The sequence below is a fragment of the Camelus ferus genome, chromosome 19, assembly GCF_009834535.1.
Source record: "Camelus ferus isolate YT-003-E chromosome 19, BCGSAC_Cfer_1.0, whole genome shotgun sequence".
Lineage (NCBI taxonomy): Eukaryota > Metazoa > Chordata > Mammalia > Artiodactyla > Camelidae > Camelus > Camelus ferus.
This window is the reverse complement of record NC_045714.1, coordinates 25,868,072-26,156,429: the sequence shown is the minus strand read 5'-3', so window position 1 is coordinate 26,156,429 and position 288,358 is coordinate 25,868,072. Positions and strand designations below refer to the sequence as shown.

At 39.6% G+C, this 288,358-nt stretch overlaps 1 protein-coding gene and 2 long non-coding RNA genes across 3 annotated transcripts; 1 reads left to right on the top strand and 2 right to left on the bottom strand.

The window, feature by feature from the left end:
• Window positions 1-96,818: 96,818 nt before the first annotated feature.
• SPTLC3 (serine palmitoyltransferase long chain base subunit 3) lies at window positions 96,819-233,115 on the bottom strand. The gene is made up of 12 exons (XM_032461815.1): window positions 232,679-233,115; window positions 204,338-204,520; window positions 190,627-190,781; window positions 189,836-189,984; window positions 166,292-166,416; window positions 164,204-164,297; window positions 145,786-145,891; window positions 136,403-136,622; window positions 127,488-127,614; window positions 107,894-108,029; window positions 103,204-103,333; window positions 96,819-100,311 (listed from the first exon to the last, which is right to left on the bottom strand). The coding sequence occupies exons 1-12, from the start codon at window positions 232,784-232,786 to the stop codon at window positions 100,198-100,200; spliced, it is 1,647 nt and encodes a 548-aa protein (XP_032317706.1). The 5' UTR covers window positions 232,787-233,115; the 3' UTR covers window positions 96,819-100,197.
• On the top strand, window positions 148,789-171,889 carry LOC116657947. Its single transcript, XR_004313126.1, has 3 exons — window positions 148,789-148,799; window positions 154,125-154,127; window positions 171,817-171,889. It is a non-coding gene; the product is annotated as an uncharacterized LOC116657947 (long non-coding RNA).
• A 1,102-nt stretch (window positions 233,116-234,217) lies between the features above and the next one.
• Window positions 234,218-256,549, bottom strand: LOC116657940. Its single transcript, XR_004313119.1, has 4 exons — window positions 256,457-256,549; window positions 236,480-236,553; window positions 234,358-234,431; window positions 234,218-234,253 (listed from the first exon to the last, which is right to left on the bottom strand). It is a non-coding gene; the product is annotated as an uncharacterized LOC116657940 (long non-coding RNA).
• Between the last annotated feature and the right edge of the window lie 31,809 nt (window positions 256,550-288,358).

Genomic DNA, 288,358 nt, shown 5'->3' with positions numbered 1-288,358 from the left:
GTGTTTTTTTCAAGTCATGGGACATTGAATCCGAAACTCCTAAAATCTGAAATCACATTTACTTTTTACAAAACACAGATAACAAGCTCCCATCCTTATTGTCCCCCCTTCACTCAAGATCTAAAGATGGGGTTCAAATGGAGACACTCAAGGAAGCTCGCATTTACCTCTGCTGATAAGAAACACTCTTGGGGCAAAGTAGTGTTACCTCTGCTTAACTAACTTCTGATGAGCAGAAAGAAAATTGGAGAGATCCAGAGAGGATGTGCTAGAAAATGGGAGACGTGCCCAGACTCAACATGAAAAGTGATTTTGATGAGAGGAGTTTATGAATATGTGGGGGTAGAATCTGGATTTAAAAGTGACATGTTTACCGGGAGATGAGATGTTCATGCCTGCTTAAATACTTCTGTGGGGTTATTAATAATCCTCAAACATAACAAACTCACAAGGCATATGTTTCAGTTACAGTGAAACCAAGTCACTGCCTCAGGAGGGGGGAGAACATGCAGAGCTTCTCCTGAGCCCCATGGCACTGTCAGGAAGCAGCCAACTTTGGATCTGGGTGAGCAATGGTGCTGCTTCAATTCCTGGCACCAGGACCCAGGAATCTGGCATGGAGGGAAGGAAATGAATTAGATCACAGGCCAGGTGGGATAGTCATTCTGTTGGACAGCAGGATGAGCTCCGCAAGAAAGCATACACCATAACTCTGCCGAGTCCCAGCAGAGACGGACTTTGTTGCACTAAATACTTCCAGTAGGACAAATATGTGACTTGAGAGTGGAGGAAGGGAGGATTTCAAGATGTTCATTGTGTGTCTGTTGCATTTGAAGCTAGTTATTTTACCTGTCTCTGCACTGGCTGCACACATTACACACTCATCTCCCCATCAGTGACCCTGCTTTTGGCTTAGCTTCTTTTTCTTCAGAAAGATAGTTTAAAAGTAAGGAGGTTATCTGAAAAAGAGTGGCATATTCAACCATCACTGCTTTAAGCAAAACTGGCATGCTGGAAGATCATTTCTTTTGGGTGGGAGCATCTGGGCACTAATCATGACCCTCGACCCTAGGTCCCTGCTACACAAAATGTGATTCATCAACCAGCATCATCACAATCCCCTTGGAACTTATTGGAAATGCAGGATCTCAGGTTCACCCCAGACCTGCTCAGTCAGAATCTGGATTTTAACAAGACCCCTGGGGGATTCATGTGTCTATTGAAGACTAAGAAATAGGGTTGTGGGTTACCTGGGATCATCGGGTCTTCAGAATCATGATGTTGGAAGTTACAGAAGACAATATATTCCTATTTGATCATTTGACCTTAGGGGACAAACATCTGCTTGTTTGTATTATGCCACTAAATGGCTGTATCTCTCAGGAATCTTTTGGATGCAAAGGAAAAGAAAAAAAAAAAGGAGAATAATGAAAGAACACAGGGAAGAGAAAAATAGTAACAATAAGAGAAAAATTAAACTGGTTAAAGCAAAAGTAGAAATGTAGTAGAGCATATGATAAAATGTCCATGGGCATGTCATCAGGCCTCACTAAACCAGAATTTGTCACTGAGAGTTTGTCTCTTCCTTCTTCTTGGAACTTTCTTCTATGTGAACATTAAATGAAAGCAGACTCTTTCAAGAGGTAGTAGTAAATGTGGCCAGTAGCAAGTTCAGGCTTGCATCCTGGCAGTTCTGCTACAGTAGCAAAGGAACAAAGTTCTCTCCCAATTATTTAGTCAAAATCCCCCACAAAAATCTGAGATTCACTTTAGTAAATCCAACTGGGTCATGGACCTGTGGCTGGAGCAATCACTATGAATCTGATTGGCCAGGTCAGGTCATATGCATGGCCCTTGGCCAACAGGGCAAGGTCAGTCTCTGTGCCCTTTGAGTTAGGAAGATGTGATTTCCAAAGAAAAATTTGAATTCTCTTACTTGAAGGAGAGAGAACTGCTAGATAGGCAACAACAGCAGATACCCAGTACTTTGGTGTCTTACAAATTAATATTTCTGTCATCATTCACTGAAGCGCTACTTTGTGTCAGGCAAATTGCTAGGAACTATGGTTTACATCAAGATGAATAATGCCAGTCCTCAAAAGAGGGGGATAGTAGCCTCCTAAGTATTGTGCAAATAATTATTGTGCAAAGCTCAATAGAAACACAAGCCCTGTGCTACAGCTTACAAAGAAAGGAGTGATTGATTCTGCCACAGACACATGGAAAGGTTCAGTGGGCTTCAAGAATGAGGGGCTTCCAATGGGGGCTTCCAATACACAGAGCCCCCAAAAAGCAAACACTAAGGATTGGAGACATGTGAACAAAGCTTAGAGTTTAGGAAGTGAATTAGTGGGGAGCTAGAACAAGATTACAAAGGGCATCTTTGAATGTGAACTTGCTAAAGAGTTTAGACTTTATTTACTAGAGGAGAGGAATCTGATTTGAAGAGGGGAATAACACCCAGAGAGTTTTGAGAAGGAAGTAAGTTTGGCAACAATTGTGGGAGGATTGAAATAGTGGATGGGGGATAAATTTAATGTGTTTAATGACTCCTGGAATGAAAAAAGAAATCAAGATTCTCTAGCCTACATGCTCACATCTGAACTAGCTTCAGGTAGCTATCAGTGGCCCCAAACAGTAATACACTGGTTAATAGTTAAAGGCAGTTATCTACTGGGGAAGAACTGGGCGAGTTAGTTAAAAGTCAATCCTCAATGCCTGCTAGTTGAGTAAATTTTATAACAAATTTGAAACACAATCCTGCTCTAAACAACTAGACATCCAGCTGGTATGGATTATATTTTAGTAGAGGGCTGCCCTATACTCCTTCTCTTGAAATACACTACAACAGCTTTTTCTGATCCTAACTTTAAAAGACTAAAGACTGTAGACAGAAGAAAGGAGAAAAGAGCAATGAAGGAAGTGAGGAAGGAAGGAAGGAAGGGAGGAAGGAAGGGAAGAAGGAAGGAAGCGAGGAACAGAGGGAGGGAGGGAGGAAGGGAGGGAGAGGAGGAGGGGGAGAAGGAGGAAGGTGGAAAAAAGAGCAAGTAAAAATGGAAGAAAAATCAAAGGCAGACAGACAAAGATGAGCAGAAAAGTTTTTTTAACTAGTCTACTAGGGTTCTCAGTATTTTCTATGAATTGATTTTCCAACTTTGGATAGCCCTTAAACTTGTGAAGTCAGATGACACTCCAAGTTCAAGTCTCCTCTGCACTTGACCTTCACAGTCAGTTCTGACAACAGTCTGCAGTGCATTTAGAACATTCTCTGAAGGTGATGCTGGGGAAAAGCTATTTCATTACAGTACACCCTGTGGTTTCTCAGGGGATGCCTGGCCTCTTATTGAGAGGAGTCTCCCTGAGAGTGTGTTGACACTTCTTGGAGCTTTCAAAGGCACTGAGCTGAACCCTGGACTCCCCAGGGACCCACTGGCCACCCCCAGGGGTGCAGGCTCCTGGTCTCCAGTGAGCAGCATTCCTGGCCATTCTTGTCTGTCCAAGTAATCGGTTGTTGGGAAGTTAGAGGTCAAGCACAGCCCAGAAATGCCATAGAGCAAAGGGGAGCCCTGGAGTGACAGGAGCATCCATTCTAGAGGGCAGTCCAGGGCAGGACTGTCTCATCCGCCCCAGCAATGAACAGCCACATCCTCAGGAGAGATCTCTTTCTTCTCATAACACGTGGAATATCCTAAGTACATTCTAGAATCAATACTGCCCTGTGCCATTACTCCATGGATATTGGTGTGTGTGTGTGCGTGTGCACATGCATGCACCTGTAATTTGGTCAGATACCCCTGTTTCATTCTTGAACTTTTGGCCTTGACCTTTCATTTCATTTGAGAAGGAAAGGGTCTGAGGTGAACACAGCTAGGACATGACCAACAAAACCTGATTTTCTGTAAAGTTAATAAAATTTCTGCAGTAATGTTAATTTCCATTCCAAAATGTTTCTCAATATATATTTCAATATATATTTCCTAGTATATATGTTTCTAATATATACTTTTACTTGTGTTAATTTACAAATTTTTTTTGCTACTGTTTTTGCTGGGTTAATAGTTTCATCCATTTTCACACCACAGGTTAATCAGGTACATTTGTGGTTTGTGTATCAGTGGATCGTAGGTGTACGTGAATGTGTGAAATGGATGTGTATGTATATGTATATGTGTCTATGCTGTGTTTGGGGAGGAGTAAAATGGATGAGATTATAGTGTGTGTATGTCTGTGCATTTGAGGTTGTGTGTATCTGTCTGGTGGTACAGATGTGCACTGAAGTATGTGTATTCATGCATGGTAAGTGTGTGGTTTATGCTAGAAGGACTATATGTGTAGATGGAGTGTGGAAGGGGGTACATGTTGGTGTAGGGTATGACGTATGTGGAATTCACGTGTGTTTACGGGTATCCATGTATATTGACTTTGGGGGAGTGTAGGGTGTGTATGTGAAAATTGTGTGTATCTGCACTTTTGGGTGCACACACTGAGTTTCTTGACCATGTCTTTATCTAATAGTGTAAGAATGTAAGAGGACAAATCTGTACTCCTTTTCAGAAATCTGTGTTTGGAGTAGACTTTGAATATTTGTTTTCATACATGAGACAGTTATTCTAGTTCATAGCCAAAGGCAGCCATCTTGGACTTTGGGGAAAATGCCCAGATTAATACTTCCTAAAAGCAATTTAAAATTGGAATGGACATGCCATTTTTAGATGTCCAAAGGGATGACAGAAGATAGCTGATGGTGTAGTATTTGAGTGAGATAAGAACTATTAAAATGTTTCTGACTGTAGCAACAATAAAATACTAATGAACAGAAGGAACAGATGGAAACTGAAAAGCATGTGCAATGTCAAAACCCAAAATACAGTGATTTGTTAAATTACAGGGTTTATTCTCCAGAGAGAGGAGCTGCAGTTTGCTGATAACTCAATGACAACCAGGATTCTCACTGTAACACAGCAATGCTATTTTCCTCCTGAAGCCTGCAAAAACTAGTTAATTGCTTAGCTTTGGTTACTAGGTTAGAACCAAAATTTGCTGCCCAGTTTTCTGAAGACTGAACTTTCTAAATTGTCAGAAGAACAGCATTTTCCTAATTGTCTACTGACTATTGTAGATAGTTACAAAGACACTATAAACTGTCGTTAAGGAAAATGCCTCTTGATAAATTCTGTTTGTTTTTTGACCATTTGGAAAGACTCTTTTCCTAACAGCTTTTAAAATTCTTGAGTCACCCAGACTTCTTTAGTGAACAGAAATTTGCTGTGTTGAGCTGCACCTCTAAAGATAATGTGTGAGTCGGGAGGGTGAGTGGTTCCTGGGAAGGGTTTTACATTAGTGCCAGCTGGGCAAACTAGGCCAGGTAGGCGATGGGGAAAAACACTGTTCTCTCTGCAATAAACAAAAGATTCCAGTCTACTTCTTAATCAAGTTTAGAAACTTCCTGATCACAGACAAGTGGGAAATAATGTTCTGTCCATTATAAAAAGGAAAAAAAAAAAAAGGAGTCTTCTTTGAATTATTTTCACCCAGGAATAGCTGGAAATTGGAAACTAAAATAAATGCAGGCAGTCCAGTGGAAGCAGAACACTTGTCTTGAGTCTCCTGTGGTTCTGGGGGCCCTTGCTCACCCCAGCCCACTTCCCTCAGCACTCGGTTGCATTCCTGATGCCAGGAAAGTGAGCCTTCTCCTGCCAGTGGGAATGTGAAGGGATAGAGCCACGCTGGAGGGCAGCTTGCTGGAACTTACTGAAATGGTGATTGTACGCACTCTATGCCCAGCAAGCGTACTTCTCAGTGTCTTGCCTAGAGAAACGTTCATCCATGATGATACCAGGAGGATGGAACTAGGATAGCCAATGTGGCATCGTTCATAATAGCATGGAATTGGAAGAGAACTTAATGCTTACCAATAGTGGAAGGGCTGGATAATAGTGTATTAGGGTTATTGAATTATGGGCAATCCTTTACATTAAGATGGATTTATATTAGTGGCACCACAAAACTTCCAACATGTAACACTGAGTTAAATAAAAGCAAGTCTCAGAACAAATCAAAAAAAGAGCAGATCCTCATTACTCATGGATTCCATATTTGCAAATTCACCTACTCAAAAATGCATTTGTAACTCTACACTCAATCTTCACAGGCATGCACAGATAGTGAAAAATTTAAGCTGCCTGACACATATGTTTCCAACTGAGGTTGTACAAGACAACCCTGCTTTCTTGTCTCAGATCTCATACCATGAACAAATGTCCTTTCTACAGTCTATTTAGTGTCATTTATTTTTTCACTCTGTGCTTTTGGTTGATAATTTTGCTGTTTAAAATGCACCCACCTCAACAGCATGCTGAAGTGCTGTTCTGTGTTCCTAAGTGCAAATGGCTGTGATGTGCCTTTCAGAGAAAATACTTATGTTGGATAAACTTCATCCAGGTATGAGCTACAGTGCTGTCAACAGTGAGTTCAGTGTTAATCAACAGCATGGTGCATCCAGAAAAAAGGAGAGGAAATTCACCGAACTGCCCATGAGGCCACGACAGAAAGTTCTCAAGTTAACACCCACAGTGCTATGGGAAAGATAAAAAAGTAGCTAACTTTGTGGATTCACGAGCTGATGACCCATAAAAGATGTGGAATGGACAGCATGGTTGTGAGGCTGAAAGCCACAGGAAATGATGGTCCTGTCACCTAGGGTCAGGAAAATGTCAGACCCTTCTCAGCTAACTGGGGCTTGAGCATTTCAAAAGCCACATGATATGCATGAAAAGTGTTAAATTTGCAAAGCCTGTGAAAGAACTGTTTGTTTTTTTTTTAAGTGTTATACAGGAAAAGGAATAAGCGGAAAAATAGATTTTCAGTGATGATGACACTGACTCGTTTTAGAAGAATGTTAGTAAACTGAACCCATATAACAGTAATGGTCCTTTGGTTGACCAAAATGTTGTGACCAGAGGCATACAAGGATATAACACCTGTCTTTCCTGTTGGAACAAATAGTTCAATATCTGCTAATTCAGTTCCATGACACGTTACAGAATATACCTACTGCAAAAATGAGAATATACTGTGAATATCTGTCTGTATGTGTGTTTAAGTATCTAGTGCCAACCAACAATGATTCCCCAATAAGTGAGGTTCGGTTTGATTTTCTGCAATTTCTCTAGTCACAAATGTAATACTAGAGACGGAGAAGATGGCGGAGTAGAAGGACGCTCGCAGGTCACCCTCTCCCAAAAATACACCAAGACCCACATCTACAGACCCACTCAGCCAACCAGAGCACCTGCGGAACTCTGAGAAAACATCGCCCTCTTCAAAAGATAAAGAGGCCAAAAATCTGGTAGGAGAAAAGGAAAAAAGAAAGAACAAAAGGCAAAGCAGCGCAGGACAGGTCCCGCGGGGAGGGAGCGGCAAAGGAGGACTGGCGCTCGCTAGCTGGGTCTCCCCTCTCCAACTGAGAGGCCAGCGGGACGGAGGGGGAGCCTCCGAGGCTCGGATCTGTACAGAGCAGCCCTTGACTAACAGAACTAAGTTAAACGGGCACAGAGCGTCCCCCCGACACCCAGCCTGAGACGCGGCCGGCAGCGGCGGGCAGGGCCAGGCTGCACAAGCCGGGCGGAGGACGGGGGCGGCTGAACGGAGGCGGCTGAACGGAGGCAGCCCCGGGGAAACGCAAGGGGCTGCGCGCCGTGGCTGTGGGTGCACAGGGCAGAACAACCTGGGCCCTCCATAAAACAGCAAGGTTGATGTGCTCTCGGGGGAAGGGTGCACACCCCCATCTCTGAAAACCCGTGGAAAGTTTTCAGGGGGAAGAGAGGCGGGGCTCAGGCACAGCCGCCATATCCTCCAGGCGCTTAGTACCCAGGCGTGGGCGGGGGCGAAACCTGCATCCGCACCAAAGGGCTTAGCAGCCTCAAAAGCCAGACTGAGACTGGCCTGAAGCCCGGGGCAGATAGGATCCTTCCATCCTCGTCCCTCAGAGAACTTGCTCCACAAAGACAACCAAGGAGCTGGGTTCTGGCTCTGAGCACGGACAAGGCTGTCTCTCAGTCTTCCCCGAGCCCACCTGCGGAGCGTCAACGAGGGCGGAGCGAGCAGCCGCACAGAGCAGCGGAGCTACCGGCAGCCGCGCAGGTAGAGCGAGAGCGGCCCCCGGCCTTTCGGGCAGGAACACAGCCCCTGACCGAGGTGCTGGGAGGGGGCACCACCCGCCCTCCTACCCGGCCAGTCTGCAACATCTGACTGTGGCATCCGGAGGGGCAGCGACCCGCCCGCCCACAGCAGAGAGCTACACCTGACCCAGTGTTAGGAGGAGGCGCGATCTGCTTGCCGACAGGTGCTGGGAGCAGCACAGAAGAGGGCGCCAACGGAGGGCCTCTGAAAACGGCAAGCTGAGCTTCCAAAACAGGACGAAGACAGAAAGACTTCACATTAAAAGCACACAGACTCCAGGAGAACACCGACAACCCACCCCCCCCCTTTTTTTTTTAATCTGTTTTTACCTGTTCTATTTTCTATTACTCTCTTAATTTTTACTTCTTAATTCATTTCTATTTCTCTTGGGGTTTGATGTCCTGTTATTGATTAGACACAGGTTTCAAATACATCTATTCATCTCCCCCCCCCTTTTTTTGGTAAAGGTCTTAAAAGGACGTCTCAACCCGATTAATACTCTGCTTCAACTCGCTCTTCTATTATTCATTATACACTGTTTTCAAACCCTCTTTCTCCCTTCTTTTAAAATTCTTTCTCTCTCTCTTATTATTTTTTCTTTTTTTCCTAAGTTTTATTCCTAAATAGGTATTAGATAGATAAAATCCTTAAGGACCAAAAGAAACAACTGATACTCCATAAACCACAGTGCCAGAGAGGTATGAGCAAGATGAAGAAGCAGAAAAACCTTTCCCAATTAAAAGAACAAGAGAAATCCCCTGAAAGAAAGATCAACGAGATAGACATCGAAAGCCTACTAGATCAAGATTTCAAAAAAGGAGTGATCGAATTGCTGAAGGAATTAAAAGAGATAGTGTTTAGAGATATAAAATGTGTTAAAAATGAAATTGAAGCTATAAAGAAGAGCCAAGTAGAATGGGTAAACTCATTGACAGAGATGAGGAATGATCTAATAGCTGTGCAAAGCCGACTAGATAATGCAGAGGAACGAATTAGTGATCTAGAAGACAGGGAAATAGAAAGCACCCATTCAGAAGAACTACAAGAGAAGCAAACAAAAAATAATGAAAATAGCATAAGGGACCTATGGGATGACATAAAGCGTCCCAATCTTCGCATAATAGGGGTCCCAGAAGGAGAACAAAGATCTAAGGGGATTGAAAAGGTTTTTGAAGAAATCATGACTGAAAACTTCCCAAACTTAAAGAAGGAATCAGATATCCAAGTACAGGAAGCTCAGAGGGTCCCAAACAGGAAGAACCCAAATAGACCCACACCAAGACATATAATCAAGATGGCCAGAGTCAAGGATAAAGAAAGGATTCTAAAGGCAGCAAAAGAAAAGCAAAGAGTAAGTTACAAGGGAACCCCCAAAAGGCTATCAGCTGATTTCTCTACACAAACACTACAGGCCAGAAGGGAGTGGGAAGACATATTCAAAGCCCTGAATGAAAAAAAGATGCAGCCTAGGATCCTTTATCCAGCAAGGCTATCCTTTAGGATAGAAGGAGAAATAAAGAGTTTCACAGACAAAAAAAAGCTGCAGGAGTTTAGCAACACTAAACCCATGCTAAAAGAAATATTGAAAGGGCTATTCTAAATAGAAAAGCAGCAGGATGCTACAGAAATGAGAAACTCACGACGGGAAAGGTGATAACTCATGAATTACAAATAAAGTAAACATGAAATTATGAAAGAAGACACACAAATCACTGAGAGTGGGAGAGGGAGGCAGGGAAGTATAGAATATTTTTTTCTTTCTTTTTTAAATCTTTTTAACAGTAGGATGGGTTTGAGATCATGTTACTATCAGTTTAATAAAAACAGTTATAGTAATGGGTTGATAGATTTACAAAAAAGGGTAACCACAAGCCAAAAATTTACAAAGGAGTCACAAAAATTAAATAAAATCCATGAAAATACAAAGGAAAATTACCAAACCACAAAAGGAATAAGAAAGGAACAAAGAGGATATACCAACTCAACTGCAAAGATAAGTTCAAAATGGCAATAAACACACATCTATCATTAATTACTGTAAATGTTAATGGACTAAATGCTCCAGTCAAAAGACATAGAGTGGCAGACTGGATAATAAAGCAAGAACCTTCAATATGCTGCATACAAGAGACCTACTTTAGGGAGAAGGACACATATACATTGAGAGTGAAACGATGGAAAAGGATATTCCATGCAAATGGAAAAGCCAAAAAAGCAGGTGTTGCAGTACTGATTTCAGACAAAATAGACTTTAAAACAAAGGCCATAAAGGAAGATAAAGAAGGACATTTTATAATGATTAAAGGAGTGATACAAGATGAGGATATTACACTCGTTAATATATATGCACCCAATATAGGAGCACCTAAGTACATACAAGAATTACTAACAGAGATAAAGGGGGATATTGATGGGAATACAATCATAGTTGGAGATTTTAACACCACATTAACATCACTAGACAGATCTTGCAGACAGAAAATAAACAAGGCAACAGAGAAATTAAATACTGCAATAGAAAAACTAGATTTGGTGGATATTTTCAGAGCATTACACCCCCAAAAAATAGGATATACATTCTTTTCAAGTGCACATGGAACATTTTCCAGGATCGATCATGTACTTGGGCACAAAAGAAACCTCAACAATTTTAAGAAGATAGAAATTATCTCAAGCATCTTTACTGACCACAATGCCATGAAACTGGAAATCAACAACAGAGAAACAAAGGAGAAAAAAAGGAAAGCATGGAGATTAAACAATATGTTATTGAAAAAAAAATGGATCAATGAGGAAATCAAAGCTGAAATTAAAAAATACCTTGAGACAAATGATAATGAAAGCACAACCACTCAAAACCTATGGGACACAGCAAAGGCAGTGCTAAGAGGGAAGTTTATAGCGATACAGGCCTTCCTCAAAAAAGAAGAACAATCTCAAATAAACAATTTAACCCACCACCCGAATGAATTAGAAAAAGAAGAACAAAAAGCCCCAAAAAGCAGCTGAAGGAAGGAAATAATAAAGATCAGAGAGGAATTAAATACAATAGAGATTAACAAGACCATAGAAAAAATCAACCAAACCAAAAGCTGGTTTTTTGAAAAAGTAAATAAAATCGACAAACCTCTGGCCAAACTCACAAAGAAGAAAAAAGAGAGAGCACAAATTAGCAAAATAAGAAAGGAAAATGGAGAAATTACAACAAACAAACTAGAAATACAGAATATCATACGAGAATATTATGAAAAACTATATGGAACCAAACTGGATAACCTAGAGGAGATGGACAAGTTTCTGGAAACATACTGTCCACCAAAACTGAATCAAGAAGAATCTGAACACTTGAAAATCCGATCACTAGAAAGGAAATAGAAATAGCAATTAAAAACCTCCCTACAAATAAAAGTCCAGGACCGGATGGCTTCACCGGGGAATTCTACCAAACATACAATGAAGAACTCATACCAGTCCTTCTCAAATTCTTCCAGACAATTGAAAAGGAGGGAGTACTCCCAAACTCATTCTATGAAGCCACCATCACCCTGATACCAAAACCAGGCAAAGACACTACAAAAAAAGAGAATTATAGGCCAATATCACTGATGAACATAGACGCCAAAATCCTCACCAAAATTTTAGCAAATAGAATCCAACAACACATAAAAAAGATTATACATCATGACCAAGTGGGGTTCATCCCAGGGACACAAGGCTGGTTCAACATACGCAAATCAATCAATGTAATACATCACATCAACAAGAGAAAGGACAAAAAACACATGATCATCTCAATCAATGCAGAAAAAGCATTTGATAAAATTCAACACACATTTATGATAAAAACTCTCACCAAAGTTGGTATAGAGGGAACATATCTCAACATAATAAAAGCTATATATGACAAACCTACAGCCAGCATAGTACTCAACAGTGAAAAACTCAAAAGCTTCCCACTAAAATCTGGGACAAGACAAGGATGCCCACTATCACCACTCCTATTCAACATAGTCCTGGAAGTCCTAGCCACAGCAGTCAGGCAAGAGAAAGAAATAAAAGGGATCCAAATTGGAAAAGAAGAGGTAAAAGTGTCATTATATGCTGATGACATGTTACTATATATAGAAAACCCTAAAAGGTCCACACAAAAGCTACTAGAGCTGATTGAAGAATTCAGCAAGGTAGCAGGTTACATGATTAACGTTCAGAAATCAATTGCATTTCTTTACACTAACGATAAATCAACAGAAGAAGAAAGTAAAGAAACAATCCCCTTTAAAATAGCACCCAAAGTAATAAAATATCTGGGAATAAATCTAACCAAGGACGTGAAACAATTATACACAGAAAACTATAAACCATTGATGAAGGAAATTAAAGAAGACTTTAAAAAATGGAAAGATATTCCATGCTCTTGGATTGGAAGAATCAATATTGTTAAAATGGTCACACTGCCCAAGGCAATCTACAGATTTAATGCAATCCCTATCCAATTACCCAGGACATATTTCACAGAACTAGAAAAAATCATAATAAAATTCATATGGAACCATCAAAGACCTAGAATTGCCAAAGCATTACTGAAGAGAAAGAAAGAGGCTGGAGGAATAACTCTCCCAGACTTCAGACAATACTATAGAGCTACAGTCATCAAGACAGCATGGTATTGGTACAAAGACAGACATATAGACCAATGGAACAGAATAGAGAGCCCAGAAATGAACCCACAAACTTTTGGTCAACTCATCTTCGACAAAGGAGGCAAGAATATACATTGGAATAAAGACAGTCTCTTCAGCAAATGGTGTTGGGAAAACTGGACAGCAGCATGTAAAGCAATGAAGCTAGAACACTCCCTTACACCATATACATAAATCAACTCAAAATGGATTAAAGACTTAAACATAAGACAAGATACAATAAACCTCCTAGAGGAAAACATAGGCAAAACATTATCTGACATACATCTCAAAAATTTTCTCCTAGAAGAAATAAAAGCAAGAATAAACAAATGGGACCTAATGAAACTTACAAGCTTCTGCACAGCAAAGGAAACCAGAAGTAAATCAAGAAGAAAACCTACGGAATGGGAGAAAAGTTTTGCAAGTGGAACCGACAAAGGCTTGATCTCCAGAATATATAAGCAGCTCATACGACTCAATAAGAAAAAAATAAACAACCCAATCCAAAAATGGGCAGAAGACCTAAACAAGCAATTCTCCAAGGAAGCATACAAATGATCAAAAAGCACATGAAAAAATGCTCAATATCACTAATAATCAGAGAAATGCAAATCAAAACTACAATGAGGTATCACGTCACACCAGTCAGAATGGCCGTCATTCAAAAATCCACAAATGACAAATGCTGGAGAGGCTGTGGAGAAAGGGGACCCTCCTACACTGCTGGTGGGAATGCAGTTTGGTGCAGCCACTATGGAAAACAGTGTGGAGATTCCTCAAAAGACTAGGAATAGACTTACCATATGACCCAGGAATCCCACTCCTGGGCTTGTATCCAGAAGGAACCCTACTTCAGGATGACACCTGCACCCCAGTGTTCATAGCAGCACTATTTACAATAGCCAAAACATGGAAACAGCCTAAATGTCCATCAACAGGTGACTGGATAAAGAAGAGGTGGTATATTTATACAATGGAATACTACTCAGCCATAAAATCCGACAACATAATGCCATTTGCAGCAACATGGATGCTCCTGGAGAATGTCATTCTAAGTGAAGTAAGCCAGAAAGAGAAAGAAAAATGCCATATGAGATCGCTCATATGTGGGATCTAAAAAACATAAACAAAAACAAACAACAAAAACAAAGCATAAATACAGGACAGAAATAGACTCCCGGACAGAGAATACAGACTTGTGGTTACCGGGGGGTGGAGGGTGGGAAGGGATAGCCTGGGATTTCAAAATTGTAGAATAGATAAACAAGATTACACTGTATTGCACAGGGAAATATACACAATTGTTATGGTAACTCACAGAGAAAAAAATGTGACAATGAGTGTGTATATGTCCATGATGACTGAAAAATTGTGCTGAACACTGGAATTTGACACATTGTAAAATGATTATAAATCAATAAAAAATGTTAAAAAAAAAACAAGTGTAATACTTCCAGGTCAGTTAATATTTCCATTGCACATGTTAGCCAGGTGGTATTTTCACAAGTTTTTGCTTGTTTATTTTTGTTTGTTTTTAAATCTTTTAATTCTCTGCCATTTTCCAATGAGTTTTTAACATCAGCTGACGTGGGGATTGTGACCAATACTCTTTTCATCTTATTGCTTTAGCTATTTTTTGAGATGTTGGAGGGCTTGTTTTTAGACATTGGCTTTTTTTGATAAAAATGACAAGTAAGTTGTCACTGACTGTATTCTTCTACAAATTATCGTAATTGGGGAACATACACTCAAGTCTCAAAGGATGGCTAAGATTTTGTTATTTCCTAAATGAGAAATTGGATTTTTTCTTCCTGCTGCAAAAATCCCACAAGGCTCTGTGTCAAAGGGACCATTTGCAGCCATTTTGGGCATTGCAGTGTATGTGTGTAATTAAGGCAAAATCTGATAAATAAATTTAAGTCTCCTTTTATCCACACAGATCTTATTTCCTTCTAAGAATCTAATAATTACTTTTTAAAATCACCGTGGAATATAAATTGAAAATTGAAGAGCGATAAAATGTAATTCCTACTTCACCTCTTCAGAGATTTCCCATCTCCAGGAAACTCTGACTGTGGTTTAGAGGACAACAACCTAACTGTTCTACTTGGCTGGAAGTCACGAGACACGCAAGGAGATGAATCTGCCCTGGCAAATGTATTATTCAGATCCTTCTAAATATGCTTGCACGGAGTGATGGAACTATTACTGCACCTGGATGGGAAGGAAATGAGAGAAAGCCTCTCTGGATTGTAGCACAAATAGGACTATCATACATGTGCAGTTATCTTGACATGCTGGGTGAGCAGGTGGTGCAGAAGGACAGTGGATGGACCATCTAAAATGAGAGCAGAGATTTCATGTGCACTGATGAAAAGCAGCACACTGGTAGCTCTATGTATTGAAACTTTAGGAACCAGAATTCTAGGCTATAGGATTCTAAGGAGTAAATGTGGACTAGATCGATGTGGCAGACTCAAGTGTATGCCCTCGTCTTGTCCTGCCATTCTTCTGCCTGCTTTCCCAACTGCGAGCATCTGAGACAGCCTCAGATCTCCAAGGCCCACTTTGCTTGCAAATACAGCAGGCCAGAAGTCCTGGGAAGTGAACACCACCCTCCCCCGACAGTCCTCAAGCAATGAAGGAGTCCTGCCCACCTCCACTCAAGTGGTAAAGCTCTGGGGTGTGTTCCACCCTGGCTCCCAGAGCGCTCCACTGGACTGGGGCTCTGGACACCCATACTTGATATCACTCTCATTGGCCTCTTTTCCTTCTGGTCTCCCTTCTCCACTCCCAGCCTTGTTTCCTGGGGTCACCCCTAAATAAACCACATGCACACACATTCTTATCTCAGTCTGTTTCCAGGGAAACCCAAACAAAGAATGGAGGTTTTCCAGGTTCCAGAATTCTCTAAATGAGTAGTTGCAGGGCCCTTATATTCACCTCTAGTGTCATAAATGAAAAGGAAGGAAGAAAAAAAAAAAAGAAGCAGAGGTTGAGAAATTACTGTCAGTGAGTGAAGCAGCCGGTTAGGCACCCTGTGTGAGCTTGATTTCATTTGGTGATACAACCTTTGGTTTTCCAGATCCTCTTATAGGAAACCTGATTTTCAAGTATTGAAAACTCATTGCAAACATTTTACCAATGCAGAGCACAATACAACAAGTTTGGAAAACCGTTAGGTGGTGTCTGTGTAAGCAGAGCATGTGCATACCCTATGACAAAGCAATTCCACCCCAGGGCAGGTACCCAAGACAATGGCAAACTTGTAAGCATGAAAAGACGCGTCCTGGAACGTTCATGGAAGCTTCACTGCCTGATGCAATGAGACCACCCTCAGACCAGCAGCCTGCCTCTCTTCTTTCCCTCCATCAAAATGCCCTTTTCTGGGGCTTAGCCTCTAGACCCTCTGACCTGCCCACCAAAGGGCACTGGGTTTTCCCAATGAAACAATAAGTAAGGACTCACATGATAAACAGCTGGACTTACCCTCAGGGGATGATGCCTTACTGCAGAGAGGCAGCTGGGGTGGGGTGTTCTGTCATTGAGTAGGCAAAGGAGAATTGGGGTTCCTTTGGGGATTTGTGGTGAAACCCAATCACATCATATAAACACATGCCTATCTACTCAGCATGTGGCTAGGCTCAGCCTAGGTTCCTACCTACAGGGATAGTGATTTGCACTAAAGAACCAAAACTGCTGGCCCATAGTGAAGACAAGGGTGCCCTCAGACACATCAGAGGCCCCCTGCCATGTCGTTTGGGAATCACTGTGCCCCTCCACCCTTTAGTATCAATACAGTCACAGCTTTGCCTTGTGAATTCTGCAGACAGACATGCTAACCAGACACTACCAGCCAGTTGTTCCCCTAGAGAATTTTCATCCTTCCTGGAAAGAAATGTAGCGTCGGGGAATCAGAGCTATTATCGTAAGAGGGTGCTTGTGCTCAGAGCAAGAGCAAAGAGTTCTAATCAGATTGCTGAGAACTCAAAACTAGGCTCTGTCTTAAACTGATGGGACAATGGGCTAGCATCTCAAACTCTTGGAGCTTCAAGCCTCATACATATGTGAGAATGACCCTCACCACTTCACAGGCTGCTCTGAGGATTAATTGTGATGGTACCTGTGGATGTTCCTTGCAGACTGTGTATGCTTAGTCAAAGTCTTTTTTCTTTTCTTGCTGTCGAAGCAAGTCCCCACTATCATTCTAGTACAGAAAAAAACATATTTGAAATCAGGATTTTCTCTTTCTCAATCTATCTTTTTGGCTTACTTATTTCTTAAAAGTATTGCATGAGACAGCAATACAAACCTTCCTGGCAGAGTCAGCTAGTAACAGAAGTGTGTTTTGTCAAGGACAGAGAACTCCCCAGTTCCCCTCCTCGTCCCCCACATTGGTCTTAACCATTGCTCATTTTTGTGCTGTATCTACCCATTCATGATCTGCCAGATTCCACTGCAAAATCTGCCTTTGCTCCTGCCCAAAAAGATCATTTCCTCTTTCCTTGCTTCTTTCCAGACTCTCCCATTCTCTCCCAATGCCAATTGAAAACTTATCTTTCCCTCTCCAATCTATTCATCTTAAATTCATTCTCCCACTGCTATGATTTTCCTTCAGCATCTAGGTTGTTTAACTTCCTGCCTGCCATGAGGGACACAGATGTGTGGCAGATGCCAGGCTAAGTGGAAGGAGCATTGTGTCAAATGGAAAATACACTCAGATTGTCATGAGGATGGGAGTATTATTTCCCTTAAGACCTCTGGCCCTGAAATTCGGTTGAAAGTTAAGATTTTTTCAACCTCTTATTGAAGCATAACTCTCAAGAAGGAAAAAAAAGTACACACCAGAAATACAAGTCTGGATGAATTTCACAAACTGAACATACCTGGGTAACCAGTACCCAGGTCAATAAAAGAACATTGCCAGAACTCCGCTTACCTACCCATCATTTCCCTACCAAGGTAACCACTATCCTGACTTCTAGGAGCATCTATTAGTTTTTGAATTTCATGTGAATGAAACCACATGTGATCTATTCTGTTCTGTCTGCTTACATTTCTTAAATATTGTTTATGAACTTTATTCGTATCTACTTTATAGCTTAGTAGTTCATATTTTCTCATTGGTGGGCAGTGTTCTATTGTATACACTTGACATAATTACTCTCTCTTTTGTTGAGCATTTGGGAAGTCTCCAAAGTGAAGCTCTTATGAGAAGCTATGTTCTGAAGATTGCTGTACATGTCTTTTTGTGCACATATGTTTTCTCTTGGGTATACATTTAGCAGTGGAATGACTGGCTCCCAGGGTATTAATATATTCAACTTCAGCAGAATACCAGTTTTCCAAAGCAGTCGGATCATTTTACATTCCCACCATCACAGTATAAGGGTTCCGGTTGCTCCATATCCTCACAAACACTAGGTATTGTCTGTGATGTTTTTGTTTTCTTTTAGTTAGGTTTTTTTTTTTTTTTTTTTTTTTGCATTTTGTTGGATGTGTAATTATATCTCACCGGTTCTAATTTGCATTTTCTAAGTGGCAAATACAGTTGAGCACCTTTTTACATATTTATTGGCCACTTGGATATTCCCTTTTGTAAAATATCTGTTCAAATCTTTTGTATATATGTTTTTTTAATTGTAATTATCTTTCTCTTACTGATTCAAAGATTTAAGGACTTAATGTAAGGCTAAAGCTGGAGAACGGGCCTCACTTAGATGGGCTTTTCTCACTCATCCTGACTTTCCAATAACCATAGATGTCTTCAGTCATCACTAATAGTGTCTCAAATTGTCAGAAGTCTCCCCAAGAAACCTAATTTTATTCAAAAAGGTTCTAAAAATCTATAAATACCAGTAGGGTCTATAGTTTGGAGGGATGAGGAATGAAAGAAAAGGAGACTATAAACTTAAACAATTTCCACAAAATTAGTAATTGTAATTCCTGCTTTTAAATTAAAAGAGCAACAAATGCTCTAACCTTAATTTCACAATTTCTTTTATGCTCTTGCATGTCTTAAATTTTACCTGAATTGTGAGTTTTCCATGTTAAGGAAAGAGACATTTTATATCAACAGGCTCTATTTGTCCTTCTCTTTTCTTTTAAGGAAAACAGTACTTAGTTTAGAATTGACTAAAATAAACAAATGAAAGAACAAAATAATGAATCTTCTTCATGTTGTTTTGAGTGTGTGTATGTTTAAAATGATGCTAAGAGGAAACACTAGTTATCTCCCATGACCCAACCGTAGGCCTCTCCTAAGACCAACTTCTTACATCTATCCTCCTTTCTCTACACTTTTACTTCCATGAACAGACTCTCATAAGCCATCTAAGGCAAAGTGGGTACCACAAGCCTGAAACCTACATGTCCTTTCTCTCCTTTCTCACTAGCAGCTTAGCTCCAGCTGCCTGATGATGAGCTCTGTTTCGGCATCACTTTAACTGCCAGCTTATGGAAAATAATTTAACAGAATGCCTGCACAACCTCAGAGAAAAGAAAGGTTTCATACACTAAGATATAAGAGGCCCTAAGCATAGAGGAAATTGTTAATAAATTAGAGGTTAAAATTAAGAACTTATATTCATTCAAGGACACAATTAAGAGAATGAAAAGGCAAGGGACAGCATGGAAAAATATACCTGGTAAAGATGCAACAAACAAAGAACTTGTATCCAGATTATATAAGAAAAAAGTCTTAGAAATCAATGTCTTTTGATAACCCATGAAAATGGGCAACAGCTTTAAACAAACAGCTTTAAAAAGAGGGTAAATAAATTTATATACAGATACAATCTCATTAGTGATCAGAAAAATGCATATTAACACTTCAAAGAGATACCACTATATGCACACCAGACTAGTTAGTATTTAAACATATCACAATATTGAAAGGGTATAGAACAATGTAAAATCTCATACTTTGCTAGTGGGAATGTAAATCAGAATATCCACTGATAAAATAACATCTTAGCAGTATCTACTATGGTTAAAGATACATACAACCCATGATGCAGTAATTCTACTCTTTAAATAGCCAAACTACAGAACTGCATGCATATGTGCATCAAAATGCATGTACCTGTTTACAGATGCATTATCTTCTGGAGGAAAGGTTAGGAAAAACTTAAATGCCTGCCAATAGAACAAGATAAACTATTATGTGGTCATACAGTAGAGTACTAGATAGTAATGAAGAATGAATGGCTAAAGTTATATGGAACAAGATGGATGAATCTTTAAAATATGATACTGGCAAAAGAAACCAAATGTGAAAGAACACATGTTATTTAATTACACTGGCATAAAATTCAAAAACAAGCAAAACTGGATGATATTATTTAGGGATTATTAAAAAATAAAAGCATAGAAGTAATTGCCTAAACACTAAAATAGTGGGGACCTCTAGCGGGAGGCAGAGGGAGCACCAAACATGTGTGCAGTTTCTGGGTTCCTGGCAGTGTTACGATTCCTGACTTGGTGGTGGCTCACAGCTGTAAATTTCACAATGAATTCTTACACTGCATAACAATGTTTTAAAAAGTTTTCTATACATATTTTATTCCACAATATAAAAATTAAAATAATGTGTGTCATGTTTGGCACTTAGTAAGTGCTCAATAAATATCAATTATTATCATAAATATATAATAACACTAACTTTATTTTTATCGTACTTTATATTCTACAAAATGTTTTTCATGAAAATCACCTAATTTTAATCCAGGCATTGTTATTATTGGCATTTCACAGATGAGAAAACTAAGGTTTAGTCTTCACACACACACACTCACAAACACACACACACACCAGTCTTCACACACACATACACATACACACCAGTCTTCATACATGCATACACATACACACACACCCCCGGTGGGTGCACAGCTGGAACCATAGCTCTGGTCTCTGGTTTCAAATCCTTTCCCTGTTTTCTAGACTCCTGTCATGTTGGTGAATGGGAAGAAAATGAGCAGAGAGGCTGACAATCCAAAACTCCATACATAGCTCGTACTGTTTGACTGAGTGACCTGAGTCAAACTCCCTGATGTTTGTCTGCCTTGGTTCTCCCATCTGTCAGAGTGACATGAAGTCTTCCTACTCTGCGCAGAACTGCAGAAGGAGAAGCTGAGATGACAGGAATGCACATGCGCTGAAATGTGTGTGAAAGTGTTACACATATTGAATGAGTGCTATTTAGATGTACTTTGACCTATACTTTGAGCCTAAGCTGATTTTAACTGTCAATGCTAAGTCAGCATTGATGCTAGGGGTCTCCCTCACCTCCTTTCAAAGCTCCCATCCGTCCATCCACCAAGATAAATAAATAATAGAGAGAGTAATCTAATTGGAAGGCTTGGACATTGGGACCAATTGTAACCAAGCTGCCTCTGCCCAACACAGCCAAGTGCAACCGGAAGCAGCAGAAAGCACACATCTTTACTTCACTGGAAGTTGATACAAAACATTTTCTCAATGTATCAGCCTGAGAGAGGTTAGAGTGCACAGACTGGGTAATTAAGCTTATTCTCAGCCTGCTTCCACAGAAAGCAGTCTCTAGGACTATCTCGCATGTCTGGTGACAGAAGGACATCAACTGGGATGATTATGTCTGTTATCAGGAAAGCAATGAACTTCCCATTTACCCTGGGCTTTTATAATCTGATGAGAGAAAAGGTGCATTTATCTAGTCTTTTAAAAAGGAAAAGGAAACCCTACAAATTCGTCCATTATACCTGCCGAGAATCTAAAGTGAGGTCAAGACAAAAGCAGATTACATTTGATAGTGTTAATAAGAGTTTATTGCAAGGCCTGCAAGCCAGATCGCCCTCCGTGGATTTCTGAATGGCTTTGGGAGCTGGGCTATTCTTAGAGTAATGAGAAAGAGCCTTATCTCACAGCATAGGAAATTCAAAGATTCCTGTGGCTTCAAAAGTCTTATTGATGCACTTTAGTAGAACTAAAAGCCAGCGTGGTTATTCTTCACAAATACTTGTCCAATGTGGGGGATTAGGAGGAAGCTTAATAGGCACAGATATGCAGTTTTCAGTATGGCATTATCAATAACAACACCCAAAGGACCCTCATAAGACTGGCTGTTTCCATGACTCAATCATTTTCTGAGGCAGTATTAGCAGTATAAGTATTAGTGAGAGTTACTGGTTGCAGGTATCAGACACCAACTCTGCCTTATTTAAGTAATGGGAAATGTATCAGAAAAATATTGGGAGGTTCAAAGAATGAGGGAGTGGTTAGGTTTGGGAGAACATAGGAACCCAGAACAGAAAGCAGGAAGCAAGAGGCACAGCAGCAGTCTTCTGTTTGGAAAACCCTAGTCAAGATAGCACCTTTATCATGTATGTTCTTGGGTCACTGCCTGAGGTTTAAAGTCCCAGAAGAGACCATCTGATTGTCTAAGTTTGGGTCATAGAGAATCTCCCTCCCCTTTAAATAAACTTATATGGAAGACAAAAGAGATGGAATATGGCCTTAAGCAGCTTAAAAAGTTGGCACTGTGTACCTGAAGTTCCTCTCCCACCAGGACTATACATGGTCTCTTAGGGAAAGAAATGAATGCTGTATTGGTTAGTTCTTTATTTCAATTATTCTGAATAGGTATCACCTATTGACACCTGCACCCCAGTGTTCATAGCAGCACTATTTACAATAGCCAAAACATGGAAACAGCCTAAATGTCCATCAACAGATGACTGGATAAAGAAGATGTGGTATATTTATACAATGGAATACTACTCAGCCATAAAAACTGACAACATAATGCCATTTGCAGCAACATAGATGCTCCTGGAGAATGTCATTCTAAGTGAAGTAAGCCAGAAAGAGAAAGAAAAATACCATATGAGGTCGCTTATATGTGGAATCTAAAAAAAACAAAAAACAAAAAACAAAAATACAAAACAGAAACAGACTCATAGATATAGAATACAAACTTGTGGTTGCCAGGAGGACAGGGGGTGGAAAGGGACCGGAATTTCAAGATTGTAGAATAGATAAACAAGATTGTACTGTGTAGCACAGGGAAATATATACAGGATCTTGTGGTGGCTCACAGTGAAAGAAAATGTGACAATGAATGTATGTATGTTCATGTATAACTGAAAAATTGTGCTCTACACTGGAATTTGACACAACATTGTAAAATGACTGTAACTCGGTAAAAAAAAATGTTAAAAAATAAAAAAAAAAAAGCTGAATAACAAGCATTCCAAACTCCATTGGCTTGGAACAACAAACACTTATTTTTCTTGCTCATGAGTCTATGAGTAAATTAGGATGGCTTTGCTTCAAGTGACAGATCGGCTGAGGCTGCCTGCAAACCACAGAGCAGGTCCATATCTGCTCCACACTTCTCCACATCCTCCTTAGAACAGTGGCTATCCAGAGCATGTTATTTTCTTATGGAAAATCACAAGAGCACAAAAGGGCAAGTTGCTGCTTGCTTGATGTCTGCTCACATTCCTTTGGCCAAAGCCCATCATATGCTCAAACCCAAATTGAGTAGGGCAGTCAAGTCCACTCTACCCCAGAAGGGAGCAGAAAGAAAGTGAATAACATTAACAATAATGTAATCTCCTACAGCTGCTAGGTAAGCATCTTCTACACACAGGTCTTAGTCACCTCGCTGACATCTTCCCCAAACCTCCATTTTGTGTCTGATCCAAATCCTCAGATAAAAATTCTTGAAAAAGATCCTGGTCGCTGTTGCTAGAGGAGATACATTAATTGTCCCTTTGTGTGGCCTTAGGATCTCTGTCCCACATTCTTGGCTAATTATAAATGTACTTTGTTTTCATTCTTAGATAATGAATGCCTTTAGGGCAAAGCACATATCTTTGTGACAATCCTTGCAGATGCTTGGCTTGTAGTTGTTTTCCCTGAATTGCTGATGAATGGAACAGTGGGTTTATTGGACTTCTGCTCCCATAGGGCTCACCAACCTAAGAAGAGAATGGGCATCTATGGTCCAGGGCAGAGACAGTGGTTGGGATCAAAGTTTGTTTAGACTTAATACCCAGTTTTCATGAACCCCAGTGTGAAGGAAAGACAACTCATTTATCCCTTCAAACCTCATGTCTGTCTCCTTATCCCTCCAACTCCTGACTCCACCACTACCAGTTAAGGTCTAAGGCTCTACATAAATGAAAGGAATGCCTAAATCCCTGTTTAAGGAGTTGCTCCAGGTTTTGTTTTCTTTGTAATTCTGTCTCAACATCATTGTTGTTGTCATTAAATGGCTTTCTCCTTCTTGAAGGCACACATCATGCTCTCAGTTAATGTTTACCATAAATAATATTCAGTGCCAAGTACTAATTTTAACATGAATTACTGTATTTAGTTCTCACAACTTCTACATTAGGCAAGAACAATTACCATTTGGCTTGGCAGCTCAGCCTGGATGTTACTTGTTCTGCACTATTTATCTTGTTGGAGAGGTATAAAAGTGTGAGTGTGGAAAATGCAAATTCAGGAACCAGACAGCTTGGGTTCAAACCCTGCTCTCAACCTTTACTATCTGTGTGACGTTGCACAAGTCACTTAACTTCTGTGTGCCTCAGTTTCCTTTTCTACATTCAAGTTGTAATAGCACTTAATTAAAACAGTGTTGTTGGTATTGGATGGGAATAAACATCCAGAACAGTGCCTGAAACATGACAAGCATTTAATAAATATTTGGAAGGGCCATTGACCCCCCCCCCCATCTACCTGCTTGGCTCCTTGTCTTGTGACTCAGTCTCCCCCATTAAGGACAGACTCCTACAGCTGGAACTGAAACATAATTCTGGCCAGAGAAGACTGGAATGGGTCCATACGGGAGTCCGTCTCATCAAGAAGGTCCATACTCACTCTCATCTTGACAAAAAGAACAAAATGCCTTAGGCTCTTCTGTACCTTTTTCTCTCACATTGGAGCACTTTTATTCATTCTCCTTTATCAACACCTGTCAAGAGAATAGCAGTTTTTGATTATGAATTTGATGCTTTAAGCCAGTTTTATTTATTTTTTTATTATGAATTTGATAGCTTAGAGTTTTTGTTCTTAATTTTGGACATTTTAATATCTCATTTTCTTTATGAGAAAATCTAGGAATTATAGTTTTAATGTCATAGTAAGTAATATTAAAATAAATGGCAAGCCACGAATTGGGGTATTAAAACACATAATAATTGGATTGGAGAAATACAAAAATGCTGGATTCAGTGAACCAGCACCAGTCTAATTCAAAGCTATTTGAAGGCACAGCATACACAAACTGCTTTACAGACTTCTATGGCTCGGAAGGAAGCTTGGTAACCGGAAGAAAAAACAAAATTGCATGTAGAAATTGGAATGGACTGTAATCTTTAGGCAGAGATCTCTGTTTTAATCAAGACATGTCCAACTCTACATCCCATTACCACTGTGTCAAAATACACTGTCCCCAGTGCTGAAGCTGCCGTTAGTTGTTTAACAGCAGAACAACCATGCTTCATGCCCAGGAAGGAGGTCGCAATATGCAGCCGCAGACAGGAGCTTTTGTTAGCTGAAGCACAGTTTATCCAAAGTTGCCTGAGAGTTAGGGAGGAAGAAAAAGAAGAAGGTTTGTGATTAGGGAAGTCTAAATTAGAAATGATTTGACAAGAACTTGCCTGCCAGTAGGCAAGCTGATTCATACAGAGGGCTATTCCTAGCAGAAGGCTATTTAGCACATTGTCAAATATGACATTCTGAAAGTGCAGCATGATCATTGGTACAAATAACTAATGAACAGTGACATATTTAGATCGCCTGTGTAAAGGTGAATGAATGTGTGCAGCTAGGCAAAAAGAACTCCACCAACATAAGAGAGGTTGGGGTCGGGGAAGAAAGAAAAAAAAAAAAAAAGACAGAAACTGCTCAAATCAAAATTCTAAAGTTGGATCTGTTTTCAGAGGTTACCAATTCTAGCCCTATCCATTTGTCACTGTCACCTTTGTCTCTCAGTTTTCTCATCTGCAATATGGGATAATAATTGCACCTAATTTGCAGCCTTGTGAAAATTAAATTGAGATTAAATGGGTTAAACTATGTAATGCAACTAAGATAGTAACCAGGAAAGAAGTAAGCTCTCAATAAATATTAGTTGTTATCTATCTATCTATCTATCTATCTATAGATAATGTAAGTGTAAGTATCACTAAACTACATCTACATGCTAAGTTGAACCCCATCTATAGTGGTAGTTAAGTGGTGCTTCTGCTTCTGAAGAAGATAATTTTTTTCTCTAAAGATTTTTCCTATGTTTAAGAGGTCAAAAATAGTCTGCATTCTTTCAAACACATCTCATTTTTTCCTTTCCTCCCACTTTCTTAATGTCATCAGTTTAGTTCATTCATTCATTTATTCTTGCATGCATTTTAAAGGTCTTTTAATGTATCAAGTTCCCTTGATGAACCAAGCATTGTGCTAGACCAAGTTGCTAAGAGATGCCAATCAAGGAGATTAAAGATCTGTCATGAATTAAAAGAGGTACCATAAACACAACAATCAAAAGGATATTATACGTTAACAAACACATGCACGTTAAATAGATTTTGCTATTGTCTCCACGTTACAGATGAGGAAGCTGAGGCTTAGAGGAGGGAGGATCTGCCTCAAGCACTCTGCCTTATGGACTCAAGGCAGATACCGCAATGTCCCATCTATACTCACACCTCATTCAAAGGGTTGTTGATCTTGCCTCCCCTTTCTCAGGACTCTATGAAGGAAATAGTTTAGGGAAATGGGGTGACTTTGGGACTAAGAATTCCCAGCAAAGAACAAAGTCTTAGCTCTTCTCCCTTCCCCATGAGACACTCAGTCAACAGAAAGAAAAATCTCTGAAGTCAAAATGGGGTGTACATAGCAGATGAATTATCCCTTATCTTTAATTCCCCTTCCTTTCCTTATGAATAAATGAGTAAATCAATAGATTCCTAGGCCTTATGTGCCCCATCTTATTCCAAGAAAGTGTTGTTTTGGGTTTTTTTTTTTTTTTTTTTGGTTTTTTTAGACTAAGAAACCTAAATAACTGGGGGCCATTTTCACAGTTTACCATCTAACAAAATACAGCAGTGGTAATTAAAACAATCTGTGGCTAGGGAAAGATGGAAGGGAAATCTGTCACCACTGAGACTATCAAGTAGAGAAAAAAGGGTTCTGAGGAATGAAGCAGAAACACTGACAATTTGTCAGATCTAACCCGAGACTGACACACAGTGAAAGGATGAGGCAGAGTTTGTTGCTGGAAAATGCCAGCCTTATGTGAAAAGCCCATGGAAAAACTGAAAAGACGCCCATAGTTTTCATCTTTGCCAAAGCCAGGAAGAACTGATTTCCCTTTGCACAAATGGGAATTAGTTATTCTGTAGTTATTTGCATAGATTAGCCCTGGAAAGGAACAACCATGACCTCATGTCAGTTTAAAGTCAAGGGTTGAAAAAAAAAGTCAACCCACATCCTGACTTTAAAGTATTGCAAGTTTTACGTTAACTAGATTTCAAGAATACTGCAAAATTTTCAGGTTCATGGCTAGTCTCCTACTCCATGTTCTAACATATTTCACCAAGTCCCCATATCAGTGGCTAAATCCTTTCAGTCCTCTGACTGGGGTGAATGACTGAGTAGCTTCCCACCTCCAACCAGAACCCCATAAGGTGAAACCAGCAAGAACTACCCTGCAAGACCTCCCACCGCTCTCAACCCACTTTTCAGGAAAGGTTCTCCCAGTCAGGTATAAACCATGAAATCCAGTCGGGAATTTCTGGTGCTCTGTATCTCACATAGCTGCAGTCTTACAGGAAAAATATTGCCAGAAATGTGAGAATCCTCACACAAAAGGAAAAATAATCATTGAATCTGGAGTAATTCAATTTAATAGAATTTGAATGCTAAATTCATTTCTCTTGTCATGCTGGTTGGTTAAAGGACACAGATTGGATAAATAACAACAATAGCAACAACAATAATAATAGCTAACCCCTGTGAGAAAGGCTCTGTTCTTTATATAAATGTTGTCATCATTTTACCTTAAAGCAATCCTGTGAAGTAGGGACATTTATTACCTTCACTTCACAAACTGGGAAATACCCACATTGGTTTAAAAGGATAGGTGGCATTCAATGTTCAAAAAAACTAACAGTAAAACTTCAGGATTACTGTCTTCTCAAAATTTGAATCATTTGTTTTACCATAACAAAAATATAAGCATAACACGGAATGTAGCCTACTTGCATATCCAGTAAGGGCTTCCCAGTATTTAGAAATTCAATGGGTTTTAGCCTGATTAAAAAAATGGAACAAACCTTTTAGTTTCATTTTGAATTGTCTTTGAAGAACAATAATTCTGGCCACAAGAAAACCTTCTCATCAGCATCATCAGTTGCAGAAGTGGGAGAACAGAAAATAGTAGGGATGGGGCTAGAAGGACATGCATCCAAGAGGGAAAAACGGCAACCCTGGTGGGGTAGGAGGTGGAATTAAATATGCTTCTTTTCCCACACATTTCCTAATTTTTGGTTAAAAAAAGACTAAGAAAAAAGACTACTAACTTTTCCAAAGAATTGTATCTACTTCTGAATAAGCAGTGTATACTTTTAAATTCTAGAGTACAGAGTAAGTGCCTACCAAGATGCACTTCTTACATCTCTGCTTTCTCTCCTCAACTATTCTTGCTGATTTAGAAAGGATCTGTTGCTATTATTGGCACTACCCAAACTCCAGCCGTCTAATCCAGAGTCAAGGGGGAATGATATCTCAAGAGAATGCAGGCAGTTCTGGGGACGACAACCCTGGATGTACATTTCAGAGAGAAGCGCTGTAGCCTGAGAGAGTGAGAACAATCCAAGGAGGAAGAAACTAGTCACGACAAAGAGAAAATGCAAGCCAAGACAAAGAGAGATGAGGTACAAAAGAGAGCAGAGGCAAGGAGGCACAAAGCTGTGGAACAAAAGTAATTCAGAAGCACATCTTGCAATTACAAGAGCCTAATGATTAAGTCTGGTGTATACCCAGTTGGCCTTGGGTCTACTTGAACGTATCATAGTCCTTGACCAGAGGTGCAAGAGTCTCTTACATGTTTGCCATCACCCTCATTTCCCAATGGGAATCATTTTGACCTCTCTATTCATTGCTATTTCAGTAAACCATGTTCTGTGCTGGAAGTCACTGAAGACTGTTTTGTGCTCATAGAGAGAATGACAAGGACAATGTTTGTAAGTAGTAACAGTGGTGGTAAATAATAATAACAATAGTAATAGTTGCTAAAATAACAGTAAAAGTAGTCTTAGTAGTTGTAATAATCATATTTAATGAGAGCTTACTGTGTGCTTTCACTTTTTGCATGCTTATCCTAGAATAACTCATTTAATCTCCACAATTCTACTTCACCCATTTTGCAGAAGAGGAAATTGAGTCACAGAGGTAAGTTTCTTGTCTAAAGAGCTGTCATTAGCAAGATTAGAATCAGTCTGTCTGAATATGAGGCCTTTAAAACATAAATATGAGGACTTCCACTTGCAAGAAGACTTAGACATACTGTGCTTATTTCGTCTGCTAGTTACAACTGAAAAACTAACTAAATAAAAGGAATCTGAAATGCAGAGAGAGTAAGATGGATAATCAAAGAACCTCAGGATCCATGGAACAACAGAAGGTGGCAACCAAGAAATGTCAATGGACACAGACCAATAAAAGTCCCCAACAAAAGCCTGTTTTTTCTAGCCAAAACCAGGAAAAGAGAAGCCTAGCAAGACAGATAATTTTTAGACAGCAACCACATTTCTGCAGCCAAATAACCCAGGAAAAAAAACAAACTATAAACCCACATCAATTAAAAGACATAGATTAACAGAGTGGATTAAAACTATCACCCAAATATATGCTGTCTACCAGAAAACAAACAAACAAAAAAAACGTTCAAATACAGCACTATAGATAAGTAGAAAGTAAAAGGGTGGAAAAACATATAAAAGCATGTATCATGCAAATATTAATTAAAAGAGGGCACAAATTACCAGTATCAAGAATGAGACAGGGGATTTGAATACAACCTAATTCTTTGAAAAACATGGACTATCACAAATTACCAAGTATTAAATAATTTGAGTAGTCTTATAATATTGCTATTTGAATTTATAATTTAAAATTTGTTTAAAAAAGATATTTCTATGTCCAGATGATTTCACCAGAGAAATCTACCAAATGATTAAAGAATTAACATCAAATTATGTAATCTCTTTGAGAAAAAACTTAAGAGTTTAGCAAGGTCACAGAATAAAAGATAAATCTACAGAAATATAATTATATTTCTGTAGACTTCCAAAAGTCATATGTACACTGAAATGATATATGCAATACCATTTTCAAGTGCTCAAAAATGAAAAATATAGACAGAAGTCTAATAAAACATGTATAGAACTCATTCACTGAAAAATGCAAAACACTGATGAAATAAATGAAAGATGAGATTAAAAAATGGAGGTACATACCATGCTCAGGGTTTGGAAGACTCAGCATAGTAAAAATGCCAGTCAGTTCTACCCAGACTGACATACAGCTTTAACAAAATTACTATCAAAATATAAACAACAGTGTTGTAGCTATAAAGAAATTACATGTGTGGGTGAGTGTGTATATATATATATATACACACATACATATACATACAATATAAAGGTACTGTAAGTGACCTTTAAAATTGTATAAAAATTCTAAAAATTAAAAAAATTGAAAATAAGCAAACAAAAAGTTGCTAAGAGAGTATATCTTTAAAATTCTCACCCCTCCACACACAAACAGTTAAATATGTGAGGTGATGGATGTATTAATTAACCTTATTGCAGCACTCACTTTGCTATATGTACATATATCAAATTATCATATTGTTCATTTTAAATATGCACAATGTTATGTCAATTGTACCTCAAAGCTGTAAAAGAGAGTCAATCTTTAAAAAAAAAATAGGTATTGTAGCTATAAAGATATATAAAGCATATATTCATATGGAAAGTCAAAAGAAGCAGAAATAGTTTAATATTAATAATAATAATAATGCAGTTTGAGGAATCAGTTTTCCTGATTTCAACACTTATTATACACCCACAGTGATTAATCAAGACTGTATAGTATTGGAAAAGGGATAAACACATAGAGCAGTGGAAGAGAACAGAGAACACAGAAATAGAACCACACAAATACATGCAACTGATTTTTGACAAAGGCACAACAACAATTTAAAGGATAAAAAGTAGCCTTTCAACAAATGGTAGTGGAAAAAAAAATGGACATTCATAGACAAGCAACAACAAGAAAAAACCCTCAACATATGCCTCACACTTGGTACAAAAATTAACTCAAAGTGTGTCTGTCAGTGGACTTCTGTATAAAACATGAAATTATAAAACTTTTGAGATAATAATAAGAAGATAGACTGGGATTTCAAAATGTAGAATAGATAAACAAGATTATACGGTATAGCACAGGGAAATATATACAAGATCTTATGGTAGCTCACAGTGAAAAAAATGTGACAATGAATACATATATGTTCATGTATAACTGAAAAATTGTGCTCTACACTGGAATTTGACACAACACTGTAAAATGACTATAACTCAATAAAAAAATGTTAAAAAAAATAATAAGAATAAGAAGATAGAATCTTCCAAATCTAGAGCTAGGCAAAGAGTTCTTAAAATTGATAACGAAAGCATAATAAATAAAAGGAAAAACTGATAAATTAAGCCACATCAAAAGCAAAAATTGTCACTCTGTAAATGACTGTTAAGAAGCTAAAATGACAAGCTATGGATTGAGAAAATATTTGCAATTCACATTTCTGACATAGGACTTTAAATAGAATATATAAAGAACTCATAAAAATCAACAGAAAAATAATTCAATTAGAAAATGGAAAAAATATGAAAATTAATATATATGTGTTTATGGAAGACTGAGACACTGTGCTGTACATCAGAAATTAATACATTGTAATTGACTGTACTTCAATAAAGGAAAGAAAATGGAAAAAAAGACATAAAAAGACATTTCACCAAAGAAGATGTGTAGATGGTAAATAAGCACATGTAAAGATGCTCAATATCACTAGTTCTTAGGGAAATGCAAACTAAAACCTCTAGCCACTTCTCAGGATGGCTAAAAAAAAGTGACAACACATGCTGGTAAGAATGTAGAGATTTTGGTTTGAGATTTGCAAATCCTAACTACTATATATAAAATAGATAAATAACAAGTTTCTATTGTATAGCACAAGGAACTATATTCAATATCTTGTAGTAATCTATAATGAAAAAGAATATGATAAAGTAATATATGCATGCATATGTATGACCAAAACATTATGCTGTACACCAGAAATTGACACAACATTGTAAACTGACTATATTTCAATTGAAAAAAAAAAAGAATGTACAGATTTTGGATTGCTCATACACTGTTGGTAGGAATATAAAATGGCATGGCCACACTGAAAAACAATTTGTCAATTTCTTTAAAACCTAAACATGCAACTACCATACAATCCAGAAATTGCACTCCTGGGCATTTATCACACAGAAATGCAAACATGTTCACACAAACACTTTGCAAATGAATGTTTATAGGAGTTTTATTCATAGTAGTTGAAGAGTGAAAACTCAGGTGTCCTTCAATGGCAAATGGTTAAACAAACTGTGGTACATCTATACAATGATTACTACTCACTAATAAAAGGGAACAACTACTATTACACTAGACAGTTTAAATTTATTCCCAGAGAATTATACTTATTGAAAAACAAAAGCTGATTCCCCATAAGTTACATACTGTATGATTCCATTGTTTTGACATCCTTGAAATGAAAAAAATTATAGAAATGGAGCACAAAGTAATGATGGTCAAGGGTTAAGGAGTAGTTGGAGACTGGAGGGAAGTGGGTGTGTCTATAAAAGGGCAAAATGAGGGATCTTTTGGTTTTGGAAGTATTCTGTATCTTGAGTGTATCAAAATCAACATCTTGGTTGTAATATTTTGTTATAGGTTTTTAAGATATTGCCATTGGGGAAAACTGGATAAGGGATATATTGGATCCCTGTGCACTATTATTATATGTACATGTACACATGCATCTTATCTCAAAATTGAAAGTTTAATTAAAAAAAAAAACACGACATAGGTTTGTTAATCATATTTCTGCAGCTGGTCTTCAGAATGTCTGTGCTCAGTTCTACCATAAGCTGTCAGGGGATGCTACTCCTCTGTAAGCTCACTTGGCAAGTGAAGCAGATCTGCCATCTGTACAGATACCATCCTCTAGGCTGCCCACACTCTGGTCTTCCTTCCAGACCCAGAAGATTCTGACTCATCGCTTTATTTTGATCTTTCACTTATCCCAAAAATACATACAAATGCTAAATCATGTATACATACATATAAATACTAAGTCATCCCAATTCCTACTTTCCATAAAGGTTTAAATCAGAATTATGACACTGACAAATGCTGAGAAGCTACAGCGGCACGTATGCCACAACAGATGGCTCACAAGTCATGGTTTTTGTCCCTGAAGTTCTGCCTAATAAACCTAGCAGTAGACATGTTACAAACAAGTATTGTATGGAGTAGTGATGAAAAGACAGCAGGTTTGGTTGGGTAATGAGATCTCAGAAAATGGGGAAATTCTGAAAAGTTCCAGCTCAGAGCCAATTTTATGGCATCCATTATATGGATCAAGAATCCTCAGTTTGTGTTTGGGGTTTTTGGTTTCTTTGTTGTTGTTGTTTGTGTGAAGGGAGTGAAAAAAAATATATATATATATATATATCTCAAGCACTATTGAGACTAGAAGGAAAGTTTTGGACCCTGTAACCCCCAAAATACACACAGACATGTTTGTTAGTTGGTCAAAAAATTAACCACTGCTGAAGTAGTTTTCTCCAAGCTGTTTAAGAGAATGCTCTTACATTTAAGATATGATATTGTCCATTTGCATATGTCAGACAAATCTCTGAAGTCCTTGAGCCTATGATTACCAGATTTCATGTCAGGATCTTTAGAGACATTTGTCAACTATAAATATCTCCACTTTATTGAATCGTTTTATTCCCATATTCAGATTGCTAATCTTTCTTACTATTTAGGTACATTTAAATGCAGCAGACTTAGTAAATGATGTCTTTTCAGTGCATCATGTGTAAGCCAGCTATTGCAATTGCCACAATAACACTATGTAACCAGCTGTCTCAAAACTGAATGGCTTATAACAACTAGCATGTATTCTCATGCTCAGAGGTCTACAGATCTGCATCTGGGCTAATCTTGGCTGAGCTCAGCCAGGGAGGTATGCTTTAGGCTGCACATCAGCTGGGCTTGGCTTGGTTTGGCTTGACTTTGGGTCTGATCCAAGGGGCTCTTACATCCTTGGACCAAAGGACTTTTAGGAATGGGTCTAATGGCAAGTGGCAGAAGAGTAAAGGGTAAGCCAAGCCACCCAAACCCAGTTAAAACCCTTACTTACATCACACTTGCTAACATTCCATTGGCCAAACAAATCACATGACTGATTCCAGCATCAGTGAGGTGGCCACAAGAGCCCACAGTAGGAAGAGAGGGAGAGTATTTTCTGAGCACTAATCCACTATTTCACAAACTTCCTTCTCATATTTCCATAAGGCAACAAAAATCCTCTAGAGATATTTTATCATACTCAAATACCTAAACCAGCAAATCAAAAACTTTACAACTGAAGCCAATTTTTCTAACCTGGCTATGTCTTAGAGCGTGATTCCTCAACCTTGGCACTACTGATATTTTATAAGGGACAATTCTTTTTGGGAGGGGTCTGTTTTGTGCATTGTAGGATGATTAAGCCACATTCCTGGCCTCTACTCACTAGATGCTAATAGCGCCTCCATGTCATGAAAATCAAAAATACTTCCAAATATTGCCAAATGTTCCCTTTGGGTCAAACTTGCCAGCATTTAGAACCACTGTTTAAGAAAAATAGTCAAGCATTCAGGATATGGTAAACATTATAATATGGCCAGATAGAAATTATTAGTAATACAATATATCATTATTTCATGCAAACTGATGTTGAAATTGAGCTGCAGTTAAGTGAATTGTTCAAAGCCTCAAAGATAAAAAGACACAAAATTGATTTTTTTTCAGTTAGCTGAATCTGTATCATGAGAATACTACTGAATTCTGCTTTGAAATTAGCAGGTGAAAATCTCATTGTATTGTGTTTTATTTTGTTTTGCTTTTGATATACTCTTGAAACTATCAAAACAATCTATGCCATAACCATACTCGTCTACCTCCAAAAGTTTCTTACTGCCTTTTTAATTTATCACTATTTATTTATTGTGATAAATATTTATTGTTATTCCTTGTGATAAGAACACTTAGCATATACCACTTATATGAGGAATCTAAATTAGTCACTCTCACAGAAACAGTAACATGGTGATTGCCAGTGGCTGAAGGGAGAGGGAAACAGGGCAGTATTTGTCAAAGGGTACAAAGTTTGTTATACAAAGCAAATCCCTTCTAGTGATCTCCTGTACAACGCAGCACCTGTAGTGAACAATGCTGTATACCAAACTTAAAATTTTTGCTAATAAGGTGTATCTTATGTTAAAACCAAGATTTGAACCTATATTCTCCAACTTAAAATGAGCTTTGAATAATACATATTCTTACAGCCTCTGTAAGGATTCCCAGTTCATGTAATCATTCCCATTCTGCTTTATTAGGTATTTATTTTAAATAGAAATTCATGAAAACCAGACCTGATAGAAAACAAACCAACATTTATGTAATATTTTAGCTGAGGACCCTTTATTATTCTCATCACAAACACTAAACATAATAATAATAAAGAGTTTGCTCCACTAGAATGTCCTCTCTACACAGGCAGGGACTGTGATTTGTTCATTACTCTGTCTCCAGGATCTAGAAGAGTCTATTGCAGGTCATTAAATATTTGGTGAGTAAATGAATGAATGAAACGTAAATACTAACAGGGGACTCACAGTCTTTTGAGATTTAGGTAAGTTTTCCTTAAGTGCTCCTACTGCCCACCCCACTATCACCACACATACCCATAGATTGCAGAACTCTCCCCAAGACTTCTGAGACTTCCCAAAGTGTGACTGCTTGCTTTCTCATTTTGTGAGTCATCTTGCCATCCTGTGGATGCCATCTTTGCCCCACAAAAAGCCTCATATGAATCAGCTTGTGTGTTTGGTAAACTTTTCTGAAGATTTATGGATAGTAAAAGGAAAGTTTCTTGCAGAGACATTGTACAGAGAAACTGTGAAGTACACATTAAACATTCTTCCTAAAAAGCCTTCAGTCACCACCCCACAGGGGGTTTTCATAAACATACTACCCTTTAAGATTTTCTAACCGCACACCAACCTCCCCATTCATTCCATCTCTCCCTCACATCACGCTCTCCAGAGTAAAAACAAACTCCTCCCTTCACTTCACACAGAACAATTCAGTCCTCTTCTTTCTTGCCTTTGATCTTTCTGACTTTATGCTTTAGAAGTCTCTCCTTCCATCAAAAAAGCTCTTAAAGGCATTTTCCTAAACAAAGATTCTTCTTTCTGAAAGAATCTCTGATGCCAGCTGTTAAGATGATACATCTATTGCTTCTTTAGCTAGAAGAGGCTCTAAAATTCCACATGGACACCAAATATTGTCACCTGAATAAGGATTATATCTCATTCTTATATATGCTAACGTTTTGTTCATATATGTATATACACATAAGCATACATATACATACACATTTGTGTACATACACTATATTATATATACATAGTACTGTGATTCTTAAAAGAAAAAATATCAAAAGTATTACTAAGTTCAATTTCTTGGAATGACATAATGGAAAAGAATATGAAAATAATGTATATATATGTGTGTGTGTGTGTGTGTGTATATATATGAATCACTTTGCTGTACACCTGAAACTAACATGATAAATCAACTACACATCAATACATTTTTTTTAAAAAGTATTACTGAATTCACATGAATTCGTAGTAAGTCTTGGTCACTGTGTATTTTGTTAATCCATGAATTCCAAAAGATCAACTTTAATCAGGTAGATATCTGTAAGCCTTTCTGATATTAAAGACAGTTTGCACTTACCTGAAAAGCCTGCAAGTTTATCACCTACCCAATAGCTATTTTTCAAGTGGAATTTGAAAATTAAGAGTGGAAAGTGACCAAGGCAGCCATCCTTGTAGATTCACTTCATGCTTGTCAAGTATTTTCATTGTAGAAATTGCCATAGGGATGGAGAAAATATAAAGGCTGTTCATTTATGTAAATGACATGGACATATTGTTAAATGAAAAAAGTTATCTGCAAAGCAATATTTGGTGTGTCATCCAAAAATAAGAATATGTTTGTGTCATCATTGGATTGTGAGGCATAAGGTCTCACTTACCTGAAAGAAACAGCCCATCGCTGTGTAGGATGAGAGTACCTGAAACCTTAGGTAGTTGTAGTGATGATGGTGGTGGAAGGACTGATGCCTATCACTTCAATTGTTGTCCCTGAATCCGTGCAGTAGGACTGTCATCCAGGCCATCTGCATTCTTTTTCTTTTTAAACTGGACTTTTTTTTTGAGTTATAGTCAATTTACAATGCTGTGTCAATTTCTGGTGTACAGCACAAATCTTCAGTCATATATAAATATACATATATTCATTTTCATATTATTTTTCGCCATGAGCTACTACAAAATATTGAATATATTTCCCTGTGCTATACAGTATAAATTTGTTTATCACTTCTATATATACCTGTCAGTATCTAAAAATCTCGAACTCCCAGTTTATCCCTTCGAACCCCCAGGGAACGACAAGTCTGTATTCTATGTCTGTGAGTCTGTTTCTATCTTATATATAAATTCATTTATCATTTTCTTTTTTTTTTTTTTTAGATTCCACATATGAGTGATATCATATGGTATTTTTATTTCTCTTTTTGGCTTACTTCACTTAGAATGATATTGTCTAGGGATGCCCATGTTGTTGCAAATGGCACTTATGTTGTTTTTTTTCATGAATGAGTAGCATTCTACTGTATAAATATAACACAACTTCTTTATACAGTCTTCTGTTGATGGATATTTAGGTTGTTTCCACATCTAGACTATTGTAAATAGTGCTGCTATGAACATTGGGTTGCGGGTGTCTTTTTGAAGTAGGGTTCCTTCTGGATATATGCCCAGGAGTGGGATTCCTGGGTCATATATTTAAGTCTATCTTTAGTCTTTTGAGGAATCTCCTTACTATTTTCCACAATGGCTGCACCAAACTGCATTCCCACTAGCAGTGTAGGAGGATTCCCTTTTCTCCACAGCTTCTCCAGCATTTCTAGTTTGTGGACTTTTGAAGGATGACCATTCTGCCTGGTATGAGGTGATAACTCATTGTAGTTTTGATTTGCATTTCTCTGATAATTAGTGATATTGAGCTTTTTTTCATGTGCCTATTGGTCATTTGTATGTCTACATTGGAGAATTGCTTGTTTAGGTCTTCTGCCCATATTTGGATTGGGTTGTTTGTTTTTTCCCTATTAAGTCATATGAGCTGTTTATATATTCTGGAGATCAAGCCTTTGTCGGTTTCATCTTTTGCAAATATCTTCTCCCATTTCATAGGTTGTTGTTTTCTTTTACTTATGGTTTCCTTTGCTGTGCAGGAGCTTGTAAGTTTAATTAGGTCCCGTTTGTTTATTTTTGCTTTTATTTCTATTGCTTGGGTAAACTGCCCTAGGAGACCATTGCTGAGATGTATGTGAGATAGTGTTTTCCTATTTTTTCTTCTAGGAAGCTTATTGTGTCTTGTCTTATTTTTAAGTCTTTGATCCATTTTGAGTATATTTTTGTGTATGGTGTGAGGAAATATTCTTACTTTAGTGATTTACATGCTGCTGTCCAGTTTTCACAATACCATTTGCTGAAGAGACTGTCTTTGTCCCATTGCATGTTCTTGCCTTCTTTGTCAAAGATTAATTGACCAAAACTTTGTGGGTTCATTTCTAGGCTCTCTAATCTGTTCCATTGATCCATATGTCTGTTTTTGTACCAGTACCATACTGTTTTGATTACTGTAGCTCTATAGTATTGTCAGAAATCTGGGAGGGTTATTCCTCCAGCCTCATTCTTTTTCTTCAGTAATGCTTTGGCAATTCTGGGTCTTTTGTGGTCCCATATAAATTTTAATGTACTTTGTTTTAGTTCTGTGAAATATGTCCTGGGTAATTTGATAGGGATTGCATTAAATCTGTAGATTGCCTTGGGCAGTATGGCCATTTTAACAATATTGATTCTTCCAATCCAGGAGCATGGGATATCTTTCCATTTTTTTAAGTCTTCTTTAATTTCCTTAATCAATGTTTTGTAGTTCTCCAAGTATAAGACTTTCACCTCCTTGGTTAGATTTTTTCCCTAGGCATTTTATTACTTTGGGTGTTATTTTAAAAGGGATTGTTTCTTTACTTTCTTTTCGTGTTGATTCATCATTAGTGTAAAGAATGAAACTGATTTTTGTACATTAATCTTGTAAGCTGCTAACTTGCTAAATTCTTTTATTAGTTATAGTAGTTTTGTGTGGAAATTTCTTGGTTTTCTATATAGTATCATGTCGTCTGCATATAGTGACAAATTGACCTCCTCTTTTCCATCTTGGATCCCTTTTATTTCTTTTTCATGCCTAATTGCTGTGGGTAGGACTTCCAAGACTATGGATTGTTCAGCATAAACACATCAATCAATGTGATACACCATATCAACAAGAGAAAGGACAAAAACCACATGATCATTCCAATAGATGCAGAAAAAGCATTTGATAAAATTCAACACCCATTTAGGATAAAAACCCTCACCAAAGTGGGTATAGAGGGAACATATCTCAACATAATAAAATCTATTTATGACAAACCTACAGCCAGCATAGTACCCAATGGTGAAAAACCCCAAGCCTTCCCTCTAAAAGCTGGGACAAGACAAGGTTGCCCATTCTCACCATCCCTATTCAACATCCCACATTCTTGATTGCATTTCCAGCAGTCAGAGTCCTCTGATCTGTCATGCTGCTGTTTCGGCCATACTGTGCTGGATCTTGGGAAGAGCTTGTAGTCATTACCATGTTCTCTGAAATATTGCTTCTACTACCCCCAGTATTCTGGCATGTTCTGGTGAATTGCATCACCTAGTACTTACCAGTGAAGCTAATTATCTAATATGAATTGTAGGTCCCGTGGCCACGTTAGTAGAAACTTCCCTTATTCTAAAATGACATTGTCTCCATAGTTAGTAGGAGAGGCTTGAGATCCATTCTGCAGGCCTAGATTAAATAATCTTGGCTATGACCATCAGCCACAGATGCCAGATTTAGCCAACTCCACACACTGTTTACATCCACTGATGGGAAGAAGGGCTACTGACTGGTTGATCCCAATGACTATGTGTGACGCTTTCCTGACTTGGTAGTGTTACTTGTCTGGGCTGTTATTCCCAAGTGGATCAAAGGGCTTCCCCCTAGTACTTCAGCTGAACATAATCTGAGTCCAAGATGCAGGTGCTCATCTAGCCAGTCGGGTTTTTCTGAACCTCTTTCAGGATCCCACCTGTTCCTTCTGGCCCAAGTGTGAAGGAACAATATTCCCATAGTATGTTTGTCATTCAGGACCACCAGGAAGCAGACACCAAGACAGAGTTAGACTTACAAGAGATTTATTGAGGGTAACACCTGTAAAATGGGAAAAGATGAAGAAAAGTCTTCAGACCATGATGCAGGTCTGACACAAGTGAATGGAGAAGAGAAAGAAAGCTTATATAAGAAGTTGCAAAGATTGTGGTGTAGCTCTGAAAATCAAAAACAAAAACAAAAGCAAAAACAAAATGAAACAAAAAAACCTCAGCCATCTAATGGGGAGTTCCAGTGCAAAGAATGGCCACTGAGGAGTCCAACGTTGAGCAGAAGAGCTCAGGCCTTAGTACCCCCAAGAGCTCAAGCATTGGCTGGGAGCAGCCCAGGAATAGTGTGGCTCAGCTCAGATGCCACAGCAGATCTTGGAAGCACCACAGTGGTTCATAGAAGTGCTACAGCTAGGCACTGGCTGCAGATGGTCTGAATTTCTTAAGAAGAGAAGAGAGATATGAGCATGTGTATCCATGTCTACCCCAGGGGGATACATAGCACACTACAAACTTGATCGTTCCTGGGTAGGGGATAGCTGTTGGTGACAAAATACAGACTTCCTCAAACATCTAGGCTAAGTAAACAACAAGGTTCCCCATGATTCAAAGACCAAGCAAATTAGCCTAAATTTTAAGGTCATCTTAGACCACTGAATCATTGAATTATTTGTTGGTTAGTTAGGGAGCATCTCAGCCTGGACCAACCCACCACCCATATACACACCAACACTAATGGGGAATCTGAATATTCAGCACTCCCCATATGGAACAGAAAGAAATGCTGTCTAGAGCTCTCAGAACCCTGAAAATTATCCTCTGGACAAGACCTGGGCTCCCTAAGTGTCTGTATTAGGGGAGAGCTTCAAATATTATTTACGGATTTCATTTTTCTGTTCAAGTCATAGTCATTCTCCACTATCTCCTACAACAATACCACAGACTGATCTCTTGAGTTTACAGTTAAAATGGTGTGAGTTCCTGACTCAGTGTGTAATGATACACAATATCCATCCTTCAGGATAATGGAATGGGTGAGCAGAAAAGTAAAGTTTAGCTTTTTTGATTCCCTGTAGGCTAGCCCCTCAGGAAAGGTGATGATTTCTTTAGGGCAGCACAAAAACTGTTAGCTTAAGGCAATTGATTCTGAAAAGGATGAGGTAGAGCATTTGGTCCTGAGGCCACTGAATGGATGTCACATGGCTGCAGCCACAAGTTTTATACTCCAGCCCTCTAATCATGCCAGGGAAGGGAGTCATGCAGCCTTCACCAATGTCTGGAGACGTCTCCTCAAGACTGACCACCAGCCTTTCTAGACCCCTGTCTGCCATCTCAGAGAGTGATGGGTATCAGGGGACCAAGCAGCTGCTAACTGCTATGAGTTTCTGTCCCAATAAATGCTTTCCCAGATGGCCTGTTGTGCATGCTCTTTGGTCATGAGCCCTTGTTTGCTAAGTAGCTTCCCTCTGTTTATAAATAAACCATGGAAATGTGCACAAGAAATCAATAAAAGTGCTTAAAACAAAAGGGATTAGGGATAGTGGCTAGATGTGGAGACAGGTAGAGGAGAGACTTCTCAATGTTCATACTTGATGTTTGAACAAAATAAACATATTACCTATTAAAAATACAATCAAAAGGAGAAAAGGTTAAATCAATAATTGCTAGAAATTAAATAAACATAGAAATAAATGCATTAAATTAATGCCACACAGTTTCCCTCTCAGCTTCAAATTTTTTTACATGGACTTGAAAGTGACATCATCAGCCACAAAAATAAAGTCACACCATGTACAGCAGAGAAAATACCCCAAAAGAAAAACAACATCACAATGGCAAAAGAGTGGTGCACAGATTTCCTCAAATAACATGTTAGGATTCAATTTTAGTTAAATCTAAAGAAACGTTTAAAATCACAATAGACACAAAATTGCCAAAGCATTACTGAAGAAAAAGAATGAGGCTGGAGGAATAACCCTCCCAGATTTCTAACAATGCTACAGAGCTACAGTAATCAAGACAGCATGGTACTGGTACAAAAACAGACATATGGACCAATGGAACAGAATAGAGAGCACAGAAACGAACCCACAAGCTTTTGGTCAATTAATCTTCGACAAAGGAGGCAAGAACATACAATGGAACAAAGACAGTCTCTTCAGCAAATGGTATTGTGAAAACTGGACAGCAGCATGTAAATCACTAAAGTAAGAATATTTCCTCACACCATATACAAAAATATACTCAAAATGGATCAAAGACTTAAAAATAAGACAAGACACAATAAACCTCCTAGAAGAAAATATAGGCAAAACATTATCTTACATACATCTCAAAAATGTTCTCCTCAGGCAGTCTACCCAAGCAATAGAAATAAAATCAAAAATAAACAAATGGGACCTAAGGAAACTTACAACCGTCTGCACAGAAAAGGAAACCATAAGCAAAACAAAATGACAACCCACAGAATAGGAGAAAATTTTTGCTAAAGATGAAATTGACAAAGTCTTGATCTGCAGAACATATAAGCCACACATACAACTTAATAAGAAAAAAAGCAACCCAATCCAAATATGGGCAGAAGACCTAAATAAGCAATTCTCCAATGTAAACATACAAATAATCAATAGGCACATGAAAAATTGCTCAATGTCACTAATTATCAGAGAAATGCAAATCAAAACTACAATGAGGTATCACCTCACACTAGTCAGAACGGCCATCCTTCAAAAGTCCACAAACTAGAAATACTGGAGAGGCTGTGGAGTAAGTAAAGGGAACACTCCTACACTGCTAGTGGGAATGCAGTTTGGTGCAGCCATTGTGGAAAACAATATGGAGATTCCTCAAAAGAGTAGGAATAGACTTATCATATGACCCAGCAATCCCACTCCTGGGAATATATCCAGAAGGAACCCTACTTCAAAAAGACATCTGCACCCCAGTGTTCATAGGAGCACTACTTACAATAGCCAAGACATGGAAAAAACCTAAATGCCCATCAACAGATGACTGGATAAAGAAGATGTGGTATATTTACACAATGGAATACTATTCAGCCATAAAAATGACAACATAATGCCATTTGCAACAACATGGATGTCCCTGGAGAATATCATTCTAAGTAAAGTAAGCCTAAATGAAGTAAGAAAGAGAAAGAAAAATACCATATGATATCGCTCATATGTGGAAAGAAGAAGAAGGAGAAGAAGAAAAAGACAAATGAACTTACACATAAAACAGAAACAGACTCATAGAATACAAACCTGTGGTTGCCAGCAGGGAGGTGGGTAGGAAGGGACAGACTGGGAGTTTGAAATTTGTAAATACTGACAGGTATATACAGATTAGATAAACAAGTTTATACTGGATAGCACAGGGAAATATATACAAATCTTGTGGTAGCTCACAGTGAAAAAGAATGCGACAATGAATACACGTATGTTCATATCTGACTGAAAAGTTGTGCTCTACACTGGAAATTGACCCAGCATTGTAAACTGACTATGACTCAATAAAATAAAATTTAAAAAAACATTTTTAAAAAATCCAGAGAGGAAAATGAGCTAAAAATAAAAAAAAAAAAATTCTACTGTTTCAGAGTGATAGCAACTAAACATCATGCAGATGGTTTCCCTGTTGGGGGTTAGGAAAGAACAGTTGACATCCTTCCTCTTGTCTCTTCACAGCCTAGCTGGGGAGACAGACAACTAAATGGATAATTAAAATAAAAACAATTCCATGTAGATCATTGATCTAAATATTAAAGGGAAAGCAAGAAAACTTCTAGGAGAAAACAACCAAGAGCATCTTCTCTACTTCAGGGCAGAGAAAATTTTCTTAAACTGAGCAAAAAAGCAATGATCATAGGGAAAAACAACTAATAATTTGGATCACATTAAAGTAACTTCTAGGGGGAAGGTATAGCTCAGAGGTACAGTTTATGTTTAGCATGCATGAGGTCCTGGGTTCAATCCCCAGTACCTCCATTAAAATTTATTCATATATACATATATACATATATACATGTGTGTGTGTGTGTGTGTGTATATATATGATTACCTCCCTCCAAAAAATAAAATTAAAATGTAGCAAAAAATTCACAAATGAAAAAACTTTAAAAAAAACTTCTGTTCATCAGAAGACACAATTAAAAGATGTGAAGATGGGTCACATGGTGGAAAAATATATTTTCACCACATGAAACTGATGAGCCACTCCTACAAATCAGTAAGAAAAAGGAAAACACTCAAATAAACTGAACAATAGACTTTGCAGCTGATGTTCACAAAAGAGGAGGCCTACATGACAAACATCTGTGAAGTACCAAAAGAAGGCTATGACCACTTTAAGATACCACCATCCAACCACCAGAATGGCTGACTATGGATGAGATCCTTTTTTGGAAATGATGGGGAACATACATATACTGCTAGAGAGAGAAAATGTGTTAAGATCATTCTGGAAATTTTTTGAAAGTATCTATTAAGGCCAAACACACACCTGCTCTATAACTCCCAGACTGGGTACCCAAGAGAAGTAAGTGTTTATTTGCCCAAAAGATACGGACAGAAATGTCTGTAGCACTATTATTTGCAATAACCAAAAACTGGAAATAACACAAATGCTAGTTAACAGTAAAATCAATATATGTATAAATAGTGGTCTATTCATACAATGGCATTCTACACTGTAATCATGATAAAATAACTACAGCTAATCACAATAGCACAGAAAAATCTCAAACACATATTACTGAGAAGAATACTAGACATAAGAAATCAAACACAAAATTATAGGTACTGTCTGATTCTATTTATATAAGTTCTAGAATAGGCAAACCTAGAGAATTAAAAGCCAAATGATGATTTGCTCTGGGAAGGAGGAAGTATACTGATTAGAAGCGAGCATTAAGAGGGCTTCTTGCATGCTGGTTATTTATGTTCAGTTTATTGGCCTCAGTGGTGGTTTCATGAGTATATTCACTTCAGGATAATAAGCTTATTGTATTTAAATTAAAAAGTATTTTTTTTAAGAAATAAAGTGTGTTAGAACCCATTGAGGGGGCACATGGGAGGAAATGCCAATACTGGTTTAAGTAATTATGAAATACTTCCTGGAAGGCTACACTGAACCCTGGAAGATGCACTGGAGTGAGCTAGGTCAATGGCAATGATGGAACATTCCAGAACAAAATCTGGAGGTGAGAGAGACTGTAGTGTCTTCTAGAAACTGTATCTATTTCTTATGGCTGGAGCACAGCATTTGGGGTTGTGAGGGAGGAGAGAGAGGAGTCGGGAGAGCTTTAAGGAGTTTCAAGATTTGTTAAGGAATTTGGACATTGTTCTTTGAGCTGGTTTTAAATAAGGAGTGATGTGATTAGATTTGCATTTCAAACCATGACTGGCTGAAACAGAATATTGAGAATAGAACATGGAGGTTACCGGAAAAATCTAGACTAGAGGACATAGAGTCAGGAAGACAGAAAAGTGAAGTATATTAACATGGTATTTTGACAACAGCACTTGGCAAAGGCTCAGTTTTGTAAGAGACACAGAAGAGTCTAGGATAACTCCCAGGTTTTAGCCTGGCCATTTTCTGAGAAGGGAACACAGAAGGTGAACAGTTTGGGTGGGAGAAATGGAATTCTTGGACCAGCTAGAACTGATACTTCTGTAAGGCAACACAACAGTGAGATTGTAAACATCCCAAGTGGGAATCTTATGTCTTATGACACTTTTCTAATTTTCTTAGGAGATTTATATAAGTGATCTCATTTCAGTCCCTCCATAGCCACTAGCATGGTCAACACATAGCAAAGGTTGCCCCTCTCTCAGATCAATGCAGCCATTCCAACACTCCCTGCAGCTGACACAGGACAGGGACGTATATACAATCTCTACCCTTATCTTTTAGGACAACGTACATCTCACTCTGTGACCCTTACCTGGACAGTTGGGATGGTAAACCAAGGCAATGCATTCCAAAATACTCTCAAAGATGAGAGAAGTACAAAAAAAAAATAAAACTTTCTTCTTATGACTATATCTGAAAAGTATCTCTAATCTAAAGAAAACCCCAAATGAGCCCTCAGCCATCTTCCCACCTTCCCATAGCCCTTGCTCTGTCTCCTCACATAATCGTCTAAGCCAATCTAAGACTGTCCTTGGCCCTGGCTTGTACTAATTTGCATGACTTCTGAGGTCCAGTGATTGATTTTCTGTAGATTGCCTTGGGCAATGTGACCATTTTAACGATATTGATTCTTCCAATCCAAGAGCATGGGATATCTTTCCATTTTTTAAAGTCTTCTTTAATTTCCTTCATCAATGGTTTATAGTTTTCTGTGTATAATTCTTTCACCTCCTTGGTTAGATTTATTCCCAGATATTTTATTACTTTGGGTGCTATTTTAAAGGGGATTGTTTCTTTACTTTCATTTTCTGTTGATTCATCATTAGTGTAAAGAAATGCAACTGATTTTTGTACATTAATCTTGTAACCTGCTACCTTGCTGAATTCTTCGATCAGCTCTAGTAGTTTTTGTGTGGACATTTTATGGTTTTCTATATATAGTAACATGTCATCAGCATATAGGGACACTTTTACTTCTTCTTTTCCAATTTGGATCCCTTTGATTTCTCTCTCTTGCCTGAATCCTGTGGCTAGGATTTCCAGGACTATGTTGAATAGGAGTGGTGATAGTGGGCATCCTTGTCTCGTCCCAGATTTTAGTGGGAAGCTTTTGAGTTTTTCACCATTGAGTACTATGCTGGCTGTAGGTTTGTCATATACAGCTTTTATTATGTTGAGATATGTCCCCTCTATACCCACTTTGGTGAGAGTTTTTAATCATAAATGTGTGTTGAATTTTATCAAATGCTTTTTCTGCATCGATTGAGATGATCATGTGGTTTTTGTGGTTTTTGTCCTTCCTCATGTTGAAGTGATGTATTACATTGATTGATTTGCATATGTTGAACCGTCCTGTGTCCCTGGGATGAACCCCACTTGGTCATGATGTATAATCTTTTTTATGTGTTGTTGGATTCTATTTGCTAATATTTTGGTGAGGATTTTGGCATCTATGTTAATCAGTGATATTGGCCTATGATTCTCTTTTTTGGTAGTGTCTTTGCCTGGTTTTGGTATCAGGGTGATGGTGGCTTCATAGAATGAGTTTGGGAGTATTCCCTCCTTTTCAGTCTTCTGGAAGAGTTTGAGAAGGACTGGTATGAGTTCTTCTTTGTATGTTTGGTAGAATTCCCCACTGAAGCCATCTGGTTCTGGACTTTTATTTGTAGGGAGGTTTTTATTGCTATTTCAATTTCATTTCTAGTGATGGGTTTGTTCAAGTGGTCAGTTCCTTCCTGATTCAGTCTTGGTGGACTACATGTTTCCAGAAACTTGTCCATCTCCTCTAGGTTACCCAGTTTGGTTCCACATAGTATTTCATAATATTCTCATAGAATATTCTGTATTTCTACTTTATTTGTTGTAATTTCTCCACAATGATTGATTTTCTGTAAGGGGCAGCTGTATTCAGACAGGTAGGTGGGCTGGCTGTTTATCCAACAGCATTAAGACTAACTCCTGACAGTTTTATCTCTTTTCTATGAACACCCACGCACAGAGTCTCATCAAACATTGGAGATGCTCTGGCTGATGCCTCCTGTTACCCCCACAGATACACGGGAAAGTGATGAATTCCATGTCAACTTATATTATTTATCACCTCTGAGATGGGCTGTTAAAAATCACAATTGTCAAATTTCTCATATATCTGTCACAAGCCAAATAGTCAGAAAATGTCCACAAATAGCTGACATTGGAATATTTCCTTTTTGGAGAAGAAATAAATGAAATTGGCCATTTCTCTAAGTTTAATATGAAATCAAATTTAAGACTATTTTTTTTCTGCTAATAAGCAGAAAAGAGTGTATTAAGTAGGAAATGTTAGTATCATTGGGGTATTTGATTATAGTCTGATGAAATGGGAGGAGAGATACAGTTTATAAATCACTTTCTCTAAAATAAATTTAAAATAAATAAGATTCAAAGAACTAAAATTGAGGATGAAAAAGTCTAAGCACAACTGTCAAAATCTCAAGAACCTTAGTATTTGTGGACAGGTCCTCTAGAAAAAATCTGATACTTGACATCAAAATGCATGTTATTTCTACGTTTCCATGTGTTGTTTGGATCCACATAGACATATGGTACGTGAGAGGGCTTAAAGGAATTAATTTCATCATTTGTCATCTATAAACCAATAGCAGAAGCAAATTAGAAGCACAGACTCAAGAATTTATAAGTTTCAGGTTTGGTGGATTGTTGCAGGAGACTCGGGACAGGACAGGGAAAAAGACTGTCACCAGGTAACCATTGATTAGAAGGTGGATGTACTTACTGGAAAAGCATGACTTTCCAAAGAGTAACTATAAACTTTCATCTGAAGATTCCCAAGCACAGAATGCACTCTTATGTCACTATCTAGCTGAAAAAAGACCTTAAATATTACTGAGCTTTGGCCCTTCATTTACAGAGGGAGCATCTGAGGATTGAGAGACTAAGAAGCTGAGCCAGCACCCCACAGCTGTTAAGACCGAATAGACCTTGGGGGTCTCGTGAGTCTCTGTGTATCCATCTTTCTATGACCTTCACCTCATGCATTATATTCACTGACCTCACATTTATATATCTCTATTGAACATTATGTGTGATTAAGGTATGATAACAACTTCCATGGGAATGATTTAGTACCATTCATCCTCATTTTGATTGAACAAATGCATTAGTCTTTACCAAACACTGGGTTATCCACAGAGAATCTGACATCACAGAGAATCATTTATTTATTCATGTCATTCATCTCCCAAAATGACACTTCTGAGCGTCCTTTCCATAACACACACCTGCATTTTCTGGTATAACGGCTCTTGTCAACCATCTCCACTGGCACCTCTTACTCTCAAAAACACAACAGGCCAGCACCCTTTTCCTCTGTCAAAACAGAGCTACATCCCAGCAGGTTTTATGAGGCCATGACTTTTGGATTGTATATCACAAAAATAATTTTTTATCATCAGTACTCCTGGTGAACCCATTGATGCAGGCATGTTTCAGTCCTTGGGCCATACAGCTGTGTCCTACCTATAAGGCAGACAAGAAGGAGGACACGTAGAGGAAGGATGTGGTCACAGGAAAGACCCAAGGGGCCATGGTAACACTGAGCATCCCAATATATCCCAGCTACTGAATCCTGCTCTCCCAATGATAAATATCCTATGGGATACTGTGAATCGATCACTAAATACACCTTTATTTTCTTTAAGCACTACCGTCTCCTTTTAAATGCAAATATTTTTGAAATGGTTAGTACAACAAGTTCAATATTTAGAAGAGCAGGTTGTTTCTCCTCTATAGAAGGGAGAGGTGAAGAAGGAAGGGGCACCCAAGGCGGTGGTGAGGTGATCACTGTGCTGACTTCAGATAAGTCTAGTCCTATGAAGGGGACAAGGATTTGGGGAGCATCCATTCTGTGCAGGCAAATTGGCTCTGGGCAGCCTTTGCTGGGGTGATGGTAACCATAATTGTCATCATAATCATTAAAGCAGCTGATAGTTATTGGAACTTATTATGTTCCAGACGCTGAGCTGAAAGCATGATACTGTTGAGGCCACCGACAGGTTCCTCTGAGCATCTTAAACCTTCGCTCCTGACTGCTGCCCAGCTGTTGAAGTATTATAAGCAGATCTTAGTATACATCCTTTGCTTTCGCCTCCAGATGAAGTGACATCCTCTCCTTGTGGAGTTGCCAAGATAAAATATATTACCGGTGATCCTTGAACAATGCTGGTTTTGAACTGCATGGGACCACTTATACAGAGATATTTTCAATAGTAAATACAACAGAATTACCCGGTCTGCAGAGGAACCATGGAAACAGAGGCTTGACAATAAATTATATGCAGACTAACCCTTGAGTTGTTCAAGGCTCAACTGTAATTGCAAACATGGTTACTTATTTAGTAGGTATAAATTTATGTCTACAAAGTAATCTATACATATAGGAAACATCACTTTCTTTTACAACCACAACTCAAGCATGGATCCCAGAGCTAAAGTGTCTAGGTTGTAATCTTGGCTGTGTGGCCTCAGTTTCTTCCCCTGCAAAATGGGTTGTAAAATGTCACCTGATAAGGTTTTTGTGACAATTAAATGAGTTAATATTTGCAAATTAATTAGAACTGTGGCTAGCACATAGTGTCTGCCATCTAAGAGCCACCTTTATTTGAGAGATATATAGGATATATCATTTATCATATTATCATACTATTATATATATATATATATATATATATATATATATATATATATGATAAAGTTACAATTATTCCCAAAATATTAGCCGACTACATCTATACTGAGTCCTGACCAAGGGTGGGAAGAGATGGGGTATCTGAGCTCAGGTTAATGCAAAGAAGGTCTTCCTTTTTTCAGTGAGCATCTTCAAGTCAACAGCCTACTGATTACGAGCCACACCAGGGACCCGGGAACCCTGGATCTGTCTCCTAAATGTACATGAGGTCACTTTCTCTCCAGTGCTTTACCAATTTCCAAAAATGTTCTTGGATGGCTACTGCAGAGCTGCCTACTGTTTTTTCCTCTCTCTCAGTCCTAGACCAAGGAAAACACTTTTCTAGTCTGAAGATGGGAACAAAGCTCAAGTCCTCTTTCTTTATCTTACCTACAAATCTTCAATTTCCCCTAAGAGTATATTCTTTCTCATTATAGGCTATACAAGGTACTGAATAGAGGATGTTTGCTAACATGTGATGGAGAATATCAGTGACTCAGCAGAAGGCCAGTGTTTGTTCCTGAGGACCCAAAAGGTGCCCTCCTGCCTTTGCTGTGATTTCATCCTGCCCCCAGCACTGGCCCCTGGAGGGTGTAGAGACTGGTGAGCTGCAGGTGCCAAGGGGAGGGAGGCAGCTGGTTTCCATCCCTGGAAGATGCCGATGCTGGGTTTCTGCAGAACTGAGATCTAACTTCTCAAAGTGGCCCCTGACCACACAGCCATAGTATGTCCCTCTTCTCCCCACCAGAATACAAGGAGAGTCAGAGACACCAGCTGCCGACTGGACTTCAGGTAGGTCAGGGTGCCTCCAACTTTGGTAGAAATACTACAAATCAAGAGGCCATTTCTTGCTTCAGCCAAGGAGTAGAGTTCAAATGAACCGAAGGCCTTGTACTTCATTTCCCACTGAGATGCCTCCCCTCTCAGGTGTGTGTATATCTTTTACAGGCTGGAGTCTGGTGCTGGAGGTTGAAGTCCACAGGACATCATGCAGCTGGAAGGAAGACAGTTGTAAGGTGGGAAGACCAACAACAAGTTGGAACCCACAAGCGGGAGCTGGAGGAGCTGGAGGCCATGAGGACCGATGGAGATCTCTCCCACTCCGTGTTCCTCTAACCTTGGAAGCCTGGTGTCCCACAGAAGCTGAAGCCCTTTGTCATGTTGCTAAACACACACACTTGGCCCCCGAGTTGGAAGAGATGCAGGATGACACAGGACAGTGGAGTAGTTGCAGGCCTGGCTGTTGGCCTCCACCAGTGAAGTGAGTGAGCACTTCCGAGACGATGGGGGTAGACCACAACACGGCTGCCACCTCACTCCACACCCCACTTCTACCCAAGTCTCTTGTGTGGCTCATCTTCACCCCTTCACAGGAACTATACAGAAAAAGGGAGTCTGGGATGTAGTTCAGCCTGGTCTGGTCGACGCATTGCTAAACCACTGAGGTATCTACCCCCTCAGGCTTCATTCTGGGTTATAAGAATTCTCTCGCTGAGGTTAAAGCCAAGGTGGATTTGGAAAGAAAATGCTAAGCGTGTGTGTGTGCACGTGTGTTTGTGTGTGTGCATGTGTGTGTACATAGATAGGGCTATGGCAGGGACGTGTTTCTTGAAATGGTGCATTTTACAAGAATCCTATAAGAGTGGGTAGGATGATACTCATTCATCTATAAAGTAACAGTAACAGACGGCATCTATAATAACCAACAAAACTACACACCTCTCTAATCTCATGTTAGATTGCAACTATAGTGCCACCTGCTCTTTGACATTTTCTTCCTGCCTAAATCCCAGTGAGATTCACTAATGAATTATTTAAAAAAAAAAAAAAGACTGTAAATCCAGACATGGGGGCTTCAGAGTCTGGGCCTCTGGACTCTCAGTGCAAGGCCAGGACCTCCTCCTGTTTTACAAGCCTTCAGCCCTTCTGAAATTTGTTGCCACTTGGAAGCCACAATTTAGCCAATTTCCTATTGGCTATGATGGCTGTATCACTTGGGGTCCTGGCTGGACAAAGAGGATGTTTAATCCAAGGACTGCTTACAGAGGGGATGGCAGGTTTCAGGAAGCCAGTTGTGATTGGAGAAGCCCCCAAGGGTTAGCAGCAGTAGGGAGCTGAGACCTTGGTGAGAAAGGAGTGTGACCAGAACCCTGGGGAGAGCTGCTGCTGGGGGGAAAGCCACCCTCTCCTGGCTGAAGTTGTGGCCCAATCTCTCCTTCCCCACCTGATGATCTCTGGCCAGTTCTGCTCTCTAGCAGACCAAGCGGGAAACCAGAGATTAAGTTTGTTTAGAGGGAGTGATCTATTAAGGTCAGCTTTCTGGAGCAAAGAGTAAGTTAGAGAATGGATCTGGGGGAGCAGAGGGAACTCACTGGCTTCTCAGTTGTTAATTCTCTTTAAGAATCATCAGACTGAGAGTACACGGTGGTCCAGGCAGCAGAAGTGCAGAAATACCACGGTAGGGTCACAGCAGCAAAGAACAGAGTATCATGGCAAGGTGTCATGTGAGGTAATCCCCCCTCCAGCAGCTATGAAAGATACCTTACAATGCTGAAAACAGAGGCGGGGCCTTCTCTAAAGTTTAAATAGCAATTTGGGATGGATGTTTCCTAAACACTGATATAAACGTGATTTCTCTTTTGCTCTAAGGCTGTAGATGCCCTCTTGGAACTTGCAAAATAAGAAAAGTTTTAGGCTCTTGCTTCTCCTGCCTGTCTTCTGGCAGATACCTTTACATCTCCAGGTTGCCAAAAAGCAGTAGCATTATTTTTTATGAGCACATGGATAGAGAGGCATAAAAATACACAAACATAAAAATAGTGCTGCAGTCTATTAGCAGCGCAGTGAATCTGTGGGGTCATACCACCTGCACCATCCACCTGCATTGGCAGCCCTCAGCCAGAACATCCCGGAACAAGCTAGGCAGAGCAGCCTGAGGTCATTAGCCATGACACAATGACTGGGACCTACTCATAGAATAAGACACTTCCTCCGGGTAAATCGTGTGCTGTGGGAGAGAAAATGATGCTTCCAGACCTATGAAGTCAAATCGGGATCTAAGAGAAGAAAATACAGAAAAGCACACCAGGTGCAAATATAAGTATTGTGTGTATATACAACTATAACTATATATCTCCTTATTTATACAATATATTATATTTTCCTTATTTCCTTTTTATATGTATCTATGTATATATACAGAGAGAGAGAGAAAATTAAAGTACAGCATAAAAAATGCTAAGAAGTGGGGGAGTACAGAGTCTTAGGGACTAAGGGTCCCTTAGGGGATTAACTCCACCTTGGAGGCATTCGTATATACATAGTAGGTGGAACGCAACCGACTTTTTATAAACTGATTTCTGATTTGTCTATTGTTGTTGCATACACTGAGTATAGCATAAAGTACCAAACTGAAAATTCTCAGGTGTCCATCACTGAGTAGGATGAGCTCACTGCCTGCGGTCACTGGAGAGGGATCCAGACGCAGGTAGCCTGGTCTGTGTGCCCAGCACTTCCCCAGAGACAACTACAGAAACCAATGGGTGACACGTCCCTGACCACATCGCCAGGTGAGAGGGGATGTGTGTGTGGCCCATGCCAAAAGATCAAGGATCATCCAGCCCAGAGCTCTGTCCTGCTACAACGTCCCTTCTTCGTTCCCAGAAGACTATGAGAAGAGCCCCCACTTCAAATGCATTTTATGACATGGATCACTCTGAACTCTAGATGCTCAGTGTTTTCTCAGAGCTACATGTCACTTTCTGTTTTTATTTAATGATTTCTGTCTGTTGTGCAAACTCCTTTTCTTCTGTGAAAATCAAGCCTGGACTGAGAGAATAAAGAAAGACTGACTTTTCACTCTATACTTACTGCCCCTTTTTTAAAAAAGTTTTTCCCCCATTTTTTCATGTGTGGTTGATGACCTTTTCAATTAAAAATTAAGTTAAAAAGACCATAAATCTGCATGCTGCCTGCCACCCTTCTTCCTGCCGTTATTGGCAGGCGCTTGCTTTGCAGGAGCGAGACTGGCAGCATGCGAAGGAGATCTGCTTTGATCCCAGCCTCTGACTCAATCCCCTTTTCTGCTACAAGTAGGGCAGTGAGATACAGCGCATGAATGGTCTCCTTTGCTCCATTTGTCCCAGTGCTGCAAGCCCCTGAGCTCCTTGAAGTGCAAGGGGACTGGTGTGCAGGACACAGCGCAGTGTGGCCTCCCTGCTGAGTGATTCTCTGGCCCTCTGTCAGAGGTTGGTAAAGAGGGACAGATGTGAAAAGCTCAAGTTCACTTTGGCCCATTCCACCAGCACCTGTGTCATAAACCTCTCTCCCGATGTGTGAGTAGAAAGAAGCAAAATGACATCAGGTAGTAAATCACATAATGACGACCCATTCTTTCACCTGATCCAGAAGTTTCATATCTGCCAACACTCACAGGACTTCAAATTCTTCCCAAATTCCTTCCCATATGTTTGCTCACGGACTTGGCATCCTGTTCACTAAGTGTGTCTTCCCTGCCTCTAGCTCATCTCCTCTGCTTGTGTGATCCCTTTCCTCTCCGAAGTCAGACAGGAATCCAACTCTTTTCTCTCCCCGGGTGTTCAGTTGTAACTCCTGCGTTAAGAACAATTGTGGAGAAGAAGGAAGAGGGTGGGTGGTTTAGAATCAGCCACAAGGAACCACAGGAGAAAGTGGAGGAAAAGGAACACAGAGGAAAGTGAGGCAAACTCTCCAGCTGGCAAAAGTATTTTAGGAAAATGGGCTCTAATTTAGAGGGGGTGAAGTCAGGGCTTGCCTTTTTCTATAAAATCAAGGCCATCTTCTGAGAGTCACATCAACTGAAGTTGGTCCCTCTTGAAATTAAGACCTTGTGCAAGCTCGTTTTCATATAAATATTTTAATTAATAGATGCCTTCATCAAACATGAGAAGAATTAAGCATTAACACTTACCAGAGACCCTGAAATTAGATTGATTATCTGCATCTTAATTTGCTTTTGCGACAACACTAATTTATTTTAAATAGGTCTGTAATTTAGCTTTATCTATTTCTTACTCTGCTTGGCAGACTAAAATGCCTGCAGCTCACCAGTCGGCCTCCACAACCTTTAGGCACTGCTGTCTGCACCCTATATTAATTTTTAAATTGTCAGTCCATTGCAAAGAAGAACGTCAATTAATTTCCATATGGAAGCCAGACTAACACTTCATCCTCCCCCAGTTCATCCTCCCCCAGAAATAGTGAAATTTAAATGAAGGAGAAGGCCAGTTACAGGGAGAATCTAAATTAAAAAAGTAAATTCTTACTCACATTATGGAATCTTCCGCCCTTGAAATATTTTCCATTTGAATTAGTGGCATTGGTATTGTTACTGCAGTGAAAATAAATTCTCCTCTGTTGGCACCTGTTATTGGCAGATTCACTCATGTAATATTGGTGAACAGAAGGCAGGGACCTTTCAAAGGACCTTTGCAATTTCTTCCCATTTTTGATTATATGTAAACTTTATCATTCTGAAAAATTCAACAGAATTTCTCTCAAGCAGGAAATTGTCTTCATTTTGGAAAAGCCCTTGGCAACCTCAGGGGATCAGGAGCAAGATTAAAAAAAAAAAAAAGTAGAATCCCAAACAACAAAGAAAAGCAGTTGTGTCTCTGCATGGGAAGAAAAAAAAATAGATTAAACAACATAGTTTTTTTTTTTTTCTTTTTTGCCTGATAGGGAGGGGTGGATGTAAGAAAAAGAGTGCCATTGGAGGGACTTATGTAGGGTGAAAAAAATAACAATGTGATGTTTGCATCCCAAGATCGCTGCTGTAGTGTGAGCAGGGAGGACAGTTGCATTAATCCAGAAGGTGCTCATGATGGTAACAACCAAAGGAGATTGGCAAGAGATGGTTAGATTCAAGACATTTATTAAAGGGATCCACTAGGGTCACTGATGATTGTATGTGGGAAAGGGACAATTCGTGGATGAACTCCTAGACTTCTGGCTTGAACAACTGGGTGGCTGGTCATTAGAGCCAATACTGAGAATGGCCACAATACGGATGAGTTGGAGTATAAATCCATTCCACTTTAGATGAGCATGTCTCAGCTGTCTGTGAGATATCCAAGTGGAAATAGCACATACACATTTGGAAAAGTAAGACTAAATCCCAAAGGAAAGATCTGGCTTAAAGAGATATTAACTGGCACTATCTTTATAAGATGGCATTTACATTATGAAAATGGATTAGATTGTCTAGAGAAAAGGGGAGAAGAGAGACAAAAAATGCCTAGTTCTTAATCTCTAGGAATCCCAAAATTGGATTGAGTGAAAGAAAGGGATCCTCCAAAGGGGAGGAAGGAAAGGCAGCCCTCAGGGGAAGGAGCTTTCGGGGAGGGGTAATGTCCCTGCAGCTAAGAGTATGGGAGCCTGTCACTCCCAGGAGGAGTGCTAACTGTGTCGAGTATTACTGAAGAACCAAATCACACAGGAACAAAAGGTCAACTTTACCTTAATTGATCTGTTAAATATTTTTAATCCTTTTGAAGGCACGAGGAGATGGAATGCTGAGCTTTCAGGGCAGGACTGGGCCTCTGACAGTGCAGCAATGAGAGGATATATATACACCACATAGAGATTCCTGAGTGTCCATAGAGAATATTGTCCCCACAGGCAGCTTTCTGAACCAGGAAGCAGCTAATGGTCTTACATGAACACACCTCAAACACTTGCGGTCCCCTTAACTCTGAACCCCCCAGCGACAATACATCACCTGCTTCTCACAGCAGCAATCTGTGGATTTGTTTAAAAGAATGTAAATTCCTTGAGGGGATAAGCATGCCTTACTTTGCATTCTGTGCAGCGTCCAACAGAGTCTAGCTCAGAATATGTCTTCAATTAGAGCATTTCAATTGTGGTCATAGATATTTTTTCAAACATTTCTGAAAAGTCCTTAGCCCTATCAGTATATTCTAACAGATGGAAGAACCTGGCCCAGAAATCAGTAAAATCACAAGTAAATTAATCTGTAAAAATGTTACTTTTCTAATTTAATGGAAGATCTTCACACAGGCTTAAAAAATAATAATAATAAAAGGGACACTAGGGACAGGGCTGTCTGATAATGTACTAGTGGTTGGGTAAGAGAAAAGCTCAAAGTCGAGCTCAGTATTTCTTCCAAACTGAAAAGTATTAAGTGGAGCAGACCAGAAACCAGAACCCACAGTGTTTACAGAAAATGCACTTTAAAAAATTTTACTCCAGGCTCTGAATGGTATTGCTTCCTCACAACACAGGGATCTGGAAATTGGGCAGGGGCTGTCTCAGATGATGTCATGTTTATGTCTCACACAGAGTAACTGACCATGGCCTTCCATTCTGAGCATATCACCCAGTTTTATCATCTTAAGAGTCGCAGAGAAATCATAGGATTTATAGGAGAGGTTTATGCAAAATAAATGAGGCCAGAAGTAAGAAGAAGATTTAGAGAGAAGATTGGAAAGTACTAAAAGAAAATGTGGTGATCAGGCAAGCAAGACAAAGCTCCTTTAACAGTCTCAAATAAAGCAGAAGGACATTAACACCCCTGTCTAACTAGGAAGGGGAGTCAGGGACCCCTGAGAAGTAACCAGGAGGCAACTTCAGTTGCTGACCACATATCTTACACCTCGTGTTTTCTGATCAAAGTTACGTGCAGTCCCTTAACCCACCACTTTTCAAAAGCCTAGAACCCGAGTCCTCGCTTTCTTCAACCAAAGCAAGACAATCTTCCTTGACTGTGGTTCCCGCAGGTCCTAACAGTGGAGGTTCCAGATGGTGCTTCAGGTTCTCCCATGTGCTAAGGACCACGTGTACCTGTTCCACCAGATGGTTCCACAGGCTCTGTGGAACTCTGAGAGTCCTCTAACCTGTTCTTCCCAGAAGAGACCACAGAATCTACAGAAAATATGTTTAATATTAGAGTCCAGAATCTGCCTTCCAGAATCCATAAGAACCCTAGTCCAGCTCACGCATCTGACAAAGGAGAAAAACGAGTCAGAGCTACCCTGTGAGTTGGAACAGATCACACAGATAGTTAGTTGCAGAACCAAGACAAAAACTGCTAACCCAGCATGCTCCCATGGATTAAGTTTCTCACCTTTCATCTCTGTGTGAGTATCTGTCAGTAGGGATGACTGTGATCACCTTGATGAGTAGTGAGGCACATAATAATGAGTGTGTATAAAATACTGAAACAGTGATTGGCATGTCTGGCACACAGCACACGTTCAGTAAAATATTCTCTCCCCTTTACCCCTTTCTCCACACCCACAATGTGATACTTTACCTAATGCTACCAGAAACAACAGACTAAAGAAAACTCAAAACTTGGTCCGCTTTTAAGGACACCTAGGGAAAGGAATTTTCAGATACTCTCGTTCAGATTTCAAATGAAACATGTTTCTCTACGTTCCATCCACTGAGTGTTGAATACTTGGAAAATCTTTATGTTGCTTCTTAAATCCTGCTTTTAAAATCCACTTTTCCCTTCTTTCGTTGGTCAGGAGGCTCTGGGTAAGAGCTTGTGGCTCTCAGGCTCTCAGCAGCACCCCCAATACAACCACTCTTCACAGACTAAGAGGGGCGAGATTACTTCTCCACAGATAAGAACTGAATTCACTTCTTTCTGCAGCTCTTAGGGTCCAGAAAAAATGAATTTCAGTGATGCTTAGTAGCCATATTTTAATATTTCTATGTGGCCAATTGGGACAGCAACAAAATGAGAAATATGTTTTATGTGTATAAATTTTGGCAGAAAAAAATAAGGAAAAAAGATGCAGTATGCCGGAACTGGGGAAAATACAGATCTTGGAATCCACAGAAGTGCAGACAGTTGAGTTTTGTTTCTCTTAACCTAATTACTCCTCTTGTATCTTGAATATACAGTCCCCCAAATCTTGATCATCACATTGGCTTCTCTCTAAATCCTGCTCATCATCTTCCTCTTTTTTTTAATCCTGAAAAATATAAAGGCTAATCAATATGCTAAAGAATAAAATATTAATAAATTCTTGTAGAGCTTAATTCAACTTCAGCATGCTTCCTATGAGGAATCCCAAAAGTTGCAGGGATCCAAGCACAGAAAATCCCCCAAAGACCAAAGTTAAAATAACTTGCTCTCAGCTTAGCTGCAAATCAAAAGATGAAAAAGAAGAAGGTTTTATCAAGGTTATTTAAGTTTCACGGAAGGCATGTTGACTTCAGGTATGTCTGGTTTTCATCTAACTTGAAAAAAGGCTTAGATTTCAAAATTGAAACTATGCAAATGATTATCCAGTCATTTTGTGTAAATGCTTTAGACTTTAGATGTTACTGTGGAAAATAAAGTAAAATAAAACAGCTTTAGCACAGCCCTAGTAAGCTTAGTCCATGGACAGCACATTAAATCCTGAATTACATACTCAACCAAATACTTCCTAATAAGCCATCCAAGTCTCTGATGTATATAATATGCCTTTTTAAAAATTCATGAATACATATTCCACCTACAGGGTTGGATGGCTCCTTTGGGTTATTTAAGTTTCAAAGGAGTCCATCAGTCTCCTAGGTGTAATGTTCAATGAATGCCTGAAAAATGAAAAATCAGAAATTAGAAGCTCAGAATACTTTGAAGGGGAACAATACACCAGCCCCCAAACCAGGCTATTCAAAGGCAAAGCTGATGAGGCATCTGCCTCCCTGAGTTTCCTACCTTTTGTCAGTTTGGGTCACAACCCTTAAAACAGCTGTATGTTCCTTCCAACCTAATTATACAACTCCAGCTTGTTTTATTTATAATTAGACTCCAGTAACCCCCTCTGACTCTTGTCTGTGCTGCTATGACATGGCTGTTCTTGGATGCTGGGATGTGATCGTTTTGAGACCACAAGGACAGAATGTTCAAAGCCCCAGGATGGGTTCCCTGTGGGTTGTTCTGCAAAGAATGTGAAGGCAGGAGCTTCCCAGCCTTAGGAAGCTGGCGAATCCAAAAGGAAGTACTTGTGGGTAGAAAAGAGAGAACGAATAGCAAGAGGGCCTTACAGAGAAAAAGTGAATATAAGCTTTCTTCTGTAGCAACATGAGAAATAAAGAATGCCAGACTTAGCAGGCCAAGGGAATCAGGGTGGAGGAGGGAAGAAGGAACGTTAGAGAGGTAAGGTGCAAGGCAGAGAAGAAAGTAGCTTTACTCAGGAAACTTCATTGTGCCAGACACTCTTATTATCCTTTAGCCCCCACTGCCATTTGACATATAAATGGAACTGCCTTCATTCTACAGAGAAGGGAACTGAAGTTCAGAGAGGCTCAGAAACATACCAAGAATCACACAGCTAAGAGTAGGGCCAGAACTTACACCCAGGACTAGGTGACTCCAAGGCCTGTAGCCTTGGTTCCTCCCCTTGGCTAAAGAAGGATGCAGTGCAACTGAATTCCAGGCATTGTGAAGATGGGACAGTGTGTCTGGAGGAACCCAGATGCACTAACCAACTCAACCTGAACACCCGTGTGTAGTGTGCTCTCTCAACTGTAAAACATAAACCTCAATCCATTGGGTTCTTATAAGAATTTAAAAAGGTAATATACATTTAGCACATGACACATATGCCCGGCATATTGAAAGCATTACATGCCTGGAAGCTAATTGCTTCTACGTTGCTCATTTAAGGATTCATTTCCCCAGTCTACTTGTGGGCATTTCCATTATGGGTCCATAAGTAGTGAGAGCCAGTGTTTGATGGCTTCAAGTTTCTGTAGACACCACTCCTATTTTTTTCCAACAGTGTAGAAAACATAAATTAAGATGAGCTGGGTATGATTTGAGCAGGACAAGCTGGTTAGAAAATTTCAGATCATGACCCAAGTTTGATAAAGTAAGACCCAAAAATCTGGTCAATTTCAAAGGTTGAAGTCTAACATAAAAATGCATTTATTCTCCCCACAAAATTTAGATCTATAAAGAACCAATGTGAAGTATCTCTCAACACTGATGGAAGAGCAGGGGAGAATGAGCCTATCTAATCTGATGCCCTCATTTGGCATGAGTGGACCTGGTGGCTCAGAAGAGTCCATTGTGTCATAGCCAAGTCTGGACATCCCTTTCTGGGGTGTGGACAGTTCTAATCCACTATGCCAGTGTCCCAGTGGTGTTGACAGTCACTCTAGAACACATTTAGGAATGACACGCTGTCCCTGCAGTCAGAAGATAGACATCACAAGTTTTCATGGCATTAGTTGGTCAACAAGATGACATCAGTGAAAATAGAAGTCCCTGGCATGCAGGATCATCTTTTCCAAGATTACTCAGATACAGACTGACAAAGGAGCAAGGCACTTTACTACAGCCTCACAGGACTTAGGCATGGCCCCGACAAGTACAGGAGGAAACCGGAGAGGGGGCAGTTCTGTCTCCACATACTGAGAGGTGACTTCCCACTGCAACACAACCCCTGCTTGGATGGGATGGTAGAGAGAGTGTCCATGGGTCCTCTGCCAGCTGCGAAGCTGCTTCTCATGAGGATGCAAATCTCTTCAGAGTGCACATCAGTCTGTGAATTCCCCCTCTTTACCTTCTTCTCAATTCTTCCTCACTCTTTTCCATGACTCTTCTCCTTTCTCTAAAGAAGATTTTACACTGATATATAAAGATAAGAAGGAAAGTATAATGGAAGAGCCTTCTTTTCATTTGTTTTGTTGTTGTTGTTGTTAGTTTGTTTCCCAAGTCCTATATCCTAGACACAGGCTAGGTACCATTTCTTCAAGTTTCTGTTACCATCTTGAATTTCACCTTGTCCAAGCTGAAGCCATGGTCCACTCCATGCATCTCAGCACTGTGCTCTCATCAAAGTGCTGCATTCCTTGCCTGCACTGTCCTGACACTGCAGTCGGTGTCACAGGTAATCAGAGAAGCCCAAGACATAGTCACATCCAAGTTGGGAGACAAGGAAATGCAGCTCTGATGATTTTCCTCATAAGGATGATCTGATGTAACAGCAAAATTCTGACATGAAGAAGCCTAGGCTTTAAGTGTTATGTTTAAAAATGGGGAAAGGAGAAATACTTTCCTTAAACTGAATCCACTAATGGCTGTGGGAATAACTAAAATTCATACAAACTGCGAATGTCAGTCTGCCTTTCTAGAGGCTGTATTCTTCATTTGGTCTCACTCAGCAGCTGGCCCCGCCTTGCACTTCTGGGCTGTCAGGCCCCTTAGGATGTTCTTGGTAACAGCCTACCGCTAGATAATTTCCTGGGTTCTAAGAAGTTCATCGACATCCAGACAAAAATCTGCCCCAACTGTTCCCTGGTGCTTGAAATCCCTCTGTCAAGAGGATGGAGGAAATTTATGCTCAAAGGCCCCCAGGAGCAACAGTCCAATGACTATGATTCTTAATGTAGGAATGACAGCCAGCAAAGATCCCTGCAGACACAGAACTTCTAGGGGGGTCAAAGAAGGTGGTGGAGATGGGAAGCGATGCAGAATGAGAGGCAGGACCATCCAGAGAAACTTCATCGAGCGGCTAATGTGACCTGAACCATCGACTGGCCTCAGGGCATTGACTAGCTCTCCCCTCTGCTTTGCTACCCAGAGTGCTGTCTTGGGAGAGGCTGGCTTAACCATTTCCTCAGATCCCATTATCTCAGCAGCACTCCCTGCCTCAAGCCCACTTCAGGAGTGAGAAGGCCTTAAGTAAAAAGAAAAGAAAGTTGAGCTGTCATTCAGCCTTCTTGGCATTGTTTGTTTGTTTGTTTGTTCTCAGCTTTGTTTGGATTGAGTTTTCTCTTTCCTTTTTGGGCATAAGGCTCTGTCACCCAAAATGAAGTGTTTTGAAGCTCAGCCCAGCCAGTTCTGAACTATAAAAGACTGAGTTAATTAACCTTTCATCAGCCAATTACTTTCAACCTTTTTGTTGGCACATTGGGGAAATGTATTAGTGGTTACTAATTAAAGGTATTAAATATACCTTTATATTTCTTCAAATTCTTAGACTCCTGGAAATAAGTTGATTAAGAAGAAAGGGGGAAGTTTCTGTTGAATTTATCCTTGAAAACGGTTAAAAGAGACTATAAATAAATTACAGAAAAAGGGAAGCTTTGACCTTATTCTATAACCTATATTTGTAATTGAGTTTGGGCATTTGGGAACATTTTGTAAGTATAAGAACAGTTAAGATTTACTGTATGTTTATCATGTGCAAGAAATACAATAATACCTTTTAAATATACAATTTTATTTAACTTTCTCAATTCTATGAGATAGATTTGAATTATAATCCCTTATTAAAGGATGAGAAAATTAAAGCTTAGAAGTCAAGCAAATTGCTCCAGGTCACAAAGTTAGTACACACCAGAGGAGGGACTTAATGTGGGTGACCTGTAGCCAGAGACAATGCATTTAATCTCAACAATGCCAACCTAACTGTATGACATTATTTTCAGAGTTGAAAGAACTTAAAAAACGCACTTGCAATTTCAAAATGCATCATGTTTTCTCACAACTCCTTCCTGCACTGGTTGTTTATTGCTGCATAACAAATTCTCCCAGATATTTATTACTTCTATCCAGGAGCAGCTAAGCTGGGTGGTCTGGCTCTGGGTTCTTCACAAGGTTGAAGTCAAGCTGGTGGCTGAGGCTGCAGTCATCTGAAGGTTTGACCAGGGCTAGGGCACTTGCTTCCAAGCTTACTCATGTGGTTGTTCATAGCTCCTTGCTGACTAATGGCCAGAGTCCTCAGTTCTTTATCACGAGCCTGTCCATGAATAGCCTGAGTGTTATCAAGACATGGCAACTGCGCATGACCCAAGAGAGACAGAGCCCATGATGGAAGCTCAAGTCTTTTATAGCCTAATCTCATAAGAAACATATTAATTCTGTCATATCCTATGGGTCACACAGATCAGTCCTGGGACAGTGTGGGAGGAGGAGACTACATACGGGTGTGAGTACCAAGAGGTGGGGATCACTGGGGGCTGTCATAGAAGCTGTCTACCATCCTTGCCTGTCTACACTGTTCTCTTGGTATTGAATTCCCTTATCCATCTTGTCTGCCTGCCTTACTTCTACTCATCCTTAAAGACTGATTGAAATGTAATTTTTCTGTAAAGACTTCCCTGGTTTTCATGATCCGGAAAAGTATTAACACACTGATCACATTATACAATGAATACCTGTTTACAAGTTATCTTTGGGATCTCCCACAAAACAGAGATAAAATTTGCCCTTAAGTTTCCTCATTTCCTTTGGAAAGTGATCCCAAGGAAGAAAATTGGGCACTGGGAAGAATGAGAGGAAGCAAGGCAACCCAGGAGGTAACTGTTGAGCTGATAAACACTGTAAGCATCTGGGTTCCAACCACTGGGACCCTCTGAGGGACTGTGTAAAGTGTGCCTAGAATAGTCTGCTCAAGAGGAAATAAGAGTATTTATTCTCTAAGTCCTCTCCCCATAATGATCAAGGGTGCATTGAGTATTGATAATGATGCAAAAAGCAAAAAATATGAAATGGGGGTAGCAAGTGCACTCAGGACACAGTGATATGCAGCAGGTGTCCACAGCAGTGGCCAAAATAAAATGATGGGATGGGGGTATGTAGATGTAAGGATCCCAATTAAGTCAAGGGACAGTGCATCATTTATCCTTGTGTCCTAAAGCATAGAACAGGACCTAAAAGCTGGAAAACCTGTACCAAACCATGCAACTATCTTTGAGACCCTTAATTTATTTAACAAATATGCATTGAGTACCTACTGAGAGGTAAGTGCCATGCAAAAGTCTGATCATCCTGTTGGAGTGATTGACAACTAGGCATGCACAGATATTGACCAATCAAAATGTGTGCAGGTATTTTTCTTTGGTGGGGGGCAGTAATTGGGTTTATTTATTGATTTACTTTTAGAGGAGATACTGGGGATTGAACCCAGAACCTCATGCATGCTAAATATGTACTCTACTACTTGAGATACACTCTCCCCTCTTGACCAATCAAAATGAACAGCAATGCTTCACAAGCAGTAAGATTAGCCAGGAATTTACTTTCTTAATTCAGACTTGGAAATAGGTGAATAATAAGGCCTAAACCAAAAATACTTATATGCATGTCCAAATGATGGGCCTTTTTGGATTTGGGGATGGATTACAGAGGAAAGAGATGTCTTAGGGTGCCTTCAAGTGAGTGAAAGGAGAATGGTCATTGAAGACACATAGAAGGAAACAGCATTTCCAGACTGAGGAGTGGGTGGGGAGAAATAACTCATATAAAAGCACAGATCAGCTGTTTCAAAATGAATGGAGCATTCTTTTATGCAGCTGAAAATGAATCAAGAAACAAAGAGTCTCAAGAATTATCAAGCGCCAAGGTAGAGAAGGCCGAAGCACAAGTAGCATGTAAAAATGGGTTGTTCAAGGTCATATTAAAGATGTAAAACCTTATCCTAGGAAGTCACTAAAAGGGCAGTTTTGTGCTTCTCTATAACTTCTCTGTAACTGGGATGCTGAGCTTCTGGAAGATCTGCTCAGAAATATTTATTGGTCAAATAAATGAATGGAGTTTAAACGTCTCATTTTAAAATGAGCAAATGAAATCCTGGACTTCTGTTTCAGATTAAGAAAGTTGCAAGACACTGTCATTCCCAGTGTAACTGAGAATGCAAAAAGACCAGCTCTAACATCATTTTATCAAACCAACTGGAGAGCTAAGGACACCAAGAGACATAAATAAGCTAAAATGTAGAAAGTAATCATCTTCCTGGGAGAGAAGAGAGTCCAGGCTGTCTCAGCCCCAGCAGAGGGTGGAGGAGGAGGCTCCTCTTTATTACAGGGACCTGCACCACGAGAAACGCTCAAAGGCATCTTATAGACAAAGGAAACTCAGATCACTGATAAGGGAGACTGCCAGAGAGGATAGACATGGGAGTAAACACAAAACACTTTCGAAATTATCATATTATATTAAATTTCTTTAAAAGTTTATTGATTAAAACAAAATAGTTATTCTGTAGAGTTTATAGCATATCATAGTAAAGAAAAATGACAAGCGCCTAGAAGACAGGAGGGGGGTAATTTAATGCTAATGTCACACATTTTTACAGCATGTATGAAAGAATATAGTAGCATGTTAAAGTAGACAGATTTTTTTCTTCTTTTTTTGTATATATGTTTTTATTGAACTATAGTCAGTTTACAATGTTGTATCAATTTCTGGTGTACAGCATAATGTTTCAGTCATACATGAAAATACATATATTCATTTTAATATTCCTTTTCACCAAAAGTTATTACAAGATATTGAATATAATTCCCTGTACTATACAGTATGAACTTATTGTTTATCTATTTTATATATATTAGTAGGTATTTGCAAATCTCAAACTCCCAGTTTATCCCTTTCCACCTCCTTCCTCCTTGGTAACCATAAGTTTGTTTTCTATGTCTGTGAGTCTGTTTCTGTTCTGTAAATAAGTTCCTTTGCCTTTTTATTTTTTTAGATTCCACATATGAGTGATGTCATATGGTATTTTTCTTCTTGTGGCTTATTTCATTTAGAATGACAATCTCCAACTTCATCCATGTTGCTGCAAATGGCATTATTTTATTCTTTTTTATGGCTGAGTTGTAGTCCATTGTCTATACCACAACTTCTTTATCCAGTCATCTGTCGATGGATATTTAGGTTGTTTCCATGTCTTGACTATTGCAAATAGTGCTGCTATGAACATTGGGGTGCATATATCTTTTTGAATTAGGGTTCCCTCTGGATATATGACCAGGAGTGGGATTGCAGGGTCATATGGTAAGTCTATTTTCAGTCTTTTGAGAAATCTCCATACTGTTTTCCACAACAGGCTGCACGAAACTACATTCCCATCAACAGTGTAGGAGGGTTCCCTTTTCTCCACACCCTCTCCAGCATTTATTGTTTGTGGACTTTTGAATGATGGCTATTCTGCCTGGTGTGAGGTGATACCTCATTGTGGCTTTGACTTGCATTTCTCTGATAATTAGCAATATTGAGCATTTTTTCATGTGACTATTGGCCATTTGTATGTCTTCATTGGAGAATTGCTTGTTTAGGTCTTCTGCCTATTTTTGGATTGGGTTGTTGGTTGTTGTTGTTGCTGTTAAGTTGTATGAGCTATTATATACTCTGGAAATTAAGCCTTTGTTAATCTCATTTTTTGCAAATGTTTTCTCCATTCTGTAGGTTGTCTTTTTGTTTTGCTTATGATTTCCTTTGCTGTGCAAAAGCTTATAAGTTAATTAGGTCCCATTTGTTTATCTTTGCTTTTATTTCTGTTGCCTGGGTAGATTGTCTTAGGAGAACATTGCTGAGATTTATGTTAGAAGATGTTTTGCCTATGTTTTCTTCTAAGAGGTTTATAATGTCTTGTCTTATACTTAAGTCTTTAATCCCATTTTGAGTTCATTTTTTGTGTATGATGTGAGGAAATATTCTAACTTCATTGATCTCATGAACAGAATTTATGAACAAGATAGCATCTAAAGAAATGATCACGAAAAGTCCACAAGCCTGCTGCATGCAGTGAGGGATGGCGATGACTCTGACCCCCTATCTCAATGATTAACTTAGAGTACTTCCCCTTTCCTCTTTAAAAACTTTCATGCCTGAGCAGGATCTTTGCAGATGATTTTGGGGGAGTACTGAGTCCACCATCTCCCCAGATTGCCGGCATTCTGATTAAAAGCAACTTTCCTCTCTACCAGCATTTGCCTCTCGAGTACTGATTTTTGAGCAGCGAGCAGCCAAACCTGAGTTCAGTGACACCATCATGTCCACTTTCCATTCCAAAGCCAGTTGCCTGACCAAGCCCAAAGCCAGTAAGACAAGAAAGATGCTCCATGCACATGAACCATGACAAAGTTGGAGAGAAGAGGAGGAAGTGTGGATATTCCATGCAATCTCACCATCTCCAGGTAGCATAAGAAGTGGGACAAAACCAGGTGCTCTGACAACTAGCCCAGCACTTCTGCCTCAGCCCTCACTGTCTCCTTGTGGTCTGGAAGCCAAAAAACTCAGCCCCAGCTGAGTTCCAGAGGAAAGTTCCAGCACATCTTTGCACTCCTTGTCAGAGAAGTGTGATGGAATCCAAACTACACTACACAATGCTCCATGCAGATCTGATAGAAAGCCTCACTTTGGTTTCCCTGCTGTTTGGGAAGCTGCCTCCTTCCTGGGAGCCCGAGAGCCCTCCAGCTCTCTGTCTGCACTGGGAGAAGAACTATCTGTTAAGGGAAAGCAATGCAATACAGCCATCTAATGGATCCTGGCTGTCATAGACCGGCTGCTGCTTCCTTGGAACATCAGGAGTGGATGACAAGACAAAGTCCTGGCAAAGGTGTCTGCAGGCAGATGGACACCTGCAGAGGTGGGGGCAGGGGATGGAGGGACTCTTACTGGCATGCTGGTATTTGCATCAGCTACCCTTGAACTCTTTGGAGAACAGTGTTACATGACTTGAGCCCACCCCAACGTAAACACCCAAGAAGGAGATTACGCATAACTCTGTTCCAGGAAAAGGAAACAAAATAAGTCAATTTTTATCCCCCACCCCACATCTGGTGGAGACGAGACCTGAAGACAGAAGGCAGCCACTTCTACCACATGTACTTACATAAACCAACCACAAAGAAACTTCAGTCTCCTTGTTCCTTCCAGGCATGTTAAACTATATTCTCCCTGACTGACTATGGACATGGAGTCAGCACAGCAAGGGCTTCTGAGTTCAGTTTCTTTCCACAAAATTGTGGTCTGACTTCCCCACATCCTCCTGAATCCAGGTATTTGTCTACCACTCCAGTCAGCTGGAGAAGTACATTTAATCCCATCCACTCATCCAACAAACAATGACTGCTCACCTGCTATGTGTCAGGAGCTCTGCTCAGCCCTGAGGATAAAGCTCTGAATGAGAAAAATATGGTCCCTTCCTGCCCAGAGCTTATAAACAATAGACAAGATAGACATTGGCAAGGCAAGCTAAATGTGATGGGAGGTGAGAAGCAGAATAGCAAGGGGGTCATCAGAGATTCAAGAGCTGCAGGAAGTTACTCCCACATTACCCCAGGCTTGGTCAGATCCATTAAAAGGTTAGTGCTGCAGGGCCGTGTGCTTTGGCTGCAGTGTTTTTCCTGAAATTTGCCAACTAACAGGGCTTCAAAATCCACATCCTCCATGAGCTTCATCCTGCTCTATAGGATTTCAAGCTGAAAAGCATCAAAATGCACTTAAATTTTTATAGACACAATAGGTCAGTAGGTGGGAAAGTTAAGGGTGGAGACATGATTCTGACCACACCCCATGGAGAATGGAATTAGCTTTGGGGACCTCAAGGGCACCTGGCTAAGGCAACAGTGACCCCAGAGACCAGACACAAGCCCCTGTTACACAAGCCTCTGCTCCCACTTCATTCAAGACTGAGGGAGGAGAAAAAGTCCTTGCACTGTGATAAAGTGCCTCTTCTGTCCAGCCACTCCTTAGCCGAGCATCGCCAAGGTGGTTTTCAGAAAAACCACCAGGGGAAGCGGCATGGGGAGTCCTGAATGACGTACAGGACCCTACACTTGTGTGGAAAGGACCCATCTCCTTTTTAGTTTTCCATTAGTCGAATGAGTTGGGCAAACCTGAAAGCCTGGGTCTAGCTGACATTCATGAGGTATCATGGGAGCCCTAACAATGAGAATAATAAAATTCAAGTATAATTCCCACAGAGAATGTAACTGGAAAAATATCTTCCAGTTTCAATCATTTATTCCTGGGAAGGTCCTTAGAGCCAGGATCACTAAAAAAAAGGTCTGCAAAAGTGTTATTTGGTTGTTTTTTGGGGGGAAGGAGATGGGGGAAGTGTTTGTTTTGGAGTTTTTTTCCCCTACCCAGAATGTTATATTTAGAAGAAACTGTCATTAGCAAAAGTTTGGTAAGTATAACTGGTATCCTACTTTACCTTTTCTGAATGTTTTGAAAAAAAAAAAATCAATGAGATTGTTGTGGCAAAGGACAGGCCACCCCAAAACGTGCCTCAATGGCATTGTGATTACTTTGAGTTAAAGTTGGTTAAGAAATGGCCAATACAAAAGGGACACATTGACCCTCCTGTTTCCCTGAAAACAGGAGGGAATAAATCTTCCATGTGAAAGATGCCCTTTCTGTACCAGGAGGCAGCAAGACATCCTTATCACCAGAGATAGAAAATTCAGGGCCGAGAAGCCTATATAAATAAGCCTTGTTATTTCTTTAATAATTTACTACCTAAACCCAAAGTTTGCTTGAATTCCTTACTAATTAACCATTCAAACCTAAGTTTTTTTTCTGTCCTGTCAGTTCCTCTCAAATTTACTGTTCCTTTGTCTAAAACCTATAAAAGCTGCCTGCTTTGGCCACTTCTTGGGTCCTATTTCTATGAGATCTCTGTGTGCAGGAATTAAATGTGTTTCTTTTTATTCTGTTTGTTTTGTGTCAATTTTATCATCAGTCCAGTCACAAGAAACCAAGAAGGCTAGTAGAAGGGGAACTCTCCCCTCTCTGACAATGTTTGTATTTTGGTTTTTTTTTGAGATTCATCCCTGTTGATACCTATATAATATTCCATTATATGAATATACTACAACTGATTTATCCATTATTTTTATGATGAATAACTTGTTTCAAAAACAGTGGCAGTATAGGTCTCTTTGGGGATATGGACATGTTTTCTATGATGCAGAGCTAACAAGAATAATGAAGATACTCTTACCATTATGATAATGGCTACTACTACTAATGATATGAGGGGCTAACTTTTATTAGTCTGTTTTATAGTTACTAACTCATTAAGTGCTAATAATTCTGTGAAGTAGACACATTATCAACTTCATTTACCAATTAAGAAAACTTCGGAGGGAAATTCAAGAGTTATAGAATGCAAATTTTCTACCTTATAAAATATCACCAAACTATAAAAGTCTATATTCCTGACAGGCGTATATAAAAGTTCCTGTTGCTCCACATTCTCATCAAACCTGGTGCTGTCAGATTTAAAAATTATCTTCAAATATGTATATAAAGATTGAGAATGTAAAAACTATAGTCATTGACTAAAATATAGATCAAGAAAGATTGAGAGACAGAGATGGAGAAAGAATCAGAGCAAAGATGAATCCTATTTTAGGAATAAAGAAAGGCAGTCAAATAAATTAGTTGAAAACTCAGTTAAAACACCCTAATTGAAATTACACCTAATTGGTAGTCTTGCACATGCCCATCCAGGCAATAGAGTTGTACACATGCTAATTCTATTACTTAGCCCTCACTTTGCTGTCAAAGAATGCAGGGGGAGAGCTGAATTAAAGATCGCAGAATGGAACATTCCTTTATCTCAAACTCTCATTCTTCTTTACTTTTAATGTTATGACTTTTCAATAAATTTTGTGTCCCCAAGCACCTCTGCTTTCTTTTTCTTGTTATGAATAATGCATACAGCACAGAGCAAATCAATAGCATTCTTTTTAACTTCAAGTTATCACTTGTCACCAGCATTCATTCATTTTTTGGTGTCTCCTCTAGCAGGAAGAAGTTTTATCATGGATGCTTGATCAATGGGAAAATCCACCCAAACTATGAACACAAACACAAGAAGCTTAAAAGTGCAAATCAGACCATCCCTCCTCCTCCACCACCCAAAAGACAAAAAACAAAAACAAGAACAAAAACAAAAGCAAAAAACAAACAAACAAGAAAAACACCTAACAACTTTACAACTTCCTAGACCATAGGAGACACCAATTTTTCACTAGTTCATTTAAGTTAACCCTGTAAGCATACAGGGACTTTAAAGTGGCACCAGCTGGAAAATTCCCATAGTGTGGGAAGTGGGCTTCTCACTATGGCTGTTACAAAATTCTTCCTCATAAAAGGGCCTTTTGTGTTGTGCATATTGCAGGAACTTGAGCATTTTTGCAAGATATCCATGAAAGCATGCTTGACTGGATAAAAGGATATGCTTTGTTTTACTAAAAAAAAAAAAAAAAAAAAAGGCCATAAAAAGTTAAGATAGGCTCTAACAACAAAATAAATTATGTTTTAGTTACGCATTCTGTGTTTTTATGGCAGACTCCTTTCTCCACAGAAAACTTCAAGGTATTATCACTGCTATAAAATACTACACCTTACTTCTCTAAAGGAGAATTACAGAACTCTGAAAATTCAAGAACCTTATTGAATTTAATTTAGGGATTTTTACTGGCTATAAGCCATCTCCTCAGATCTTGCAGCTCCAGTAAACATGACAATAGTAATCAAAATATCTCCCCTTTTATGATGTCTCTCAGTCCCAACCATTTTGAAACAACCTGAGTTTTTAAAATACCAATCCAATTTATTAATGGGAAATACTGAGAGAAACCAATATCCCTCATTTCAGTGTCAAAGAGAATCCCAGGTTTTGTGTCACTGACAAAATCACTTAGACTTAGGGATGAAAAGATTGAATTGTCCCTCTCTCCTTCTTTAAGGAAAATGATCAGATTTCTTATCATCTTTACTTCTTAGGGAGGACTGTGATTTTGTAAAGGATGACATACAGCAAATGTTTGCCCTGCTGTCTCCATTGCACCTTCTCCTCCTTGTCCCTCTCTCCTCCTTTGGTGTCTCTTTATTCCTTCCCTAAACTTGGTCTTTTCTGTACCTCTCCCACCCCATGCAGACACCTGAAAAAGAAGACAAGCTATAGATGACATCTCCAGATATCTGGCTCAGGGCTAACAGATTTATGCACAAAGACACACCTCCTATATCTTTACCTCTTGCTAAATTATTAAAAAAAAAAAAAAAAGAAAACTCTTCTGGGGTTAGAGTTCAGGTATCACTAGTTGGAATATTATAAGTCATTGAGTGTTCTTAGAATCATGAATTATAGCTGCAAGTCTTATGTAACTTAAGAGCTTCAGACATAAATTTCCTAATGGAGAAAAAAAGGGCCTTGATAAAAAATTGGCTGCCAGAGTGAGAAGATGCTGATGGGCACCAGCATCACCTCCTAAGAGTCAGGCTGGAATTCCACTCCACAGAGCACATCACTGAGACACTGCAGAAATGCTCTCCTTCAAAGCAAGGCTATTGAGGGGCTGCTGTCAGGGGGCAATTCCATTGTGGGTGGTCAAATTGACTTCCTCTGACACTCTAGCAAGATGCCTGAACAGAACAAGATGGAGCGCCACTCAGGTTCCAGAGCTGCCTTTTCATTTCTCCAGATAGATCTAGAGTCAGGAACATGTGCTCTCTGTTCTGCAGTTCCTCATCTCATAGACATCCTCACATCAACACCACATGGGCAAACAGCCTGTTATCTGATCAAGAATTTGTCTGGTCTTTGCCTCTGATTTCTGGGAAGGAACCACCAAATCCTTGGTGTTTCCCAGGCAATAGGAGTATCTTTGTTGTTTGGGCTCCCTTGGGCCACACCTGAGTTTATGCTAATGAGATGACTCAGGGTAGAACCCTAGATAGTTTCAGAATGGGGGCTGTCCATACTGGAAAGACCAACCATGTTACTTGAGGGTCACATGATATCAGCACAACCTCTTGGGAGGGGAGGGGAGCTAGACAGAATTCAATCATGTGGCCAATGATTCCATCAATTAGGCCTACATCATGAAATCCCAAGAAAAAAAATCTAGACATTTGAATCTCAAGCAAGCTTTCCTAGATAAGGAGCATATGTCAATGTGCCAGGAGGGTGACATGTCCTGAGGACATGTACTTTTCACATTGAGAACTCTGGCCAACATCGCCTTGTGCATCTCTTCATTTTGTTGCTCCTAATTTGCATCCTTTTTAATAAAGTTGTAATTAATCATAAGTATAGTCCTTTCCTGAATCTTGTGAGACATCCTGGTGTCTGGTAGACATAGCTGGTATCTGAAGTGAAGGCAGTCTTGCAGGGGATTTTTGCCCTTAACCTGCAAAATCTGACCTAATTTCAGGGAGTTAGACTCAAAATTACACAGCACAGCACAGCCCAAGAAGTTATGCAATCTATTTAAGGTCCTTTGATCCCAAGTACAAGCCCTCCTTATTCTAGTTACAGGGCTGTCCACTACACCCTGCTGAATTTTAACCTATGTTGGGGAAGGTTCAGTTTCGGATCAGGGAAGATTCTAGTTAAATCTAAGTTATGACCTCTAAGAATATTATAAAGTAGACCATGTCTGCAAAGACATACAAAAATAACTAAAAATATATATGAAATTTGTTTCAACAAATAATTCATCTATAAATGCATCTGGATGCAACAATGCCTCAATCTATTCTTAAACTGCTACAGCCTGAAATTTAATCTAGAGAATTTTGGCTATAACTGCTTGAAAATTAAATATCCAGGCAGTTTGAGTTTTTCCTTATGGTATTACTGCCATTGTATTTGGGGAGTTTTCCAAGTTCATTGATTTGTGTTCCTTTTTCTTTAGTGAAAAACACACTTTTGCTCACACTAATCTTAAGAGTGCAGGAAAAAAATAATGTATTTTTAAACTTCTCTATTATTGACTTTAAGTTTCTTACAAACTCTGTGTGTGTGTGTGTGCATGTGTGTGTGTGTGATATTTCATTCTGTGGAATAGAGTGTAAATGATTTGTCTAGATTTTTTATATCATATTCTGAAGTATTATATACACACAAAAATGTGTACAAATCATAAGTGCACACTGGGTGAATTTTCTCAAAGTGAACATAACTCTCCAACCTGAACCCAGATCCAGAAATAGAACACTTCCAGCACCCCAAGAAGCTCTCCTGGTAAACGCCAGTGACTGTCATGTGATTCTGAGTCATGTGGTCACTTTGCAGCCCTCCAGGATGGAACTTCATAGTGACATCCCCTAGCATCCCATCTATTATCCTGCCAACTATTTCTCTTACACCTCTTTGGGGAGGAGAGCAAGGGAGGTAGGAAAATTCAGGTTCCATCCATGGTACACACAGCTCAAACTTTCTCTCCTTCTGCCTAAAAGGATGCACCATGAATCTGCCTTAGATGGGACTTGCCCCAGGCTGGAGTGAGGGCATTCTGAGAAGCAGCTGCTGGTCGATGGAGGGAGATCAGGTACATATGTCTAGCCCCCCTTTGCTCTTCTGCTTTGTTTTCTTATGTCGTGTAGGCAGTAGCCATATGCAGAAATAGGGGCTTGCAAACTCCATCTAGTGTGCCCTCAGAGGCCTGCCCAGCCCTAGTGTTCTTGGGAGGCTGCATACTCAGCTGAATGAGTTTAAGAAAAGCTGGCCCCACCAGTAGATCCAACTTCGGTTGAGGAAGAAATCTCCAGCACCTAACTTAGTACTTCCGCTCCATCTCCCTTCAAAGTTTCCTTTAATCCATATCATATCCTTCCACTCTAGGGCAGTAATTCTTCTAGCTGAGCTTTTCTTTCATCACTGTGGATTATCTCTGTCTTATCCCACTGGTCATAACAAAAGGGGTATCTTCTCTGTTGTGGAAGAAAATCAGAGTCCTTCAAAGTTAGAAAATACTTTCTGGTCCTCAAAATCCTGATTTTCAAGATTCTTGCCTTGTGGTGAGAATGAGGGGGACCCTGTATTTCAGGTCAAGAGCTGAATATCTTTAAAATCTCTTTAAATATTTTCTATAATAATCCTAATACTTATCTGTTTCCCCTCCCCACCCCCAGCACTCTATTTGTTTCCCTGCTTTGAAGCAAAAGCAAAAGCAAAAGACAAAAAGCAAAACTCCCTCAGGAAGAGGAGGGAGAAGTCATACAAACAGAAACAGAATCAAGAAGCATATTCATATCTTTCAAAATATTAATCAGGAGATACAAAATGCATTAATATAAAATACACAAAAAAGTGGTTCTGGTCAAGATGGCGGAGTGGTGGACCACGAGCTTGCCTCTCCTTGTGACTACAAGGAAACCACAACTGAATGATAAGCAACCATTGAAAAAAGACTGGAACCTAGCAAAAAAAATCTGCAACTGGAAATATAAAGAGGGAACCACAGCAGGACGGCAGGAGGGGTATGCTCGTGATATAATTGGGCCCTGCACCCCTCAGGTGGGCGACCCACAAGCTAAACATTTGTTAAGTCACAGAGGCCCTCCCACAGGAGTGAGAGCTCTAAGCCCCATGTCAGGCTCCCCAGCTAGGTCCTGGCATTGGAAAGAGAAGGAGACCCCAGGACATCTGGTTTTGAAGGCCAGGAGGCTTGGCTCTGGGAACCTCAAGGGACTGGGGGAAACAGAGACTCCATTCACTTGAGAAGCATGCACGGAAACACATGTGCACCAGGTCCAAGGACAGAGGTAATGATTTCATAGGAACCTAGGCCAGACCTGCCTGCTGGATTTGGAGGGTCTCCTGGGGACGTGGGGGACAGGCAGCTCACTCAGGGGACATAAAAGCTGGTGGTGGACATTCCAGGAGTGTTAATCTACATGAGCTTTCCTGGAGGCTGACATCTTGATTGAATTATTAGCACCAAGACCTAGCCCCACCCAACAGCTTGTAGGGAAGCCTCAGGCCTAACAACATACAGGGTGGGAGCACAGCCCCACCCATCAGCAGACTTCCTGAGCCACAAAGGCCTCTAGACACAGCCCTGCCAAGAGGTTGAGGACCAAGCTTCACCCAGCAGTGGGCAGGCACTGGCTTCTCCTGCCAGGAAACCTGCATAAGCCTCTAGTCCAGCCTCATCCACCAGGGGCAGATACTAGAAATAAGAAAGTAATAATCCCAAAGCCTGTGGAAGGAATCCCACACACAGAAAGATAGACAATATGAGGTGACAAAGGAATATCTCTCAGGCCAAGGCACAAGATAAAATCCCAGGAGAAGAAATAAGAGATGAGGAGATCAATAATTTATCTGAGAAAGAGTTTAAAGTACTGATGGTAAAGATGTTCAGAGAACTCAAGAGGAGTATATTTTCACAGAGTGAAATTTTTAGCAAAGAGTTGGAAAATATAAAGAATACCCAGAGTTGAAGAATAAAATCACTGAAATGAACAATAAAATAGAAGGAATCAAGAACAGACTAAATGAGGCAGAAGAACGGATCAGTGAGCTAGAAGATAGATTAGTGGAAATCACTACTTCAGAACAGAAAAAAGAAGAAAGAATAAAAAGGAAAGAAGATAGTTTAAGAGAACTCTGGGACAACATGAAGCACTCTAATATTCACATTATAGGGATCCCAGAATGAGAAGAGAGAGAGAAAGGACCTGAGAAGATTTTTGGAGAGATAATAACTGAAAATTTCCCCAACTTGGAAAAGGAAACAGTCACCCAGGTCCAGGAAGTGCAGAGAGTTCCACACAGAATCAACCCAAAGAGGAACATACCAAGGCACATAGTCATCAAATTGACAACAATTAAGGACAAGGAGAAAATATTAAAATTAGCAAGAGAAAAGCAACAAATAACATACAAGGGAATTCCCATGAGGTTATCAGCTGATTTTTCAGCAGAAACTCTACAGGCCAAAAGGGAGTGGCACAATATATTTAAAGTGATGCAAGAGAGAAACTTACAACCAGGAATACTCTGTCCAGTAAGACTCTCGTTCAGACTTGATGGAGAAATCAAAAGCTTCACAGATAAACAAAAGCTAAAAGATTTCAGCACCACCAAACCAGCTTTGTAACAAATATTAAAGGACTTTCTCTAGTCATCAAACCATAAGAAAAGAGAACAAAAAGAAGAAAGACAAAACAAAAGAGACCTACAAAAGATTGCTTTGGCTGTTCGGGGTCTTTTGTGGCTCCTTATAAATTTTGGAATTGTTTATTCTAGTTCTGTGAGGAATGTTGTGAGTATTTTGATCGGGGTTGCGTTGGATCTGTGGATTTGTTTGGGTAGTGTGGCCATTTTGATAGTGTTGATTCTTCCAATCCGAGAGCACAAGAAATCTTTCCATTTCTTTGTGTCATTTCAGTTTTCAAAGTACAGGGAGTATAGATAACCTCCTTGGTTAAGTTTATTTCTAGGTATTTTGTTGTTTTTGATGTAATGGAAATGTCTCTGCCAGTTATAAAATTCTATTTTTTGAAGTGAAAAAAAAAAGTGAATGAAGGGCTGCAAATGGCAAAAAATCCTTCTTTTTTATGGGTGAGTTGTATTCCATTATATATACATACATACTGCATCTCCATTATCTATTCAACTATTGATGTGCACTTAGGATGCTTCCATATCTTGGCAATTATAAATAATGTTGCTGTTAATAGCAGGGTGTATGTATTTTTTAATTTAATTCTTATTTTGTGGTTGGCTTTATTCCTTTGATAACTATGTAAGTTTAAAAAGCGAAAGCTTTAAACGTTCTTATAAACAATGAACAGTGCATATATGTAAATTTAAAAAATGTATGCAGTAAAAAAAATAATATACCAAGCCATGAAAGACAGAAGAAACTTAAAAGACGTATTACTAAATGAAAGAAGCCAGTCTGAAAAGGCTACAAACTGTATGATTCCAATTAAACGACATTCTGGAAAAGGCACAGCTACAGAAACAATAAAAAGATTGTGGTTTCCAAGGATTTGGGGAGAGGGAGGGAGGGAGGAATGAAAAGATGGAGCACAAGGGGTTCTTAGGGCAATGAAATTATTCTGTGTAATATTATAGTGGTGGCTACATGTCATTATGCATTTGTCAAAACCCATAGAATGTACATCAAGAGTGATCCTAATGTAAACTGTGGACTTTAGTTGATAATAATGTGCCCATGTTGGTTCATCAATTGTACCAAATATGACACACTGATGAGGGATGTTGAGGGTAGGAGAGTATATATGTGTGGGTGGGGAGGGTTATGTGCAAACTCTGTATTTTCTGCTCAATTCTTTTGTGAATCTGAAACTGTTCTAAAAGAATAAAGTCTATTAAAAATAAATAAATACATTTTTAAAAATACAGCAAAAGTAATTTCAGTATATTTCCCAATATGCCTGCATGTAACAAAACCACATTTGGTAACTAATGAAGTCTAATTCATCACCTTCAGAAGCACTGGGTCAATAGTTTCTGAAAACAAAAGAGGGACATTAGTAGCTTGCATTTATATAGTGTTTTATAGTTTGCAGGATGATTTTGAATATTTACTGTATTTAAACTTACAACACCCTTATGAGATATGTTCTGCTATCTTCACTTGGGCCTAGAGCAGTTCTTCTATTTGCCAAAAACATAGAACTAGAATTTGAAAAAAAACAAAAACAAAACACATTTAAAGCATGTTTTTCTTATGGTTTTAAAGGTAGAAACAAAATGTGTACTAGGGCAAACATCCTTACCTTTTGGAGGAGATATTTTGGACAAGTCCTTTCAGTCATTCAAATGCTAACCCAACACTCCAGTGCCCTGGAGAAACGCTCAAAAGGTGAAGGACCCTAACAGATCTGCTGCTGGGGAAGAAGTGTCCTGCTTAGAAGGGAGATGCCGCCATCTTCCCAGAACAGCCCCCCCCCCCTCGGAGGTTATTATGATGTGAAATGATGCTTCATTTCCTGGGCAGGGATCAGAGGCAGGGTTGGAAGCTTGCACTCTGGAGGATTCTGAAAAATTGGAATCTTGAAATGGGAGGCAGGGAGGTTCCCAGTAAAGAAGTAAGTTGCTAAATTCTAGGAAAAAGGTATCTAGTATTTTAAGTTTCCTTTTTCTGCACTGTGATTTCCTTAGATTACCTTCAAGCATCAGTAAGGTCTGTTGAACTCAAAAGGCACATGCTAATCATTCTCTGAGGAATCATCCTTGTCCATATTCTTTGGCAAAACAGACCAGAGAGAGGTCAACCAAAAATAACAACAATTATAATTATGCAGGAGGCTGAAGATAAGAAAAAAATTGGGGGTGTTCTTAAGAACTGCAATTTGGGAGACACAGCTTCAGGTAAAACCAAGAGTATTGTGGGAATCTACTGACCAGAAGCACAGGTAACAACCTGAACTTCCAGCTGGCATCTAAAGTGGGGGCATTCTTGTGGGGCTGAACCCTTAACTTGTGGAATCTGATACCATCTCCAGGTAGATAGTGTCAGGAGTGAGTTGCATGGTAAGATACCCAGCTAGTGTCAGAGAATTGCTTAGTTTGGGGGATGAATCACCATGTTAGAACTGGATGCAGAATCTTTCTGACCTTTAACAAGTGTATCATGAATGTTATTCTATGCTGAAGACAAATGGCTAACTGGTCATTGTTTTTCAAATTTATCTTAAGGAAAATGAAACTACAAGTTAATTGGAATTAAAATGTCCTGGGCCCCTGTATGTGGGAATTATAAAGACATTGTTTTTCAAAATGATAAGGGGAAAAAATCCCTCTGTTTATTTTAGGAGTGGCTTCCAGCTATTCACAGGTGGCATTTGCATTGGTCTGGTGGTAAATCTGTCCAGGATGCTGAGTAAACAAGAGTCTGCCTCTAGTTGGATTTTCAATTATACCAGATATATAATCTGATGTCTGGAAGCCCTAGGCTGCTGAGGACAGGACTGTCTTTGCAAGGTTATTTAAAGGAGATCTTTGTTGACGTGCCCTCAAATGTCCTTATCTCATGTATTTCCTGTAGTCTGACAGGCTCCGTTGAAATCCCAAAGGCTTTCTACGTTCAAAAACTTCTTATCTATTATATATAATGCAAATGTCTCTGGGAAAAATAATAATTCTTTATCAACCAATATTTCAAGGAGGACCATAGCGTCAAAGGCTAAAAATTTCTCACAACCTGAGGATATAGGAGAGGTGTATATACATTAGGGAGGAAGGCATGGGGAGACAGGCAGCTGAAGGCAAATTGTCTTTAAAGTGGAGGCAGATGAGAAGAACAGGCTTTGGAAATCGGACAAGGTTGAGATCCCACAGAGCCAACGTCCACGGCCCTCAGTTTCCACTTCATTTGGGGAAAAAATAGCATAGTAATACAATCCGTAAATTATAGGGTGGAAAACATTAAATGAGACAAGTAGAGGCCTTTCTTGTCTTCCTCCACATTAGAAGGAAGAATGATCATATGCTCCACTCCTGGCTCTGGGGTCTGAGGGACCTGCCCTGAAGGCCTCTTGGGTCACCTGCTGCCTGTGTGACCTCAGGCATTCCTTGACCTCCATCAAGGTAGAATGGGACATGTCTGCTGCCCTACCCATAAAGAAGGTTATGTGTGATGCCTGTTTATTTTTTGGTTTTTAACTTTTAGTTAGAAAACAACACGACTCACTCAAGTCTATTGAATTATGTTGACCATTTAAAGAAAGGAGTCATCAGTTGATATTCAGTGAATGGCTTATTCATCTGAAACAGAATTAGTCATAATAATAATTTATTATTATCCAGAAATGTTTGTCTGTAGTCATTACAGTTAAAATAATTATCTTTCTTATAGCTATACTGAAAAGACTATTGAAGTACGACATCTAATTAAAAAGTGAAATGGAGAAAAGTGAAGGTGAAATTTAAAAGGTTCAAATTTCTTATTCTCAGACCTCACGCCTTCCCCCACCCAGAGATGCCCCAGCCGCTCCATTCATTTCTTAGTGAAACGCCTTTTTCCCGGTCAGCCACCAGATGTCAGCCTAAGCTTAGCCATGTCTATTTTTTTGGCGCTTGACCTGATTTCTTCCTTCTGGTCTCTTCCTCTTACTTGTCCCTAAGCAGATAGACTGGGATTTCAAAATGTAGAATAGATAAACAAGATTATATTGTATAGCACAGGGAAATATATACAAGATCTTATGGTATCTCATAGAAAAAAAATGTGACAATGATATATATATATTCATGTATAACTGAAAAATTGTGCTCTACACTGGAATCTGACACAACATTGTAAAATTATTATAAATCAATAAAAAATGTTAAAAAAAAAAAACAAAAAAAGACTCTGGATGGCAGGCACTGAGTCAACCGTCATCAGATACCTTGAACTCTGGGCATTTCAAAGGGCATTGGCTCACTCAGCGCAGTTTGCAGTTTCGGAAGGAGCCCCCCTTTCTTCCCACCACCTCCCTCCTCCTCCAGCGCATCCATCGTGCTTCCTGCACAGGGTCCAGACTGCTGTCCAGCCCACGTAGAGGACGCCGCATACCCGCCTCCCAGCAGGTGCACCTGGTGACTCTGGCGTGGGCTCAGCCTCTCCCCGGTGTGTTCACTGGTGAAAACTGCTTTCTTTCATATAGCCTGTCCTCCTCCTCTTCCCACCCATCTCGTGGGTGGGAGACGTCTGCAGAAGCTCCCGGAATCATGTTCTTGCCATACAACACAGAAGATGAAAACAAACAGAAATGCAATTTTTCTTTGCACTGGGTCTGAGAAGGGTCTACCTTCCTTGAATATATTGCTCATGGCAAAGATTCACAATCTTGGGCTGAAATTCTAGGGCCTGTGGTGAAGAAACTGAACTTAGGACACTGGCTTGTCTGCCACGGGTTGGGGGAAAATGTACAGTTGTGGCTGCCCAGGGATGGCTGAAGAGCATCTGTGAAGGAAAGCAAGGAAACCACCAACTTAACTACTGCCTTTTGCTGGAGGAAAAGGAAACCTAAATAGACATTTACCCAAAGAAGACATATAGATGGCCAACAGACTGCTGAAGAGGGCGTGGAGAAAAAGGAACCCTCCTACACAGTTGGTGGGAATGTAAATTGGTGCAGCCACTATGGAGGACAGTACAAAAGTTCCTTAAAAAACAAAAACTCCACTCCTGGGCATATATTTGAAAAGGATGAAAACTCATTACAAAAGATAAATGCACCCCAATGTTTATAGCAGCATTATTTGCAATAGCCAAGACGTGGAAGCTATCTAGATGCCCACTGGCAGATGATTGGATAAAGAAGTTGTGGTATATATACACAATGGAATACTACTCAGCCATAAAAAATCATGAAATAATGCCATTTATAGCAACATGGATGGACTAAGAGATTATCCTACTAAGTGAAGTAATCAGACAGAGAAAGACAAATATCTTACGATATTACTTATATGTGGAATCTAAAAATATGATACAGATGAATTTATTTACAAACCAGAAACAGACCCATAAAAAACAAATTTATAGTTACCAAAGGGGAAAAGGGTATGGAAGGATAAATTAGGAGCTTGGGATTAACAGATACACACTACTATATAAAAAATAGATTTAAAAAGCAAGGTCCTAACATACAGCACAGGAAACTATAGTCAATATTTTGTAACAACCTATAATGGAAAAGAATATTATATATATATATACTGAATCACTTTGCTGTACACCTGAACTAGCACAACACTGCAAATCAATTATATTTCAATTAAAAAGAAAAGAAAAGAAACAAGTGCCACTGTCACCTGCCTGGGCCCCGACGTCGAGAGTGGCAGTACAGGGCCAGGTGTCAGGGGCCAGGAGCTCTGAGACTGTCCTGCCGAGGCTGTGCGGGAACTTAAGAAAGTGTCTCTACTGTCTGCGCCTGTTTCCTTTTGAGAAACACAGCCTGTGGCAGGATGCCAAGCTGTGCACAGAACCGCCCCTCTATGGGAACAGGTGGGCTCAGGCCCCTACACATCTGCCTCTCACTATGACCCTGGGCCACCAGAGTCATGGCAACCAGTAGTTTCCAAGCAAATGAACTTCTGTGCTTGTGTAAATACTGGGGGCATAATCCAGAAGACACATTCTCTACTCTTTTCTGGAGCTGATCTGTGGGGATAAACTACCCAGACACAAAAGCAAGGTGTCCTGAGGAAGTGGACCTGAGCAGGACAGGGACTGTGAGGTCCTAGATGTGCACACCTGTAAAATAGGAGACACGTTGACATACTTTTCACTGGACAGAGTTGTGTAAAAAAAGTATTCAAATACCGTGCCCTAGGACACACCACCTTCAAGATAATGGTCACTGCGGGGAAAGGGAAGAGGGAATAGCAATGAGGATTCGAGGATTGGGTTTTGGCTATATGTGTGCTGCCTCTTCTCTTACAAAGCATTTTTTTTTTTAACAGAAAAAAACCTGCTGTCAGTCGAGATGCTGATGACACAGGAATAGTCACCGCACCTTTGGGTGCGCCTCCCACTGGAGGCTCAGGGCCTCAGGAACTCTAAAAACCACAGAGCATCAGGGTTCTCCTGACACAGTCCAGGAATCAACCCCAGGGTAACTTTCATTGGGGCAGAAAGAAAGTATATAAGGCAAGTTCAACTTCTCTGAAGAGCAGATAAATAAATGGGTGAGAGATTCAGTTACATTCAGAGCAATTTCAGGCCCCACCAGGAACAAATCGGGCCTGGGAGCCACCCTTGACTTCAGCCTTGCTTTTCTTCCCTGACTGTATGAAAGAGAATCTGGCATCACAGAGAAGTGCCACATTTTGAAGGAGTCTCTAACAAGGCTGGACAGTACAATTGTGCATGCTACTCCCTGCTCTCATCTTGTCCTGCTTTTTCCCAAGAAAAGAACGCAAGAGAGGAGGGGTGTGGGAGTGAGGCTGAAAGCTCTGTATGTGGAAAGAGAGTAGAGGGCCAGGTTCTTGCTGGGATCCAGACTGCGGTGTGTAAGACTGCAGACCCTGGACATGAATGCCCCTGTCCAGTGCCCCATGCCCCCTCCTAGCTTAGTGCCCTGGGGCAAGTTTCCCATGTATCTCTGTAGCCCACTCTTCCCCTTGGTGAATCGCACCAATAATAGTACCTACCTCTGGGTTGTTGTGAAGTGAAAATCGCCAAGATTCAGAGCAGTAAACAGCACCGGAAATGCTCAGTGTATGTTAGTTCTTATCATTTTTGCTGTGATTTACCAAGTGCTCTGATTTTGAGCAGATGATTTCTCTGAGCCTTAGGGAGTCCCACCTAAGCACTATCCTGGGACCCAAGGAGACAATGGGTGAGGTGATTTTATGAGAACCATCTACTGCAAAGTTGCCATGAAATCGAGACCCTCCTCATCTCAGTCCATTGATGTGGACAAGGGATTCCCAACCTGAGCTCTGCATCAGAATCACATGGGGCTTTTGTAAATAAAAATATTTTTAAAAGAATGACACCATCATGACATTCTAAATTGTCAACTATTTTCATAAGTAAATACAGTCATTCTTTGGTATCCTAGGGTGATTGATTCCAGGACCCCCCATGAATGCCAAAATCCATGAATGCTCAAGTTCTTTATGTAAAATGGTATATTATTTGCATATAATGTATATACATCCTCCCATATATTTTAAATCAACCCTAGTTTTCTTATAATACCTAATGCAATTAAATGCTTGTGTAGTTGATCCTTGAACAACAGAGAGGTTGGGGCGCCATCCGCCACAGAGTCAAAAATCTGAGTATAACTTTATAGTTGGCCCTCTGAGAATCATGTAGTACTATAGTAGCTATTTATCAAGCCTGTGTTGTCTAAGGATATCTAAATACAACGTGAATGCTATGTAAATTATTGCCAGCATGCAGCAAATTCAAGTTTTGCTTTTTAAAACTTTTTGGAATATTTTTAAAATATCTTTAATCCATGGATGGTTGAATCCATGAATGTGAAACCCACAAATACGGAAAGCTGACTGTAAACTAAAACAAGCAATTCAATCACTGGGAGCTCACAACTTGACTTTGTGCCTTGAGGTCATCTTCTTTGGTAGTAATTTCAATTTTTGTTTAAACCACAGTCCTTGAAAGTGTGTCTCTAACCAGGTATACAGGGATGTACCCCTGGAAGTTTTATTTACTCCTTGTTGTCAATGGTCTCCAGTCAATGGCCACCAGTAGCACACAAGTTGATTTATTGCTCATTAAAACTAGGGAAACACCATGGAATCTGTGAGATCTCTCAGTAAGAGCCAAATAGATGTTGCAAGTTACTAGATTATAAGATTTGGGCTTGAGTTAGTCACTTTAGGGGAACGTTCAAGGAATACAATCTTTGCTTTGCAGTGGATGCTGTCAGGAAGTGGAGTCAATTCTATGATTGGGTGCCTTAAAAAATCTTACCTAAAAATTAGAATGGACTAGGGTTGGCTGCATAAAGATCCCTGAGGGGCTGGAATATGGGACATGCCAGGTACAGGCTGAAACTGGAAGTGTGTGTAGTGGAGACTGGGTCTGCCATAAAAGCCCCATTGTTAATGTGCACTCACAAAGGGAGGGGAATTCTTCCACAGGCTTTGCTGTTGAGTCAGAGCCAGGCTGGGAGGAGCCAGGCCAGCCTAGGCATGGAGCAGACTCCCCTGGACCAGGCAAGGGAGCCAACTCCCTCTTCCTCATGGGGCCCAGTGTAGGTGGTGGCTTGGAGGTCTGCATCTCCAGGACTGCAGCATAAACTTTGTGGACTTTCCAGGCACCTGTAAATGAGTCTCGTACCACATGGAGAAGAGGAGCCACAGCACTGACAGATTTTCTTCTGGGAGTTATCAGACATGCCAAGTATTGGAGAAATATTTTCTTCCCCTTGGATAGTGTGAAGTGAGAACATACAACCCAGCAGGAGGCTACTGAAGAGAGCAATCACAGGCTGCAAGAAAGAACTCGATGAAATTTGTTGTGATTCACTGCTTAACACTTTGAGCTATTGCTAGTCAATGCCAGGAAGGCATTGAATCTTGTACAGTGAGAAAATAGAATAAAAACCATGCAACTCAAAATAGAAGCTTAAGGAGTTACCAAGATAGTAGAGTAAGAAGACCCTGAGCTCACCTCCTCCCATAAGCACACCGAAATTACAACTATTTACAGGACAACTATTGAACAACCTGTAGACTAGCAGAAAAGACCTTCTACAGCAAAAGATATAAAGAAGGAACCACATGAGATGGGTAAGAGGGATGGAGATACAGTGTACTCAAAACCCAGCCCCGGGGTAGATGACCCACAAATGAGAGAACCATTACAATCACAGAGATTCTCCCCAAAGAGTGAGGGGGCCCCCCAGCCTGGGGGTCCTGCCTTGGGAAGGCAAAGCCCTAGAATGTTTGGCTTTGAAGGCCATCAGAGCTTATTTTTGGAGACGCAGAGGGCTGAAGGCAATAGGGACTTCACTCTTAAAGGGAAAAGAAAATAGCTCACATGCTCCAGTTGCCAGGGCAGACAGTAATTTGAAAGGATCCTAGATCAGACCCACTTGGAGATCCTGGAGAGCCTCCTGAACAGGCAGAAGGCAACTTGGACACACTGTGGGGACATAGATGCTGGCAGCAGACACTTTCACTTGTTCATTCTACCGAGGATCCCTGCTGCTGGCAAACACCATTTAGGAATCCTTGTTCTAGCTTATTAGCACAGAAACCCAGCCCCACCCACCAGCAGGGCAGCTGCCATAGGATCCCCTGAAACTCCAGCCACCCCAGAACCCATCTCTGCCCACCAGAGGGCCCACACTAGCCCAGGGAAACTCTGGGACCATGCAGCCAACTGTCAGGACCCAGCTCCACCCACTAGCAGATGGATACCAGCTCTGAGACCCTGGGCTCCTCAGTCCCAGCTCTGCCCATCAGTGGGCCATAACTAGCCCCAGGACCTGGCTCTACACATCAGTGGATGGACACCAGCCCCAGGACCACTGTTGGCCTGCAGCCAAATCGGTTAGGAAGCAGCCCACCCACTACCAGGCTGGTACCAGCCTCAGGACCCTACAACCAGCCACAGCAGGGTCCAGCCCTACCCACCAGTGAGTCACCACCAGTCTTGAGATCCCTGGCACCACAACCAGCCACCCCAGGAGTTGGCTCTGCCCATCAGTGGGCCAGCAATAGCACCAGGACACTCAGGGCTCTGCTGTCAACCACCTCATGACCCGACAGGCCAGCACCAGGAACAGGACTCCCCAGGCTGTGCAACCAGCTGTGCCAGGATCTGGCACCACCCGCAAGCAGCCAGAACTCTCAGCCTAGGCACAGCACAGCCACCAACCAGACCAGGTGCCAGCCATGCCTACCCGCATGTCCACAATAGTTAGCCCACCATGACAGAAGGGCCCATGCAGCCCATAGAGAGGGCACTCCTAGAGGATACAGCTCTGATGACCAGAGGGGAGTTTGCTGCTGGGCCTCATGGGATGTTCCCTAAATAAAGTCATTTTGCCAAGATTGGGAAATGTGACCAACCTATTGATACATAGAAATAAAAACAAAAGCAGGCAAAGTGAGGTGACAGAGGAATATGTTCCAAACAAAGGAACAAGATAAAACCCCAGAAGACCTAAGTGATGTGGAGATAAGCAATCTACCAAATTAGGACTTCAGTGTAGTCACCACAGAACTTGGGAGCAGAACGGATGAACACAGTGATAAGTTTAACACCCAAACCACATGGCAAGACCACTTGCAGGTGTCCTAGCGGATGGTCCCAGATGAGCGTCAGCTGCCAGCCAGGTGAGAATGCATGCAGTACACACAGCAAGACAGTGTGCTTACTGGGGAGGTTTCAGGGTAACTTTTTTACACAATTGAATAAAGGCAGTAATGGGACAAAGTGATTCACCGATTAGGATCAGTCCTGAAAGCAACTGATCTGTTTAATGTGTCTTTCCACTTATTTAGCCAGGTTGTATATCTTCCCCTTAATGCTCTGTTTTTTGTGTATGTCTCCCCATATATATTAATTGATACGTATGCAAGAGATGCTTTTACTCTAAAAGGAAAAGGTCTTGCTGCTTGGGCTGATACTTACCCAAGGTACACTATAGTGAGTTTGGGCAGAGGAAAGCCCACTTAGCCCTTCACATTCATGGAGAGTTTTAAATGTAGGACTGATGTTTTCTCAAATGAAGTCATGCTTATGCTCAGAAAGATACCCTGGCACCAGTGAAAAAGATAGTCATCATACAGCTTTAAACCTGAATTCTTGATCTGATTACTCCAAAAACTTGTAGTACATGACAATTTTTAAAACTAAAACAAAATCCTATGAATAGCATCATTGTGTGGTGACGCATGTGTGTGGATATGTGTGTGTATGTTAAAGCTGTTGAGTTCTTTTAAATACAGACACATTCTATTGACCACAATTTTTGAACTCTGTTTTGATCTTTCCTTATTTTGCTTCATATCTGGGGCATCTCAAGAGATAACACAGGCTTTTGTTATCTTCAAGAAGCCAACATTTTCTGGCAGTCAGAAGACAGTATAAATGGCACTCTGCTTACCCAATTCAGAAAGTTCTCCTTAACTTTACACAAGTAACATAGGAGAAATATTTATCTTCTTAGCAGCTGATGCAAGAAATTCACTTGTGGGAAAAGTCTAGCTCTTTTGTAAAAATCCTTTAATACATGGCTATAGTATGAAAGTCAGCTTCAGACTAGCTTCCATATTTACACAATAGACAGAGGAGGACTTTAATAATTGTGTGGGAGGAAGGGGGAACAGCCAGTTGAGCAGTGATATGTGGAGGGAGTTCATGGAGGGAGAGGACTATAAAAATTTCATTGTGTCATTCTTTTTAGATTTCACATAGAAGGACATCATATGATACTTACCTTTCGATGTCTGACTTACTTCACTTAATATGATAATCTCTAGGTTCATCCACCTTGCTACAAATGGCATGACTTCATTATTTTTATGGCTGAGTAATATTCCATTGTACATATATACCACTAATTTTTTTTAATCCAATCGTCTGTCAATGGACATTTAGGTTATTTCCTGGTCTTGGCTATTGTAAATAGTGATGCTATGACCGCTGGGGTGTATTATCTTTTTGAAGTAGAGTTTCCTCTGGATATATGCCCAGGAGTGGGATTGCTGGATCATATGGTAACTATATTTTTAGTCTTTAAAGGAATTTCCTTACTGTTTCCCATAGTGGCTGCACCAATTTATATTCCCACCAAGAATGTAAGAGGGTTCCCTTTTCTCCACATCCTCTCCAGCATTTATCGTTTGTGGACTGTTGAACAATGGCCGTTCTGACTGGTGTGAGGTGATACCTCATTGTGGTTTTGATTTGCGTTTCTCTGATAAGTAGCAATAGTGAGTAGTCTCTTCACGTGCCCATTGACCATTTGTATATCTTCTTTGGAGAAATGTCTGTTTAGGTCTTCTGCCCATTTTTTGATTGGGTTGTTTGTTTTTGTTATTGAATTGTATAAGCTGTTTGTATATTCTGTAAATTAAGCCCCTATCAGTCGCATCATTTGCAAATATTTTCTCCCATCCCATAAGCTGTCTTTTTGTTTTGTTTATGCTTTCCTTTGCTGTGCAAAAGTTTATAAGTTTAATTAGGTCCCATTTGTTTATTTCTGCTTTTATTTCTATTACCTTGGGAATACTGCTACAATTTATGTCAGAGAATGTTTTGCCTATGCTCTCTTCTAGATGATTTATGGTGTCCTGCCTTACATTTAAGTCTTTAAGCCACGTTGAAGGTACTTTTGTGTATAGTGTGAGGGAGTGTTCTAACTTCATCCATTTACATGCAGCTGTCCCAGCACAGCTTGCTTAAAAGGCTACCTTTTCTCCGTTGTGTATTCTTGCCTTCTTTGTCAAAGATTAATTGACCATAAGTGTGTGGGTTTTTTTCTGGGCCCTCTGTTCTGTTCCAGTGATCCACATATCTGTTTTTGTGCCAATACTACACTGTATTGATTACTGTAGCTCTGTAGTATTGTCTGAAGTCTGAGAGGGTTATTCCTTCAGCTTTTTTTTTTTTTTTCTTCAGTATTACTTTGACAAGCCTGGATCTTTTGTGATTCCATATAGATTTTAAGATTATTTGTTTCAGTTCTATGAAAAATGTCCTGGATAATTTAATAGAGATCACATTATATCTGTAGAGTGCTCTGGGTAGTAAGTCTTCCAATTCAAGAGCATGGGATATCTTTGCTTTTCTTTAAATCATCTTTGATTTCCTTTATCAGTGTTTTATAGTTTTCAACATATAAGTTTGTCACCTCCTTGGTCAGTTTTATTCATAAGTATTTTATTTTTATAGATGTGATTTTAAAAGGAATTTTTAATTTTTTTCTGTTATTTTGTTGTTAGTTTAAAAATGTTATTCTTGCACCCTGCTACCTTGCCAAATTATTTTATAAGTTCTTGTAGTTTTTGTTTGGGGTCTTTAGGGTTTTCTATGTATAAAAATGTCATGTATAGAAATGTCATCTGCATATAGTGACCATTTTACCTCTTGCCTTCCAACTTTGATCTCTTTTCTTTTCTTTCTTTTTAATTGAAGTACAGTTACAATGTGTCAATTTCTAATGTATGGCACAATGTCCCAGTCATGCATATACATACATATATTCAGTTTTCTTTTTCTTTTCTGATTGCTGTGGAGAGGACTTCCAATACTATCTTGAATAGCAATGGTGAGAGTGGACATCCTTGTCTGTTCCAGATTTTAATGGGGAGTCTTTCAGCTTTTTGCTCTTGAGTATTATGTTGGCTGTGGGTTTGTCATAAATAACTTTTATTATGCTGAGATATGTTCCCTCTATATTCACTTTGGTAAAAGTCTGTATCATGAATAGATGTTGAATTTTACCAGATGATTTTTCTGCATCTATAGAGATGATCATGTGTTTTTCTGTCCTTTCTTTTGTTGATGTGGTGTAACATATTGATTGATTTTCATATGTTGGACCATCCTTGTGACTGTGGGATGAATCCAACTTGATTGTAGTGTATGATCATTTTTATGTGTGGTTGAATTTGGTTGCTATATTTTGCTGAAAATTTTTGCATCTATGTTCATCAAAGATATAGACTTACAACTTTATTTTTTGTTAGTATCTTTGGTTTTGGTATCAGGGTGATGGTGGCTTCATAGAATGAGTTTGAGAATTTTCCCTTCTCTTCAATCTTTTGGAAGAGTCTGGAAAGGATTGATATGGGCACTTCTTTGTATGTTTGTTAGTGTTCCACAGTGAAATCATCAGTTCCTGGACTTTGGCTTGCAGGGCGTTTTTTAAATTACAGATTCTATTTCACGTCTAGTGATCAGTCTGTTCAAATTTTCTATTTCTTCTTGATTCAGTTTTCATGGTCTGTATGTTTCTAGAAACTTGTCCATTTCTTCTAGGGTTTTTCGGTTTGTTGGCATATAATTGTTCATAGTATTAAGTTTTTTTTCTTTTTAATTTCTTTGGTATCAATTGTTTTCTCTCCTCTTTCATTTTTATTTAATTTATTTGGGTCTTCTCTCTTATTCTTGGTGAGCCTGGCCAGAGGTTTGTCCATTTTTTTTACTCTTTCAGAAAAATAGCTCTTGGTTCTGTTGGTTTTTTCCTATTGTTTTTTATTCTCTATTTTATTTATTTCCTCCCTGATCTTTATTATTTCTTTCCTTCTGCTGACTTTAGGTTTCATTTGTTCTACTTTTTCTAAATTTTTTAGGTGATAGGTTAGGTTGTTTATTTGAGATGTTTCTTATTTTTTGAGGAAGGCTTATATCACTATGAACTTCCCTCTTAGGACTGTTTTTGTTGTATCCCATAGATTTTATGTGGTTTTCTTTTCATTTTCATTTGTCTCAAGGTATTTTTTTTTAATTTATTCTTTGATTTCATTGTTGACCCATTGGATTTTTAGGTACATTGTTCAGTCTCCATGCAATCATTTTTTTCTTGTTACTCCTTCTGTGGTTGATTTTTTTGTGGTTTCGTGACATTGTAATCAGAAATGCTGTTTTAAATAATTTCTATATTCTTAAATTAGTTGAGGCTTCTTTTGTGCCCCAGTATGTGGTTTATCCTAGAGAGTGTTCCATGTGCACTTGAAAAGAATGTATATTCTAGGGTTCTTTGGATGTAATATCTTAAAAATATCAGTTAAGTCTAACTGTTCTATTGTGTCATTTAGAGTTTCTGTTGCTTTATTGATTTTTCTGTCTGTAAGATCTTTCTATTGATGTTAGTGGGGTGTTGAAGTCTCCTACTGTTAACATATTCCCATCAACTTCTCCCTTTATATCTGTTAGTATTTGTTTTATGTATTTAGGTGACCCTATATTGGTTGCATATATGTTAACTAGTGTACTATCCTCTTCTTCTATTGATACTTTAATCTTTATATATTGCCCTTCTTTATCTTTCTTATGACTTTTGTTTAAAAGTCTATTTTATCTGATATGAGTATTGCTACACCTGCTTTCTTGTCCTTTCCACTTGCATGAAATATCTTTTCTGTCCCTTCACTTTCAGTCTAGGTACGTCCTTCACCCTATAGTGTGTCCCTTATAGGCACCATATTGTAGACTCTTATTTTATCATCCAATCTACCACTCTGTGTCTTTTGATTGGAGTATTTAATCCTCTAACATTTAAGGTATTTTGATAAATATGTATTTATTACCATTTTAAAACTTGTTTTACTGTTGATTTTGTTTCTTTTCTTTGTTCCTTTCTTTTTGTTTTTCCTTTTGTGGTTTGATGATTTTCTTTTGTATTATGCTTAAATTCTCTTCTTTTTTTTTTTTGTTTTTGTTTTTGTTTTTGTTTTTTGTCACTCTACTGTATGCTTTTGATTTGTGGTTAAACTGTTTTTCAAGTAGCTTAACCCATTACTATACTTAATGGCTTTAGACTGGTAGTCATATAGGCTCAAACACATTCTTTAAAAAAAGAAAAAAATAGCATTTTCTTACTCCACTCCCCCACATTTTGATTTTGATAACCTCTTTTACATTCTCATGGTTATTTTTCTGCTGTTTGTTGTAGTTATCACACTTCCAGTTGTGATTTTTCTCTTTTCTGTAGATTCTTGTTTCTTTTCTATTTAGAGAAGATCTTTTAATACTTCTTTTAGGATAGATTTAGTATTACTGTAGTCTGTCAGTTTTTGTTTGTCTCAGAATTTCTCTCTCTCCTTTTACTCTAAATGATGATCTTTCTAGGTAGAGTATTCTTGGTTGCATGTTTTTCTCTTTCAGGACTTTGATTAAATCTTGCCACTCCCTTCTGGCCTGCGATGTTTCTATAGAAACATTAGCTGATAGCCTTCTGGAGGTTCCTTTGTAATTAACTCTTTGTTTTTCTCTTGCTGCCTTTAGAATTGTGTCTTTACCTTTAACTTTTGCTATTTTTATTATAATATGTCTTGGTGTAGATTTGTTTGGGTTCATCTTGTTTGGTGCCCTGTACTTGGATATCTGTTTCCTTCTTTAGGTTCAGGAAGTTTCCAGCCATAATTTCTTCAAATACATTTTTTATCCCATTTTCTCTTTCTTCTTCTTCTGGGACCCCTATTATGCATAGATTGGCACACTTCTTATTATCCCATAAGTCACTTATATTGCTTTCTTTTTTAAAAAAAAAAATTTGTTTTTCTGCCTGCTGCTATGATTGGGTGATTTGCATTATTCTGCTTGCAGATCACTCATTTGTTCTTCTGCATTATTCAGTCTGCTATTTATTGCCTTTAACTTGTCTTTCATCTCAGCAAGTGAGTTTTCTGATTTTAATTGGCTCCTCTTTATAGTTTTGAGGTCCTTTTTATAGAAATCTGCATTTCTATCAATAGTCTTTCTTAATTCATTTAGCATTTTCATTTTCTCCTTTTTGAACTGTTGATCTGGTAGACTGGAGCAGTCTATTTTATTGTTTGTTCTTTCAGGTAATTTCTCTTGTGATTTTTAATTGAGGGTAGTTCTGCTTTTTCATTTTACTTATATTTTTCTGTCCCTATGAATTTAGGAGTAACAGTTGTCTACTGTGGTCTTGAAGGGATGATTTTATATGGGAGTGTCACTGGAGCTATCTACCAGGAAGTGCACTCTGTGGTGTTACCTGTCACCAATTGTGTGAACTCCCAAAGTACACTGTTGTTGGCACCATCCTTGGTCCTGGCTCAACCATGGGAATGCAGGAAGTCTGCCCAAGTGTCCCTCAGATGTTATTCTCACCTAAGCAGATCCCTTGAAGTCAGGCACCAGGATCCACCATAGTCATGTGTAGTAACACACCTGGATCTTCTCTGGGCTACAAGATCAGTACAAACCCTAGCCCTGAATTCTGCATTTGAGTACTGCTATTAACACCAGGCCTTCTCCAGCCACATATCAGTATTCTGCTTAGATATCCCACATGCATTGAGCTTACAAGGGTACCAGTGGCCTAAATTTGACAAAGCTGCCTGGTACAGGCTTCAGATTTCAGCCCCCTCCCTTTGTGAGTGCACATTAAAAATGGGGCTTTTATGGCAGACCCCATCTCCACTGTACATACTTCCAGTTTCAGCCTGTAACCAGCCTGTACCATACTCCAGACCCTCAGGGATCTTCATGCAGCCAACCCCAGTCTTCTTCCCTGATCTGTCCTCTGAAGCTCAAGTTTCAGCACTCAGCCCCCACATGCACTAGCAAGCTTGTGTCTTGGGCCAAGGACTGCATCTAGGTAGCAGCGGTCCTCTGCATCCGTCTCTCTCTCTGTTATGCCTGCTAGAAAGTGGCTGCCACACTGTCCTCTGAGCTCCTGAATCTCCCTTTCTGTCCAAGCTGATATCCCTGATGGTAAAGGGCTTCCTGTGGTGAGGGAATGTTTCTTCCTTCACTGCTCCCTCCTAGAGGTGCAGGTCCCATCCTAATTCTTTTTTTTCCTTCCTACCTGATTTTTCTTATAGCTTTGTGTGTATAAAATCTTTTGCCAGAGTTCAGTAGGCATTCTGTGAGAACTGTTCATAAGTAGATATATTTTTGATGTAATTGTTGGAGGAGGTGAACTTCTCATCACTCTGTTCTGCCATCTTGAAACCCTTCCCAGGTATTTTTTTTTTTAATTGCCAGTTTTGGTGATTAATTTATTAAAAAATTAAAACATCATAAGCAGATTGAAATGAAACTGGTCACCTCAAATGTTTCAATGACACACACATACATACACACACACACACACACACACAAAACACACCACAACACCATAAGACAATGTCCCACAATAATTTCTTAGAAACATTTAAAATTCAAACTCCTTTTAATTTCTTAAACATTACACAGCTGTGTATGGCATTCTGAGAATATAGACTTCAAATATGTTATACTTCCTGAGACCAGGAATAAATTGCCAAGAAATCATCAAATAAGTTCAAGTCACAATTGTTATTATTGCTGTAAATCAAAGCATATATTTAAGAGGGTTAAGTTTTCCTCATCAGAACTTTTAAGTCAGAGTAATTAATTTATAATATTTGTTATCTCTGAAGAGAAATACAGAGGAACATTGCATGTTTGAAGAACTGTTAAGACTTTCACCCTGTTCAAGAGCTGTTTTTGGAATTAATAAATAATCAGAGATTGAAGACTTTTTAAAGGAGTAAGAAGGGAAAAAAGGAAAAAGATACCACATTCAATGGGACAAAGTGATGAAAAGGAAAAGGGACATCTTGCAAGAAATGATACAGAGGAGAACTAGAAAAGAGACAATTTTGTTCAAATGAATGGCAGATGATTCTTTAACATTGGATCCATTTTTGTGGAAAGAGAAGGCACCTAGAAAATGGGAACAAAATGTCCCATTGAGGAGAAAATTTTGGAATAATTAGTTTTAGTATTATAAACACCTTAAACTATCAACAGAAAATCAGAACAAAGTTCCTGGTATGTTATTAGACCCAACTGATCTACCAAAACAAAAGTTCCAATAGTAGTTCTCAAACTATGACATGGATTAGAATCTCCTGGGAAGTCTGGCTAAAACACAGATTCCTGGGCATGAAAGCTAGTCTGATTCAGTGGAGGTCTGCTGTGGGATCCAGGGATCTGCATTTTTAACAAGCTTCCTAGTAAACTCCATATGTTCTCTGGCAGGACAAAACATGCTGAAAGGCAATAGGGCCAAACATCCAGGGCACTGCAGTTCCATGACAAGACTAGGATGGTGTCTCCCTAATGTGCAAATGTATCCTCCTCACGAATATTCATCTGGGTCCTTTATCTTTTGCTTCCTTGAAGGTCATTTTTAGAACAGCATCTTCTATCTGTCTATCAACCAACCAGATTCTCATCTCTGTGTTGTTAAACTCTTGTTTGCTCTGTAAAGGAAAAGAAGGGGTGTGTGTGTTTGTGTGTGTGTGTGTAATTGGCAGAGTAAAGACTGAATAACATAATAGTTCTGCTGGAAAATTTCCTTTCCAAACAGAACCAACCAAAGGGAAATTTTTGGCTCTGGCATTGTTACTAGGACCCAGTAATCCCTATTGAATTGAAATCATGGTTTTACTAACCTTGCAGTAGTTTTTTTTTTTTCTTATAAAAAGTTAAAAATTCTCACAATAAACCTCTTAACCAACCTTATTGTGTATGACATATATTTTTATATACTACCAGCCCTTTGGGACCTGGGCCCCTCTAAATGTGCTCAGGAAACATTCTACTTTGATTCCAGTTATTCTTCTAAGTGTATTCTCAACACAGATTCTCTGGCACAGATAGATTCTTTATCTTGTATCAGAGTATGTAGTGAATTGCCCAGGACTCTGGGATCTTGATGAAGATGCATTTTGGACAATTAACTAGGATCAACTTCATTTAAATGCACGTTTTCAAGAGAAAAGATCTACAAGGCTTCCTTTTCATTGTACATTTATACAACATAGATTTTCTTTGCAAAAGGAATGCTGCACCAGTTCATTGAGAAGAGTTGGAATTTAGTCTGGAATTGAGGTATTAAAATCAGTCCTTAGACAGGACAACTGGATTTTCAGATCCCATTTCCTCTCCTGTTCTGCTTGTAGGACTCCTTGCAGACAAGTCATGAGGAAATTTATCATTGTGATCCACTTTTAACCTGATGTTCCTACTGAGGGTTATCATTTCCCCATTCCCCTTTATCCTTTAATAAGCTGTGAGCATCAGGGCCTGCTGCTCCACCGGACGCCATGCTGTGGGCGGAGTTTCTATCTCAGCTCCCAGCATGAAAGTCTGGGCCCATCTATGTCATGCGAATTCGAACCTCTCTTGAAGTGATTTCTTTATAGTGTCATTTGATGGATTGGAATGTTCTGTAACTCATTTGAACTATTACAGAATCTTTGCTGAAAGGTCGCCACTGCTTTCTACAGTTTCCCAATCTGAATACAATCTTGGAGCTCATTAAAGATAAGGTTTTCCACTGGCTTTTTCCATACCAACCAGTTCCAATTAGCAAAGGGCTTCTTTTGCAGAGAAGTTTGTGTTTACTTTTAGAGAGAGAGAGAGGCAGGCGGGCAGACACCCAGAGACAGAGAGAGAGACAGAGAGAACACAAGTAAATTACAGTTGGTTGCCCAATAGTGTACAAGCCCACCCAGTACTCAACTGGGGCGCTGGTGCCAGATACAGTGCCATTTAATAGGCCTGAATGGGGGTGTCAGAATTGAAAAAGTTGAATAGAATTTACTTTTAAATGCCTTTTTTGAATTAATATGTTCTTCCAGTGTAGTCTTGGGAGTCAACTCTAAAGGACCTTGAATTTCACCATGTATTCCAAATTCAATAGGAAAATGACAACTCATTCCTTAAAGAAGTGAAGGCCATGCACACTGAACGTTCAGTCCACGTGGCACCAACAACATTCAAGTTGTTACCGCTTCAGAGTTTTAAGTTCAGGCCTAAAACTGGCTGACTTGCTTTCTGCTCCCTTCCTGATGAAACAAGAGTCCTGAATTTTCCAAACTTCAAAAGCTCAGCTGTAAACCTGTAGGAGACCAACAAGAGGAAAAGGAAAGTTTCCTTTAAAGACACCTTTGGTTGCTGCTGGTCAGGTCTTCTCTCTCACTCGAAACATTGACTATGGCTTTTGATACTTGTTCTTGGGAAAAGTCCAAATGCAGCAAATGGTAGAAGCCACATTTCTTCACCCTCTTGCCTGAGATGTCCTCTGATGTGGATGCGTTCTGGCTGGTGTTGCCGTGGGTAACAAGGAGTTCAGCACCTGCCCCCACCCGACCCTGCCCTGTCTGCAGATGAAGTAAGTAAGTACACAGTGAGCTCTACTGAGTTAAGAATCGAAACCCTCTCATTTGGCTGGAACTCCTGAAAGGGTCTGGACCAAAGAGGCTGCACAGGAGCAGCTAAAACACAGGCTCATTGACATTAAAAATATTCTAAGAAGAGCAGGTGTGTATTTGTGACAAGACACTTGGAAGAGGAGAAAGGTAAACTCTGGAACCGAAGCTTTGTCTCCTGCAGAGACATTAAAAACACAACAAAAATCATATCTCTCTTGGGTCAATAAAGCTGGCTTGGAAACCAAAACCGTCCTTAGAAAGGAGGAGAAACACATTTGTATTTCTTTTGACGAAAGGAGGGAGGTCTTTCTGGCGAAGTCTTTAGGTTCCATCCGGGACCAGGAAACTCAATCCTCAAGTTCAAAGCTGGTCTCGTCATAGAGTTCGGGGCGAGCTGACTTCCTGTGCCGGGAATATTTAGCATGCAGCAGGTCACCCATCTTATCCAGGGCTTCCAAAACCTGCAAAGAGATTGACTCTTATCAGTTCTCCTTAAACCCCCAAGTGGCCCTGCTCTCTGGAGCCTCACACAGGACCACAGTCTCCTTTTGCCAGTTTATTTGATTTTAAAGAAAAGAAGAAAAATTCAAATCATTAAGCTGTGGTTTGTAAGCCAGCCCTGGAGGAATGTCAGAGGCTAATGCATTTTACTTCTTATTCTTTAGTAGTGTATTTCCACATTACAAATGTTTAGTTTATTTTTGGGGTGTGAAGAGAGGAATAAAAGCATCCAATCCATGCTTACCCTTGAAGTCTTTATTTTAAAGTTCAATGACATATATAAACTTGTGGGAGAAAAAGATAAGTTTCAGATTACCTTTGAGTTGTGTCTTCATGACACAGCATAGACTTCTTGCCCGGGAGACAGCAAGAGTAAAGTGAAGCTAGAGCTGTCCTCGGTAAAGGAGCAGCTGTCACCCATGTTAGAAGAGGGACATTTCAAGTCATTTAGTGTTTGCAAAGTGGCTTCATTTCTGCCTTGTTCCAAACAAGATCACTGAGTGGACTTATCTAACGAGCAGTGTTTCTAATTGTACATGATCAGTTGCTACCTTAATGCCTGGACTGTATGGGGTCATTTTTCACATTCTCTTATACTTAACAGTAAGAAACCTGCTTAAATGTTTGCATTGATAATTGTTTGCATGATCCCAAAAGTTTGGAAGTGCCTAGATGACATCTCTCTGCTCCTTCCAAATCAGGTATTCCATAGGAATTAACTCGTGAAGAGAATCACAGGTCTGATCTCTACAGAACTATGTACTCATGAGCACATCAGTGCTGTTTGGATCAGAAAAATAATACAAATCCATCCATGCTGCACATCCCCTCCTGGCATCTCTGGGAGTTTGCTCCTGGCTGTGTCCTTTTCTCCCCTTGCCCATAGTACCCCTCTCTTCACTCCCTCCCTTGATGTTTATACATGCTCATCTTTCCCCACTTGCAAGGGCTTCTTCAAAATCTATTTTTCCTGCCTTTACAAACTTATTGAATGACTTGCCTATGATTTCTTATCACCAACTCATTACATTTAAAAGAAACAATTTGTTAAAAGAGGTGCACTAGAAATATATATTCATTTTAGAGAATCTGGACACTAGAGAAAAGCGCAAAGTACAAAAGCAGCAAAGTTCGCCCATCATCTCAAAACCTAGAGTTAGCTCAGTTGTTGACATGCGATCCAATCAACTGTCACTGTGTATAACACTGGTTTAATTCCTAAGAATATAATGGTTAAGCAGAAAGATATGGACGTGTGTGTGCATGTCTGTGTGTGTGTCTGTGTGTGTAATTCAAGCTAAAAGTATCCTCGATCCTCTTCATTTCTTTTCTTCTTTGAATTCTTACTTCTGTCCCCACACTCCTCTAACACTGTCTTCTCTGAGGAACATCAAGTTCCTACTAATTGCTAATCCAATAGTTTCATCTTCTCTCTTACCCGACACGAACAAACGTTCTGCTGTTACGTAGGGACATTTGCTCCTCCCCTTCCTTGGAGCTTTTCCCTTTTTACTGTATGTAGCACTACACTAGCTACACAACTCTCCCGATTGCTCTGGCTCCATCTAAGTCTAGTTCCTCGTCTGTGGTCCTACATCCACCCTGGGATGGAGGCCCTCCACTGGAGTCTGACCTTGGCCCGATCAGTTATATTTGGACAACTACATCTTCTACCATTGTCTTTAATGGTCCCTCAGTTCCTCAAATTACAGCAGCTCCAGCCATACACAGTCTCCTAAGCTCTAGAATTGGATTTTCTTTTTCCCAGGTGGCCCATAGACAGGTAATCCCAGCATGCCTACAACTGAGCCTCTTTTATTCCCCTAGTCTTGTTGATAATTTGCTCTTTCTTACCATAGACCTTATCTCATCTACACACTTAGCTTTGCTGTTCTTCCATTCACTGTAGGGCCACAGACCTTGGATTATCCTTGATTCCCTTGTCCCACAGGTGCCCCACATCCAAATATTTGCCACGTCTTGGCAGCTCTATGCATTTATAACGTCTGTTCCTAGATCCATTTCTTTTGTTTATATTGCCTTGACCTTGTCAGATTTTGTTTTGTTCAAATAACTCTATATAGATAGTAACTCATGATACCCTCCTATTCCTGAAGCTGTCTGTATTTATTTTTCAAGACCAATTTATTCTGTCCACTATTGTCATCTCATGCTTGTTACAATATCTTCTCTTGGACTTTTTACCCCCAGGGTTTTGCATGTAGTGGACACCCAATAGTGTTTGCTAAACTGCACTGATGTTACGAGACAGTTTCAACAATACCAAACTGACTGACCTGGCTTGGTTCTCTGATATTACTCATTCACACACAGATTGAAATCAAAGGACAATGAAATGTGGTTTAAAAATCAATTACACCTCATGTAGGACTAGCTTATACGACAGATATGCCTTTGTTGCTGGTTTTCCAATATGTGGCTTATTTGGGTCATATTTTCTTATGATGGATGTGGTGGCCGTGAGCAACGTCAGGATGCAGGCAGTTAATGCTGAAATAGCACATGAGATCAGCATCTGCATTTAAGAACAAGTGAAGAGCAGGACATTTGGCTACTCGCTCAGTCTTTACTATGAAACCAAAACAACAACTTGACTCAAATCTTCACTGAGCTGATTTTTTTTTTTCTATCTGCTGAGTTGACCATGTTGTTGGGCATTGCTGGGATACCTTTGTTTTTTAGCAATGAGTTTTATTATTTATTATTTTAAAATGACAGTTTTCTTAAACCATGCAGGAGAAACCCAGGGGAACCCAAGTGAGATCAATAAATGAAAGAGCCCAGAACTGGAGACCAGTCCCACAGGTTCTGGTGGGCTGTGGTGTACTCACTGTGTCTAACATCTCCTGGGTGTGTGCTGCTGAAACACAAAACCGAGCCCGGCCTTCTGCGAGGGGAGTAGCTGGAAATCCAACGACCACCACACCAATTTTTCTCTTTAATAGATGCCTTGCAAAAGCCCTAAGGGGAAGGTTAAAAAGAGTGTTAACTGAGGGATGATAAAATTAGCCTACAAATAAAGGAATATGGCTAATTGACTTCTACTATTTTTATAACAATAAGTAGATGATTGAATTAATGAAATTCTGTCAAACACGCCTGACAAGTGCAGGCTATCACTTGATTACGCTCATAACTGAACATGTATATTAGGGGGCCTGGCACACTCAGTAGACAGTTATGTGCACAAACTTTGACACTGAGCAGAAAATGTTGATGCATGTGACCCTGATTTTAAAAGTCTGTGTATGTGTAAACTCTCATCTGCAGGATCCCTAGAAATAAAACCATAACACAATGCAAATGCCAAAAGAAAGAATATCTATTAGGTGTAAACTTCTATGTTCTAAAAACTTAGTACCAATAATATAGTGTGGAAATTTCAAGAAGCCTCTACTTTGTGACTATAATTTCAGGACCAGGATCAGAGTGTCTGCAGGAGCCAACCCCAAGCCATATTCTCACTCCAGAGACAAGGATTTTATTTTCCATCAAGCCAAAACTAGGAAATAGCAAAGGCCTCCTCATTTGTCACGTGTATGTTCAGGGATGGATGGATTAAGGGGGAAAGGGGCAGGACGGAGGCAGAGAAAGAAACATGGATACACAGGTCTGCCGGTAGATGCAGACTGTGACACAGGTCATTTAACTCTAAAGCTTTTGACTCAGAGCAAAACCTTTTTAAGCTATGATTCCTTCCCCTTAACTGCTTCCAGCCTCTTTTTATTCCCAAGTTAATTTCAATAACGATTCTGGAATATCAAGCTCTCAAACTCTCTAAATTTCTGGTGCCAAGATCTAATGTCAGATCCAGGCATGTTCCCCAAGTGAGCTTTTACCCCTTTGTGCTCTGTCACTCTCCACAGGGACCCTGAATCCCAGAGATGCTCTACCTGCAGGTGTGCTAAACGTCTTGGGTCTGTTCTTAGCATTCAAAGGTTGCTGGTGTCTTATTTTAGGCTGGCAGTTGACAGAAGCACAGACACCTTCCAGTGGTAACTCAGAAGGAATCCTTGATGCAGATGTTGAGAGAAAGGCCACTGGGTCTTCCATTCCTCTCCCATTTAGCTGTCTGCCTTTGGGTTGCCTTGGGCAAAACACAGGCTGTCAAATGAAGCTATGGAGATTCCAAGACCTACCAGACACAGAGCCTCCCTAGCTCCTGCCTCAGACAAGGCAAGACTCACCCTCTGATTTGGACTGGGGAGGTTACAAGAGATGGCACTTTCTGACTGAGAAAGCTTGACAACAGGCCATTCCTCCTCTTTCTTGATCACCCTACACAAGACTGCACAGAATGAGAGCTCGTAATTCTCTGGGAAGCAAGTCAAGTGCTTTCATTGCTAGAGTAAAAATCACCTGGCCCATGATCTTGGACCAGATTTTGGGACTCCCGAGAGACCATTCTCACCATCTGCACTTTTCCCTTTGTAGCAGAGGAAGCGAGTTTTGCCAAAGAATGTAGAGCAAAATACATGACTGTTGGTTCATTAGGTTAATCTGAGGCCTCCCTGGAGCACTTCTGAGTTAAAACTTACACTACCAAACCTAGATTTCTTCAGTTAAAGAATATGACTGTCCTGAACATTCTAGAGCCTCTGGGTTGGTACTCCCCAAAGCAAATTAGAGCCAGCCTAGGTGGAAATAAACTAAACTATGTGAATAATAATAATAAAATAATAATAATAATAATAATAACAACAACAACAACAACGATAATAATAATAAAAAACATAAGCACTGCACTGCACACAGCATTACTGCATTGCATGCATCGCCATCCTCCAAGTGTATGATGAGGCTCGTGGATAGAAAATGTAAACCCTGTACCGAATAGTAAATCCAATACATTCTTGATTATTTAAGTGAATGTTTTATGGGTGAAATCATGTTATACTAAACTCCATAAAAGATTCCAGTGGTAGAGTTGCAACTGGACTTTGTTCAAAAGGGTAACTGGTGAGAGATGATATTTTCATTTTGTGGTAGGTGGAGATAGGGAGAAATCACAGTTCTTTAATAAAATCCAAGGTTTTTAAATGAGCAAATGAAAAACGTGCTCACACACTGTCATACAATTAACTCCTGTTTCTGAAGCTTCTCTGCAGATAAACTTTCCACTGAAGAAGCATCATAGAAAAAAACAGGACCAGGCAGCAGGCCAGCTCTAGCCAGCAACTCCTGCCAACAACAGATGATGTTACCTGATGTAACTCACCTGTTCTGTTTCCTGATGACCCAAACAATTTGATTTTTCCCCATTGTAGTAAGTGATGCCTTTTGATTCACCAATAGTGACATCAAAGAGAGTTAAGCTCATACTCTGCACTGCTTTAATGAGATGTGTATTTTCCCCTGGGGACTAAAGCTTGAGAGATTGTGTTCAGTGCATTGAAAAGAACTCTGGTTCAGGAAGCAAATGGAACTGGCTTGAATTCTGGGTTCTAGTACCTACAGGGTGAGGGACCCTGAGAAAGTAGTTTGACTTTTGTGTGCCGTGAAGTCTTCATTTGTAAACTAAGACTAAGCATCCAGTTTTTGGTGCGTGATCACTGGGTTTAAGAGGCTTCCTTACCATATGATTAACTTTCAGCAATGTTAGCTCCTCCTTAAAAACTACCTTAAATTGGAAGGCACTAGATGGTTTGTCACATCACCCAGGGTCTAAAATAGCATAATTGGGGCATAACATAGCAGAATCTTTTCCTACTATTTTCTCTGATGTTCTGTTTTTATTAATGTAACCAAATATTGCAATAGTTGTTTTGAAAAGCCATGCAAGTATGATGACTCAACCTTGCGCTCAGTTGAAACTAATAGTCATCATCATTGTAGCAGCAGTAGGAGTAGAAATAGTGACAATAACAATGGGTACCACTGATTGAGTCCTCACAGTATGACAAGCACTATATTAAATGCTTTATATAATTATTAATATTATTAATAATAACAGCCAACACTGAGTAGCTCCTATATAAGAGGTGGCATGTCAAATGCTGATAGACCTCATCTAGTTTAATCTTTGAATGATCTTATGAGATAGGTGCTATTATATCTCATTTTCAATACAAGAAAAGTAAGGCTTCAGAGGGTTGGATAATTTATCCTAGACTGCCCAGAGGTCAAAATTCTTTTTCATTTCAAACAACTCATTATGCCCTGGAACATAACTTTTCCAGGAAACTCCCTCCCAGTCTCATTCTCATTTTTCACAGTAGCTTTGTCTAGTCAGGACCCATGGCATAGAGAGGAGGAAGGGAATTCCCTCCCTTGTTCTGTTATCTTGCAGTTGAACTTTTGCTTTTCAATGCATTTGTTTTTATTCTTCACGGACTCTTCTCATTGGATCGGCTCATTGTCCCAGCCTATTGAGATTCCATTCCCAGCTTCCATTATCAAAGTCAGAACTATTCAGCACACTCCCATCCAGTGTTGTGTACTTTACGCTCTCAAAAATAAAACAGGTTTACTTTTGGCTTCTTCATTTGAGCTAATCATATAACATTAGGGACACATGGGCTAAATGTGACGTCAGAATCCACCACTTCCCGAACCACTCTGAGTAAATGTGGGTTTCCTTTCCTGTCTTCCAAGATCGGATGGTAAAAGGTCTGGGTTATCCACCACTTTGAATCACCACTGTCACCCTTCCCTGTCATTAGCACAGAGCAGTGTCCTGTGACATGTCTGTAGCACACTGTCTTCTTGGCCACTCCAGGCACTGAATTGTCAACCCGAGATCCAGGAACAAGGGCTGAGTGGTGGGAACACTGTGCTGCACTAGATAACTCATGCTTGTGTTTTAACTGCTTGTTATTCTGCTGGGCTGAAGTGGCACAAGAGTATGCTCTGAAGAGTCTTTTGGGAACAGTCCTACCCATCATGAGCTCTCAACTAATACCTCCAGAACTTCTTTCCTCTACTACTTCTAATACTCTGCCGATCCATTTAGGCTATTAGAGAATCAAAAAGAAAGTTCCAACAATGGGGTTGTGTCAAAGGAGAGTCAGGACATCTAGAATCTGATAAACATACAATGAAAGTTACTTTCCACCATGCACTTTGTCAGACACATATTTTACACTGAGAAGGGGTTTTAATTAACTTCCTTTCAATAACAGAGTTAATTAGTCTCTAGCAGGTTGGAGAATGGCTCATGTATAAAATTATCTATGCCACACTGAGGAAAAGTCATTTTTTCTCTTTACACAGTTGTTATTGATGCTCAACTACAGAACTGCAATTTACAAATGAGGCCTCAGGTGGTAAGTGACTCCCCTCAGTTCACAGGGCTTGAAAATGATGGGCATCCGCACCTGGTTCCCTTCCCATAAGACCCATGCAGAGGCCTTGCTGATGGCAGATGGCTTCTGAGAAGCTGGACAAGTGAATCCTGAACTTGGCATCCTGATCAATGTGCATAAGCAATACCTATGCTGAAGGAGCCTCCTGGTGTCAAAAGCACCATCAGTCAGATGTCCTGGGGCTCAGGTGTTCTCCTGAGGGCCCTTGGATACTCACGCTAATTTAGCAGGCATGTAAAGGAGCAGGGGGACCACTGGAGATTCCTCATGGCCGTAGATAATGAATCCCATTTCTTTCAGTCTCTGTCTGAAGTATCTTGTGTTTTTGGCAAGTTGCTGTACTCTCTGCAACCCTGAAACGAGATAGGCATGAAAGCCATCAATTCCCACTTGGAAGAGGAAAGCAAAAGTCAGACTGTCTTGGCAAGTGTTCCCAATTCTTTGTGCAGGCTGCATTATTAGCTGGGAGGGGGGTCACAGCACGGTGGGAAGTACCTCCTGGGGAGTAGGTATGGGTGCTGATGGCCAGGACCCACCCTGAGCCTGAAAGACAGGATCCAGAGGAGATGGTGCTGCTAGGTACTGCTAACAACTAAAACCAGAGTAGGCTGCAGGGCAGTAGGGGAGCAGGAAGGGTGTCTAACAAGAAGGAAGGAGATGAACTATCATTTACCAGATACCTATTGTGTATGGATTCTGTGCTAAGTATTTTAGGAGAAGAAGGAAGTGTGACAAGAAGTAACAGAAACACACACACAGGCACACACACACAGACACACTCCACCTCACACCAGTTGTTGGGTCAGGCTTTTCAGCTAAGCTGAGCCAGCCTATTAATTTGCCCCTCATTTAGGTCTCTAATCAAAGAACACTTCATCCAATCTGAATTTGAAAGGGTAGCACATCCCGGGGATGAAGATGGATCCAGCAGAGACCAGGACTGCTTTGTGAGGCATTTGGCAGTGGTAAAGTAATAGAGAGAGGAAAGAAGGGGACCTCTGCTTTCCTCAGCCAGAAAAAATGACAGTGTTGGCCTCAGATAGAGATCAAGCAAGTACATGTGTCCGTTTCAAGGTGCTTCAGCTCAAAAGCTTATATTCTGTCCTAAGGGTGTCTCCCAGTGGGGAGGTCACACACATGATGAGATGACAAAGGGAACTGAAGAGTAGAAAGAGTTCAGGAGACGCCTGTCCACTCAGTTCTACCTCTAATAGGGAAGTGAGTAAACTAGAGAAAGCTAAGGGGTGTTTGCTCAATAAGGAAGATTGACTAGGATTGGATATTTAAGTCCCCTAGAAATTAGTCCAAGGTTCGCATTTGATGCAGGGTTGCTATGCAGCAGGAGTCTGCTAATACAACTGACCTTTATTCTAATTGGTTGGGCATCCATTCAAAATGACCAGCCCTTTCTCTACAAGTTATTCAATGTTTTGAACATCACTCCTGGGTGTTTGAAACTCTTTAGATGAAAAATGGATAAAATTTTCAGTAAACATGTCAATCATGGTCTTCTAGTTTCTTCTTAGAGACATAGCCTCAGATTGTGCCTAGATTAAATGTTGAGCAGTGGGTATCTCCTGCTCAGCATCCTTCCTCCAGGGCATCATGATGTTCAGGTAGAGTTGGCCCCATTTTTCCTTTCTGATACAGGGGTAGGGTGTGACCCAGGCCTGGCCTATCCATCCCCCTGCTAATTGGTTCAGTGAACCACAGGAACCCAGGAATACAACCTGGGCCTACCAGACACTTTCAGATCCACTGAAGAAGAGTAAAATCAATGTCATCTCCAAGCTACATCTTTGTCACCATATGGAGAAAACTTGCTTGACAATAATGTTGACTCAGAAGAAAGGCAAGACTCAAGACAGAGAGAGTCCAGGTGGCATCATTGGAACTCTTGGGCCTAGCAGCTGGTTTATTGTACTTTTTCCGGAAAGCTGACCTGTCAACCATGCTGGCCACAGCCAGTGGATGGAGGACAAGCTTGACCCAAGGAAAGTATATCTGAGGGTTGGCCTGGGAACCATGAGTTGGTCTATCATAAGAAGTTTGCCAAAGATATATTAAGTATGAATTAAACCAGTAAGATTATCTTGCTGTTAGAGTGTCAATGTAAAAGAGTTAGAGAGAATCAACAATTGGAGGAAGACTAGAAATTGAGGATCATCAAGAGAAAAGCTAATTATCAGAATCTATGAGACAGAGGAAGCCACAGGTCAGTAGAAAATGTGGTAGCACATGAGGAAGAAAAGTGAGCAGTGCAAGGTTAGTCAGAAGCAACAGGAAGAGAAGAAATAGAAACAGGAAAGAGTTTATACTCTAGTAACAGACAGATATTAATCAAATAATCATATAGGTGAATGTAAAGTTGCAATTTAAATGAGTGCTGTAAGAATGTTATGTAGTGTTAGGAGAGACCATAGAGTTATGTGGTGTTAGATTGGACCAAGTCTGAGGAAGTCAGTAAATGATGACTGAGCTGAGATGTAAAGGATGGATGAATGTTAACAAGACAGAGAACCAGAGAAGAGAACTCCTGGCACAGGAAAGAGATGCAATAGTCCTGTGGCTTATAGAAAAATAGAATGGCTGAGAACCAGCAAGATGTGGTTGAGTATAGGGCAAGGCAAGACTGGAACAATGAGTAGACTGTCTAAAAATATCAGGAGTACAGGGATTGAGGGATCCAACACTGAATGATTGGTAAGAGGAGGATAAGCTTAAAAGGGAGACAGACAGGAGCAATCAGGGTGGGAGAAAAGTCAGGAGATGAAATTGGAGTTATCAACATGGCAGTCATTGATAACCATTTCTCTGGGGTCCCAGAGTGGGACTTTGGTTTTAAAGAAACAGGTAGTTGCAACTATGGTTTACTTTAATTCATATGGGCTTTTAGATTCCTACCCACCTCATTAAAAAAGATAAGCCCATTCCCCTAAAATTTCAGATTTGCAACATGAATACAAGTAAGGGATATGGAAAAGTGTAGTACCATTTTCATAAATTTTGTTGCACAGACATATCCTCCTTTGTGTTTAAAAAAAAGAACTGTTTTGTAACATGCTGACATTTCCCTTGGAAACTGTATGCATACAGAGAACAACCTATTTGAAAAACAGAACCAAGAATGAGAAAGGGAAATATTTGTCATAACTTTCAAAACAATTTTACCCATACATTGAGACTGTGTTTTTAGGAAGATGAGAACATAAGGGGTAGTGGGACATTGTGGACCAGAGAAGGACAAAGAAGAAAGGCTGGAGTAAGACTTATTTTAAAGAAGGTGATTCAAATGAACGCACAGTCTACATCCCATTCACCAAAATGTATTCCATCTGGTTTGTCCCCTTGTGTGTTCAGCTCTTTTTACTGATTGTTGTTTGCACAATGAATAAATGACTTAATCAAACTGGGTCTGATGATTGCTACACGATCCTCCTCAAAGACTAGAAGGATTTCCTGGCCTGGAAGTGCATGAATGACTTAAATTGCTTTTCCCAGTGGCATTATCTTTGCCCTTACCCATAATAACTTGTCCATCACTGGGTTGCCCAGCTCCTTAATTGGCCCTGTCTGTAAATCTATGCTAAAAGAAATACTGAAAGGTCTATTCTAAATAGAAAAGAAGCAGGATGCTACAGAAAGGAGAAAACCATAATTGGAAAGGTGATAACTCTAATGAATAACAACAAAATAAACATGAAGCTGTAAAAGAAGATATCTGCATCATTAAAGGTGGGAGAGGAGAGCAAAAAAATACAAAGTTTTTTTTGTTTTGTTTTTTGTTTGTTTTTGTTGTTGTTGTTTTAGGTAAGATGGGTTTGGGCTCATATTATTATCTATTGAAAAGAAACAGATATAGTAAGGGGTTCATATATGTACAAAACAGGGTAACCACAAGCCAAAAACTTGCAATAGAGTCACAAAAACTAAAAAGAAACCAAGATAATACAAAGGAAAATTATCAAACCACAAAAAGAAAATAAAGAAACAAAGAGAAAATACCAAATCAGCTGCAAATCTGAGTTAAAAATCACAATAAAACACATCTATCAATAATTACTGTGTCAATTTACTAAATGTTCCAATCAAAAGACACAGAGTGGCAGACTAGATAATATAACAAGAACCTACAATATACTGCATACAAGTGACCCACTTTAGGGAGAAGGACACATATAGATTGGGAGTGAGAGGATGGAAAAACATATTCCATGCAAATGGAAATGACAAGAAAGCAGGAGTAGCAATACTGATTTCAGACAAAATAGACTTTAGAACAAAGGCCATAAAGGAAGATAAATAAATACATTTACACTCGTTAACATATATGCACCCAATATAGGAGCACTTAAATACATACAGCAAATACTAACAGATATAAAGAGAGAAATTGATGGGAATACAATCATTGTAGGAGACTTTAACATCCCATTAACATCACCGGACAGATCTTCCAGGCAGAAAATTAATAAAGCCACAGAGAAATTAAATGATATGATAGAACAATTAGACTGGTTGATATTTTTAGATCATTACATCCCCCCAAAATAGAATATACATTCTTTTCAAGTGCATGTGGAACATTTTCTAGGATAGATCATGTATTCAGGCACAAAAGAAGCCTCGATAATTTTAAGAAGATAGGAATTATTTCAAGCATATTTTCTGAGTTGTGTCATGAAACTAGAAATCAACTACAGTGAAACAAAGGAGAAAAAAATGACAGCATGGAAATTAAACAACGTGCTACTAAAAAACCAATGGGTCAATGATGAAATCAAAGAAAAAATTTAAAAAATACTTTGAGACAAACAAAAATGAAAATGCAACCACAGAATCTATGGGATGCAGCAAAGGCAGTGATAAGAGGGAATACAGGCCTTCCCAAAAAAAGAAGAACAATCTCAAATAAACAATCTAATCTACCAGGCAAAAGGATTAGAAAAAGAAGAGAAAAAAAAAAAAAGAAGTCAGCAGACAGAAGAAAACAAGAAAAAAATCAATCAAACCAACAGCTGGTTTTTTGAAAGAGTAAACAAAATTGACAAATTTCTGCCCAAGCTCACAAAGTAGAGAAAAGAGAGAACACAAATAAACAAAATAAGAAAGGTAAATGGAGAAATTATAACCAATACCACAGAAATACAAAATATCACACAAGAATATTATGAAGAACTATATGGAAACAAAATGGGTAACCTTGAAGAAATGAACAAGTTTCTGGAAACATAAAGCCCACCAAGACTGAATCAAGAAGAAATGGACCACTTGAACAAACCAATCACTAGGAATGAAATCAAATTAATAATAAGAAACTTTCCTTAGAAACAGAAGTCCAGGACCGGATGGCTTCACTGGGGAATTCTACCAAATATAAAATGAAGAACTCATACCAGTCCTTCTCAAATTCTTCCAGAAAATTGAAAAGGAGAGAGTACTCCCAAACTCATTCTATGAAGCCACCATCACCCTGATACCAAAACCAAAGACACTAGCAAAAAAGAGAATTACAGACCAATATCACTTATGAACATAGATGGAAAAATTCTTAAAATATTAGCAAACAGAATCCAACAGCACATAAAGAAGATTATACACCATGATCAAGTTGGGTTCAACCCAGGTGCACAAGGATGCTTCAACATAAACAAACCAATCAATGTAATACACCACATCAACAAGAGAAAGGACAAAAACCACATAATCATCCCAATAGATGCAGAAAAAGCATCTGATAAAATTCAACACCCATTTATGATAAAAACTCTCAACAAAGTGGATATAGAGGGAACATATCTCAGCATAATAAAAGCTATTTATGACAAGCCTACAGCCAGCATAGTACTTAAAGGTGAAAAACTGAGTACATTCTCACTAAAATCTGGGACAAGACAAGTTTGCCCACCCTCAACACTTCTATTCAACATAGTCTTGGAAGATCTAGCCACAGCAATCAGGCAAGAAAAAGAAATAAAGAAGACCCAAATTAGAAAAGAAGAGGTAAAATTGTCACTATAAGCAGATGACATAACACTATAAATAGAAAACCCTAATTGCTCCATACAAAAACTACTAGAACTCATAAGAGAATTTGACAAGGTAGCAGGATACAAGATTAATATACAAAAATCAGTTGCATTTCTTTACACTAATGATGAATCAACAGGAAAAGAAAGTAAAGAAACAATCCCTTTTAAAATAGCACCCAAAGTAGTAAAATACTTAGGGATAAATCTAACCAAGGAGGTGAAAGTCTTACACATGGAGAACTACAAAACACTGATGAAGGAAATTAAAGAAGACTTAAAAAAATGGAAAGATATCCCATGCTCCTGGACTGGAAGAATCAATATTGTTAAAATGGTCATACTGCCCAAGGCAATCTACAGATTTAATGCAATCCCTAAATTACCCAGGACGTATTTCACAGAACTAGAACAAAGTATATTAAAATTCATATGGAATCACAAAAGACCCAGAATTGCCAAAGCATTACTGAAGAAAAAGAATGAGGCTGGAGGAATAACCCTCCCAGTCTTCAGATAACACTACAGAGCCACAATAATCAAAATATGATATTGGTACAAAAACAGACATATGGACCAATGGAACAGAACAGAGAGCCCAGAAATGAACCCACAAACTTTGGTCAATTAGTCTTTGACAAAGGAGGCAAGAATATACAATGGAATAAAGACAGTCTCTTCAGCAAATGGTGTTGGGAAAACTGGACAGCAGCATGTAAATCAGTGAAGCTAGAATACTCCCTTACACCATACACAAAAATCAACTCAAAATGGATCAAAGACTTAAAAATAAGACAAGATACAATAAACCTCCTAGAAGAAAATATAGGCAAAACGTTATCTGACATACATCTGAAAAATGTTGTCCTAGAGCAGTGTACCAAGCATTAGAAATAAAAGCAAAAATAAACAAATGAGACCTAATTAAACTTACAAGCCTCTGCACAGCAAAGGAAACCTTAAGCAAAACAAAACGACAACTTTCAGAATGGGAGAATATTTTTGCAGAAGATGAAACTGACAAGGGTGTGATCTCCAGCATATATAAACAGCTCATATGACTTAATAAGAAAAAAACAAACAACCCAATCCAAAAATGGGTGGAAGTCCTAAGCAAGCAATTCTCCAAGGAAGAAATACAAATGACCAATAGGCACATGAAAAACTGCTCAGCATCACTAATTATCAGAGAAGTACAAATCAAAACTACAATGAGGTATCACCTTACACAGAATGGCCATGATTCAAAAGTCCACAAATGATAAATGCTGGAGAGGCTGTGGAGAAAAGGGAACCCTCCTACACTGCTGGTGGGAATGCAGTTTGGTGCAGCCAGTGTGGAAAACTGTATGGAGGTTCCTCAAAAGACTAGGAATGGACTTACCATATGACCCAGGAATCCCACTCCTGGGCATATATCCAGAAGGAACCCTACTCCAAAATGACACCTACACCCCAATGTTCACAGCAGCACTATTTACGATAACCAAGACATGGAAACAGCCTAAATGTCCATCGACAGATGACTGGATAAAGAAGAAGTGGTATATTTATACAATGGAATACTATTCGACCATAAAAAATGACAACATAATGCTATTTGCAGCAACATGGATGTCCCTGGAGAATGTCATTCTAAGTGAAATAAGCCAGGAAAAGAAAGAAAAATACTGTATGAGATCACTTATATGTGGAATATAAAAAAAAAGACAAATAAACTTAAATTTAAAACAGAAACAGATTCACAGACATAGAATATAGATTTGTGCTTTTCGGGGGGCAGAGAGGAGGGAAGGGATAAACTGGGAGTTTGACATTTGCTGATAATGACTGGTACATAAAAAATAGATTAACAAGTTTATACTGTATATAGCACAGGGAAATATATTCAATATATTGTTGTAGCTCATGGTGATAAAGAATATGAAAATGAATACATGTATATTCATGTATGACTGAAGAATTGTGCAATTAACAGAACATTGTAAACTGACTATAACTCAGTTAAAAAAAAGAAGGTTCAGATCAATGAGAAGCACAAGAATCTTATTAGCAGTGACGAGCTCCCCAGTGGAATGGAGAAAACTGTTTGCAGGGGTTGCTGAAGGTGCAAATATGTTTACTGAGCACTGAAGCTCTCCCTTTTGATGTCCAGATTCCAAGGTTACAGCATGTTTTATTGTCACAGACACATGTTCTGAGGACTGTCCAGGCCACTCAGTCAGGCCCCTGTGGGATGCACACAGGGGCAGGAGCCATAGGGCCTGACATTGGGGGTGGACAACTGTCTGCATGGCTGGATTTCACACCCCTGCCTCCACCTCCCCACCCACCACTCAGATATACCATGGGGGCTAATCCACAAGGGAGGTGAGAATGGACACCACTTGTGAACCTACTATGAGCCAGGAGCTGTGCTTTGGGCCCTTTTCACAGTTGAGGAAACCAAGGCTGGGAGATCATGACTGCATCTCCCAGCTGACCTGGACATTGCCCCCAGGTCTATCAAAGTCTGCTCTGCAAAAGAAGCTGGAAATTCCTTCCTGATGAGGTGTGAGTCCCGTGATTCGTGGATTCATACACTTCACAGGTGAAAAGCACTCACTATGTACCAGAGCCCACTGCCAAGGTGGAACAGAGGGTGAAAAACTTCTGGGGCTGTTTGAAAAGAGATAATCTAATAGAAGACAGTGCAGATATCTGATAACATTCACATGAGAAGAGCCAGAGGACAGCTCTAGACAGAGTTAGCAGGCCTGTCTCTTAGCAGTACTTCTCAAATACTTACAGAATGAGTGATAAGATTTGATGTGAATTTGCATTTACATAGAGAGCAGTATCTTAGGAAGTCACTTATTGAGGAATTTTACACATTGGATGGGGTACTTTGGGAGACCAGAAGGGAAACTTGCAAATTGGTAGTTCTTCCTCAGGGGAACACACAAAAGGCTTCTGGGAGTGTTACTTTATTTTTTTCCGGAATACTCACAGGAAGGCCCCCTGTAAAGAGGTTCTGTCCAGAAGGTCTGGAGTGTGGACCTTCTAAAAAAAGAAACCCCTGTGTAACTGGGGCTCTAAACCCCACTTTAGAACCACGACTTGAAGTCATAAATTATATTGTGGTGGGTTGATTCTATGAAGAAAATTAGGCTGATTCTAATAAAATATGCCAAGAAAATTTTGTCTAATTATCATTTATCCTTCATCACAGATCCATGTATCAGTTTCCACCTGCACTTTTCTCTTTTCTATGGAGGTGAGCAAGTCACTAATCTCTGAGCCTTAATTTATTGATCTGTTCAATGAGGATGATAACAGTTGCTCTTCCTATTTCCCAGGACTTGGGGGAGGATGAAAAGATGAATAAATCTACTATTTCCAAGGAGCTAACAGACCAGAAATATTATTACCCATAATAATGACAGAAAGTAGAAAATTGAATTCCCTATGGAAGAAATGCTCTGGAGCTTTGGAGCAAAGACCTAGAGGTGGTAAGTTAACCCCTTGTGCACTTGGGGAGTTGGGAGCCCACTTGCCTAGAACATTTGGTTTACAGTAGTGAGAAAGATCAGTGGAACCAGACCCTGAGAGCTGCAGATGCTGACTGGAGAGTTGGTGGGGACCAGGGAGCCATGGCAGCATCACCAGCAGGACATGCCTTGTTCTGAGGGGGTTTAGGAAGAGGTTACACTGTGTAGTGCATGGACTGGGACAAGGAAGAAACTGGAGGTGGTGAGACAGGTAAGGGGGCCAGAGCAGCAGCATAAGCGTGTAAGGAAATGGGAGCCAGCATCTGCCGTGGGAACAAGGTAAAGCACAAGTCTTGGCTGAGTAATCTGGTCACCGGGTCCCCTGGAAGGGCTCTGAAAACAGCACAAATGAAAGTGGCCACTAGGAAGCCCCAGCAAGGCAGCACCTACAGGTCAACCCTCTGATCTTCAAAGTATTTGCTGGGGACGGTGCCCTGATGAAGCCTCGGTGAGGGCGTGCAGGAAAGGACTGAGGGAGAGTCTCAGCAGACGGAAGATGTGACTGACACCCCCAACCTGTTTCTACTACAACAGCATCATGGCCAAGCCCACAAGGACTGTGAGCTACTTTTCTGGGTTCAAAATCAGCTCTGCCATCTTGAGCAAGGTATTTCATCCTTCTAAAACTCAGGTTCTTCAACTGTGAGGTGCGAATAATAACAATGACAACAATCATAAGAATGCACATTTTATACTGTTAAGAGGACTCAATATTAAGCACTCGGGAGAGTGTCTGGCCACAGTAAGTCCTTTATGAGTGTTGTAAAATTTAAAAAAATTATAAAATGGACTTTTATATACAATTTCATTTGAAAAAAAATTTGGTGTTTCAAAAATTTGGAAACCATTCATTTGAATTGGTTTTGCCCTCTGAGGCTTGGAGTTTCTCTCTAAGGCTGGGTCTCTGTGATCAGTGGAAGTGACCTGGGACACCTGCAGCCAATCTGGCTGTTCCTGTACCTTCCTCAGTTTGCTGGTTTGTTTTGGTGTGTAGGACATATCCTTTGATGTTTTCTTATCTCCCAGAATTAAGTGTTCACCAGAATAATTCTCATTCTGTTTTCAAGTTGAAGCATATTGTCCCTAGACATTTGACTATATAACGCCTCCTCTTTTGTGAAAGTGCAATAAATTTTAGGGACATTAGCCAGCACCGAAGACCTAATCAGGTGAGCCCTGAGAAAGGACTAAGCTCTTCCTGCAGAAAAAAGTTCCAGTAGAGAGAAAGGGATGTGACATGGGGAGTCTCCACTGCTGGGTTTGAGGATGGAGGGGCTTCAGGTTAAGAAATTCAAGTCTCTATAAGCTGGGATGGGCCCCAGTTGACAGCTAACAAGGAGCAGGGACCTCAATTCTGCAGCCCTGGGACCTGAGTCCTCCCACAATCACATGAGCTTGGGAGAGAAGTTTGAGCTTCAGAATAGAGGGTAGTTTCTGACAGAGTGATTCACCCTGAATGACTCCAGACCCCAGGAGACTCAGAGATAGTAAATGGGTGTTGTGTTAAGCTGCTAAGTTTGTGGCAGTCTGTTCTGCAGAAACAGAGACCTAATACATTCTTTCTAGCCCAGAGCACACACAGAGCTTCTCCAGGCACAAATCCACCTGCTTAATCCTCCCCAGCTGTGGATGGTGGGGGAGATGGTTTCCTCTACAAACCTCTGTAGACAAGAGTGGGGCTGGGGCATGGCTGCTGCTGCATTTGGGGTTTTGCTGCTTAGCTGACAATGAACCTGTGGTGGGGAAACAGAGATCCAGCAACAGCAGCTCCCTTTAACCCTCAAAGATCCTACAGCTGGAATCATGTCCTTTCCTTGTCCATTGTACAGAACCAGCAGGGAATTCCATGTGGGTCAGGTCACAATGCCCTGACTCAGAGTCCGTCTACACAGAGGAAACACAATAGAAGAGAACACTTCTGTAGGACACGTATCCCTTTGCAGTGCCATCTAAAAGACAAACTGATTCTCTTTACACTCTTGCTGGGGAACTTTTTTAACGCCTCAAAATGAGTGCAGAATTCACTGATCTACCATAAAATTCTACCCTTGGCTAAACTTTTTAGATGAAGTAAATGAAGGGAGAGAATGTTACGGAATGTTTTTCGAGCCATTTCTGCACAACCAGACAAAATTCCCCTCCTAGTTGGGGTCCCGATGGTTGGTCATTCTGTGTTTCTGGGATTCACTCCAGTTGTCCCACAAGCTCATAAGCAGCAATAGAGCAGAGAGGCAATGCCTGTCTCTTTGCTTGCTAACCCCCACCGTAGGCCCCCCACACACACACACAAAGACCAGGTAGAAGTCTTTACCCCCCAGCACAGGTGGTTAATCATGGACGGAGGAGCCCCTCAGTTGAAAGCCAGCAGAGTGTAGCACCTCAATCTGTTTAGCATTAGCTGTTGCTGAAATGCCAGTGGCCTGAAACCATGTAGAAAAGGGCCCTCTCCATGCCTTGTCTCCTTCTCTGCCTCCCTCTGCATCTACAACTGGTAACCAAGAGACAAAGCTATTTAGGGAGGAGCAACTCTGTCCTCCCTCAACGATGCTGTGAGCCTTGGATGCTGGGAGCCTCAGACAGCCCATTTGAGGTGGTAATTCTATTTGGACTCCTCTGCTTCACTGAGGGACTTCAGAGGGATAGAACTAACAACATGGCTGAGTTTGGGGGGTGAGAGGTGGAAAGTGCTTGTAGGAAGTCAGGTTTGTGTCCTCTGAACTCTCCTCCAAGGTAGATGCTGAGAAGACCTTTAAAAGCTCCATGTCTAACAATCATAGTTTCATCTCCCTGATCAGTCCTCACTGTCTCTTCCCCACAGAGGTCCTGGGTGAAGAGTAATTCAGCAACAACATCTGTGAGATAAGCTTGATGGTTCAGATGGAAAAATGTAGTTTGCAGCCCCAAACAGCTTGCTCTGCAGACAGAGCATCATCTTAAGAGAGAAGTTTGCGAATAGATCTCATGTCAAATATAAACAGTAGGAAAGTAAGAAAATTCCACTCGGCAGAGTGAACTGCTGTCACCCAGTGTACTCCTTTCTTTCTCCTTTCAAAGCTCCAAATCTTCCCAGTTAGTCACTCCCATTTTTTTTTTAAAGCTATTAAACTCAACTGTAGAAATATGTGTGTCCTGTTCCAGGGATCAGAGCAAAGATCCAAGGTCACAGCTGGAAGGCACGGGGGCCACTTCTCCAAGTCCACGTTGGGTTAGAAGCAGGGTCAATACCTCACCTGCAAATCTCATGATAAAATTTCACAAATGATCAAGTTGAAAGAAATAATCCAGACAAAATAATGCAACGAGGTGGCCTGCTTGTATTTTACAGTGAGAATGCATTATATTTTAGGTCTCACTCTTTTTTTTTTCTTTTATCTTAATTTCCTCTCCAGAGGGTAAAGAAAGAAAAATGATTGAGGTTCATAAACTAATGAAGTTACTCAAAAGACCTTGTCATTTCATTCAACTCCTTCTCCTAATAGCTGGTTAAATAACAGAAATTTAAGCATTTGGGGAAAAAACTTTAATAAAATCCCAGAAATGGAACAGAATGAGTTATCTGGAGTGAACTCGCTCAAGTGGAGGTAACAACAGAGACACACCGCTTTTAGTGCTTCCCCAAGTAGATGAGATGCTTAAAGTGATGTTTAAACGGAATGATATTATCATGTAAATTCAGTCTCAATACGAAGTTGCTAGCTTTATTTTTCCACCTGGGCTCAGTTTTCTCTTGTGACTTTATTACTTTGATTAGTCACGTGCTGGGTGCTGACGAGATGAATATCAGAGGTTTGATATTTGTTAAGCCTCCTGGCCATCCTGCTAAAGTTCATGCAAGCTTGGGTCTCCATACTCCGACAGGCCAATCAAGCTTGTCCTTCACATTGAAAGTGGAGAATTGAGGCAGTTGTCTGGACAATATTGAGTTTGATTGATAAATTCTAAGGTGATGGAGAAAGGATGCCAGAAATACTACTTGTCTCATCTTATTGCAGCAATAAACCCAGAATACTATACTCAGAAAACAAATTAAATTAAAAAGATAAAACATCTCATTGTGTTCCATCCTGTCAAATTCCTGTATTTTTGAGGATACTGATAGCTAATTGCTTTATTTCCAGGAAGAATACAATTCATTATTCTGTCTTAATCTGACCTTATTTTTCCTCTACCTATACAATGTGCAGACACATCCCCCACCCTGCCACCCAGAAACTCCTTCCATTTAAGGGCAAAGAGGGACAAGCATGACTTTGAAGAAAAATAGAAAATTCTATTTTTTTTTTAACTTCATTGTTTAAGCACAGGAAGCTTTTATAAGCAGTAATGAAGTTATAATCTACTGAAATTGGATACTATACATTAGGAATTGGAACTCTGTATTTATTTTCACTTGTAAGTGTATTTCCACCTCTCCAGGGAAACACTATTGGCCACTCAATTGTAAACAAATCAAGCACTCAGGCATATGATCACAAAGGGCGGTTTTGCAATTCACAAAGTTGATGATTATCCCATCAGACTCGCCCTGAAGTAACAGCAGGAAAAGTTGATTGAATCACAGGGATTATTATCCTACAGCAAGTTTTCATGAGATAAGGAATGTATTAGCCACGGAGCGATCCTCTGTTTTTAGGTGGAGAGATGTTCATCACCTTTTCAGTGACTCTGATACAGGCTCAAGTTTCAGAAGCACGTTTCTACATGACGTAAAGGAAAAAGAGGGGCACGCTTTTGCAAGGGGAAATGTAAAGAGAGTAGAGGACAGAATTATGGCAAATGAAGACAGAGAAAAGGACCTAGCAGGAAAGGGGAGGAAGAACAGACAGAAATAAAAAACCAGAAAAGAGGAGCATCTTCCACAACTAAGGGAAGACTGTTCTCAAGGAGAGAGGAGGAGGTGGAGAGCTCAGTCAAGTCTGGCTGGAGGAGGACCAGCAGGGTAGGGTGTCAGCTTGGACCTCTGAGGGAGCAGACACATGGAGATGGGCAGAGGATGAGGGCTAATGGCTGAGTGGGGAGGATGAGGGAGAGTGGGCAGAATGGGCCACTCTTTTGAGAAGATTTGCAGCAACAGAACGGGTATGATTTGGTGGCCACTGAAACAGAAGAAGGGATAAGGGGAAGCTTTTTAGGATGAAGGAAATGAACAAGTTCATGGCTGAGCAAAAGGGTGGGTGCCTTTTGAAGGTGGGAAGGGAGAGAATCAAGAACAGATAAGTGCAGGGGATAAAGGTGGTTTATCTGCTGAGCTAAGAGGGAAAGAGGGGAGTCAACGAATATCTGGTGAGAACTTGTAAATTGTCAGGCTCTGTTCTCAGTGTAACGAACAAAATAGACAAAATGCTTGCTCTCCTGGAGTTTACAAACTAGTGAGGGAAACCATAAACTAAGCAGATGCATATATTATCTGTCAGCTGCTCATAAATGAAAGACTGAAGCAAGGGAAAGAGTATTAGCGGGACAAGGAGGTGTGTACCATTAAGGATACAGCTGCCCCTCTCCTAAGGCTGATTCTGAGCAAAGAGGGGAGGACATTGAGGGAGTGGGCCACATGGGTGTTGGACAGACATGCTTTTCCAGAGTGGCCAGCAAGTGCAAAGGCCCTCTGTGGGAGCTGTTTCCCGAGTTCTAGGAAAAGTCAGGATGCCAGTTGCAGGGAGTGGACCAAGCAAGGGCAGGAGTGGTGGGAAACATGGAAACCACATCCCGAGAAGCCCTGAAGGGCTCAGTCTGGACTTTACACTGAGTAAGATGGGAAGTTCTGAGTGAAGAGGTTATATTGTCAGAGCTACATTTTTTAAAATATAACTTTGGCTTCTGTGTAGAGAACAAGTCAAGGGCAGGAGTGAGGAGACTGTTCAGGGGCTGCTTTAGGAATCCAGGGGAGAGCAGATGGAGGCCATGGTGGAGAAGGGGAGAGGTGGCCAGATTCCAGGAATATGCCAAAGGAAGTGCTGTAGGATTTGCTGGCGGAGTAGGTTTAAGACCTGAGAGACAGGAAGATTCCAGGATCTGTAAAAACTATTGGAAAAATTGGAGAAAGAAGGGGAGAAAGCAGATGAGCTAAAAGTAACAATAATTGTTCACCTTCATCAAGTGTTTACTTATGCATCAAGCATCAAGCTAAGTTCACCATATATATTACATCCCTTAATCTTCTCCCCACAACCCCAATTTATAAGCACCAAACTGAGGCTAGAAAGGGTAGGCAACTTGCCATTCATGGAACCAGTGTTGGGTAGGGGACTGGGCCCCAAGGTATGCACCTTAAACTCTTCTTAAGGTCCAAACTCTCTGAAAAGTGAATGTTTACCCCGAGTTGGGGAAAGGGAAAATAGGAACAGAGAGCCAAAATTGGGGATTCAAAAAGAATGTGGACTGATTAATTGAAAACCATGCATCAAAGATTTAAATATATAAAAGACAAATGCTGACAGTGCTTTCTTTAGGGGAGATGTTAGCATGGTTTGGTGCTCACCCTCTTGTGATTATTTGTGCCACATCTAGATGAAGAAAATGACTGAACTGCCACTTTCCTGGGTCTTTTCAAAAGTGACATCCATCCTTGAGGGGTCCCCGTGACCGAGGGATCCCTGCAGCTGCCACAACTGGTGTGGGCCTGACTCCCAGCTCCCTGCCCTATGAGATAAACGCCCCTCCATCTTTTTAGCATAAACACTGACCTGAAGTCGAGTGTATCTGCAAGATGGAAGTTGAGTTATGATGTATTTATTAAGCTTGGAAGTGGGTTTGACACTCAGAGGAATCCCAAATTAATTCAAGGCACAGTTCTTGCCATTGAGGATTTTCTCGTGTTGGTCTGGCTGGTGGACCCCCCAACATCCATTGGTTTGGAAGGACCAGGTCTCCACTTTGGGCTCAGTGTGCTGCATGGAGTGACGGCCATGAGACTCCTCAGGGCCTGTGTAAGGCACAGGCAGGTCGCTGCCCCTCGCTTATGTGCATTAACTCTGCCAGCAGCCTGGCTGCAGAGTGAGGGTGGCTGTTTGTGCATAAACACTGTAATTTCACTGGAACTGCTATTTCATCTTTGAACCTTGGCTTCAAAGGAACACTGACCTTATTCCTGTCGCTTGTCTTTCTTTGAAGCATACAGCTTTGCCTTGCAGATTAAAGTTAAGACATTCATCACGGAACAGATCTAGCCAACAGCTCCCCAAACTCAGCCCAAAACAAAGCCTCAAAAGGCTCCAATCACAGCTGCAGGGGAGAGGGTGGAAGCTGAAGGCTGGGGCTGGGCTCTGTCTCAGGTCCTGTAAGGCAGCTCTGGCTTGATATAGTGTGTCCATTTGTGCTCTGGGCAACCTTGCCCTAAGAGTTGATGTCTCTGCAGAAACGGGTGAGTTAATGCAAAGCTCCCCGCCAATCCTATTTATCTTATTTAAAGCAGGCATCATAGTTAATGAGGCCAGCATAGTCACTCACTGTCTGCCTTTGAACTCTTCAAAAGCCAAGTCAGGCTGAGCATCTGAAACTTGGCTGATGATTCTTGTCAGTTTCTTTCCTAACACTTTCTTTTGCTCATTCCTTTGAAAAGAAACTGTCCCATCTTTCCCCCGATTCTCCTCTCTTGACTCTAAGAGCACAGTCTGTGCACATAACCTTCTCTGTTGTTGATTTCTTTCCTCTCTTAAGATGGCAAGAAGAGTGAAGGGAAAAAATTAAAATGGGAAATTAAAAACAATAACCAAGCAATTCTTAATTATAAGGCTAAGAGAGAGAACCAAGGGAAGTATCTCCCACCAGAGAGGAAGAAAAATTGCTGATAGACAGCTATCAATGGACCTATGATCACATCTTTAAATGCAATTTTTCTGCAGTTCTTTTTTGATCAGATAAACAGAGCTGAGTTCTGTCTGTGATGAAGTGGTAAAGCAGTGCAGAGCCTTGAAGGAAATGATTGTCTAATTAGGGTAAATTTTAATCAACTGATTCTGATAACATATACCCTGCAGGGCTTAAGAAAAATGATATTTATTAAGACTTAGACAATTTTCAGAGTTACTTTTTTCTAGTTATTCATCTTTAAAATAAGACCAATGGATAATTCTGGTCAGTATAAGACAATTCACCTAACTTGCATTTTAGTTAAAGTCTCACATCGTTGTTTTCCATTAAGAAATGTATGAGGTCAAGATCATTAAGATGACCTTGTGAGAAGCCAGTGGTTACAGACCTGTTTTATCACACAAACTGACAGCTCCTTGGGAATGGAGACAGCTCTATTTCCAGCTTCAGTTTTAAAAGGTTGAAAGATATCTGCTTATTCTTATCTATACATATCCCTTACTTTACCACCACCAATCCTGGAAATTCAGGTGGGCCCTACAGCTGGTTTTGGCCAAGGAACTGTAATCAAGGAGGTAAGTGTCACTTCCAGGCCGATGTTCTTTCTCTCTACCATGGAGACTTGGGGGCCATGTGGTGAGATGGCCAAGCCTCAAGCTAGCAGCAGCCTCAGTCACTTCCCATGGAGGGGCAGTGTGCAGAGAGGGGTCGACTTTGTATTAGATCTGGTGAGAGCAAGAAGTAAACCTTGGTTCAGTTAAGCCACTGAGATTGTCAGGGCTTATTTGTTACACTGGCCCACTATGACTCATACTCACTAATCCAGGCCTTTGAAGGAAATCTAGTCTTACTCCACTTCCAACAAAGGAATCCTTCCTGCAGCATTCTTGAGACCCCTTGAGAATAATACCAAGCAATGTAGCAAGCAATTATATAATGCTTACCATATATAAAATTTTCAGTCATAATGCATTTTATATGTCTTAATTTACCTAATCCTTACAAAAATCTTAACTCATGAATGATATTTTCCTCATTTTACAGCTGGAGGAACTGAAGCACAGAGAAGTAACTTGCTCAGGGTTGAACAGATAAGTTAAGTCATTTGCCTAAGGACCACACAGCAAATCAAGTAGTCTCCCAGGGATCCAGTCCAGGCAGCTGCCATTAGTTTATGCCCATAACCACTGTAACATGCAGTCTTCCTAGACTGGATTATCATTTCTTTTTCATGGGGACTATTCAATAAGACACAGAATCATAAAACCCAAAACAAGCCTTGGAAAAGGAAATTAGAGATCAATCCATCAATGCATTTTACCTGGAAGAACAAAATCGCCCTGTAAGCCATTTTCTTGCTTCAGTGAAAATGAAAGTTCTCACCTTTCTGTCCAACCCAGTGACCTAGGAAGCACTGGGGCTCAATAGAAAGGCTTTAAGGACTGTCAGGTTGGAGGCAGGTAGAGACATGACTTCATCCAGACCAGCCCTGTTCTAATCGGTTTTATATAGTAGGCTTCTGGGTAAAATTCAGATGTGAACAAAGTATTCTGCTGCTTTAATGAGTTTGAAAAATGGTGGATCTCTCCATACTTCTGAAATAGCAGACTTGGACAGTTGTGCTAAACAAGGCAGAGCTTCATGTCATTTGGAGTTGGAGGGGTATGGATTTTACAGCCTAGTGGGCAGGTCTGGGGCCAGGGGGACTTGATTCCATAAATGCACTCACTAGATTGCCTATTCCTCACTGTCCCCCATGGTGATATGAAATACAAGCTCCATAAACTACCTGAAGGAAAGAAGGAGAGTTCCAAGAGCCTTTGATGAAATGATTTCTCAGAAAGAAGATAAAGCCCATTTGAGTTGAACAAACTAGACACCTTGGCTGTGGGGACCCAACATCAGAGAAATGGCTGGAAAATTATTATTGTGAGTTTTCTGTCCATGTGTCCTTCAATGGGCAGTGGGAGTTTCTTCTCCCCAATCCCTGGTTGGTAATGAATAAGTGAATGAATAGATGGATGGTGGGTAGATGAAAAATAATGAATAATGAATTGACTGATTTGTTCTTGGGGGAACACAAGCAACAGCCTCAACCAAGCACAGGCAAACACACACCAAGATTTGCTTCATTTTAACACAACTAATTAAACAAAATTATCCACATTTGCTGATCACGTTAAGAGGTGAATTAGAAAGCTTTCCCTGCTTTAAAAATCATCCCCCCACTTTTTTGTGCTGACAGCAGTTCTAGTACATTTCTGCTCCCTGTACTATTATATACCATGTACTGTTGATGCACACATGGCGTGTCTTACAAATTGGTTATGTCAAGACAAAAGTGTATATTTGAGAAAGGCAGAGTTTGATGGGGCAGAAGAGAGACAGAGCAAGGCCTAGGGAAAGAGTTCAGGGGAGGTGTGCTCACTGCAGACCTTCTTACCTTGTGTGGTCCCATCCAGTCCCATGATGAACTTGATTGACCTGATGATCTGCTCAGCTACTGGGGGGCTCATGGATGTAGCATATGCAGCACTGTGCGAGTGAACCCGTAAATAATCCACAAGGTCCTTTAATAAAGGAGAGCAATCCAAAAAGAAGGCAAATGAATCTCCATGTTGGTGGTGAGAATCACATCTAGTCCTGTCTCCATCCATCATAGCACAAGGCATTTGAGTCTTGAATGTGGTCTGCTTTTCAATGGGCATCACCAAACTGTTTATATTTCTATCCCTTCTTCTTGGTCTCACCCTTAAAAACCTAAAAGGTCTACAAAAATGGGATGCTGCAAAATTGGAGTTGAGGTCTGTAAGGCAAACCCAGATGTGTAAAGGGAAAATGGTTTCCTTAACATGTGTTTGGGTAGCTGGCCTATAGGAACACTGGGTTAGTATTCAGGAGTGTCCAGAGAATATGGGATGCGATTTTTGCCCTGAGCAGTCGATTGTGCCGATGGAGGGGTAATGGCAGGAAAAGTAGCAAGACATGTAAACTCATATATGCAGCGGGGCTAAGAGACTGCAGAGAATAGAGATGGGGTATGGCCATGGGAGTAGATAAGGGAGGCTCCAGTGAGAACCTGGAGTGAAGTCTCAAGGAAAGAAGGCAGATAAAGATAAAAAGAAAACTTCCAGGGGAGGGGAGTGGCAGAACTAAGAGATGAGAAATTAAAACCAGATTGGAAGTGAGGACCAGATGAGCTCTAGTTGTGCCCGGGCAGGAGAGAACTACTGGAATTTTCTTGCAACACCATTTGGAGTGCTGACCCCCTGCAGGATTCTGCTCTGTGCTGTGGTGGGCATGATTCTCCACCCACAGGCTTGGGCCCTGAGGCCAAACATAAGGTCCCAGGTAAGCCTGCTGAGAGCCCAAAGAAGCTCCAATAACCTAATTCTACCTAGTGGGGTGGGGCAAGGTGTCTCAGACCTGGCAACTGGAAGCCCTCAGCCCTAAGTGGGCAGACCATTTATCAGCCCACCTGCACTGGCCCATAGCCTGGGACCCTCAGGGTGTTCTGCATGAAAGCTAGTGGCCCATGACAGCTTTAAGTTAGCAGTAGGGTCTGCAAGGGATCAACCACCTTCTCTTCCAGGAAAATGAGGCAGCTAAGAATCCCACTTAAGTGTCTTCTCTGATCATCCCCTTGAAGATGAACTCGGGGGAGCTCTGCTATGGGAATGTTCACAGGCCACGTCCACTCCCACCTTTGTGCCTGGGACCATGCTGGCCTTTCACCTTTCTCTCTCTGGGGGTGTGCGTGTTGTAGTTGTTACCCAGGAATTTTATTCTTTTTACTTAAAAAAATTTAACTGAAGTAAAGTCAGTTTAAAATGCTGTGTTTATTTCTGGTGCACAGCATAGTGATTCAGTTACATATATATATTCTTTTTCATTATAGGCTATTACAAGGTATTGCATATAGTTCCCTGTGCTTTATTCTAGGACCTTGCTATTTGTCTATTTTATATATAGTATTTAGTATCTGCAAATCCCAAACTCCCAATTAATCCCTCCACCTACTCCTTCCCCACCCTGGTTACCCAAACATTTTAAATGTTCATCGTTCATCTTCGTATGAACTAATAACTAAAGTTATTAGCTCATTAAGTAGAGAGTACCTAAGGTTAGTAGGAATTTTAGTAAACATTCAAGTAACATGAGTGGCCTGCCTCACGGGCAGTTGCTGACATGATTCCCCTACCTGGCCCTGGGGGGATCTGGTAGCTTCACTCTGGCTGCCACCACCTCCCCCGCAGCCGCCTCCTACAGGTCCATCATCCTAAAACCTCTCTTCCACACTCTTTCCCCGACTTTCATTCTCCTTCATTTCACACTCTTCATGCCTTGTTTTGTTTCTTCTTTTCCTTCCCCATCCCATCTACTCTGATCCCCTCTTCACTTCCTTTCATTTTAAATTCTCCATTTAAATCTTTGTTCTTTCCTTTTATAAGTATTTCCTCCCTCCCTCCCTTCCTTCCTTTCTTCCCTCCTTCTCTTCTCTCCCTTCCCCCCACCTCTTCCTTCCTTCCATCTTTCTTTCCAGAAGTTGGTACAAGGACTTGCTCTGGGCTCTGTTCTGGATGCAGGGGTCCCAGAAGAGGAGGGCAGAAAGCCTGGTCCCTGGCTGCCCTCCTCTTGATTAAATCAAGGTGAAATTTCTGCCCATTCTTTTGTTTAGTGAATTTCATAAAAACGGTTGGGTGTGTTATCACCATATCTAACGAGGATGTGAATGACGTTGGCCTGACCTGATGCCCAGGCCACATGGTACCCAGGAAGCCCACTTTGGAGGATGGGGGAGGTGGGAAGGGGCTCAGGGAGAAAGAGGTGGTCATTTTCCAAAGTAGCTACGGCCAGGCTGCCCTTCAGACTCCTCCGTGAGCAGCAGCAGGATTTTCTTTCTCTGTTGAGAGCAGGTGCCTGCCCACAGGATGATGGGAATGTCAATGAGGAGGGAGTGGGTGGGACACAGAAAACAGGATGATAGAAGCTCATGTGGACCCAAGTCAGGAAAGGGCTATTTTGAGGTGATCTGACCTTGAAGAATGGGGAGATTGTTGCAGAGGAGGACAGAGGCAGGGACACATGCTAAAATTAGAAATGAAGATGATGTCTTAATCAGCAAAGGATGTAGAAGTCAAATGGGAGCAGAAGGAGAATCTAGTGCCTCCAAGGAAAGGTGCTGAGGGCTTGTTCCCTCAAGGGCAGGTCTGACAGTGGAGTTATGAGACAGGCTCTGGAGCCTGGTTCACGTGGGTTCAAATCTTGGCTCTGCCACTTGCTGATATGTGATCATGGGCAAGTTACTCTCTGTGCCTTAGTTTTCTTCCCTAAAAAGTGAGATAATGGCAATATTTATCTCAGGATCATTTTGCGGATTAAATGAGTTTATATAAATGTGGTGCTTAGAAAAGCATCAAGTACATAGTGAAGACCTGATGCTGCTGGCAATGATTGGTAATGGACTGCCAGCTCAGAGCTTCTTAAAACTGGAGCATGGAGTGGGAGGAGGGGACCAAAAAAAAATAAAACTTGTTGGAGTGTCTTTATTCCAGCTCCCTCATTTTGCAGAGGGTGATGCTGTAGGTTATGTAACTGCACATTGGGAGACTTAGACATCAAACCAAAGATTTTTAGCCCAGAACTTTTTCCATCCTTATTGGGCAGTAATGGTAGGAGTGAAAGATAGGAAAACAGAAGCATTTTAAAGAAAGGAGATCACAGAGCTGATGACAGATTGCATGACTCTGCAGAGATAGGAGAGATGATACATCCACTGATAGACCGAGAGCTGATAATCATTGGCTGCTTGAAGCCCCATTTGAAGAACTTTACAAACATTAACTCATTTTAGATTCACAATAATGCTATGAGGTAGGTACTATTTTTGCTTCCATTTTATAGATGGGATCAATGAGTCACCGAACAGATCAGAAAATTATCCAACCAAAACATTGTTAGATAACAAGGATTTTGATCCAGAGAGTCTGACTCTAGATTAACCACTGCTTCCCCACTTCCCTGTTTTAGCACCACAGTATATGATTTCTTCAGACCAGAGGAGCTGGCTTGTCTTGGACAGGGACCACCTTCACTGCTTCTTACCCCTGTGGTGCTTTCCTAATCCACAGAAACTGTCCTCTGGAGGAGGAGGGGAAGGGGAGCATTCCTAATATACTAAAATGTTCATAGTGATAAACCACAGAATGAACTGCATCAGTCTCAAAAAGTTTCACACGTATTAACTGTATTTCTGCAAAGAGACAGGAACCCTCTCGAGAGCAGGGAGCAGAGATAGACACTTTATTATACCCTCGCTTAAAACCCATAGAGGTGGGTCTGTCAATACTGATGGTCTAATGGAAAGCAGAGGGGTTTAGAGACTGAGGAAGGATGGTGAGGGTCCCTGGATTATAGAGGGGGCAGAAAGCTCCATTCTTAGGAACAGGTGTAGCAATATTCTCTTAACACTGGGGCATCACTGACAAAGATCAAAGAAACAAAACAAATCTGCCTCTTATCCCTAAATGGCTCCTTATGACCCCAACCCCCAATTTTCCTTCCCAGTTCGAGGAATTTCACACAGCCAAAGTCATTTGCATCCTTCGTTTGAATTAGTACCTCATCAGCTCAGTATCACTTCCTTTAAAAACTGAGACTGTCTTGCCCATAATCTTATTTCCTTCAGACAGAGTCCACCTTCTCTCAGAGTCTGAGTGTGTGGATGGGAGCTGATTTGCTTGTGTGATTCAGAAAGTAGGTCTGTTGGAGTAACTTCTGCAGAGCATCAAGGGAGACTCAATTCCTGGTTTCTGATTCCCTCCTGTCACTCACCCACTGGGCGCCATGAGCAATGAATTAAGAATTGGCTTTGGTCTCTGGCAAGGCGGGTCTGGGTTGTGTTTTCCTTTGGGAGTTGGGTGGGGTGGGGGTGTTACAGGTCTCCTCAGACTGAGTTTCCAAGACCATTAGTAAGTGCAAAACCAGAGCCTGCAAAGTTCAAGGACAAGGGTGGCTTTTCTGAGGAAATCAGACAGGAGGCTCCAGAATAAACATCTTGGCGTTCATGGCATGACATCCATTTACTTCAAAGCACTGTTGAAAACAGCCAGGCCTGAGCATGCAGGACAGAACTGGTTTCTGCCTTGGTTTGGTGCCAGGCTCCTGGGGTAACACTCACTCCAAACCTGGCTGCCCTGCCCCACCTTCCTCCTGCAGAATCCCAGCCCTGCAACCTAGCAGTCAGGAGGGTTGCCTTGTCCCCATTCATTTGCCAGTGTCTGGCCTTGTGGAGGCTGTGAAAGCCAGTGGTCAGCCCCAGGTAGGCAAGAGGACTCAGGATCCTGCCTGAGAAAAATCTGGACCCAGAACCTGGGGTCCACAGTGTCATCCACATCTCAGAGACTGGATCAACACAAATTAAAAAATAAAATAAGGAAACTAGCCCTGTCAACTCAGGCTTCCTTCAAAGAAGCCGTTTATGGTGGGGAGCTCTGAGAGGTGGAGAGAAGTAGGGACCTGGCATTTCACTGAAGGTCTGGGAAGGATGGAATTGAACTTCAAGTTGGGTTGTTCACAGGTCATCTCCAGAAGCTCCAAACTCACAGGGAGCAAAACAGCAAAACCTTGCTGGCTCTTGAGAGACTATTTTCAGGTTCCCTGAGGCGGGGAGAGTCGGTCTGGCCAGGGCAGTAAACTCCAAGAGCAAAGATGAACTTGCAGGACGTTTTGTTACAGGAAGGCTAAAACCAAGACAAAATTTCTCCTCTCTGTAGTCATATCTTAGCACCAAACCATTTCTTTTTCCTCTTGTGTGTTTCCAAATACATTTTCTTACATGACACAACTGGTTGCTAATGGGTGCAGTTCTGACCTTGATCTGCTCCATAAAGATTTCTAGAGCCTCGTTGAAACTGTTACTAGGAATATTGTCCCTCTACCCCTAACACGGATGTTGACAGTTAAAAAGAGAGTGAAGAGCTAGGCAGTTTTATAGTTTTCTAGAATTTTAGAGCCAAGTGATTACTTTCAAATCTCAAGATTTACTAGGAGCCCTATGAGCATAGTGAACTTGAAATTATTAAGATTTCAGGAAAACATAAAGTCCTAGTGTGTGCACTTTAACATTTTTTATGGATAATTTTGTTGCTTTTATACTCATTGGTTTGGAATCTAGAATGCTGGATATTTTGCAATACTCCCCACATCGAGATATATACTTCAAAATATCCAGAAAAAAATATGTATGATGATATTCAGAAAACTAAACTCCAGTTATTTAACTAGATAGTAGGAAGATATCTTTTCAAAGATCTTTAGCATTTTCCCATCCTACGTCCTAGCAATTAAAAAGCGTAGTTTAAAACAAACTGTGATAATTCTTCACAACATTCTTCAAAGTCCAGGGGAATAAAAACTATGATTTAAATTGAAACTACACATAATTTAAAATTAACATAATTTCACAAATTAAAGGCACAGAGGAGCAGATGCATAAGTCCCATTGACTTATGGTCTCACTAGGCTGGAAGGAAACCAGTTTACCTGGGTTTGTCACAGTCTCACCAAACGACTCCGGACAGGTATTTTATCTGACTGATTTTCAAATCATCAGGGAATGACATATGCAGACACTTTCTCAAGTGGTCTCCTATCTCCTGCTCACCCTCCACGTCTTGAAGACTGCCCTGCATTCTAGGTTTTTCGTCCTGTATGTCAGGGCGGTAGGTCTCTGTTCAAGCCAATGGGTCTCTGCCTAAGACGCTCTAATTCCTGCTGCCACCTAGTGGTAAATTCGGAGGCTGCAGTGTAACACCAAGGGGGACATCAGAGGAGATGGGGTGGAGAGGGGAGGAGTGGGAGAGAGGGCACAGGTAGGAGGGAGAATGATGACTTTGGGCCCAAGTATGCATAGAATGAAGTGTTTAAACAGAAAAAAAAAATCTATAAACGGTTTCTTCATCCTGATTAATGTAAACAATAAATAAGTTACAGTTGCTCAGTATCTACCCCAAATCAATAAAAGTTACATAGACAAGATCAATTACACTTTTGAAGTAAATCCACCAGACTTCAGGATGGAGAGTATGAGATAACCACAATGAACTGGTCGGAACTTCAGACCGTCAGGAGACTTTGTTTAAAGTGGGTTTCAGAGGGAGGGTATAGCTGAAGTGGTAGAGCACATGCTTAGCATGCATGAAGTCCTGGGTTCAATCCAAAGCACCTCTATTGAAAATAAATAAATCTAATTACCTCCCCTCGCCAAAAATAATTAAAGAATACAATCATAAATATAAATAAATAAAATATTTAAAAAAATAAATGAAATGAGTTTCAATGATAGAACTCTAAGGGGAAAATTGTGACAGCTACCAAATTTGACATTTCAAGCATCCACTCACTTCAGTTTATTCAGGTGTTGTTGGTTCAGGAAGCAGAGTTATGCTTGGTGAGAAAAATCTGTAGCTCAGAACTGCTGCTAAAGTCATCACAAAGCACAAGTTCACAGAACAGAATAGCCAGGGTGAGGGCACTCCTAAGTTTGAGACCCTCTGATCCCACGGCTTTGACAGTCGAGGAGAGGAACATTTAACCTCTCACCAGATTCAGCGAGTTCTGTAGCATCCTGGGCATTCCCTATGTTTTTAGCATCTCCCAGCTAACTCCCTCAGGCCAGAGGAGGAAGGATGAACAATGTGCCGAGCTCGGAAGATAGTGATGCTTATGGAAGGGTTAAGATCACTGAAAGCTCTGGACATTTTAAGCATTTGTGCACCTCGTGGCAGTGTGAGTGGCCACAATAAAATCTGTTGTTCTAAATCCTGGGCTTTCAAAACCAGACTGTTTTCCACTGTAATTCCTGGTCTGTTGAACCGGTTTCCAAGAGTCTAATCTCCTGTTCCTGCTGGTAACGATGAGTAAGGATTTGGGAATTTCAGATGAGCTGTTAGCCACCACCTGCCTGCACTGCTTTTGGGCCTGCTGTGCCCTCCTAGGTGGAGCCAACACCACCCTGACAGTGTCTTGGGACAGGCGTAGACCTGTAGGAGGAGCTACTAGGATTTGGACAAAACTGTCATATGAGGGAGCAGATGGCTGAGTCTTATCCCTCAAACCCAGGTTTTAATATTTCATTTTCTTCCTCTCCTTCTCCTCCCTCTTCTTTTACAATTTTTTTGAACCTTTGTTTTGTGTTGGCAACCCCCCTGGTGATATTAGCACTAGAATGAAAGGTGTGAATAAAAAATGTTGCAAGCTATATTAGTAAACAAGGATGCTGTGGCCATCAAGTCATCAGCTGCTGCTGCCACCCCCTGACAGTGAGCGAAGGGAAGTCAGGATGGAGATAAACAGGCAGCACAGCCTCTGCTGCCATCCCCAAAAGTGTCCCCAAAGTACTCAGGATGGGAAAGGACAGGATACTGACCCTAAATAGCACTAAATTCCTTAACTTGAGATGTCTGGTTTTCCTTAATTAACAGTAATCTTTTGATGTTCCGACCACCTGATCTTTTCTGGAAAAATTCATGTATCCTGGCTTCTGCCTTTCCACTTTGGAACAATCTCTTAGAGTGATCTGAGAGGCTGCCTCCTGGGTTTGAGTCCTCAGAAAATCCACCAAAAAACCCCATAACTCTCAGCTTTTAGGTTGTGGATTTTGTTTCGTTTGACAGAGGGATAACACTCACTTAAGAGTCTAATCCCGTCAGATCAGAATCTGAAGTCATGTAGATATTGGAGGATGACAAATCTTGACCCATAGCTCATCCAAAATTGTAGGAGAGAATTATTTTGCAGAGGAAAAATCTCAGAAAAAGACATTTCTGATCTTGCTGCTATTTTGATTAAAACTCTTAAAACCCACATCTTGTAACACAGGGTTAGACTCCTTAACATCTGACCTTTGTCCACTGTTTCTACCACCCACCTTTTGTTTTTCATGCCACACGAACCAAACTACTTGCAGTTCTGTAACATCCCATTATCACTTCTGTGGCTTGATACTCATGAGTCCCTCTTTCTGAAATATACTCTCCCCCATCATTTGTCTACAAGACTGACATTCATTCTAAGGCTTCTTAGATTCTGCCCAGCAGAGGTCATCATCCCTCTCCTTTGTACTAAGTCTGTGCCTGTGAACACAGTGCTGTCTTTTTATGCTCACGTGATCACTCATCAGGCTCATCTGCTCTATCAGAGGGTGAGCTCCTTGACCTTCTGGGTCTGACCTGGCTGTTATCACACTGCAGCTACCTGTGCTGATGGATCAAAGTGTGCTGAGCTGAACTGGAGCACTCATGGGAATCAGAGAACCCCAAAGAATGCCTTCCCAGGCACAAGGGACATCTCTCTTACCTTTCTTCCAGCTATGTAACCTCCTGAGGCTCCAAAGCTTTTGGTGAATGTGCCCATGCACACATCAACATCTCTGGGGTCCATTCCAAAGAACTCCACCACACCACGACCGCTGGGGCCCACAGATCCGATACTGTGAGCTTCATCTATGTAGAGGTAAGCCTTGTATTTCTTCTTTAGGGCCACGATCTGGGGCAGACGCACGATGGAACCTTCCATGCTGGAGCATAAGAAGAAATGCTGGTCACCAGGCAGCACCCTCCTGGGAAGCTCTGTGTCACCTGCCTTTCAGTACTTCTCAGACAGCCTGCCCGATGCCAGACAGGGATGACAGCAACAGGCCTTTCCTTTTCTCTTAAGGCAAATTTTATTTGGTTGAGAAAACCTTCCCAATCTTGTAAGGCTACTCTGGCAGTATTTTACTTGGGGAAAAATAATTTACATTCAATGGATTTACATGCCTTGAGTTGTTATTGCTAATTCCCAAGCAAACAACTAGCGACTGCCTTGATGATGAGTTTATTTGTAAAGCCACCTAGGGTAGCTAGACTGATCATGTTGGATTCTAGGGATTTTGCTAGTTTTAATTAAATTGCTCTGTGGTGATCCATCTTTATCAGTCTGCTACTATCTTTTTGGCCAGTTCTGTGTGGCCTAAACTCAGTGCTTGAATTACCGAAGATGAAAAGAAGGAATTAAAAACACACAAAAGAACTTTAAGACATCATAATATTAATTGATGCATAGGAGAAAGTCCTTGGGCTCTCCTGTCCAGTCCTCATGAACTCAGTCTTATTCGAGGCACCTGGTGCTGTCCCTTCTTTCTCTTCCTTCAGGGCAGTGGTTCTCAGTCCTGAGTGAGCATCAGAATCCCTTGAATGATTTGTTATAACACAGATTGCTGGGCTCCACCTCCAGAGTTTCTGACTGAGTAGGTCTGAGGTGGGCTGAGAATTTACATTTGTACTAAGCTCCAGATTACAGCACTGCTGGTTGGAGACAGTACTCTGAGAACCACTGCTCTAGATAAATTTTGTTTTAGTCCCAACTGCTAAATTTTTCATGGTATTATTGTAATTTGGTAAATTTACATGGTATTATAAATTGCAAAAACACTTCAAGTTCTCCAGCAAAGGTAAACAAGGCAGTAAATAAGCAAGAAAAATCAGCATTCATATTTACATGGTGCCTCTGGAACACAATGAATTTAAAAGAACTTTTGTCTTTAATCAGTTCTCAGAACACTTTGTCAGCTGTGTCTACACTGTGTACCGTTTTGACTGATCTGACAGGCAAGTTCTGTGAAAACTCACAGACTTGCACCCTTACCCCACAAAGGGGCTTGTCAAGCAATTCAAGCAACCCATCATCTTAGTTCAAGAATGAGTCAGTTGACCGTAAGAGAGAGATAACTTCTCCCTTCTTCTTACTTAATTTATTTAATAAATTTGATGTATTAAAAATAACAAAATTTAAGGCATTCAGTCAAAACAGTTTGGCTGTTACATAGTTACCTAGACCAATGGGTGCTGGATGTAGCATTTGTGCTTTATTTATTTTTTTTTTTAAGGACTTTATTTTTCAGAGCAGTTTTAGGTTCACAGCAAAATTAAGTGGCGGGTAAAGAGATTTCCCACATACCCCTGGCCCCCTATATGCCTAACTTCCCCTGTTATCAGCATCACCCACCAGAGTGGTACCAATGTTACAACAGATAAACCCACACTGATACATCATCATTCAAATCTCATGGTTTGTATTGGGGTTCACTCTTCCTCATATACGTTCTGTGGGTTTGGACAAATGTATAATGCCATGTATCCATCATTATAATATCCTACAGACAATTTTCACTGCGCCACAAATTCACTGTGCTACACCTCTTCATCTCTTTCCCCACCCAACCTCTGGCAACCGAGGATCCTTTTACTGTGTCCATAGTTCTGCCTTTCCCAGAGCATTATGAGGTTGGAATTGTACACTATGTTACCTTTTCAGATTGGCTTCTTTCACTTAGTAATATGCATTCAGGTTTCCTCCATGGATTTTCATGGTTCAATAGCTCATTTGTTTTTAGTGCTGAATGATATCCCATTGTCTGGATGTTCCACAGTTTATTTATCCAAGCACCGACATTGAAGGGCATTTTGGTTGCTTCCAAGTTTTGACAATTATGAATAAGGATGCTATAAATACCTGTGTGCAGGGTTTTGAAAACACAAGTTTTCAGCTCCTTTGAGTAAATACCAAGGAGCAGGATTGCTGGATTGTAAGGTAAGAGTATATTTGTAAGAAACCACCAAACTGCCTTCCAAAGTGGCTGTACCATTTGCATTCCCACCAGCAGTGAACGAGAGCTCCAGGTTGCTGCATATCCTCACCAGCATTTACTATAGTCAGTGTTCCTGAGCTTCTAATCAGTGTACAGTGGTATCTCATCGTGTTAATTTTAATTTCCCTGTTCGCATATGGTATGGCGCACCTTTTCATGTGCCTATTTCCATTTGTAAATCTTTTTTGGTCTGATATCTGCTAAGGTCATTAGCCCATTTTTCTAACCTGGTGGTTTGTTTTCTTATTGTTGAGTTCCAAGAGTTCTTTGTATCTTTTCCATAACATTCCTACATCAGATGTATCTTTTGCAAATATTTTCTCTTGTCTGTGGCTTGTTTTCTAATGCTCTTGACATTGACTGGCAGAGCAATGGTTCTTAATTTTAATCAAGACCAGCTTTTTGCATTTGTTTTCTCAAAAGATCATTCTGAATGGCTGTTTTCAGATTTTAATGAAACAAAGATCAGAGTCATTTCTCTTATGTAAGTTTGTGAGTTTGTTCTACCATTTTCTTAGAGGAATTGCTTGTTAAAGTTGTTTCCACTAAGAGGGAGGAGGTTCAGCTCTCTGACAGCCCACGCTGAGATGGTAGCCACACCACTTACTAACTGAGGACCTGAGCAACTTACACGATGTTCTCTGTCTCAGCTTCCTCAGATGTAAGATAAGCACAATGGAGTCACGCTGCTCCCAAGGTCTTTATAAGGACGACTAGAAACAATGCTTGTAAAGTGTCTGACATACAATGAGCTCACATTGAGTTGTCTCTGTTCTCAGAAGGAGTTCAGGTGGAACTGGTTGCAACGATGAGCCCTAATGTGAGAAATTGGGAGCCCTTGCCAATGCTCTGTGTTGGATCTTCTAGGAAAAAGGGTGTAAATAGCTGTATGCCCTGAAAAATTCTAGAATCTTCTTCTTACCTTTTAAAATGTTATAAGTTGGTAACACAAACAGGCTAAAAAATTGAACATGTCACAAATAGCCAATCTTGTTCAGGAACTGAGTTTGGCAGGAGCCAGAATTGAACTTAAATAGTTTGCAGACACTCAGGGCAGCTAATTAGCCATCTTTGCTGGGGCTGGACTAGCTGATATTAGGAGTCTGTCCACCTGGTTTATAGTTCTTCCTCTAAGATCAATGACTCTATGATATTTCCCATATCTGAAGTTAATACAGGGCACATATACATCCACAGAGAACTCAGTTTTTATAAAAAGTTATATTCACCTGCACTAAGTTTTCATTTACTCAGTGTGACCAGATTTGAATTGAACCTTTTCCTTTTGTGGGATATTGAGTTTGTGTACATAAGAAGGCTGTGTTATTCCTGTGAGTTGCTATCAAATAACACTGTGCCAAAAATGATAAAAGAAAACAAGAACAGCATTTGACATTTTCTTCCTGAGTGGAAGTTTGTTCTCTTTTGACTTCAATAGAAAAAAAAAAAAAAAAACTAAAATACACCTGCAGGTAAATATAATTCCACCAATTAATCTGAAGCCCTGTGCAGGGACCTGAATTATTCTTATACCAGCAAGCCAGTGAGTAATTTCTTTATATATTTTCTATTACATAATGTATTAGCTAAGTGACAAGACTCCTTTTAGAAATCTCCCTCTCACCACCTTCTCCTCCACATAAAAACCATATTACCCACTGGCAGGTTTGGGAATGAAACCACTGGTGTGCCAACTTACATGGTGAAAAAATCTCCTTGGTGGCCCGAAGTATAATCCAGGAGAAGAAAGGGAGGTAGAGAGAGAGGAGGGAAAAGAGCTAAGATTAATTAAAACTAGAGTAACTACTGTTTTCTTTTTCTTTGTCTTTATTTGCTTGAACATACAGATACAGGTTAGAGTTTACCACCAAGGTTCTCAGTCTTTCAGCTTACATTATTTTGGGCAGAAGAGTGGCTTACATTCTTAGAGAAAATGGAATTCTGAGATTTCAATGTTTGTTTATATGTATTTTTTGGAAAGGCTGGATAGTATTTCTTGATTAGTTTTATCTTGAAAGTTCAGGCTCCAGTATGCTAGTTTATATGCCAGGATATTTGAGATCCCTCTTCCCATCTCTAGTGTATTTTTGAATAATACTGAGATTTCTCAACCACAGGGAATCGACAACTAGACTTCTCAGAGACACAAAACTAGAAGAGAGTGACTTTATAACAACACTTAAAGGAAAATGAAGATGAAAACAATTTTTAAACCTCAAATCATGGAATCATAGAACGCTAGATGTCAAGTTTCAATGTCCCTATTTTACAGATGCAGAAACTAAGCCCTAGAGAGGTTAATGGAGAAAGTCAAATGGATGACCTTGCATTGTCCATGTCTACTTCATTGGATGTGGACATGTGGGCTGACTGTCTGTTTACCCTGGGCCTCTGTCCCAGCAGGGCCACCTGGTTTGAATCCCAGCTCTGTTTTATCGCAATTATCTGCCCTGGGGCAAGATCTCTAGGCCTTGGAACCTCAGTGTCTTCATCCTCACAATAACTCAAGAGTCCTGGGGAAGCTGACCCAGGTTGGCCCACATGAAATGTTTAATAAGGAGTAGACATATGATAAATGTGAGTCCTGTCTCTGAGTCCCATCCTCCAGGTGTCAAATAGCTTCACTATGCAGATGGATTATTGTCTTCCAAGTTGCAGCTTCCTCAACTGGACATAAATTTAATGATGCAGACAGCTGTCCCTGGTTGTGGGTTCACTGTGGTCTGGGCTTCTGCCAAGCACTAGCTTCTATGATCTCATTTAATTCTTACAATAGAGCCCTATGAAGGGGACATACCTGTAGGCAGCAACACAGGATTGAACCCATGACCTAGGCCCCCCACAAATCCTGACTCCCCTGTTTATATATAAATAATAATATCTACATAATCTATTGATTATGACATTATTATTGTTACTATAATTATTATCATAACTGCTTTTGTGGAGTTTGCTGACTTCTCAGATTTGGTGTGTAGCCTTTCTATCTTGATACCTACCTGAAAATGTCTGATTTTGTTGGATGCTCTTTTCTGGAGTTTTGAAAATTGATTTATGTGAGTTGCCCGTGGTGGGGGAAGTTTGCCCGTGGGGGCAAACCACAAGTCAGAGATAAAAAAGATCTGGGAGGGAAAACTCTAAGGAGGCTTTGTGTAGACAGCAACAAGTATGTGTCTATAATATATCTCTAAAGAGTAGAAGTGCATATGTGAAGCATTGATTTCACATTCCTAACCCTGGCCCTTTGGAAAATTTTACGCAGAATAGTTTCATTTTCTGGGTATAGCAGCAAGTAAGAACATCCATATGTTCTAAAACTCTAGTCTAGGCTAGCCTTATGTTACAGATGAAGAAATTGAGTCCCCAGGAGGCACTGAGACCTGTCTAAGATGCCTTGTTTCCAGCCTTTTAGGTCACAGTCTCATCTAAAGACAGTATTTCTGTGCAGATAAGATAAAAGAAACCACTCTGTGAACCACGTCCATAGACAGTGGAGACATCCCTCTGTATATGGATCAGGTTGCTTGAGCTGCTGTGGTAGACTGCCTTCAAAGGTGGCTATCTGCAAGTCTTCCCAGCCCAGTACACACAAGCCAACCCTCCCACATAGTGGTGGGGTCTATTTCCCCTCCCCTTGAATCTGGGCTGCCCTTGTGACCAATAAGTTACAGCATAGTGATGCTGTACCAGTGCGGGGCCTAGCCCTTAAGTGCTGGCAACTTCTGTTTTCATCCTCTTGGAAGCCGGCTGCCATGTTGTAAGGAAGCTCTGGCTAGGCTGCTGAATGACAAAAGCCTTCATACAGAGAAAGCACCCCAGGAAGAGGAGAGAATAAGGCACCTCAGTTTACTGCCAGTACCTAGAGCTCAAATGTGGGAGTGAGGTCATTTTTGGATGTTCCAGCCCCAACTGAATACTTCATTGCATGCAGCCTGATGAATGACCCCAAGCAATGCCACATGAAGCAGAACTGCCCAGTTAGCCCAGACACCCCACAAAGTGTGGGAATCATCACTCAGTGCTGTGTAAGCCATGGTACTTTGGGGTGGCTTGTTTCACTGGGCTGTCACCATTGCTAATGAACCCAAAGCTGTGGTTTGGTGACAAAGTCCAGACCTGGCTCCCCTATTCTCCTGAGATCACAGTAGGACCCAGGCCCAGCACAGCCATTAACAAGCGCTGCCACTGGAGTGGTTTCTCTGGGTAACTGGTGGGGATATTTGACAGTGAACCCCTGGTAGTCCACTTAATGTCAGCCATGATCAAAGGGCTGAGAACACAAGTTCCCATTAGTGGAGCCAAGTTCTGTTTATGTGCAGTTGGGTTCTGTTTACTCTGGTTAAAGGAGACGCCCAGCCTGCCCTCCCTCAGCAGATCCAGGCCTGGCTGACAGGAGTTTAGATAATGGCTCTCCTTCCAGGCTGGTATCTGGCACACATCATACAGGGAGAAAGACCCATGCTTGAGGTTACAGCAGCCAAAAATCAAGATGAGATTATTTCCTAAAAGGAGCACGTTCAGGGTCAGTGAGTGGTTAAACTCTTCTATAGCAGACTTTCTCAACCTCCACGCTATTTGTGGGAGCCCATGATTGGGTTAATAAATTGTAACAGACACCAGCCACTTGTGACCTTTAAGAAGAACAAATGTGCTTTGCTAGCAGGAGCCTGTGCATCTGCACTGCTGTCTCCTTGCTGTAAAAAGCAGAGATAATGCCTTGCTTGCATAGTTGAGGTTCTAGCTTAGGGTTCCTTCTGCAATGGCAGAGCCATTGTGTGTCCCTTGCTATAAGCACAGGACATGGCTTGTTTATCATAAGCATAAGTTCAGGGTTTACTCTGCTTGTTGCAAAGCGAGGACCCATGCCCTCAGCTATAAATGCTGGGCATGTTTTCTGCTGTTTAAATAGTCTATAATACCCAAGTCAAGAAGATGGTGGTCTAGTGGTCTGTTCTGTAATCAGCTTCTTACATCTGAAGAATGTACCTTGTTTCCCTCCGTCCATGACTGCCCTAAGGATAAATTAACCCTTTGTACCCATGTGGAATTCATGATCTCTACCCTATCCTGTTTTTCCTTAAGCTCCTGCATTCCATGACACAATTGTTTGTGATCTTTTTTTGATTGTGCACAATAAATATGGGAGTATTTGAGAGGCTCGGGGAGTTGGTCTCCAACTCCCTCTCACTCTCTTGAGTTTCCACCCAGTCTTGAGTAATTCATTCCATCGCAGTGAGAATTCTGCCAGACAGAACCTACAACTGTTGACATTTTGAGCTGGATAATTCTCTGTTGTGGGGGACTGTCCTGTGCATTGTGGGAGGTTTAGCGGCATCCCTGGCCTCTGTCCACCAGATACCAGCAGACCTCTACTCCAGTTGTGTCAACTGAAAATTGCCCAACATGCCTGGGTGGTGCACTTGGTGGGGGAGTGATTATGTTAGAGCAGGCAGATAGCTAGATAAGAACAGAGAAAGGGGGGCATGGACCAAATGGCAGGAATTGGGCAGGAAGGAGGGACTGGCCAAATACAGAAACCATACATCATGTAAGCACCAGAGGTCCCTGGGCAGAGAAGGAAAAGCAGGACCTTCTGAGCTTATAAGTGGTCACATCTTTTGGGGTGGTGAGTGGCCTGGAGGCCAACAAAGAAAGGTGAGAAAAGGCAAGAATCTATAGGGTTCAAAAAGAATCTTTTGCTCTCATGAGCAAATACCCTCATTTCAATAAAATTAGCCTTGCATATTAGAAGTATCCATCATGCATGAAGCCATGACACTTCCAATCAGACTTAATAAGGACAAAAATCCCTTCTCCCTTTGGAAAGGTGGAGTTAGAATGAAAATCAGGGAATATGACTCCAAATCTTTCCCTTCCCAATAAGTATTTTTCCCATTCATTTTTACACTGTATGTAACCAATCTGACAAAAAAACAAAACAAAACAAAACAAAACAAAAAACCTCAGGGCAGCTGCTTGCCTGAGCCTGCCCGCTCTCGCCTTGAGAGTGTACTATCCATCCCTTAATAAATCCTCACTTTGCTTTCTTAATGTCTGAGTCTTGTCTCTGAATTCATTCTGGGACACGACAAGAACCTGGACACCGGCTACATCTACCAGCAGCAATTAGATCAGCTGCTTGAAAGAAATGCTGCTTCTGATCTCCAGCCTCCTTTGCAGCCACACTCCTCCTTTTTGGGAAATTAAGCCCTCATTCCCTTCCTTTAGTATTGTTCATTTTTCTAGAATCATTTCATAGGAAAGATCACCCTTGATTCCTCTAACATGAGGACTGAGAATTGTTTTAGGAGGGAGCAGCTCCAAGATACTGTTTCCTTGACCTATGGACTTGGGCATCCACCAGAAGAGAAGATTAGAGGTAATTCCCATCCCAGTATCTATAACAGATTTAGAAAGAGAATGAAGCAAATTCAATCACAACCTGCAGTATCAAAGTGCAGCTCTGAATGGCTTAGTGGATGTTTTGTCTGCTCAGCCTAAAAGCTGTGGGAAAACTGAGCATTCCATCAGATGCAAAGACCATCTCCCCCTCTTCCCAGCTCTGGATAAAGAATTGCAATCCAGGTTAGTCTTACCTTGAGAAAAATGTGCAGGCCATCTACATTCTAATGCCAACAATTGGCCAAGTTCCCCCAAGGAACTGGAATTTGGGTGCCATGTTGAATTAGGGGCTGCCATGCACCCATCAGCAACATTAACTATTGCCGTGAAGACAAAGAGTGTGATGTTGAGTAACCCAGCCCCTATAGGCCTTTGAAACTGTGGGGCAGTCAGACGTAGTGGAAAGAATCAACGCAAGTTTGCAATGCCCTGTGGGGACTTTTCTGAGGACACCTTCTCAAGTACACCAGCTTCCAAGGTGCTCCGCCATATGTGTGGTCACTGAAGAGGCAGGTGACCCAACACCTGACATCCCTCCATAACACGTACATCTAGCTCCTTCTTCCATTTAGCGAGAAGAGGCCAGCTTGCCCCAGTTGTCAGCTTGCTGTGGGCCTCAGTGTTAAAATATACCTGGTTATTTACATACCTGTAGATGCCCTCCACTAGGATGAGAATCTTCTTCCAAGCTCTGCGGGTTCGGGGCTGGCCATAGATTACAGCATCTCTCAGGAGCTTCTCTAGGCTTTGCATGTCTTTAAATAATATAAAAATTCAAGTTAGGAGAGAATTTTTCTATTCCTCCTTCATCTTCCTTTTTCAGGAGTCATCAGATTTTTTAGACTTAACCTCAGCTTCGAATATTCATAGGGCAAAATTGGAACCAGATAACACCTAGGGGAAAAGAGGCCTATTTTTAAAATTAATTTATTTTTATTTATTTTTATCAAAGTACAGTTGATTTATAGAGAGACGTCTATTTTTTAGTAAAATTTAACTCTGACCAGATGACCAGTCTGGTTTGTCAAGCAGGCAGAATGAACCTTTAGGGGAGAAACATGGTTTCACACAGGCTCCTACACGGCTCTCCTCTCCTGTCTCAGCAAGATGGAAGCTTTACATTAAATGTGTTTCTTAAGCTTTGTTGCCAGGTTAAACTTGATCCTGAGAGGTGTCCTTAACTAACACCAATCTGTTAGCCCCCAGTGCTTCAGAGTTCAGCAGGGTTTGCCTTAACAGTAGCATTTTTGGCCAGCAGGGGTCTCACTGCCTAAGCATTTGTACCTAACTTTTGCAATCCTCCATCTCTGGAGGTTTCAAAACCTTATGGCAGGGGAACAATTAGCATCTTTTGCAAGTTATTTTGAGGCTTCTGGAAACATTAACAAGAGTTCACAATTATTGGGCTTTCTCTGCATCCCAGGCATCCATCTAAGCATGTTCTTTGTAATAACTCTTGCAATCCTCACAAGACCCTGAGGAGTGGGAGCCTCCATTTTACATTTCAAAAAACCGAGGCAGAGAGAGGTCTGGTAAATTGCCTGAGGTCTATGATCAGATCCAGCAGAGCCAGGATTTGAAACCATGCAGCCTTGTACCCTGAGCCACGTTTGCAACCACTACCTTTTACTGCCTGATATGACAGCCATGGTCCTCTCTTCCCAAACTCCATGGTGATGTACAGCAAGGAAAGATGAAGGTCTGGTCAATTATTCTTGTTAACTTTCAAAATCAAATATAATTAATGGTAACTTTTCACTTATCTGCAATCAAGTGTGGATGGCTTGGGCAAGATTTGCTTACCAACCCAGCTTTGTGTGTGTGTGTGTGTGGTGTGTATGTGTGTGGTGTGTGTGTAGGGGTGTGTGTGTGTGTGTGTGTAGGTGTGTGTGGGTTTAATCTGCAAAGCCCAGAGGAGAGAGAACAAAAGTAGAGGTTTATAGGCATGTTTTTCAGACTCATCATATTTCTGCTCAGGAAACTTTCCCTTTTTGAGAGTCTGAAACTGAATTACTTTAGTTATACAATAGAATTTTAACCAATAGAATTTGACGGAGATGCTGTAGAGCTGCTGATTTGCCTGCTACGTAATGTTCACCAGGCATTTGAGATCCCACTTAAATGCTCAGAGGAAAGACCCAGAAGAGATAAATCTGAACCAGCACAGTCAGTACTGGTTTTGGCCGTTGCTTCAAGCAGCAGACACTCATTGGTTTATCACTGGTCCAGGCTTAAGTTCACTGAGGTTCTTGGTCTCAATGGAGAGCCCCTCAGCTTTGTCTTCTGCCCCTACTCTGTGTTTGGATCTGGTTTAGGGTTTCCTTCAGTGTTCAGGGTGGGCACTGGTGGATGCTTTCACATTTCCACATTGCAACCCTCTACCCCCAATGATGCTACAAGGTATTTCTTTGAAATAGAACTTGGATGTAATATTTTTAAAATGATATAGTACATTTGAACAAATTACATTTAAATCAAGGTGCTGGCAGAAGAAGCAGAGAGGGATAGGATCAATTACCTTGATAACCCAATATGAAAGCCTCTTAATCTGAGGCTTTCCTGGTTAATAGAGTGCCTCCCAAGCTGTCCCCAGCATCCACTCTCTAGTGACTGAATCTTGAGTTCTGGCATTCAGAAAAAGTGTATGACAAGTGATTAGGGGTGCTGTGTTTTAGAATCTCTTGGAAACCCAAGCATTAGATATACTCTTTGACATCCTTTGACAAGAAGACTAACAGTACAAATAATGAAGAAGACAAATAGTTATTGGAAATAGCCTTTTTGTAGTATGCTATCAATAATATTACAATAGAAAAGAACAAATCTGACTCCATATTAGATCTGTTCCTTTGACTTCAATCCTGTGTCCTGTTTTCTGGGCTTAGTCTTGTTAGTTCTGCACATACCTAAAGATAACAAGTTGCAGAATAGAGAATAACATTTGTTTTGTTGGAGATTTTGCAGGAGCACCATGAACAGGCTCACGTCAACAGCTGCAAGAACAAAGAATTCCTACACCAAGAAGTTTGCAACAACCAAGCACACCCCCTCCCGAGAGTCTTTCTATATAAAAGGAGCCTGTATTCTGACTGGGGGAGGATGGTTCTCCAACACATTAGTCTGCCATCTTCTCGGTCTGCTGCCTTTCCAAATAAAGTCGCTATTCCTTGCCCCAACATCTCGCTCCCAATTTATCGGCCTGTTATGCAGCGAGCAGAATGAGTTTGGACTCAGTAGCAATATCTGGCATGATATGGGAACCAACGAACATAAAAAAATGCCATTTTTCTTTTTTTAACAATAAGCCAGAGACTGACTTTTTAGTTGACCTATCAAGGTTAAAACTGGAATTAATCCATTTCATCAGGATAATACAAAGCCCATGAAAGAAGAGATGGAAGAGATGGAGTGCCTTCATTTTATTTTATATCCTGTTTTTTCATCTGCAGAACAGATATAATGATACCCCTGGGGTCAGTATTGTGTCCTGGTCATACAATATTTCCTCATTACAAAATGTACAGGACTTTTTTCATCCTCATCCTACTTGACTTGTGGGCAGCCAGTGACACAATTACACACACTTGAGTTTGCAGCTTCTCCTTATTAGTGTCTGAGAAACTCTTTCTTGGTTTTCTCTTATTCCTCTTCTCGCTCTTCCCAGTATCCTTTGTGGGAGCCATTTCTCCTTTTCACGCTTTTCCTTTTGGGACTTCCTTCAGGGTCCTTTTCTTTGTTTTGTCATTTACTTGCCAGTGGGTCTCACACTTCCGTGAACATGAGTCATCATCTGGGGAACGAGTTACAACGTGGATTCCCCAGCTCACTCCAGAGATTCTGAACAAGTTGGTGTGGGGTGGTGTCTGCAGTGTGCATGTTTGGGGTCTTGGGACTTCTGGGTCCATCATTCAAAGTCACCTCTATTTCAGTTGAAATAATGATTTTTCTCACCATATTTTAGACAAACCCATGGGTACCTGAAACCCAGCATTTCTGAGAGAGAACTTGCAGCAGACTGCACCCCAGCCCCAATTCCTACACCCCCCATTCCAGTCCTCTGGCATGTGACTTCACAGTCCTTCCCACCAAAGGGTGGAGGTTGTATCCTTGCCTGAGACGTAGGTTCAGCCAAATGACTTGCTTTGGTGAATAGAAGCCAGGGAAGGGAGAGCAGGCTAGTTCCAAGCTTGGCTTTAAGAGGTCTTCCATGCTCCTGCTTTCCTCCTGAATTTCTACCAGTAATATGAAGAGAACACTCCCAGACTAGGCCACTGGTCCTGGGAGGGTCCTAGAAAGGCTGAGAGACAAGAAGGGCACAGTCAGCCCAGTCCCTCTGCAGTCATGAGTGAGAAACGTGTGCTATTTGTTGGATGCCACTGAGGTTTCAGGTCATTGGTTATGGTAAGAGCTACTTAACACCGTATCAAAAGCCCTTCCTGATCTGGCCCCTGGCCACCTTCCTGATGTAGTTTCACAGTGTTCCCTGGCACACAGCCTCCCAGCACTTGCTCCTATGTGCTTCCCCTCTCGTCTGTCTGGAGAACCTCCACACACCACTCAAGCCTCCACTCACACTCTTCTGGCCAATAAAACAGATTTTCTTCCTTCTTGGTGTCCTTGATGACTCATCGATTCTGTTTTTAAGCACTCATCATGCTGTTCATTATTTGAACTCATTTCCCTCCATGGAAGGTAGGGACCTTATGTTAGTCATCCTTTTAGCCTTAGTCCTAATGTCCAGTATTAGCACTAAATTGATATTTGATAAGTGAATCCCTTGTCTTTTCATGGAAAATATTATAGACCAGGAAACAGGAAAGGGGATGGCACTTTTGTATCTAAATAGGAATTATGACAAAGAATAACTGTGTCATGCCTAAAACTATATGTATAAACACACACACACACACACATAATAATTAACTGTGTTAGTGGCTTTAGTTTTAAGGGCAGGCAGATATATCTTCTGAGTCTTCATCTAAGATGCTGTGTCTTAGTGACACTACACCATTGACCACTAGATGGCAGCCAGGGAAATAGCATTCTCATTTTGAGAACTTCAGAGAAAATAAACCTTCATCTTTACTGAAGATTTGCTTTGGACTGGGTTCCTAAAATGTTAAAGAAACCCATTTGATTGGGGGAACCAGCTCCCTTCTGTATAATCCACTGCAGGCTTGTTAGTCTCTGAACAGAATAAAGAGATGATGAATGTAAATATTCCTGTTTAAAGAGTTTTCCTTCTGAGACTTGGAACTTACAAGATTTTGTACAGAAATAACACGAGTGTGGTTCCAGGGCCAAAGTAATAAAAGCAAACCCACTGAACTAAATTAGTTGTCATTTAATAATGAATATACTAAGGTTTTGAAAAATCTGTTCATGTAGAGATTATTGTGTTGTTTGTGCAATCAAAACAGTCACATACATATTAGAGGTTGAGTTTGGGAGTTTAAATAAAGCTTACTAACTAAAATGAAAGCAGGACAGAAAACAAGCCTTCAAATAACCTTGATGTGTTTTACATATTTTGCAAATGGAAATGAGAGGAATCCCCAGTCCCTCTGACAGGGGACTCATTGTTTTCAGTGTGAAAGGAGAGTTCCTTGGGGAAAAGCTTTCAGTGGAACTTCAGAAACCCCTGGTGTCCACATACTGGGATCTCTGAGCAGAGGGAAAATCAATCAGCTGTTTTTCCCATGGGGGACAAACTCACTAACCTCTTCACAGAGACTGGACAGAGAAAGGTATCACTTCACCCACTGTGGGATCTCCACCCATGTTAATATCTGGTAGTTTCTCTCTGGTTCTGAGGGCCTTGCTCTATAATTCTACAGTGTGTGGGTTACAGACCCATAGGATTCCAGGGATTGTGGTTTATGTTCTGCAGGCCTTAGGAGAGTCTGCTGCTTCAGCAAAGCACATGCTGACATCTGAAACTGATTTTTACATAATGATGCTTATTAAAGCACTTATCCTTGCACGTTGTTAATCCTCATGATACCACTGAGAAGTGGGAAGAATGATTAGGTGATTTTTTTTCTGATAAGCAAACTAATGCCAGAAGGTTTGTAAAACAAACAACAAGAACAAACAAAATAAAGAAAACACAAAATAAAAAGCAAACAAATAAGTCCTTTAAATCCAAACAAACCAGTTTCTCCTTGGGTTATAAAGACAATTCTGAGCTATGGAAATTAAAAGAATAAATTTGATGCCATCAAGGTTCACCTACACAGTGCTACTGTACAAGGTTGTTATGAAGTTATAATGACACCCTGTGGACTTGTAATCACCACAAATGTGAGTATCACCAACGCCTTAAACATTATTCACCACCAAGTCTGCCTCACCAAGGCGTGTCCCTTTGGCTTGTGAATGCGGGGAGGACTGAACTGGCACAGTGGGTGATGGAACTTGGTGTGGAGGCCACATTCTGGTGCAGAGTAGTCCTGTTTTGTCACAGGCACGGCTAACTGGATTATGGATTTCTAAATACCAGGGGAGGCTGGTTTGTGCCTAAAGCAACTATCAGGCTTAGGTGACAATTACACATTGCCAACCTGTCCCTAATTTGCAAGCTCTGATAATATCAGCAAGCCTCCAGGATCTGGGATAACTACAGGAACTGTCCTGTGAAAAAAGGACACAGGTGAACAACAAAGCATAGTCTTCTCTGAAGGAGGGTTCGGTGTAATTCAGTGTCTGCCTAAAGAGAAGAACTAGGGCTATGGCTTCTTTCCTGCTTTCCTGTACAGACCCACCCTGAAAACCTGCACCAACGTAACGACAAAGAAACAACACTGTCTATTCAGCCCTGGTGGCCTATTTCCTCATCTCTTGTGCAAATGAGCTTTGCTGAGACTTGAGAACCCCTCTCCTGGCCACCCCTCAGTACCCTTCCCCCGTTCCAGAACTGGGGCCCCTGGTCAGGGCTGAACTCCCCGTCTTTTCCCAGTTCCTCCTGTTCCCTCTGAGATACTCAATTCATCCTTCAATATTGAGCCCACATGTGATACATTAAGCAATCGGTACTCAAATACCTGTGAATGATGGTAAATTATTCTTCCTTTTAAGATGGTTTTGCAGGGAGACTTCCCCCTTGTTTAGCCTTTGGGGGAAAACATAATCATAATGGCTAACTCTGGCAAGCAAAGCAAATATTTTTCTCGAAGTCACAAATAGAGAGTCTCTTCTCCATGAGATCAATGAGGGCATTTCTGATGCATTGAAAATTTGATGCCTTAAGTCTTACAAGACAGTTTGGGTAATACTCTGGTTCAGGTTTTCTGGATGGGTCTGTAAATATGTGGACAGCTATCACATGGGCCTTGGTAGGTAAAAGAAGCAAGGTGACCTTCCTGGAAGAACCAAAAGTCAGCTGGCGGCAGAGGAACTGGGCTGGGCAGGGAGTAGGGGGTGCTGGGGGCAGGGCCTGCTTCCCCAGTGGAGAGGGTCATACCAGAAAGTTCTGGCCTTGAGGACACGAGATGAAGAACAGGCAGAGCCTAATGCATGGGGACAAAGTGTCCTGTGTGCTCAGGCTCTGGGCCCAATGTCACATGGAGGGCTCTGATCCTCAGAGTAGGGCCTGTGAAACTAGACAGAGTACTGAGCTGGGACCCGGAGTGAGCAGGGTCAGAGTAGGAGGTGAGCCAGGATTCAGGGGTGCTATGGGAGCCCAGGGCTCAGGGGCTCATGTCCAGGTGCAGCAAGGACAACCACTGAACCTGGCTGTGCCCACCTAACCTGACTGCCTGACCCAGGAGAGCTGCCTGGGAGATGGAGGGTACCACACCCTGCATGCATCATGCTACCATCTGGGGACAGCAGTGGGTGGAAAGGAGGTAAAAGTTCATTGCACTTAGAAATGGGAACTCTAGGGTCAGACCTCCTTGATTTAAACCCCAGCTCTGCCTCTTTCCAGCTCTGTGACTCTAAGCAAGTCACCTCTCCGTGTGTGCCTCCTGTTTCTTCATCTGTAAAAAGGGAATAATCTGTAGGTGCCTTGTTGTGGTTGTGAGGCTAAACTGAGTGAATACCTATGAAAATTCATTCCAGCAAAGGTTCAAGACTGTTATTGTTAAAAGAGATAGAGGCAGTTGCTGTATTTATTAAAGGAAACAACATGATTCAGAACTCCAAGTCATACCTTGAGATCTAAAAGGTCATGGTTTGAAAAGTGGTCTAAGGGATGTTTACAGGTTTGACCTTTCACTCAAATGACACCCATGCCCTCATTCCACAGAGAGGTAGGGCTCAGAGTGATCCCACCAACACTGCATGCTTTGTTCCTCCTCCTCCCTGCCTTCAAATGCTTCAGATTCTATCATTGTTCTTTCTACTTTTTTTTCCCAAATCACCCAAAATTCTTGGCCTGCCCAGTCCTCTGACCTCATGACAACTCTCCTAGCTGAAAAAACTTCTCCTTTTTGAAGCCAGCTCAAGAAGCCCTTTGTGACTCACCTGAGTGAGGGCATTATCTACAGCCCCCTAGTGCACGTGTGGTCCTGCCTGCACAAGCAGCTGCAGCATCACCTGGGAGCTCCTCAGAAATGCAGAAGCTCAGACCCCACCCAGATCTACTGAATCAGAGTCTGCATTTTAACAAGACTCCTCCCCACCCCAACCACAGTGATGCCCGTGTACTTTAAAGTCTGGAAACATTGGTCTAGATTCTATATCATATGCAATTACCAGGAGAGTGAACAGATTCAGGGAAAAGAGTAAGTCAATTCTAATTTTCCCAACTCTCTGAAAGAAGAGGTTGACTTTTCCAGAGAGTTAAAACTCAGTCAGGGTTTGAGGTCCTAGGATGGCAGTGTGCTAATATACTCAGTCCCAAGGATGTGTTTATCAAAGGCTTCCAGTTACCCCTTGGGGTTCATATCCATTTCCTCAAATGCACCAGAATCATTGAGGAAAATGAACTTGTGGGTCCCTGGTTGAAGCTGATTTCTTAGCTTGTGCTTTGAAATGGCTGGAGAGTCTGTTTTGTGGCACTGATGAGTCATAAGGGTAAACTGAGGATTGGCTATTTCACTGAAGTTGCCAACTGTAGAAAGTGCAAGGAGAACTTAGCACATAGCCAGAAAAATTCAGAAGCCAAACTTCAGCTTGTGGGTGGAAATTTAGGTTACTAACAGGATAAGCAATCCCACTAGATTGGTTTTCACACAAGAACCCACAGCTCTCGGGGTCCTGCATGTGGCCAGGCAGTGGCTGGATTCAGCCAGTGGATAAAAACATCAGCCCCAGCTGTGCATGTCCTACTTGTACCTCCCAGCCCAGCTCCTTACTGCTAAGACAGGTCATTCTTTGTCCAAAAGGCTTTATTTCTAGCTGTGGTAGCATACTCCATCTGTGTAGGGACAGCCCTCAACCAACCACAAGTGGTAACTGGTGGATAAATACCCCAGCTCCCACCCCTCAGGTGGGATAACACTGAGGCACGTTTATACTGGTGCCCAGCATTTCCTAGTAGGCTGTATCTCCAGTTGTCTATTATGGTAACTTGCTTCACAGAACACCCTTTATTTGCTGCCTCCCCTTCCCTGTCTTCATCCCCTACTTGTCTACTGGCGTGTCCTGGGATCCGTTCCTAAATAAATGACTTGCCCTCACATCTAGGTCTTAGATCTGCTCCTGGGGGAAATGAACAAAGACCAGAGTTACCGACTTGAGTTTGAAAATTGAATCTCACCATATTTCATCTGTGTGTCCCTTAAGGGAGGTCATTTAATCACTTTGAGGAGGGGTTTTATCTCAATAAGTGGGAACAATGAAGAGAAATATGAACCTGGATTTTTGTTAAATTTAGATGAATTAATTATATAAAGGGCTTGATGTAGTGCTTGGCAGCAGAGAATGCTGATCTCTGATATGATATGATCTCAGTAGAGTTGTCCCTCAGTATCCATGAGGGATACTAGGAACCCCTGTGGACACCAAATCTGCAGATGCTCCAGTCCCTTGTACAAAATGGCTAAGTGTTTGCATGTAACCTATACATATCCTCCCACATGCTTTACTTTGATTTACTTTAAGTCATCGCTAGATTACTTATAATGCCTCATGCAATGTGAATGTATCAGCGTTTGTCAACACATGATGAATTAAGGTTTTGCTTTTTGTAACTTTCTAGAATTTTTTTCTGAGTATTTTTATGTGTGGATGGTTGAATCTGGTGCACATGGAACCTGCAGAAATGGAGAGCTGATTGTAACTGTCCACATTCACTATCCAGGAAGGATTAATCCATGGTGATAAGTTCTGCTAAAAATGTGCTTCAGAGTCCTCTGCTTTTCTTTAGAGAGTACAGCCTTAGGGTGTTCTGATTTAATTTCCTTTCAGAATTTTCCTCCTTTTATTCTTCTCAGTTCCTCATTCTGATTTGGTGGGAAATAGAGAAATGATGTATAGCTTGAAAGTATTGGGCAAGCCTGTTTACACTGGATTCAAAGTTTATTATACAGTCTGAATAGTTTTAACAACACTTCAGGTATATTTTTCCCATACAGAATGCAAAAATGCAAGGGCCCAGAATTGTGACTTATTTACAGTTGCTCTAAATATCAAACTGCTATCCACTGGTACTGATCTACATGAAAATAGGACCTTTTCTACCCCAATGTGAGGAATGTATCCTTAATGTGTGAGCAGAGGACACAGAAGGAGCAAAGTTCAGGAAAAAAAGAACAAGTGTAGTTGTGTGAAATCCCATAATCCTGATGTTTATGAACATTCCAGTTTAGGTGGACATCCTTCAGAACTCATCTCACAAGTTATTAGCTCCTGCATGGGCTGGTTGTATGCCTCACACACACACAGGAGGGCAACATCTTCGGCAGAGCCTTGAAAAAATCTCCACATTATCATTCCAATGTGCATGGATATACATTAAGGACTAACGTATCGTTGTCTATGGAGGTATTTAGTATGATCCTGGGAATAGCAAAGCACGAAAGGGAGCCAGCAGTAACTGATGCCTTACGTGTTGTGACTCCAGTTCCAGGAGTCATATGCTCAGTCACAAGCTCAGTTCCAGGCTGCTCCAGTGAGCAGTTATGATCTTGGACAGGTACTAAACAATATTTTTAAGCCTGAACCTCCTCATCTATAAACTAGTACCTATCTATGGGGCTGTCCACAGGGTTAAATAGATACATGAGAGAAGGTCAGTAGCTCAGTATCTGGCACAGGGTAAATTCTCAGTAAGTGCTAGTTGCTGGTATAAAATAATCACAGCTAACATTTATTATAAAGATATAGATAAGAGCTATTATTGATTAGTTGGGGGTACCAAGAAAGAGCATGAGGCATAAGTTACTGAATGCTTTCAGAGCTTTGTAAAACTGGAGGAGAAAATGAAATTCCTGATTGTAATTTCAGCAAAGGATTAAGGAATTAAAATTTTATTTTAAAATAATTTTAAATCCATCACAAAATTTGCAAGAATAAGAACACTACAGAGAACACCCAGTTACTTTTTACCCCAATTTGTCTATGAACACATCATCCCATTTGATTTATCATTGTATCTATTGACCTATCATTGATCTATTTATCTATCTATCTATCATCCATCTAGCTAACTATCTACCTATCTATCATCATCATCTCTATAGAGCCTCCAAAGGAAGACTAGTGAATGGTATAATTTGGGCTGAATTATAGATAATAATAAGTGCAGGATAGAGAAGGTGTGATATTGTGATTTATAATAAGAAATATATGTATTTGGTTTTCCTCCAATCTTCCTGGCACATAGCTGCTAAAGGGATGATAGCTTTATTGGTGTCTTTTATTATGTTAATGACATGACTTTTGGAAAGCACCTGAGGATGGAGACTGATTGCCAGGGATATCAGCTCTGTGATTGGATGGTTGGAATTTTCAGTCCTATCTCTTAACCTCTGCAGAGGGGTAAGGAGTTAGAGATTGAATTCAATTACCAATGGACAATGATTTAATCAACTGTGAGCATGTGATGGGACTTTCATAAAGCCCCAAGAGAATGGGGTTCACAGAGCTTCTGGTCTGGGAAACATCAGCCTGGAGATTCAGGGAGAGAGCTTGGCAACTCCTGCATAATTTCCCACCTCCCTTGCCCTTGGCATCTCTTCCATCTGGCTGTTGTTGAGTTACATCCTTTTATAATTAGCTGGTAATTCAGTAAGTCAGTTGGTTTCCTGAGTTCTATGAGCTGTTCTGGCATATTAGTTAAACCCAAAGAGGGAGTTATGGGAACCTCTGATTTTTAGCTGGTCAGTCTGAAGCACAGGTGACAACCTGGACTTGCAATTGGCATCTGAAGTGGGGACAGTCTTGTGGGACTGAGCCCTTAACCTGTGGAGTCTGATGCTATCACCAGGTAGGTAGTGTCAGAAGTGAGCTGAATTGTAGGATATCCAGCTGGTGTTGTGGAAGTGCTTTGTGATGTGAGAAAACCCTCAACATATTGGAATTCATTCCTGAACTATTAGAGGGTGTAAAGAACTGCTTTGAGGTGAACCAGTGTTTACAAACCATAAAGAAAAGTATTTTCTATCCAATACTGTTCAAAGTTTTAACTTAACTCAAAACTGCTTGTATTTCTGTTTTCATCTCCACTGGACAGATGGGAGGGCTTCTAAATGCTTTGTGCAAAGGGGATTCCTCCAAGGAACAGCATGGCACAAAGCGAGCTGCCCAGGCTCCTTTCACTGCTTCTTGAAGTACATACATCTTAGCTTGTATGCACGTTTTTGTGGTCTTACTTTAACTGGCCAAGGCCTCAAGGTTCTTCTCCAGTAGTTCAGCCCCACACTCAGGATACACTGGGGGTCTTGCTGTCTTTGCACTCTCCAGATTAGTCTTCTGTTTGAAATGTCCTTTCCTTCGTCCCTAATTAGAATTCTCTTAATCTTTCAAAGTCTTAGGCAGATGCTGTCCGTTTTATAAAATCTTCAAAATTACATGACCTCTGCATCCTTCTGGATCACCATAATGTTTTCTACTTTTTTAGTGGCACTGGTGATGAGAATGATGAGGGGAATAATAATCATAGTAACAGAGCAGGTACAAACAATATAGTAGTTTCCATAACTAGGTATATGCTAAGTGCCTCCTCCAACATACCATGACTAAGTCATCATAATTATCCTCATTTTTTGGAATTAGTTAACAGAGATGCATGAAGGTTAAGTAATTTGCCTAGGACCATGTACTTGGGTTAAAGTGTATAACTCTTTAAAATACCAAACAACTGTTTTAAAATTTATATATGCTATATGATAATCAACGTTTAAAGAAAATTTATTTACAAGGAACTGTGCAGATCTTAAGTATAGAATTCAGTGAATTTTAATAAGAAAGTAAGCATCAATCCAGGCAAAATATCAAATTCTTTTCATTCCAGAAAGTTTTTCATGCCTCTTCTGACCAATTTCCTCCCCTACAAGAAGTGTGTATTGTTTTGATTTATATCACCATAGAATAGTCTTATCTGTTTCTGAGTTTTCCATAAACAAACTCATACACTCTTTTGTATGTGGTTTATTTCATTTAAAATGTTGAGTGTCATCCATGTTGTGTGTATCAGTAGTTCATTCCTTTTTTCTTTATAATTGTATTCTATTATATGAATAATGCATAATTTTTTTCTATTCTCCTGTTAATATTTAGGTTATTTCCAGATTTGACCTATTATGAATAAAGCTGCTATGAACATTCTTGTACAAGCCTTTTGTGTGTGTGTGTGGACATATGCTTTCATTTCTCTTAGAAATTCTGATCAGTTAGATTTCTGGGTCATTGTATAGGGGTATGTTTAGCTTTGTAAGAGTTTGCCAAAGAGTTTTCCAAAGAAGTTGTGGCATTTACACTCCAGGAATGGGTGAGAGTTCTAGTTGTTCTATATCTTTGCCAATATTTGATTTTGTCATCTTTTGCATTTTAGCTATTACAGTGGGTGTGAAAAGGTATGGTGGTCAAAGCCTTTACTCTTAACTACTGCCTAATGTCATCATGGCCCTTTTCAACTTCAATCCATGATAATTACCTTTGTATATATCTGCTTCTCCAAATAGACTCTCAGTTATCTAAGGTATTATCCTATCATTTTTATAGTTCTCCAAAGGTCTAACAAAGTGCCTAAATGAGAAGAAGTGTTCAATATATGCTCAACAAGTTTTGGCTCAAAATACTTTCTGCATTTTGTGATTCCCTTTGCCAACTTTAGGCCAAGAGTGTAAGAGTGCTCCTCAAGGTCAGAGGAAGAGGGAGGATAGTTAATATGACAATGTGTGTCTGCTGATATATCTCAGGGCATTCTGGCAAGTTCCAGGGTCAGGCTAGAAAAAATAAGATTAGAAGATAAGTTTCTAGGGCTTATATCCCTCATTATGTGTCAGAATCACATGGGAAGCTTTGAAGAAATACAGCTGCCTTGGTCCCAACCAGATATTTGGATTCAGTTGGTCTGGAGGGGAGTCAAGTCATTGATCATTCATAGATATTCCCTAGATGTTTCTATGGTGCATCTAGAGTAATGGCATTCCACTGCTTTCAGTAGAATGGGGTGAATAAATGAGAGGTTGACACTGATAGATGTCTCCCTCCAAAAGAGAGATTATCACATTTAACCATATCTATGGATGGAACTACAGTTGAATAATTATCAACTATTCCATTTATCCTTCCTCAAGTAGACAGAATCTTTGATCACCAATTGTATGCGCCAAAGAATCAAAAAGGCATAGCACATTATACTAATATCAAAAGCATTTTCCTTCATCTCCTAACAAATTCACTTCCTGAACCCCTAAAAGATGTCTACTCCCAACACCATAAAAGTAATTTGAACCTGGTTGTGACAACTGGTGATAAATGAAACAGAATTGGAGGAACTGAACTTGACTTAACAAAGACTAAAGCCAAGACTGAGTGTTTGATGCAAAATTATGAAATGGAACCAACTAATAGAGAAGCAAGATGGTGGAGTAGAAGGATGCTCGTAGCTCACCCTCTCCCACAAATACACCAAAACTTATATCTATGGACCCATTCAGCCAACCAGAGCACCTGTCGAACTCCGACAGAACATCGCCCTCTTCGAAAGACAAAGACACCAAAAATCTGGTAGGAGAAAAGGAAAAAAGAAAGAAGAAAAAACAAAACAGTGCAGAACTGGTCCCACGGGAAGGAAGTTGCAAAAGAGGAATAGCGCTTATTCACTGGGTCTCCCCCCTCCAACGGAGAGGCCAACTGGATGGAGAGGGAGCATCCAAGGCTCAGATCTGCCCCCAGCACCCCTTGACTGACAGAGTTAAGATAAATGGGCACAAAGATGCAAGCCAGCAGCTGGGGGCCAGGACAGGCTGCCTGAGCCAGGCAGAGGACTGGGGCAGGTGCAATGAGGCAGCCCCAGGGGACTGCAGGGTGCTGTGCACCATGGCTAGGAGAGGATATGGAGCAGAACAACCTTGGTCCCCCATAAATTGCGAAAAAAGCAAAGCAACAGGGCTGGTGTGCCCTGGGGGGAGGGGCACCATAGCCTTTGTCTCCTCAGACCCACAGCGCCATTACTAGTGCTTCTCATGAGAAGAGAGGTGGGGCGCAGCCACAGCCACCATCTCCTCCTGTGTGCAGTGCCCGGGCTGGGGTGGGGCTGAGACCTGAATCGGCACCTGGGGGCTCCACAACCTCCTAGGCAGGACTGAGACTTGTTTACAGCCCAAGGTAGATAGGATCTTTCTGCCCTGCTCCCACAAAGAACTCATGCCACCAAGACAAACAAGGAGCTGAGATTTGGCACAGAGCAGGGGCAGGGCTGTTCTGTGGTCTTCCCTGAGCCCGCTTATGGAGTGCCAACCCAAGGCAGAGCGGGCAGCTGCACAGAGCAGCAGAGTGACCAGTTCTGGGAGAGAGCAGGCGGCCACCCACCTTCCTGGCAGGAATGCAGCACCTGACCATGGTGCTGGGAGGGGGTGTGCCCGCCCACCTGCCTCACCCAAGTGCAGCATCTGACTGCAGCATCAGGAGGGGGAGTGACCCACATGCCCACCAGCCCCAGAGCCAGAGAGATATAAGCAATATGAAGAAGCAGAGGAACCACTCCCAATTAAAGGATCAAGAGATATCCCCTCAAAGCATGATCAAGGAAATAGACATTGATGGCCTACTAGATCAAAATTTCAAAAGAGGAGTGATCAAAGTACTGAAAGGACTAAATAAAATAGTGTTTAGAGATATAAAATATGTCAATAATGAAATAGAAGCTAAAAAGAAGAACCAACTAGAATTAGTAAACTCATTTGCTGAGATGAGAGCTGATCTAAAGGCTGTACAAAGCAGACTAGACAATGCAGAGGAACGAATAAGTGACCTAGAAGACAGGACAGCAGAAAGCACCCAATCAGAACAGCTGAGAGAAAAACAAATAAAAAAGAAACAATGAAAACAACACAAGGGACCTATGGGATAATATAAAGTGTGCTAATCTTCACATAATAGGGGTTCCAGAAGGGGAAGAAAGAACAAAGGGGATTGAAAAGGTATTGGAAGAAATCATGACTGAAAACTTCCCAAACCTAAAGAAGGAATCAGATATCCAAGTACAGGAAGCTCAGAGGGTCCCAAAGAGGAAGAACCCAAGCAGACCCACACCAAGACATATCATAATCAAGATGGCCAGAGTCAAGGATAAAGAAATGATCCTAAAGGCAGCAAGAGAAAAACGAAGAGTGAGTTACAAGGGAACCCCCAGAAGGCTCTCAGCTGATTTCTCTACACAAACACTACAGGCCAGAAGGGAGTGGCAAGATATATCAAAGTCCTGAATGAAAACAAGATGCAGCCTCAGATACTCTATCCAGTAAGGCTATCCTTTAGAATAGAAGGAGAGATAAAGAACTTCACAGACAAGCAAAAACTAAAAGAGTTCAGCAACACTAAACCCATGCTAAAAGAAATATTTACAGATCTACTCTAAATAGAAAAGAAGCAAGATGCTACAAAATGAGAAACTCATAACTGGAAAGGTGATAACTACCCTGAATTCCAAATAGAATAAACACAAAATTGTAAAAGAAGACATCTAAATCATTAAGAGTGGGAGAGGGAAGCAAGGAAAGCCACTGTTGAAAACAGTATGGAGATTCCTCAAGGGATTAGTAATAGACTTGCCATATGACACAGGGATCCTGGTCCTGGGCATATATCCAGAAGGAACCCTACTTCACAATGACACCTGCACCGCAGTGTTCATAGCAGCACTATTTACAATAGCCAAGACATGGAAACAGCCTAGATGTCCAACAACAGATGACTGGATAAAGAAGAGGTGGTATATTTATACAATGGAATACTATCCAGCCACATAAACCAACAACATAATGCCACTGGCAGCAACATGGATGTTCCTGGAGAATGTCATTCTGGGTGAGGTAAGCCAGAAAGAGGAAGAAAAATACCATACGAGATCACTCATATGTGGAATCTAAAAATAAATAAATAAATAAATAAATAAATAAATAAATAAATAAATAAATAAATACAAAACAGAGGCAGACTTATGGACATAAAGTGCAAACTTGTGGTTGCCAATGGGGTGGGGGGTGGGAAGGGACAGACTGGGATTTTAAAATGTAGAATAGATGGACAAGATTATACTGTACAGCACAGGGAAGTGTATACAGGATCTTGTGGTAGCTCACAGCAAAAAAAAAAAGTGACAATGAGTATATGTATGTTCTTGTATAGTTGAAAAATTGTGCTCTACACTGGAATTTGACATAACATTGAAAAATGACTATTACTCAATAAAAAAATGTTAAAAAAAAAAAAAGAAAGAAATGGAGCCAACATATTCTGAATTAACATTGAGCTAAATGTCATAGTTGAGCTGTAGGTCTGAGGGGCCTCAAGTGTGGTTCTTGCAGAGGGCCTGGCCCCGACCTTCACTCCAGGGAGTTCATCTTTGCACAGCCGCTGAAAGCGATTCAGTAAACACATAGCCAGTCCTCACCTCACTCAGTGAGAGAGGAGATTTTTCATTAGAATAAGTCTACAAGCTGGAAAAGGTAGTTCACTTTATAACGTTCCTGTGCATTTGCTTTCCTCTCCCAAAGGACAGCTGTTCTTGCCCTGAGATTTCTGTGAGGTGATATGACAGAACTGGAACAATCCTTCTCCCTCACTTCTTTGTTTTCTTCTCTTTACTTCAATCTTTGTTACCTCCTTGGAGAACAAGGAGAACCGATGAAGAGGAACAAGGAAAAGCAGAGGGAAAGGGAAAGCAGGAGAGAAAGTGGTGAGAAGGAAGAGAGAGGAAACGTGTGTGTGTGCATGTGTGTGCATGTGTACACGTGCATGTACACAGAGTGAAGGGGGAGTTCTGATGACAGAAATAAAGAGTTAGAATCAGGAACTTTGAACTAGATGGATCCTTACACATCATATAGTTCAACCCTCTCATTTCACAGATGGAAAACTAAGTACAAGAAAGATGAAAGGATCTACACAAGGTGATGCAACAAATCAGGCACAGAGCTGGACGGGAGATCTCAGGTGTCCACCAGCACCTCCTTCTAAGTATTTCCTAGTACTTCCCATGCCACCCTGACCTCAGCACCGAGCCTCACAACCTGGAGCCTGAAAGGGCACATCAACGAAGTTGACTTGATAGTGTGTGTGGTGGGGGGATAGTAAAAGGAAGTGTTTATGCTGAGGAATAAATTACTTTTTCCCTGACTAGTACATAAAATGTAAGTCTTCAAACTTTCTCAAGACAGGGTTACAAAACAGGAAGCACATTACACTGCTGATAATTACACACAGCCTAAGATCAGTCATGTCCTCCGAGGTCATGTCACAAGATCCCTAATAACAGCAACACTAATGCTTTTGGGTTACCCTTAGCAATCTGAGTGTTGAATGCATTTCAACTATTTGTCCCCGGTCACCAGAGGTTAACAAGCCCGTAGTGAATGTAAACAATTTGAAGAGCAAGGACAGAGCTCCATCAACCATCTTTACTTTCATCTAAGAGTAAGCGGTACATGTTGGATAAAGACATTGATACTCACTGTTGTGTTTGAAGATCCTTATGGTTGCACCTGAGAGGCGGGCCCCAAGCACAAGAGATGCGTGGTTTAACTCATCACTTAAAATGAGGCACCCCTGTGTAGAGAAAAGAAGCACACAAAATAGGCCGATAAATAAAGTGAAGGGAAAATATATGGGAGCAGGAAGACACTTCAAGATGCCTAACACAGATTCCCCAAACCCTCTTTAATTTTAAAAGGCCAAGAGTTCAACTGGTGTCTATGTGGATAAAACCTCTAGAGCAATCAGTTGATGGAGATGGGGATTCTCTTAAAGGACAGCATCCTTTTGAAATATATACATAAAATTTTCAGCAGAGAAGGTCATTCAAGGTCTTGGTTAAGCACGGAGCAGCATCTAAAGAATTGACAGCTTGCTGGAGAACTAACATATTTTTTGGTATGTTGATTTGCTGTGGATTTTCATTCCCACGTTGGATTATTTGGGATGATTTTGGGATATTCTTACTAGGACACAGGGATCTTTTCTGTAAAAAATTTCAAGCTCTTGTTTTCTGATTCTCATTCTCCACTGTATTAACATCTACTTAGAAGCATCATTGCTTTACAGTTAAAAACTTTGCATTTGCACAAGTATGGATGGCAGTTCAGTCTGAGGCAAGGAGAAAAGGTCAATCTAATTTACTGCTTATAAATTCCTATTTGTAAAATTATTTTTCTTTATTAATTTAAAGATTTCTATATTATGAGGTTGCCCAAGCACACTAAAAATGCTGATATATGTAAAAAAAAAAAAAAAAAGACATTTGTCTTTTGTGGCCAGCCAGAATCTTGAGTTCTCCCTTATATTAGAAATTTCACACGTGACAAGTTTGAAGTTTTTGAGACAAGGGCCAGCAAAATCCTAAATCTCGTTACTCCAAACATTGTGTGTGCATTTATATATTATATATATGTAAACATTTGAGTTACTTATAAACATCGTGATACCTCACCCTGAAACTCTTTAGCACGAATCTACTAGGAACAGGGATATCCTCCTACATCACAATGCAATTATCACACCCTGGAAATTAAACATTCATAAAATATTATCATCAAATATACAACTCAAATTCATATTTTTCCAACTGTCATAAAAACATCTTAATGCATTTTATAGATGTATTCTTTACTTCCATTTTTTAGTGCAGAATCTGACCAAAGATCACATATTGTACTTGGTTGTCATGAATCTGATTTTTTAAAACATAAACTTGATTATGATACTTGCTCATTTAAAATGAACCAACCGACTCTCCATTTATCTCTAGAAGAATCTCAAACACTCTAGCATGATTTACACTACAAGGCTGTTTACAATTTAGTACCAGCTCTTGTTTCTGGTCTCTTCATCCACTCTCCCATGTTCTGATTCTCCCAAACTTCAGGGCTTTACACACACTACTCCCTCTTCTTTGTCTTGAGTAAATAACTTACTTTTTGAAACAGATGAGTAATACATTCTGTTCTCATGTCTTACTTTGCACAGGCATCTCAGCCTTTCTCAAGAAGAGTTAGCAGTCAACTCTTTTGTCCTTCCTCATTTATGTGCATACCTTTATCGTGGTATTCATCCTATGTTATTTGGTGTGTTGCTTCTCCCATGAGACAGTAAACTGAATGAATTTACAGGGCAAAGGTCTCGTTCATCTTTGTATGCCCTGTATCTTGCCTCATATGAGGACATAATAGGTTTTCAATAAGTGATATATTGAATGAATAAGTTAATGAACAACAGAGCAAAGTGTTTTGTCAAAATAAATGCTTAATAAGCATTTACTACATTGCAAGTGGTGACTCAGGAGCCTACAAATTTAATTAGTTTTGCTTAAACTGTCACTAAAGATGAATTCTGACTCACTTTTAGGGCTGCAATTCTGTAACCAGAACATCACAATGAATAAATTTGCTGTATTAAGCTGGTATATGTAGTCAAAAAGCTGAACATCGAATCAGGTTTTCCTAGAAAAAGAAACTTCTCAGTCATTCTTCTAACAAAGGACCTGCTCAGAGTTATACCTCTTAGGAATAGCACAGCTGAAGACAATTATATTAACAAAGTCTCACCTTTCCAACTAATGCAGGGATATTCATTGAGTTAGTTGCAAATCCCATCCCGAAGACCATAGCAGCTTCTACATTCAGGAACTTTGCCACGAGGTCCTCTAACTCCTTATGCTTATCCAAGGTTCCTGCATATGAAATAATAGGATAGGTGAGTCTCCTGTTTTCAACATATCCAAGATTGAAAACCAAAATTCTGGTACTAACCTATCACCAAAGTACACAAACAAGAGTGCACATAGCAAGTCTGTTTGCTATAGCCCCAATCCAAAACCAACCCAAATATATATTTATTATATAATGGATAAATACATTGTGGGGGTCTTTACATAGTTCAATTCAACACAGAAATGAGAAAGAACACACTAATATCCCATACAACATGGAAAATCTCACAAATACATGGTTGAGTGAAAAAAGTATTTACTACTCTACTACATTTATGTGTCTACTCTCTGACCCCTTCTTACACATAATGCCTCATGTGTACTGAGAGTAAATATTAATGCTCCCCATAGTTTTATATTCATAATTACTCACACTTCTAGATCTACTGTCCAATATGGTAGCCACCAACTACATATGGTTAGGGCAATGGAAGAACTGAGTTTTAAATTTGATTTAATTTTAGTTAATTTAAATGTTAAAACTGAAGCACTGTAAATATTATCCACTTTACTATTTTGGGAGGATTATTTTCCATTTATTTCACTTTAATGAAAATTTTGTGTCTAAATTGACATGTGCATAAAGTTAAAATAAACACCATTTTTGAAGACAGTGCAAAAACAGTAAACATAATATAATATTAATATTTTATATATTGATTACATATTTATTGATAACACTTTGGGTACATTGGTCAAATAAAGAGTATTATGAAATTAAGTTTACCTAATTTTTTATCTTTTTAAAATGTGGCTACAAAAAAAAAATAAATTACACATGTGTCTTGCACCATATATTGATTGCTCTAGATTTTACACTTAACAGAATTCTTGGTGCCCAATGTGCAGTTTAAACCACCCTCTTGTCTAAGAGAGATTTTAGGTTCCACCTTGCTGCCAGTCCAACAAGGCTTGAATGATTGCTCCTCTTTTCAGACAAGAGGGACAACAGGGAATAGGGCCCAGCAGCTGCCAGAGAATATTTTGCTCTGGGGATCCTTTCATCTCTTCCCTTCCACCCATCAATGGACTGCAGTCACCCAAACTAACTCCTTGGAGGAAGATGGCTCTATTTCTCCTGAACCATCACATCTGATCGGCAGGCCTAGGGTAAATTTCCCAGTGATGGTTGAGGCCCCCTGATCTCACACTGGGGAACTCCTGTTTGAATTTTATTTTTTTTTCTTCTTTTTAAAAATATTTTTTTATCTTTTTTTTTTTTTTTTTTTGGTGGAGGGGAGGTAATTAAGTTTGCTTGTTTGTTTTTTTGTTTATTAATTTATCTTTAATGGAGATAATGGGGATTGAACCCAGGACCTCATGCATGCTAAGCATGCACTCTACCACTTGAGCTATACCCTCCCCACTGAATTTGAACTTGGATTTGAAATGGGTAGCCATCTGTAATGGAGATCTCTGTCTAAGAGAACTTGGAAGCAAAAGTAGAATTTGATTTGTAAGTTTGGAATTTGAATTTGTTTTAGCTTGTCATTTGTAAGTTTGTGCTTTCATCTACCGACAAAAGCCTGATATTATAATCTGAAATCTGTATTTGTATTTTGTATTTGAAATAAGTTACTAAGGGGGGTGTGTAACATCTATTTCATCCAATAGCCCATTGGGTAAGATCTTGAATGACTGGTCTAACAAGTAACTGAAAAAATTAATGGTTTTAGAGGCCACTCAGAAGGAGGCCCAATGTCTAAATCAATGGAACATGCAAATGCCCACCATAGACAATGTGTCCTAGCTGGCCTCAGAAAAGGCTTCCCAAAATAGGCTAGCTTTAACAAGATACAAGCCCTAAACCAAGAACCAACAGAAAACTCATCTGCCTTTTTGGAATGGATCTGTCAGTCCTATCAAAAGTACACTACCCTAAATCCTGATGATCCTGAAAATGTACACATGGTAAATATGACTTTCACAAACCAAAGCTCAGGTGATATAAGGTGCAAATTAAATAAGGTTAAAGAAGTGGTAGCCAGGAATCCTGGGGAACTGCTGGAAATTGCCTTCAAGATTTATAATGCAGGAGAAGAAAGAAGCAGGAAGCTAGTTATTGTTGTGATAACAACTCACCTGGGGGCCTTTAGTAAACAAAAGCCCAAACAGTAAATGGGAGATAAGAAAAAGACATCCATGACTATTAATCAGTCTGTCTATTTTATTTTTATGGTTTTATATTTGTAGTTTATTTTTTGTATTTATTAAATTAAAAATATTTATTTATTCATTCTTTCATTTATTTATTTAAACATTTTTTATTGAGTTTTGCCTATTGCAAAGAGAAGGGACACTGGAGAAAGAATTGCCCAAAATTAAAATAAAAGAAAGAAAAGAGAAAGAATAAGCACCTTCCAAACTAATGGCCACCCAAGGAACCATAGATGAGGAAGGTAATGATTGAGGGGGCCCTGGACTCTTATCCATGTTAAAGACCCTTATAACAATTGCCACCCAAGAGCCTCAGGTACAACTGACAGTGAGGTCTTAATTATAGTGGCCTTTCTAGTGGATACTGGAGTGACATACTCAGTTCTGAACTGTAAATTGGGAACACTATCAGAAACTTCTGTCCCAGCAGTGGGAATTAAGGGGGTACTAATGACTCAACCACTGTTAAACCTCTGGAATGCAAATTTTGAAAAAGGGGGAAAATAATTTGGAACTTGGCTTGTCAAGGATAAACAGAAATCTTAACTGCCTTTCATAGAATTTAGTAAAAATGTTTAGCTATCTAGACAGGCAACTTTGATTTGTTCCATCTGCCAGAAACCCAATTTGAATTCAACCTCTTTTAACTGATGAGTCTTATATTGTTGTATCTGATTCATGGCTAGAATTTTGGGATAGGAACTATAAGGTCTCTGTGTTTATGTGTTTGTACGTACCTATATGTGTATTGTAGATATGTGGCATTGCCAAAATTAATTTGTAAAAGAGCTCTATTTGATTAGCTTAAAGAAAATTAATTGCTTATATAAATACTCAGGAATATAAAAGAAATTAGCTAGAATGAAAATCTGGTTCATGTGATCTAGAAAATATTCAGTACTTAATAGAAATTTGGTAGTTGAAGTTAGCATAAGCTTATTGGTTTGACTAATATAGACATATCTTTAGATTCATTAATGTTAAGAATAAAACTTTCATTGTACTTAGGTTTAATAGAAGTCCAACAAGACCTTGTCATATCTGTTACAAATTTGTCACCAAGAAAAATAATATGGTATAATATTCTTATAAGTAACAAATACAAATGAGAAAAGAGTTTTATATGTGGTCAGGATTGGCTAAATTCAGAATAAAATTAATCAAGTAAATTAATTTTAGAAGTAAGCTGGTACAAGACTAGATTTAGTTTTCTCTCTCTCTGTTAAGAGGACAAAGTTTTCTTAAAATATTAATCTGCCTTTAGTAACAGATTGTAAAGTTTCTTTTACCCCTTAAGTGATCTGTTCTGTATTTATCTTTTAAATATTTTATTGTTATTGAATAAGTTTTGTTTCACGGTGACCTATGCTTTTATTTGACCAGGTGTTTTGAAACTTTTTAACAAGCTTCCTACATATCAAATTTTAATCAGCATTCTTTTGACCTCCAGATAACCTTGGGATGCTTCAGAGGGCCCCTGAAATATCCCAAAGAGAGATTTCAAACTAGTAAATTTCATTTGACATGTTAAATTACATGGGAAGTATTGTCAAATGAATAATAAATCTTCTTAGGTTATATTGTATGAAAAATGTTAGTAATGTAGATATTCTAGAAATTATATGAAATCTCTATAATCTGGTATCTCTGAAATGTTATTAGCCATAATTCTGGTTATTGTATCCAGGTTTCTTTATCAATTACAGTGTAACTAGGTGTTTATCCATGTTTTTAAGCCTTTTGTCACTTATAGACAGTTATTGTTTTGTTCTGATGCCTTTGCAAAATGTTTTCTCTTTAGGGGTATTTTCTAATAAGTTTCAGATTATAGCACTGAACTGAACCGGGTAAGAAATTTGAAAATCTGATGGAAACTCTGATTTCATAAAACTATTAACAACAACAAAAAAAAAAGGATTAGTTACTTGGGACTCAGTAAGCTGATGGATACGGTTTTAATTTTTGGTTTTGCCTGAAATATTACTGGCTTTTAATCTGTATTTTCCAGATATAAAGAAACCCTTTTCCTTAAGCTAATTATGACTCATAGCAATTTGGCAAATTATACCTATGTAAGCAGACTTGGAACAGTTATCTTTTCTCTCTATCTGATCCCTCCAGAGGCTGGAAGGTTTTAGGTTATCAGTAGCTTTATCAGATAAGTTAAGATCACCTCCTGGCCACCCCTCTCTCTCTCTTTCTTCAGAGACGACCCACATTCTGTCTGTGGATTGTGTACCTACTTTTTATCTGAGCACCTAACTCCCACACCTCGTGGCCTTTCTCTTGCCTTTCAATGTATCTCTCTGAATAAATCTACCTTCACTCAAAAGAAAGAAAGAAAGAAAGAAAGAAAGAAAGAAAGAAAGAAAGAAAGAAAGAAAGAAAGAAAGAAAGGAAGAAAGGAAGAAAGGAAGAAAGGAAGAAAGAAAGAAAAGAAAGAAAAGAAAGAAAGAAAAGAAAGAAAAGAAAGAAAGAAAGTAAGATAGATAGGTCACCTCCTAACAGGCATAGGAATCTCAAGGTATTTTAAGTTCCTTGAAAAGAAAGCAATTCACCTAAACCTGTAAGGCAAAACCTGTGACAAGCCCTTAATGTGGCTTTCTTGGCCCTAGGAGACCTTATTAACATTTTAGCCAAAGACTCCTTATGAAAAGTTCCAGCACAGCCAATTTAAAAGAGTCTATATGATCAAATAATTAGACTTAACTTGAGGACAAATTAATCTTGATTTGGTTATATTTGATAAAAATGAAGGAGGAAGGTAACCTTAGAGAGAAAAGGATTATATTTCAGTGGATATTAAATTCTAGTTTTGTTAATTGAGGTCTGTGTTTACTAAGACTCAATTCCCAGATCATTCCTTGCTGTTATGTTATATTGTTGCAAAGTTTAATTGAACTATTAAAAGGACATTCTAGGTTTGTTTCTAAAGCTCAGTAATCTATCCTTGGATGAAGATCAGATGTCCCATGACCTGCAAGTAGGGATTATACATACTGGAACAGACATGACTTAAAAAACTATCTCCAACCTGGATGGAAGGGCCCTTTATCAGGTACTCTTAACTAGACCATGCCCAGTAAAAGCTAAAGGAAATTGACTTTTGCATTAATTACCAGTCAGAAAGAGCCCCTGCACTGGGCTGGCCTGTAGAGGACTGCTCACCTTAAAACAATACTCAGATGGAGAAGAAATTACCAGACCAGGATGAGAAGAAGAAGATATCTGAGGTAGACAGATGACCCAAGACACTGGACCAGGCCTGTATACCAATTACTGTGATAATTGCTCACACATTGGCTTATGAAATAATCCAATTGTTAGGTTTATGGTCAATTACCTATATCTAGTATTGTGTGTTACCTTGGTGGGTTTCCCCATCATTCCAAGGCTCTAACTAGATAGCCCTTAGAAAATTTATTCTAGAAAAAATAAATTATAGTTCTCTTTAGGTCACTATTGATATTGTGAGGTGGGAGCCCTCACCTGGCCAATTAATAGTGCTTGCTCTGAGCCTGGCCATAAAGATGAATTTTCTTATAAAATCATTCAAGCTCAACCAAGGCAACAAGCAAAATTTCAGCCAAAGAATATAACCTCCCTCAATTATGAAAAGTACTTATATGGTTAACACCAGGGTATGGAGATTTAAGTTTAAAGGCTTCCTTACACTGGGGGGAAAAAAAAGAAAAACAACTATACTCAGGATAACCAACCTAATAACACTCGATAACTTGGCTGGGTGCCTTATAAATTATGCCTGTATAACACCTTCCTTGAAGATAGGGATGGGTACAGGACAAAGTCAGATGACCTGGGGATATACTGGGCTGCATCTAGTGGAAGTTCTTGACTTAAATTCTTACTTATGATCTTACTAATACTGCTAACTATATTATTTGCAATTTGCTTGTTTTACAACATTGTTGTTTCTTGCATTATCAAATGTGTAACTAAGCCTCAGATAAAATAATAACTAGGAGATTTGAAGCAGTAGATCAGATATATACTTCTGTATGAGACCAATTATTGCAATATTGTAACTCTTGATATGGGAAAACACAACAAGAGGGGCTCTTTTTCTGGACCATAACAGACTAGTAAAACAGGTGGCCCAGAGATGTTGCTACTGTTAATAAGGCCTAGTCCCATAATAGCACATTAAGTGGCCTATCAAAGAAATCCTCACCTGACCTAGGGATAAACATTCCTAGCACCACGAGATGAAATGGTTGTGCCAAGCCATGGTCAAATTTATGATCATGAGGGCACTTGCCATCTGCCTTTACCAGGATTGGATCATGTTAACACTTGCCATTTAACTCTGCTTAGGTTAAATCACAAGCTGCTGTAGTCACTGACCTCCAACACACCCTAAAAGGAATTCAGGATGGAAATCAGGAATGAGATCCTCTGTGCTCTGGGAAAACTAGCAGAACAGGCCTTCAGATGGTTAGATATTTTCAGGAGGATATTTTATGAGCCCAAATTCTTGCATCTCCTCATATCTAGAAAAGCATTAAAATCATTAATGGTGACATTTTCTTTGGTCATTAAGGAAAGAAATGCACTTGAAAATCAAAATAGAATAACTGTAGTTCAGACACCCAAGGTGAAACTAGGTAATTTTGTGGATGTGATTTCAGGCAAGTTTCTATACTGCTGAGATCTTGAGTTTTCTGAGAGGTGTCAAAATTGAGACACAACCAGCCATTCTCAAATCAGTGTCTTCTGGTAATTTGTAGCTGTAAACTTATGGGTTTAGGTTCTTCTTTTGTAATTACTGAGTTTCTAGTTTCACACTGACTGTTGTTCTTTCATACCAGATGAATCCAGGAACATCATAACTACCCTGGATAACATAAAGAAACAAACACATAATATAGCAGATTCAGATGCATATGTGTGAGAAGTCACATCTCAAGTTAACACCTTTTTTCATGGATACCCCAGGGTCTCAAATCCATCCTTATAGGAATTCTACAGTTTTGTCATCACTTCTGTTAATAGGAGTAAGCATATATGTGATATTTATATTGGACTTTTTTGTCTAATGTGCAGAAGATGAGCATCCGAGATTCCTTTTGAACTCCCAGTCACATGGCAAGATCAGGCTCACTTGTTCCATTTCAGAAACCCACAAATAACACCCCCATTCAGCAGGAAACAGACAAACACGACACCCATCTCCCTGTTTCCATAGAAATGGAATGAAACTTGACAGTGGGGATTTTGAAAGAGGAATAGTAAAATGGCCACACTTAGGCCAACAGATTCTTACCTTTATGCTTGCCTTTAGAACGGTCAATAATCCTGACTGACCAGTTACTATCCACAGCTCTCAGCCCATTGTTAAATCTAAAGCTGTTGATCTTACTGTATCTACTTTAGTCTGGTAATCAAAAGTTATATTCATGTTTGGCTTCTGAGTTGTTCTCCAAGAAGAAGGTCACAAAACTGTAACCCTACAAAAAATGCTAAGTTGTCAAAAAGAAGCATGCCACAGGCATTTGTGAGATGAAAGGATTGAAGAAGTGATAATTATTAGCCTCTATAGAACTGGTTGCCTGAAGAACCATGACACCATTCTAAACCTTATGACAAGAAAATAATTGTACTGATTGTTACCTATGTTTTATTGTTTGAGCTGTGGTTGTATAACCAACCCACCCCATCCCCAAGGCAGGTTCACAATTTTGAAGGCACTAGCCTGCAGTGGGTCCCCTTTGCCTGGCAACGTAATAAAGCTGTCTCTTTCCGTCTAAGCTCCAAGACCCTGTCTCTGAGTTATTTGGCTCATCAGGGAGGATGGCCAATCTTTTGGCAACAAAAGGAAAAATGTACAAGTGAAGAGATGCTGTAATTTTATCCACAGACTGTAGGAGAAGATTTAACTCTGATTTAGAGGGATAGTCTTAGCATATTCAGGACTATTATAAACATGCTTCTTTTAAGCTAAAGATCAACATATTTTACTATACAGAGTGTGATATCAAAATTTTATTGAAATTGGTAAATTTGCTTGCTTATTGAGCTAAAATGGTGAGAGATTAGTTTCAAAGTTTTATTTTGCATTTACATAATGGAGGACATTTGATGTCCACTTTCCCCTTCCTGAGAGGTCACAACTGATGGCTGGTGTCCTTTCTTCTCAAACCAGAATTCATGTATCCTCCAAACTGTTAGAAAACATAACAAAACCAACATTCTAGTTGAGGCAATTTAACTCAAGATTTTGGGATGGGGTAAGTTACAAACTTAAACTGTAATCTAAAACTTTATTATCAAAGATACAGAGTAAAAAGAGAAACTGAAATTTAAAGATAAAAATGTGGGCGCATGATCACTTGTCAGGTTTGTTTTTATCTACAGACACTGCAACCCAAAGGGAATGGCTCCAACAACGAGTGGTGAAAAGACAATTATCTTGGGCATGAGCAGAGTTGGTTCTGACTCCAGCTCTTCCACTGAACAGCTGGGTGGCCCCTGGCTGCCTCTCCTCGCAGTTTCTGGAGAGGGTGGGAGAGGTGCTGTTTTAGGGCTCCCTGACGTTGGGAGGGCTCTTTCGCCCACTTAGAACGGTCTTCTTGTATCTCCCACTCTTTGCGATCCACCTAACATGACATCCATTCTCGGATGCTGTCTTCAGCTTCCTCAGCTCAATTTTGTCATCTTCTCTTCTGAGGCCACATGAGCTTCATAACATAATGATCACAGCACTTACTAAGTTGAATTGGGTACATTCATGAGGCCATCTTCTTTATTAGAGAAACAGCCCTCAGGGAGCAGATACTGTGTGTGAGATATTTGTCTTGGCAACCGTGGTGCCCACTGCAGTACTGACACATAGTAGGATCTTGTTGAGTTTCCTGATGTCTTTTGACGGAGAATAAAGACAAAACTGAGACTAGAGTAGGGGATGGCATAGGGAAGAAGGTCAAGAAGCCATGTGATGCCAGGGCAACAAGGTGACCAGGTAGCGAACACCAGCTTGAAAACACCAATACCTGAAGAAGGCTTCCAGCAAGGATGGAGGGTGCTCAAACTTTGTCAACATGGCAACTTTCCCCATGAGACTTTCCTGTCCATAGCTTAAGGGATAACTGTGCCCTGGCCCAGTCACACAGAAGTGCATGAGTAAAAGTTCACAATGAATCTTCATAATGTCTTCCTTCACCTCCATTTTCCCCAAATCTGCCATTCCAGGGTTTTGTTTATTGCAGTCGTATCACTTAAAAGTCCTTAGGATAGTATGGGATGTGTTGTAAATAATTAAACAGCCAACCAACTGATAAGGAGTGGGTGTGTCTATGAACAGCCTGGGAAATTGCCCTCTACAAGTTCTCTTTCACTAGGCCAGACTTAGAAGAAGGGAAGAAATGAAGGTGACTGTATTAGGTCTCCAGAAACCAGCCTTCTTCTGAGTTTTTGGTTACCATTGGTTAGTAAAGTAATTTTTAATATGCCAGTTTCTATGACCTGACGTCTCAAGATGAGTTACAAGTTATGAGGGGTTTTGCACCGAGGGGATTACCTTCAATTTATAGAAAACAATAGACTCCATTCCCAACCCCCATTATCATAAAATTTACGTTTAATATTCATAGCTCAAATTCCATCAACAGATTTGAGAAATCCTCAGGATGGCTGGACATTTTCTACTCCAGGAAACCATGTCTTTAACAGTTAGACTGGGCTGGTCTGGGGTTGGGTGAGGTTTGTTTGTTAAGGAAAATTTTTAAAATATGGCTTATTCATATTAACTGCTGCTTTCCTCCTCCCATTCCTTGAATTCAATAAATAAAAATATAGGGAGTCCCTGAGGCAACAGAAAGATCCCTACATACTTAACTAGCTTGTTTCCACCAACATTTGGGCTGTACCCTGATTGAACTAAGATGCCTGAGTTGTGTCAATTTGCAGTTTTGGTCTGAGTTCTTGAATGGTTCTAGAAATTATACTCAACCTTTCATTGTTGACATATAAATCTGGGCATTTTTTTAATCCTAAGAAGGCGTAGCTGTAGTCCACACTGAAGGTACAAATAAATTCACAATAATCTTTATTTCTCTTTCTTTCTGTGACTTTAGTCTTTTCTTTAGTCTCTAAAGGTCAACAGTAGCCATGTATAGGCTACTGCAGTGGATCTCCAAATTGTGATGTTGTGCATATATTGACACTTGTTCCTGTCCTGAAGGTTTATTTACCCAGTCAGATACTGAAATCTGCTTTGTGAATAAAAGAATAAATACAAGCTGGATGTATCCTCTTGCCAGCTCTCAGCAGTATTTTAATATGCCAAGTACATGGTATGCTACCATTAGTTAAATCAATAAAAATCAAATTTAGGAAAAAGTACCAATATTATGTTTATGATGAATACATTTCAGCTGATCTTTTATTGATCTCACCTGGCTCATACTTTTTAGTCAGGAAGAGGATTGCTGGCCTTCATATTGACACTGATTAATAGTAAAGAGTGTGGGTGTTATTAGCAAGCTCATTTCACAACCACCAATTCTTCCTGTGCAGCACAAGTGAAGACTATTTTCCAAACTGTGATTGTCATACTTTTCATCCAGGATATCGTGTTTGTTGATTGTTCCTTCACCTTGACCTAGAAGTATGCTGTCATTTATCATGGTAACATGCCAGCTATCTCATCCAGCTGTTCCTACTATGCCATGGCTCTCAGCCCACTTCTGAGCCACTTTGCTTAAACTGGTAATTACTGCATGAAAACCAGCATCAGCCCTTCTGCCTAAAAGATTCCACCTTCCAGCTCTTCACTCCAAAGCTCTTAGAATACCCTGCTCTCCTTCTTATTCCACTTGTGTCCAGTGTGGTAGGGGTGATGGAGCTATTAAGCCTCTTGAGGGGCTTTGTTTTGCTGTGAAACCTTCAAAGAGTCTTGGTGAAGCCAGTTTTGGTGTCTGAAATGTTTTTAGAACATACTGTTACTTTGAATGTAGGTCACAGCTGTTGAGTCAAGAAATCTTCCATCCTGGCTAAGTCCAGTAAAATAGCAGGAATAATTTTTATCTGCCCATCTTCCCGGGCCTTTATTTTTAGCAAACCACTTGCCACCTCTTGGCAGGTTATAACATTAATGGATAATAAGAATCTGATACAAACAAAAGCCTTAAGTCAGGTGTGGACCTAGAATTATGATGAGCTTTCCTGTCACAAATAGTCTTGATAAAAGAAGAATTTTTAAGTGGATTTTTAAGTGGAATTTTAAGTGAAATCATGCTCTCTGCCTCACCTCTGACCACGGGCTCAGTAGAGTCATGCTTCTTCCTTCTTATTATTTTTTAACATTTTATTTTGATGTAATTGTAGATCTATAGAAAAGTTGCAAGAATAATACCAAAAATCCTCAAACAGTATTTACCCAGATTCCCCAGATGTTATCATTTTAATATGTTTCATTAAACATCATTCTCTCTCTTCCTCTCTGTCTCTCTCTCTTCTCTGAGAGATTGTATGTAATTATATATTTTTTTCTGAAATACTTAATATGTTACAATCATTATGTCCCTTTTACCCAAGTATTTCACTGTGTTTTTCCTAAAATCATGGAACTCTTTTATGTAACTATAGTACTATTATCATTGATACAATAATATTTTCTACTATACAGAAATAATTCATATTTTATTCTCTCACTTTAAAAATCCACCTCTAAAAACAAAGGCAAAAGAAGGATGTTGAATGAAGTAACTTATAATGAGGGTCCACTTATATAATATGATTATTTAATTATTACAACTTCACACACACTATATAACAAGCACTCTTAGTCCTTATTTTAACAATGAGGAAACAGACAAAGAAGTGATACCACTCATGAGTTAATACGTTCAGGTCACCTATTTAACAAGGTGATAACTTAGAATGCTGAAACATTTCAAGCTTTATCTCAATTAATTGTCATACTTTTTTTTTTTTTTTTTTTTTTTTTTTTTAGTTTGGTACTGCTGCTATCCAGTTTTACAGAGAACAACACCAAAGCCTGAGTTTGGATCACTTGCCCAAGTTTGTGCAGTAAGTCCAGAGCCAACATTCAGATTCAGCATGTGTGACTCTAGAGATGGAACTCTTCATCACTATTCCATGGCATTTTTCCAATGCAGAAATGTTTGTCAGCTACTAGCCCAGAGAGTACTATGCATTTCTGTATTTTTTTAAGATATTACAATTTTTATTGTGTACATCATAGGACAATTTTAAATAATAACTTATGTATATTCTCCTTAAACTTTTTGCTTATTTTTTCTTCCATGTTTATAGGTAGACAGTCACTATTTAGCCCTTTGTGTCTGAATAAATTCATGATATAGGATGGAAAGTGGAAATTGCTTTCTTCCTGTCTTTCAAAAAAGCTTACACAAGTTGAAGGGATTACACTAGGTGTACTCAATGGACAGAAATCAGGGTATCTGGGAAGCAGAGAGGGCAAGGGGAATTTGATTAAAACTGGGGTAAACTGATCCAGGTACTTCTTTTTTATTGAATTCAAGATTCTTTAAATTCTATAGTGCTTTAAAATGTTCAAAAGTTTCACACATATGATTTCAAAATCCCACATATGGGTTTAATCCCATAATAACTATTTTTTCCTTCTATTCCTGTATTAGCCCTTGCTCTTCCCTCTTCCCACTGGTAACCACTGGTTTGTTCTCTGTATCTGTGAGCCTGCCATTTTCTTTTGTTTGTTTTATTCCCTAGCTTGAATTTTTTAGATTTTTTTTTAGATTCCATGTGCTTCTCTTGGTGGTAGCTGCCTGGGGACAGTTGCAAGTTGCATGAGGGTAGACTGAGTGCTAGACACTGGGCTTTGTATCCTTGTTAGATGCTCCTCAGCCCCCAGCATGAGACAGAAATACTTGGGCTGGCTGGACCACTGGGACTGTGTTCACTGAAGCTGTGTGCTTCTTAACAGGGGACTAAAGACTAGGGAGACATTCCTAATGTTTGGGAGATGCATCATTCTCTAGAATTGTTGCTCTATCTTGATGAATGGTAGCCCTAAAATGGACTACAATAAAATAGCTAGATTGGGGATTGGAGTCAAATTTAACTTGTTAAAAAAACAAAAAATACTTGAACACTTCTTGCACTCCTGAGTTTGTGATCCACATGACCTTTTCATTCATTATATCTGTGACCTTAGGAAAGTTATTGAAATTTTCTACACTTTATTATGCTCTTTCATAAAAGGAAGTTAGGCAAACACTAGAGGCCTTGTCAAAACTCAGTTCTGTGATTCCATTACTCATTCTCTGTTTTATTTCTATTAAATGGCACATAATTAAGTCTGGAAATGGTGTATAATAAAATGGGTAGGTTCTACCCTGTAGGATGGCTGGAGATTAATATTTGGGCTTCTGTATAGTCTTTCAGTTTCAGCTTTTTACTTGTAGAGTTTATACAATTCTGTCTTGGCTCACTAACAGACATAGTACAGAGGGTGTCCAGGTTGGTGTAGAGTTCAAAGGAATATGTTTGCCCTGAAGGAATAGGAAAGACACATGAACTAGGTAGAAGAAAAATAAAATCTGGATAAATTCCTTGATTATGCAACCTTTCTCACACCTGCTCGTCAACTCCAAATGAAATTCAGGTCACACATTTAAGTTAAGCCCAGTGTATTAAAAGAAACACAGGTGTCAAGATGAACAGGAGTGACTTCAACTATACCTCCATCTTACTCTTTTGTGTTAAAAGGAGGGTACAGAATAAATGGGTAAGTATTATGTTTCTGTCAAGTAGCACATTTGCTATCTCAGATGCTCCCATACCCACAGATAATGGCCTGAATGTGGGAGGTTAGGGGTAGATGTTGATGTCCTTGGTCTTTTTCAAGTTGATATTGAGGGAAGGAGGATTAAAATGGAGCCAGTATTGCTAAAGAGAACTCTCTAAAATGGAGCTGGGAGACCACTGAGGACACATAATTATGCATGTTTCAGCCTGGATTAAATCTGACTTTTTGATCACTTACTGTCCTAATGAAGACATCCAGAACATGTGCCAGAACCTTAAGATACCTACTGGATCATTATCCTAAAATAACTTGTGATAGCCTACCTACAATAACTTGTGACAGCCTACCTGCTTATCAGACCTCTACCGTAAAATAATTTGTGATTGCTATAGGACAAATATTTTCTGACTTGTATCAGAACCAATCACAGTTCTTGTCAGGCATCTTTTAATAAATAATCCTGTGGGCTTTTTTTGTCTATAAACCTGTGACTCTCTCTTCTCCAAAGCACTCTTGGTTTTACCCAAATCTGTGTCTCCTGAATTGCCATTCTTAAGACCCCTAAATAAAACTCTTAGTACTTTGTAGCCTTGATACTAATTATTGACATTACCAGTGGCTTTAAATGATAAGTACAGGTACTGATATCATTGAAAGTTAATCTGTATTCTTAATATATTTGGATGTAACAGGAATTTTAGTCTAAATGGAGTAAAGGAGACTATGGTTTGATGTACATTGATGTGCACTGGATTTGGAAATCTGCACAATTGCTAGTAAATCTAGGGGACTCTTCTCCCCAAGTCATCATGATGGCAGGTACTTAACTATATCTGTCCATTTTTATAGAGATCCAGAGAGAAAATATTGTGGCTTTGTGGGCCATATGGTCTCTTTTGAAACTAGTCAACTCTGCCATTATAAAATGAAAGCATCCCTAGACAGCATACAAAAGAATGGGTGTAGCTGTGTACCAATAAAATTTTATGGGTACTCGAATTGGAATTCAATAAAATTTTACATGTCATAAATTCTTATTCTTATTTTTATTTTTTTTTTCAGCTACTTAAAACTGTAAAAACTATTTTTAACTTGCAGGCAGTACAAAAACAGGAGCAACTCTAGGCTTCATGTATCTTACCTTATGATATTTTTGTAGGCGAAGGGAGGTGGTAGGTGATCTACATATTCTGAAATTCTATGAGTTTCAAAGTTACTCACCCATCTTAGGTATTACTTTACTGGCAACTATTATCCTTATGTAAAACTATCGGCCTACCTTGTTAAATTGTTTTTTGTTTGTTTGTTTGTTTGTTTGTTTGTTTGTTTGTTTTTTGGCTTTGTTGAAACTTCAGGGCCAAATTCTTTATTTGCAGAAACATGTCTGCAAGTTGAAGTTTGGTTCTGCTATAATTTCTATCACTCTCAAGAGAAGGCAATTGCCTCATCAGAATTATAGCAGGTATCAGGAAATTGCCAAAAAGCTTTCAGAAACCAAGATATACGTTCATTTTCCTCCTCCTAAATAAGTCCTCTGAGAGTCCACCTTCCTTTACAAATACTCTTAAGGGAAAATAAAGAGGCTTTGAAAGCAGCTCTTTTACCTCTTTCCTGTTTGTGCATTTCTGTTCCCTTCTAATCTTGAAAGAATCTAATGATAGAAATGAGATCACTAGTCAATTTAAACTAACTCTTGCCTTATGCTCTCCTGAATGTACATCATACTTTCCTAACCTGTTGATTCTTTCCTAAAAGAAGTAGGAATAAAGAATTAAGCAGTTAAAGAATGACTAGTTCTCCACCCCAAATAGCCCCCTTATCAATCCTGCAGGCAGATTATGCAGGCAAGATAACATCTGAAGAGTCAGCCAGCCTGCACATAATGGATAATGATGAAGAATCCAACCTCCTGCCTCAGGTATGATTTGGGTAAGGGGTACTCTTTCAAGCCAGGTGGTTCTGATGTGCATATGCTGTTGAGAGCCATTCGAATTTAAGGGAGAGTCTGATTGGGGCTTGTACTGCTCAATCTATGATGGCTATGCCTGTGAGTATTTTGTACTCTGTGGTCTGTGTTATGTTTTATAATTGTCATTCTGCCTTGTAAAATGGGAAATACTGGTTCTTTTCCATGATGAAGCCCTCTTGGGCAAATTCCATCTGACTGGAAATACTAAAATCTATGATTAAAAGTCTATGAGCCTATGACTAAGAAAAAATTGATATTTTATAATAACACCATGTGGCCACAATATTCTTTAGATTCGAGAGAAAATTGGTTTAGGTGAACTCTTTTGAAAATTCCCAAAAAAAATTTTTTTAATTTTTTGAATATACAGTTAGTAAAAAAAGCTAGCTTGATAAAATATATTTTCAGAATTCTGGCCCTGAGGGAACAAGTCCTTCCAAGAGAACTTGCTTTTCTCTCTTCTACCTTGAGACCAGGGCTCTCAGGAACACTTATCTAGACCATATCTAATTCTTGAGAGTGAGGAAAAAGGATGGGGAAAGAGGTTGTTTTTTCAGTTTAACTTATTCCAAGTGTTGTTAAGAACTAGTGAGTTTTACATGATATCTCATTCATAACTAAGTTTAGAAAATAAAGCTATGGGATATTTGGCTGTGTCTGTCTATATGTCTATGTGTGCATTATATATGTCTTTACCTTTGGGTGGTATAATCAAAATTAACTTGTAAATGAGCTCCACTTAATTGACTTAAAGGAAATTAAGCACTTATATAAATTCTCAGAAGTACAAAAGAAAAGCTAACCAGCATGAATTTCACATGAACTGGGAAATATTCAATATTAAGTTAATATTTGGTATTAAAGTTAAAGTTTATTAATCTAATTAATATAGACATGTCATTAAAGTCATCAATATTAAGTATAACACTTTTATTTACCTAGGTTAAATTGAAGGCAAATAAAATCTTGTTATATCTGTTGCAAATCTCAGCAAGAAAAATAACTTGGTATGATGAAAGTTTTGTAAGTAAATTAAATGCAAGTGAGATAAAAGCTTTTGCACAAATTCTTTAGGAATAATTATATTTTAGGAATGTCTACTTAAGAATAATCTCTCCAGATATTTGGAAACTTGAAATTTAGAGTTGTGCTAAATTAAGCTAAATGATGGAAGCTTATTTAATAACTAGGTCATTTTCAAACAAAATAATTATTGAACATTGGCTTTTCTTTGCAGAGAAACTAAAGGTATTTGGACTATTGATGGACGTGTTTGGTACAACCCTGATATGTTCTCTACAACCATATGCCTTTAGAAAGTATGGGTATTTACATTTATCAATCTACAGAATGCTAATATAAGATGGTTCATAATTGCTTACTTCTTAGTTTTTAATAGAAATTAGTTTTTAAGAGTTGAGGATTCTGATTTAAATATATAACTAAATCTACTAGGAAAAATAAAGGAAACATTTTAGTATACAGTAGGAAAGTAGGATGTATGTTTTCAGTAAAGAAGTCATGAGGAATGTAATTGCAGTTCATTAAGGGAAAAGAAAGTAATGTTGTTCTAGGGCTGGTTGTTTCTAGATGGAAAAAAAAATAAGAGATAAAATAATATGAACACAAAGTGATGGAAGATCTGTGGAAAAGGAGCCCTAAGAAAACAGCTTTGTCCATGGTCAAGATTGGTTAAGTTTAGATTGAATTTAATTGAATAGATTAATTATGTTATTAAAAGTAACCTAGTGCAAGACTAGATTTGTTTTTCCCTCTCTGCTAAGAAAACAAAGTTTTCCTGGAATGCTATCTTTGATAATAGTTTGTATGAGTTTCTGTGCTTTTAAGTGATCTATATTTGCTTTTGAGATCTCTTCTCATTTTGGTTAAGAAATAAGTTACTTTCTCACAGAGACCTATGATCTTATTTAACCAAGGGTTTTGAAACTTTTTGACAAACTTTCCAAATATAAAAATTTAATTAAATTTTTTTGACCTCCAGCTAACTTTGGGATGCCTCAGAGGGCCTCTGAGGCACCTCAGAGAGAAATACTTCACTAATATTATTTTGTATGTTAAATTACATGGAGAGTATTATCACAGGAGTGATAAACTTACTTAGAATATACTATATGGATAAATGTTATTAATATAGACATTCTAAAATTATATTTTTTTCCTGAAATTTGGGTATGTCCTAGTATAATATAATTCTAGCTTGTTATTGTAAAATGTTATGTGTCCCAGCAATTTGGTTAAACTTCTTTGTCAAAAACATTGTCATTAGATCTTTAACCTCGTCTTTTTAAGTCTTTTGCCATTCATAGACAGGTAAAATTTCGCTTTACAAAATAGCTTCATTTTCAAGGAGACTCACAGAAAAGACTTTTTGATAAGTACAGGTTTTTAATAACTTGTAAATCATACCACTGAACTGGGTAAGATATTTTAAAAATCTAATGGAAACTAATTTCATAAAACTGTTAACAAAAAGATTTAATTACATAGGACTGAGTGAACTGGTGAACATGGTTATATTTTTTTATGGTTTCTGTTTGAAACATTACTTGCTTTTAACCTGTGTTTATCAGATATAGAGAAACCCTTTGCCTTAAGTTAATTGTGACTTTGAGCAATTTGGTAAATTATACCTTTGTAAGCAAATTTGAAACATTTATCTTTACTCTCTATCTGATCTCTCCAGAGATTGGAAACTCTTAGTTTCCCAGTAGCTATATCAGATAAATTAGGAAGGTCACCTTCTACCAGGAGCAGGCATCTCAAGGTATTTTGGGGACCTCAAAAAGGGAGCAATTCATGTAAACCTGTATGGCAAAATCTGTGACAAATCCATGGCAAGGCTTTCCTGGCCCTTAGAGGCCTTTTGGGAACCCAGTCTGAGACTCCTGGGAAATTCCACCATGGCCAATTTGGAGGAGGCCATATAGTCAATTGACTAGACTTGTTTTGCAAACAAATTGTCTTCCTTTGGCTGTGTTTTGTGGAGATGAGGGTAATTTTAGAGAGAAAAATATGTTTTATCAAATATTAAATTCTAGTTCTGATAATTGAGGTCTGTACTTACTGCCCAAGAATCACTTCCCAGATAACTCCTTGCTGTTATATTATATTATTATAAAGTTTAATTGAATTATTAAAATGGTACCCTAAGTTTGTTTCTGAAGCTTATTTCAGTAATCTATCTTTGTATGAAGTTCTAATGCCCCATGACCTGCAACCAGGAGATTGTGCATACTGGAAAAGACACAATTTAAAGGACCATCACAAACCTAAATTTGTCAGGTCCTATAACTAGCTCATGCACAGTGCAACTGAAAGGAATTGACTCTTGGATTAATATTTTCACTTACAAAAGGCCTTTGCACTGGGCTGGCCTGTAGAAAGGACTGCTGACCTCAAAATCACTTTAAAACAATGATCAAACAGAGAACCTACCAGACCAGAATGAGAAGACAATATCTGAAGTAGACAGCTGACCCAAGAACCAGACCAGGACTGTATACTAATTACTTTGATAATTGCTCACACAGTTGCTTATGAACCAGATGTATTTCATAACTTTATGCATAAAGTTAATCAAATTGTTAGGTCTATGGTCAATTACTTATATCCAGTATTTCTAGATTACATTGGTTGATTTCTCCACTCCAAGGCTCTTATTGGTTGGCCCTTAGGAAATTTATTCTTGAAGAAAGAAATTATATTCTGTTCAGGACACTGTTGATATTACTAGGTGAGATCCCTTCACATGGCCAATTAATAATACCTGCTCTGGCCTTGGCCATAAATATGAATATTCTTCTAAAATTACTCAAGCTCCATCAGAGCAACAACCAAAACTTCAGCCAAAGAATATTACCTCCCATAATTATGGGATTGATTTATGTGGTTAACACCAGGCTATGGATATTTAAGTTTAAAGGCCCCTTATGTTGGGAACAATTAAATCATACTAAGGACAACCAGTCTAGTAACACTAGGAAATTGGGCTGGGTGCTTTATGGACAATGTCAATATATAATTTTCCTGAAAGATAAGGATTGGTACAGAACAGACTAAGTCAGACAGCTTGGGGATATACTGGGCTGCACCTAATGGAGGTTCTTGACTTAAATTCTTACTAATGACCTTACCAATACTGCTAGCTACATTATTTGCAAAACTGACTAGGCAACTTGAAGCAGTTGATCAGATAATAGTTTTATATGAGATCAATGATTGTAATAATGTAACTCTAGACATGGGAAGAAGCAATAAAAGAGATTTTTTTTTCCCCTGGACCATAACAGACCAGTAAGACAGGCAGTCTAGAGACTTTTGGCTACTGTTAATAAGGCCTAGTCCAGTGGTAGCACATTGAGTGGTCTATCAATAAAATCCTCACCTGACCTAAATGAGAATTCCTATCACCACGGGATGAAATGGCCATGAAATGCTTCCCAGATCATGGTCAAATTTATGACCATTAAGTGACCCTGCCAAATAAAAATTGTCACTTGACATCTGTCTATATAAGAATTAAGTTACAAATCACTGCAGTCACTGACCTTCAACACACTGAAAGAAAGAAGTTCAGGGTGGAGATCAGGAATGAGGCAATCAGTACTCTGAGAAAAAAACTGGCAGAACAGGCCTTTAGATAATTTTAGGAAAAGATTTTATGAGCCCAAATTCTTCCATCTACTAATATCTAGAAAAGCAATTAAATCATTTATGGTGTCATCTGCTTTGGCCATTAAGGAGAGAAATGTATTTGAAAGTCAAAATGGAGTAGCTGTGTTTCAGATTTATAAAGTAAAACTAGGTAGCCATTGTGGGCATGATTTCAGATACATTCCTGTGTTGCTGAGAACTTGAATTTTCTGAAGTGTGTCAGACTAAAATGCCACCATGTATCAAAATAATCATATGTTTTCTTTCTTGGATCTTTCAATGTTACAAATTGCCTTCTTGAACTATCTTTATAATCCCTGAATATAACTACTTGATCATGGAATTCTGTTATTTAAATATACTGTTAAGTTTGCAATACCGATTTCTTACATTACTTTCTCCAAGCAACATTGCTTTATAATTTTCCTTTTTTAAAAATGCTTCCTAGTCAAATTTTGGGATCAGGGTTATGCTAGCTTAGTGGTTGTCAACTCTGGCTGGCCATCAGAATCTCCTCTAATGTCTTATTAAGATATAGGTGTCTCAGCCCAATAGAAATTACTGTTTTCTAATTCATAATCTTCTGTTTTTATCTTTAATAATTAAGTACATTTGCTTTCCTTTTATTCCATACTACACTGGTTGTGTAATTTACTAGCTTCAAACTTTGTTCTTTAGTAAACTAAGAATATACATATTTTCCACTAAGTATACAACTAATTGAATCCTATGGTGCTCTCAAATTGTTAGTTTCTAAGTATGATGTAATTGTAACTTCATTTCCCTATTGATTCAAGATTTACTTAGGAGAGGGCTTTAAAACTTTCAAGTGATTTTTAAAAATGGTCCATTTATAATTTTATTATTAATCTTTAGCTTTATTTCACTGTGACCCAACAATGTGACTTATAGATGTCACTATCTGAAATTTAATGAGATTTACTTTGTGGCATAGTATGTAGTACATTTTTATGAAAATTCAGTAAGTGCTTAAAAAGATAAAGTCATTTTTATGTTTTAAGTTTCAATATTCAATATACAAATATCAAAATAAACTCAACAGCTGCATTGCTAATGTCCTCTTTGTCTTTTTTTTTTTTTTCATTTTTCAAGGACTGGGGCATACTTTATGGTTGGTCTTCCATCACTATTTCATATTTTTATTTTTTTCACTTTTGTTTCTAATCAGGAATGTTAAGTTGACCTATGTGATTTTCAAAGCCTCCCATAATTCATTACTCTATTATTCCAGTTTGTACAGAAGATAAACAGCCATATATACATTTGCTGTTACTTGATGCACAAAGGCTATAGGAGTTTTATCTTATTATTTTGTTCAATTTGAAGTTACTTTGTTCAATTTGAATTGTTATTTGTTGCACAGGTCTGCATAATTACAGGTTTTTAAAGCCCTCTGACCAACTGGTTATCTAAGAGGGGCATGTGACTTATTTTTCATTAAAGGTAAATCCATTTTCCGCAGATTTACTTCTGATCCGTAGACGGGCCTGAAACTGACCTGGTGAGCCCTGCATGGATTAACTTAGATGGGTAACTGCTTAGTAGAGAAGCTGAGCTAGACTGGGAGTTAGGACAGGGAATCCAGCCCTGTGGGCAAGTCACTTAGTCACTGTGATCCTCAGTTTCCTCCTTGAGAAGACCTGTGCTGCCCCTTTAACAAAGGGTTTTGTGAGGAATGAATGAGATGCTATATGAGAGACAAGGTGCCAGGAAGAGCCAAGCTCTCTACCAGAGTAGACTTGTCCGCTCATACTCCCTGAAGTGGGGAGAGCAGAAGTTTGCATCTCAGAGATTTTACTGCTTTGAATAAGAGAAAAATGTTTCAGCCAAAAGAGAATTAAATAGGCAGTCTGCTCCCTCTTTCATGTTCATTCATTCATCATTTATTATTCATTCATTCAGTGCAACAGTCAACAAGACCCTTCCTCCCTTCATGAACCTTACGTGTTAGTAGCAGAGATGGGTAATACACAAGCACAAAAGCAAGATCAGTGATGGGCATCGTTAAGAAAAGTGGGAGAAAGAGCCAAGTGCAAATGGGAAGTTGTTCAATGGGCACAAAGTTTCAGTCATGCAGGATAAATAAGTTCTGGTAGCTCATAGAGCCTACAGTTAACAGTACTGTGCTGTGCACTTGACAACTGTGTTAAAGGGTAGATCTCTAAATATAGGATCACTAGGTGTACACCTGAAACTAATATAATTTATAAATCAACTAGACTTCAACAAATAAAAATAAAATAAAATAAAATTTTATTTAGGAAAAAAAAAAAAAAGAGTAGATCTCATATGTAGTGTTCTTACCACAAAAGAGAGAAGCAAACTTCCTGAGTTGATGGATATTTTTATTTCCTTAATTGTGGTGATGGTTTCAAAAGTGTATGCATATGTCCAAACTCATCAAATTATGTAAAATAACTAAGTACAGGGTTTGATATTTTTTTTTTGAATATCGATTATACCTCTATAAAGCTGTGGAAAAAAAGAAAAGTGGGAGAAAAAACCCAGAAAAGGACCAGATGGAGGAGGTATAACAGCTGCTCTTTTAGAGAATGTGGTCAGGAAAGAACTATTTTTATTTTGGAGAATTAAAATCTTAACTATTAAGCTGCCTGGTAAGAGCACAATGTTTGAAACTTTCAAAAAGACCTTCAAATTCCTTTTTCTTTTGCATTTTTATAACAGCTTTTTGAGGCACACAGTCTAACATGATCTGGATTTGAGAAGTCGCCACAAGGAATCTGAGACCCGACTGGACAAAATTTCAAACTAGTGACCGCACATACCCATTTCTTGTCTGGTGCTGCTCACACCTAGGCCGTACGTCTCTAACACATCCTTTACTGTCCTCATGGATTCATCATACTTGGCTGCCAGGCCAAGGAAGTTATAGGAACCCATGTTGATGACATCTTTGATGATTCTTCCAGTAAACCTGCAGAGAGAAGGGCCAGTGAACATAAGGGGCTTGCTCACATAATGTCATCCCAGTGCCCATAAAAGACTCTCACAAAGAGATCTTAGCTTTGGCCCAAGTCATATATTTTCTTTTTTAATTTTGATTTGCACCGTTGTTACCACACATTATTTTGCCCTTAGGGGAGAGTAAGCCCATCATGAAGCTGGGCAGAGCATCAGGAAAAAAGTATCCGGGTCACGGAGTATTACTTAGCCCTGGTTTTCCCTGGGTGCTTGCGTTTGTGACCCCTGTGCTCTGGTGTAAATTTAAGCGAGAACTTTCCAATGAGAAAGAGCCATGGTCATCACTGTCTCCTGCAGCAACAAGTAGGAGGGTATAATTTGTCAATAAAGCTGAAAAGGACTCTTCCCAGCTGGCTCTATGTACCTTGCACCTTCTGATACACATGTCTCTTTCACTACAATGCAAGCAAGCCACCCTTGGTCACTTAAATATTGTGACTTCCCCCAATGGGCTCAGGAAGGCTTGCAAAGGGCTGAATAACAGAAGATCAGCTGTTCCATGCCTTGGTTTTTCAAATCTGTAATCTGGTGCCCATGCTAGAATTTCCTTGAAAGGGTTTTCTTTCAACCAAGCCCCTCCAGGTGGCTGCCTCACCTAAATGTCCAGTTGTAGTCATCTGAAACCCTCTCCATCACATCGAACAGAGCCCCCGGGGCACTGCAGATGGGCCGGTTCCAGTTGTCTCTGATTCTCATGTAAATGTTCCGTGTATAAAAATTCTCAAAGTTTTGATACAGCGGCACAAAATCCTGTTATAACAGAGGCAGAAGTTTACCTTTGGTTCCTCACTTTTTGTATAGTTCATTGGCAACTGAAGGCTAAGAGACCTGGAGGAGCCATGAAAATATTTCATCTCAAATATTCTGAGCAAGGGTACCTGGGGAAAGGGACAGGCAGTGTCAACAAATATCTCTGTGAGGTTTCCACCCCCAAAGGACTTACATTTTAGTGGGGAAGTGAAAAATGTTACAAATAAGGATCACAAATATGACAGCACCATACCAGACCTAAATGAATGCAGGAGACAAGGAACTCCTGTCAGTTCCATCCAAAGGGTAACAGATTTTATGTCTAAAGCAATTTACTTGGAAAAAAATTGTTGGATGATAATTTGGTCTTAACCCTGTTGAACATGAGTCTCCCCATTTGTTATGTTTTTAGACATGGGGATGAACTTGAGCTGTTGGCTCTGTTGGTATAACTGCTGGTAGGTGACTGAGGGCCCAGAATCTGAGTTGAAGAGCTTGTGAAGACACCTGGCTTATCTCAAAGGCACAGCCCTGTTTTGCTGTATAAAGTCTCATCCATGCCCAAGGCATTGCTGTTCAACTGAGGCTCAGAGCAAGACACATCTTACTGTGGCATCTAACTGCAAATAGTAAGTACAAGGCAAAAAATGTAAGACCTTGGCCAAAGCCATGTACTAAAGGTGATTGTAAGATTTGATCCATAGGAAGAGGCACATTTTGCTGGAGGAATCAAGTGGCTTTCTGTAGGAGGGGCCTTGGAGATGGGCACTGAAGGTGGAATGAGGTTGCCACAGGCAGGAATGCTTGGCGAGGGTCCTTGGGGTGAACAGGTCTCTTTGCTGGAAATTTGGGGTGTATTTGAGAAGAATGAGTAGAATAAAACACAAGGTGAAGACTGTCCCTCTATGTTCAGAGCCTATAATGGCTCCCATCTCACTTGGAGCTAAAGCCAAGTTCTGACTGGTCTGGTCCCTGCTTCCTCTCTGATTCCCTTATTTGCCCTGCAATGTCAGCTGGGCACAGAGAATGGGAGCCGTACGTGTCCATAGGAAGAACTTGGAAATTATCCTGGAGGCAGCAGGGAGCCACTCAATAATAGGGAGTGAGCTTCCCATCCTCCCTCCCATCTTCTCTGATTTATTTGCTCTCCTTCCCCTTAGGGAATGGAGCTGATTTCCTGAAGGAACAAGGAAGACCCTGGGGAAAGTCTTTGTGGAAGACCTTCTTATGCTACTCCTCTGGCCCGCTTATCTTCTGAGCTGGTCCAGTCTGGAGGGAAAATATAGAATCTGCATCTTTTGTGGCTTGGTGGCTGCATCCTAGCCACAGTGTTTTCTATCACTTCACCTTTTGGTTTTTAGTGACAACAATATCATATCTGGGGGGAAATTGTAATTATCTACAAGAAAGAATGTTCACAACAACACACTGGGGGTCATCTACTGCATGTGAATTTGAAGGATGGTTGAGCAATTCTCCTGGCTACTTGCTCAGAGATCCAGAATTTCTACCTATGAGGAAATGAGCAGGTAGCTCTTGATTGAGATACATGCTCTGAGGGCAAGACAAAGGGATTCTAACCAATTCTGCAGGGTCAGTAAAGACTTTCTGCCAGGGAATGATCTCCACACTCAATAGAAACTTTTATCAATTAGGTACTTGAAACATCTCTGTCAAAGGGATGGGCCAGTTTTTTTTTACCACATGGAGCAGCCATTGCTTGGTGGGTGGTGTGAACACTAACTCAGATCTGAATTTCACACTCAGCAGTCTACATGTTCCTGAATGGGACGGTGGAGTTTGAAACCTGCTTAGAATTCAAGATCTGGCCCAGGGAGGAGGGGTTGCTTCTGGGGCACTGTCCTATTTCTCTGTAACTGTGAGGCTCCATGCCTCTGTGTGGGTGTATTTTGACCCCACCTCATTCCTCTGTGCACTAGCAAGGTTTCTTCAGGAGCAGTCAACACCTTCAAAAAGTCACTGAACTCTAGTCTCAGGTAAGCCTCCCACAGCATTTTAACTATACTATAAAATGAATCTGGACTAGATATTGCAAAAGCAGAATCATTAAAATAGGATATATCTTTATCTGTCTGTAGATTACTTATCACTTGGCCTACTTACCATCTTTATTTTTCTTCCTTACACAAAAGGCTAAATATGACTGAACCCCAGCCACAAGGATAAAATCACTTTGGGGAGTATGGTGTACATGTGTTGAGCAAAGTCTAACAATTCAGCCACAAAAGTGGCTTTGTTTCTTCTACAATATGACAAACTTTTTCATCCCAGTTAGAAGTTTATAAGGTACTTTATAAATTTCCAAGTGTTACAGACATTTTTTTAATCCTACATTTGTAGACAAATCAATAGAAAGTCAGAAAATTCAAGTGGACAAATTGAGAATTGTACCATGCTTCAGGGCTAGGTGTTTAAAAGGAAGTGAGGAGAACATATCCATGGCCCAATGTAAGAAATACTACCAAATTTGGAAGCATATCCCTTCTCATTTGATTTAACACATGCTCATTCAGCAGCAGACAGATTTGTAGGGAGATTTGTCGGGAGAGAAAGAATCATCATAAAACACAGTTTGTCATTTGTGACTACACTGACACTTCTCATTTTATGTCATTATTTCCTTTTGAGAAACAGCTGTTTCTCTTACCACAGGTGAGTACAAAATAATAATAAAATATGTTTTGGGTTTTTTTTGTTGGAAACAGTAATTATTTTATTATATCATAAACAATTCTTTGAAGTATGATTAATACTAAGTAAAGATAGCTAAATTTAATTTTTCTTATAATTAGAGGGAGGTTGAATAAAGATGGCAGACTCCATGCTTGTATGTAATCCACCACTCACCTAAAAGTCCTGTGAAATGACAAAATGTAGATATTTAAAAACAAAATAAATTTATAAGTGCCTAGAAAGACAATGAAGAGTATCATCAATGAATCAGAAATATTGAAGTAATACAAAAGATAGAGTTTAAATGAGATCTGATTAATGTAGAAATAAGATCATAGAAAATCATAGCCCTGTAACATCTATGGAGAAGACTGATGTGGACAGACACTAACTGCAGGAATCTAAAGCCAAGAGTGAGTAACAACAAGAAGTTGATACCCCAGGTGATCAGTTGGGAACCAAGACCTCTTCGTCCTCCTTTCATTGGGTTAATAAGTAAGAAGCAGGTGCACTGCCCACAGCACAGAGCACCGTGCTGGGTGGCAAGACCTGAGTGAAAGAGCACTGCCCTTGTGTAGAGAGGTGGGACACCCACACAGCAAGAACGCAAGCCGCTGGCCCCAGCAACTCATTCCACTTCCCTTCTACAGTCACTCAAGACAGCTGAATATGTAAGCAAATAAGAACCCTTAAATACAAAAATGAGCATCAAACAAAATGTCATCGCTATTTGAGGAAAATAGCACAATATGAGGCACCAAATTCAATAAACAGAACTAACATTTAATAAACGATTAATAGAGCAAACAGGAAAAGAATTAAAACTACATAAGTAACATGTTTAGAAAGACACAACAAAACAGTGCATCCTTTAAAACAGTTAAAAGTCCAAAAGTATAATGGAGACATCAGAGAATGAAATTAATTAACCAGCATAATCAGCTGACTATCTTTCCAGGTCATAATAACAAAGAACAGAGGAAAGAAAATATAAAAGAAGACACAAAAGATATGAAGGGCAGATCCAGGTCCAATGTCTCAAATTGGACTTGCAAGACTGAAGGAAGGAGGAGACGGAGAAGGTAAGGTGGAAGAGGAGGGAGAGAAGGTAAAGAAAGAGGAGGAGGAGGGGAAGGTTTCACAGAGGAAGAAAGGTTTGACTCCCAAGACATATGTGTTCTCTCAACTCCTGAACATGAGCAAATAGGAGAAAACCCACACCAAGCTACATCCTGGTTAAATTTCAGAAGGATAAAGGGAGAATCTTAAGTCTTCAGAGAAGGTGAAAAGTCAGTTTATATACAAAGGAATCAGAATTAGATTGCTTCAGAATTTTCTTAGGTGGCAGTGGTGGGAAAGATTATGAGGGAAAATTGTTTTGAACTTAAAATCCTATACTCAGCCAAGCCAGCAACCAAATGAGAAATTCAAATACAGACATTCTAATATATGTAAGGAGTCATGAGTTGCACTCCCACAGGCCTTTTCTGTGATAATTGAGCATGTACCTCAGTAAAACAATGAAATAACTATGGAGGAAGACAGATGCCAGAAAAAAATAGTGAATGAAGAAACTGATAAAATATGGGTTAGCCCAAGCAGTTCTGTATATGTACTATAAAGAAACAGAAACTAAAATTTATAAATAAATGACAACCTGGAGAATGAGTATGTGGGAGGAAGAAAGTGAAACTTTATGAACTTCTTCTGGTCAGGGGAAGACTCTAATTGCTAAATAATGGTACATAAATCCTAAATACATGTGTTAAGTATTCAAAGAGAACCATTAAAAAAATAGTAGGGGATATACTATATATAACTTCTTAACAGTGACAAGGAGGAAAAAATGCAGAACAAAGAAAACTCAATCAAATGTACCAAAAATATAAAAGGGAAAATATTTAAAATTTAATAATTAAAAATAAGCAATAAAAAATGTGAATGTAAAATATAAAGATGGCAGAAATAATTTAAACAAATGAGTAATTAAATATTAAGTTTAACCATGTGGAATTATCAATGTTTGACTATTTTTGACCAATAAAAATAGGAAATTCATATATTTCAAGTAAGTAATTGTTCATAGACTATATTATTAAAATACAGAAGCTTTCACATTTGTTTTAAAAATAAATCTGTATGCTTCTCATAACAGACATACATGTCTGCAAATGATGAAAATGGAAAATAAAGAGATGTCTATTGAAGCAAAAGTAGATATGTAAATATTAATATCAAGAAAAATAGAGTACAGGTAAAAGCATGATAAAAGGAAAAAAATTCACCAAAAACTATAGGAGCCATGGTCTTTCGTGCATCTGACAGTTATACTGAATTATAGAAGGGGAAAAAAAAAAAAAAAACAAGAAATCCACAATCAAGGTGGAAAGCATTAGCACACAGACATTAAGACACATTTCTTAGAAATTATAAGTTTTAGTAGACCAAAAAGATAAATCTACAGGAGTCAAGTAACATAATTAACAAGTTTGATGTAGTAGACATAAAATACAATATACATGGCACATACGGAAATTTAAAGAAATTCCAATACAACATCTAAGAAGCTGTGACAACTGAGGAGATAATTTACTAAGGTGGTAGTATGTGAAATTAAAATGTGAAAATATTAACAGCTTTCCCATACACCATCAAAAACTAATTAGTATATGGGATAAAGAAAAAATATGGTATTCAAATAGCACTGCTGTCAAAAAATTATACCCAAATAATAATCATAAGAAGAAAGGATAAGGCTTTAGATTATGAAAAAATATAGTTTATTGAAGGACATGAAAAATATTTCAATAAATAAAGAAACATACCACCTTTCTGAGTGGAAAGACTATTAAGATGTCTAAAGTTAACCTATATGTATAGATATCATATATTACCAACTAAAATGGCAACAGTTTCTTTTTTAAAAAATAAATACCTGACAAGTTAATTCTAAAGTCTATATAGAGATAAAATCTCTAAGAATTACCTAAAAACTTGTAGATTCTCCTTAAAAATGTGACAAAGTAACCAGTTATTCAAATTAGTGAGTAAATAAATGAACTAATCAATTAATGATATTGAGACAATTTGAAAATCTCTTTTAAAAAATAGTTCTTCTATCTCACACAGCAAATAGAAATAAATCCTAGGAGATTAAATGTATAAACACCATAAATCATAAAAGTATTAAATAAAATTATAGGAAAACTTGTTATAAGATGAAAAAAAGCCTTCCTGAACATGACTAACTCCCCATCCCCAAGTTGAAAAAACAGCAAAAGTAGTAACAACAACAAAGAAAACGTAAAAGGAAGTGTTTGATACGTATGACCTAAAGATAAAAAAAAAAAAAAATGTATATATGGCTAAATATAACATAGAAAAAGTTAAAAACCTTGAAACAGAATTGGAAAATATTTAAAACATTTAATAGATGAATTATTGATATAAGGATATATAGAAAGAGCTCCTGTGAATCAGTACAAAAAAAAAAACCAATTAAATAAAAATATGAGCAAAGGATATGAATAGGCAGCTCAAGAGGGATAAGTACAAATAAGTAATGCTCATAACACAAGAATCCCAGTTTTACTATTTATCAGGGAAAAAGACAAGAACATAAAAACGTTTACTTATCAGATTGACGAAAATGAAAAATATGCTGATAGTATCAATGCATAGCAAGCCCTCTCATGCACTGCTGACTGGAGTCTAGCTAGGCAAGTTTTTTCAAACACAACTTGATAATATTTCAGAAGTTGAAATATACGTTTCTTAGACCCAGAAAGCCACTTCTAAGAAATGTCCTTGAATAAATGCATATGCTGTTCATTGAAGGGTTGTTTTCAATAATAAAAAGGGAATAAAAATAAACACTCATATAACTATATTTTGGAATACTGTCATGCAGCTGTTAAAAGAAAGGAGGTAATCTTGTCTGGAATGAAAAGATCTTCAGCATATGGTTAAATGAAAAAAGACAGTCACATAGCATATGATATGAACCCATTTATATTAAGGGAAAGACAGAGCAAATGAGCATAAGTGTAATTAAGTGAATGAAAAAGAAAGGAAAGATACACAAAGAGATGGCTTTGGCTCTCTATTTCCATAATAAAAAGGAAAAAAGACACAGGAAGGGCTCCTCATTAGAGCTTATCATAACCCTCTGGCTTCACACATTGGCTTAGAATTAGTCTACAGATATTAATAAAGCTCTATCTTATCAAAATCAGTCAAGACTTCCTACTATTGCAGCTTCCTTCTTTCTAAGGGAAGCAGAGAGGTCTACATTGCAAAAGAACTAAGGAAAAAAATGATTTAACTAACATTTCAGTGACACATCAGAAATTGTGTGTATGTGTGTATGTCTGCTTGTATACTTATATGATTTGGATATAAATACCCAAAGTGAGAAACTTGGCTGTGCTTGACATTTTTAAAATATAAATATCCAAACAAATATTGACTTGGGCATCCAATGTGGGAGGCTGTAATCTGATTTTACTGATGGTCTTATTTTACAAAATATTTCTAGAACTTTGATTTTGGAGTTTTATTTCTTAATCACACGCTCCAATGCCAGATGCAATCATGGAAAATATTCATTCCTTGTCAGGGTGCATTTGCTTTTTACAAGCAACCAGAAAGTATTTGAAACCAAACCTGGTTGGGGTTTTGGGGAAGGTCAAGTCTACTGATTCCTGTTGCATTTAAAGCTATTGACTTCTTGAAATATTTAAGCCAAGGAAGTGAGAGAGTCATGCTTGAGGGAGGACCATTCCAGACAGAGAGAAGGGCAAGTACGAAATCCCTGAGGTAGGTGCACGTGGGCTGTACTGAAGGAAGAGCCAGGAGTTCCCCATGTCTGAAGTAGTGACAGGGCTCAGGAGGAGGAGGAGATAAAGTTAGAGACATAGAGGGGCTTCAAGCTGAGGCACCTTGGCTAGTTCTGGCTCTGACTCTGAGTGAGAAGGGAAGGTATTAAAGGCCAGAGATACCCTGTGAACTGACTTAGGTTTAAAAAAATGTCATGTTGGTTGTTAGTTGGAAAGAGACTGGAGGTATTGAAGGTGGAAGCACATAGTATGACCACCCATAAGCTGCTGGCTAGCATGGATAGTTCTTAGAGAAACCCCAGTGAAACTCTCATTGTGGACCCACCTAGATCCAAACAGGAAGGCCAGTGCTTGGGCCATCTGTTTGATTTGGACAAAACTATACCTCACACTCAATTATAGACACCATCCTTCAAATCACGCAGAAGAAACTCCCTCTGGGCTTTCCTGCTATTGCTTCAGATACCACGTGTGAATGAGAAAGAGCAAGTTTTAATTCATGCAAATATTCAGACGTTTATCTTAAAATGATCTACAGTTACAACTCGCTAAACCGCTTTTGTTTCACGTGGGAGTAATAATCTCTGGAGATGGGCCAGAGATGTCTGGAGTTTACTTGTAGGGACACTGGGACTATCTGGATGTAATGTGAACATGGAAATGCAACTGAAATATTTTATACCAGGCTGGTGCCACATGGCCTGCCTCATGCTGAACCTGCTATCAAACCACGGGGACTGAGAAATGTGACTGCGTTTGAAGTTTTTAAAATCTCTGATGATGCTTGACATTCCTTTGACTACATTTGCTGACCTCCTCTTCTGGATTAAGCAAAGTTGGGCCATTACATCATTGAGAAAGTAACTTATCTAGAAATCTTTAATAAAGTGCAATTCAACTCTAGAGTTGCCTTTGAAGGGTTAAAGGAAAAATTTAAGCAAAATATTTAACGTTGTATCTGTCTGTGTTGTCCTTTCCCTTGTTAGTGTCTTCTGGTTACCTCTGAAGTCCATGGAGGCAGCAGGGGCTCTTGGATGTGTGTTCTCTATGCTCTCTTTAGTGTTCTCCTGGAGGGAGGTTTTGCTTTGTCTGTTCTTTTTACTTAGCATTACTGGTTGACTCAGTAAAAACTGAGTGAATCAGTAATCAAGTGATTCAGATAAAAAGGATTATCAGGGCTTCATGGTTTGGAATCAATTTCTGGGTGTTTGGGCTAGAAATCAAAGAAGATAAAGCAAAAAAGAATACTGCATTTGGGGCAACACTTCAGTTGAATGGCTGGTTTGGTATGAGAGGAGTCATGAGAGTGAGAAAGACAAGAGAGAAAGTGGATTCATAAATTCTTCTATTCGATTAAGAAAAAGAAGTGAGGAGACGGACATGTCAATGAGCTTGACCACAGTAACCACTTCGCTGCATAAGCGTACTTTGAAACATCCTGTTGTGCACACTAAATCTATACAACTTCATGAAAAACAAAATAAAAATGGAAAGGATGAGTGCATAGTAAACGAGTGTCACAGGACATGAGAGCATCCAGTGATGATCTTTGTAAAACACCCGTGAGCTCCTCTCCACCAGCCCTTCCTGGATGCGCTCGCTATCCTGGTGTCACGTTGCTCAGGGCTGGTTTGTCTGATGGGACAATCTATTCTGCATACACAATAACAGGATTTTAGATTAGAATAACACTCATTTTTGCTACAAAGAACCAGGGGTCATTTGAAAGCAGCACAGTCCACATTTCAAGCAAGAGCCTTCAGGATGTGCCTAAGACAGCTTGTTAACACAGCAAGAAGTCCAGGACTGGGGGCAGTATTAAAAGGAGAAGGCCAGTCTGAAGGCCAGGGTTTCTGGTGGCCAAGTCCCACCAAAAGTACACATGACTGGAGCCATTGCAGATTGTTAGACCCTGTTACTCTGAAAGGCCTCAATCTCTAAAAAGCAGCTCAAAAGGGAAGAACACAAAATAACAAGTGTGTCGTACAAAAGGTGTGTCTATCAGTCAGTGGACTGATGCCCTCTACCTCACAGAGATCAAACAGATGGAAATCGCTTATTTTGTTTAAAAAAATGAGACACAGATCTATTTAATGCAATGCCTTCTTCCTGGGAGGTAGTTCTACAGCTCTTGGGGCAATACTGAGAGGTGCTGCGGTACAGACAGCTGTGCACTATGTACATGCTGTTATTCAGAACTCAAGCACCCTGCCCCCAGATGAGGGGAGCATGGAGCCTCACAGCTGACTGCAGGGGACTGCCGGGCTCAAGATCACATCCCGCTCTGATGGCAGCCCCATCTAGCATCATGGAAGGCTTCACCTCTTCCTTTAACTAAGAATGCTTCTGAAGGACACTCCCATCACCAGAGAGCCCTGTGGGATCCCCAGAGGCCTCTGCTGGGACTGTCTCATAATTCACCTGCCACATCTTGCCTCTTCACTTCCTCACAGGTGTCCAAGTGTTGATCCCAGGAGCACACCCACTCACTTCTCAGCCCTCAGCCTTCCATCTCAGAGCCTGTTTCCCTGACAAGCTTGCCACATGTATGTGTATATGTACGCACACACACACATGCATTCTACTTGAAATGTAAGAAGTGTTTTAGAAAAACCAAAGTGACAAGCCCTGCTGGGTTGATAGAGCAAAAATATTGCAATCGGTTGGAAAATAGATGGCAGATTTGAAGCCTATTCCTGCCAAGCATGTTACACCTGAGTAATGTACACTTGACTTACGCTGTGCTCCAGTAAGTATTCTAGAATATGCTGATTTACTGTGCACCAGTTAATTGTGCCTGGGGAGCAGACAGACTGGTGATGAGAGCTTCTAGAACAGACCAGCTGGTGGCAGGGAGGGGCTGTGGAGATCCTTGTGAGAATGGCCAAAAGGAACTTGCCTTCTCATTCCAATTTTCCAGTTTCACCATCAGCTCTGCTAGGATCTGGGAAAACTGCATTCTTCTCTGGAAGTGCGCTGGGTTGTCTCCAGCTTGATTTAGCCATTTCAATCCTTTACCATTAAAGGACCTTTATATCCTCAAAACTGTCTGTGGCTATCTGTTTGCCAAGTACAGGACCATTCTGTCATGACTGGTGTGCTGCAAACATTCTTATGTCTGACCCTACTAGAAATTTGGGGTTATCCTGATTTCCTCCCTCTGCTTATTTTCCATACATTCCAGCATCAAAACTTGTTGATCCTACCTCCTGTATCTCTAATTAGTTCCCTTTTCTTCATTCCTTCTTCCCCAGATGAAGTACAAATTATCTCTTCCCTAGATGATTATAAGGCTTTTTATTGTCACTTTGCTTCCAGTCTTGATTTGAAATTCCATCTCTAACATCTATTAAATTCTCTAAAGTTGTTTGTTCTCTTCTCATCCTTTCTCTTCTTCCTTGTACAGACTTTCCCTGGGAAATCTCATCTGCTTCAGTGGCTTTGACGACTGTTAACATGCGCCAGATATGTGTAAGGTGCCATGATGTCCATCTGAGAATTTTCTCTGTGAGGTCTAGACCTCTATCTCCAGCTGCCAATTCGTTAAACTCAATTTGTGAAAATGTGATTTGACCACTTTCCCCCTCCAACCAACCCTTCCTTCTCTATTCCCCATCTCAATGAATGATAACACCTTCTTTCTACCCAGCTGTCCAAGTCATAAACCTAGTGGGGTCTTCGATTTGTACATTTCCCTAATTCGTCAAGTCAAATCAATCATCCCTAAACAAACTCTTAAACATCTTTTGGCCTTGTATATTATCATCATCCCTATGATCACTACCCTGGGCACAGCCCAAGCCCTTAGCTAGAATTTTCCCTACAACCTGGATTTCTGCATCAGCCTCTTAGCTTCTTTTTTGGTCCTTTTGTTATCTCCCTGAAATACATCTTTCAGAGGGCAGGGAACACAAACTTTCTAATCTGCAAATCTGCATTCCTTTGCCTGAAATCCTTCAATGCCTTCTCATTGTTCTTATAATAAATGCCCATGGCTTATAAAAACCCATTGTAGTGTGGTTCCTGCTTCCCTCTCAAACAATCTTTCTCCCCACATACTCCCACTCTCACTCGCAACATTCTGGTCATTAGAATTCCTTGGTTCCTTAAGTGGACAAAGCTTTCTCTTACTTCTTAGCTATTTTGCACCATATTTCCTATCCCTAAAGACTCCTTCCCTCACATCTTGCCACACCCTTTACCTTACTACTTACTCTTCAGTATTTAGAAATTAATTTGACTTCCTCTTCCTCCCAGAAACCTTCACTGAACACCAAGTTCAGATTAAATGTTTCTCTTCTTTGCTTCCTTGATGTCATATTGTTACCTCTATGGTACTTCTTATCAAAATCTGATGCAATTGCTTTTTTTTATGGTTAACTCTCTGAAGCCAAGAACCAAATCTGGCTTATTTATTCTTATATCCCCAAATTTAGCACAGTGCCTGGCACAAAATACATGCTCAAAACAAATCTGACTTAACTCTTCTGAAAGTGTCTACTTTCCACCCTTGCTTACTAGATAGACTCCTGCTCACATTCAAGCCCCAGCATCATGCCTTTCTGACTTCCCGAGTGAATCACAGGTCACAGATCCCTGTTTCTTATATCACCTTCCTCCCCATCGTCACTTTTTCTCATTCATTTTGCTCCCGAGTCTGTTCTTACACACCCAGCTTCAGATTCTCTGATGAAGGACCTATTGTTTCTTCTCTATTAGCCTTCATTACTTGGTGTAGAGCATGGGCTCGAATACCAGCTAAGGGTAGGAGAGAGTCAAATGATAAAACCAGACCTGATTTCCTTCTGAAGGCTATACACTTGAACTAAGGTAATTCTAAAATAAGTGTTCTACATGATTTGTTAATGATTGTGTTACTTTATCCAAGAGTTTATCTTACTCCAGGTATTGGTCACTAAGTTACAGTTTTCAAGGTTCTCTCATTACATGGAAGTTCATGCCTCACCTATGTTCTTTGCTTAGGTATGTTCAAGGCTCCATCATGTGGATATTCCATACCCACAATCATACATTCCAAAGCAATTTTTTTAGGAAAAAGAGATTCATGGCATCATAAATCATTTGAACCAATTTTGGAAAACATGTTAATAGGACACAGGCTCTTCCCAGATCTCTGAATGTTTTCCAGGTTGTCCTGTTAGCTGTGTGAAAAGGGGATGATGTAGACTTTTATAGGTTAACTACTGAAAGTATCTAAATCAGTGGTTCCAAACTGAGGGTGATTTTGCACTCCATGAGACATTTGGCAATGTCTGGAGGCGTTTTGATTGTCACACGTAAGTGGGAGAGTGTTAATTGCATCTAGTGGGTGGAGGTTAGGGATGCTATTGAAAGTCCTACAATGCACAGAGCAGCCTCCCACTTCAATTAGCTAGCCTACAATGTGAACAGTGCCAAAGTTGAGAAACTCAGGCCTAGATGAAATTATAATCTCACATTTCATTCAAGCATACTTTTCTATTCCAGAATAGAATATAAAGGGGGAGGGAATAGAGTGGTAGAGTGCATGCCTAGCATTCAGGAGGTCTTGGGTTTAATCCCTAGTACCTCCATTAAAAAAAAGAGAGAGAGAGAATTACCTTCCTCCAAAAAACAAACAAACAAACAAACAGAATGAAACATAAATAATACTCAACCTACAACTAGAAGCCCAGAATACAGTCCCACTCCAGTGCCCTCACACTTGTATTTTGATTTTTCATCTTTAAAATGGTATTTAAAATATATCTCATGAGGTTATTATAAAAGTTAAATATGATAATATATGAGAAAATCTTTAGTTCAATATGGCAAGTAGTAGTTGCTCAATAAATATTTGTAATAAAAAATCCATGAATACACAGGGGATGATTAGGGTGTCCAGGGGTGCAGAGTAATAGGATTTACCCTGAATAGTTCCTGAGTGTGTCACTCTTTTTAGGACCTGAACATGCATCACCACAGTGAGAACACTTCAGAGAACAATAGGCATTGACAGAGATCCAAGAAGATGCCCATACGTACCTTTTGTTCTTCTCGTTCTACAGCTGCATTGCATTTTTCTATTCCCCTGTTTCTCAAAAAATCTCTGAGATAGCCAAACAGCGTCCCAATTCCATATCCCATATAAGTAAAAATCACAGCATAAAGAGGTGCTTCCTCAAAGGATTCAACAATTGGCTTATAGAAATTGGAATTTCCATTTTGCTGCAAAGACAAAAGAAAATTGAAGGTTAGCACTCTCCCATTACAATAAACTCTGATACTTGAAATTTTGGACTTTCAACCTTTTACATTTCAAAGAACATATTTAAGATTGTAAAAGCTCCCTGGAGAAAAGTAGAAACTGATCATTGAAGAGGATAATCAAAAATGTCATTTTATTTTACAATTCCTATTGAAATAATTGATTCATGCAAAAGTGATCAACAGGCTCTGAATCCATTAAGTGAAAAGTTAATGAGGAATAGGGCTTTCGCAAGATGCCAAAGTATCACCCTACAGGTTACTGCCCAGTCACAAACCTGGGTTTACATCCTTAACCAGGCGGTCAAATTACAACACAGATATTAGAACAACTCACCACTCTGTGGTCTTATCATGATCTAATATTCAATATGCTGATGAAATATTTCACCTGAATTTAGTCAAGTTCTAATATGTAACTTTCATTTCAAAAGAAATATCAGATAAATTAATTCCTGAAGAAACAATCAGATAATCCATGACATGGGACATTCTATATGACAACTGGTCTGTTCTTTAAAGGCAAAACATAAACAAATGGGACTACATCAAACTAAAAAGCTTTTTCATAGCAGAACAAATGATTAACATATGGGGGGAAAACAACGAGAATGCATGGGACTTGCTGAGTTGGAGTGGTGATTGCTCACATAAGTGCACATGTTTTCTGGGCAGTTAGAGATGCAGGAGGTAAGAGAGGCCTGACTAAAGGAGAAGATCTGGGCCTCAATGAATCTGAGGCTCAACGTGCACCACAGTTGAAGGTGAATGTGATAAAGGACAAGATAAAAAGAATAGCAGGAAGCTTAGGACTGAATTTCAGGACTCACTGCTTCTAAGGGCGCCATAGACGAAGGGTGAGTGAAGGGTGCCCAGTGTGGGTGACTTCAGAACCCTGACTTAGTGGCTCACAAATTAACTCCTCTGGCTATCTTAGAGGATGGCAAAGTCACATCAGCACATATAACAGAGAAACTTCCAGGATATTCAAGGCCATCCTGGGAGTCTCAAGGTGTTTTCCCTTTTTCCTAACCTGGCCCTGTATCTATTTCTGAGCTCCATATGTTGCCAAATCAAGCAGAGCATTTCCTCTGAAATCCATGGGAACTTTCTGCTTACATTGGCTCTGAGGCAAACCTGCACTGTATGTAACAGACTGTCTACAGAAGCAAATAAAACCCTCATTTGGGTGCACAGTCCAGAACTGTGTAATTTTTCGTTTCTTTTCTTTTCCTTTTTTTTTTTTTTTTGGCCCCTGTGACCTTGTTCTGGAAAATAGTTATATAACAAAGGAGATGTTTCCAACAATGTCCATCAGCCCAAACCAAAATTGATTTTACCCTCTCTCCCATAACTTTACATATTTTTAATTTAATGTAATGTAATTTTATTTATCAGAGAGAAAATGGCATATCTTCTTGGAGGCAGACAGGTCAGGGAACAGACAGGCCAGGAAGGTTTTGCTAAAACCACAGTCATCCCAGCACATGGGCCAAGGCTGTACCTCTGAGGAGCAGTGTCAGAGGCTTCACATTGGGAGGTAAAGACACTTTATGAAAATAGCCGAGCCAAGCTACTAAACAAGTAAATAAGCAAGGACAACAACAAAAATTCCCAGGGGAGGTGTGGAGGAAGGGATTAGTATCCGGAGTTGCTACAATATATAATCTAAAATGTCCGATCTTCAACTGAAACTATGAGCCATACAAGAAGTAGGAAAATGTGACCTAAAAAAGAGAAAAACATCAGGCAACAGAAACTGCCTATGAGACGAATGAAGATGTCGGGCTTTACAAAGACTTCAAAGCAGCTGTTATAAATAGATTCAAGGAACCAAAGGAAACCAAGCTATAAGAAGTAAAAGAAAACGTGATAACAATGTCTCATCAAGTAGAAAATATCAATAAAGAGAAGAAATTATAAAAAAGAAGAAAAATGGAATTTATGGAATTAAAAAATGTAATAATAAACAAAAATTACTAGTGGTGTTCAACAGTAGAATTATATTCAAAGATGAAAGCAGCACTAAATTTGAAGACACATAAATAGTGTTTATACAAGCCCTCTCCTTCAAAATGAGAAAAAAATCAAGAAAAGTGAATAGGATCTGAGAAAAATTTGGGATATCATTGAGTACACCAATGTACACAAGTCTTTTTTTATATATAAACTTTATTAATTTTTTAGGTTTTTTTCCTTTGGGAAGAGGTAATTAGGTATTTTTAATTTGTTTACTTTTAGTGGAGGTACTGGAGATTGAACCCAGGACATTGTGCATGCTAAGCATGCACTCTACCACCTGAGCTATACACTCCCCACAACATACACATGCCTTAATACAAGTGTCATCAAAGATGTGAAGAAACTGTGATTCTCATACATAACCGTTTTTCTAAAGGTTAAACATAGAGTTGCCATGTAACCCAGAAATTCTCTTTAGGTGTTCCCAAAAGAAATGCAAAAACATGTCCACACAAAAACTTTTACTCAGAAATTGACACATTGTAACTGACTATACCTCAATTAAAAACAAAAAACTTGTACTCAAATGTTCATAGTAGTTTTATTCAAAACAGGTAATGTGGAAACAACCCAGATGTCCATTAACTGATGAATGTATAAATTAGTGTAGGACAATCATACAATGGATTATTGTTTGACAATAAATACAGAAAATATACTGACAAATGCTCCAACATAAACGACCCATGAAAAAATTATGCTAAATGAAAGAAGCTATTCACAAAAGACCACATCTTGTATGATTCAATTTAGATGAAATATCCAGAATAGGCAAATCCACAGAGAGAGAGGCAGATTAGCGGCTGATTCAGTATGAGGGGTGGAGTTTGGGAAGAAATGGCTACTGACTGCTACTGAGTACAAGTGTTTTGGGGGGATGATGAAAACTGACTGTAGTGATGGCTGCGTAACTCTGTGATTAAACTAAAAGCTGCTGAACTATACACTTCTAATGGGTGAATTGTAGAGTGTGTAAGTTGTATCTCAATAAAGTGTGTGTGTGTGTATATATATATATATATATATATACACACACACACACACACATACATCTAGTCTATGGAAGGCTGCTGCTTCTGCATCTGGTTGTTGAACTGGAGTTTTTGTAGGTCAGTAGCAGGGCCAGCAATTGGGAAGAATTGGGCCTAAAACATAGGAAAGTGAAGACAAGTGGGGACCCATTAGGACAAACTGGATTTCAAAAAACAAAACAAAACAAACAAAACAAAGCGTAAATACAAAACAGAAATAGACTCATAGACATAGAATACAAACTTGTGGTTGCCAAGGGGGTGGAGGGTGGAAAGGGATAGAAGGGATTTCAAAATTGTAGAATAGATAAACAAGATTATACTCTATAGCACAGGGAAATATACACAAAATCTTATGGTAGCTCACAGAGAAAAAAATGTGACAATGAATATATATATGTTCATGTATAACTGAAAAATTGTGCTGAACACTGGAATTTGACATAACATTGTAAAATGATTATAAATCAATAAAAAAAGTTAAAAAAAAAAAAAAGGACAAACCAGAATCTATGTCAGTCTGGCACCTTATTCAACTTTGATGATGAATGTGTCCTTCACAAAGTATTGGAGCCCTTTGCCATGAATATGCAAACTCACCAGTCTCAGAACTCAGAGAAGCTGAAGGAACCTAGCAGGACCTGGAGAAGCCACAAGCTCAGTCGCTGCCCTTGTCAACAAAAGGAGCCCACAGATCAGCAACAAGGTTTACATATTGCAACTGTATCTCATGCCTTTCAGTGGCCTTTATATTATAATGAGTTCTCCCCCTTTCCAATATCACACAGTTTATCTTGGGTTCAACCCCAACCAGGAAATTTTTAGAGATGAGGTTCCAGTTTGACTAAATTGACACAGTGCAAAACCTGCTCAAATGTTTTGGCAAAAATGATGTTTTCTATGTTTCCCAGCTTTCTTTGCAATTATGAAGGGCCATATGACTCGTTCTGGCTAATGGACTATGAGTAGAAATGGCTTGTGTCACTTCTGGGTTGAGGCAATCAAGAGCTCGTGTGCCTTCTCCATCTATCTCTTCCTCTACCATGGGAAACTTGTAGGTCACTGGATCCAGGTGGTGAAGCTACAAGATTGGGGGGGGGGTGTCTGATCTCAATAAGTTTTCCATATGTGATTAATAAAACTCACTGTGTTGATCTAGTGAAATTTATGATTTTTCTATTTCAGCAATTAATATTATTCATCCTGATTAATCCACCTATCTCTACAGATAAAATATAAAGATGCTTTCAAGGATAAAGACCATCTGAGTGTCTAAAGTTGATTTCATTTCTGATAACCCCATGTGAGTACTATTGTACGGGATGGACTTTTAGAGATAGTAAGAAGTCCAATCTTCACTCTGGGTTAGATACTAGCACTTCTCCCTCAGAATCCTGAACCAGCCCTCTGGTCCAGTTGCCATTACTCCAGAAGAAATGAAACTTGGGGATGGAATATAATTTTAGGTTTCATGAGCTTAAACACTGAAACTTGAGTACAAGTGTGTGCAAGGACTATAAACTTTCCTTTCAAATCTCATCTAGTGGGGTTTGTTACACAGACACTGTTGGTTGCCTACCTTACAAACACACACTCCTTATTTATTACTGGAAGAGCCTTAGTAACCCTGACCCTGCTTCAGAAGGTAAAGCATGATTAGTCCAAGCTAGCCATAGTGGTTCTTGCCAGTGACTGGTTTAGACATGTGGACCAGTGCTAGCCAATGGGAACTGAGAGAAAGTCCTTTGGGTGAATTTTGAGACAGGCTTTACTTAAGAAAAAAACTGGATGCAAAAAAATGCTCTGTTCTTCTCTAGACTTACATTGTTGTGTCTGCTTGGGACATTTGGAATTGAAGCAACTATTTTTGGCCACAAAGGGAAGATATTTATTTATGCATAAAAGATGGTAGAAAAAAGAGGTGGAAAGCCCTGAGGACCTTAAAGACACTGTTAAGTCAGTGAATCAACCAATCCAGAGACCACCCAAATCTAGACCCTTCCCAACTCTAGGCTCTTATTATGTGAGAATAACAAAATCTTTTTAATCTACCTATATTTGAATCTTCCACTACTATTTGTAGCCTAAAGTATCCCTTCAGACCAGCTCTCATCCCCAGTCAAGGGGGTAACAAGAACTGTAGACTAGATGAGACTGTGGGGGGGGGGGAGACTGATATTCATCTCATACACATCAATATATTCATCTCAGTTGTTCGTTCTTAGCATCCATTCTTATTGGCTAATGAGCACCCTGTTCTGACTGATAAGTATGCATTCCTTATTGTGTGTGTGTGTATAAACTATATATATAAACACACACATGTATATAATTTTCATTCCCAATGGCAGATAAAATTCAAAATGCTTTTTTCCTCAGTAGAATCCTCTACTTTTACTCTAAAACATTTGAGAGTCTTATTGATTTCAAAGTTACCATTTATTTCTCTTCTAAAATACTTTGGAATGTCAATCAGATCTGGCTAAAGTTACATAAATGATGTAGCACCCAGTCTCATGCAAGTAGAATGACACAAGAATGATGAGAGGACGTGGTTCTACCTTAGTTGGAACAGTACTTAATGTCTTAAAGTTGTTGGTGATTTTAACAAATGCGTACTTTAATCTCAGCCTTGTGTCATCGTATCTTTTATAAATATGTGTTTAAAAATGCTTTGTACCATTCCATAGGTTGTCATTTTGTTTTGTTCATGGTTTCCTTTGCTGTCCAGAAGCTTGTAAGTTTAATTAGGTATAAGTGAAAAATTGTTATCCATGCTGGAAATTGACACAACATTGTAAACTGACTATAACTCAATAAAAAAAAGTTTAAAAAAAGCTTTGTGAAACTCATATGTCTCAGGCTACTCTAACTTATACCATCTTATCACAAATAGTTGAGTTGTTTTAATTTCACACCATGATTTTTATCCCCTCCAAGCCTCTCATGTTGCCACTTTCCTACAACTTCCTCAGTTTCTACTCCTTTTTCCAAGTGTTCTCTGCTGCCCCCTCCCCCTCATCTCTACACAACACTTGGACACCCTTCGTCTGCCTAATAGCTCCTGTTTAAGACTCAGCTCTGGCTTCATTTCCTAAAAAGATCTCAGCTATATATTCTCACTGCATAACACCATTATAACACTCAACACATTTTACTACAATAGTATTTTTAAAAGACAAGTTATTTAACAAAAGGGTGGAAAATAAAGAATCATTTGCAAAAAAAAAAATCTCTTATTATATCTCAGGCATTTCATATATCTCAAATATTTTAACAACATTGTCCAGTGTGGCAAAGGCTGGCTGTGCATCAAACCATTTCCCTCCCCTCTTTCTCACAAGCTGGACTACACTCCCCACATCCCTTGCAGACAAGTGTGACCACTTGATTGAGTTTGGACCAACGTGAAGTTGGTAAAACTGAAATGTGCCATTTCCATGCCTGGCCCACAAAAGCCTCTCTCCTGATCCATCTGTTTCTCTCTTTCCCCTGTTGCCATCTGAATTCTGATGGCCAAGGTGACCTTGGAAGCCACACAGTATAGTGTCCAGAGATTTCACCAACCTTGTTCCCTGAATTACCATGTGGAACAGAGTCCTCATCATCTCCCCCTCCAACTTCCTATCACTGCCAATTAGACTGAATATGAGTGAGGAATAAACTTCAATTGGATTACACCATTGTGATTTGGTGGCTCATTTATTATGACATCTGGTATTACCTTAATGAATTTGTACTACAGGAATTGCATTCAAATTCTTTCATATCTAACCCTTGTTTAGAAGCATTTGGAAGAAGTCTGAGAACTGAGTTACCTCCCCAAGGAACAGTTTGTATCAGGACCAGTCTGGGTGGGCCAAAATTCAAATTTAAATGTGGGAATGTAAATTGGTGCAGCCATTATGGAAAACAGTATGGAGGTTCCTCAAAATATTAAAAATAGAACAATCACATGATCCAGCAGTTCCACTCCTGGGTAAATATCCAAAGAAAATGAAAACACTAATTTGAAAACATATGCACCCCAATGTTCATAGCAATAGACAATAAACAAGACATGGAGGCAACCTAGGTGTCCATCGACAAATGACTGGATAAAGATATATATGTAGGGACGAGGCCAAGATGGCGGAGTAATAGAATGCTTGTGGCTCACCCTCTCCCATAGATACACTGAGACTCACATCCACGGACCCACTCAGCCAACCAGAGTACCTGCAGAACTCCTACAGAACATTGTCTTCTTCAAAAGACAAAGACGCCAAAAATCTGGTAGGAGAAAGGAAAAAAAGAAAGACGAAAAGGCAAAACAGTTTGGGACCAGTCCCGTGGGGAGGGAGCGGCAAAGGAGGACTGACGCTAGTTCGCTCGCTGGGTCTCCCCTTCTCCAAAGGAGAGGCCAGCAGGACGGAGGGGGAGCCTCTGAGGCTCAGATCTGTACGGAGCAGCCCTTGACCTACAGAACTAAGTTAAGTGGGCACAGAGGGTCCCTGCGACACCCAGCCCGATACCCGAACCGGGAGCTGGGGGCCAGGACAAGCTGCCCGAGCCAGGCAAAGGACCAGGAGGGCTGCAATGAGGCAGCCCTGGGGGACTGCAGGGGGCTGCGCAACATGGATGAGTGTGTGCACAGGGCAGAACAACCTGGGCCCTCCATAAAACAGCACGGCTGATGTGCCCTGGGGGAAAAGGTGCATACCCATCTCTGAAAGCCCAAGGAAGGTTTTCAGCGAGGAGAGGCGGGGCTCAGGTTCGGCAGCCATATCCTCCAGCGCTTGGCACCCTGGTGGGGACGGGGGCGAAACCTGAATCCATGCCTAGGGGCTCAGCAGCCTCAAAGGACAGACAGCAACTTGTTTGCAGCCTGAGTCAGTTAGGATCCTTCCACCCTGGTGCCTCGCAAAGTTCGCGCGGCCAGGACAAACAAGGAGCTGAGTTTGGACACAGAGCGTGGGCGGGGCTCTTCCGAGGTCTTCCCAGGGCCCGCCTGCGGAGCGCCGACCCCGGGCAGAGTGCAGGGCGGCCGTGGAGCTGCTGAGTGACCTGTTCCAGGAGACGGTGGGTGGCCTCCTGCCCCGAGGCAGAGCACGCAGCAGCACAGAGCCATGGAGCGACTGGCGCCAGGAGACAGCGTGTGGCCCCCTGCCTTTGTGGCAGGAATGCTGTACTGGAAGGAGGCACGATCTGCTTGCTGACAGGCACTGGGAGCAGCATAGATGAGGGCGCCAACGGAGGGCCTCTGGAAAAAGCAAGCTGAGTTTGCGAAACAGGGCAAAGACAGAAAGATTTCTCATTAAGAGCACACTGTCTCCAGGAGAACACTCCCTACACACCTTTTTTTTTTTTTTAATCTGTTTTTACCTGTTGTATTTTCTATTACCTTTTTAATTTTTACTTTTCAAACAATTATATATCCTCCCAGTTTTAATACCTTTTAAATTTTTCTTTTAAAATAATATTATTTTAAAAAATCCGCGTCATGTCATTTTTATCTCTCTTGGTATTGATCTCCTGTTATTGATTATACACAGGTTTCAAATATATTTTCTTTCCTCTTTTCACCTTTTTTTAAAGGTTTTTAAGAGATGTTTCAACCCGATTGCTATTCTGCTTCAACTTGCTCTTCAATTACTCATTTTAGTTTTCAAACCTTTTTTTCTCCCCTTTTTCAAAATTCTCTTTATCATATCTTTTTTTATCTGTTCTATTTTTTATTACATTTTAACTTCTACTTTCTAAACAATTTTGTGTGCTTCTAGTTTTAATTCCTTTTAAATTTTTCTTTTAAAGTAATTATATTATTTTTTTTTAAATCCACCTGATTTCATTTTAATTTCTTTTGGGTTTGATCTCCTGTTATTGATTATAAATAGGCTTCAAATATCATTTTTTTAATCATTTTTCCTTTTTTTAAAGGGTTTTTAAAAATATGTCTCAACATGAATGCTAGTCTGATTCAAATTTCTCTTCTATAATTGATTATACATTGTTTTCAAAACTTTTCTTCCTTCTCTTAAAATTCTCTGTTTTATCTTTTTTACCTGTTCTATTTTCTATTACCTTTTTAATTTCTACTTTCTAAACAATTGTATATGCTTCTAGTTTTAACTGCTTTTTAAATTTTTCTTTTAAAGTAGTTATATTATTATTATTTTAAAAGAATCCACCTGATTTCATTTTCATTTCTTTTGGTTTTGATCTCTTGTTATTGATTATAAATAGGTTTCAAATATCGTTTTCTGATCTTTTTCCTTTTTTTTTTAAGGGTTTTTAAAAAAGATGTCTCAACTCGAATGCTAGTCTGATTCAAATTGCGCTTCTATAATTGATTATACATTGTTTTCAAACCTTTTTCTCCCTTCTTTTAAAATTCTCTTTTTCTCTCTCCTTTTTTTTTTTTTTTAAGTTTTATTCCTACATAGGCATTAGATAGATAAATAAATAAACTTCTTTAAGGACCACAATAGATAACTGATAATACATAAGCCACAGTGCCAGAGAGATATGAGCAAGATGAAGAAGCAGAGAAACCATTCCCAATTAAAAGAACAAGAGAAATCCCCTAAAAGAATGATCAATGAAATAGACATCAATAGCCTTCTAGATCAAGGTTTCAAAAAAGGAGTGATCAAATTATTGAAGGAACTAAAAGAGATAGTGTTTAGAGATATAAAATATGTCAAAAATGAAATCAAAGCTATAAAGAAGACCCAAGTAGAATTGGTAAACTTATTGGCTGAGATAAGAATGGATCTAAAGGCTGTGCAAAGCAGACTAGATAATGCAGAGGAATGAATTAGTGACCTAGAAGACAGGACACAGAAAGCCCTCAATCAGAACAACTGCAAGATAAACAAACAAAAGCAAATGAAAGCAACATAAGGGACCTACGGGATAATATAAAGCATGCCAATCATTGCATAATAGTGGTCCCAGAAGGGGAAGAAAGATCAAAGGGAATTGAAAAGATATTTGAAGAAATCATGACTGAAAACTTCCCAAACTTAAAGAAGGAATCAGATATCCAAGTACAGGAAGTTCAAAGGGTCCCAAACAGAAAGAACCCAAACAGAACCACACCAAGTCATATCATAATCAAGATGGCCAGAATCAAGGATAAAGAAATGATCCTACAGGCAGCAAGAGAAAAGCAAAGAGTGAGTTACAAAGGAACCCCCAGAAGGCTCTCAGCTGATTTCTCTACACAAACACTATAGGCCAGAAGGGAGTGGCAAGATATATTCAAAGTCCTGAATGAAAAAAGATGCAACCTTGGATTCCATATCCAGCAAGGCTAACCTTTAGGATAGAAGGAGAGATAAAGAATTTCACAGACAAGCAAAAACTAAAAGAGTTTAGCAACACTAAACCCATGGTAAAAGAAATATTAAAAGTTCTACTCTAAACAGAAAAGAAGCAGGATGCTACAGAAATGAAGAACTCATAACTGGAAAGGTGATAACTCATGAATTACAAATAAAGTAAACGCAAAATTATAAAAGAAGACATACAAATCATTGAGAGTGGGAGAGGGAGACAGGAAAATATAGAATTTTTTTTTTCACTTAAAATGTTTTTGTTCTCAGTAGGATGGGTTTGAGATCATGTTACTTGGACTTACAAAAAAGGGTAACCACAAGCCAAAAACTTACAAAGGTGTCACAAAAACTAATTCAAATCCATGATAATACAAAGGAAAATTACCAAACCACAAAAGGAAGAAGAAAGGAACAAAGACGAAATACCAAATCAACTGCAAAGATAAGTTCAAAATGGCAATACACACACATCTATCATTATTTACTGTAAACGTTAATGGACTAAATGCTCCAGTCAAAAGACACAGAGTGGCAGACTGGATAATATAGCAAGAACCTTCAATATGCTGCATATAAAAGACCCATGTTAGGGAGAAGGAAACATATAGATTGAGAGTGAAAGGATGGAAAAGGATATTCCATGCAAATGGAAAAGCCAAAAAAGCAGGTGTTGCAGAAGATTTCAGACAAAATAGACTTTAAAACAAAAGCCATAAAGAAATATAAAGAAGGACATTTTATAATGATTAAAGGAGTGATACAAGATGAGGATATTACACTTGTTAATATATATGCTCCCAATGTAGGAGCACCAAAATACGTAAAACAATAACTAACAGAGATAAAGGGGGATGTTGATGGGAATACAATCATAGCTGGAGATTTTAAAACCGCATTAGCATCACTAGACAGATCTTCCAGACAGAAAATAAATAAAGCAACAGAGAAATTAAATAATACAATAGAAAAATTAGATTTTGTGGATATTTTCAGAGCATTACACCCCCCAAAAGTAAGTTATACATTCTTTTCAAGTGCACATGGAACATTTTCTAGGACTGATCATGTACTTGGGCAGAAAAGAAATGTCAACAATTTTAAGAAGATAGAAATTATCTCAAGCATCTTTACTGACCACAATGCCATGAAACTAGAAATCAAAAACAGAGAAACAAAGGAGAACAAAAGGAAAGCATGGAGATTAAACAATATGCTATTAAAAAACCAATAGGTCAATGAGGAAATCAAAGCTTAAATTAAAAAATACCTTGAGACAAAAGAAGATGAAAGCAAAACCACACAAAATTTATGGGACACAGCAAAGGCCGTGCTAAGAGGGAAGTTTATAGCAATACAGGCCTTCCTCAAAAAAGAACAATCTCAAATAAACAATTTAACACACCAACTAAAAGAACTACAAAAAGAAGAACAAAAAAACCCAAAAGGCAGCAGAAGGAAGGAAATTATAAAGATCAGGGAGGAAATAAATAAAATAGAGATTAAAAAAAAATAGAAAAAATCAATCAAACCAAAAGCTGTTTTTTTGAAAAAGTAAATGAAATCAACAAACTTCTGGCCAAACTCACAAAGAAGAAATAAGGGAGAGCAAAAATAAGCAAAATAAGAAAGGAAAATGGAAAAATTACAACAATTAAAATAGAAATACAGAATATCATACAAGAATATTATGAAAAACTATATGGAACCAAACTAGATAACCTAGAGGAGATGGACAAGTTTCTGGAAACATCCAGTCCACCAAGACTGAATCAAGAAGAAACTGACCACTTGAAAAACTGATCACTAGAAATGAAATCGAAATAGCAATAAAAAGTCCAGAACCAGACGGCTTCACTGGGGAATTATACTAAACATACAAAGAACTCATACCAGTCTTTCTCAAACTCTTCTAGAAGATTAAAAAGGAGAGAATACTCCCAAACTCATTCTATGAAGCCACCATCACCCTGATACCAAAACTAAGCAAAGACACTACCAAAAGAGAGAATTATAGGCCAATATCACTGGTGAACACAGATGAAAAATGCTCACCAAAATATTAGCAAATAGAATCCAACAACACACACAAAAAAATCATACATCATAACCAAGTAGGGTTCATCCCAGGGACACAAGGGTGGTTCAAAATATGCAAATCAATCAATGCAATACATCACATCAACAAGAGAAAGGACAAAAACCACATGATCATCTTATTAGATGCAGAAAAAGCATTTGAAAAAATTCAACACCCATTTATGATAAAAACTCTCACCAAAGTGGGTATAGAGGGAACATATCTCAACATCATAAAAGCTATATATGACAAACCTACAGCCAGCATAGTACTCAATGGTGAAAAGCTCAAAAGCTTCCCACTAAAACCTGGGACAAGACAAGGCTGCCCACTATCACCACTCCTATTCAACATAGTCCTGGAAATCCTAGCCACAGCAATCAGGCAAGAGAGAGAAATAAAAGGGATCCAAATTGGAAAAGAAGAAGTAAAAGTGTCACTATATGCCAACGTCATGTTACTATATATAGAAAACCCTAAAAAGGTCCACACAAAAACTACTAGAGCTGATCGAAGAATTCAGCAAGGTAGCAGGTTACAAGATTAACATTCAAAAATCAGATGCATTTCTTTACACTAATGATGAATCAACAGAAAAAGAAAGTAAAGAGACAATCCCCTTTAAAATAGCACCCAAAGTAATAAAATACCTAGGAATAAATCTATCCAAGGAGGTGAAAGAATTATACCCAGAAAACTATAAACCATTGATGAAGGAAATTAAAGAAGACTTTAAAAAATGGAAAGATATTCCATGTTCTTGGATTGGAAGAATCAATATTGTTAAAATGGTCACACTGCCCAAGGCAATCTACAGATTTAATGCAATCCCCATCAAATTTCCCAGGACATATTTCACAGAACTAGAACAAATCATAATAAAATTTATACAGAACCATTCAAAGACCTAAAATTGCCAAAGCATTACTGAAGAGAAAGAAAGAGGCTGGAGGAATAACTCTCCAAGACTTAAGACTACACTACAGAGCTACAGTCATCAAGACAGCATGCTATTGGTACAAAAACAGACATATAGACCAATGGAACAGAATAGAGAACCCAGAAATGAACCCACAAACTTTTGGTCAACTCATCTTCGACAAAGGAGGCAAGAATATACAATGGAATAAAGACAGTCTCTTCAGCAAATGGTGTTGGGAAAACTGGACAGCAGCATGTAAAGCAATGAAGCTAGAACACTCCCTTACACCATACACAAAAATCAACTCAAAATGGATCAAAGACTTAAACATAAGACAAGATACAATAAATCTCCTAGAAGAAAATACAGGCAAAAGAGTATCTGACATACATCTCAAAAATGTTCTCCTAGAACAGTCTTCTCAAGCAATAGAAATCAAAGCAAGAATAAACAAATGGGACCTAGTGAAACTTACAAGCTTCTGCACAGCAAAGGAAACCATAAGTAAAATAAAAAGACAACCTAAGGAATGGGAGAAAATTTTTGCAAATGAAACCTACAAAGGCTTGATTCCCAGAATATATAAGCAGCTCATACCACTTAATAAGAAACAACCAAACAACCCAATCCAAAAATAAGCAAAAGACCTAAACAAGCAGTTCTCCAAGGAAGACATACAAATGATCAATAGGCACATGAAAAAATGCTCAATATCACTAATTATCAGAGAAATGCAAATCAAAACTACAATGAGGTATCACCTCACACCAGGCAGAACAGCCATCATTCAAAAATCCACAAATGACAAATGCTGGAGAGGCTGTGGAGAAAAGGGAACCCTCCTACACTGCTGGTGGGAATGCAGTTTGGTGCAGCCACTGTGGAAAACAGTATGGAGATTCTTCAAAAGACTAGGAATAAACTTACCATATGACCCAGGAATCCCACTCCTGGGCATATATCTAGAAGGAACCCCACTTCAGGATGACACCTGTACCCCAATATTCATAGCAGCACTATTTACAATAGCTAAGACATGGAGACAGCCTAAATGTCCATCAATGGATGACCTGATAAAGAAGAAGTGGTATATGTATACAGTGGAATACTACTCAGCCATAAAAAATTGACAACATAATGCCATTTGCAGCAACATGGATGCTCCTGGAGAATGTCATTCTAAGTGAAGTAAGCCAGAAAGAGAAAGAAAAATACCACATGAGATCACTCATATGTGGAATCTAAAAAAAAAAAAAAAACCACAAAAACAAACAAACAAAACATAAATACAAAACAGAAAGAGACTCATAGACATAGAATACAAACTTGTGGTTTCCAAGGGGGTGGAGGTTGGGAAGGGATAGATGGGATTTCAAAATTGTAGAATGGATAGACAAGATTATACTGTACAGCACAGGGAAATATACACAAGATCTTATGGTAGCTCACAGAGGAAAAAAATGTGACAATGAATATATATATGTTCATGTGTAACTGAAAAATTGTGCTCTACACTGGAATTTGACACAACATTGTAAAATGATTATACATCAATAAATAATGTTAAAAAAGATATATATGTATACATATATACAATGGAATAATACTCAGCCATAAAAAAGAATGAAATTTTGTCATTTGCAACGATATGGATGGAACTTGAGGACAATATGTTTAGGGAAGTATATCAGACAGAGAAAGATAAATACTGTATATTCTCTCTTTAGTCCAAAAAAAATACAACAAATGAATATAACAAAACAGAAATAGATTCAGAAATAAGAGAAAAAAATAGTGATTATCAGTAGGGAGGGGCAAGTTAGAGGAAGGTGTTTAAGAAAGGGGTACAAACTACTAGGTATAATATAAGTAAGATAAGAGGATGTAGTGTAGAGCACAGGGAATATAACCAATATTGTTTAATAAACTTAAATGGAGTATAATCTATAAAAATTTTGAATCACTATGTTGTAGACCTGAAACTAACATAACATTGTAAATCAACTATACATCAGTTAAAAAAAATGGAATGAGATATTTAATCAATAAGTCAATCAATCGATCAATCTGCGGAAGTTTTTGCCAGGAAATCAACTGAGTCAAAGACTCATTTTTTGATTTATTGAGCATCTCTCTGTGTTAGGTGGTGCATGAAAGAAAAAAAAAAAGAAAAGCACATTACAAGATTTAGGCTTCAGTGACCACAGAAGTCAAAGAGAGAGAAAGACAGATTAGAAACATGGAATTTTCTGAGGGGACAAGTTCTTTATGTATTAGCTACTCCAAACTTTCTTTCTAGTGATGCCCCAGTTCTGTTCTTGAGATGCCAGGTTGTTTTCCCATTGTCTTTTCTTTCCCCTTCATCACCTGAGAAGTCAGCTAGTAAGCCAGGGCAGCCCAAGAAGAGAGTCCCAGACTTCCACAGATACACCCAGGTTGAGAGTGAAGGTTTACAGAAAAGGCAAAATTGCTTGGAGGGATCTAAATGAGTCCCCAGCAGTGTGTCTAATGAAAATCTGCTGTAGGAATAAGTGAATGAGAGAGAGTGAGCCAAGACTGGGAAGCGTGGAGGGGACAGGTGAGGGCCTTTCAGGACAGCATGGGCATTTGTTTGTGGGTGGAAATCAGAAGAACAGGACCTTACAAGGACTTCTGGCTGGACTTCCGTGTTTCCTCCTTGGAGATGAGATGTGGAGAGCCAGCTGGAACTGAATAGGCCTTTTATGCAAGGTGAAACAGACCTTCTGTTTCAGAGAGCAGTGAAAGAAATGCAGGGAAGAAAGAGTTGTAGGACCCCAGGATCCTCCCTGGGAAGACAGTTGGGGTGGGTTGTTCTAAAGTCAATTGGACAGAATTGAACTTTGGGACAAATTGGTTGTCTTTCATCACCCTGTGATGACTGCATTCTTCTGATCTTACAACCAGCTGGGTCATTTGAAGAACACAGAGCTTTTCTTAAGTTATCCTGATAAACTAAAGAAAACAATGCATCAGTGTTTTAATAGCACTGAGATTAACTACCTTCTTCAGTTACTATGTTCTCAGTTCTTGTGAGAACAGTGCTTATCTCTGAAGTGCTCAAAGCTCCTGTGGCCAAGATCTCATTTATTTACAGAATATTCCTAAGAGCTAGGCGGTGGGTAGTTATAATAGGATTTGAATTATCTTCACTTAATAAGACACAGGGCATTAAGCATTTTCCCCTAAGCTATAGAGCAGGAAAAGACAGGACTAAGTTAAATTTCTGAAGTCCACAACACTGGGCTGAAGCAGAAAGAAGGATTAAGTTAGAGTTTTGAGACATGACAGATTGGAACATATTTTAGAAATAAAATAGCCACTCTCTCTTCTTTACTGGTTGGGTACTGGTAGCTGTCAGTACTCTGTGGGAGGGCTGACTACCATGTGCATGCACCTGTGCTGGACATTGGAAGGGTCATTCAGGTGGTTTCTCTTATGGTTCCCATCCTTATGGGGCTCATAAGCTAAAGTGGGAGGTGGGGCAGATAAGACACATTTGTTCATTCACTCAGCAAACACCTATGGAACACCTACTCTGTGCCAGCTGCTGGGTTAGGTCCAGGTGACACAATGGTGACCAAGAGGGACAGAGCCCTTGACCTCATGACATTCATGGTCTCTATGTGAGCTGTCCAATACAGTCATCCCTAGTCTCCTATGGCTACTTACATTCAAACTTAAATAATCCAAATTAAATAAATTTAGAGATCTTAGACCCTCAACAGCACTAGCCACGTTTCATGCATTTGACAATGAGCCTACCTTACTGGGTGGGGTAGTTATACAATATCTCCATCATCACAGGAGGTTCCATTGCTCTGAGGTCAGCACATTGTGACTCACAAGCCAGATGTGGTCTCTGACTTGCTTTTGCTCTTTTATTTAAAAATAAGTTTGATTGGAACATAGTCACACCCATGTGTTTATGTCTCATCTATTGCTGCTTTCACGCTGTAACGGCAGAGCTAAGCAGTCACGACAGAGACTGTGTGTCCAACAGAGCTGAAAATATGTACTATCTGGCCCAGTATGGAAACAGTTTACCAACCCCTGGTCTAGATGGACATATAGATGCAGAGCAAATACTGACATAAAGGGAAATGATGACTACATAAGGGTGCTGTGGAGTGGGTAGGGTGGGATCTGACCTCATTCAGGAAAAAAGAAAGGCCTCCCTAAAGAAGGTGGTGCTTACAGTAAGATCTGAATAGTTGGTAGTTTACTGGGCACAGGGTTTCCAGCAGAAGGAAGAACCTGAGGAATGGAGGGAAGGGGCGGGGGTGAGGGGTTGGCTGGCAGGGATAGGGAGGGGACAGGCATGGCTGTATGTCAGTTTTAAAAGGGGAACTCCATTCACTTTGTTCATTGTTAGTGCCTAGAACAGCATCCAATATGGAGTCGGCATCCCATAAATACCTGATGAATAGATGGAAGAATAAGCTGGGGAGGTTGTGCAGAGCTCATAAACCGAGCTCAGGACTGCAGCCTTGAGCAACAAGGGAAACCATTGATGAGTTTTAAGCAAACGGTGGCTGAAAAACCTGATCAGACATGTGTTTTCCAAAGGGCCCCTTCAAAGCCACGTGAACAGATCTTTGGGGAGCGCCTGCATTTAATGACTCACAGTGATTCACTGATTTGTGGTTGCTCATTTTAAAGTCTCTCTTGTATCCATTGTGGAAGAATATTTGATGAAGTAAACTAGTCCCGTGGATGTTGAAATTCTGAACCTATGACCAAAAATCAAAAGGAAAGTGTCCCTTAAACTGCATGAGGATGAACCAGCCAGAGAGACCGGCTTTGCCATCAAAGTGAGGTGTGTCCTGTGGCATTTCCTCCCCATGCCAGGCAGCTGATGACTCACAGGGGAGTTATAATAAGGGTGGGGCTCTGGGAGCACACAAAATGTGGTCTGAGCCTCCCTTGGCTGAGCTTAGGTTTTTGAAATTGGATTATAAACAGGTTTTTCTTTTTTTTTTCCTCTTGGCATCAAACTGAAACAATTTCTTCTTGCATCTTGATGAGGCTGAATTACCTACCATCCCTGGGCCTCAACCAAAAACTCTCCATCCCCTGAAGCTAGACCAAACAGAGCCTGCTATTCAATAACCTAAAGAAGCAGAAAGCCTTCCTGCCCAGAAAGAGAGAAACCTGCCAAGGATTCGGTTGCCCTTCCTTCTCTCTGTGTTTATTAGGTTCAGGCTCACGGTTGTACAGACCTACTCTCCTTGGCTCCCTCCCTTCTTCCCTGCCTGTCACCCTGTAAAACCGCTCATACTAGATACATGTCAAGAGCAGCCTACGAAACTAGGATGGTTGAGCTTTTGCTTGTCTTTGAAGACCACGTGTCCTTAAAGAGATGATGCTTACTTGAATGTATATAGCTTCTCTGTCAGGCAGCTTTGGTTTTCATTGATGGTGGTGTGTATTTTATTCTTCTTGAAAACCTTTTTCTCCTTGGAAAAATAAGCATACTATCTCCAAACAACCAATTCCCAAAGAATATGACACCAGAACAATTTGTTTATTTGCTTCCCCCAAAGCTCTGATAACATCCATGGTCACAGATTATATTTACATGATTAATTTTTCTTATGTGGCATATCATGCAGGAAAAAATAAAGAAGCAACCTGTCCCAGAGCAAGGCTAGTCTTGACTAGCTTTTACCTGTACTTCTGAATTAACATTTAGCATTTCCAAGCATTTTTTTTAATCCATCATAATTTATTAGCCCTACATAATGTAGGGGTGTGAGGCATTAGTCATCTGATTGGTACAAAGACTGCTACTACACTTAAAAAAAGAAAAGTGATATTCAAAACCTATTTACTTCAGCCATTAAATCATTTTCTCAGGCCACTCTGTGGAGAACTGTCTTAGTCGGCAGGCACCTGATTCAGTGGTCTTGCTAAGACTTAACCAATGGAAAGCATGGCTCCTTAGAGAAAATGTCACTTCCTCTTGTATAAACTAACAAATCAAATCTAAGTACATCAGTTGTGGGATTTTCCCAGGTGCCCCAAATTATTTGTGTGTTTTGGAAAATATGTTACTACCAGGGGCTCCTATGGGGTTTGTTTTTGGTTCTGTGCTGTGAAAGGCAGAATTGTGTAGAGGCTCTAGAAACTGGCAGTAAATAGGGATGTGTCTTGCTCTGGACTGGCCATTTTGAGATGTTGGGCATGTGAGTCTCAGTAGCCTATTGAGAAATGTGATGCTAAGATTGAGAAAATGAGATAACATGTTTTCCTGAGATCTGAGTTCAGTTCTGCCATGATTATTCAAGTGTTTAGCTTCAAATAACTAGGTTCAAGTGATCACGATCTGGAGCTTAGTTTATTTAGGACTGTCAGAGTAGATGAATGAGAAACACACCATGTTGCAAGACTGAAGAAACCTTACAACGTCCTCAATGTCGTTTGAGGCATGTGTTTGAAAATGAAGTCGAGGATAAGCAAGGGCTCAGAAGGGGATTCTGAGGAATACGCATGCTATATAACAGAAAGGTGTAAAGACAAAGGTCAATGATTTTTAAAGAAAGATGTGCATGAAGTTTGCTAGCTGGTGCACCATGTAAAATCCACTTTGCTGTCTGGCTATGGAATTCTAAGGTAGTCCCTAACATCCGTGTGGCTTTGTTCACAATATTTTTCTGAGTTCTGTTTCTTTCATCTCTGAAATGGGTCAATAGCACTCATTCTGTTTACTTCACAGTATTGCTATGAGAGTCCAACAAGATCTTGGATATAGTAATCTATAGTTGATGCTGAAGGTTAAAAGGTCAAAGCACTGGTTAAGTTTTTAAGAAGACATTCTAAGTCTTTGCATGTACGATCATAGTTAATTCTTACAACGACTCTCTTGGGAAGGCACTAGTTTTATCCTCATCTTCCAGATGAGGAAACTAAGGTACAGAGAGTTTGAGCCACTTGTCCAAGGTCACAGAGCTATCATGTGAAGCTGGAATTCAAGTCCAGGGAGTGCAAAGAGGAGGCCCTACTCCTGATCTCCATATGGTGGTTCAGTTTACTAGGACAGAGGACTGCAGAAGTGTTGACAGTTTAGAAGATATTAGGGGTCAGAAAATCCTTTTATTACTTGCCAGGCACATGGGTGATAATCTGACCTCTTTGAACCCTGGATCCTTGAATGTGAAATTTGAAGACAACATGTAAGAAATAACAATAATTCAAAAAGCATAAACACATGGTAGGACCTTGTGTGTGGCAGCAATCATTAATGATAATATTGATTTCTCTGACATGGTGTTCTAAGATATGCAAAGAAGGAAGCTCCCTACATGTGGCTCTTATTTGGGGAAATACTGCTACTACTAACTAGTAGTTTAATCTTAGGCAAACTGACTTAACTTTTGTGTGATCAGTTGCCTCATATAGAAAAATGGGGATAGTCACAGTATGAAATTCTTAAGTTTGTAAGGATCAAGTAAGCTTGTATTTATGAATTTCTTAGCAAAGAGTGTGATGTAAAAGTTTGTTAAATAAAATTTTAAAAATCATCTCATATACAGAGTTATGGGTGGGAAAACAGATTATACTGACTTCTCTTGGACACTCAACCCTGAGAATGCAGGATATCATTACAAACATATGACAGGTTTATATACTCTGGGTTATTAGTCATTATCCCTCTAACCCAGGCACATTTTCTCTCCTGCTAAGAGGTAGTGGAATCATTGGGATAAATCAATAATATTTAATTTCCATTTTCATTTCCATAAAAAAGTTCTACTTGCTTAAAGCACATGCCCTGATACTAGGCTTGGAGTATTTGTAATATCTGGATATCAATATAAAAGCATGTAGCTTCTGGTCACACAAAATAATCTAGTGACTTAGTGATTTTGAAAAGGAGGGCAGTGAGTACTAATCATATATTCCAACAAAGTATAGGAAAAAATTAATTATTGACTAATTAAAATGCTAAATACTTAATTTATCAATTCAATCACTGAATAATTAAATTATTGATAAATAATTTGATAATTAACTTATTAAATAATTACATTACCATATTATTTACTAAGAAGTTATACATTTTGAAGTCTACAAAGAAGCCCCTTTATCATATGAGGGCATTTCCAGTCATTTAAAGAACCAGGCCTCTGGACAGCAAATGGCAATTTAAACAACAAACAAGTTGAAATCAGAATTCTTACAAACAATATATTAGTAAGAACATGTGGGTATTATTAATTCCACAACTATTATTGAGCAACTATGTAGACTCTGGTCTAGGTTCTGGGGATTCAGCAGTGGGTAAGATAGAAATCTCTGCCCAGATGGGGCTCACAATCTAGAGCCAGAGGCTGACAACAGATGGGAAATAAGTGTGTGTGTGTGTGTGTGTGTGTGTGTAGACAGCATTAAATACTAAAGGAAACTAGCAGGAGAGGGAGCAACCAGATTGTGAAGTTAGTCTCACAAAGAAGATAGCATCTGAGTAAGGACTTGAAAGGAGGGAGGCACAGGCACTGGGAAGTCTGGGAAGTGAAAACATGAGAGAAGTGCATAGTCCTCAGGTGGGAGGATGCAGGGCTGAGGGCCCTAGTGTGGCTGGAATACAGGGAGCACCTGGAAACAGCAGAAGGTGAGTCAGAGGACCAAGCCACATGGAACTGAGGCCATTGTATGAATCTGAGCTTTTACTCTGAGTGAAATGGGAGACTTGGGAAGGATTTGGGCAGAAGAGTGAGATAGGGATGTCATATCAGCAGGGTCACAGAAGCTGCTGTGTTGAGAGACTCTTAGAGGAGGGCAAGGTGGGGGTGGAGGTGGGGTATGGCAATATAAAGACATGTCCATGGATTATTTAATAATCATCCCATTTGGATGTGGGATGGTTCCATCCCCTGAAGCTGATGGGCTTGTCTGGGGCTGCTACAACCTATAGAGCAGGGACATGAAGCTGACCTCTGAGGCTAGCTTATAAAGGGCCATGAGATTTCCACTTCATTTTCTAGGAAACTCTCGAGGAGCCCTTCCTGCTGGAGAAGCCACATGGGGCGCACAGTCCACAGTCCTGGCTTGTCCTGTTTCTCACCCATCCCAGCCTGGGTGCCACACACAAGGGTGAGGAAGCCATCTTGCAGGCAAATCTTCCTGGCCCAGCCATTCAAGGCCCAGCCAACTGAGGCCCCAGATACCATGGAATAGGGAAGAGCAGCCCCATGGTCTGCTCTGAATTCCTGCCCAACAGAACCCATGAGCATAACAAAGTGGTGGTTGTTTAATGCCACTCTGAGCTGGGATGGATTGTTATACAGCAGTGAATAACCAGTGCACCAGGAAAAGGCATGAAGCTCCCATAACAATCAAAGTGAGAGGTAGTGGTGGCTGAGACCACAGTGGCTGCTGTGGGGGAGGTGAGGAGTGGTCAGATTTAGGACGTGCCTGAAAGTGGGATCATGAGTTGCTGACACACTGACTGTAGAATGAAAGAGAGAAATCATGAACCATGCCCAGGTTCTTGGTGTGAGCCCCTGAAAGGACAGAGGTGTCATTTACTGAGATGGGAAAGGCTATAAGGGAAGCAGGTTTGGGACAGAGGGAGGCAGTATCAGGAGCTCAGTTTTGGACGTGTTCAACTGGTGATGCTTTTGATCATTCAGGTGAAAAGGTCAAGTAGGCAGTTGTAAATTATATACATATATGTGTATATACATGTATATATTTTATATGTAAGATACATGTATACACACACGTATACATATAGTGAAGACACAAGGTCAGATCTTCATGAAAGATACGCAGTTAGAAAAGAGGAAGGATACAAGGACTGACAATGGGTTACTCCATTGTTCAAAGGTCAAGGAGAAGAGGAAAACCAGGAATAGAAACTGCAGAGGAACAGCTAGAAATATAGGAAGGTCATAACCTGGCAGCCAAGAGAAGAAGGTGCTTTAAGAAGGAGGAGTGATGACTTGTGTCAGGTGCTGTTGACAGGCCAAGGAAAATGAGGATTGAGAACCTATCTTTGGATGAGGGCATTCAAGGCTTTAAGACTGTCACTTACTTAGCGCCTATTAAATGCCAGGCACTGTCCTGAACACTCATGTATAATAGCAGTAGAGAAGGAAGAGGCAGCTGCAGGCTAACTTTAATTGATAATAGCTGCCATTTATTGGGTCTCTACTCCACATGTGATAGCTATTGGGAGCCTTACATATGCAATTCATTTAATCTTCCCCTTGCCTTGTGAGGAATGGCTCAGAGACATGAAGCTACCTCCCCAATGCAGCACAGCTATTAAGAGGCAAAACTAAAACTCAAACCCAATTCTAGCTGATGTCAAGGCCTGTGGTCTTCTGGATATCATTTTTCCTTAAGCAGTTCCCTGGGAAATCCTGAAGGGTCCCTGGGGTGTGAAAAGTCAGCAGGAAAGATACATCTTTCTGTTGAGATCAGTTTTACTCAAGATTTTAAGGGAGGATATGAAAGTAATTTTATAGTAAAAGAACTATGAATGTAAAGTGGAATGCAGAGTTCTAATATCAATTTTTAAATAAATGGATAACACACGTGGGCTTGTTGTCTGAGTCACTTTGGCTTATGTGTCGGTTTCTCTCCTTGGAACATCAAATTATGAATTTATCTTCTCTGGAAAAGCTGATTTACTGTTTTTTCTAACTGGGTTGTGAGAACTGAGGTTCTTAACCTGGGGATCATAGAAAGTCTGGGAAGACATGAACCCTCTACATGGAAAATTTTCTAATACAGACAGACTCACTTTTCTGTGACAGTGTCTACCAGCTTCTTAAAGGACCCTTGACTTCCAAAGGCCAAGCTCCACATGGCAGAGGAAGAACAGTCAGGGGTGACTTGGGGGTAACGGGTCATGACTTGTATGTGGCCATTTTCCTGGGCAACTTTTGAAGGCCCAGTTGTACCACAGCTGGACAACAATCATGGTGACCAAGCTACATGAATGCTACCAGATGAAGTTTGAGCTGTAAAACAGTGTCGGTTCTTTGACAGTTTGGCACCTAACATTTGAAATCAGGGCCAGTCAGGGAAATCTATTAAAAGTGTTGGGTCATAATTGTTCCTCAGACTTGCACACTCCAGGATCAAGTGTTCATAGAACCACTCAGGGAAAAGAAGATATCTTACATCCATCTATTGCTTTTAAAAAATATAAATAAGTCTGAATTAAGAAGATCCAAGATTCCTTGAATCATTTTTCCTAAATGTGTATGAGAAAATAGGACCTTACTTATGACTTCTTATTCTTCTCACCCTTTCTGCCTGTAGTTCAGAGGTGACAGATTAGTGCCTGGTAGCAATGTCTCCCTGAAATCTACATTATTGCAATTCTGAAGGACAGGATGCAAATACTTAAAAAATCAGGAGAGTCTATCTCCCTTCCCACCCCATCAGGATTTCCAGCCTCTTGTGAAAATCATGAGATTTGTCAACATGAGACCTGTGTTTCCTCAGGAGACAATGAGCTTTGTTCAGGTAAACCCATTCTTACCACTTCCTATTGTCCACACCTGACCCTGCCAGAGTCCTAGTCATTTGTAATCTCAGCCTCTGCTGTAATCAAATGCTCTTCAATGTTGCAAAACTCTTGAATGTGACAGATGAAGGAAACTGTGTAGAACACTTTTGAATACTACTTAGAGATATGCTCAATAGTTTTTGTTTGAATTGTTTTCAAATGTTTAATATAAATTGTGAATTAACAGGTCAATGACTTTGTTTCTAATATGGTGCCAACTACATCTATCTTCTCACACGAATTTACAGCTTGGTAAATTTTAGAATTCCAGGAAACCTACATTAGTTCAGGCCAAATGAAACAGAGGTGAAAAAACTTAGTAAAAAGATTAAATTTAGTGCATTTCAAAATAAATTTCTTGATAGTAATTGAGTTAATGTCAATCTACCTCTAATAGAGTTTTCAAAGAGAAACAAAGAGGTAAAATTAATGTATAAATAATATTTAAATAAATTTAAAATAGCTATAATTAATTTATAATTGGCGGATATTAAATATACCTAAACACAGTTATCATTTTAATTAACAAAACACATTTATTCTTTTAATTAAAACATCTGAACCTGAACACATACAAGTTGCTTCACCTGTTTCTCCATAGACAACACAACACGTTCTAGACCTGCTAAGGCTGAATAATCACACTTCAGATTTGACAGCCTTCAGACAACTGAGCTTTTGCATTGCAGATATTTGTATTTATTTTATTTGCATAGATCAGCCAGACACTCTTCTTAATCACAGAGTCTTTAGGCAAAACACAAATTAAAAGTAAAGAAAAATATAAAACCCAGGAAAGCACATCTTTGCCAAGATAATGGCCAAAATAAACTTTCCTCAAAATGTAAATTCCAGCTCTGAAAATAGTTATGATGAGATTGCAAAATGATTTTTCTCAACATTTTAATGAAGCAGAATAGCTATGTGTTCACTTATTTATTTCTGTTTAACAAACCACCACCATATTGAAAACAACAAATCATTTGTTTACTCAAGAATCTGTAAGCTGAGCAGGGCTCAGTGGGGAGAAGTCATCTCTACGCCATGGAGTATCCATTAGAGCAGAGAGATCTCGGGTTGGAAGACCCATTTCTAAGTTAGCTGTCTCATACAGCTCACAAGCTGGCGCTGCATCTCAGCTAAGAGCACAGCAAGGGAACTTTGTTTCTCTACTTGGGCTTCTCCTGGGCACCCTGGGCTTCCTTCAGACATGGTGGCTGGGTTCCAAGAGTGAGTGTTCTAAGATGACTAGGTTTAAACTGTGAGGTTTTTAGTCAAGACCTAGTCCTCAAAGCAAAATGAATTAAAACCAGTGACTGAGGACGATGAAAGTAAAGACAATTACATCCACATCCTTGGAGGGAAATAAAGGTCTTTGTCTGTCTGACTACACTGAAAACACAGCAGGGTTTCATCTTTCCAGAAAATATTTTCTCAGCCATAATGGAGGTTCCCAGTGGAAGCCAATTTCAACTTAGTAATATCTATAAATACATCTGAGCCAACAGGCTCTGGATGGCCCTCCAGAAGGAACCGTCAGAAAAGGCAGTAGCTGCGCTGATATTTCCTGCTGATCCTAGGGAAGCTTCAGTGTCCAGAGGTACTTACAGTCTTATAGGAGCACTTAGTAATGAGCCTTCAGAATCCTGGTTTTTGTCCTTACTTAGGAGAGCTTGTAACCAGCTAGCCAAGCCTCTAACTCAGATGCTGGAAGATAGTTGCAAAACCAAGATAAAGGAGACAGAGAGGAGAATGGCTTTGAGAGCGTCGCTACCCAAATGAGAGCCGTCAGGGTCAGAGTGGTCCAGAGGGGGAGTCGGCCGGGGGCCAGTGTTACAGGCATTTAAGGGGAAAAGAGCATCTGGAGTGGGAGTGGTCTGATTCGAGGCAGTGACGGAGAGGTGGTGGGTATTAGCATGGTTGTCCTCATGTGAATGTTGAGAGTTGATGGCTTTTTCTTCACAGGATACTCAGCTGGGAGAGGCCAGCCCTGAGGGTTGTGGTGGACACTTCCAAGGCTAGGGTAATGCCTTTTGTTAAGAGGGGAACACATTTGGGAGACCACGGCATCTTCTCACACCACCCAGGTTGCAGAGTCCCTGTCACCTTCTTCATTTCACTGGATGCACAGATTTTATCCACTGAATCCTGGGTTGGCCCCCAGTAGGCTGCACCTGTCCTGTGATCTTAGAACAATCTGACTTTCCCTGGTTCTCTGTGCATGGATGCATGAAACAGGACGATATGGGTTCCCTGCCCAGGTTCTCATGTCCACCAGTGAAGTTACCTGTGTGGCTGTGCCGATCTGCTCCTGGAGCAGGTGAGCTGACCCCGGCTGCATGGAGCCCAGGGCATGGGCATCCTGTGAGAAGTGGGGACTGCCTGTTTACCAGTGGCCAGCAGACCGCCTGCCTATTTGAACAAGCTGACAACATTTCTCGGTTCTTCCTCCTCTCCTCCTCAGTAAGTTCCCATCAAACATAGTGTCCCAGCAGGAGCCAAATTTTTTTTTAAAGTATCAAGATTGAAAACAACTCAAAGGTTGCTTGGTTTGCAGCCTTTGAGTTGCAGCCTGTTTGCAGACTGTAACAATAAGCCACCCTTTCTGGAGTGTCTTAGAAAGGAATGCTTGTGTTGTCAAGTTTCAAAGAAAGACTCTGGCCCCAAATCATGCTGGAAGCTATGACAATGCTCCAGTAAACAATGAAATACAGTCCCCTTTCAGAGAAGCATTTCTCATGTCCCAGAGGAGAAGCCATCCTCTGTCCACCACTCACCCCCCTCAACCAGGATCTCAGCTGTGTTTACTTTCACTTCCTCTTTGTCTTACAAAGCAGGATGAAAGCAATCTGGTGTGATTTCTTGATGGACTTAAGTTTAGCTGGGGAGATTTAGCCTTCAGAATCACGCTCCTCAAAACGCTTGAGAGAAAACAGAAGTCTAGCTGCGAAGAGTGCACGTGAAGGGTTAAGGCTCTCGGGTCTCTGTGTGTCCTCTTTCTCAGAGAGAAGAAATTCCCTCCTTAACCCACGCCCAAACTTTTTGGTAGCCAAGTGTTTAAAATTAGCTAAAGTGAAGAGTCAAAACACACAAAACACTTCCTGGAAAGGATTTTCAGTTAGGACAGCTTCAAACAGCTTTGCCAAGGAAGACTGAAAAGTTCAGGTCATTGAGAACAAGGGGGAGGGCTGGACTCTTACCTGGGCTTCTCTCACTGCCCCGTTCTCTGTGCAGTTTTCACTGTGACTGTCCTCGCTCTGACTGTGAAGAGTCCCATTGCAAACAGCTCCACCTCCAGGATCAGCCATTTGTCAGAAATGATAGACCTGGCAGGTTTTCCTCCACAGGATCTTGGTGAGCTCTAGTTTTGAAGTTGGTGAGGGAAAGAGATAAAGCAAGTCTGCTGAACTGGAAGAATCCTACCAATCAGGCTTTTCCGGAAGAGGAGCAACGGCCTATATTTTGGGCCGATCTTTGAGACTAAAAACAGCTACCTTTACACTCCTCAATTCACTGTGGCCTCCATGACAACAAAACTGCTCCTGGAACTACAAAGGAGGTGCCCATGCTGGGTCCCTGCATGGACTGAGGCAACCAGGAGGCTGCACACCCCAGTGGCAAACTGTGAGGAGGCCGGCAGGGAGGTGGAGAATCTTTTAAAGACACACACACACACACCCACCCCACTCTGCATGCTCAGTCAGTCTTCTCCACAGAGTCAGTGCAGAATTTACCTCCAACCCTCCCACACCTCCCTCTTGCATCTAATTACATCTTTGGTTATAAACCAAGCTCAAAGTCAACATTTCTCTTTGTGGTAAAATAACATTTAGAAGTGCTTTACAGGGGCTCCAGGGAGGAGAGAATGTGAAGTTACTGGGTTTAATGGGTGCAGAGTTTCAGTTGAAGAAGATAGACAAGGTTTGGGTGATGGATAGTGATGAGAATGACAGTGTGAATGTTCTTCATGCCACTGAATGAACTATACACTTTAAGATGGTTAAAGTGCTAAATTTTATATAATATATATTTCACCATAACACAAAAATAGCAAAAAAAGTTCAGGACACACATAATGTTGAAACCAGTGATATAAAGGAAAGGAAATAGCTCTTGAAGAGTTCCAGTGAGACAGAAGTCTGGGAGACAGAACATTATGGCTGCATTACCTTTAATAAATGATCTTGGGAAAGCTATTTCTCTCTTTTTGCCTCAGTTTCCCAGTCTATAAAATGATAAAACTTTTTTTTTTTTTCTGTGAGCTCATGTCTGATGGGGTAGCAGATAATGGCTCAGATTTGTTAGGGACACAGGTGATGTGAGGCACGTGGTTACTCCAGAAGCCCAGCCCTGGGCACCACTAGTTTACTCATTAACTCTGATTCTCTCCATGCACCCATCCCCAGAGGTCTGTTTTCCCCTCTCACCATCTAAAAGCATGTGATGACACTGTTTGTTGGACAGCGTCAATCATTTACAACCTGTTGAGTCCTCCCAAGCCCACCCTCTTGGTTCTTCCAAATTGAGGCTCCTTTAACATCAGGCACTTAGAAAATAAACCCACTTATTGGGTCAATGAACACAAACAAACCACAAGCACAACAAAAAGACAGAAGTAACCTTTGTTGTCAGAGCCTCATTTCTGGTTCTCAGCTCCCTTGGGCAGGCTTTGTTTCCCCTCCAGGAAGATGTGGCTGACAGAGGAAAGGATCATAAGATTTCTCCCAGCCAGGATGTGCCTGTGATGGCGTCCATTTTTCTCATTCCCTTGAGACCTGAAGGAATAAAATACAGTCTCTGGGAAAATGAGGGGATTAAAATGAAATGTACTCTCCCTTTTGTGTCTTAAGATAGAATTTTTCTCACCATTTATACCCACCTTTCAATCTGAGCAGAACTAGGTTTTCATTAGTCTCTTCTGTGGCTGTTTCACTGGGATTTGTTGGCTTCCTTCTAGACTTACAAGAGAGAAGTCTTATAAGAGAGAAGAAAAGGGAAGAGGGCTTACTAATGACCGCAGGATTGACTCTCTCAGTTTACTTAGACAAATTGAAAACATGTTATTTTGAGTGAGCTCCATAGACCTATAGAAAGTTATTTTTTGAATAAGGGTTTGGAAATAAAACTTCTTAACATTAGATGCTTCATTCCCTTCTCCATTTCTTCTCTTCTTCCTTTCCAACCTCATCATCTTAAGAGTTTCCTCTTTTTTCTTTCATCCAACCCTTTCTCTTTCACGTCTTCTTTTGCTTATCATTTTCTTTTCTTTTTTTTTCTTTTTCTTTCTTTTTTTTTTTTTTTTAAACAAGGGGACAAAAACTACTTATAAAGAAAACAAGTCAATATACAGCTGAAATCGGCTATATTTTTTCATCCTAATCTCAATTGCCAAGTGTAGATCATCATACACTGACCTTCAGGGAGTATCTACTACATATTCTCATTTCTGAAACTGTTCTCCTTGCCATATTGTATGATGTGAATTTCACTGTGCACAAAATCATCTTAAGACACCACCCATTTGTCATCAGTTACTGTGGGTATGGACAATCAGTGTTGGCTATGGTTTCACATCATCTCCAGTCAAAGTAAGTGGGGACATTGCTTGAGTGAGTGGTAGCTTTGAGAGTAAAGACATTCAATTCTATTGGTCTCAATGTTTGTTTCCCACCCCACCCCACCCCAAAATTCACATGTTAAAATCCTAACTCTCAAATGTGATGGTTTGGGTGGTGAGGCTGTTGGGAGATGATTAGGTCAGGAGGGTAGAGCACTGCTGATGGGGTTAGTGCCCTTATAACCAGCCTGAGAAGCTCCCTTAGCCCTTCAGCCTGGCGAGGTTACATCTGACAAGGGAGTTATCAATGAGTGAGCCCTCCCCAGATACCACATCTTCTGGTGTGTTGGTCTTGGACTTCTCAGCTCCCTGAACTGTGAGAATTTTCTGTTATTTGTGAGCTACCCAGTTTATGGCATTTTGTTACAGGAGCCTGAGCAGGCTAAGACATTGATCAACACTAAAACACAGACTAACTATTGAATATGATTCCCTGTCTCTGAAAAACTAAATGTATTTCAGATCAACCAGTAGACTCAACAAATGGTTGAATAATGGCTACATATTAGGCTATTTGCTAAGTCCTTTTACACAACAATGAACAAGGCATAGGTATTCTCCACCCTCACAGAAATAAGAGTTAGCAGCATCTGCATATCTCCTGCTCAAAAGGTATCCTTATTGAAGGTAAAAAGAAATCTGCCCTTTAGTGTATTGAAGGCACAGACTGAATTAGTTAATGATGGCTTTGTGGTTATTTCCTGAAGGGACTTTTGCCCAGATGCCAGCTTCCAGGGGTAGGCAACAAAGGGGTGTTGAGAATCTTGGTAATGTGTTACTTTTAACCAAGATCAAGTTCAGTTCAGTTTTTACACCTCTGGATTTTGTGCACTATTATGATTGAGTAGTCAGAAATAACCACAATTGTCACCACCTACCTTTGCTGTGACACAGATCATACCCACCATACTGGATGCAATCTGTGCCTCATTTGTAGACTTTGGCTTTCCCAGGGGCCCCAACAAACTGCCCCCTCACTTTCCATCTCCTTCCTGCATCTCACTGTGCTTGTACAGGTTCTCTGACCAGGAGGTGTGCTCTGCCTCTGCTGTGAGGCCAGACGTTCTGGGGATTTGCATCCCTGGTAGCAGTCCTCAAACACTGAGTGACTGCAGTTGATATAGAAACGTCACATATCTTTTCTTCTGGGTGGGACAATTCCGAGGTGCATTCATAGTCTCTCTAGAGTCCCCAGTGGGATCGTGTCTTGTTCCCCTCCACAGTAATCTTCATGTGAAAACACCTATTTTTAGCTTTCTTTCCTTCCTTGTGCTTTTTCACTCTCCCTGAAAACCCTCCAAACAACTGCCTGCACCCAATGCCTTATCTCAGGATTTATTTGGGGGAAACCTAAACAGAGTCAAGCAAGCTCCAGTTGGCCTACCAGATCTGTTGATCAACAATCCAACTGGGTCTTCTGAATGATTAATATCACATTGCTTTGAAAACAGAGACAGCCTATGGGAAAAAAACAAAACAAAACAAGTAAGTTCATTGAATACAACCTCAATAAACTTGGGAGATAGACAAGAAAATTCTTGTGCCCCACAGGAAAGATTTATGGGATATATGTGAGAAGAGGGTCTTTGCACCCTAGTTAGGAAAAGAATGTGATGATTTTTGAGCTATAATATCCTGAAAGCACTAAACATTTGAATGTGAACAGGCTCCACAATTTTTTTTTTTTTGAATTTGTTTTATCTGCAGAAAAATAAAATTAACTTGTCCTTTCTCTCAAGTTTGATGGAGAGAAAGCCTTCTGTTTTGAGCTGGGAGGGGATGATAAATGGAAATTATATGCTAAGTATGTTTATTAGTTTTCTATTGCTGCTGGAACAAATTCTCATAAAGTCGGCTGAAACAACACATATTCCTCACCTTAGAGCTCCATAAGTCAGAAGTCTCATGTGGGTCTCACTAGGCTAAAATAGAGGTGTCAGCCTGGTTGTATTCCTTTCTGGAGGCTCTGGGGGAGAATTTATTTCCTTGGCACTTCCAGCTTGTAAAAGCCACCAATGTTCCTTTGCTTATGGCCCCTTCCACCCTCTTGAAAGACAGCTACATCACATGTCTCCAACCTTTCTTCAGTTGTACATCTCTGACTGGGAAAGTTCTCTGCTGTCAAGAAATTACATGATTAGATTGCTATAATCTGAGTAATCCAAGATGACCTTGGAATAAACTCAGTCACATTTAAAAACTTCCTTTTTCCCTGGACAATTATATACTTGTTCCAGGGATTGGAGTGTGGACTTCTTTAGGTTGGCCATTAATATGCCTTCCACGGTACTTATTACTACTAACTTAAAATATATTTAAAAGTCATGGAAGGTATCTTTATTTTGTTATCTTTATTTTTTAAGGAATATATTATTTGTGCATTTTTTAAGGTTTTAAATGTACATTCTCAAATGAATGTTCAAAACCTTTTAAAGCAGTTTTTTTTTTTTTAATTGCAGTTTATTGCTCATAGACAAAGGAACACTAAGTGTTCAGCTCAATGAATTTGCAAAGTGACCTCATCTGGGAACCAGCCTCACAGAACATGTCTAGCATCTAGGGTTCGATTTGTGTCCTGCCTCACTCATTGCTCTCTTTTCCCCCTGTGAAGGAAAAACATTACCAGCCATATCGGTAAACAAAGAATGCTGTGGCCATCAAGTCATCAGTTGCCATTGCCACCTCAGGTTGCAAGCAAGCAGGCAGCCCAGCCTTTGCAGCCATCCCCAATGGTGTCCCCTGAAGGAATGTAAAAGAACAGCATTCTGGCCCTAGATAGCTAGGTTCACATCAAAGGAGTATTTCAATGAGCCCAGAAGTGCGTACCTTCCTACACATTTAACTTGAGATGTCTGGTTTTCTTTAGTTAACAGGAATCTTTTACTGTTCTGACTACCTGACCTTTGTTGTAAAACACTTATATATACTGACTCCTCCCCTACCTCTTTGGAGAAGTCCCTCAAAGTGATCTGAGAAGCTGTCATCCCAGGCTGGAAGGGGTTTGAGTCCTTAGAATTGTCCACAGACTAAAACATAACTCTCAACTTTTAGGTTGTGCTTTATTTCAATTGACAGTTTTGGTGACCACATGGGACACAGAGCAGACTTCTCTCCTTCACCTGAACTCTATAAGAATTTGAGTCTCAATACCAGCAGAGGCCTCTTGGGCCCATCTGGTTCCTCGGAGAGTCCAGATGAATTTGGATGAGTCTCTTCTGGTTCTAGGATCTCCCGTTATCTCCCTAAGTTTTATTTTGTGGTGTCAATTGCCTCTCTAGAGGAGTAGGTTATCCTTGAAACTTAGTTTCAAGAAGTGGTGAGACAAGAAGAGGGCAGGGCCCAGCCAGTCATGGAATGCCGCATCAATTAACATCAAAATGATGAAAGATTCAACCCCCAGGAGGCCTTGAGGCTCAGGATGGTGAGAGATTTAACTTCTAGCAGATCTTGAGCTTCATTATATGCTCATTGTAATATGAACATGGTGAATAACATGCCCACAGGCACCGTGGCAGTCCCAAGGCTGGCCACAAAAGGTCAAAGAGTGGGAAATGGCCAACTTCCTGGGAATCCCAGCTCCTTCCCCTTAGACTGGTCCTTCTACTTACTAGCATATAAAATCACCAAGCCCATAAAACCCAGCAACACGATGCCTCAGGGATGGGCCCTCTCTCTTCCTCTTCGGAGACAGCCCACACTCTGTCTATGGATTGTGTACCCACTTTTAATCTGAGCACCCAACCCCCACACTTTGTGGCCTTTCTCTTGCCTTTCAATGGATCTCTCTGAATAAATCTACCTTTACTCAACTGTGGCTCGCTCTTGAATTCTTTCCTGTGAGAAGCCAAGGACCCACACTTGGCGGGGCACTGTCCCAGGGGCTCAACCAAGACCTGGGACACAGCCCTCCTGACACCCCACGTTGTTTTCCTGCGTGACACTGTGTGGGATATCTTCAGTAAAAACCGTTGGGAATATTTTTGGTCGAGCAGGTTGTCCTCAGTGAAAGGCATTGGGAAGATTTTACTCAGTTTAGAGTCTGAGTGCTTTTAGCCTTAGTTGAAAGACTGGAAAGACTTTGCTCAGTCAAGAGAATGCTAAGTAGTGTTGGCCTGAGTGACTAGAGGAAAAACTGTCCTGTCATTTTATTCTTGAATTGGCTACCTTAATAGAGTTTGTCAAAATAAAACTGAAATCTTATGAGAGCCATTATGCTCCAAAGATGATACTCTCCTCTGGGCTGGCAATGGTTTTCTCAGGTGACTGAGAAACTTGCAGGAGTGGTGGAGGCAGAGGCCTCATGCCATGCAGTTTCCCTGTGGGGAAACACACTAGTTATTTATTCTGACAAACTGACTTTTGAATGGGGAATAAAGCTTTCAAAACAAAAGAGAAAGGAAAGACAGATTGCCAGCCTCCAACTAAATATCCCAGCCAGGTTTATGAGAGTAAAAAATTTACAAGTACTTACTTAATTCAAAATTAAAGAAAATCTCACCATGAAAATAACTAAGCTGGGCTCCTTTATCATATATGCAGTTAAGTAAAAAAGAAAAGCTGGCCCGATAAAAACATTTTTTCAGAATTCTGACCTTAGAAAAGCAAAAGCTCTTCTAGGGGGAATTTGCATTTCTCTTCCTCTTCCCTTGCAATGTAAATGTTTTATCTTTCTCTGGGTAGTTTGCCTGTATGTATGTGTGTGTATGTGTTTTTTAAAAAAACTTATTCTCTGCTATCCAAAAAGTGCAAGTATAGTGTACATATGGCAGCCAAGCAAATAGGTTGGGATTCTGAGCAATCCTTTGATTGTACCAGTTCTCAGGTATTTTGCCATTTTAACCTTTGTTGAATTAGACTGGGACACAAAGGCCTTCACTCTTTTGGGGAGTAAACTTTTGAATCTTATTTAGGTGGCATTCCCTCCCTGACTCTCTTGCAGGATAATCTTTTCATAGTATTGGTTTAATATACATCTTTTTGATGACCAGATGATGGATCCTTTAAATTGGAGAAACTTCTAAATTGGTAAAACTTTAGAAAGCTCTCATTATAATTAGCTGTTTTATTGGTATCTATAAAAATTAATCAGATGTAAAGGTGGAAAAATATATATCTAATGGTTAACCTAAGAACTCTCTTAGTTTTATAAACAAAAATACTGCAATGTAAATGAAAATACTGCAACCATATCAGTAAACAAAGAATGCTGAAACCAAGTCATCAGTGGCTGCCTCCACCCCCCAGTGAGGACAGGCCTGCAGCCTGGCCTCTGCAGCCATTCACAATGCTTGCACTCTGAGGGGACTCAGAAGAAGAAAGGACAGGATACTGGCCCTAGATAGCTAGGTGCTTGTCAAAGAAATAAATTCAGTGAGCCCGAATGTTTGCTTCCTCCCATACATAGAAAAGCACTAAATTCTTTAACTTGAGATGCCTGGTTTTCTTTAGATAGCAAGTAATCTTCTATTGTTCCAACTACCTGGTCTTTGTTGTAAAGCTCCTATATATCCTAGCTCCTCCCCTACCTCTTCGGAGCAGTCCCTCAGAGCGATCTGAGAGGCTGTCATCCTGGCTTGAGTCCTCCTGCCAAATAAAACATAAATCTTAACCTTTAGGCTGCACATTTATTTTTGAAGGTACTTTGACGGTACGATAAATTAAACCCTAAAGGTTTAAAACATCAAACTATTTAGAAATTTCTCATTAATACAGAAAAGCAAATTAAAGAAGATACAGTTGGACTTAGGTGACAGACCAGTTCTTTGTGTATCTAAAAGCAACTCTCTTTGTCTTACAAATCAGAAATGTAAATACAAGAATGATCTGAGACTGAGGCTAATAGCTCAATGAGGTAAAATTCAAAACCAAAAAAAAAAAAAAATTTGGCATTTTAAAACTCAAAGTTCTGACAAGTCCTTCAGAGTTTATCAAGGACAAGTGCAAATCTTAAGAGTATTTTACATAAATACTAAGCCTTTGTGCTTTGAGTAAGTAAATTCAATTTATTCCAACTGTTATTTATAAGCAATAAATTTATATTTTAATGTATAATTTATAACTAAGTTTTGAAGTGAAGCTATGAGATCACTAGTTTTGTCTATATGTCTGCGTACACATTAAAGATATGTCTCTAGTTCTAAAAAATATCAAAATTAAATTTATAAAAGAGCTCAACTTAATTGAGTTAGAAGAAAGCATGTATAAATTAAATATTTCAAAAATAAAAACTGGCCAAATTGACTTTCAGGTTCACTTGAACTGGGAAATATTCAGTATTGTTAATACCTGATATGAAGTTTAGTTTGTTGATCTAATTAAATATAGACATGTCTTTAGAGTCATCAATATTAAGTATAATACTTTTACTGTACCTAGGTTTAATTAAAGTCAAATAAGACCTTGTTACATCATTGTAGATTTGTCAAAAAATAATAGTAATTTGGTGTTGTAAAATTCTTATAAGTTAATCAAACACAAATGAGATAAGAACTTTTGGGTAAACATTTTAAGATATATTTTAGAAATGTCTGTTAAAAATAATCTCTGCACATATTTGGTATCTTGAAATTCTAGAGTTGTGCTAAATTAAGTTAAATGATGGGAGTTTTCTTAAATAACTAGATCATTCCCAAATAAAGTAAGATATTGAAACATTAATTACTGAACATTGGCTTCCCTTTGCAGAGAAGCTAAAGGTGTGGGACTGTGAACAAAAAATACTGCAAACCATATCAGCAAACAAAGAATGCTAAAGCCATCAAGTCATCAGCCACTGCTGCCAGCCCCCACAGTGAAGACAAGCCTCTGCAGCCACTCACAATGCTGCACTCTGACAGGACTTAGAATAAGAAAGGACAGGATACTGGCCCTAGATAGCTAGATGCTTGTCAAAGGAATGAATTAAATGAGCCCAAATGTTTGCTTCCTCCCATACATAGAAAAGCATTAAATTCTTTAACTTGAGAAGGCTGTTTTTCTTTAGAGAACAAGTAATCTTTTATTGTCCCAACTACCTGGTATTTGTTGTAAAGCTCCTATGTATTCTAGCTCCTCCCCTACTTCTTTGGAGCAGTCCTTCAGAGCCATCTAAGAGGCTGTCATCTGGGCTTGAGTCCTCCCACCAAATAAAACATAACTCTCATCTTTTAGGCTGTGCATTTATTTTAGTCAATAGGACTGTTGATAAATATGTTTGGCACCACCCTAAGAGATTTTTCTAAGAAAGAACATGCTTTTAAAAATTATTATTGTTGTTTATGTTTGCCAATGTACAAAATGCTAGTGTAGAAGACAGTTCATAATTGTTTATTTCCTAGTTTTCACGGCAAATTAAGGATTTTAAGAGTTAACTCTTCTAATTTAAACATGTAATTAACTCTACTATAAATAATGAAGAAAACATTTTAGTATACAGTAGAAAAATTGGGTGTATGTTTTCAGAAAAAGAAAATATAAAGGATGAAATTACATTTTGTTACTTAGAGTTGGTAGTTTCTAGATGGGAGAATTAAGGGATAAAATAATATGAATAATGGTAGAAAATTTGTGGAGAAGGAATCCTGAGAAAAGAGTTATATGTATGATTGGGATTGACTAAATGGAGTTTTGTTAAAAGTAAGCTTCTACTGATGCAGGTTGTGGGGTGTGAAGAGGGCCATGTCCCAGGTCTCGGTTGAGCCCCTGGGATGTGCCCTGCCAAGTGTGGGTCCATGGTTTTGCACAGAAAAGGGCCACTGTTGAGTAAAAGCAGATTCATTTAGAGAGATACATACAGCATAGAGTGTAAGGCAAGAGAAAGGCAAGTAAAGAGGTGTGGGAATTGGGTGCTCAGGTTAAAGTAAAATTAGGTACACACTCCACAGACAGAGTGTGGGCCATCTCCAAAGAGGAGGGAGTGAAAAGGGCCACTACAAGTGGTGTTGTCAGTTTTTATGGGCTTAGTAGCTTCACAGGCCTATAGGTGGGACCATTCCAACTGCCCTGGGGAAGGGGCTGAGATTACCAGGAATTGGGCCACTGCAGTTATCCTTGGGACTGTCATGGTGCCTGCAGGCATGTTATTTATCACACTGTTACAATGAGCATACAGTAAAGTTCAAGGTCTACTAGAAGTTAAACCTCTTAATCTTTAAGGCCAACTGGGAGTTGAATCTTCCACCATTTTGGTTGTTGTCATTCCTTGAGTGACTCTACCCTTGCCCTCTTCCCTCTTGTCTCAGTACAAGACTGGGTTTTGATTCTCTATATTAAGAACTCAAAGTTTCTTAAGAGTGCTACTTTTGATAACAGATTGGGTAAGTGTCTGTGCTTTGAGTGATTTATATCTATTTTTGAAACCATTGTCACTTTGGTTGAATAATTAAGCATTTTCACAATGACTTATGATTTTAATTGATCAAGTGTTTTGAAACTTTTTAACAAGCTTCCTAAGTATCAAATTTTGATTAAAGTTATTTTGACCTTCAGCAAATTTTGAGATGCTTCAGAGGGCCCCTGAAAAATCTGAAGGAGATTTTAAACTAACTAGAATTATTTTCTATATTAAATTACTTAAAAAGCATTGCCAGGTGATTGGGTATAAAGCTTAAGTTATATTGTAAACTAAAAAGTCATTAATATAGTTATTCCAAAATTTGTATGAAATTCCTAAAAATCTAATATAGTCCTGGTATCATTCATAATCCTAATTACTATCTTAAAATGTTGTATATTAGAAATAATCCAAGTTGCTTGTCAATTACATTGTAATTAAATACTTCACCATGCCATTTTAAGTCTTGTCATTTATATAAACAGTCATTGTTTTACTCTGATGCTTTTATAATATGAAGATCTTCAGGAAGATTCATAAGAAATGGACTTTTAAACAAATATGTTTCTGATATCCTTTACAGCATACCACTGAACTGGGTAAATTATGAAACTCTAATGTAAACCTTATGAGTTCATCCAGATAAAAAATAATTACATGGAATTGAATGAACATGGAATTACATGAATGAATGATAAATATGATTGATAACCTTATGTTTTTTGAGAAATGTACTGGCCTTTACCCTTTATTCTCCAGAAAACCTCTCCTCTTATTCTATGACCTACAACAATTAGATAAAGTATGCCTTTGTAAATGCCAACTGAAAATTGGCACTTGTCATCTGCCTCTACAAGGATTGGATCATGTTGGCACTTGTCATCTACCTCTTCATGGATTAGACCATGAGCCACTGCAGCCACTGACCTCCAACCCACTCTGAAAGGTATTCAGGATGGAGATCAGGAATGAGGCCCTCTGTGCTCTGGGAAAACTGGCAGAACAGGCCTTCGGATAGTTAGATGTTTTCAGGAGATTTTATGAGCCCAATTTTTGCATCTCCTCATATCTAGAAAGCACTAAAATAATTAATAGTGACATCTGCTCCTCATGACTAATAGCAAGTCTCTGTCTAAAATGTATGCTTGGCTGCACGTATCCCCCTGTACTGAAATTTATATAATATTGACATTCCCTCCTGCTTCTTCAGAGCAGTTCCTCAGAGCTATCTGAGATTCTGTCTCCCAAGTTACAGTTCTCATTTTGCCCCAAATAAAACTTAACCCACAACTCTCACATTGTATGATTTTATTTCAGTTGACATAAACAGGGATGAAACATTTATCTTTTTCTCTCTACTTGATCTTTCCAGAATTTAACTTCTCCAGCTGGCTCTCCTGTGGACCTGATAGTTACTGCAACCAGATTACAACTAGTTATACTAATCATTGTTTTAACTTGTTCTTTGTTTCTAAGTTGCTATGTTTTGTATGACTTTACTAATGTTACTAGCTGTACTACTTATATTCTTATAAGATTGTTGTCTCTTACATTTCCCAATGTGTAACTAGGCCTCTGGCAAGATTGGTGAAATAGATCACATTTATAATCCTGACTAAAATAACTGTAATAGTTTGATTCTATGTATGGAAAGAATCAACAAGAGAAAACATTTCCTGGATCATAATAGGCTAGTAGGACAGGTGATCCAGAGAATTTTTGGTTATTAATACGGCCTGATCCAAAAATTAGCACCTTGAGTGACATGTCAACAAGATCTTTGCCTGATCTAGGAATGAGCTTTCCTAGCACCATGGGACAAAATTGGTCATGAAATGTCTCCCAAAATATTGGTCAAATTTAGGACCAAGGGGAAGCACTGTGAGTAAAATATTTGCAAGCCATATCAGTAAACAAAGAATGCTGTGGCCATCAAGTCATCAGTTGCTATTGCCAACTCAGGATGCAAACAAGCAGGAAGCCCAGCCTTTACAGCCAACCCCAGTGGTGCTCCCTAAGGGACACGAAAGAACAGGACACTGACCCTAGATAGCTAAGTGCATATCAAAGGAATTATTTCAGTGAGCCCAGGTGTTTGCACCTTCCCCACACATAGAAAAGCACTCATTTCTTTAACTTGAGATATCTAGTTTTCTTAGTTAACAGTAATCTTTTAATGTTCCCACTACCTGGTCTTTGTCAAAACTCCTGTATATCCTGACTCCTCCCCTACCTCTTTGGAGCATTCCCTCAGGGTGATCTGAGAGGCTGTCATCCCAAGCTCAAGGGGATTTGAGTCCTAAGAAATGTCAGCTAAATAAAACATAACTCTCAACTTTTAGGGTGTGCATTTTGTTGTGGGTCCAATGGGGTGGCCCATGACATGGTGATATGTGGGTTGGCAGAAGAATTTAACAGAGATTAAGTATAAGAATAGAAAGGAGTTTATTAGGGTACACTGTCATAGACAGCAGTGGGCCACACAGATAAGAGGTGTCTGTGTGAGCACCAGGATAGAAGTACAGGGTCTTTGACTGGGGACAGGAGTTGGTGGTCACAGTGTGTTAGGGGCTGTGTAATTAGCTCATGCACAAGTTTTGATTGGTTGTAGGTGAGTTAAGACGTTTAGGGTCCATGAACGGCAGTGGGGTTTGGCTCTAATAAGATGGGCTGAAACAAGCCAGAATGAGCTATTGTGAGATTAGGCATTACCTAGGGCTATTCATTTGTTTGGGGAAACACACCTAGTGAAGAATGTACTTTATCTGTTGAGTGACCATAGGCAGACACCTGAAAGCCCAGAAATGGGGGTCACTGGATTTTGAAGGACGTCAGTGGGCCCAGCACATTTATTTCAGTTGACACCCCATAACCAGTGTCTTTATTTCTATCACCATAGATAAGTTCTGCCTCTTTTTCTGATATAAACATAATTATACAGAATATATCCTTCTGGGTCTGGCTTCTTTCACCTGATTCTTGTGCTTAGAGTTTTCCATGTTGTGATGTATAGCAGTAACTTGTTCATTCTCACTGGTATATAGTATTCCATTTTATGAACATAGCCTAATTTGTTTATCCATTCTATTGTCAACATTTGGGTTGTTTCTGGTTTTAACTATTAACATTAGTGCTACTGTGAATTTCCTAGTATAACTTTTGGTAGCCAGATATACACACTGATGTTGGGCATGTACCTAGAAGTAGAATGACTGGGACATAAAGTGTGCATGTGTCCATCTTTGGAAGATAGTGACAAATTTTCCAGATGTTTTTACCATGAACATTTGAGTGGTCCTACAACCTCACTAACACTTGGTATTGTCAGTCTTTTAAATATTTTAACCATTTAGGTGAGTATAGAGTGGTATCTCATTATGATTTCTTTGTTGTTTTTTTTTTTAAAGGTGGAATTTATAGATAATAAAATGCACAAATTTTAAGAGTACAATTCAATGAATTTTGTCAACCTTTAAGTTTGCTTGAGCTTTCAGGTTCCAATGTGTGCATTTTTCTATCAACAGGGCTTTGGGAGAATTAAATCTCTTGTGGTTGAGGAGGGAAACTGTATTTGCTTCATGCTCTTAAGCCCTCCTTCTAGTGCCTAGTGTAATAGACACAGGCAGGCATCCAATACGGTCTGTGAACCCTTGGGTTGACTGAGTCATTATATGCTACTTATCTCATAGGCCATTATCTACTGATCCGAAGGACACTTGTTCCAGAAAATGAAAGACAGAGTCTGAGAAACATTACACAGTAGCCTGGCATCAAGAGAGTTTGCCTGTTTGACTCCAAGCTCTTGTTGGTGCCAAAGCACAAGTATGTGACAAGAATGAACTCAAGAGCATTCAGGCCTCAGAATGGTCTCTCTCCTTCTTTTTTGGCCTCCTGTCACATTCCTGTGGAAGTCATGTACCACTAGGTATTTACGTCATTGTTAAAATATGTTTTCTTCCACGCCCTTGGCATACACAATCCCTAATGCTTCTCAGTTAATTTTGCTAAAGGAAATGTGCCATGTCATTTTAATTTGCCTGCAAGTAAAGAATGTGGAAAAAAATAGTCGGCTTGTGAAGAGATGGTGGCCTGGATGTTCTCTGTTAAATGAAACAGCCTCAATTTTTATTTCAGTAATACGTGTCTTGTGCAGGCTGGGTGGTGTATAGAACTGGCTTTGCTGGGACTGGGCAGACTGACTTCTCTGAGTCCTGGGCCAGGCCTGGAAGTGGCACAGAACACATCTTCCTAATTCCAGTGGCTGCAGCTGGGTCACCTGGCCACACTTAACTGCTAGGGAGTTTGGGAAATGCCATCTAGTGGGATGTCCAGGAGGAAGAGGAGAATGTAGATTTCAATGACCGCAGATGGTCCATAGTCTGACCCAAGATAATCTTTCCCATCTTGATGGAAATAAAGTCATAGCCACATCACTGCAGCAGCAAAGCAGGTAAAGATTAGATGCTCTCAAATATGGTCATAAAGTATTTTAAGTCCTGTTGCTTAAAACCTATTTCAAGATTTCTTGAATGAAAAGACTCAGTGGGAGGCATTTACTTCATCTGACTCTTACTTTCCTAGGCAGTGTATTTGGACTTCTAAGTGTGACTGGATCATTTTATACCCCTGCTGGGCATGGTCTGCTTTTAAAAGGCCCACCTAGTTCCAGACATTTGAAGGATAAACCTATCCTTCAGTGGCCTGACCCTGGAGGTAAATCTTAAGGTGATTCTGTGCCTTGGAATAGAGAAGTTTCTAAGCTTCCAAGGGGCTTGTGGCTGAGTATTTCTGATGCTGACAATAAGAGGTTCAGCATTGTGGATCCTCAAAGATGACAAGCCATTGGGCCTCTTGGGGGGCTAAATTTCTCCAAACACAGCAGTCATAAATATAGCACACATAAAGCACAGTCCATGACTCTGCTCTGAAAAAAATATAACTTTTCTTACAACTTAATTTTAATTTTGAGAACCTGCCTCATTCCATCAGGTGTTGAGACCATCTGAGCCATGAGCCTAGTTATGGGGAGTTTTCATAAAATGAGGTTGTGATGGGAACAGTAGGCTTGAAGAATATGAATGTCCTTGGTCCTTGGCATATGCTACTGGGTATTCTCATTCTGCCCTCCTGCCCCTTTCAGCTCTGGCATTCTCTCTGCTTTCCCTGTACCATGGGCAAAGGCAGAAGAGTCATTCTGCTCCCTTCCTGCCAGACTGGGAATCAGGGATCCTTACCAGTTTGACCAGATTGCCTAGACCCCTTCCACATAGACTCCTTCTGAAGATATTCTCTCTCAAAGGTGTTTCTTCCTCTAAGGGAGGCACTGCCTGGGGCTCAGGGTAAGCCCCTCCCACTGACCCCCACCTGTGCCTCTGCTCTCCTCACTTCCCATCTTATTCCCTCTTCCCAACCTGGAAGCATCTCTCTTCTAGTCCCAGATCATCCCTGTTTCCTCAAACCTGCTGTGTCATTCATGTGTCATGCCCATTAGTTAATGTTATTCTAATAATAATCCATATATATTAGAATAATATATTAAAATAATATTTTACAACAATAATTCACCTACCTACCTTACAACATATAAGCACATACATACAAGAAAGCAAGTGGATATGATGTCCCACTACCCTATTGGGAATGGAGGTGTGTGAGCTTAGGCCCTTCAAATTGTTTCCATTTCACTACATACATGCATACATTGAATAATAGTGTAAATGCATTTGTAAAAATTGCTCATGACTTGAAAATGGGCGAGAAAAAAATTATGTAGTGTCCTTTCAGTGGAGTGTGAGACATACTCTAGTGAACTCTGGGGAAATCACCTGATTCTGAGTCTGATTTTCTGTTGACTATTCTGCAGTTCTGTAGGGATAGATGTTAATGTGTAGAAAACTGAGAGCAAGGGTAATGATGAATCCTGTGGACAGCAGTGCAAATGAATGTTGACTGGTAGAAATACACCTGATTTCTGCTAATTTGAAAAGATAACCCCAAACATTATACCACAGTGACTTAGAGATCACTATCCAGTTTTATATGCATTAGAAAATTTGTATCTACATCTATATTTGTTCTTCAAATTCTCCTTTGGCCCAGTGAACATATTAATTTTGGTTACTAAGTAATAAGTTGAATAAAACCCTTGATGTATTCCTTTTATATTTGTTTAAAAGTTAAGTTTTTTTACTTTTGAAAATTATACTGTAGTCATTTGAGTAGGAGTTCTTTCTTCGGTGTCTAAACTGACACTCGCATCCTGTCCTTGCTCCATCAGCAATATTCCAAACAGTTTTTCAGGGATTTTCCACATTTCATTTAGTCTTCTAAATAATCTTTGTTATGATAGGGAATAAAATTTCCATTTTACACATTAAACACAGGCTCAGAGAATGGCTTGTTTCACTGTAAGACACAGATAGTTAAAAATTACTTGGTAAGAGAGCTGTGTTTTCAATAATTATTGAGCATGCTTCAAACCCCTTTAACTTTGTTACCCTGAACTATTTTAAAGTCAAAATTGTTCAGGACTATCCAGTCCTCCTATAAAATTAAAAGTATCGGAAGGCCTTAGGTCCTCGTTTTAAGATTTTTCAAGGGAAAGCAACCAGTTAACTTTAGAGGTCTCAATTCAAAGTAACATTTGCTAAGAAATCAAACTGGTGAACCAACAACTCTTGCATCTCTACTTTACAGAGCATAGCCTGTCAGAAGCTGGGTAATATCGTTTAGTCGTATCAAAGAATATACAATATTTAAGTGTCTAACAATCAAGGATCTTGTTGTGAAGACAAGGAATGGACATGTGAAATAGAACATATTCCTTAAGATTAACAGATCTAAGCAACATTTTTCGGAAAATGACTAGATGAAATATCACACTTACTTAGTAACTAGTGATCAAATGAATCACTCTTCTCCATGGAAGGAGAAAAGCATAAAAAATAATGCTTTATATCAGCTTGGTGTTGAGGTTCAAAACAGGTCAGTCAGTCAGTCCTGATTATTTTCCTTGTTCTCATCTCTCCAAACCACAGGAAAATATGACTGAAAGTCAATTGATCCCAGTAGTAGGGTAGTGGGGTACTTCTTATAACATATATACAAATTCTTGCTTTCTTCAGACTGACTTGTCCTCATTGATTTTTTTTCCCTGCCCTGAACTCATGATTCACGACATTTTGCAGAGCTGCTGTAAACATTTCAGCATCTGAAGTGAACTTCCAGATAGAGCAAATATGTTCAATGAGTAGACCCAAGGGCAATCTCTTAGTCCTATGCCCTATCCAGGAATAACTTTCCCAAGGGTAGCCATTATCCCAACTTCTAACAGCACAAATTAGTGTGCGCTCTTTTTGACTTGATAGCAATGGAACCATGTGGAATGTATATACTCTTTTATGTCTGGCTTCTTTTGCTCAACATTGTAATTATGAGAATTTTCCATGTGGTTGCAAGCCCTTGTAACTTGTTGATTCATATTGCTGCATAGCATTCACTTTATGGAATCTTAAAATTATTACTGCTATCATCATACTATGTTTCTCTTTTCCCCAGAATTTTCCTCTGTCATGCACACACAACACAGACATATTTTGATGAATTCAGTCTACTCTGAATGGAGGTGGGCAAGGTACTGTTGTATATTAACTGGGTTTTGACCTTTGAATAGGGCGTTGGTTGCCCAGTAACCACGATGGGTTAAATTTCCAGAAGATATTATATTGTCTGACACATTTAATCACATTGTCTTTTTCTTCCAAATGGCTACTTATCTTTTTCTTCCTCTGAGTGAGTTAGTGCAGGAAATTTTATGGGTGATATACAAAATCTATACCTAACCTGTTTTTTTTTTTTTATTATTATTTTTCCAGTTCTGGAAACCTGACAAATTACCCTCACTCCATTTCTAACTAGTTAATGTGTAGTTCTTGCCATGTTAGTATGATGATGAGTATGAAGAAACCACACATGCATGATGAAATATGGAAAAATTCACAGAAACAGACCACAAGTAAGAGGTGCATCAATTACACCAGTTTGTTTTGAATGCCAAGGGATGTTATCAAATCATTTCTTCTAAAGTTTTGAATACAAATTAAGGGATATGATTTAGTAGTTTTCACTATACTCGGAGTTGTACAATCATCACTACAATCAATTTTATAGCATCTTTGTTACCCTAAAAATAAACTCCGTACCTGTTAGCAGTCACTCCTTATTTCTCCCCAAATTCTTCCTCCCACAATTTTCCCCTGGCTAGACAACCACTCATCTATTTTTTGTCTCTATAGTTCTACCTTTTCTGGACATTCACCTAAATGGAATCATACAATATGTGTTCTTTTCTGAATGGCTTCTTTCACTACTTGATTCCTTTTTAAGGTTGAATGCTATTCCATTGTATAGATATATTACATTTATTTATCCACTCATCAGTTGATGGATATTTGGATTGTTTCCATTTTTTTGCTTATTATTGATTATGCTGCTATGAACATTTCTGTACACGTTTCTATTTCTGTTGGGTATACACTTAGAAGTGGAATTGCTGGGCCATATGTTAATATATGTTTAACATTTGAGGAACTGCCAGAGTGTTTTCCAGTGTGGCTACACCATTTTATAATGCAACCAGCAGTGCATAAAGTTTCCAATATCTGCACATACTCATTTCAACTTGTAATTTTATCTATTTTTTTATTACAGTTGTGCTAGTAGGTATGAGATCACATCTTACTACGGTTTTGATTTGCATTTCCCTGATGGATAACGATATTGAGCATCTTCTCATGATCACACTTATGTGCCTATCTCCTTTGGAGGAAGTTTTCTGTTCAAATTCTCTGTTCATTTTTAAATTGGATTATTTGTCTTTTTATTATTAAGTTACAAGAATTCTTTATGTATTTTATTTACAAGGGTCCTATCATATACATGGTTTGCAAATATTTTCTCCCATTCTCTAGCTTGTCTTATTTTCTTGATGGCATTCTTTGAAGGATAAAAGTTTTTAAATTTGATGAAGTCTAATTTATCTGTTTTTTTCTTTTTCACTTGTGCTTTTGGTGCTATTGAACTTTATTCTTAAATAATATTTCAAAGCATTTTTGAAATCTTAATGCTTAAAAATTTATTGTATTTTTCTGCAATCTGATATATTTACTATAATTTTAAGGAAGAATTTCTAATGGTAAACCAGACAATATTTTTCTATGTTAAAAAAATTTAGTTATTTTCATTGTAGGATATTTTTGTTTTTGTTTGTTTGTTTGTTTTTGGGTGGAGGGTAATTCAGTTCATTTATTTAGTTAGTTATTTTAAGGGAGGTACTTGGATTGAACCCAGGACCTTATACATGCTAAGTGTGTACGCTAACCATTGAGCTATACACTCCCCCCTTTCTATGTTTTGAGGAGGGTACAATTCCTACTTATTGCTTAGGGCTGGTTTGAATTTTTAAAAATACAATGGAATTTTTTTTCTAACAAGAAAACCAAGAGTGACCAAGAAATGAATGACCTTGGAATCAATCTCAGGAAAGAATCTTTGGTTGCTGATTGGCATCTGGTTATCTTGGCAGCCAAGATGAGAAGATCCTAAGGTAATCAGCCTGGTAATACATACTTACTGATCTGGGCCCCAGGCTGGGCTAAGCACTGTGGGAGGCTGACAAGCAAAAAGAGCTCTGTTCTGCTCACAATCTTATAAAGTACGTGGAAAGGCTTATCTAACGCACAGGAGGCAATTTATGAACAATCTTTCTAATGCCCAATTTAATGTGCTTTGAATAAGTCCTAAAAAACACTTAGATACTTAACTAAAAGATATTCTAGAATCAAGGACTAAATTACATGGTATGAACTATAATCATGGTGTGACCTTAGGCAAGTCCTTTCACCTTCCTGAGCTTCTGCTTATTCATCTGTAAGTGGGGACCATAATCATGCTTACTCAGAAGGTGATAAAGAGGGACAGAGGAGACCTTGCTGATGCCAGTGAGCACATAACTGTCATGACTCATGATTGCTATGTGTGGGAACAGAGGCAGCAGAGAGGAGTGGTTCTGAGCTGGGGTTTGGAATTAAACAGAATTGGGTGGAAATTTAGTATCTGTGTGCTCTGGGACAAGTCTTCACCTGTAAAAATAACTTTATTAGATTGATCTGTGGAGTACTTTAAAGGAGGTAAGATATTCAAAGAACTGAACACAGAAAGATCTTCTAGGTGAAGGAGGCAACAGGTGTAAAGCATGAAAGCACATAGTTCTCCCAGGAGGAGGGTATATGTTCTGAACTAACAAAGAAGTAGGGTTGAGAATACCTCGGGGAAGGACTAAAACACAATCAGAGAGCTTAAACTGGGCCCAATGGGACGCCACAGAAGGACTTTAATCAACAACTAGACACTTGCACCTTAGTGTTCATAGCAGCACTACTTACAATAGGCAAGACATGGAAACAGCCTAAATGTCCATCAACAGATGACTGGATAAAGGAGAGGTGGTATATTTATACAATGGAATACTATTCAGCCATAAAAACTGACAACATAATGCCATTTGCAGCAACATGGATGTTCCTGGAGAATGTCATTCCAAGTGAAGTAAGCCAGAAAGAGAAAGAAAAATACCATATGAGATCGCTCATATGTGGAATCTAAAAAAAAGCAAAACATAAATACAAAACAGAAACAGAAACAGACTCATACACACAGAATACAAACTTGTGGTTGCCAAGGGGGTGGGGGGTGGGAAGGAACAGACTGGGATTTCAAAATGTAAAATAGATAAACAAGATTATACTGCATAGCACAGGGAAATATATACAAGATCTTGTGGTAGCTCACAGAGAAAAAAATGTGACAATGAATATATGTATGTTCATGTATAACTGAAAAATTGTGCTCTACACTGGAATTTGACACAACATTGTAAAATGACTATAACTCAATAAGAAAATGTAAAACAAACAAACAAACAGAAAATGACTATTTAGCCTGACACTACAGAGAAGGCAAGAGGCAATGCTGGAAAAAAAACTGTTCTGAGAAACTGGAGGCTGAGGTTTAGTTCTGACTCTATCACAAATTGGCTATGGGTCTCAGAACAGTCATGTAACCTCCCCGGACCTTGTCCCCAGGTAAGTTCCCCAAGTGTACTGTGAGAAACAGTAAGTTCCAGGTGAATAGATCCGGTTTTCTTGGGGACGCCACCATCAGACCGCTGCCAGAGTTTAGGGAACAAAGGCTGTTTGATCATCTGGGACTCGGGGCAATTTTCTAACACTCACAGATTTGGTGCTTTGGAACATCCTTGATGGTTTGTAGCAAAATAGATGAGCATATATAGACACTCAAATCCAATCCAAAGTGGTGCTTGGCAGAATGTTCCAGATCGTTCACATGTCCTTCTGCATTGTGACAGCCGTTCCCTTGAAACTCCTGCAGCACATTTCTTGGACATTTATTGATGTATGCCATAAGCAGAGAAAAGTTCTCCAATCTGAAGTGTCCTGCTCTCCTAGTTTTCACAAACTAAGCACATCTGACTAATCAGTTTCCAAATCAACAAGCAGAACATAACCAGAGGCACAGAACACAGCTTGCTCCATCTGCCAGTCCTTTCTTCACCCAAGGATAGCCATTGTTTCTAACAGCATAGAGTAGTTTTAAAATGTCAAAAAAATGTAATGAAATATAAAGATTGTCAGATCCTTATTTAGAAACTTTTACGTATCATTCAGAAATCTAATCCTGTGCTAGTTCCTGGATGAACAGGTAGTATGCTTTTGGAAATTATTTTTGTACTATGTCTCAAGATCTCTCAACATGTTTATTTGACTCTCTTCTAGGAAATTTACCCAGAGAAAATCTGCTTAAGAAAGGGTGATTTCATATTCTTGAAAATTTTCAATTTACATTTTTTTTGTAATGATTAAACCAGAAAGTAACTCTGACATTCAACAGTGGGTGAATCATTAATTAGTTTATAGATATAAACCATGAAATATTAAGCAGCTGTTAAAAGGGAAGAATATAAAAACAGGGAAAGAATTTATCTTGTAATGCCTAGTAAAAAACTGAAAGTGCAAAATTGCATTATGCTAGAACCATATCTTTATAAAACTCAAATGCGTATGGACAAGAACTGGAAAATATTTATTGAGAAATGTTGATTGCTTTCTACATCTATTATGTTGTAAAATTGTTACTGTAGTAAAACCCAGATGAGCAAAATAGAAACATGTATGGTTTCTATTTAAAATGAATATTTCATAACAGTACATCAGTATTTTTAAAGTGTAAAGGATCAAGAATTTACAAATCTATCTTTTTAAGTCTAAAAGTAACCAATAACTATGAGAATGACAAAATAATTAAAACACAGTGACCTCCAATGTTGGCAATGAATCATTATTCAAGGAAATAGGTACTTTCATGCATTTCCATGATTGGTTTCCATGATGACAGTAAACAAGCCTCAACTGCCTTGGTCACCCCTGCTAGGTCCACTCCATTCCCAATCTTGTTGGCCACTCAAGAGTTGACAGCCCAGAAGTGCAGATTTGCTGAGCAGGTACAAGGAGAATCAAGGATGAACAGACCCACCCTAGGGAGACTCCAGTTCTGGGCCTGGGAACCTGGGGAATCAGAGTAGTTGTGATGTGAAGAACAGGAGATGGGGTCTAAGGAGTGTAGATGAGGGTATAGGGATGAAGGCATGCCAGAGGGAGCCTTGATGTTCCCATGTCCCCAGGGGCCAAAACTAGGACCAGCTAGGAAAGACACAGGAGAGGAGCAGAAGGGGCTCCATCTACATAACAGGTTTTTGTTGATGGAGTTGTCTTACAGTTGTTAACTTATGGAATTAGTCTGCAAAATAGATGATTCTTCCAAGCTTCTAACTTGGGCTTTTGCCCTTCAATCTTGTCTGCCATAGACACATTAAATTTTCTCCTTGCAAGGCAGTATTAAGATCATTGAGTATTAGACAAACAAACAAGACTATTCAATTCTGTCCTGAAAGTCAGAATCAAACTGGTTGCTGACCTTTCAGAAACACTGAGTTCATACCATGGTTCAAACATCCTCCACATACATGTACCTCCACAGACATTAACAGATGCTTGTGATCAATTTCCACATTACCATCTGCAAAAGAAAATAGTCTTGAATTAATAGCCTTTATAGAGTTCATATGTTTTACTATTTTTCCAAACACACTGTTTAGTTCAACTGGATTTTTCCTTTTTTCATAACAAGACTCTTCCAAGGAAGAAAACAGTACTTGATTTATCATCTGGACAAACTCCTTACTCTGGATAATTAACGAAGAACATGGGCCTACTACATTCAACAATTATGCAGTGCCTCTTCTGTGTCTTATCACATGAGTCCCTCAACACCCAGTCCATACCTGGTTCAGTAAGACAGGGCTGTCCACTTAGGTGCTGCAGCACGAATTGCTTCAGACGTCTCTAAACAGTTGCAGCATTTGTCTCATTCCACACACGTAATGAAAAACCACTGGTCAGCAGACCACACCTTGAAACTTATGTCGGCATTATTTTCTCCCCAAAGATGGAGAACCTCTAGAAGTGATATTTAGGTCATTTTCATGGCTTGTACAAATCACACTATGGCATCCTGCACTGCTTTTGGATTGTTTTCAATATTTATCACATAGAGTTATACAGTAAGGCTATGTCATACTATACTCATGATAGGTCACGAACTTCTACATCCAAAAAGTCTTTTTCCATGGCTGCCTTTCTTTGGATTCAAATCCAGATGAAAATTTGTGTTGTTTTTGTATCACTTTGAGAGTGTCTTTTCTTGATGGGGACTCCGGCAGCAGGAGGTTGAATTTATCCGAAGCTCCACTCAAAGCACAGTATAATTACTGGTCCCTCAAAGTCTATTTTCTTATTTTATTCATTTGTTCCAATTTGCCATCCCTTTTTCCCTAACCTCCCCCAAAGAGAATCATTATATGTTTAATATATATTTTTTTTAATTTAAATTCATTTAAAATGTGTAGTGTTGTAACATATGCTTATGTTTTAATTTTAGTAAATGCTACTGTGTTCAATCTCATTTTATTTCTTGCTCTTTTAGTCTTAACATCCTCTAGATGATGCCAAGAACATGGGCCTGGCTGGCATATTAGTGTTCCTTTTAATAAAAAACCAAACCAAACAAAACAAACAAAAACCCAAAAGGATCCAACTAAATTAGTGGTCAGGCAACCAGTGCTGGCAGGCCAGATCTGACCCAGTATGTTTTTATGAAAATAACTTCTGTTGGGACATAGCCACTCATTTGTTTTATGTACTGTCTGTAGATGTTTTCATGCTACAACAGTGAAGTCTAGCAGTTGCCATAGAAATCATATGACCTATAAAACTTATTATATTTACTCCCTGACCCTTTACAGAACGTTTACAGAGCCCAGAGCTGGGTGATCCATTACAAACCCCACATTCTCCTTTTCCAAAGTCTTCCTTTTTATTGACATTCTTACTGAGGAGGATTTGAGCCAATGGAAGGAGGGCAAATAATTAAATCTTTACCATGTCTGCAGAGATTTTCTGAAGGCGGTTTTCCACTTCAGAAATCCCACTTGTGATTATGTGGCGAAGTCTCAGCGCTGGCAGAACCCATCACACATTTGAAATGCTCCTTCAACAAGCTCCATGCTTGGAGCTTTTGGATTTTATGGGCTAGAATGTGGTGTCTAAGGCTGCTTTTCAAATCAATTCCTTAACTAATGCTGAATGGAAAGAGAAGCTGCTCTCAGTGAGAACTCTTTCTCACTCTACTATGCGTGGTCTTATACTAATGATAGATGGCATTTACATCCATATGATAGATTACTGTAAAAGGCTCTAGGCTATCAGGAAAAAACATTTAAAAATACAGAAGGCATAAACACTAGGGTAATAAAGTAGGTCTGGTGAGAACCGAAAGCTCTTAGCATCAGAAAAAGGTCTTTCAAAGCATCATTACTCCTCGCAGTGCCCAAGGACTCTCATCTTTCTCTCCTAGTCTAGACAGCATCTCTTATTGGGGTAGTTTAATAAAGACTCAATTGACATGGGTTGTAGTACAGTGCTGGGAACACAGTGGGCACTTATTAAATGTCAGCTGGATGAATAAATGGGCTGTGATGAGTGCATTTGACCGAATTCCAGCCCTCTAGAAACTTTAAATGGCAAAGAAAATACTGCTATGGGCATTCAGTGATGGGCAACCAGACTACAGCATAAAAAGGGTCTAGACATAAATGCACAATGCATTCTAATAAAGACCTGCATGTTGGCCATGGGGGGCAGTGTTGGGGACACAACGAAAAATGAAAAGTACTAGCTTCACTGCAGTCTTACTCACATTCAGGTGGTGTAATTAGCTTCAGGTAAACTGTCTTGCTATCTTTAACCCTACGAGTGTCTGTTAGTACATACTTGCTCCGTGAATTTTCACAGTGCATTTGGATTTCACTTGTTTTCAATTCCTTTGCAAGGATTCAAATGGAATCAAGGCATCATTACATAAAACTTATATGCTTGAGTCCAAGGGCCACCTTACTAAGTTAACAGATAACTATTTTTCCAATACATATATGAAAACCTGATTTATGAATATGGTATGTATCCTTCACTCTTGCTCTTTGTTGTACAGTATTTCACATTTGCCAAAAGACATAAAGAGTGATAGAACACACATTTACACACTACCCACATTAACAAATGAAACGCTTTCAGTCCACTTGAAGCCTCTCGTGATTTCATCCCGATCACAGAACTCTTTCTCCCCACTAGATGTAACAGCTCTCTAAACTTGAGGGATTATTACTCCTATGAATCTCTTTATTATTTTCTACATGTATATTCATCCCTAAAACTATGTAGTATTGGATACACACTTATAACCTACAGGTAACTGGCATCATTCAGGTATTGTTTTGTAAATCACTTTATTTGTAAATCACAATCAGTATTATATTTTTGAGATTTATCCATATTGATACATGTAGCTGTGGTATAATATTCCATTGTATAGTATTTTTATCCATTCCATTTCTGATTATTTAGGTTCTTTCCAATTTTTTTTTGCTGTTACAAACAATATTTTTGTGAACATGCATGTACATGCCTCCTTGTGGACGTGTGTGTGAGTTTCTTTAGGGTGATATCTAATAAGAATAACACTGATACTGCTAAAAACAAAATCTGCAATTTATAAAGAGCTAAAAATATAACTTCTAAGTATTTTACATACATGAAATCATTTTATCCTCACATCAGTCCTATAAGAGAAATAATTATTAGCCTCATTTTACTTATCAGAAAGCATAACTGGGCATGTGATTTGCAAATTTTCAGTTTCAGCAGATATAGCAAATTATCCTTCAAAGTGTTATAACAATGTCTATTCCCATAGAGGTAAATATAAGTCCCCAGTGGTCTACATTCTTGAAGCACTTAATAATGTCAGACTTTCAAAATTGGGTTCAAAAACCTTTATAGAGACAAATTACACATATTCATTTGTGGTTTGTGCCAGTAACTCAGGTGAGAAAGAGAGATCAAATAATGTTTTGTCTTAGGAGTGTGGAAGAGTACAGAGGTCACAGAGGTTGGTAGCTGAGAACAAAGTAAAATGCCCCTAAGAGAGTCAAGCATATTGATCATCCAGCACAAACCCGTCCAAAGGATGGAACTATATACCTGCAAAATCTTTGTTTTCCCAATGCTCATAGGACTGTTGAACACTAAAGGGAAATTCTGAACTAAAAATCAGAGTCTAGAAAGTCTTATATCTAACTTTCAATTCTTTCTCAGCTTGAACATTGTAACTGTATAGTGAGTAATGAGTCCTAAACACCTCCACATTCTCTTTAGTTGTGAATGATTCGAGTAACACAGACAAAATTAGTACTTTTTTTAAAACCAAAAATGTTTACTTTTCCCTAGAACTGATTCACTTTTCTTGTCTCTTCTACAAAAGAAAAGAAGGTTTATTATGTATGTTTGATTGATGAAGCATTCTACTCAAATTACGAACACAAGGAGATTAAGGACCTTTAAAACTGTGGTCACAGTAGATGAAAATAAAACTTTCCAGTTCATGGAGGTTGCAGGAAATGTCATTTTCCATGAACACACTTATATTAACACTTCAAGGACACAGGGACCTTAAAATCCCACCAAATGGAAAATTCCCAATGTGAGAAATGGGCTTCTCACCACAGGGACTGCAGATTTCTTATTCACCACAGAGCCCTTCTGTTCTCAGTAGAGTTCAGAAACCCTAGCACTTTTGCAAAGGAGCTGGGCAAACACACTCGAATGAGTAAAAGTGTTAAGATTTGTTTTGCAAAGAAATAAAAATGCAGGCCATAAAAAGTCAGGATATTCTCACAGCCAACGAAACAAACTGTGTTCTATCACACATCTTATGCTTTTACGGTAAACTCCTTTCCCCATGGAAAACTTCTAGGTACTATGACCTCCATAAAATGCTAGCTCTCAATCTTCAGAACATTTCAGAACTCTGAGAATTCTGATTCCTTACTGAATTTTATAGAAGAAGATTTATGGGGCCATAGACCACCCCTCCTGATTCTGCAAAATCCAGAGAAAACATTAACAGTAGCAACAGAAGCTTCCTCCTTTGTGTCTTGGTCCCACTCATTTTGAAAAGGTCTCTGACTTCTTCAAACATTAACCTGGATTATCTAGTAGTAAAAATGAGAGAAATTAGTATCTCTTCCTGGTATTCCAGTTATAGAGAACGGCCCAGGATTAGTGTCCGTGCCAATGACCAAATCCCCTGGCCTCAGGGGTGGAATGTTTTATCTTCCCCTTGCCTAAAACAGAAAAAAAAAAAAAATTCATGGTGGACTCTTGGTTATGGAGGGCTTGGTTTCCAAGTGATTTAGTGACTATAAGCCAGTCCTTATTCTCCCATAAAACTACATGAAGGTAAATGGAGTCTGTCATGATATTCAAATTGGAAAAAACATGATTCAGTTTTTTAAAAATACTGCTCTTCACCTTGATTAAGGCATAGTCTCCATTGGGCGATCTGTTTATGAGCTGTTTAAGGTATCTGAGCTCTCAGTTATAACATATGACTCCCAGAGAGCTCATTCCACTAATGAATATTCTAATTTGCAAGACTTTGGTTCATGAAGCACTTAGAAACCAATGTCTTTTTAATTAATTTAGTACTTTAAAAAAAAAAAAAGACCTTGCAAGGCTTATGGTTGTCTGAAAGTACATTCGTCCAGTGATAGGTTTCTGAAGGAGTCATCTGATATTTATTTTAAAATGGGGTGGGAAGTTGAAGTCCATGGAAAGACAAAAGATTAGGGAAAGAATGTAGAGAAATAAAAGGGAAGGAAAGAAAGTGGGGAAGGATGGATGGAAGAGACAGAATTGCAGAATGAATCTCATCTATTAAATAATCTCATTTCTTCCTGATAAATCAGCACATTCAGAAATCTATTTTCCTTCAGGAAACAAACATCTTTGTTACCTTTAACACATTCTAAAGTTCTTTCTTTGGGGTTATAGTGAATTCCAAAGAATCAGTATTTTTGAGAAGAGAAGCAACCTCAATGATACTAAACTATAACAATTCATTTTAGAAAGTATGCAAGTGGATATATGCATGTGTCTATCAAAATAAACCAACACCCCATTTCCACCTCAGCCTTACAACCTTTGATCCTTAATTTGGAGCATGGACAATAGAGGAAAACAATACAATGTGGCAGTAATCCAATTTCAAGATTCAAAAATTGGAGCCAATATTGTTCATCATTGTCTTGGCTTGGGATCCCCCAGAGGTGGACACTAAGACAGGGATTTGAAGCAATTAGCGTATCTGTGAGGTGAAGGAAACATGTGCAGGACAGTGAGAAAGTGGGACAGAGAAGGGAAGTAACTCCATAACAATATCAACCAGTTACCGCTGGAGTAACTAGTGTTCAGTCCCACTGGAGAGCTCTTGGAGGCAATGGAGAACCCACACCTCACTGTTCTCTCTCTCCAGAGGCAAGGAAATGAGCCACTGAATGAGTGTTCCTTCCAGCCCCTTTCATGAGCAGGCAAAGCCAGCCTCAGTCACTAGAGAAAGCCCCCCAGAACAGTGACACAGGAGCTGAGAGTTGGAATTTATGGGTGTGCACTGAAGTGGTGGGAGGGAGGGAGGGAATCATATGGGAATGAATCAGTGACAGCTGCAGTTGTACAAGGCTGAATCTAAAGAAGGGATTATTGCACCCTTCCTTGTATCATACCCCAGAGCAGTTGACTTCCATGTAGCACAAGCTATTTTATAGCCACACGGCTCTGTGTGGCAGATTATTAAGCATCATTAATCAGGGGCCAATTGAGTATTAACATTGCCAATGCTGCTTCCTTTAGACCTTCAGGCAAGTTACCAAAGCCCCAGAAATAGGAAGTTACCTTGGAGTCACAGAGTATGGAAATATGCTGTCTTTCTTGTCTCATGTTCTGTCTTCCTCGGTGATCTGCAATCACCAGTAGGTGTCCCGTGAGTGCAGTTTGAATGTCCTTTATTCTCACAAGGCTGAGGGGTGGTCAGATGTGAGGATTATCTCACTGGTGAGGAAGTAGCCTGAGACATGATGTTGTTCACCTTACAACTGCAAAGAGGTACAGACTTGATCCTCTTTCTTCCTTCTCTTTTCTCCTTTCCACTAGACCTTGCCGTATCTTGGGGAAGATTTTAGTCAAAGTTCATTTAAGACCTCCAAAGACGTTGGAAAATATATGATAGTTCCAAAAATATGTCAAAATCACAATAAAATATAAGAAATAGGTTTCAACTGCTAACACATATAGTATGATAGTACAGGTGTATCTCATTTTATTGGTCTTCACAGATGCCGCATTTTTTGCAAATTTAAGGTTTACAGCAACCCTGCATTGAGCAAGTCTATCAGTGCCATTTTTCCAACAGCATTTGCTCACTTCATGTCTTTGGGTCACATTTTGGTAATTCTCTCAAAATTTCAATCTTTTTTCATTATTATTATATTTGTGTGTGTGTGATCTGTGATGAGCAATCCTTGATATTACTACTACAGAAAGATAAAGACTTGCTCCAGGCTCAGATTATGGTTAGCATTTTTTAGCAATGAAGCATTTTTAATTAAGGTGCTGTTTTTAGGTGTAACACTATTTCACAGTTAATATAACTATAGTCTAGTGTAAGCATAACTTTTATATGTACTAAGAAACCAAAAAATCCATGTGATTTGCTTTACTGCCATGGTCTAGAACCAAACCTGCATTATCTCCAACGTATGCTTGTACGCAGATATAATGATGACTAAATCTCTTCTTCATTTTCTGTCACCTGAAATTGATCCTATTGAACTTACCTCTCTATAGACCCAGCCTGAGTCTTTTTCTTATGGTATCCCTGCCACTATTGGGGGAGTCTTCTAGGCCCATGGATTTTTTGACCCACTTTCTTTATCAACAGCACATGAGGTGAAATCACACATTTACTCACACTGTACTCAAATATGGAGAAAGGGGGCATCTTAATTTCTTTAAAATTGATTTTTTGCTTCTCACTAGTGCCCCCTGCTGGGTCGTGCCTCTCCTTATGAATGTCCACAGAAGTTCAGCAGCACTAGAATTTTCAGGCTAACTTTTCTGTTGAAGAATAATGTACGTAACAAAATGTGCAAATATTTTATGTGTACAGCTGCATGGATTTTCACAAAGTAAACATACCCATGGAGTGAGCACCCAGATAAAGAAATAGAACATTACCAGCACCTCAGAACTATCCCCCTCATGCCACCTCCCTATTACTAAACCTGGTAATTGATATAATCCAATCTGGGAATCTCAGTCTGATTCAATATTTTAAACCATGCATAAAATTGTTCAGTATATAAAGTTCTCAGTCTGTCACACCGCACCCCTTCCTCCCTTCTCTGTGCTCTTCAAGAGAGCACTAATTATGGAGTCTGTGGGGCAGAAATTTCCTCATGATTTGAAGGCAGCAGGGTCTCAGTCCTGCATTCAGATTCGACCCTGGTTCTGGGACAACAGTCAATGCTCACCCCGCTGTCATCAGTTGCTAGTATCTGTGTGACTCAGGGAATGCATAGCTGAGCAGTGCCCTGGTTACTGCCCCCATCTGCACATCAGCTCTGGACAGTGATTTGAATCCCTTCCCATACATGGTCATGATCCTGGCCCAAACATTTTCAAGACGATGCTTCTTTCTCCACCACAATGACTTTCAGGCAAGATCCTTGACCACGCTCCCAATTTTCTCTGTTTCTCCTCTGAATGGACATGTGGGATCTTTGAGGTCCCATCCATACCAGGAAGGAACTAAGGACATCTTGGGATCACCGAACTTCCAGCCCTTTCCTGTGCCTATGAACATTTCCTTGCCTTCAACATTGTGAAGTTATCTTCTGCAGGGTCATAAATGGGAACATGGTCTTAAAAGGCATATCAGACATATGTCTGATCACCTGTCACCTCGCTGTGTCAGTCCTTGGCCCCTGCAGAAGGACCACTGCCCACTGTAGGCTGGAAGTGGCCACATGCAGTGCTTTTCTTAGAGGCTGGCAGATTCTGTCCAGTATGACCAAGGAAGCAGGGCACAGCCCCAGCATCTCTGGACTACCCCAGACCTGTCTATATGAACTTAAAAAAAGCCAGCCACATTACTAGGAATAACAACTTCAGCAACTGATGTTTCTTCCCCATATTTCCTTTTCTTTTTCTTTAATGCAAACTTTGAGTATTTAAAGTAGTAATCGTCAGGCTTTCCTTTCTTTGCTATTACACCCTCCCAGGGTGGTAACCCTTCCACTGGGCTTTTCTTTCCTCCACTGTCTATCCATTCACCTCTCTCCTAGTGCTTATCGATGGAAGGGATGCAGAAGAAACTCCGTGATCAGAGCCTCCAGGTCCAACTCTGGATCTGGTCAGTGGGACTTAACAGGAGTTCTAGAAGTTTCTTTCTCTCAGAATAAAGTCTGACTGTCCAGACACTTGTTTTAAAACAACAGCAACAATGATTTTACATATCAGATTATCTTCTGTTCTCTTTCCATTCCTGCTATAACAATTCTTATCTCTTCCCATCCTCTGAAAGCCTCACTTCACCCATCTGCCCATGGCAACAGGTTACTTCAGGTGACAAGAGCAGCAAAAACATAAAACAGAAATGCATATTCATATCTTTCAAAATGTTAATCCCGACATACTGAAATGAATTAATGCAAAATACATGAAGAGTAATTTTAGCATCTTCCCACAGTATCCCTGCACTAACACAGAATCGAACACTATAACTAAAGAACTCTAATTTACCAGCTTCTGAAGTATTAAGTTAAAAAGACTTGAAAAGAAAACTTAATGGACATTAGGTTTATGTAATCCTTTATCATTTACAAGATGCTTTCACATAAATTATCTCTTTTGATCTCCACTCAATGAAGTATGCATTACTGTCCTCATTTGGAGACCTAGGGAAGTAGAACACTGCCATCAGCATATGGTGACATAGTGAAATAATAATAATAATAAAACTTTCTATTTAAAAACACACCTATGTAGCTCTAAAGATAAAAGTTAAAATTAAGGGTCAATATAGATTCACTTGGTTTTGAGAAGAGTCATCCTTCTGAACCACTTGTGTCATGGAACATATAACAAACAGGGCCCTATTATTCTTTGGGAAACTGAACATCGGCAATGTAATCCGAATCCAAGTGCTCCAAAATAAGATGATAAATTCTTCATGTTTAAACACGTGACCATCATGGCTGTGGGCAGGTCCACTACTGCAAAGCTTAATGTGATGTGAATTCATGCTTTGCCTCCTCAGAGAGGGCCCAGAGGCGGTGTTCGGGATCTTCCATTCTGGAGGACATCAACAACTTGCTCTTTTTGGGGGGCAGAGCACAGGCCCCAGTACCCAGCATCACACCAGGAGCTATGACCAGCAGAGAAATCAAAGAGAAGGGGCAGCAGCTGATAAACTCTAGGAAAAGCAGAATTTAAAATTTTCCCTTTGTTCACGGCAGTTCCCATAAATTATCCTCAAGCATCAGGAAAGTCTCATTTACAGCCCCTTTGTAAATTATGACTGGAGGAATCACCTTTGTCCACATTCTTTGGCAGAACAGACCTGAGAGAGTAAGGACAGTGTGGCAAAGGGGTCAGAGACCAGTAGGAGGAGATGGAGGGAACTGAGCCTGAGCCTGGAGCATGAGGTGCGAGGGCACAGGTGGGCTGGAGGAACTTTCCAGTACTCCTCTGGGTCCTCAGAAACACCTGCTGGCACCCACAGGAGGCTCCGATTAGGGATCACTGAACAGGAAAGGAGACCTCCCATACACTGGAAATTAACCACAGAATAAGTCATATTTGGAGGTTACTTTTACCTGGGTCATTCGGATTAGTCAAAAATAAAATTTGGTTAAATATTACCTTTCTCAAAGATAGTCTTTAAAGTCAGTTAAAGAATATCACCATACAATTCGGAAAAAAAAACGGTTTTTATTATTTTCTAGTCTCAGGACACCTCTCTTCCCACCCTTTCCCCACCTGCGGATGTCACTTCCCAGTGATGTGCCTATTTCACTCTCAACCACAGGATGTCAGCCCAAGGCTAGTCACTTCGGCATTTTCCTGCCTACGGAATTGTTTTTTTCTGTCTGTTCAGGAGGAAGTTAGCGAGCCCTAAAACCCTACAGGACAAGCACAGTGACCACAGCGGCCACTGGAAGCTCTTCATGGGTGAGACCCACGCCTTCATGACTCCGAGCAGATGAATACTCTCTGCCTCGAACTCTGGGCACTTAAAAGGGCTTCCGCCCACTCACCGCAGTTTGCAGCCTTTGGAGGAGCCGCCCTTCCTTCCCACCGCCTTCCGGAGCCCGGAGACTGGGCGAGTGCATCCGCCGCGCTTCCAGCGCAGGGAAGGCACCCGCTGTTCTGCCCGCGGAGAGGACGCCACGTACCTGCCTCGCCGCCTGTGCGCCCAGGCGACTCCCGGGCGGGCTCGGCATCTCCGCGACGCCTTCGCAGGTGAAAATGGCTTTCCTCCTCCTTTTTTTTTTTTTTTTTTATCATAAATTATCTTTTTAAATATTTAATATATTCTAGAGCTTGAGACTGACATTCCACTGCCAAAGGAAAGGAGGACCAAAGCGAAATATAAGAATGCATGTTATTCACAGAATAGATCTTACAAGCAATTTCTGCTCTACTGGCAGAAATTTTCAGTGAATAGAGGTTAAATGCTTACAAGCACTAAAGCCAGAGGAAGAGGTAAAAGTTCAAATACTAGTAAAGAAGGCTCTTATTTTCCTTTACGCCTTATTTCTTTTGCTTTTGGTCTCCTTTTACTCAGTGTCTTTAATTTTATCTCTATTTGTGTTTCTTGTATGTTGCTTAATATGACACCCTATCTCTGCTCTTTTAAATCTCCCACTTCAAAACTCATCCTCATAAAACCTTTCAAGGTTGTTTTCCTCATCATTATAATCTCTTTATGCTACAATGAAAGAACAAGCCTTGAAGCTTGGCAGTTAATCACCTTTTAATCTATTGGGTTTTATATGTGTTTACAATACAGACTGATAGAGGTCACAGATCTTTAGTTACAAAATGGGCCACTTTATAGCTCCTGAAAAAAATCTTTAAAAAATCATCACTGGAGAGGGTAATAGCTCAGTGGTAGAGCACATGCTTAGCATGCACAAGGTCCTGGGTTCAATTCCCAGTACCTCCATTAAAAAAAAAAAAAAAGAATTAAAAAGTCATTGGAGTGGGGTGAAGGGTGTATGCAGAAGAACATAAAATGTAGATAAGGATGTACAACACTCTGTGATTAAAAAAGTACAACCAACAAAACTAGGATGCAATAAAAATGGTTTCTAATATATAGGAAAATGTATAGCTTTATGTTCTAGTTCATTACTTACATCTTTAAATCTGTATAACTTACTAATTCAACAATATCTGGTTCAGTAAATACTTACTGAGGGTCTACTCCGTGCAAGGCACTATTCTAACTACTTAAGGATCAACCAGTGAACAAAACAAATCCTAGTCCATTGAACATATACTTGGGGAGTAGAGTGGGTAGGAGAGAGGAACCAGATAATAAAGACAATATATAAGACAAGTATAATATATATCTTAGAAAGTTTTTTAAAAAGAGAGAGAATGGAGTCTAGGGGATCCATAGTGCCAGGAGTGGGCAAGGTAGGCCTCACTGAAAAGGGAACTTGAAGGGAAAGAGCTTTGTGGTGCTCTGGAGAAGGAATATTTCTGGCTTGCAGTCAGTGCAGAGGCCCCGAGGCAAAAGAAAGGACCCTGTGGCTTGAGAAGAATGGGAATGGGTGAGAGTACTCAAAGATGAGATTGGAGTAGACATTCAATATGTTTTAAAAAACAGCTTAATGGAGATATAATTCCCATTCTCTACAATCCACCCTACACATACTATTCAGGTTTTTTTTTTTTTAACCACACATATTTTTAAAATTTACATATACGTACTGTTCATTGTTTCTAAGAACTTTTAGAGCTTTAGCTTTTTAAACTTACATAGTTATCAAAGGAATAAAGCCAACCACAAAATAAGAATTAATTTTAAAAGATACATACAACCCACTATTAACAGCAACATTATTTATAATTGCCATGATATGGAACCATCCTAAGTGCACATCAGTAGGTGAATGGATAAAGAAGAGGCAGCATATATATGTAAAGGAATACAACTCACCCATAAGAAAGAAGGATGTTTTGCCATTTGCAGCCCTTCATTCACTTTTTTTTCACTTCAAAACCCAGAATTTTATAACTGGTGTAAACATTTCCATTGCATCAAAAATAACAAAATACCTAGAAATAAACTTAACCAAGGAGGTTACCTATACTCTGAAAACTGTAAAACATTAATGAAGGAAATTGAAGAAGATATAAAAAATGAAAAGATATCTTGTGCTCTTGGATTGGAAGAATGAACATTATCAAAATGGCCGTACTACACAAAGCAATCTACAGATCCAATGCAACCCCTGTCAAAATACTCACTACATTTCTCACAGAACTAGAACAAACAGTTCCAAAATTTATGTGGGATTATAAAAGACCCCGAACTGCCAAAATAATCTTTTGTAGGTCTTTTTGTTTGTTTGTTTCTCTTTCTTCTTTTTGTTCTCTTTTCTTATGGTTTGATGACTAGAGAAGTTACTTTAACATTTGTTGTAAAGCTGTTTTAGTGGTGCTGAATTCTTTTAGCTTTCATTTATCGTGAGCTTTTGATTTCTCCATCAAATCTGAACAAGAGCCTTGCTGGATAGATTATTCTTGGCTCTAAGTTCTTCTCTTTCATCACTTTAAATATATTGTGCCACTCCCTTCTGGCCTGTAGAGTTTCTGCTGAAAAATCAGCTGATAACCTTATTGGAGTTCTCTTGTATGTTATTTGTTATTTTTCTCCTGCTAATTTTAATATTTTCTCCTTATCCTTGATTTTTGCCAATTTGATTACTATGTGCCTTGGTGTGTTCCTCTTTGGGTTGATCCTGTGTGGAACTCTCTGCACTTCCTGGACTTGGATGACTATTCCCTTTCCCAAGTTGAGGAAGTTTTTGGTTATTATCTTTCCAAAAATTTTCTCGGGTTCTTTCTCTCTTCTCTTTCTGAGACCCCTATAATGTGCATATTTGTTTGCTTCATGTTGCCCCAGACTCAAACAAAACAGGGCTCTTTTATCAAGGCTGCTGGGGAGGTACTAGTAGAATCTGCTTCACTGATGAAAAACTTATCCAACACAAACAGACAAAAAGACCTGCCAAAAATTCATACAAGAATACACTTTCTTCTCAGTACATCATTTAAAAGTATATACACTGTATAGGTAACGTATAGTGAAACCTTTAAAAACAATTCTGTGTATAGCTATATTGACTACTTGCAAGGGCAATTTGCAAACACTTAATTATTTGGAATGCATTTTTTGTCCAGTTTGTTACATCTCAACATAGTGGGGTAAAGTGAAAAGTTTTTTTTTTTTTCCTACTTCCCATACTATTATTTTCCTTGGAGCTCTGCTAGCTTTCCTTATCTATTCCTTTAGGTAAGTCCTGGGTGGATTTCATTACTTTCTAGTCACTTTCAGTTACCAAGATTCTATTCATTTAAAAAATTTAACCTAAATATCTATTTAAATCTCCTCTCCCCCTTTCTCCAAGCTAAGGCCCCGACTTCAGAGTGGACAAGATTGTGGTCTTTTCCTTTCTTCTACTCCGGCACCTTGGAGCTGGTAGATGGGAAGACACAGTTGATGTCTGGGATTGCTCTTGGTCCTTTTCTATCTGAGAGCTACTCTGACTTTGGGTGAGGAAGAAAGGATTAGGAAAAATGGTAAGAGTCTTTTTACCTGGTGACTTTGTCATGGTTTCTCTGTGGTGACCACTGCTTCTGACCTAGCATGGACTGCCACCAACACCAAGACTTTCAAACACTTGCTCTCTCACAGATTGTGTGCATGAAATCTTTTGAAGGCCTGCTTGAGGACTCCCAACTACATACTTTGCTGATATGGTAGCTCTCTTCAACCCCTTTCCTCTTATCTTCCTTTCCTGGTGAAAAATTCCACACGCTGTGACTGATAGGCAGCCTTTTTTCTAAAGCAATTATCTTCAGTGGAGATTTGATAAGATGACACAAAACTGGCTCTTTGCTGTCATGCTGCCATGGGCAACTCTGCATTCCAGTTGTGGGTGTGCCAGTCTCTCCACCAGTGGTCTTTGCTTTCTATTCTGCTGCCTTGTCTTTTCTCTCCCTCTTCAGTTAGGCTCAGGCAGATAGGCCAGCCCTCTGGCCTGGGGAGATGTCCATCTGGGGAAGAGATCCAGCCTTCACTTTTGCAGGCACCCCTAGTCCTTACAATCAGTTTTCTCAGAAACCCCATCACTTGGCTCCAGAGATGGGAAAGCATCACTGTCATGAACACTTGCTTCCCCAGGCTGACACCCACACTTCTTATGAGCCCCCCACTTCTCTCAGTGCTTGGTTAGTAGGCTGGGAAGGGGCACTTTCATGGATAGTAGGGATGATGTGTCTCCCTCCTCGTGGTAAGCCTGGAGGAGGGCCTGGCCCAGCAGTTTTTATGTAACTCACTTTGTCCTTAGTGTATTATGCTGTATTAAAGAGAGAATGATAATACTAACATTGAGTACTTACTTCATGTCATCTAATTGTCACAACAAGACAATGAAGTAATAGTATTGTCACTTGATAAAGGAGGAAACTTTAAACTCAAAGTATTCAGTGACTTTCTTACAGTCTTACAGCTGGTAAATGGGACAGAAACACAGGTCTATCTGATCCCAAAGCTCATACTTTGACCATTTCTGCTGTTTTTTTTATACAAATAGTATCTGGTGAGTGGGTCTGATAACCTCTCTGAATAACTTGTTTTTAATAAGCAGACACCAAAGTAAAATTCAATTAAAAGGGAATGCCCACCACTAGTCATAAACAGCATTCACCATTTTCATTCCAACTCACTCGGCTTATTCCTTCCTTCAGTTAAGAGTTATTGAGGGCCCACTGTGAGCAGAGAAGGAATGGAATATAGCATGTTCTTGCCTTCAAATGAGCTTGCAGCTGAGAAAGGCCCTAAAGGCATAGAGAAAATGAACTATAATAAAAAGTGAAAGTGGAAGATCCTAGAACAAAGGCAAGAATCAAATTCTAAGGGGATTCTGAAGTTCAGTGTCATGTTTACAGGAGTGGATGTCTTAGAAGTACAACCTGAGCTGAATCCTGGGAAACAGGCAGTCTATGGAGATGAGATATCTCAGGGACAAGTTGAGGGTGAAGAATAGCATGAAAAACATCAGAGAGGCAGGAAATATTTCAGCAGGCTTGGAGAAATCTAGTCTGGCTGAAATGTAAGCTATGTAGAATTTATGTATTAGAGATTGGGAGATAAAACTAGAATTTAAGTAAGGGACAGATCACAGAGAACCTTCACTGTCAGGCTAAGGTGGTGACTGGGATACCACTGAAAGAATTTGAGCTGAGTATTATTTCACTAGAATTGAGCCTGAGGACAGCAAGCCTTGGAGAAATGTGTAGGATCAATTAGAGTGGGAGAAACTGAAAAAGTAAAAATAAAAGATAGAACAATCAGGCAACTATTACAATTATCATGGGATGCATTGTAAGAGTAAATATTGGCAAAGACGTGTAGCAATTTGAATCAGAGCTGGCTTGGAGTATAAAGTGGAACAATCATTTTTAGAGTTATTTGGCAAATTTCTTATAAAGTTTAACCTTAACTTATGGCCCAGCAATTTCATTGCTAGGTACTTACACAAGAAAAATAAAAGCATACATCCACAAAAAGGCTTGTGTAAGAATATTTCCAGCAACCTTACTCAAAATGCTGAAAAACTGGAAATAACCCAATGTCCATCAAAAAAAAATTAGATGAACAAATTGCAGTATATTTGTATAATGGAATGCTATTTAACAAGAAAAAAGAATGAATTCTTGATATACACAATAGCATTGTTGAACCTCAAAAATATAATATTTAGGAAGCCAGATAAGAGTATGCACCATGTGATTCCATTTACTTGAAATACAAATTCAAGGGAAATTAATCTATGGCAATAGAAATAAGTGGTGTTGAGGGAGGGGAAGAAAGGGAGGGATGGAGAATGGACTGGAAAGGTGCATGAGGAAACTTCCTGGATGGTGCAAATGTTCTGCATCTTATTTTTGGTGGTGATTACACATATTATACAATTGTCCAAAACTTATCATCTGAATATGTGACAACTCTGCATTTTATGTTAATTATATCTCAGTTTAAAAAAAAAATTAGGCTGTTGAAAATGTAGCACCCACTCAACCTCCCTGAAAAAAACACCTAACAAGTCAAAACACTCAAATGCATTATCTGAGGAATCAATCAAAATAAAATGGAAGAAATAATGGTTGGAAAAGACTTAGGGTGAGCAATAAAACTAATAAAAACCTATAGTAAAAATAAAATAATATGCCTTGATTTTTAAAATCAATTTAATGACATGTAAGAGATAACAAATGCTATAAAATTCATACTTTAATATTTTAATAATAGCCTATATCTCAAATGCTACATTTTGGCCAAAAGTTCTGACAGGTCAGTGGGAAAAGATAAAGCAATGGTATATTTAAAGAAATCTCTAATTAAAAGGACTAAAGTCCTGGTGCAGAAAAAGTTAGTATTATGTGCAAATGTCACATTTATTTATTCAGAAGTATTCATTATAAACTCTCTTTAAGGAATACTTCTCAATTAAGTTCATGGTTCACACAATTTGCTTTAGGAATAAAACTGATCTGGCTGCATTTATTTCTTACACTGAGAAGTAATATAGTCTTACTGAAGTATGTCCTTCTGTTTGTTAGGTAGATAGAACTCATGTAAAACAGACAGCATATCACTTTATTTAATTAGCTTTGGAAGCAAAATTAAATTACTGTTCATCATCTTTCACCCAGACAAGCTCTAAGAAGTGTACACTTAAGGTTACCTGTTTGGGAAGCCAAAAATTGTGTTTCCTGTTCAAAAGCAAGATAGGCATCTGTAGAATCTGTTATTCTTGTGACTTGCTTGAGGAGTAAAAGTCAATGAAGGGCAACAGAAAGTCTGTCTGAGAAGGGCAATATAGCCTTGCACTGTGTCTCTAACTCATATACCTCTTTTTAGAAGGAAAGCTAAGCTGTTACCTGGAGGTGTGTTTTCCAGTAATAAGTAGATGATGGTTCTGTGTAGAAAGACCAGAATTCTGTGAAGATACCATGTAGAAAGTTGATACAGTAGAAAGTGAAACACAGAATGCAACCTCTTGAATTACACCATGATAATTTGGGTTTCTCCAGTTCCCCACTCGGGATATTGGTTAATTCTCTCGGCTTCTACTGCTCTAAGAGACTAGCACGCAGTTACTGGAAATAAATGGAATGACTCTTAATGGACAGGTGGTTGAATAAATTGTGGTAAATATTTCCAAGGAAATATTACACAGCTCAGAGGTGGAGTTAATTAGATCCATAGTGACATTGTGTACTGTTTCTATGTTAAATGAGAAAAGGCAAATTTCACAACGTGTATTGTTAAGTATTCATATTCGTAAAAATTCACAAGGGAAAAAATTCCCATGTAAGATATGAAAGCATATCAGCAAATGTCAGACTAGAAAAGTGAATCATATCATTCAGATTTAAGAGGGAAAACTTGACAGAATCTGTTTACAATGCACATGTCAACTGCTGTAAGGAGATGGCTTAGGAAACACATGGACTATAAAGGAAAATTCAGGAAAGATGAGAACAGGGACTGATGGATGGTGAAAACAAGGGAGGAAAAGGGAGGAAGGGAAATTATTTTTCGTCAGAAATAAGATGGCATTGTTCCATTATTTTTCTAGTATCTGATGTTTCCAATGATAATTGGAAGCCAACTGCATTTTGTTCTTTTTATCCTTACTGTTCTGATATTTCATAATCAGTATCTAAATGTGTGTCATCTATTTAAAAATTTGGTTCCCCTTCAGCTCAGAAAAAAATCCTCACATTGCTTCTTGGACTATTTAGGCCCCTCTTTCTATATTTCTGGCACTGGCACTATTCAACCTCTTTTATTATTTCTCTAAAATATTCCATATCTTTTTCTTGTTACTCCATATTTTGATTTTTTTTCCCTTTTCCCTTTTCTTTTTAATTAAAAGGATTCTTTTATACACTTTGTTCCTTCTTGTAGCATTCTGCTCCTGCCTTATGGATACAACATATCCTTGAATGAGTATGTTTCTCTAAGTCCTCATCTATGTCCTGAATCTGTACCCTCCAGGGTCAGTTTGCATGTATGTGTGCAACTGTAGTATCCTAAAACAACGAAGAGAAAAGGGAGTGAGATTATAGTCAGAATGTTTTAGAAGCTCCCTGTGTGACTCTTCCAGGTCACATCCCTCTCTCACTCCTGATCTTGAATTGTGTGTTAATTTTGCTTACTTTCAGTTTTTTTTTTAAGTTTTACTGTCTATGAATCTCTAATATATATATTCTAGACATATATCATTTATATATTTTGTACATAAAATAAGTCATATGAGTATTAACTTTGTTTTGCTTGGTTTTGAACTTAAATAGAATTATACTATAAATATTATTCTAAGTCTTACTTCTTTCATTCAACATTATGTTTTAGGAGTTCATCCACGTTCAGGCATGTTGCTGTCATTTATTCATTTTCACTGCTGAAATGAAAATTTCATTCATTGTATGACTATTCGGTCTACTTTTATGAAAATTAGGTTGTCTTCAGTTTTTGACTATTATGAATCATGCTGCTATGAACATTCTTACATATATATTCTGTTACATGAGTGCACAGCTGTCTCTTTAAGTAGATTATTGTATTACAGAAATACGTATGTTCAACACTTTATTTGATGCCAAGCTGGTTTCCAATATTGAACCATTATACCCAAACCAATAGTATAATCCCTCTACATCTTAGTGATCATCAAATATTTTAAATCTTATCAAATTGCAGTAGTGTGCAAGGGTGTCTAATTTTGGTTTTAATTTGCATTTTTTAATTATTCAAAATGAATTTGAGCATCGTTTTTTCTGTATTATGATTTTTTGACTGTGAGCTGCTCATTTTTGTCTGAAATTTGGTCTGTCATGGTTTTTTAATGTGTATTAGAATTTGAGGTTCTACAGAAAAGATGTGCATTTTCATCTGCCAGGTGCCTAAGAGTATTATTAAAATGGTGTCCCCTAAATTATATGATTGAAATTTTCCAGACTACAAACGTACTGTGAATATGGACTAAAACCCATATGAGAACTGGCTTACATGTTTTTTATAGGAATTTATTTTTTATATCCAGTTCCAAGTTCAAGAGAGACAAGCTTGTTTGATGTCCCCTCCTGCTGGAGGAGGGTTCTTTCTTGTTCAGCTTACCTCTGAGGGCATAGTCCTTCAGAATCCCTGTTATGAGCGCATGTCCTAATGGACTTCCACTTTAGGTGGGCCTGAAAATTTGCCTTCTGTGCCCTCTTTCCCACAGCATCAAATCAGAAGCTAGTTCTCCACATTCCTTAGAAGCTCCTGGAGAAGTACTAGCTGCAGCACTTAATCTAATTCACAGGGTTCCTGCTTACACTTCATTTTAGAAGCCACAGATGTCTGGTTTTTTTTTTTTTTTAATGCCAGCTCAATAAGGCACTTTTTAAAAAATATTACTATATTTTTAGGAGATAGCTAATGCAGTGTTAGACTGAAATCTGCAACAATAAATGCTTATGTTGAGAAAAAAGAAAGGCTTAAAATCATCTTTAAAAGCAGAGGTTGGGGGGGGAAATCCCAGCAAATTAAACCCAAATTAAATAGAAGGAGTAAATTAGTAACAGTAAGAGTGAAAAACAATGAAATAGAAAAAACAATTCAAAATCAGACTTCAAGTAAAACTCTGGATTTCTGGCTTTTCAGAGGTTCTGGCAGCAGTGGCTGAGAGACCTCCCATCAGGCAGGACACACAGGCCCCAGTTCACTGTGGTGCCCACCGCTCCCCTTCCCACCACACCAAGTGTACTTAGTCCCTCAGAGCCAAACAAGCCTTTGCAGCCCAAAGATACCAAGAAATGTGGGAAAGAGGGAAATAGGAGAAAGAGTGCATTTGAGGTCCACCCCAGCACAGCATTTCAGGGCTTTTGGGTCTGAGGGAAGAGGAGGGTGAAGGTGGCCAGGCTTTCAGGCCTGGCTGGGTAATCATGACACAGACACTTCCTGCTGTTGTGGAAGAACCAGTGTTGCATGGGAGCCTCTGGGGAAGATGGATGACAGGTTCTTCTTTGGACAAGTTGGGTTTGAGGTGTTTTAAGGACATTCAGAAATGGAGATTCTGAATGGGCACTTCAACATTCAGGCCCGGAGCTCCAGAGAGATGGCGTGGAGAGACAGCTTTGTGCATTGTCAGTATGCAGGGGGCAGGGGAGTCCCTGGAGGACATCGAAGAACAGGTCTCACCTTTTTGGAGTCACACACTTTTCCAGAGAAAGCTCTCAGACCCTCTCCCGAGAGAAGTGATGAACACTGACAACTGGGGACAGGGTCTTGGGGACAGTGACCAAACCTGGGCCTAGCGATTCACTTTCGTGAGACCTTAAGAACCACCAACAGCCAAAGCAGTTTCTAACCTCGCCCACTGTGAAGTCACTGGGGAACTTGTTGAAATAGAGTCTCCCAGGCCTCCCTCTGACCTACCCATTCAGCGCCTGGTGAGGACGGGCTGCAGATGGCTAACAAGCTTCCCAGAGTGGCTGGCAGCCCTGCTCTGAGGAAGGAGAAGCAAGGAGTGTAGAAGAACCAGAGCAGGTGGAGCAGAAAGGAACATTCCTGAAAGGAGGGGGTGAGCAGGGTCAGATGCTTGGAGCACAGCCAGGAAACGAAGCCAGTGGATTTGGCAATGAGGTTGCTGTGGGTGACCTTAAATGGAACCATTCTGGTAGAGAAATGAGCCAGACTACCAAGGGTACAGATGGGCGGGCAGCCAGGGGTCAAACACTATGCAGGTTCAGAGAGGGGACGGGCTGCAGCTGGAGGGCAAGGGCAAGGTTATGAGCAAGACTCACTTTTATAGGATGAGAAAGATTCAAGGCTGGAAGTAGATCAGTCCACTGAGAGGCCGAAAGTGAGAGTGGGGAGGAGGGTGGTTGGATGGTACCCTGAGAGTTGTTTGCTGCAGTCTTACCAGGTGGCACACACCCTGCTGGGAGGCTCACATCTCAATCCACTGCATCCTCACTGTGAGCCTCTGGGGTAGTTGGGTTAACTCATACTTACGGAAGACTAAACAGGCACAGAGAGCAAGAACCAGCCTTAGGTCACACGACCAGTAAGCAGCAGAGCCAGGACTGCCTGGGAAGCCAGTCGGAGGCCCCTCAAACCCACCACACCCAAAACCAAGCTCAGACTCACCCCTTCCTTTAAACAAACCCGATCCCATCATGAAACCCTGATTCATGAAACTAATTCTTCAGCTTTGGACTCTTCTCCCCTGACCCAAGTCTTTTTCATGTGCTGTCCTATCTGAGGTCCACGTCTGCAGTCACCTCCTATTTCCCTAGCCTTCGGCGTCCCATCACCCTTACCATCCAGGCTGCATACACATACCCCTCTGCTGGCTTCCCCACAAACTACAATCAAAAGCCAGGAGTGGGGACCTCAGGAGGGGCTCTGACAAGGCCCCATGTGACCTGGGCTTGGCCAGTCCTCCCGCACCTTCGCCAACTCCCTCTTTCCTTTCCCAAATTCTGCTCATCACCAAACACACCATATCAGTCCTGGATGTTGTCACTTTCCTGTCCCTCTCTACCTGGGACTCTTCTTTGGAGACATGGCTGGCCCACTCAGGCCTCTGCTCAAGTGTCACTTCTAGAGAGACCTACAGAGCACACTGCCGCCATAAACCTGCACCTACCTCCTTTCTCAGACTTGCCTTCCTTCACATGGTTTATGACTTACACTACCTGATGTCACTTTATAGCTTTGTACAGTTTCTGTCTCTCTTACCTGAATGAACACCCTGGGAGAGCCAAGGTGTCATCTGTTCTATTTCCTGCTGTATTCGAGGCCTAGAACGGGGACTGGTACATAGTACGTGTGTAACGTACCAGTAAGGCACTTAAATTTAAAAAAATATATATATATATTCCATCCAATATTTTCATTGTTTCAATCAGGAGTGTCATTAAGCATATCTAATATAATCTGGGAAGTCAAATAACCTCACTTCTTTCATTTTTGCCAAATAGACCAGCACTACCCAACAGAACTCTCTGTGATGATGGAAATCTTCCATATCTCTGCTGGCCAGTATGGAAGCCACTAGGCACATGTGGCTGCTGAGCACATGAAATAGAATTCATGTGATTAAAGAACTGAATTTTTTAATTCAATTTTTATTGTATTAAATTTAAATTTAAATAGCCACTTGTGGCTAGTAGCTACCATATTGAACAGCAGAGAAACAGACTTTTATTCATCTATACATAAGTGCTGTTTTGAGGTATAGTTATTAGAATTATAGATAAACTGAGAAGTGAGCCTATTAGCTACATGATTCAGAATGCCAGAGCCAAAGGATGAATAGTCTAAAAGGAAGTTTAAATGAGATCCAGTCTTCTTCCTGAAAGTAATAAGCTTCTGGCTTCATTTTCTTTCTTCCTCCCTTCCTTCCTTTCTTTCTTTTCTTTTCTTTTTTTTTTTTTTTCTTTTTTGGGGGGAGGGGTAAAGAATAATTCTGTATGTATGGTATCTACCTGACTTTATCACAACAAAGGGTTTAGCATAGTTTGTGGGATTGCACAAATCAAAAGCATCAACAGTACAAGAAACAGCATGAGGCACTCCCCAGAAAGTTTCATTAAGATAAATCTTATCTCACCTACAATGGCCTTGGCTGCCAGCACTAATGAGCGACTCTGACTCAGACTGGCTCTTAAATTCATGCCAAAGCCAGTACATATTCACAGCTGAGCTGTCATCATGCAGCTTCTTGTTTTTGTTATTTGTGGCCCTGGACCTCTCCTTGAATGTCAGGAAATCAGCCATTTAGCACTAGACTCATCTTTAAGGCCCATCCTTCTCCCAAAGTTCTTACCACTAAACATACAAAGTTGATATTTCCTTTTAAGACTGTGGAGGAATATGTAAACCCTTCCTCTTTTAGATGTATATTCTGCATAGGCTAGGCACAGTCTTGGGGAAAGAGCACTGGACTTAGGGTCAGGAGAAATGGATTCTAGCCCCAATTCTGCCATTAGCCAGCTGTGTTCTCGTGCAAGTCACTCAACTACTCTAAGCCTCAGTCGCCCCAACTGCAAAAGCAGGGCATTCCACTCCATCTGCATTAGGATCCTTACTGCAGTCTAACTGGGAAGGTTGAGTTACCCAGAACAGACCCATGTAAATAGATAGGAGATGTGACAGGGTGAAGGTTCTGTTTCCATGCTGCTGGGTCCCCACAAGCAGTCAGCTGGGTAGAAGGAAAAGCAACCTGCTGACTGGTGACTTGAAGATGTTAGGGACTTCGAGGACACAGTTCTGTGTCCAGATTAAGTAATTTCTCAAGCAGGAGACTAATCAATGACATGTGGAGAAAGGCAGCACAGGTCTGGCAGGCCTGATGGGGACTCTGCAGGGTGAGAGCTCCTTCCCCGCTCCATCTGGAGCCTCTCAGCCTGGCCCTGGTTGGTGGTGGTTTTGAGCTCTTAGTGTCACTGTGGGCATCTTACTTCCACACCCATTGTTAGTAACCCTATTTACATTTGGCCCTTTTCTCTTTATCTTCAGTAGCCTGTTTTCAGGTATAGAGAAGATTAAACACTCATAGTTCCTGAGAGTGTTTCTGGGTCAGTTTGGGGGGTTCGTGTCCTCTCTGTAAGGACAATGTTTTATTTCCCATTAATATGTGTTTCACTTCCACAAATGGAAACTCCTTGCATCTAGAGAACATCTGAAAAGGTGGAAAATATGCATGCTAGTTTCACTTTCAAATAATAGACATTAAGTTTAAAACAAAAGATTCAACTGTTAGTTGGAAAAAATACAATAAATATATCACAGAACGTCCAAAAGTCTGGAAACAGAGGAAAAACAATATATGTATTGTACACTATTCAAATGGGGAAGTCGAGTCTCTGAATGACTGAGAGCTTAGAGTTAGTAAGAATTAGATCAGGCCCAATATCCAAGTCCGTATTGATGGGTCTCCAAACTTCTGTATCTTGTCCCACACTAGGTATAAGCTTCTCCAATTTGAACCAGCTGCCTAACACATTTGTTTATTTTTTCTCATTGAAAGCTTATAAATATCAAGAAGCAATCAACCCACTTTGAAAGTGGTTGGATGAAGTGATCTGGACATTTTAATGTATAAGGGAAGAATCTAATTGAGCTTTGGTGATTCAAGACTTAAAAAGATATTCACTATCTTTTTATTGTTTTATTTAAGGAATTTCCTGAAAATATTTGTATACTTTTCAAAAGAAAACTTTTTTATCCTGAAGCCCATTCTGTGTATAATGAATGTGTCTTCATTCTGTGACATTAAATATGCATACATGTGAGTGTTCTGTGCTTAAACTAGAACACTAATTGCAGAGTGTGTCATGTCAAATCTATCTATACAGCATATGGCACAAAACCTGGAACAGCTACAATAATGAAGACTTAAAGAATCTTCAAATGTTTGGGCTGAACAAGAGCTTATAGTAGGCTCCTGCAACCTCCTCACTTCACCGATGAATAAACTGGGCTCATTCATTCACTCAGAACACCTTTGTTAGACATCTGTTGTGAGTCTTTCATAGGATTCAGTACAACAGGTCAGGAAAAGATTAATCAGCCCAGAGAAGTCAAATGATTGCCCAAGAACACTCACAGCTGCATGCCACATCTGGGACAAAGGTAACTGGGGCAATGGTGATCAGAATACCTAGGATTTAAAAAAGCTAGCATCATTTATGAGGAGGCTTAGTGGTAAGTGGCCTAATGGATACAAACCCAGTAAGTAATAAGGGAAGGAAGTCTGGGGAATGTTTATAAATATTAAGATCTGAGAACTTCAAAGACATATTTCCAAGCTTATAAAACAACACAACTTGATTTGGAGAGACAGGACCTGATGGAACAGTTGAGCTTTTAAAAGAGTCTTCAGAAAAAGCCAGGCTTTGGGGTGGTGTGATATTTTAAAAAGTACCAGTTGGAGCCCATAAGGCTCTTCAGTCTCCAGACATCAAAAATTTGTGTCTGCCCTGGGGAGAGACAAACTCTCCAGACTCACATCCTTCTCTCCTCCATTCTACTCTTGCAAGTGAAAGCTAAGGGCATTCCTGCAGAAGCAGGTAACTAATTACAAATGGAATCAAACTTCCTTGGGAAAACCAAGAAGTTAAGGAGGGGAAAAATAAAAACAAATCCATTTCTATATCACCTCCCTGCCAAGGCAGCAAACTCACAATAAGAACATGGAACACTGAAGGTTGTAATGAAAACCTCCTACACTTGTTCTAGAAATAACTAGAAGAGGCACTCCAGGCCACCATGGCCCCCAAAACATCATTGATTCCTCCATGAGATCCTTGGCCTCTGGGGAGAACCAATTTATCCTTCAAGAGGAATGAGATCCTTAAAAGATGAATTCACCAGTTACTTACGCCTCCAAAGTCTACTCACCATTAATTCTGGGGGGTAGGGCTTCTACCAAGGAAACTTCTCCTTTAGATTTATTAATGGCCTCAAGAAGGTTGCCCTTGGAACTGGAATGCTACTAATGACTGAGACTCTAGTTCATGAAGAAGGAGCCCAGTTTGAGTCTAAACTGTATATAATCTAAGGATTCCAATGTATCTGAACATGTTTGGAGGACTTTTAAGGTGGGTCTACAAAGATAAATTTTAATGGAGATTTAAGAAGGTCTAAACCACCACTTTGGTTCCAGAATACTGGAGTAGTATCATAGGATTGTGGCAGTATGGTGGTGACGGCGACACTTCAGTGTAGCCTCTGAGTATGCTGGGGACCTACGGGTAGACAGAGACCTTCATAAAAGAACAAAAGAAAAGATAACGTCAGTTCAGCATACTGTTCATGAGACTGAGAGAACAGTTAGCCCACAATATCAGGGCCAGTAGGACCAGGAACTAACATCTTCAGCTTAAACGTTGGCCCCCTTGGTAGCATGACTCAGCTGCTTCCATGAGGACATTGCCAGGCACTGGAGCAGGGCAATGCCCTGGGACAGATGGGGACTGATTACCCTAAGGAGTCAAGGCATTAGGAAAGGAAACAGGAAATCTGTGTCCTCACCCCTCCCCTTTCTCAAAACAAGAGGATTTGTTTGCAGAATGCATGCGAGAAACCTGGAAGAATGTCCAAAACGATTCAGGAGAAATTTGAAAGAAGTTGTTATTCTTGCAGAGACCTTGGGAGGTGAAGCCAGAAAAATGCTGTTTAATGATAATTGTTATGAACTTCTTTATTCCTGTGCTGCTGCAGCCTCTAAAATACAGGTTAAGTAAAAAACAAACAAACAAACAAAACTCCCATAGATTTAAATAAAATGTATTTGTGGAATTCTATAGCTTGATAAATTATAAATATAATTTCCATCCTTCTGATCTTCTGGTGGCTCCTCTTGCATCTTCTCTGTGTATTGCCATGTGAATTTCCTCACAAAAAGAGCCAGTCTGGTTGAGAACAGTAATTTCTTTGAATAGAGTAATATCAACGGATTCCAAAAAGAAGGCACAGCATTTCTGTTGCATCAAACTGTCACCAAAACAGCCACGTAATTTACTCTGTCTGTTGCTGTCAGAACATACCTGCTGGCCTTTAAACATTCCACTTAAAAATTACCTCTGAATATTGCCTTTACTACCTCCCTGATTAGGGTCAGCTTTTATGCAACTATAAATGTATCTATGTTTGAGTGAATAAATGTCACATGGATATTCCCATTTATATTGTCTCTTTCGATGATTGGGTTTATTCAGGCACTTTACTACGCAGACTACACTACAAACTACCAACACATGTGAACGTGACACAGGGACATTTCAGTGTGGAATGCCATACCTTGTTGCTCTGATTCAAGATGTCAATGGAGTTACTAAAGTGGAAGGTTCTAGGCCTTTGGTAGACAGAGACTCAATAACAGATAGTGCTCAGAAGTGTCATCCCTCTCCCCAGGTGCTATCATGTAGGAGAGCCTACCTCTCACGCTCCAGGTAAAACTGCATGCACCTCATCCACACAGGGTGTGATCTTGGGCAATTAGCTCAAACTCTCAGGATGCAATCTTCTGATTTATGAAATAATATCTCCTTTTCTCTCTCTCCTAGGATTGTGTAAGATATTATCACATAAAGTAAAAAGTTGTGACACATATTTCCATTTTATTGCAATTAGTCTCATCTAAAATAAAAAGAAAATATTTAAAAGTTAAATGGCCCCTGGAGACATCTTTGTGAGTGACATCAGTAAGAAGGCAGACTAGGAAGTCCCAGTCCTTGATTCCTCACAGAAACAGATTTTCACAATGGTACACGAACCAAAATACCTTTATGAAAGATCTAGATTACAGTAAGAGGTTATAGTACTCAAGATGAGCACACCTATTAGAATGACCATCATCAAGTAAATTTTAAAAATAAGTGTTGACAAGGATATGAGAAATTGAACTCTTTGTACACAATCTCACTTCTCAGTATTTATCCAAAAGGATGAAAATCAGGATTTTGAAAAATTTTGTGCATCCCCCTGTTCATTGTGCCATTATTCACAGCAGCCAAGATGTGGAAACAGTCTAAATGTCCATCAAGGGATGAATGGATAAAGAAAATTAGGAATTATGCATACAGTGGAATATTATTCAGCCATAGAGAGGATATCCTGCCATATGCAACAACATGGATGAGCCTTGAGAACAGTGTGCTGGGTGAAATAAGCCAATCTCAGAAGAACAAATATTGCATGATTCTGCTTACATGAGGAATCTAAGGTAGTCAAACTTAAAGAGGCAGAAAGTAGAATGGTGGTTGCCAGGGGCTGGGGGGAGGGAGGACATGGGGAGTTGCTGTTCAATGGGCATAAAGTTTCAGTTATGCCAGATGAATAAGTTCCAGGGATCTGCTGTACAACATTGTGTTGATAGTTAACAATACAGACCTGTCCACTTAAACATATGTTAACAGAGTAGACCTCCATTCTTACCACAATTAAAAAAAAAAAAAAAAGAGTTATGTATGGGCCCTTTTAGAATGACTCCCCCTCACAACCTAGAATATTGTAAGGCTGAATTCCAAAGTCACTAACAGATAAACTTGGAAACAAAATCTGTGCAGAATATTTGGTGGGACAGAAGGAGGAGGTTTAGGTCAAATGTTCCATGAGATCCGAGGCAGTAACTCCTTCTTTTCTGTAACTCAGTCACTTCATAACTCAGTGTAATGCACAACTAAGTGTGTGCCCTATGTTTTGGAAGAGAAAGGCAGAAATCACACCTCAGAGATTTCTCAGCTGAATAGTAAACACTGAAAAAGAAATGTAGGTTAAGAAAAAATTAACCAAGTTTGTGCCCATAGGGAACAATTTCTCTGGTGCATCAACAGTGCTCCATCAGCTCCCTTGGCTGATGGCATGAGGCCCAAGGTCAGATTACCTTTTGGCAAGAGGAACATGTGAATCTTAGGACCATTGCCTGGGAGAGACCCTGAGGGCCACACACCCAATTTCTATGCATTCAAAAAGTGTTTCCTCTGTTCTCTTTAGATCTCCAATACTATACTTGCTGGAGAACTAGTAGCTTTTATCCCACTGGTCACCATAAGGCAGGTGGTTGCTAGGGACAAAGATGATGGGAGTCCTGCCCCTCCAGTAAAGCAAGTTTGGAGCAGGTGAGCATGGTTGAGAATTGGGGAATGCCAGTGGCCACATCTGGATACTGGTCCAAGTTTCCATCCCAACCCATTGTAAGTTAACAAAGGAGCCAGTGGCAGCATCTTCCAGGTGACAGTGAGGCCCAGACACTGGTAAACGTAAGCAATCAAGAAAGGCTTTTCACTCTCACTTTATCCCATAATGTTGTTCTTGAAAAATATTTAGGAACATAGTGAAAATGTTAGAGATGCTATCTAAGTCTATTTAGAAAAACCAAACATTAAAAAAACAGTCCTCATAAGCATCAAAAATTAGCATTCTATGAAAGAAATATTCATAATTAGTTTTACATTTATTCTAGAAGTCTTTGGATTCTCCAAGAAAATGCACAAGAGGATTATTTGTAGATTATTGTATGCCATTTGGTATTAGATGAAATAGCCTCATTAGTAATAATTGTACACTTAACAGTGTGTTATGTCAGAGAAATTATTGATCAGTATTCAAGTACAAGTGCTTTGGGAAATCATTGATTTAAAAACATTCTTTATTTAATCTCTTTTCAGAAATTACACAATGACACCTACTTAATAACCTACTCACTCATTAATATAAAGATATGTTAAGAAAAAGTTAATATTCCTCCCACTTTCCCAGGTAATCAGAGAATAATTTCATATATTTCTCTATGCCTCACGAGTGTTTATGATATTTTGTAATGTTTTTACAAAGTGAATTAGTATTCTCACTAGTCTTTAATCTCATTTTCTCTCTTAAGTCATTCACGCATATTCCTCCAAGTCAGTCTTAGAGATCAAAGTCCTTCCTTATCATAGCTGCAAAATGATTCATTCTACAGAAGTACCAATTTGCTCTATCACTGCACAGCTGACAGACACTCAGGTTATGTCCAGGGTTTTTTGTTTCTTTTTTGTGGCTGTTGGTTGTTTTTCTAATACAAACAATGCTGTGAACAACTTCATATATTTGATACACCTGTCTTTGAGTCCTGGTACTTTTATTTACATAAGATAGATTCCTACAAGCAAGATTTGGGGATCAAAAGGCATACTCATTTTTATTTTACCAGTTAATGATTGTTTTCCAAAGATTGCAGCAATTTTACACTCACCATCAATGTAAGAAACTACTTATTTCCTTGAATCATTGCCAACATTGGAGGTTGCTGTACTTTGACCTTTCTTACTCTCATAGCTGTCGGTTGACTTTTAGATGTAAAAAAGATAGATTTGTAATTTCTTGTTCCTGTATACTTTAAAAGTCCTGATGTGTGGTTATAAAATGTTAATTTTGAATAAAAGGCTCACATGTTCTTATTTTGCCTATCAGATTTTTATTAAAATAACAATTTCACAACATAAAAGATATAGAAAGCAACCATCTCTGCATAAACATTGCCCAGTTCTTATCCACATGCAGTTGAGTTTGATAAAGATATGGTTCTAGCATAGTGCAATTTTGCACTTTCAATTTTTCACTAGACATTACAACATACTTCCCCTGTTTTTATATTCTTCCCTTTTAACAGCTGCTTAATGTGTCATGGTTTATATCTATAAACTAATTAATTATTCACCCATTGTTGAATGTCTGAAATAGTTCCTGATTTAATAACTACACATAACTGTGAAGTGAAAATATTCATGAGTATGAAATCACTTTTGTAAGCAGATTTTTCTTAGGTAAATACCCAAGAAGAGAGTAGAATAAACATGTTGAGAGATCTTAAGACATACTACCAAACTATTTCCCCAAAATATATAGTACCTATCCATCTGGGCACAAGCAAAGATTGGATCTCTGAATGACGTGTAAACATCTGTAAATAAGGACCCCGCAATTTTTATTTTTTCATCTTTTTTTTTGTTCATTTGTTTTTGACATTTTAAAACTACCCTATGCAAGTGGAAACAGTGGCTATCAGTGGGGAAGGAAATGACTAGAAGAGGAAGCACTCAGGGTTCCTGGTTATATTTTGTTTTTTGATTTGGAAACATTAGTCAGATGTGCTCAGTTTGTGAAAATTAGGAGAGCAGGACACTTCAGATTGGAGAACTTTTCTCTGCTTATGGCATACATTAAAAGACATCCAAGAAATGTGCTGCAAGAGTTTCGAGGGAACGGCTGTTACATTGCAGAAGAATGTGTGAACGATCTGGAATATTCTGTCAAGTACCACTTTGGATTGGATTTGAGTGTCTATATATGCTCATCTATTTTGCTACAAACCATCAAGGATGTTCCAAAGCACCAAATCTGTGGGTGTTAGAAAATTGCTCCGAGTCCCAGATGATCAAACAGCCTTTGTTCCCTAAACTCTGGCAGCGGTCTGATGGTGGCGTTCCCAGGAAAACTAGATCTATTCACCTGGAACTTACT

Bases quoted from the DNA above. Each gene is read 5' to 3' on its own strand.
- SPTLC3 (XM_032461815.1), bottom strand. From the start codon at position 232,786: ATGGCTGATCCTGGAGGTGGAGCTGTTTGCAATGGGACTCTTCACAGT. The intron at 145,892-164,203 runs GTGAGTATCAAT...TATTATTTAAAG, and splicing joins AAGGATCTTCAAACACAACA to ACATGCAAAGCCTAGAGAAG. The intron at 108,030-127,487 runs GTAAGAAGGTCT...ATCTCGTTTCAG, and splicing joins ACTGGATGGGACCACACAAG to GGTTGCAGAGAGTACAGCAA.